General features: G+C 39.5%; 3 protein-coding genes, 1 long non-coding RNA gene and 2 other non-coding genes across 66 annotated transcripts; 3 read left to right on the forward strand and 3 right to left on the reverse strand.

Annotated features, from left to right (window-relative positions):
- Nucleotides 1-1,045: 1,045 nt before the first annotated feature.
- On the forward strand, nucleotides 1,046-46,633 carry GPRASP2 (G protein-coupled receptor associated sorting protein 2). 5 transcript variants are annotated; one of them, XM_035289103.3, is made up of 4 exons: nucleotides 1,046-1,163; nucleotides 42,600-42,667; nucleotides 42,999-43,076; nucleotides 43,353-46,633. In XM_035289103.3, the coding sequence occupies exon 4, from the start codon at nucleotides 43,664-43,666 to the stop codon at nucleotides 46,286-46,288; it is 2,625 nt and encodes an 874-aa protein (XP_035144994.1). In that variant the 5' UTR covers nucleotides 1,046-1,163; nucleotides 42,600-42,667; nucleotides 42,999-43,076; nucleotides 43,353-43,663; the 3' UTR covers nucleotides 46,289-46,633. The 5 variants fall into 5 exon arrangements, with proteins under 5 accessions (XP_035144994.1, XP_035144999.1, XP_017823733.2 ...); XM_035289108.3 differs by lacking the exon at nucleotides 1,046-1,163 and adding an exon at nucleotides 41,293-41,536 and having other exon boundaries at nucleotides 42,306-42,667; XM_017968244.4 differs by lacking the exon at nucleotides 1,046-1,163 and adding an exon at nucleotides 41,293-41,536.
- On the reverse strand, nucleotides 15,324-15,429 carry LOC118150750 (U6 spliceosomal RNA). Its single transcript, XR_004738899.1, has one exon. It is a non-coding gene; the product is annotated as a U6 spliceosomal RNA (small nuclear RNA).
- A 20,958-nt stretch (nucleotides 46,634-67,591) lies between the features above and the next one.
- LOC144581170 (uncharacterized) lies at nucleotides 67,592-120,313 on the reverse strand. The gene is made up of 4 exons (XR_013531699.1): nucleotides 120,177-120,313; nucleotides 79,993-80,153; nucleotides 68,560-68,642; nucleotides 67,592-67,723 (listed from the first exon to the last, which is right to left on the reverse strand). It is a non-coding gene; the product is annotated as an uncharacterized LOC144581170 (long non-coding RNA).
- GPRASP3 (G protein-coupled receptor associated sorting protein family member 3) lies at nucleotides 79,314-85,851 on the forward strand. 8 transcript variants are annotated; one of them, XM_078363766.1, is made up of 5 exons: nucleotides 79,314-79,543; nucleotides 80,733-80,845; nucleotides 81,214-81,306; nucleotides 81,659-81,736; nucleotides 82,095-85,851. In XM_078363766.1, the coding sequence occupies exon 5, from the start codon at nucleotides 82,388-82,390 to the stop codon at nucleotides 84,029-84,031; it is 1,644 nt and encodes a 547-aa protein (XP_078219892.1). In that variant the 5' UTR covers nucleotides 79,314-79,543; nucleotides 80,733-80,845; nucleotides 81,214-81,306; nucleotides 81,659-81,736; nucleotides 82,095-82,387; the 3' UTR covers nucleotides 84,032-85,851. The 8 variants fall into 8 exon arrangements, with proteins under 8 accessions (XP_078219892.1, XP_078219891.1, XP_078219899.1 ...); XM_078363765.1 differs by having other exon boundaries at nucleotides 80,733-80,834; XM_078363773.1 differs by lacking the exon at nucleotides 81,659-81,736 and having other exon boundaries at nucleotides 79,314-80,097; nucleotides 80,733-80,834.
- On the forward strand, nucleotides 79,314-225,255 carry RAB40AL (RAB40A like). 50 transcript variants are annotated; one of them, XM_078363785.1, is made up of 17 exons: nucleotides 79,314-79,543; nucleotides 80,733-80,834; nucleotides 81,214-81,306; nucleotides 81,659-81,736; nucleotides 128,170-128,260; nucleotides 149,794-149,969; nucleotides 153,299-153,377; nucleotides 156,424-156,585; nucleotides 171,308-171,418; nucleotides 173,289-173,373; nucleotides 173,775-173,882; nucleotides 182,519-182,733; nucleotides 183,923-184,113; nucleotides 187,396-187,478; nucleotides 188,275-188,417; nucleotides 196,782-196,864; nucleotides 223,203-225,255. In XM_078363785.1, exon 17 carries the CDS (start codon nucleotides 223,275-223,277, stop codon nucleotides 224,109-224,111), a length of 837 nt encoding a protein of 278 aa, XP_078219911.1. In that variant the 5' UTR covers nucleotides 79,314-79,543; nucleotides 80,733-80,834; nucleotides 81,214-81,306; nucleotides 81,659-81,736; nucleotides 128,170-128,260; nucleotides 149,794-149,969; nucleotides 153,299-153,377; nucleotides 156,424-156,585; nucleotides 171,308-171,418; nucleotides 173,289-173,373; nucleotides 173,775-173,882; nucleotides 182,519-182,733; nucleotides 183,923-184,113; nucleotides 187,396-187,478; nucleotides 188,275-188,417; nucleotides 196,782-196,864; nucleotides 223,203-223,274; the 3' UTR covers nucleotides 224,112-225,255. The 50 variants fall into 50 exon arrangements, with proteins under 50 accessions (XP_078219911.1, XP_078219913.1, XP_078219914.1 ...); XM_078363787.1 differs by lacking the exon at nucleotides 153,299-153,377 and having other exon boundaries at nucleotides 80,733-80,845; nucleotides 173,253-173,373; XM_078363788.1 differs by lacking the exon at nucleotides 173,775-173,882.
- On the reverse strand, nucleotides 113,278-113,384 carry LOC118150721 (U6 spliceosomal RNA). The gene has a single exon (XR_004738874.1). It is a non-coding gene; the product is annotated as a U6 spliceosomal RNA (small nuclear RNA).
- Nucleotides 225,256-235,186: the final 9,931 nt, after the last annotated feature.

The raw sequence follows: 235,186 nt of genomic DNA on the forward strand, positions 1-235,186 counted from the left end.
TTTGAGTGAGTCAGGAAGACAATTTAATCATAATGGTACCATGGTAAATGTTAAGGCAACATCATACAGCCATTAAATGTGATGATGTATAGGGTTTAAAATTAGGAAAAGCCCTGACACTTTCAATATTTCATATAATAGAGAAGACTGGTGTCATACATAGGAAGTATGATCCCATTTAAAAAATAAATGTGAGTAAATTGACCAAACTCATGTTAAGTGTATGTTATTTAATTACAGAAAATTCTACAATGATATAAAATGTATCAAAGGAATAAAGAGGTAAGAGAGACTACAACTTCAGAAGAACCGGCTTGTCAAATAAAAACAAAAAATTATTTAAAGGACCAAACTGCAAAATTACCAAGTTTCTGAGTTCATCCCACTTCTAGTTTTACATTTAAAAAGGTTGCAACATATGTTCAAACAGTAGCAAGAGACAGGGATCAAGTCAGTTTGGGGAGGCAGTCCAGGATAATGGGAAATATACAGTTATTTTCTCAGGAAAAAAACTAGTTACAGTGACGCTTTTACATTTCGTTTGTCTTGGGGTGCAAAGTGCTTTTTCCCACCTGATCTTATTTCTCGTTACTTACTATTTCTGGTTCATTATAAATTATATAAATTAAATTCCAATATGATGTTAGTTTGCTAAGGTTTCCGAAAGTACGGCAACACGGCGGTTTTGCCTCCCTTCACAAATCAGAAGTTTTATCAGGGATCATACTGGTGGTGCAAATTGGAGTTTGTTTTGCTTACTAGCATTTTTCAAGACAGATCTTGCGTGTGTTTTACTATGACGCTCTAGTCGTATACAAAATATTACAAATCACTTCGTCTCCCAAATCCTCATCGAATGTTCCTCGCCAGCCGAATGGTCCTCCAGAGCAAAGCCAATCCTTCCTACCAGCTGTCTGGGCCAGGAGCTTCAGGGTCTTCTAGCAAGCACCCCAGAGGCAGAAGACTGTCATTCATGATACTGGGCTGCCGCAAACAAGCTCACTTCGCAGTCACGTGGTGGGGGGCGGGGCTGGCGGTAGGTCTTGTGACCGGGCTCTGGCTTGGGCCGGCCAAGGGAAGTGTTTTCTTACCCCCAGAAGGACAGGAAAGGCGGATTACACCTGTGCTTCGCAGAGCGGGAGGTGGAACGGCGGGATGTTAAGGTGGGTAGGTGGAGAGACACCACTCTGCACGCTGCATCAGCCTGAAAACTAATTTCCCAGGCGACCGGAATTACAGCATTCGTTGGTAGAGGAAGCGATTCCTTAGCCAACCTGGAGCGGCTTAGCCGGTCTGTCGTTTGTCCCGGAGCTAAAGAAGCAGAGAGTCTACCTTCCCAAGGCGTTCAGGGAGAGAAGCAGCGGTTGCTATTGGAGGAGGTGGGTGCAAGGACAGCAGATGGCATCACTGAGAGGCGATGGCTAAGACTAGATGCGGGTGCAGGTAAAGCCTCGGGTCCGCCAGCTCTCTCCTGCCTTCTCAACACCCCAGTGCTCCCAGCCCAGCGCCTTGTGTTTCTATGTGTGGGTGGGAGAGGTGGGCATATGGATGTAGTTGGCTTCAGGGGAGTCCGGAGAGGTGAAATGGTAACGTGACAAGTCGTGCACACCTGTGGTGATGGACCAGGAAAGGTAGAGGTGGGGATGGGAACCGTGGGCTATGCTACTGCAGTCTTCCTCCCACCAAGTCGGCACTCACTCTGCTCTGTCTTCTTACTGGTAGTATTCAGGAAGTGGGGATCGCCGACACCAGCTCAAAACTGGGGCAGGGTGGAGGAAGGCAGGAGAAGGAAATACATACATCTGCCTTTTGCTCCAACGCTCCAACTGGCTGGGGATGCAAGAGAGGAATGAACCTCAATCCGGGCAGTTTTAGGAAAAGGAGAAGGACACAGAGACTCGAGGGGAGGAAACCTAAATGCTCTGGGCCCTTTACTTAGGATTTCTCATTAGGATACTCCAAGGTTCTCGACCCCCAAGGGGATTCCTGGATCTCAGCCCCATGCAGCAGGATCTCAGTCCCACTGAGGGACACAAAGTGGGTTGCTGCTCCATGTGACACACTCTCCCCTTGCTTTCTTGGGCCTCAGAGGAGGGTCTTTCTCGGGACCACCTACAGAAACTGCTTCATGGATAGTCTCGTAGGTTTCCCTCTGCATACCCTTTGCTCTCTTGTGTTGGGATCTCTGCTCATTCCTTAGGTCATGTTTCTTTGGTCCCATCCCAGATAGCAGCCTTGTGATAAGTCCTTGTCCTCTTTCACATTGCGTATCCTCCTTTCCCCCTACCCCATGCATCCACTGAGTACCAAGTGAAAGAAAATGGTTCCTCTATTCACAATACTTTTGGCAAAGAATGTGTGGATTTCTCACACCAAGAAATTCTATTATTTGAGGACACCAGCTAGGTATCCTACAATTTGATTCAGATTCTGATACTGCCCAGAGTTAGTGCAGACCTCTCTGGTTAGGGGCTCATTCCCATAAGACTGCCTTCTTCCTACTTCAGACAATAATCACAAGTAATGGACCTCCAGGTTACCCACACTTCTGTCTCTCTTACCTACTGATTGGGAGTTCCCACAACCCCCTCCTCAGGTTCAATAATCTGCTATAAGGGCCCACAGAACTCAGGGAAACACTACTTCCTATTATTGGTTTATTACAAAGAATATAAATTAAAATCCAGATGAAGAAGTACATAGGGCAAGGTCCAGAAGGGTCCCAAATGCAGACGCTACCATCCATGTGGATTTGGGGTACACTACCTTCCCAGAATATGAATGTGTTCACCAAACTGGAAAATCTCAGACATTTAGGGTTTTTTTAAAGAGGTTTCATTACATAGACATGATTGATGAAATAATTTGTGATTGGTGATTAGCTCAGTGTCCAGCCGCTATCCTCTCCTTGGAGGTCAAGGGGTGAGGCTGAAAGTTCCAACCTTCTAATCATGTCTTAGTAGGGGAGTGCAGGACGGGGCAACATGGACATTTGCCTTTTGCTCCAAGGCTCTAGGTGGGTGGGAATGCAAGGGAGGAATGAACCTCAGTTTTCAGCTCTAGGGAAGAAAGGAGGAAACAGAGACTCAAGAGGAGGGAAACTATATGCTTTGGGTTCTTTACATAGGAATTTTCACTGGGATACTCTGCGTTTCTCAAACCCTAAGTCAATTTCTGGATCTCAACTTCAGGCAGCAGCATCCTGAGGATCTGCTCTGGATATGAGGTCCTAAAAGAACCCAGTCTCACTTTGCTCTCAACAGTGCCCTTCCATCTAATGACAAGGGTTGCTGCTCCATCTGATGCCCCCTTTTCCTAGGTCTCAGAAGAGGCCTCAGAAGAGGGTCTTTCTGAGAACCACCAACAGAGACTGTCTTACAGATTACCCTCTGTAGACCCTTTGCTGTCTTCCTTGTTTCTGTTTTATGGCCAATGCTTTAGACTTGGTGATTTGCACCCATTCTTGGTGACACCTCCTTGTTGGTGTTGAACCCTTTTGGTCGTAGCTCAGCTCTGTGAGACAGCCACATGATACCAAATTCTTTTAGGAGAATATATTAGAAAAAATAAATTATATTAGTCCTATTAACGTCTATATTTGTACATCTTACAGATTGGAAGCCAATTCTTAAATGTCTTCCACATTCTTTTTTACAGTCGGATAGTACTTTATTGTGTCACTACTATTATTTAATCACTTTCCTATGAGTGGACATTCATTTTTAATATTAAACTATTGCAAACACTACTGGAAGGAACAACCTTGTGCAAATATACAGTATTTTTGTATGTTCGGATGTGTATCTTCACAGATTCCTAGAAGTGGTGCTGGTAGGTCAAATAGTAAGTGCATATGTATAGTTTTATTAGGCATTCTCAAATTCCCCTCCAAAGGGCTACTATAAGTATTTACTGCCACCAGCAGTATATGTGAGTGCCTGTTTTACTACAGCCTTGTTAATCAGTTTCTTATTATTCTTTTGACATTTGTAGAGTATCTGATGATTTAACCTCTCTCATTCCTGATGTACTAATTGTGTCTTCCCCTTCTCCCTCTTTTTAAAAATTTTTCTGCCTAGGGGCTTATCAATTTTATTGACTATCTCAATGAACTAGGATTTAGTCTTACTGATTTTCTTTATTGTTTTACTATTCTATTTTTTTTGTTTCTCCCTTTGTATTTATTATTTATTTTCTTTTGTTTACTTGGTGTTTAAGTTACTCTGCTTTTTCTGGTTACCTACATTATAAACTGAGGCCATTGATTTGCGACCTTTCTTCTTTTCTAATCTAGGTATTTTAGTGCTGTAAATTCCCCCCAATACTACTTTAGCTATATCTCACAATTTTTGATGTTTTTTGTTTTCATTTTTTTTCAGTTTGAAATTACTTACTGATTTGTCTTTATCTTTGAATGTGTTCTTTGGTCCAAGAGTTATTTAGATGTACGCTGTGTAGTTCTCAAGTATTTTGGGATTTTCCAGTTATACTTTGTATAACTTGAATCCTTTTAATTTATTGAAACTTCATTTATGGCCCAGAATATGGTCTATCTTGATAAATATTCTATGTGTACTCGAAGAAAATGTGTATTCTTCTGTTATTGTGCTAATTGTATTGTAAATGTCAATAAGGCCCAGTTGGTGCAGAATTATTTTATTTTATTTTATTTCTTAAGTTCCAGGGTACATGTGTAGGATGCAGGTTTGTTACACAGGTAAACATGTGTCCATGGTGGTTTGCTGCACGTATCAACCCATCACCTAGATATTAAGCCCGGCATCTATTAACTCATTTTCCTAATGCTCTCCCCGCTTGCTGTCCTCCCTCAACAGGCCCCAGTGTGTGTTGTTCCCTTCCCTCTGTCCATGTGTTCTTTGTTCAGCTCCCACTTATAAGTGAGAACATGCAGTATTTGGTTTTCTGTCCCTGTATTAGTTTGCTGAGGATAATGGCTTCCAGCTTCATCCATGTCCCTGTGAAGGACATGATCTCATTCCTTTTTTGGGCTGCATAGTATTCCATGGTATACATATACCATATTTTCTTTATCTAGTCTGTCATTGATGGACAGTTGATTTCAGTTGATTCCACATCTTTGCTATTGTGAATAGAGCTGCAATGAACATCTGTGTGCAGGTATTTTTATAATAGAATGATTTCTATTCCTTTGGGTATATACCCAGTAATGGGAGTGCTGGGTCAAATGGTATTTCTGGTTCTAGGTCTCTGGGGAATTGCCACACAGTCTTCCACCATGCTTGAACTAATTTACATTCCCAACAATAGTGTAAAAGCATTTCTATTCCTCTGAAACCTCACCAGCATTTGTTGTTTCTTGACTTTTTAATAACCGCCATTCTGACTGCTGTGTGATGGTATCTCATTGTGATTTTGATTTGCATTTCTCTAATGATCAGTGATGTTGAGCTTTTTTCCATATGTTTTTTTACCGCATTTATCTTTTCTTTTAAGAAGTGTCTGTTCATATCCTTTGCCCACTTTTTTAATAGGGTCATTTGTTATTTTCTTGTAAATTTAAGTTTCTTGTAGATTCTGAATATTAGACCTTTGTCAGATGGATAGACTGCAAAAATTTCCCCCCATTCTGTAAGTTGTCTGTTCATTTTGATGATGGTTTCTTTTGCTGTGCAGAATTTTTGTCAATTTTGCTTTTGTTGGAATTGCTTTTGACATTTTTATCATGAAATCTTTGCCCTTCCCTATGTCCTGAATGGTATTGCCCAGATTTTCTTCTGGGGTTTTATGGTTTTGGATTTTACATTTAAGTCTTTAATCCATCTTTAGTTAATTTTTGTATATGATATAAGGAAGGGGTCAAATTTCAATTTTCTGCATATGACTAGCCAGTTTCCCCAACATCATTTATTAAATAGGAAATCCTTTCCCCATTGCTTGTTTTTGTCAGATTTGTCAAAGTTCAGATGGTTGTAGATGTGCAGTCTGATTTTTGAGATCTCTATTCCATTCCATGGTCTATGAGTCTGTGTTTGTACCACTACCAGGCTGTTTTGGTTACTGTAGCCTTGTAGTACAGTTTGAAGTAGCGTAATGCCTCCAGCTTTTTTCATTTTGCTTAGGATTGTCTTGGCCATACTGGCTGTTATTGGTTTCATATTAGTTCTAAAGTAGTTTTTTCTAATTCTGTGAAGAATATAAATGGTAGTTTAATAGGAATAGCATTGAATCTATAAACTGCTTTGGGCAATATAGCCATTTTCACAGTATTATTAATTCTTTGTATCCATGAGCATGGAATGTTTTTCTATTTATTTGTGTCCTCTGACTTTTTTGAGCAGTGGGTTTTAGTTATACTTGAAGAGGACCTTCATTTCCCTTGTTAGCTGTATTCCTAGGTATTTTATTCTCTTTGTAGCCATTGTGAATGGGAGTTTATTCATGATTTGGCTTTATACTTGTCTGTTGTTTGTATATAGGAATGCTTGTAATTTTTGCACGTTGATTTTGTATTCTTACATTGCTGAAGTTGCGTATTAGCTTAAGAAGATTTTGGGCTGAGGTGATGGGGTTTTCTAGATAGAGGATCGTGTCATCTTCAGATAGAGACAGTTTGACTTCTTTTCCTCCTATTTAAATATGCTTTATTTCTTTCTCTTGGCTGATTGCCCTGGCCAGAACTTCTGATACTCTGTTGAATAGATGGGAGAGAGAGAGTGTATTCTTGTCTTGTCTTGTGCTGGTCTTCAAGAGAAATGCTCCCAGCTTTTGCCCATTCTGTATGATATTGTCTGAGTTTGTCACAAATGGCTCATCTTTCTTTCTTTATTTATTTTCTTTCTTTTTTATTTTTTTATTTTTTTTGACAGAGTCTTGCTCCAGGGTGGAGTGCAATGGTGCAATCTCAGCTCACTGCAAACTCTGCCTCCCGGGTTCAAGTGATTCTCATGATTCAGCCTCCTGGGTACCTGGGACTGCAGGCACCTGCCACCATGCCAGGCCAATCGTTGTATTTTTAGTAGAGATGGGGTTTCACCATATTGTCCAGGCTGGTTTCTAACACCTGATCCTCAGGTGATCTGCCTGCCTCAGCTCCCAAAAGTGCTGGGATTACAGGTGTGAGCCACTGTGTCTGGCCATAAATGGCTCTTATTATTTTGAGGTATGTTCCTTCAGTACCTAGTTTCTTGAGAGTTTTTAACACAAAGCGATGTTGAATTTTATCCAAGGCTCTTTCTGCATCTATTGAGATAATCATGTGGTTTTTGTCATTGATTCTGTTTATGTGATGAAATATGTTAATTGATTTTCATATGCTGAATCAGACTTCCATCCCAGGGATGAAGCCAGCTTGATTGTGGTGGATAAGCTTTTTGATGTGCTGCTTGATTCAGTTTGCCAGTATTTTAATGAGGATTTTTGCATTGATGTTCATAAGGGATATTGGACTGAAGTTTTTTGTTGTTGTCATTGGTGTATCTCTGCCAGATTTAGGGTATCAGGATGATGCTGGCTTCATAAAATGAGTTAGAGGGAGTCCTTTCTTTTCAGTTGTTTGGAATATTTTCAAAAGAAATGATTCAAGCTCTTCTTTGTACATCTGGGTGACTTCAGCTATAAATTTGTCTGGTCCTGGGCTTTTTTTTTTTTTTTTTTGGTTTGTAAGCTATTTATTACTGCCTCAATTTCAGAACTTGTTATTGGTCTATTAAGGGATTCAACTTCTTCCTGGTTCAGTCTTAGGGGAATCTATGTGTCCAGAAATGTATCCAATTTTTCTAGATTTTCTAGTTCAATTGCATACAGGTGTTTATAGTATTCTCTGTTAGTGTTTTGTATTTCTGTGGGGTCAGTGGTGATATTGCCCTTATTTCTGATTGTGTTTATTTGAATTTTCTCTCTTTGCTTTATTACTATAGCTAGTGGTCTATCTATTTTATGGACTTTTTTTCTTTTTTTACAAAACCAGCTCTTGGATTCATTGATTTTTTTTTTTGAAGGGTTTTTTATATCTCTATCTCCTTCAGTTCAATTCTGCTCTTGGTTATTTCTTGTCTTCTGCTAGCTCTAGGATTTGTTTGCTTTTGGTCCTCTAGTTCTTTTTGTTGTGTTATTAGGGTCTTAATGTGGGATCTTTCTAACTTTCTGATGTATGCATTTAATGCTATAAATTTCCCTTTTTTCAGTATTTACAAAACAATTTATTAGAGTTTCTATACTACACTGTTACATTTTCTGTTGTAACTGTACCACATAATTCTAACTTCTTTTTTAAAAATATATATTTTATTGCATTTTAGGTTTTGGGATACATATGAAGAACATGCAAGATTGTTGCATAGGTACACACATGGCAGTATGGTTTGCTGCCTTCTTCCCCATCACCTATATCTGACGTTTCTCCCCATGCTATATCCCTCCCCAACTCCCCACCCCGCGCTGTCCCTCCCATAGATCCCCTCAGAGACCCCAGTGTGTGCTGCTCCCCTCCCTGTATCCATGTGTTCTCATTGTTCAACACCCGCCTATGAGTGAGAGCATGCAGTCTTTGATTTGCTGTCCTTGTCTCAGTTTGCTGAAAATGGTGGTTTCCAGATTCATCCATTTCCCTACAAAGAACATGAACTCATTGTTTTTTATGGCTGCATAGTATTCCATGGTGTATATGTGCCACATTTTCCTTGTCCAGTCTATCGTCAATGAGCATTTGGGTTGGTTCCAAGTCTTTGCTATTGTAAACAGTGCTGTAATGAACATTCGTGTGTAGGTGTCCTTATAATAGAATGCTTTATAATCCTTTGGATATGTATCCAGTAATGGGATTGCTGGGTCAAATGGAATTTCTGTTTCTAGGTCCTTGAGGAATCACCACACCATCTTCCACAATGGTTGAACTAATTTACACTCCCACCAGCAGTGTAAAAGTGTTCCTATTTCTCCACATCCTCTCCAGCATCTGTTGTCTCCAGATTTTTTAATGATCACCATTCGAACTGGCATGAGATGGTATCTCAATGTAGTTTTGATTTGCATTTCTCTAATGACCAGTGATGATGAGCATTTTTTCATATGTTTGTTGGACTCATATATGTCTTCTTTTGTAAAGTGTCTGTTGATATCCTTCACCCAATTTTGGATGGGCTTGTTTTGTTCTTGTAAATCTGTTTTAGTTCTTTGTAGATTCTGGATATTAGCCCTTTGTCAGATGGGTAGACTGCAAATATTTTTTCTCATTCTGTTGGTTGCCGGTTCAATCTAATGACTGTTTATTTGGCTGTGCATAAGCTCTGGAGTTTAAATAGGTCCCATTTGTCTATTTTGGCTTTTGTTGCTAATGTTTTTGTTGTTTTAATCATGAAGTCCTTGCAAATGTCTATGTCCTGAATGGTTTTGCCTGGATTTTTTCTAGGGTTTTTATGGTGTTAGGTCTTACGTTTAAGTCTTTAATCCATCTGGAGTTAGTTTTAGTGTAAGGTGTCAGGAAGGGGTCCAGTTTCTGCTTTCTGCACATGGCTGGCCAGTTTTCCCAACACCATTTATTAAACAGAGAATCCTTTCCCCATTGCTTGTTTTTGTCAGGTTTGTCAAAGATGAGATGGTTGTAGATGTGTGGTGTTGCCTCTGAGGCCTCTATTCTGTTCCATTGGTCTATATCTCTGTTTCAGTGCCAGTACCATGCTGTTTTGATTACTGTAGCCTTGTAGTATAGTTTGAAGTCAGGCAGTGTCATTGCACATTGATTTTGTATCCTGAGACTTTGCTGAAGTTGCTTATCAGTTTCAGGAGATTTTGGGCTGAGACGATGGGGTCTTCTAAATATACAATCATGTTATCTTCAAATAGAGACAATCTGACTTCCTGCTTTCCTAACTGAATACTCTTTATTTCTTTTTCTTGCCTAATTGCTCTGGCTAGAACTTCCAATACTATATTGAATAGAAATGGTGAGAGAGGGCATCCTTGTCTAGTGCCAGATTTCAAAGGGATGCTTCCAGTTTTTGCTTATTCAGTATGATATTGGCTGTTGCTTTGTCATAAATAGCTTTTATTATTTTGAGATATGTTCCATCAATACCTAGTTTATTGAGAGTTTTTAGCATAAAGGGCTGTTGAATTTTGTTAGAGGCCTTCTCTACATCTATTGAGATAATCATGAGGTTTTTGTCTTTGGTTCTGTTTATGTGGTGAACTACATTTATAGACTTGTGTATGTTGAACCAGCCTTGCATCCCCAGGATGAAGTCTACTTGATCATGGTGGATAAGCTTTTTGATGTGCTGTTGCAATTGGTTTGCCAGTATTTTATTGAAGATTTTTGCATCTATGTTCATCATGGATATTAGCCCGTAGTTTTCTTTTATTGTTGAGTCTCTGCTGGGTTTTGGTATCAGGATGTTGTTGGTGTCATAAAATGATTTGGGGAGGATTCCCTCTTTTTGTATTGTTTGGAATAGTTTCAGAAGGAATGGTACCAGCTCCTCTTTGTATGTCTGGTAGAATTCTGCTGTGAACCCATCTGGACCTGGGCTTTTTTTGGGTGGTAGGCTGTTAATTGCTGCCTCAACTTCAGCTCTTGTTATTGGTCTATTCAGGGTTTTGACTTCTTCCTGGTTTAGGCTTGGGAGGATGCAAGTGTCCAGAAATTTACCCATTTCTTCCAGGTTTACTGGTTTATGTGCATAGAGTTGTTTGTAATTATCTCTGATGGTGGTTTGTATTTCTGTGGAATCAGTGGTGATATCCCCTTTATTGTTTTTTATTGCATCTATTTGATTATTCTCTCTTTTCTATTCATCTGGCTAGTGGTCTATTTTGTTGATCTTTTCGAAAAACCAGCTTCTGGATCGATTTTTTTAAGGGTTTTCTGTGTCTCTATCTCCTTCATTTCTGCTCTGATCTTAGTTATTTCTTGTCTTGTGCTAGGTTTTGAGTTTTTTTGGTCTTACTCCTCTAGCTCTTTCAATTTTGATGATAGGGTGTCGATTTTAGATCTTTCCTTGCTTCTCATGTGGGAATTTATTGCTATATATTTTCCTCTAGACACTGCTTTAAATGTGTCCCAAAGATTCTGGTATGTTGTGTCTTCATTCTCGTTGGTTTTGAAGAATTTCTTTATAACTGCCTTCATTTCATTGTTTATCCAGTCAACATTCAAGAGCCAGTTGTTCAGTTTCCATGCACCTGTGTGGTTCTGAGTTAGTTTCTGAATTCTGAGTTCTAGCTTGATTGCACTGTGGTCTGAGAGATTGTTTGTTATGATTTCCATTCTTTTGCATTTGCTGAGGAGTGGTTTACTTCTGACTTTGTGGTCAATTTTAGAGTAGGTGTGATGTGGTGCTGAGAAGAATGTATATTCTGTGGATTTGGGGTGGAGAGTTCTGTAAATGTCTATTAGGTTTGCTTGGTCCAGGTCTGAGTTCAAGTCCTGGATATCCTTGTTAATTTTCTGTCTCGTTGATCTGTCTAATATTGACAGTGGAGTGTTAAAGTCTCCCGTTATTATTGTGTGGGAGTCTAAGTCTCTTTGTAAGTCATTAAGAACTTGCTTTATATGTCTGGGTGCTCCTGTATGGGGTGTATATATATTTAGGATTGTTAGCTCTTCTTGTTGCATTGATCCTTTTACCATTATGTAATGTTCTTCTTTGTCGCTTTTGATTTTTGTTGGTTTAAAGTCTATTTTATCAGAGACTAGGATTGCATCTCCTGCTTTTTTTGCTCTCCATTTGCTTGGTAAATCTTCCTCCATTCCTTTATTTTTAGCCTTTGTGTATCCTTGCATGTGAGATGGGTTTCCTGGATACTGCACACCGATGGGTTTTGGCTTTTTATCCAATTTGCCAGTATTATGTGTTTTCATCGAGGCATTTAGCCCATTCACATTTAGGGTTAATATTGTTATGTGTGAATTTGATCCTGCCATTTTGATGCTAGCTGGTTGTTTTGCCTGTTAGTTGATGTAGTTTCTTCATTGTGTTGCTGCTCTTTACCATTTGGTATGTTTTTGGAGTGGCTGGTACTGGTTGTTCCTTTCTGTGTTTAGTGCTTCTTTCCAGAGCTCTTGTAAAGCAGGCCTGGTGGTGGTGATATCTTGTAGTAATTGCTTGTTCGTAAAGGTTTTTATTTCTCCTTCACTGATGAAACTTAGTTTCGTTGGATATGAAATCCTAGGTTGAATGTTCTTTTCTTTAGGATGTTGAATATTGTCCCCCACTCTCTTCTGGCTTATTGGGTTTCTGCCAAGAGATTCGCTGTGAGTCTGATGGGCTTCCCTTTGTGGGTGACCCGACCTTTCTCTCTGGCTTCCCTTAGCATTTTCTCCTTCATTTCAACCCTGGCAAATCTGACGATTATGTGCCTTGGGGTTGCTCTTCTTGAGGAATATCTTTGTGGTGTTCTCTGTATTTCCTGGACTTGATTATTGGCCTGCCTTGCTAGGTTGGGGAAGTTCTCCTGGATAATATCCTGAAGAGTATTTTCCAGCTTGGATTTATTCTCTCCGTCACATTCAGGTACACCTATCAAACATAAATTAGGTCTTTTCACATAATCCCATATTTCTTGGAGGCTTTTTTTGTTTCTTTTTACCCTTCTTTCTCTATCTTGCCTTCTCATTTTATTTCATTGAGTTGATCTTTGACCTCTGATATCCTTTCTTCTGCTTGGTCAATTCGGCTGTTGAAACTTTTGTATGCTTCACCAAGTTCTCGTGTTGTTTTCCAGTTCCATCAGTTCATTTATGTTCCTCTCTAAGCTGTTTATTCTCGTTAGAATTTCGTCAAATATTTTTTCAAGGTTCTTAGTTTCTTTGTATAGGGTTAGAACATGTTCTTTTAGCTCAGAGAAGATTCTTATTACTCACCTTCTGAAGCCTGTTTCTGTCAATTCATCAGACTCATTCTCTATCCAGCCTCATTCCCTTGCTGGTGAGGAGTTGTGATTCCTTGAGGAGGAGAGGTGTTCTGGTGCTGGATATTTTCATCCTTTTTGTGCTGATTTCTTCCCATTTTTGTGGATTTCTTTACATGTGGTCTTTGTAGTTGGTGACTTTCAGATGAGGTCTCTTAGTAGACATCCTGTTTGTTGATGATGAAGTTATTTCTTTCTATTTCTTAGTTTTCCTTCTAACAGTCAGGCCCCTCTGCTGTAGGACTGCTGGAGGTCCACTCCAGACCCTGCTTGCCTGGGGCTCACCTGCAGTGGCTTCAGAACAGTAAGGGTTGCTGGCAGTTTCTTCTTCTACTATCTTTGTCCCAGAAGGATACTTGCCAGATATCCATCTGAGCTCTCCTTTATGAGGTGACTCTTTGAATATATGGGGATTGGGGAGCTGCTTGAGGAGACAGTCTGTCCTTTATAGGAGCTCAGGTGCTGAGCTGTGAGCTCTGTTGTTCCATTGAGAGCTGCTGGGCAGGTATATTTAAGTCTGCTGCAGCAGATCTCGTAACAGCCTTTTTTTCCCCCAGGTCCTCTGTCCTGGAAAGATAGGGCTTTATTTATAAGTTTCTGTCATGCTGCTGCCTTTTTTCAGGGCTGCCCTGCCCAGCGAGGAGGCAGCCTAGTCACAGTCTGCTAGCAGAGGCATTGCTGAGCTGCTGTGGGCTCTGCCCTGCTTCCATGTGAACTTCCCTGCAGTCCTGTTTGTAGAGGTATAGATAGTACTGCCTCTGTAATCGCGGACTCTCTCTGTAATGGTGGACTGCCTCAGCAATGGCAGACCACCTCAGCAATGGTGGATTACCTCGGTAGTGGTGGACTGCCTCAGTAATGGCAGATGCCCCTCCCCCACAGAGCTGGAACATCCCAGGTTCAGCTGTGCTTGCTGTGAAACTCTCAATCCAGAGTCTTTCAGATTGCTGTTTTTTGTGGGGGTGGGACTGGCTGAGCCTAATCACCTGGCTCCCTGCCTTAGACCCCTTTTTATCAGTTGAATGGGCGACTCTGTCTCCCAGGCGTTCCAGTCCCCAGTTGAAATGGTGCCCAGATTTACCTGAGTTCTTGGGCAGAGAACTGCTGTGCTGGCTGAAACAGCCACGCTGGGGGCTTGTGGTACTTTTTCACCCAGGAATATCCTGGTCTGGCTCCCTGTTTCAGTCCCCTTTTTATCAGTTGAATGGGTAACTCTGTCTCTCAGGTGTGCCAGTCACCTGTTGAAAAAGCACCCAGATTTGTGTGAGAATTTGTGTGGAGACCCACTGGGCCAGCTGACACAGCCACGCAGGAGACTTGTGCTTTTCCCCCCAGGAATCTCTTGGTCTGGTCCCTATTTCAGTCCCCTTTTTATCCCTTGACTGGGCAACTCTGTCTCCCAGGTGCTCCAGTCACCAGCTGAAATGGAGCCTGGACTGTCTGAGGGTTTTTTTGTGCAGAGATCCACTGTGCTGGCCAAAACAGCCATGCTGGGGAACCATGGCACTCCTCTGCCTGGGAATCTCCTGGTCCGTGGGCAATAAAAATCCATCTGGAAGTGCAGTGACCACTGACCCTCCCCGCTCTTGCTGGGAGCTGCAATCCAGAGCTGCTCCTACTCGGCCATCTTGGATCCCCTCCCTAAATTTTCCTTTTAACATTGCTTTTGCTGCTTCCCAGAGATTCTGGTACTTTGTCTCTTTGTTCTCATTTGTTTCAAAGAACTTCTTGATTTCTGCCTTAATTTCATTATGTACCCAGGAGTCATTCAAGGGCAGGTTGTTCAGTTTCCATGTAGTTGTGTGGTTTTGAGTGAGTTTCTTAATCTTGAGGTCTAATTTGATTGCACTGTAGTCTGAGAGACTGTTATGATTTCAGTTCTTTTTCATTTGCTGGGGAGTGTTTAGCTTGCAATTATGTGGTCTATTTTAGAGTAAGTGCTGTATGGCACCAAAAAAAATGTATATTCTGTTGTTTTTGGATGTAGAGCACTGTAGATATCTTTCAGGTCCACTTGATCTAGAGCTGAGTTCAAGTCCTAAATATCCTTGCTAATTTTCTGTCTTGACGATCTGTCTAATATTGACAGTGGGGTGTTAAAATGTTCCACTATTATTGTGTGGGGATCTAAGTCTCTTTGTAGATCTCTAAGAACTTCTTTTTATGAATCTGGGTGCTCCTGTATTAGGTGCATATATATTTAGGATAGTTCTTCTGTTAAATTGAACCCTTTACCACTGTGTAATGCTCTTCTTTGTCTTTTTTGATCTTTGTTAGTTTGAAGTCTGTTTTGTCAGAAGGTAGGATTGTAACCCCTGCTTTCTTTCTGCTTTTGTGAGCCTATGTATGTCTTTGCATGTGAGATGGGTCTTTGAATACAGTACACTGATGGGTCTTGACTCTTTATCCACCTTGCTGTTCTGTGTCTTTTATTTAAAAATATGGAATGCTTCATGAATTTACATGTCATCTGTGCACAGGGCCATGCTAATCTTCTCTATATTGTTCTAATTTTAGTATATGTGCTGCCAAGGCGAGCACAATAATTTTTCACATTAATTTAAATGTGTAAAATTTAGTTATAAAGTTGTAACATATGATCAATCCTGAATGATGCTACTCAAAGTGCTAATCTGAAGTAAAAAAAAGAATCTATGTCAGAATTTATTTAAATTGACAATGAAGTACACGTTATTTTTATAGCAAGTTTTTTTATGAAAATAGCAGTGAGCATATTTACATTATGATGCAAGCTTCTTATGTCTTTGTGGAATGGTAATAAGCAGTTTACTACCTGTGGCTGAATTGGTTTATTAGCTCCAGTAAGTTTCTTGTGGATCTTGGGATTTTCTGTGTGTAGCATCATGTCATCAATGACAAGAGAGAGTTTCATTTTTTCCTTTGCAATTTATATGACCTTTATTCTTTTTTCTTGCCTAATTATCTGGCCAGACTTCCAGTACCATGTTGAATTGCTGTAGTAAAAGTTGGCATCCTTGTCTTGTTTTTGATTATAGGAGAAAGTCTTTCATCCTTAAGCATGATATAAAAGTCTTTCATGAATATCTCTTATCATGTGAAGGAAGTTCTCTTTTATTCCTGATTTGTTGAATGTTTTACTTCTTGAGTCATTTGGGTAGTTTTTGTGTTTCTAGGAAGTTGTCCATTTTATCTAGGTTGTCTAATTTGTGGTGGACAATTATCCATAGTATGTTTTATACCACTTCATATTTCTGTAAGGTTGCTAGTAATGTCCCCACATTTTATTTCATTTTAAAACTACTTAATTGATATATGATTTACACACAAAAAAGCTCTATACATTTAATGTTAATGATAAGGGCATAAATGTATCCATTACTTTCCAAAGAGTCTTCCCTTTCTCTTTATTATCATTGTGTGTGTGTGTGGTAAGAACACTTAACATAGCTACTGTCTTAGCAACGTTTAGATATATAATACATGATTGTTAGCTATAGATATTATGCTGTATATTAGTGTATTAGATAGGGGAAAAAACACAAGGTGTTCTTCCTACTCTCACACACTCCACTCAACACAACGCAGAACACTTTTGTGACCAAAATGTGTAGGCTTTTTTCCCTAAACATCAAACAGTTCTGCAACAGGCACAAACAGAGTGTCTTATAATTCAATTCAATTATGACACTCTCTACCTGGAGTTAGAGTCGAATCCTACAGGTTGAGGGGTCATTCCCACAAGATGGCCCCCCCACATCTAATGCGAGTTGAAAGCTCCAGATTGTTTTACATGTGCTTCTGACCTACCAGCTAATAATCAGGGTTTTTCATGGCCCCTTCCTCAGGTACAATTAATTTGTTAGAGTGACTTACAGAATTCAAGAAAACACTTACATTTAATGGTTTATCATATTAATAAAGGATATGACAAAGGGTATAGTTGAACATTGAGGTGAAGACATACATAGGGTGAGGTCTGGAAGGTTTCTGAGTGCAGGAGCTTCTGTACCCATGTAGTTGGGGTGGGCCACCTTCCTGCCATGTGTTCATCAACTCCTAACTCTGTAGTTCAGGGATTTTTGTAGAGGCTTCATCACACAGGCACACATGATTATTAACTCAATCTACAGCCCCTTTTCCCTTCCCAGAGGATGGGGAGGAGTAAGCTGAAAGTTCCAAGTTTCTAATTACAGCTTGGTCTTTCTGCTGACCAACCCCCATCAAGGAGCCCACCAAGAGTTGCTTCATTAGAATAAAAGACACTCCTATCACCCAGGAAATTCCAAGGGATTAGGAGCTCCATATCCAAGACTAAATATTAGATCAAAAGATATACCTAGCCTGCTGCTACTCAGGAAATTAACAAGGGTTTTAGGCGCTCTGTGTCAAAAACCTGAGGTAGAGACCAAATATATATTGCTTATATCAGAATGTCATAAGTCTCCAGAATTTATTTATATTACATACTGAAACTTTGTGCTCTTTAACCATTACATTCCCATTTCTTCCTCCCCCAGACCCTATTAACCACCATTTACTTTCCACTCGTATGAGGCTGACTATTTCAGATTCCTCATATAAGTGAGGTCATATGATATTTGTCTTTTTGTGTCTGGCTTATTTCACTCAGTACAACATGCTACAGGTCCATTTATGTTGTCGAGACTGGTAGGATTTTCCTCTTTTTTTTAAGCCTAAACAATATTCCTGTGTGTGTGTGTGTGTGTGTGTGTGTGTGTGTGTGTGACATTTTCTTTATCCATTCTTCCATTGACAGACTTTTAGTTGTTTCTGTGTCTTAGCTATTGTGAGTAGTGCTGCAATGAACACGAAAGACAGGTAAGTTACCTTATAGTACCTTCACTTCAGGATGCTTCTACTCATGGCAGAAGGTGAAGGGGAGCCAGTGTGTGTAGACATCACATAGTAAGACAGGAAGTAAGAGAGAGAAGGGGAAGTGCCAGGCTCTTTTTAACAACCAGCTTTCCTGGGACTTAGTAAGTACAGCAGGAACTCACTCACCTGCTCCCTGAGGGAGGGTATTAATCTCTTCATGAAAGATCTGCTCCCATAACCAAAACACTTCCCATTAGGCTGCACCTCCAAGATTAGGCATCAAATTTAACATCAGCATCTTAGGGACAAACATCCAAAGTATAGAATCATTTGTTAAGATCAATGTTTCTATGGAGATACAGGGACTGGATCCTCCTATTCTGCAATTATGCATTGTATTGATGTGTTCTATACTTCCTAATTTCAGTAACTTGGGTCTCTTCTTTCTTTTTTTTTATACAGTCTAGCTAGAGGTTTGTCAATTTTCTTAATCTTTTGGAAGTACCAACTTCTGGTTTCATTCATACTCTCTATTTCTTTTCTATTCTCTATTGATTTTATCTCTGCTCCCATATTTACCCTACAGTTGTGCAGAATACCAGAACTCATTCCTTCTATCCAGCTATAATTCTGTATCCAGGATTTTTATGTAGTGCTCTTTTACAACTTCTATCTCTGTTGATATCCTCACTTAGTTGAGATAATAGTTCTCCAGGCTTCCTTTAGTTCTTTGTTCACTTTGTTATATCCAAGCGAGTTGTTAGGAAATCGCCACACTCTGAAATCTGATTGAGTCATTTATTGCTGGCAACTGAGAGTCAGCTCACACTCAAAAATCTCTCGGCCCTGAGCAAGGGGCTTGATTCCTTTTTATACCTTGCTTAAGAAAGGGGAGGGGGAGCCTAGCTGAAGCAGAATTTACAGAAGCAGAACAAGCAAGTTAGATAAGGAGGCAGGATGGTAACTAGAAGGCAGGAGGTTCCCATGATTGCTGGTTACCAAGGAGAGTATACATAAGCGATTCCCATGATTGCTGGTTACCAAGTGGTGGGGAGGCATATTCGGTATTTGCCATATAATCAATCAAGGGGGAATTCACAACAGCAAGTGGGTTTGCTAAGCGGGATGTAGTTACAATGGTTATATGTTTCTATAGCTCTAAGTGCAACATGACCCAGCACAGGAACATGACCCAGATATGCACTCAAAGGAGAAATGGCGGGAGGGGTGAGACAGAGGTTAAGATGGAGTCTGTCTGGCTCTCAGCAAAATAGATTCTGTCTGGCTAACACAGGGTAGGTTAACACAATTATCACCCTTAGGTCTTTGAGCATATTTAAGACTGTTTATTTATAGTCTAAAGTCTTTTTTTAATATGGAAAATGTCTAGATTTATTTGGGGACTACTGCTATTTTTTTTCTTTCTGTGAATGAACCATACTTTCTTACTTTTTTGTGCCTCTAATCTGTTGAAAATGGGACATTTATATTATTATAGTATGGTAACTTTATAAATCAGGTTATCTCTTTTCCCTGGGGTTTTTTGTTGCTATTTGTTGTAGGTTGTAATTTTTTGTTTGTTTAGTGATTTTTCTGATATATTTTTAAAGACTATATTCTTTGTCATTTTTGGTCCCTGAAATCTCTGTTCTGTTTTCTCAGTGGTCAGTTAGTGATTAAACATTTTTAAAAATATCTAAAGTTAAAAAAATATTTTTAGTTATCTTGAAGTCTTTGTAGATTGGCTCTGTGTTGGTGCACTCTTTCAGTGCTTAGCTTGGCCATTTACATCTCTGCATAGTCCTTCATTTCCTGCTTGCTAGAGCCTAAGTTAAAGGTCAGATAGAAGTGAAATCTTTGGGTTTTCTCCAGTGTTTTCTGAGCATGTGTCTCTTGCATGACTTTTAGTTTCCCTTTTATATACAGGAACTTTTTAAATCCTTTACTCCCCACATATCTCCTTCACTAGCATTTTCCCCCAGGATCTTTGGTCTGTCTATGGCTTATTCTATTATCTCTTATCCTAGGAGTCTGTGGCCTGTATGTTTGCCTTTAAATGCTTTCAACAAAAGTTTAAAGGCAGGCAGAAAAAAAAAAAAGCAACCTCTGAGCTAACTCCTCTGGGAGCCTTCAGACAGGTCAAAACATAAAACCACATTTATGTGAGAAGAGTGTTAAAATTGCCTCTCTGGCTCCAGCAAGCCACACCAGGAACACAAACAGCTGTCCCTATGCCTGCCTCCTAGCTAGGTTGTGTATGTTGTAGGCAATTAAGATGCCATAATGTTCTCTCTCATTGAAATTTAGTACCTTTTAAAAATTAAGTGTTCCCTTTATTGTTGTAATTCTTAAATTATAATCTATCTTCCAAAATATTTGATTTTGATTGTTTTTTCTTTAATGGAATTTTGGAATTTCCTCCTCTGCCATTTTCAGTGATGTCACTCACTTGAGAAATTTTTATAAGCCTACCCACACACAGAGTTGAAGTTCTATTTCATATTAATTGACTGGCCAAATGAATATTACATAGATAATTTTGAAGTCCCAAACAAGTAATGAGCCCAGGTGCATTACTGAAACAAGCAAATCCCTGGAATTACCCACCTTCACCTTAGGACATAAAGAATTCCTACAGTTGAAATTTAAAGGAAAATAAGTACCTCATAGTCAAAAATCACAAAACACCCTAGAGTAAATTAAATCATAGGATCAAGTTCCTGAAGAATAAAAATTCCCAGGAACCTCATATTTTAGAATTTTTATAACATGTAATATAAAATATAATAGGCTCTGAAGTGAAAAAGCATTAAAATTATTAACAAAGTACCAACAAAAAAATCCAAATATATTGTAAAATTAAATATAAACTTTCTGCATAGAAAAATGATATACTAATTGAAATGGAAACCATAAAGAATATTAAAACCAAATAAAGAGGAGTTTAAGTAGAATTTAGAATTGAAATTTATTCTGCAGTTAGCATTAAGACACAAAATATTACAAGTAGAAAGGAAAGAGAACATGAGGCAGAGGCACCATTTGAAGAGATAATGGTTGAGGATTTTTTAGAACTGATGAAAGACAGAACCACATATTCAAAAATCCCAGTGAATCACAAGCAACTGAATAAAAAGATACATACATTTAACACATTATAGTATAATTGGGTACAGTAAACTCATATACAGAAAATAGGAGCTAAAGAAAAATAAATTGCCTTCAAAGTAATACCAATTATACATGCAGCTGATAATAAATAGTAGTAGTGAAAAAAAGAAAACAACCAAATTAAGTATTAAATTTAAAAGAAACAAACCTGTTAATCTAGAATCCTTCCTCCAGAGAATAAGAGGGAGAAAATGATTATCATGAATCTAGTCTTCGCAGCTAACTCTTAGGTAGTGGGAAATACACAGCAAGGAATAACAGATGAAATAAATTACAAATATTCAATCAGACAAATCCTGAATGTGGACGTTATGCAAAACAATCAGCCTGGGAACTTAAAAAAGTCAGTGTCACCAAAAAAAGTTGAAGGGAACAACTGTTGTAGATTAAATGAGATTTAAGAAATATATCAATAACTTCCTAGTCATCCAGACAGCTAAAAAATGTATCAATAACTAATAGCTTATAGAAAGTATTATCTGTGATTGGAAAACGGTTTGTAAAGGGAGCTATAAGCCACATTTTGGAACAATTTGAAAAATTTAAATATGGAGTGTATTTCAAATCTAAGGAATTATAGTTAAACTTATTAAGAGAGTTATAGTGGCATTTTAGTTATTTAGGAGACTGTTCTTATACTTTGAAGATGCATAACAAATTATTTAGGGATTACATGTTACAGTGTAATTTACTTTGAATTTTTAGCAAAAAACAATATTAAAAATTATGAATAGCAAGATCCAGGTATAGATGTATATCTCAAACTAGTAATAATTATTGAATCCAGGTGAGTATATAGGTGATTGTTATTCTTTCTATTTTATGTATGATCTAAGATGTTTATAATTTTTTAAAAATGAAAAAAATACATTGAAATAAAACCATTTTTAGATAAATAGCAATAGAGAGGTTTACCAAAAACAATTTTACGACAAGGAATTTTAAAATTTTACTTTGGAGGAAAGGTGAAGATTTGAGATGCAGGGAGGAGTGAACACCACCAAAAGTAGTAAAGACACATAAATCTAAAGTAATACTGACTTAAAACAATGATACCTTGTAAGATTAAAAACATGGCAAGAATTAAATATATTACAATACAATAATGTTAAGACGAGGGGATTTTGAGTTAAAAGTGTCGTGAGTATGGGAGGAGGGTTACTAGAATGATTTGCCTTAGATTTTTAAATAAAAATGTATATGGTAATTAACCACAAAAGTAATAGAAGTAGGGTGTAACATTTTTGAAGTAGCAGATTTTTTAAATATGGAATGAGGAAAAATACTCAAATCAATTCAAAATAAAGAACAGAGAAAAAAACAGATGAGGTTAGGAAGGTAGAAAGCACAAAATAAAATGGAAATACATTTGAGTATATTATTTGTTACAAAAATGTAACCTGATTAACACTCAATGAACAAGGAATTTCAGACTGGATGGAAAAAGAATCCAAGTATATTTGGTTTACAAAAGACATGCCTGAAACAAAACACAGAATGATTGAAACTATGTTACTTTAAAATGATACACCATGCTAACTAATTAAAACCTGGTGTAGCTTTACTAAATTTGAAAAAAATAGAGTTTGATCAAGATGGTGTCCTCATAATGATAAAATGTTCAATTCATCAAGAATACCTAGCAAAATTTTTGTTTGCCTAAAAATATAGCTTTAAAATATATAAACAAAATTCAAAGAATTACCTGAAATAGATATGTCCATGATCATGGTGGGAAAGTTAAAGACTAAAATTGTTACATCAAAGAGCAAAAAACAGGTGATAAAAGATTTCAACAACACAGTAAGCTTGATTTCATGAATGCATGTAAAATACTGCACCTAACAATTGCAGAATATGCTGTCCTTAAAACAAAAATGGAATATTTTACTGAAACTGACCACAGAAAGGGTTATAGAACAAATCTGAACAAATTTCAAAGGATTGTTATATAGATCACATTATTTGACTATAATGCAAGTAAGTTAGGAATCAATCACAAAATGACAACTAGAGACAAAAAAAGTTTTGAAATTTAGGCAGTCTTGAAAATATTAAAGAAGTCAGATCGAGCTTATAAAATGCTTACAACTGAACCATAATAAAAATATTTTACAACCACCTCATTAACATCTTGGGGTTAAATGTGAATCAGGCTTGGCTTTCACAAACACATTACATTTTAAGGACGATGCTATGAGGTTTTCCATTTTGTAAACAAACAAACTCTGTCTTCACAAAGGTGAGAACAAAATGTCTCAATATGCCTCACAATATTCCCCATGTTTTAAACTCAATCATTGTTTTCTGGCAACAAAAATAATAAATGCTTGTTGTAAATGAAATCCAACAATAGAGAAGTATACATCCCATGGATCTTCCCTTCTTCTTCCTCCTTATAGAAAATACTGCGGATTTTTAGGTTAACAATATATCTAATTTGTCATTCCTTTTTAAAAAGTTAACAATGGGCCGGGCGTGGTGGCTCATGCCTGTAATCCCAGCACTTTGGGAGGCCGAGGCGGGTGGATCACGAGGTCAAGAGATCGAGACCATCCTGGTCAACATGGTGAAACCCCGTCTCTACTAAAAACACAAAAAATTAGCTGGGCATGGTGGTGCACGCCTGTAGTCCCAGCTACTCAGGAGGCTGAGGCAGGAGAATTGCCTGACCCCAGGAGGCAGAGGTTACGGTGAGCCAGATTGAGCCACTGCACTCCAGCCTTGGTAACAAGAGCGAAACTCCGTCTCAAGAAAAAAAGTTAACAATGTACCTTTCCTGTTTTTCATTTCATATACAAATCCCATCTCTTCTTTTAAAAGACTGTCTAATTTTCATTTCTATGGGAGGTTTACTTAATCATTCCCCTAAGTGAGGGACATTGTACTTATTTCCCATTTTCACTACTGCAAACTACCTACAGCAGTAAACCTTCTCCTTATACAACTTGGACTTGGGAAGGAAGTATATCTACATGAAAAGATCTAGACCAAAACTTTTACCAGAAGGCCTGAACATTGTATTTTACTGTTTGTTTCAAATCTTCTGAATGTTAGTGTTAATTTACATTCCTGCCAACAATGTATTACAAAGTCTGATTTCCTATACCTTTTAAAATACTGGCTATCCTTTATATTTTTAATTTGTTTATAAGTATAATAGGGAAAAAAACAATTCTTTTCAGGATAATTCATTTAAATGATCACATAGCTTTTCAGCCTATGATTTTGACATGATTGAGCCAATTCATATTGGTGACCATTTAAAATTATTATCATTTTTCCACATAATAATGCAATAATGAACATTGTAGTAGGAAGAAAAATTGTCTCCCAAATGTTACTCACATCCTGATTCCTGGAAACTATAAATGTTACCTTATATGGCAAAAGAAAAAAGTCTTTGCAGATGTAATTAACTTAAGGATTTTGAGATAGGAGATTATCCTGGATTATCAACAGGGCTTTAATGTAATCATAAGTGTCTTTATAAGAGACAGGCAGAAGGAAACTTCACACAGAAAAAAAGGCAGTGTGACAGAAGAGGCAGAGATGCCCTATTGAAAATCCAGGATAATTTCCTATCTCAAAATCCTTAAGTTAATTACATCTACAAAGACCCTTTATTGCCATATAAGGTAACATTTGGTGCCACAAGCTAATTAATGCCAGCAGCCACCAGAAGAGGCAGGAAAGGAATTATTCCCAAGAACCTCTGGAGATAGTGTGGCCCTGCTAACACCTAGATTTCAGATTGGCAGTATTGATTTTGGATTTCTTCCCTCCAGAACTGTAAGATAATTATTTTCTGTTGTTTTAAGCCTCCTGTTATACAAAAAGTTGTTACATCAGCAATAGGAAACTAATATAAACAGCTTTTCTTTTTTATTAAATTCAGCTTTTATTTTAGATACAGGGGGTACATGCATAGGATTGTTATATGGGTATATTGGACCCAGGTAGTAAGCACAGTATCCAATAGGTAGTTTTTCAACCCACACCCCACCTTCCTCCCTTCCCCACCTAGTCATTGCAGTATCTTTTGCTCCCATGTTTATGTCTGTGTGTAGCAATGTTTAGCTCCCACTTACACTTATATAAGAACATGCAGTATGTGGTTTTCTGTTCCTGCATTAATTTGCTTAGGATTATGGCCTCCAGCTCCACCTATGTTGTTGCACATGTCATGATTTCATTCTTTTTATGGCTGTGTAGTATTCCATGGTATATATGTATCATATTTTCTTTATCCAATACGCCATTGTTGGGTACCTAGATTGATTATATGTCTTTGGTATTGTAAATAGCATGGCAATGAGCATACAAGTGCATATGTCTTTTTGTATAATGATCTACTTTCCTTTGGGTATATACCCAGTAATGGAATTGCCAGATTGAATGGTGGCTCTGTTTTAAGTTCTTTGAGAAAACTTGAAACTGCTTTCCATAGTGGCTGAACTAATTCACATTCCTACCAACAGTGTCTAAACATTCCCTTTTCTCTGTAGGTTTGCCAGCATCAGTTTTGTTTTTGTTTGTTTGTTTTGTGTTTTTCTTTTTGGTTTTTGTTTTTGACTTTTCAATAGTGACTCTGACTGGTATGAGATGATATCTCATTGTAGTTTTGATTTGCTTTGCACTGATGATTAATGATGCTGAGCATTTTTCATGTTTGTTGACTGCTTTTATGTCTTCTTTTGAATATTTCTATATACCAATAACATCCAGGCTCAGAGTCAAATCAAGAATGCAATCACATTTACAGTATCCATAAAGAAAGTGAAATACCTAGGAATATAGCTAACCAAAGAGGTGAAAGATCTCCACAAGGATAACTATAAAACATGCTGAAATAAATAAAAGATGACACAAATAAATGGAAATCAAACATCCAATGCTCATGGACTGGCAGAATCAATATCATTAAAATGGCTATATTGGCCACAGCAACTTACAGATTCAATGCTATTCCTATCAAACTACCAATTTCATTTTTCACAGAATTAGAAAAAATCTATTTTAAAGTTCATATGGAAGCAAAAAAGAGCCCAGATGGCCAAAGCCATCCTAAGCAAAAAGAACAATCCTGGAGGCATCACACTAGCTGACTTCAAACTATATCATAAGGCTACAGTAACCAAAACATAATGGTACTGGAATGAAAACAGATACATAGGTGAGTGGAACAGAATAGAAAACTCAGAAATAAAGCTGCATACCTACAACCATCTGATCTTTGACAAACTTGACAAAAGCAAGCAATGGGGAAAGGGTTCCCTATCCAATAAATGGTGCTGGGATAACTGGTGAGTCATATGCAAAAGAATGAAACTAGACTCTTACTTTTCACCATATAGAAAAATTAACTCAAGATGGATTAAAGATTTAAATGTAAGATATCAAACTATAAAAATCATAGAAGAAAATGTAGGAAATATTCTTGTTGACATTGGCAAGTCTTCTGCATAGCAAATGAAACTATCAACAGAGTAAACAAACAACCTACAGAATGGGAGAAAATATTCACAAACTATGCATCCAACAAAGGTCTAATATCCAGAATCTATAAGGATATTAAACAAGTCAACAAGCAAAAGCCAAGTAACCCCACTTTAAAAGTGGACAAAAACATTAACAGACACTTTTATTTTCATTTGTCAAAGTATACATTTTCTGTGTACTGTCTGACTCATTCTTACACAGAATGAATAGGTTTTCCCTCTTTCTTCACTCTCAGATACTATGATTACAACACAGGGTCCTACAGGACTATGTGTGTACCTGTATGTGCACGGAGAATAAAGCGTAAATCTTAAAGAAGATGTGAGGACAAGTAAAGCAAAATGAGTAAAGGGTATGAAAAGAATTGTAATAAAATAAGAAATAAAGACTGACCAACTAAAATGTTAAGCTATCTTCATATTTACATGTAATGAAAAAAAATACTGGTTTTAATCTATGACATTTGTGAAGTTTTTCATTTCAATTATTTGACACATGAAATCAGGGAAGATGAAAAACAGGTGTGTAGATAACTTCTCTAAAGACTGCAATATGATATGATTTTTATGCAAGAATAATTTTAAGTAAGTATCAATGAATATAAAATGTTCATACTTTTATGTCTAGTGCTTTCACTTTCAGAAATATATCATTAGGAAATTAAGTGGACAGGTGGAATAAGAAAAAATGTATATATGAGAATGTTTTTCACAGCTTAAGATATTACGCAGTCTCTGTTTATTATTTCATGCTAACAGCAAAAAAGGTGACTGACAGTTTATCTTAATGGTAGCACTAATAAGTGCTACAGATATCAATCAAACCACCCATACTAGGGAGCTGTAAGAGCTTCTAAAAGGAAAGCAGATGCTAATCAAAAGGGGCAGTATGTATTAGTCCATTCTCATGCTCCTATGAAGAAATACTCAAGACTTTGTAATTTATAAAGAAAAGAGGATTAATTGACTCACAGTTCTGCAGGGATTGGGAGGCCTCAGGAAACTTACAATCATGGCAGAAGGGGAAGCAAACACATCCTTCTTCACAAGGTGGCAGGAGAGAAAAGTGCTGAGCAAAGGGGGAAAATCCTATTATAAAACTATTAGATCTCACAAGAATTTACTTACTGTCACAAAAACAGCAGCATGGGGATAATCAATTACCATGATTCAGTCACCTCCCACTGGGTCCGTCTCACAACACATGGGGATTATGGGAACTACAATTCAAGATGAGATTTGGGTGGGGACACAGCCAAAACGTATCACAGTGTGTCTACCTAATTAGGCTTATACTCAAATATTAGATATCAGTGGCTTCCCTCCTCTCTGGATAATTTTATAAGTGTAACAAAAACTGCTTCACATTCTCTAAACCTGGCATTGCATGACACCAATAAAGCAAAGAATTAGGTTTGGGCCCTTAGTATCTGTAGAGGACAGCAAAAGAGACAACAGGGAAGAGTTCTCATAGTCTATACCTTAACATCCTGTCAAAGCCAGGACATCTACTTCATGCATGAAGAGCTGCTGTTTGAAAGACAAAGCCCAGGAATCTTTATTTTCCTACTGAGTAGTAATTATATAATCAGCACCATGCTAGACATTGGGTTAAAGTGATAAAATGCACAGACATAATTTGATAGTGACCATGAAAATTAGGAGGGATCATGGATTTCACTACTGTCTTTTACTGTTTCATTCTTCTTCTAATGTAGCACTGCCTTAAAGAGATTAAAATATGATATCAGACTTTAAATATGTAACTGTTTATCATGAAGCTACAATAATTAGTTTGGTGATTAATTAATAATAGAACAGTAGAACAGACTAAAATATACCAACTGACCAAAATAGAGATATTTAATATATGATAAAAATAGTATAACTGTGGGCAAAAGTTAGATTGTTCAAAAAATCATATTTGGAGAGTGATGACAGGAAAAATTGTGGCATAGGAAGTGTTAAGAATCCATCTCTCCACGTAGGCAACAATTGTACTTCAGGAAACTAGAAACTGTCTGATGTGACTGTTTTGGAAACTTGAACTCTTTCAGCTTCCAGGGGGAAAATTTTGCTGGTAAACTGTAGTGATTATCAGTCCTTTTTAGCTGTCAGTGCAACAGCAGCTACTCATACTCCAGCCCCCTTCCAAGCCCCATGTCAGTGTAGAGACAGCAACCTGTGTCTCTGGCATGGCTTGTTGGAGTTACAGTGCATAATAAGGCCATTGTTCTCCAAATATCAATGTTTTGTGTTCTGTTATGGATAGCCAATTCTGATTGCTGAGGTGCAGGTAAATAAGCCTGGCAACTGTCGTTTTATCCCTCACCAGCTGAAGTGGCTTCCAGAGGATTTCAGGGAGCCTCATCATTTTTTTTTTTGGACATTCAAAAACAAAACAACTGCATATACAGGGTAATTTAGAAAGGCACTATGTATGCCCAAGGAAAGATACAGTCCCAGAAAATACCTGAGAAGACCTTAAGCTTCTATTCAATGCTGATTTCTGGCACAGAGAAATGTTACAACAATTTTGAAAACCCCAGAAAACCTTAGGGAAGATACATCATTCAATTTCCAGAGTTACCACATTATATTATTCAAATGTGCACTCTTTAACAAAAGGCCACAAGGCATGAAAAGAAACATAAAAGTATAGCCTATTACAAGAAACAAAATAAATTAAAATGCCTGAGGAAGCATAGATGCAGACTTACTAGACAGAGATGTTAAAACAGTGGTCTTAAATATGCTCAAAGTGCTAAAGGAAGACATGAACAAAGACAGGAAAATAGTGTATGTACAAAATGGCAGTATCAATAAAGATATAGAAATTATGAATAAAGAACCAAAGGGAAATTCTGGAGCTGAAATATACAATTACTAAACTCAAAACGCATTTGAATAGTGCAGAAGCAGATTTCAGCAAGCAGAATGAAGAATCAAAGAACTGGGGAGCCTCTGTGGCTCAGGCCAGTTGTCCTGGCACTTGAGGAAGCAAGGCTATGCTTTCAAGGCCAGCCTGGGCAACATAAGAACCTCTCATTCATTTAAAAAAAAAAAAAAGAATCAGAGAACTAGAAGATAATAACCTTTTAAATTGAGTCTGAGGAACTGAAAGGAGAAAAAAAATGAAGAAAAGTGAACAGAGCCTAAGGGACCTGTAGGACATGATACAGCAGAACAACAGAACAACTTACCCATTATGGGAATATTATGAAGAGAAGAAGAGAGAAAGGGGCAGAGATCATGCAAAAAAAATAATGGCTAAAAACTTCTCAAATTTGATAAAACACATGAATGTAAAAATCCAAGAAGCTCAATGAATTACAAACAGGACAAAACATAGTGACATATGCTAAAACACATCATAATCAAATTATTGAAAAATAAACAGTGAACGTTAAAAGCAGAAAGAGAGAAGTGACTGATCATATACAAGTGATTGTCAATAAGACTGTCAGCCAGTTTGGCATCAGAAACCTGGAGGCCAGAATATGTTGGGTTTATATCATCAAAGTGCTGAGGGACGAGTCAAGTGTCCAGCAAAAATATTTTTAATGGGGATAAATTAAGGCATTCTCAGATAGATAAAAGCTGAGGGAGTTTATTTTCATTAGATATGCCATGTAAGATGTTATAAAGAGAGCCATGGAGATTTAAACAAAAAGAAACTAAACAATAACTCAAAACTGTATGAAGAAATAAAGATCTCTAGCAAATATAAATACATAAGTAATATCAAAAGCCAGTACTGTTACAATTTTGGATTGTAACTCCACTTTTTATTCTTTGTATGACCTGAAAGACAAATGTATAAATATCAATATTTAATGTATGTTTTGGACATGCAATATATAAAGTTATAATTTGACAATAACAGAAAAGAGGATGGAGCTGACTAAAGAAGATACAAAATCTCAAGAGTGGAATGACAGGCTGGGCTTGGTGGCTCAAGCCTGTAATCCCAGCACTTTGGGAGGCCGAGGAGGGTGGATCACGAGATCAAGAGATCAAGACCATCCTGGCCAACATGGTGAAACCCCATCTCTACTAAAAATACAAAAAAAAAAAAAATGGCTGGGCACGGTGGTGTGCGATATAGTCCCAGCTACCTGGGAGGCTGAGGCAGGAGAATTGCTTGAACCCAGGAGGCAGAGGTTGTAGTGAGCCAAGATCGCACCACTGCACTCCAGCCTGGTGCCCGGTGACAGAGTGAGACTCTGTCTCAAAAAAATTAAAAAAAAAAAAGAGTGGAATGACATCAGTAAGATGGCCTACTAGGCAGCTTCAGGCCCTCCCCCCTCACAAACACTCCAATTTAACAGCAGTATATAAACCAGAGTACCTGTGTTAAACTCTAGAGGACAGTTGATAAGAGACACAAGCCATGTGCAGAAAGCAGAAACTGGACCCCTTCCTGACACCTTACACCAAAATTAACTCCAGATGGATTAAAGACTTAAACATAAGACCTGGCACGATAAAAACCCTAGAAGGAAATCTAGGCAAAACTATCCAGGACATAGGAGTAGGCAAGGACTTCATGAACAAAACACCAAAAACATTGGCAACAAAAGCCAAAATAGACAAATGGGACCTAATGAAACTCCACAGCTTCTGCACAGCAAAAGAAACAGTCACTAGAGTGAATCAGCAACCAACAGAATGGGAAAAAATTTTTGCAGTTTACCCATCTGACAAAGGGCTGATATCCAGAATTTACAAAGAACTTAAACAGATTTACAGGAAAAAAACAAACAAGCCCATTCAAAAATGGGCAAAGGATATGAACAGACACTTTACGAAAGAAGACATATATGAGGCCAACAATCATATGAAAAAATGCTCATCGTCACTGGTCATCAGAGAGATGCAAATCAAAACCACACTGAGATACCATCTCACGCCAGTTAGAATGGCGATCATTAAAAAATCAGGAGACAACAGATGCTGGAGAGGATGTGGAGAAAAAGGAACACTTTTACACTGTTGGTGTAATTACACTGTTGAACTAATTACAGTGTAAATTAGTTCAACCATTGTGGAAGACAATGTGGCGATTCCTCAAGGCCTTAGAAATAGAAATTCCATTTGACCCAGCAATCCCATTACTGGGTATATATCCAAAAGACTATAAATCGTTCTACTATAAGGACACATGTACACGAATGTTCATTGCAGCACTGTTTACAATAGCAAAGACCTGGAATCAACCAAAATGCCCATTGATAATAGACTGGATTGGAAAAATGTGGCACATATACACCATGGAATATTATGCAGCAATCAGAAATGATGAGTTTGTGTCGTTTGTAGGGACATGGATGAATCTGGAGAACGTCATCCTCAGCAAACTGACACAAGAACAGAAAATGAAACACCGCATATTCTCACTCATAGGCGGGTGATGAAAAATGAGAACACATGGACACAGAAAGGGGAGTACTAAACACTGGGGTCTATTGGGGGGAAAAGGGGAGGGCCAGTGGGAGGGGGAGGTGGGGAGGGATAGCCTGGGGAGAAATGCCAAATGTGGGTGAAGGGGAGAAGCAAAGCAAAGCACACTGCCATGTGTGTACCTACGCAACTGTCTTGCATGCTCTGCTCATGTACCCCAAAACCTAAAATCCAATAAAAAAATTAAAGAAAAAAAAAGAGACACAACCCAGGTCAATGTAAAATCAAGAAAGCATCCAGCAAAAGGGGTGGGGAAAATTATGGTGTTTTCAATGCCCATTTGTGACTTTTTCCCTACACAGCATAGCATAGCACAACTAGGAAGAAACTGATGATAATGAGTTCCACCCTCAAGATGGAAACAAAAGAATGGAACATGTGTCCATTATTCTGTCATGTCTAGGGGCTGCCTGAAAGACTAGTTTTTCTCTCAACTGACTTGGGGCACTTATTGGATAGGAGACATAATTTGGAAGCTGCTAAAAACAGAGATGAGCACCACTGCATGTTAGAATAGCACTTCTGCAGGCAGGCAGACACCAGGGAAAGCAAAAGATCAGAAAAGATTTGAGAGTTCCTAGAACATCTAACTAGGCTGATCGATGATTGTCTTCCCTTGCACAAAGCCAGGAAGCTGAGAGAGTTGGTTGCTTTTTCAAATGCCAAATTCCTGTCAAATATTATGAGGCATACAAAGAAACAGGAAAACATAGCAAAAAAAGGACTAAAATACATCTTCAAAAACCAACCCTAGGAAAACACAGATCTGTGCACTGTCTGACAAATAATTTTAAATGACTGCCATAAAGATGTTCAGTGAGCTAAAAGAGGGCACAGACAAGTAAACTAAATCAGGAAAATGAGGCATGATGAAAATAAGAATGTCAACAAACAGGTAGAAACTATAGAAAAGAACCAAAAGGCAACTTTGGTGCTGCTATAGGTAATAACTGAACTGAAAACTTGACTAGAAGAGTTCAGCAGACTTACGATAGAAACAGAATCTGCAAACTTGAAGACAAGTTATTTGAAATCATCATGTCAAAGGAGCAAGAAGAAAAGAAAATGAAGAAAAGTGAAAAGAACATTGGGGACTTCTGAGACACCATCAAGCACACTGATGTATGCCTTATGTGTATCTCACACAGAGAATAGAGAAAGAAGCAGAGTGATTCTTTGAAGAAATAATGCCATAAAACCCCCCAAATGTGAGGAAAGCAATTGACGTACAAATTCAACCATCTAAAAATATCACTAAGATAAATTGAAAGAGAGCTACAATGAAACATTATAATAAAACTACCTAAAGTAAGAGACAAGGAGAGAATCTTGAAAATTGCAGAAGAAAAGTGACTTACCCCATACAAAGGAGCTTTTATAAAATTATCAGCAGGTTTCTTTATCAAAACCTTGCAAGTCAGAAGGGAGTGAGATGATATATTCAAAAGGCTGAAAGAGAGAGGAAGCAGAACAGGGTGGCAGAATCGAAGGTTGCTGTTTCTAGAAAGCCTCAATGAACTATATGAAAGGGAAATTAAGTAAGTAACTTCATTTACAGTAGCATGTAATGTAATTAAATACTCAGGAATAAATCTAACCAAGGAAGTGAAATTAAAAACTTTTGTGCTTCAAAGGACATAAGTGAAAATTCAACCCAGAGAATGGGAGACAACTTTTTAAATAAAATATTTAGCAATCTAAAATGAATAAGAAGTGTTTCAACTCAAAAATAAAAAGACAACTCAATATAAAAATGGTCAAAAGATATGGATAAATATTTCTCCAAAGAAAATATAAAAATTACAAGTAAGCACATGAAAAGATGCTCAACATCATGAGCTATCAGGGAAATGCAAATCAAAACCCCCAAACATTTCCATACCCATTAGGATGAAATTAATTGAAAGACAAATAATAAGATGTGTTGGTAAGGATATGGCAGTATGAGAATCCTCATACACTACCGGTGGGAATGTAAAATTGTGCAGTTGTTTTGGAAAGCAGTCTGGTAATTCTTCAAACAAATGACCTTATGTTCTAGCAATTTCACTCCTAGGCATATATCCAAGAGAATTGAAAACATATGTCCACACAAAATGTTGTACACACATGTTCATAGCAGCATTATTAATAATAGACAATACATAACAACAACCCAAGTTTGCATCAACTGATGAATAGATAAATAAAATGTGATACATTCATACAATGGAATAATTTTCAGCAGTAAGAAGCAATGAAGTACTAGTAAATGCTACAACATGGAAGAACCTTATGCTAAGTGGAAGGAGTCACAAAGAACCATTATAGTAAATTGCTATAATTTTACATAGCTCCGGCATCTACCTTTGATATAGGGTTAACTTTCCAACTTTCTTATATCAGAGGCAGGGCCTAATCACCTAATTCTCCACTTCCTCCCACTTTCTCAGTGTGGTCAATCCAGATACCTGCCTTACACAATCAGATATCTAGTACCCTCTCAGACAGATATAATCTACTTGACTTGCTCCACTGACCTTCACAGCCCACATGGACAATGCAAATATGCCACAATGATCACTTCTCAGTGATGGTGTGACCTCCTGGAACTGATGCCTACTTGCTTTAAACTCGCCAGTTTGAACTCCTCCTAGGAAACATGTTTAGGTAATGCCTTTGATCACAATAAAGGCCCAGCCTACAGATCTGTCCCACTCAACACCCTCTGGTTGCACATCCTGCTGTCTTCAGACTTCTCATTGGTCCTTGTGGGCAACCCTCTTCTCTTGTAGATCTGAGTAATAAAAATATTCTGTATTTCATGTGTTTTGTTTTTCTGTCTTGTCTGGGCCTCATTTGGCTTACACAAGCAAACCTAACTATCCTCCTGGTCAGGGCTCTCCTTGCAAGTGGCTATCTTAGCAGGAATAAACTGGACACAGTTCAAACAAGAGCCACAAGAGTATCTGCTAGTACAAACAAGTTTTCAGTGTGAGGAACACCTGGTCACAGGTTGGACACTTAGGCATTAGGCCGTCTGCCAGGATGAAGCATCCTGTGAAAAGCACACTGTAAACATTAAAGACCATCTCTCTTAGAGCCCCATTCAGGGCAGGGCTAGAATTTATAGCCAATCTCCAGACAGAGAACTCAAGACCAAATTAGAAAAAAACCAATACAAATCACAACTATATATTATATGATTCCATTTTATGAAAAATCCAAAATTCACCAATTTATAGAGACAGAAAGATCAATTGTTACCTCTGGTTTGGGGCTTAGGGCAATGCAATCTGACAACTAAGGGACACAGTGTCTTCTTGGGCTTAAAAATGTTACAAAATTGATTTTGGTGATGAATGCGCAACTCTAAGTGTATTACAAGACTTTGAGTTGTACATTTTGAATTGGTGAATTGTATGGTATGTGAATTGTATTTCAGCTTTTTATATGGTATATGAATTGTATTTCAATTAGGCTGGTTTTTAAGATATTATAAACAAGTCAAAAAACAGCATATACTGGAAACACTAGTTAGAACAGATTGGCAATCTACAGGCTCATATTGTGAATTAACAAAGAGATACTATAAATCAGTTGAGTGAATAGCCCAATGGAAAGCTGAGTAAGTAAATAATTAGTTCACAGAAAAGAAAAAAGGTTTGTAGTACTCAACAAAGAGATTTGGGACTTTTGTTAATTATTACTGTTGTTAACCAAGATTTCCTGCAGTCCAATTTTCAGACACTTAGCCTTGCACTTCCCTATACCTTTTGAACCCTGCAATGGCCATGTAACTTGCTTCAGTGAATGCAATATTAAAAAAGATTTTTGTCAGTTCTGGAAGGAAACTTTTAGAGTTACTGTGGGTTCTTATAGTATTTCTCATGATCAGTTTTTTACCATGTCATGGTAACCAGCAATGTTTCAGATTGTGACTATTCCATCATTTTAACCCTCATAAGTAAAGCTCCCAACAGATATGTTAGACATGTAATGTGAACAATAAATATATTTTTATTATTATTGTTTTGAGACAGAGTCTCACTTTGTTGCCCAGGTTGAAATGCAGTGGTGAGATCTCAGTTCACTGCAACCTCTACCTCCTGGGTTCAAGTGATTCTCATGCCTCAGCCACCCCAAAAGCTGGGAATACAAGTGTGCACCACCATTCCTGGCTAATTTTTGCGTTTTTATTAGAGACAGTGTTTAGCCATGTTGGCCAGGCTGGTATCAAACTCCTGGCCTCAAGCTATTTGCCTATCTCAGCCTCTCAAAATTCTGGGTGTTTTTGTTATTTTAAGTTGCCCAGATTTGGGGACCATTTGTTACTGCAATATAATGTAGAACATCATTACTGATAGCTCCCTCACAATTGTAGAACACATTAAAATAATAGGATTCCATTTTTTACCTTTCATATGAACAAAAATAAAAGTTGGATAATTTCCAGTGCTGACAAGGTGTTTCTCAAACACACAGTTTCATTTTTTAAATATTCTTTTTTTTATTGAGAAATAAAAATTATATAAGTGTATGATGTCCAACATGATGTTTCAATATATAGATACATTGTGGGATAACTAAACCAAACTAATTAACACATCTGTTCCACCTCATGAGTTTGTCACAAATTAACAAATCTCCTCTACTCATATATTTGGGTTATATCTATGTTTTCCTATTATAAACAATTCTGTGAGGAACATCCCTGTGGGAAATTTCTAGTACTAAATGATACATTTCACTTTTGTATTTTTATTTGTGTCAGCCCACTTATAGTTCTTCCCCTGTTTCACTGAGCAAGATTACCTGGGTGAATATTGAGAAAAGATCTTGAAAATCTGAAGATTATGCAGGTGCTTGTGTTTGCTGATGCTTGGATCAATTCTGTTTTTTTGTTTTATCTACACTGTGAGTGCACTCTCTCCAAGGTGTTTTTTTCTTTTCTAAAGTCAGCCCCATAGATGAAGGAATAGCAGAGTATTAATATTCTTGTAGCTAAATTGATTTTCACATCCTTAGCTATTTCCTTAGGGAAACATTCTAGAAGTAGAATTCCTGGCTCAAACAATCTCTATTAAATAGCTCTTAGTTGTATTTAAAAAATTAGTCACCTTCTGTCACTTTCTCTATAGTGGCACAGAAATGCTTATCCAGTGATCAATTCAAGTACCTGAACATCGAAGAGAAGTAGAATGTAAATGGCCTGAGAGATTTGTGAAAAATAGCTGTCAGGTAGCATAAAAAGTCAAAAATTTTAGTGTCAGCTGCAATATATAAAGAGCTTAGAAGTCATCACTCCCAAATTTAAATAAGAAAAAGCTGAACAAACTGAAAACAAATGGCCTATTTTTTGGACCTATCAGAGAACTAAGGTCATAGGCAAACCAATACCACAAAATCTGGAGAAACAGTACATTCAGAGTCAAAGCTGAAATCGGCTTAAATGGAATAAAATTTACTAGAGCCATAAACTGGTAAGGACACTTAAATGTTAATTTGATGAATTGCTTACACTGACTGTACAGCAGCAGGAGAGTGAGAAGTTCAGGGAGTCAGTCTTATAGGGACTTTTTATGGATTTAAACTTCAGGAAACTACCTCAGTTCTTATGGTGAAGAACCAAGAATTATCTCCTTGTGAATCTGGCAGAGGGAGAGGAAATACAACTATTTTTAAGTACACCCAGAACATTCTCTATACAACTGACTATCTTAAGGGAGACAAACTACTGGAGCCTTGTCCCACCTGGGGACAGGCATTTCACCAGTTCCAACTCCACCTAGCATTCTTGTCTCACCTTAAGAGGAAAATGTTAAGAAACACTTGTGAGGGCACAGGCCAAAGGAAAATATCCAATTCTAGCCCTTTCTACATTTCCTGTCTCACTTAAGGTTAACAAAAAAAATGAGAAGCACTTGTAAATGTCAGCAAATGGGCAAAAGTTCACAAAAACACTGAAACCTAAAAATAAGACCATGAAATACTTCTCTTTCCTCTCTCCTCCTACTTCCATTTCTACTATATCAATAAGGCCACTGTATTATAGCAGGATATTAAAACAGAAGAAACTGTACATATCAGACCATATTTAAGAAGTCTCTAGGGAAACCCAGTGACAACAGGGAAGACTAAAGCAAGGACATCAGAAGAAAATTAAGCTATAGCAAACAATAAACCCATTTTAAAATTGGGCAAATGATGGGAACAGACACTTGGCCAAAAAAACATATTCAGATGGCAAATGAGCATATGAATACATACTAAACATCACATGTCTAGGAAATTGCAAATTAAAATGACAGTAGAAAGTCCAAAGTTAAGCTAAATGGGCTAAAACAGATCCTTGTCCACAGTGATTGAGAGGGACAAAAGGAAGTAATGTGAGCTGCTGCACAGGCAAGGGATGTGCTAGTGTGCAAGTTCATGAGCATGCATGTAGGAGATGGGGTGGGGTTGGGGGCAGAGGGGTAGGTATCATGAGTCAGTACAGCTGCCTCTATGTCCTAGGCTTAATGCTCCTGAGTTATTTGTTTTGGAAATTTAGATCTTAGGAGCAAGTCAGGGTTACACAGGTGCTGGTGGAGGCACTGAGAACTAAAACCATGGCTGTTGAAATCTGTTAGACTGGAACATATTTTAAGAGGAAATAAGTAGCTCATACCAGTCAGACAGACATAGGTCAGCATCTTCTTTTACCTTTTTATTTACTCTTGACTTTAAAAATGACAAACTATCCAGACTGGTTTCCTCATCTGGTATAAGGAGGTAGTAATCATACATTCTGGTAATAGTCTATAATTTCTTTAAACACAAAGAGGTTAGACCAGGGCCTTTCTCAGTAGAGAAAATGTCTAGCATAGTCCCTGTTTTCTAAAAGAATCAACAACAAATTGCCCAACACATTTCGAACTCTCACAGTAAAACCTATCAGCTTTTGGTAGAACCACTCCTCTGCTGGTAAATATCTTGATAGCAAGATCCCAGTACCTCCAGAATTACCACAGAAACTTGTGCTGGCATAATTTTTTATATATCTGCAAACTTTCAGAGTAGGGAATTGAATAATAAACCTCAGGTGAGCATAAGCACCACGAGAAAGGGGATTCCTTTCTCTTTGGTTTATACTGTATGTCCACTGCCTAGGAGAAAGCAGGAGCTCAATATATATTTGTTGAGTAAATGAAACGTACCAGTGACATTAAGAAAGGGGAAGAACAGCTCAAGAAAGCAAAGAGATTCACACACACCAACAAATTCCAGCAGACCTCAGGCTCTGTTTCCCCAAGCCTGGAATTCATTTATGAAAGTATGCTGTGGAACAGAGAAAATCCATGGCCTTCAGTTAAGGCCATGAAAACAGCAGAGTTAATTGACATGGTGTTCCTCTAATACACAACATTCATCTCCAGATATGGTACAGAATCATCCTCAGATGTTTTCTTCATATCCACAAAATATTGTACAGTTATAGTAAATATCTGATAACAAAGGCTATATGGAAATATGAGAAAATTCATCCTAAGAATAGGGCTCCCTTTTCTACCTGGGAAATATCAGTGGTTTCAGCAAAAAGGAATTTTCTCCAAGATTACCTATAAGAGCCATTTTAAAAGTCACTCACCTTTAGGAAGCAAAGAAGAGAGAATTGATGGTTGTAGTGGTGAGGCATGAGCTCTAAAATGGATCTTCCCAGAGACTGATTCACAGGTAAAGAAAGTAAAGGGGAATAGACTTCATCAGGATGGTGAGTGTATTAGGTTCATACTGCTGCTTTAACCAATTACCACACATAGAATATCTTAAAATAATACAAATGTATTATTACCTTACAGTCCTGGAGGTTGGAAATCTGCAAAGGGTGTCACCACACTAAAATAAAGATGTTGCCAGAGCAGCTATCCCTCTGGGATTTCTAGGGAAGAATCTGTTTGTCTTTTCCAGGTTCTGGAGACAGGCTGTATTTCTTGGATCTTGGCTTCCTTCCATCTTCAAAGCCAAGAATGGCCAGTGTAGATGTTCTCATGCTGCTTCAATCTGACATTGAGTCCCTGCCTCCTTCTTCCACATCTAAAGTACCCTTGCAATTACATTGGCCAAGTTACTGCAGCATACTCTTAAATTCAGCTACTTAGAAATCTTAATGCTCCTTTGCCGGGTAATATAAAATGGTACATGTTCTGGAGAACAGGGCATGGACATCTTTAGGGGACTGTCACCTGCCAAACACAATGAAGGTAGTTTTCAAATGGACAGCAGTAACCACATCAACATGGTGTTGAACTGCATTACTCTGTCTGTCCCATGCAGGAAGCAGGGAAAAGAGGGGCTCAAGAGTAAAGGATGGAAGGATGGATGTAGGGGTGAAAGGAGAGGCTTCAAAAGGAGCCACGGTGAGGGGAGGGGAGTTCATTCTCAGGATGCTCTCCTGAGAATGACTGCTGAAATAGCAGGTAGTTGTGACAGGTGGCTGAGATCCAAGCTGGTTCGAATACCAGCCACATTTCTACACTGCCAAATGTCATGGCAAGAGAAGACTTGACAGGGGACGGAAGAGGAGCAGGATCTTCCCCACCTGGTACCATCAAAGAGGGAGGACTGTTATGACCTCCTGCGGGTCCTGACAGGGAAAGGCCCTCTTTTGGGGGTAACTGTGGGGATGGCCTAATGCCAACGTGAGCCAACATTTGAAATGAGAAAAAGTGGTGTGGCATAAAGAAATGGGTCTGGTGCAGACCAGTGGTTGGTTTCCTAGGGTTAGAGGTCTAGCTCTACCTTCTTTTCCGGAAGGAGCAGTGGCAAGGGCTTGATGGGAGCCCCTTGCCCTGCAGTTCACTTAAGAGCAGGTGTACCTTCATCCCCTGCCTGGTTCTATCAAGCAGAGAAAGAAACGCTCAGGACCACCTTAGAGTCCCGGGCCTAGGTGGCCTGAAATCGCCTCTCCCCTCCCAGACTGCAGTGCTGACACCCGATCTGCCATTAGCATACAGGAAGAGGGGTGAGGAGCCTGGGGAGAGGGAGGGGGCAGACACCCAGCAGTCCTTGTCGGGGGACGGTTGGGAGGGGTTGCAGACACACCAAGGGGCGGCTTGGTATCCATCCGCTGCTCCCTCCAGTGCGGCTCTTCCCGACCTCCCGATCCTGTCCCCCGCCCTGGTCCCCAGCCACCCGCTGGTCCCACATATTGTAGCAGCGCCAGAAATATGGTGGTGGTCGCCACGTTAGGGTCCGCGAGGGCCTCCTGACGCAGCGTGGTGCCAATGCGCACGTCCAGGCTGCGGCTCGTCACGGCCCCGCCCACCTCTGGGTCGGAACCACGGTGGGCCTGGGAGGGGGCGTCGAGCCCTTTCGCGCCGTATCCCTCCGCCCCCCTTTCCCGACACCCTTGCGGCGAGCGATTCTTGCCGCATCCTGCGCAGCCCCTGCCTACTTTGCTGCAGAGGCGTGGGGGGCGGGACGCCTCTTTGCCATTCGGATCGCGGGGAAAGCAGTGGGCATCCAAGTGAGGAGCCGCCAAAGAGAGCTGAGGAGAAGAGGGGGAGGCCGAGGACCTGGGCCCTGGGCCTCTGAAGGCAACTGGGGGTGCGTGAGTAGGGGGACCAGGGTGCGGGGGTGATCTGCCAGGGTGTCCCGGCTGGCAGCCTGCTCCGCGGACCCTGGCAGCCTGGCAACGAGTAGACGATCCGGTCGGAGCCAGGCGCTGGAGAGAGGTGCGCAATGCCGGAGACCCCTGACGATGAGGAGGCGGTGACTGGTGCGGGCCAGGCCGGGCTGGGCCAAGGGCTGAGGGGCTGACTCGGGAAGCACCGTCAGATCCTCTGGAGGAGAACCGCGCTGACCGCTTCCCAGCCAGCTTTGCAGGCGCCCGCGCCCCGCCCTCGATGGTGTCTGTGCCCAGAGAGGGCTGGCGGTAGGCTCCTGCAGGAGAAATGGCGGAGCGGGAGCCCTTGTGGGGTTCGCCCAGGGAGGCCATTGGGGGGCATCCCAGCTCTGTGCCCAGCCCGCGGGAGGTGGGCCACGTTCCCTACTCCGGACCCTGATTCCGGAAAGCGGCCTGAGGGGCCCCTGTCCTGGGTGCCTTCCCACAGGCTCCAGGTTGATGCCAACGTCTTCTGTCTGCGCGGTGGGTCTTGCGCATTCTGACAGGCCACACTGAGCATCTGTAGAAGAGAGGCTTGAGATAAAGCAGGAGGAGGAAAACAGCCTAAATTTCTGGAGTTGTGTGGGGATGGGGGGTGGGTGCCAAACATTTAATGGGGACCAGAAACGGGGTGGGGGACTGCGACCAGGGCAGGGCAGGCATCCAGGAGCACCTCCTAATCTTTCCTTCTCTAAAGGCCTTCCAGGCGCTTCCCCCACCTTCCATCCCCACCTGCCTCCTCCACCGTCCTAATCTGGGGGCATGAAAGGGTGGGCTTTGGAGGTGGGGGTGATGAGGGAGACATACTGACAAGTACCAATTCACAACCTGTTTTCTAGAATATGCGGCGCCCTTCCCCCATTTTATGCTGCGCAGAGCCCAGGGGATGTGGCGCACCTAGTGGTGAATCCTCAGAATTGGAGAAGGCAGTAATGGGAAGAGTATGACGTCAAGACAAGGAGCTGTTATCTCTGGAACCTTGAAGTGGGGCCTAAATGAAACGAGAATATTCCACCAGCAAAACCCCGGATGTTGAAAGACAGATATTAATAATATGGGGACTCTTATCCTTGGTGTTGGTCTGCCACCCCTCATTTCCTGACTGTCTTACCTTTTCATCTGTTTGTCCATAGGCCTGCTTCAAGGCTGGTCAGTTCTGCAAGAAAGGCAAGAGAGAGGAGTCTGGCTCACACCTCTGGAGGTTGGTGACGAGGGGGAGGGAGCAATGAAGGGGACAGCTGGAGAGAGAGAGCATGGCAGGTGGCTTTGAGCCCAGTGGGTGCAGACCTACTTCTACTCTGCCGGGTTTGCACAGTGCCAGCATCCTTTTTATTTGTTGCAGGAGACAGGAGATAGATGTAGGTTGGGTTGTGACTCAGAAAAGGCCCGAGAGCAGGGACCAGGAGACGGGAAACAATAGACATATGGAACCCTTGAATGGGAAGAGAGATACTTGTCACAGGGGCCAGAGTACCTGCCTATCTACCAAGTACTCAGACCCCATTCTCTCCTGTATGTTTACTTGTCTGTAGGACCCCCTTCTGTCAGCTGTGGCGCTTGACACCACTTGCACAAGAAAAGGAGGGGGAAACTGCACCACGTCGGTGAAGGTTGGTATGAAAGCCTATACTTTTGGGTTGGGTAGTGGAGACCAGCATGGGTTCGGGAGTGATTAGGGTCCATTCTAGGGGCTTCTCAGCCCCTCCCGTTGCCAACACACTTTCCCACCGTTGCTGGACCTGTTTTGTAGCAGGTAGCCAGCCAGAGAGACTTTCTCAAAGCCCAGCTGTCCCACCTAGCATTCAACATCAGTCTCACTTTGTACATCTCTGCATGGGGTGACACGACTGGAAGAGACTCAAAGCCCCATTTCATTCTCTCTCTAGATCCACCTCCAGTGGCTGCTCTGCTGGTGGTGGAGTTGCTGCTGATAACTACCCTCAACAGGTCTGCACCTCAAGCTTGGTTGTGCCTGTTCTGTACTCTGTCTCTATTACTGAATTATTGACTAAGACTGTGTTTGGGAAGGAGGCTGTTTTACTACTGGATTGGATACTGACTCTAACTCTTGTTTCCAAGCCCATATCCTCTATCACCTAAAGATCAGAGTGTGAAGAAACAAACCAGTGATAGATCTGTGGTTCGGGTTTAGACTGAGGTTGGAGTATATTACTGAACTTTCTTCGTAACTTGTACCATGACTGGGGCAGAGGTTGCACCTAGTGCCCAGGCGAAGCCTGAAAAGAAGGCTGAGGAAGAGGTTATGCCTGGGGCTGAGAGAGAGAATGATGTCCCACTGGTGGTCAGACCCAAGGTTAGGACCCAGGCAACTACTGGGGCAAGGCCCAAAACTGAGACCAAGTCTGCGTCGAGGTCAAGGCCCAAAACTGGGACCAAGTCTGTGCCAGGGGCAAGGCCCAAAACTGAGACCAAGTCTGTGCGGGGGGCAAGGCCCAAAACTGAGAACAAGTCTGTGCCGGGAGCAAGGCCCAAAACTGAGGCTCAAACAATGTCTGGGGCAGGGCCCAAAACTGACCCCCAAGTAATGGGTGGAGCTAGGCCCAAAAATGAGGCTCAGGGAAAGGCAGGGGCTAGGCCCAAAACCAATGCCAGGGCAGTAGGTGGTGCTCGTCCCAAAACTGATGCCAAGGCAATCCCTGTGGCAAGGACCAAGAATGAAGCCCAGGCATGGGACCAAACTGAATTTGGGACTGAGGCAGTGTCACAGGCAGAAGGGGTGTCCCAGACTAATGCCGTTGCCTGGCCACCAGCCACTCCTGAGTCTGGATCGGTTACTAAATCTAAGGGCCTATCTATGGATAGAGAACTAGTCAATGTGGATGCTGAAACCTTTCCCAGTGCCCAAGATCAGAAAGGAATCCAGCCCTGGTTTGGACCAGAGGAGGAGACTAATATGGGGTCTTGGTGTTATTCCAGGCCCAGGGCCAGAGAGAAGGCCTCTAATGAGTCTGGGTTCTGGTCAGCAGATGAGACCTCTACAATGTCTTCTTTCTGGGCTGGAGAAGAGACCAGTGTCAGATCATGGCCCAGGGAAGAGTCCAATACCAGATCCAGGCACAGGGCTAAACATCAGACTAACCCCAGTTCCGGGCCCAGACCCCAGCAAGAAGCCTATGTTGATTCCTGGTCTGGGTCTGAGGATGAGGCTGGCAACCCATTCTCCTGGGCTGGAGAAAATACCAATAACTTGTTCGGGCCCAGAGTCAAGGAAGAGGCAAATATTAGGTCCAAGCCCAGGACAAAGAGAGAAGATTGTTTTGAATCCGAGTCTGAAGATGAGTTCTATAAGCAGTCCTGGGTTTTGCCTGGAGAAGAGGCCAATAGTAGATTCAAGCGCAGAGACAAAGAAGATCCTAATACCAACTTGAAATCCAGGGCCCAGAAAGATGTTAACGGTGATAGAGTCAAACAGGAACCCAGGTTTGAGGAGGAAGTCATTATTGGGTCCTGGTTCTGGGCAGAAAATGAGGCCAGTTTGGAGGGTGGAGCTTCAGCAATCTGTGAATCTGAGCCAGGAACTGAGGAGGGGGCTGTTGGTGGATCCTTGTACTGGGCTGAGGAACAGTCCAGTTTGGGGGCTGTGGCCAGACAGGAGGCCAAGCCAGAGTCTGAAGAAGATGCCATATTTGGGTCCTGGTTCTGGGATAGAGATGAGGCCTGCTTTGACCTAAATCCCTGTCCTGTGTACAAGGTCAGTGACAGGTTCAGAGATACAGCTGAAGAGGAGCTTAATGCATCCTCCAGGCCCCAAACCTGGGATGAGGTCACTGTTGAATTCAAACCTGGTCTTTTTCATGGGGTTGGCTTCCCATCTACAAGCCCCTTTAGATTTACTGAAGATGCTTCTGAAATGTTTGAGGCAAAGCCCAAGAACCTGGAACTTAGCCCAGAAGGGGAAGAGCAGGAATCTTTGCTTCAGCCTGATCAGCCTAGCCCTGAGTTCACATTTCAGTATGATCCTTCCTACCGGTCAGTCCGGGAAATTCGAGAGCATCTTAAGACCAGGGAGAGTGCAGAGTCTGAGAGTTGGTCCTGCAGCTGCATACAATGTGAGCTAAAAATTGGTCCTGAAGAGTTTGAAGAACTCCTTATATTAATGGACAAAATTCGGGATCCTTTTATTCAAGAAATATCTAAAATTGCAATGGGTATGAGAAGTGCTTCTCAATTTACCCGAGATTTCATTCGAGATTCAGGTGTTGTCTCACTTATTGAAACCTTGCTTAATTATCCATCCTCTAGAGCTAGGACAAGTTTTTTGGAAAATATGATTCACATGGCTCCACCTTATCCAAATCTAAACATGATTGAGACATTCATATGTCAAGTGTGTGAGGAAACCCTTGCTCATAGTGTGGATTCCCTTGAGCAGCTGACTGGAATAAGGATGCTTAGACACCTCACTATGACTATTGACTATCACACACTGATTGCCAACTATATGTCTGGATTTCTCTCCTTATTAACCACAGCCAATGCGACAACAAAGTTCCACGTTCTGAAAATGCTATTGAATTTGTCTGAAAATCCTGCTGTGGCAAAACATCTATTCAGTGCCAAAGCTCTTTCAATATTTGTGGGTCTCTTTAACATAGAAGAGACAAATGATAATATTCAAATTGTTATTAAAATGTTTCAGAACATCAGTAACATTATAAAAAGTGGAAAGATGTCCTTAATTGATGATGATTTCAGTCTTGAGCCGCTTATTGCTGCATTTCGTGAATTTGAGGAGTTAGCTAAGCAACTACAAGCCCAAATAGACAATCAAAATGATCCTGAGGTGGGACAACAAAGTTAATATGATTAAACACCTGCCGCTGATCAGCCTTATGTTCCCAAAGAGCCCTGAGTAGTGCTTTGGTGTTCACAGTCTGGTTTTTTGTTGTAACTTATATATTTTATTGCTGATGTTAACTTTGTCAGACTCTTGTTTTGAGCTGGATCATTTTGTGGATGCCAAATGAATATCAAAACTGAAAAAACATTTGTTGATATTTGTCTTGCTGTCCAGATTGTGATATTTTTCAGTATTAAGCTTTCAGTGAACTGTGTCACCTGAGTAAGCTGCCCTGCTATTCGCTGTTTAAATATATGGTTCTCTATTCGAATCTGTGTTTTCAATAAAGTTCTATGTTAAAATTGGCATAAGTGACCCTTCTTCAGTTTAAGAACCATGTACAGATACACTGTGTGCACTTACAAACATAGGTAATTATTAGTATGACAAACATGCACTCATTAGAAAATTCTGTTCTTGGAGCTTAAGAAGGGAGAGATTATTGTGGGCTGTGATACTTGAGGAATGCTTCTGAGACCAGAGACCCACTTAAATTGGTCAGGATAGAACAAATTTGTCAGGACAGGAGGACAAGACAAGTTGCCCGCCTACTTCCCCAATTATGAGCCTTCCAAACAAGCAACCTAAAATTAATACTTCTTATAGGACTCATTTAAATTACCATCTTAGCCCTGGGACTTGCCTAAGAGTAGGATAAGACAAGTCATTAGGTTGTTCTTCAAAGTGGGCAGCAGTGGTTTGAAAAAGTGTGTAACTGAGAAATCTGTTCTGGTAGCATGGATGAACACTGTCTGAAACAAGTAAAAGGAGTTTGATGAGAAATGCAGTTAGAAAGTTAGGAAGAGACCAGTTTGGGGAACAGAATAAGCCAAATCTGCATATTTAAAATTCAAAGTACAGGTGTTACTTCAATGCCACCTAAAGGCTGAAAGAGTAGGATAGCACAATTAAATGGAGTGGGGAATAGGATTTCCTTTATATTCCTAGACAAAGGAAAGTGTTAAGGAAATACCATGCAGCCATTCAAATGATTATATATGGATAGGTTTATTGACACAAAATGACAATTATTTTATATTTGGTAAATAGAGAAGAATGTGACCTCATGTGTGGAAAATTAGATTCCGAATTTTGAAACATCTGCAAATCTACACAATTCCTATGCAATTTCAATATGAATTTCTAAACACTTCATACATTCCACAGTCTGGAATAAAATATATGCTATGTTAAAAAATACTCAGAGACAGGCATTGGGGAGATACAAATATTAATAAGACAAAAAATTAATACACTTTTGTGCCTTGAGTCATAGATGAGCATGCTAGAAAGGACACAGTTATATAAATTAATAAACTATAAGTGTTAAAAAATGGTTAGAGATAATATTTAGAAAAGTTGTAAATGAATGAGCTGTCAGAAAGACTAGCTTGTTATAAAATGTTTTCAAGACAAAAATTAAAATGGGCCAGGCACAGTGGCTCACACCTGTAATCCCAGTCCTTTGGGAGGCCAAAGCGGGAGGATCGCTTGAGCTCAGGAGTTCAAGGCCAGCCTGAGCAACATGGTGAAGCCTTTTCTCCACTAAAAATGCAAAAAATTAGCCCAGTATGGTGGCACATGCTTGTAGTCCTAACTATTCAGAAGGCTGAGGTGGGAAAATTGCTTGAGCCTGGAAAGTTGAGGCTCCAGTGAGTCATGATCACAACACTGCACTGCAACCTGGGTGATGGGAGTGAACCTCTGCCTCAAAAAACTAAACAAAATTAAAATTACCAAGGGTGGGCCAGGCGCGGTGGCTCACACCTATAATCCCAGCACTTTGGGAGGCCAAGGTGGGTGGATCACTTGAGGTCAGGAGTTCGAGACCAGCCTGGCCAACATAGTGAAATGCCGTCTCTACTAAAAATACAAACACTTAGCCAGTCGTGGTGGTGCATGCCTGTAATCCCAGCTACTGGGGAGACTGAGGGAGGAGACTTGCTTGAACCCAGGAGGCAGAGGTTGCAGTGAGCTGAGGTCACACCACTGAACTCCAGCCTGGGTGACAGAGCAAAAGTGTTAAGTTTAATAGAATGTTCATAGTAAAAAAAATGGCACCTTTTTCACAGAATTATTACTGTAATAAACATAACAGTTCCTTTTGAAGTAACAACAAAGTTCTGGAGCTAGATAGTGGCAATGGTTGTGCATTGAGAATGTACTGAGTTGTATACTTTAAAATGGTTAAAATGGTAAATTTTATGTGTATTTTGCTGCAATAATTTAAAAAATGACCACACCCTACCTTCAGTCAGGAGAATTGGAAAAGCCAGGGATAGATGTTGCTTTGGAGAGGAAATTCAGACTTATGAGAAATATCAACTGTTTTATTATTTTTAGACATGATTAAATTTTTTTTGTCTGAGGATGTTCTAAATTTTCAAAGGTAAAATTACAACTCAGGTAAATATAAAAGAATATGTGAAAGATTTTTCAACACAATGAACAACTAAGATTAAGAAAATAGTTGAAGGTTATATGTGTATACAGTATATACAACAAACATATAAACAAAAAATATGCACTTTGAATTTCATAAACACATAGGAAATTAATAAATGTTAGAATAACATTGCCAGGTTAAATTCAAAACTGGTTAATATCTTACATGGCAATAAATTGTAATATTTAAGGTTATCTATTGCACTGGACAAAAATTTCCATATCTATTGAACAAAATATCTACATGGTAACATCAATGTCTACAGAGTTGAAAAATAGGTAAATCAATAGACATCCCAGCACTGCTATGAAATGTCGTCCAGTAACTAATGGTGACTTTCTCTAAGTTTTGTATAATTTTTCTGACAGTACAACATGATTTTTTTCCCCCACCTGATCCTAGTTTGGTAAGATATATAGAAGTGGCAGTTTTGCCTCCCTTCACACACCATAAGTTTTAACAGGGATCATCCTGATGGTGCAAACTGGAGTTTGAATGTTTGTTTTGCTGACCAGCATTTTTCAAGACAGATCCTGTGTGTATTTTAGTATGTCACTCAAGTCGTATACAAAATTAAAAATCGGCTGGGCACGGTGACTCACATCTGTAATCCCAGCACTTTGGGAGGTCAAGGCAGGCAGATCATGTGGTCAGGTGATCGAGACCATCCTGGCCAACATGGTGAAAACCCATCTCTACTAAAAATACAAAATTAGCTGGGCGTGGTGGCATGTGCCTCTAATCCCAGCTACTCAGGAGGCCGAGGCCAGAGAATCGCTTGAACCTAGGAGGCAGAAATTGCGGTGAGCCAGGATCGCGCCACTAGACTTCAGCCTGGGCAACCAGAGCAAAACTCCGTCTCAAAAAAAAAAAAAAAAAATTAACTTCATCTCCCAAATGCTCATCGAATGTTCCTTGCCAGCCGAGTGGTCCTCCAGAGCAAATCCCGGCCTTCCTTCCAGCTGTCTGGGCCGGTAGCTTCAGGGTCTGCTAGCAAGCACTTCAAAGGCAGAAGAAGATTGTCATCCAAGATACAGGGCTGCCGCAAACAAGCTGACTGCGCAGTCACGCGGGAGTGGCGGGCTGGGGCTGACGGTGGGTCATGTGACCAGGCTCTGGATTAGACCGGCCAAAAGGAGTGTTTTCTTACACCCAGAAAGGACCCGAAAGGCGGACGACACCTGTGCTCTGCAGAGTAGGACGTGGGAGGAACGGCGGGATGTTAACGTGGGTAGGTGTGTTTCCATGTTGCATCAGCCTGAAAAGTAATTTTTCAGGCGACCGGAATTACAGCACTTGTTGGTAAAGGAAACAATCCCTCAGCCAACCGGGAGCGTCTTAGCTGGTCTGTCTTTTGTCCAGGAGCTCAAGAAGCAGAGTCTACCTGCCCAAGACATTTGTGGAGAGAAGCAGCGGTTGCTATTGGAGAAGGTGGGTGCAGGGACAGCAGATGGCATCACTGAGAGGCGATGGCTGAGACTAGATGTGGGTGCAGGTACTGCCTCAGATCCGCCTGCTCCCTCCTGCCTTCTGAACACCCTTTTCCCCTCATTCAAGGGATCCCAGCCCAGCGCCCTGTGTTTCTGTGTGTGGGTGTGGGAGGTGGGCATATGGATGAAGTTGGCTTCAGAGGAGCCCAGAGAGGGAAAATGGTGAAGTGACAATTAGTGAACACAGGTGGTGCTGGATCAGAAAAGGTAGGGGTGGGGATGGGAATCATGAGCTATGTTTTGGCGCTCACTCTACTCTCTGTCTGTCTTCCTACTAGCAGTATTCAGGCAGTGGGGATTGCCGATACCAGCTCAAAATTGGGGCAGAGTGGAGGAGGGCAGAAGAAGGAAACACATACATCTGCCTTTTGCTCCAACGCTCCAGCTGGCTGGGGATGCAAGAGAGGAATGAACCTCAAGCCGGGCAGTTTTAGGAAAAGGAGAAGGACACAGAGACTCGAGGGGAGGAAGCCTAGATGCTCTGGGCCCTTTACCTAGGATTTCTCATTAGGATACTCCAAGGTTCTCGACCCCCAAGGGGATTCCTGGATCTCAGCCCCATGCAGCAGGGTCTCAGTCCCACTGAGGGACACAAAGTGGGTTGCTGCTCCATGTGACACTCTCTCTCCTTGCTTTTCTTGGGCCTCAGAAGAGGGTCTTTCTCGGGACCACCTACAGAAACTGCTTCATGGATAGTCTCATAGGTTTCCCTCTGCATACCCTTTGCTCTCTTGTGTTGGGATCTCTGCTCATTCCTTAGGGCATGTTTCTTTGGTCCCATCCCAGATAGCAGCCTTGTGATAAGTCCTTGTCCTCTTTCACATTGCGTATCCTCCTTTCCCCCTACCCCATGCATCCACTGAGTACCAAGTGAAAGAAAATGGTTCCTCTACTCACAATACTTTTGGCAAAGAATGTGTGGATTTCTCACACCAAGAAATTCTATTATTTGAGGACACCAGCTAGGTATCCTACAATTTGGTTCAATTCTGACACTGCCCAGAGTTAGTGCAGACCTCTCTAGTTAGGGGCTCATTCCCAAAAGACTGCCTTCTCCCTACTTCAGATAACAATCACAAGTAATGGCTCTCCAGGTTACTCACAGTTCTTTCTCACTTACCTACTGATTGGGAGTTCTCACAACCCCCTCCTCAGGTTCAATAATTTGCTATAACGGCCCACAGAACTCAGGGACACTACTTCCTATTACTGGTTCATTATAAAGAACATAGTTTTAAAACAGAAGAAAAGATACATAGGGCAAGGTCTAGAAGGGTCCCAAATGCAGAAGCTGCCATCCATGTGGATTTGGGATGCACTGCCTTCCCAGAATATGAATGAGTTCACCAACCTGGACTCTCTCAGACATTTGGGGTTTTTGTAGAGGTTTCATTACACAAGCATGATTGATGAAATCACTGACCCTTGGTGATTAGCTTAATCTTCAGCCTCTCTATTCTCCTTGGAGTTCAAGGAGTGAGGCTGAAAGTTCCAACCCTCTATTCATGCCTTGGTCCTTCTGGTGACCATCCCTATCTTGAGGCTGTCTAGTAGCCCCCACTCACCAGCCATCTCAGTAGCATAAGACACTTTTAATCACTCCAGAGATGACAAGGGTCTTAGTATCAAGAACTTGAGACTAAAGCCACATGTAACAAAAGATGCTTCTATTATCCCTATCAGGAAATAGCAAAGATTCTAGGAGCTCTATGCCAGAAATATAAGACAAAGAATTATGGTTACCAGAGGCTGGAAAGGGTATTGGGGATGGGGTATAAAAAGGAGTTGGTTAATGGATACAACAATACAGTTAGATAGAAGGAATATGATCCTACTGTTCAATAGCACCATAGGGTGACTATAGTTAACAGTATTATATATTCAATATAATTAGAAAATAGATTTGGAATGTTCTCAGTGCAACAAAATGATAAATATTTGAGGTGATGTATATCCCAATTATATTACACATTGTATGCTTGTATCAAAATATAATTTATACAATTTATACTTGTACAAATTGTACAAGTATTGCATATCTACATAAATTAAAAATTTTTTAAACAACTTATTTCAAATTTGAATCAAAATGAAAAAAGATCAAATGCTTATTTCTTCATATATCACAATATATACAAAGTCAGTGTAAGAAAGTGTTGGGGCCAGGTGCGGTCACTGATGCCTGTAATCCCAGTGCTTTGGGAAGCCAGAGTGGGTGGATCATGAGGTCAAGAGATTGAGAATATCCTGGCCAACATAGTGAAGCCATGTCTCTGCTAAAAATACAAAAATTAGCTGGGCTTGTTGGCACATGCCTGTAATCCCAGCTACTCAAGAGGCTGCAGCAAAAGAATCTCATGAACCAGGGAGTTGCAGGTTGCAGTGAGCCAAGATCCCACCACTGCACTCCAGCCTGGTGACAGAGCAAGACTCTGTCTCAAAAAAAAAAAAAAGAAAAATGAAAAAAAAGAAAAAAAGAGAGACAGACAGAAAGAAAGTGTTGCTAGGAAGAAATGACTTTTTCTAATCTCACTTCTATCCTTATGTTTATACCAAGTTTATACAGTTGAAACTATGTTGTTCTATTACTTTAGGCCCTTCTGTTTAGACTTAAAAGGTAGAGAGGTAGGAACCAAGATGGCCGATTAGGAGCAGCTCAGGATTGCAGCTCCCAGCAAAAGCACGAATGGTGAGTGGACGCCACATTTCCAGATGGATTTTTATTGCCCACAGACCAGGAAAGTCCCAGGTGGAGGAGCCCCACGGGTCACCAGCGTGGCTGTTTTGGCTGGCACGGCAGGTATCCGCACAAAATACACGGGTCCAGGCACCATTTTAGCTGGTGATTGGAGCTCCTGGGAGACAGAGTCACCCATTCAACTGATAAAAAGGGGACTGAAACAGGGAGCCAGGCCAGGAGATTCCCAGGCAAAAAAGCACCATGAATCTTCACGCAGCTGTTTCAGCCAGCACAGTGGGTCGCCACATGTGAAATTACACAGATCCCAGCGCCTTTTCAACAGGTGACTGGAATGCCTGGGATACAGATTCACCCATTCAACTGATAAAAAGGGGACTGAAACAGGGAGCCAGACCAGGAGATTCCCCAGGCAAAAAAGCGCCACAAGTCTCCAGCGGCTGTTCCAGCTGGCACAGTGGGTCTACACACAAGAAATCATACAAATCTGGGTTCCGTTTCAACTGGTGACTGGGATACTTGGGAGACAGAGTCACCCATTCAACTGAAAACAAAAAAAGCAGTCTTAGGCAGGGAGCCAGGTGATCAGGGTCAGCCAGTCCCACCCCCACAGAAAACAGCAATCTGAAACATTCTAGATTGAGAGTTTCACAGCAAGCACAACTGAACCTGGGATGGTCCAGCTCTATAGGGGAGGGGCATCTGCCATTACTGAGGCAATTCACCACTACTGAGGTAGTCCGCCATTGCTGAGGCAGGCCGCCATTGCTGAGGCAGGCCGCCATCACCAAGGCAGTCCGCCATTACAGAGGTGGGCCACCATTGCCGAGGCAGTTCTCACTATGCCCCTATAAACAGGACTGCAGGGAGGTTCACATGGCAGCTGGGCAGAGCCCACAGCAGCTCAGCAAAGCCTCTGCAGCAGACTGCGACTAGGCTGCCTCCTCGCTGGACAGGGCAGCCTGGAAAAAAGGCAGCAACACCACAGAAACTTATAAATAAAGCCCTACCTCCCTGGGACAGAACACCTGGGAAAAAATAAAAATAAAAAGGCACTTATGAGTTCTGCTGCAGCAGACTTAAACGTACCTGCCCAGCAGCACTCAATGAAACAATGGAGCTCACAGCTCAGCACTTGAGCCTCTATAAAGGACAAACTGTCTCCTCAAGCAGCTCTCTGATCCCCATATGTGCAAAGAGTCACTTCATAAAGGAAAGCTCAGACTGACATCTGGCAGGTATCCTTCTGGGACAAAGATAGCAGAAGAAGAAACTGGCAGCAACCCTTACTGTTCTGCAGCCACTGCAGGTAATCCCCAAGCAAGCAGGGCCTGGAGTGGACCTTAGCAGTCCTACAGCAGAGGGGCTTGATTGTTAGAAGAAAAACTAAGAAACAGAAAGAAATAACTACGTCATCATCAAACTGGACGTCCACTCAGAGACCTCATCTTAAAGTCAATAACTACAAAGACAACAGGTAGATAAATCCACAAAGATGGGAAGAAACCAGCACAAAAAGGAGGAAAACACCCAAAAACAGAACACCTCTCCTCCTCCAAGGCATCACAACTCCTCACCAGCAAGGGAACAAGGCTGGATGGAGAATGAGTCTGATTAACAGACAGAAACAGGCTTCAGAAGGTTGGTAAAAAGAAACTTCTCTGAGCTAAAAGATCATGTTCTAAGCCAATGCAAAGAAACTAAGGACCTTGAAAAAAGGTTTGACAAAACGCTAATGAGAATAAACAGAGAGGAATATAAGTGAATTGTTGGTACTAAAAAACACAACCCGAGAACTTGGCAAAACATACACAACTTTCAACAGCCAAATTGACCAAGCAGAAGAACGGATATCAGAGGTCGACAATCAACTCAATGAAATAAAATGAGAAGGCAAGATTAGAGAAAAAAGGGAAAAAAGAAATGAGCAACGTCTCCAAGAAATATGGGACTATGTGAAAAGACCTAATCTACGTTTCATAGATGTACCTGAAGGTGGCAGAGAGAATGAATCCAAGCTGGAAAATACGCTTCAGGATATTATCCAGGAAAACTTCCCCAACCAAGCAAGGCAGGCCAATATTCAAGTCCAGGAAATACAGAGAACACCACAAAGATATTCCTCAAGAAGAGCAACCCCAAGGCACATAATCATCAGATTCACTAGGGTTGAAATAAAGGAGAAAATGCTAAGGGCAGCCAGAGAGAAAGGTTGCGTTACCCATAAAGTGAAGCCCATCAGACTCACAGCGGATCTCTCAACAGTAAACCCTATAAGCCAGAAGAGAGTGGGGGACAATATTCAACATCCTAAAGAAAAGAACATTCAACCCAGAATTTCATATCCAGCCAAACTAAGTTTCATAAACGAAGGAAAAATAAAATCCTTTACAAACAAGCAATTACTCAGAGATTTCATCACCACCAAGCCTGCCTTATAAGAGCTCCAGAAAGAAGCACTAAACATAGAAATGAACAACCAGTACCAGCCACTCCAAAAACGTACCACATGGTAAAGAGCAGTGACACAATGAAGAAACTGCATCAACTAATGGGCAAGAGAGACAGCTAGCATCAAACTGGCAGGATCAAATTCACATATAACAATATTAACCATAAATGTAAATGGGCTAAATGCCCCAATCAAAAGACACAGACTGGCAAATTGGATAAAAAGCCAAAACCCATCGGTGTGCTGTATCCAGGAAATCCATCTCACATGCAAGGATACACAAAGGCTAAAAATAAAGGGATGGAGGAAGATTTACCAAGCAAATGAAGAGCAAAAAAAGCAGGAGTTGCAATTCTAGTCTCTGATAAAATAGACTTTAAACCAACAAAGATCAAAAGAGACAAAGAAGGACATTACATAATGGTAAAAGGATCAATGCAACAAGAAGAGCTAATGATCCTAAATATATACACACCCAATACAGGAGCACCCAGATACATAAAGCAAGTTCTTAATGACTTACAAAGAGACTTAGACTCCCACACAATAATAGTGGGAGACTTTAACACTCCACTGTCAATATTAGACAGATCAACGAGACAGAAAATTAACAAGGATATCCAGGACTTGAACTCAGACCTGGACCAAGCAAACCTAATAGACATTTACAGAACTCTCCACCCCAAATTCACAGAATATACATTCTTCTCAGCACCACATCACACCTACTCAAAAATTGACCATATAATTGGAAGTAAATCACTACTCAAAAAATGCAAAAGAACGGAAATTATAACAGTCTCTCAGACCACAGTGCAATCAAGTTAGAACTCAGAATTCAGAAACTGACTCCGAATTGCACAGCTTCATGGAAACTGAACAACTGGCTCTTGAATGTTGACTGGATAAACAATGAAATGAAGGCAGAAATAAAGATGTTCTTTGAAACCAATGAGAACAAAGACACAACATACCAGAATCTCTGGGACACATTTAAAGCAGTGTCTAGAGGAAAATATATAGCAATAATTCCCCACATGAGAAGCAAGGAAAGATCTAAAATAGACACCCTGTCGTCAAAATTGAAAGAGCTAGAGGAGCAAGATTTTAAAAACCCAAAACCTAGCAGAAGACAAGAATTAACTAAGATCAGAGCAGAACTGAAGGTGATAGAGACAAAAAATCCTTCAAAACATCAATAAATCCAGAAGCTGGTTTTTCGAAAAGATCAACAAGATAGACCACTAGCCAGATTAATTAAAAAAAAAGAGAATAATCAAATAGATGCAATAAAAAACGATAAAGGGGATGTCACCACAGATTCCACAGAAATACAAACTACCATCAGAGATTATTACAAACAACTCTATACACATAAACCAATGAACCTGGAATAAATGGATAAATTCCTGGACACTTGCGTCCTCCCAAGCCTAGACCAGGAAGAAGTCGAAACCCTGAATAGACCCATACAAGGGCTGAAGTTGAGGCAGCAATTAATAGCCTACCACCCAAAAAAAGCCCAGGTCCAGATGGGTTCACAGCCTAATTCTACGGGACATACAAAGAGGAGCTGGTACCATTCCTTCTGAAACTATTCCAAACAATACAAAAAGAGGGAATCCTCCCCAAATCATTTTATGAGACCAATATAATCCTGATACCAAAACGCAGCAGAGACTCAACAAGAAAAGAAAACTTCAGGCCAAAATCTATGATGAACATAGATGCAAAAATCTTCAATAAAATACTGGCAAATTAATTGCAACAGCACACCAAAAAGCTTATCCACCATGATCAAGTAGGCTTCATCCCAGGGATGCAGGTCTGGTTCAACATATGCAAGTCCATAAACATAATCCACCACATAAACAGAACCAAAGACAAAAACCTCATGATTATCTCAATAGTTGCAGAGAAGGCCTTTTACAAAATTCAACAGCCCTTTATGCTAAAAACCCTCAATAAACTAGGTGTTGATGGAACATATCTCAAAATAATAAAAGCTACTTATGACAAGCCAACAGCCAATATCATACTGAAAGGGAAAAAACTGGAAGCATCCCTTTGAAATCTGGCACTAGACAAGGATGCCCTCTCTCACCATTCCTATTCAATATAGTATTGGAAGTTCTAGCCAGAGCAATCAGGCAAGAAAAAGAAATAAAGAATATTCAGTTAGGAAAGGAGGAAGTCAAATTGTCTCTATTTGCAGATGACATGATTGTGTATTCAGAAGACCCCATTGTCTCAGCCCAAAGTCTCCTGAAACTGATAAGCAACTTTAGCAAACTCTCAGGATACAAAATCAATGTGCAAAAATCACAAGCATTCCTATACACCAATAACAGACTTAAGGAGAACCAAATCAAGAACAAACTGCCATTCACAATTGCTACAAAGAGAATAAAATACCTAGGAATACAATTAACAAGGAACGTAAAGGACCTCTTCAGGGAGAACTACCAACCACTGCTCAATGAAGTAAGAGAGGACACAAACAGATGGAAAAACATTCCATACTCATGGTTAGGAAAAACCAATATCATGAAAATGGCCATACTGCCCAACATAATTTATAGATTCAGTGCTATCCCCATCAAGCTACCAATGACCTTCTTCAGAACTGGAAAAAAACACCTTAAACTTCATATGGAACCAAAAGAGAGCCCACATAGGCAGGACAATTCTAAGCAAAAAGAACAAAGCTGGAGGCATCACACTACTGGATTTCAAACTATACTACAAGGCTACAGTAATCAAAACAGCATGGTACTGGTACCAAAACAAAGATACAGATCAATGGAATGGAACAGAGGCCTCAGAGGCAACACCACACATCTACAACCATCTGATCATTGACAAACCTGACAAAAAAAAGGAATGGGGAAAGGATTCCCTGTTTAATAAATGGTGTTGGGAAAACTGGCTAGCCATATGCAGAAAACAGAAACTGCATCCCTTCCTGACACCTTACACTATAATTAACTCCAGATAGATTAAAGACTTAAACATAAGACCTAACACCATAAAAACCCTAGAAGAAAATCTAGGTAAAAACATTCAGGACATAGGCATAGGCAAGGACTTCATGACCAAAACACCAAAAGCATTGGCAACAAAAGACAAAATAGACAAATGGGACCTAATCAAACTCCACAGCTTCTGCATGGCAAAAGAAACAGTCATTAGAGTGAATCGGCAACCAACAGAATGGGAAAAGATTTTTGCAATCTACCCATCTGACAAAGGGCTAATATCCAGAATCTACAAAGAACTAAAACAGATTTACAAGAAAGAACCAAACAAGCCTATTCAAAAGTGGGCAACGTATACGGACAGACACTTTACAAAAGAAGACATACATGAGGCCAACAAACGTGAAAAAATGTTCATCATCACTGGTAATTAGATAAATGCAAATCAAAACTACATTGAGATACCATCTCTCACCAGTTAGAATGGCAATCATTAAAAAATCTGGAGACAACAGATACTGGAGAGGATGTGGAGAAATAGGAACACTTTTACACTGTTGGTGGGAGTGTAAATTAGTTTAACCAATGTGGAAAGCAGCGTGGCGATTCCTCAAGGACCTAGAAATATAAATTCCATTTGACCCAGCAATCCCATTACTGGGTATATATCCAAAGGAGTATAAATCGTTCTACTATAAGGGCACATGCACACAAATGTTCACTGCAGCACTGTTTACAATAGCAAAGACTTGGAACCAACCCAAATGCCCATCAATGATACACTGGACAGGGAAAATGTGGCACATATACACCATGGAATATTATGCAGCCATAAAAAATGATGAGTTTGTGTCCTTTGTAGGGACATGGACGAACCTGGAAACCATCATTCTCAGCAAACTGACACAAGAACAGAAAATCAAACACTGCATGTTCTCACTCATAGATGGGTGTTGAACAATGAGAACACATGGACACAGGGAGGGGAACATCACACACTGGGGTCTGTGGGGGGCGGTAAATAGGGGAGGGACAGCATTGGGAGAAATGCCAGATATAGGTGATGGGGAGGAAGGTAGCAAATCACACTGCCATGTGTGTACCTATGCAACAATCTTGCATGTTCTTCACATGTACCCAAAAACCTAAAATGCAATTTTAAAAAAAGCTAAAATAGATGCAAGGGATTTGGGGCAAAATCACAGGTAGAGATTAGTCCCTAGGACTACCTCCTCATCTCCTACCCTCTTCTATTATTTTCTTCTTTTTACTCTCTAGAATTCTGATAATACAAGTACTGGAGCCAGCATTCAGCTTATCGGTTTCTACTCAAGCTGTCTTATCTCTTACCTTTGTGGTTTTTTTGAGTACGAAAACCGAATATGGTACAATGTAATAGAGTATGTAACTCTATTGTAAGTATGGTGTAATATCATAGAGAATATAACTGATCTTTATCTCTAGTTTCTGACACAGAGCTTCAAAAAATCTTGGAATTTCTTTTGTGACAGGAGTGTCTTTGTTATGCTAATGAAGTGATTTATGGTGGACCCCTAGATAGCTTCAGGATGGGGGCTGGTTTCTAGAAGGCCAACCATGTGATTAAAGGGTTGGAACTTTGGGCCAGCCCAACCTTCAGGGAAGGTAGTGGGGCTAGGTATTAAGTTCAATCACATAACCTATGGTTTAATCAATCTTGCCTATGTTATAAAACCCCAGTCAAAACTTTGAACTTCAGGGTTAAGTGGAACTTTTTGGCTGGTAAACATATTGTTCTCTAGGGAGGGTGATGTACCGTGACTCCACAAGGGGAAGGTATGGAAGCTTTGTGTCCAGGATCCTTTCAGACCTTGTCCTGTGTGTATCCTTAAATGAAACTATAATAATAAGAATAGCACTTTTCATGGGTTCTGTGAGGTGTTTTAGTGAATTATGAAACCTGATAATGTCATGGTAACTCTTGAATTTGTAACTGGTCAGTCAAAAGTATGGGTGGTTTCCTGAGAATTGGGGCTGGTATCTGATCTAAAGTCAGGGCAGTATTGTTGGTGATTGTGCCCTTAAACCATGGAGCCCAATGCTAACTCCAGGTAGTTGTTTTCAAAAAATTGATATCAGACCAATAGCATAATTTTCCTAGTTTTAGCAACCACATCTAGATTAATATATGTAAAGCTTACCTTTGCTGTGTATTCTACAGCAACAAGTTAAAATGAAGGCGGCAGATCCAACAGTGTATTATGGGTGAAAGCAGTCTGTTTTTGTGACGTGTACCTGTAATTTAGATAATTTAAAAAATCATGTATCTATATATATCTATGTATCTATATATCTAATCTATCTATCCATCTATCCTGTCATCTTTTTTTTTTTTTTTAATCACAGCTCCCTTAGCCCAGAATTCCTGTTGTGGGTATTACATATATATATGGAGAACTTCAAATTGTGGCCTGATTAAATACTTCTAAGTCACAAATATACTCCAAAGCAGAGACTTAACCAGTTTATGCCTGTAGAATTTTTCAATCTCGGCCAAAGAGCAAGGGCAAGTGGTGTGTGTGTGTGTGTGTGTGTGTGTGTGTGTGTGTGATGACTGACTTTGTTCTGGCTTGTAGGGGGTAGAATCCTTCCTCAATTCTTTTTCTGGGGTGTAGTTGAAATAAAAACTTCATCACTCACTCAGGCCTCTTGTTCCTTCTTTCTTTTTTGACAAATATTATGGGTTACTTTATGTAATAGAGGGTACTTCAGATGTCACCTGGCCTAAAATGTTGTTGCATGGGGATAATATCATAATGAATTTTTCATGTCTAGTCTGGACTTTTAGCCCTCTGCCCCCAATTTCAAAAGAGCAACCTTCAACGGGATCTTATCTATAGAATGCCATCAGATTTTCTATCAAAGCTTTCAAGACCTTGTAACCTTTAATACAAGTCTGCCTTTCTATCTCCATCTCTCATAACATTCTTCCAAATCAAGGCCAGGACTAGAATGAAACAGAGAAAGAAGCTCTCACTCTCAAGTGCCTCACACTACTCCAGGCCTTACCACACTTTGCCTGCAGTCAAGCCCCACTGGAAAATCTGTTGTTTTCCCAAACTGTACTGTGTGCTTTACTACTTTTATGCCTTTCCACATGCTGTCTGTTCAATCTTCAACATTCTTATAACTCTTTTTCTGTCTATGGGAATCATCCTTTTGGGCACAGATCAAATTTGAGGGCCTTTTTGAAATCTGATACCTCCTCATCCTTATCCCTTGCCCCTTGGTAGGAAGTAATTCCTCCATCTTTATACTTACACAATATTTTATTTGCCCTTATTTTAGCACTTGTTTCTTTATATCATATATTGGAGTCTTTTTTTAAAAAATGAATAACATAGAACTAGTGTTGAGGGACAGGTAGCATAGAGAAAGACGCTTGAACTCTGGAAGTGTGATTCAAACCCCAATCTGTCTGACCACAGGGCCTGAATGTTTACTACTTAAAATAGTAATTAGTGTTAATATTAAGATTTATTGGGTGATTTCTATGTGCCAGGGTACTCTACTAAGGGCTGTAAATGTATTCACTTAGTTAATCCTCAAAACAAATTTATGGGGTAGGTGCTGCTATTGTATCCATTCTACATATGAGGAAGCTGAGGAACACATTGGTTAAATGGCTTAGCCAAGCTCACTGAGTTGGTTAGCAGAGGAGGTGATATTCCCACTTTTGCGGTTTGAATCTGGCACTGATGTGCATTACTTCTATACTATGTCTATATTCCTCCAGTGCTAGTTATCACTAAAATCTTCCATAATCATTGTAACTGTCTTTATAATCAGATCTTCTGTTCCTCAAAGCTTGTAGCAAAGTATTTATTATAAAGAAATTTAACCTGAATACTGTTAGACCTCCTGTCCCTTATCCTTTTTTCCCTGTTTATCTGCCTACTCCACCCTTTCCTTCCTACCCAACCCAATGTCCATTGCAGTACATTATTTTTACTATTCTCCTACCTCATCTAGTGCCTGGCTCCACTGTCCTAGAAAAACTCCAACTCAAGATGAATCCCAAGTATCTACAACTTTCTATACGTGTGTTGTTTAGTGGACTGGGGAAAATTAATCATATTGTTCTAAATGTCGACACTATAGTTGTGTTTTTCTCAATATCAGTACAGTCCTCTGAATTGAAAGCAGATAATCTTTGATATCTTTATAATCTGGATATTTCACAAGGGTGCACCTTCACACAATGATTTTCTGAATTGAAACTAGGTTTATCTATTATCCCAAGTATTTAATGTACCTCTGGACCTCCTAGATACATCAGAGTTTGGCTTCTGCTTAAAGCTTTTCTTTTCAATCTGGAGCAGAATCCAAACAGTTTTCAGACTTTTAGCAATCATTAGGCCAAGTGTTTAGAATTTCTGGCTTTTCTTTCCTGGAAAACATGAGTTCTGCTACTGTAGAGGTAGGTGCTCACTGATGGTCACAAGTCAGGAATTCTTACTCATTGAAGAGCTGTTTTGTGCCTGAGCACATTTAGGATTGTTCCATTTTCATACAACAAGGAATTCAACTAGAACTAACTTAATAAGGAAATTAATTATCCAAAGATTGGAAGCACTGAAGTAGGGCTGCCTTGATGGTTGTTTAATTCAATGAAGTACTCAGCTTTTTTCCATCTCTTTCTTCTGCCATTCACAATATCAACTTCCTTCCTCAGGCTGGTAGCTTGATGGCTACAATAATTCCTTGAGGTAAGCAACTTCCTGAGGAAGAATACAAGACAATCTTTTCTGATGCCTTTTTCTTATGAATGAGTATATTTTCCTCAGAAGTCCATCTGTAACCTTCACCTAATGTGTCATTGAGTGGAATTAGATCAATGCCTCTTCCTAAACAAGAGAGTACCAAGGGGATGGATTATCCCTAGACCAAAGAGACTCCTGGAAATGGAATTAGCCTCTCTGTGACATGTGACTAAAAGGAGGAGATAAGCAGTAATCTGCAGTGGCAACTGTGCAAAAATGGCATCCTTTTAGTAAAGGATTATGGCAAGCAACACAGAATATACAAAGCACTGAGGCTACAGCAACAAAGAGCTCAGTGACACTGTCTTAGCAATTATGACCTTTAAAAACCATGTAGTTCTCATCTATTCTTTCCTACTTTCTCCAGCCCACCCCATAATATGAATACATCAGAATTTTTAAAGGAACTAGAAAGACCTGATATATGCACATGGTATGGCATATCAAATAGTTTTCTGAGCGTACACAAGAATCCTGTAAAGTAGTTAATGCCAGCTCCCTTTTAAGGATGAAGAAACCATGTTATAAAGACATTATGTACCTTTGCTAAAGTTACACAAATAGTGATAATGTCTGTATTCAGACTTTGGTCTGTCTGGCTCTGAAGTCTGGGTTCTCCCTACTCTACTATACAAACTCCCTTTAGAATGTACTTCCAGGGCTCAGAGACTGGTTAGTCTAAGTGAGCACCTAACAATCATTAGGCAGTTAATGTAAACTATAGATTCTAATAGTATCATGCACTGTCTCTTGATGATGGTGGTGGTGGTAGTGACATAGACAACTTTTCTCTGCTAGCATTGTTATAGAGTTCCTCAGACTTCATTACCAATAATATATATTTTTAATATTTTTAAAGTTTTATTTTTGTAGAAATAAGGTCTCACTACTTTTCCCAGGCCTATCTTGAATTCCTGGGCTCAAGTGACCCTCCCACCTTAGCCTTTCAAAATGCTGGAATCACAGGCATGAGCCACCATACACAGCTATTACCAGGAATTTTGCTTCAGGAGGTCAAAATTCTAATTTGTACTGCATGTTGAAAATTTATGGGCTGAGATGTCAGGTTTAGGGAGTCCCATAAATTTCCTGTACCTGGGAGGGAAAAGAGCTAATATTTATGGAGCAGCTGGGTTTCCAAGGGCAACCTAATCCCCAGATGTGGTGTACAGCAGAAAAGAAGCAGACAAAAGCAATGTGCACTGCTCTTTCTTTTTTTTTTCAATAGAGACGGGGTCTTGCTATGTTGCCTAGGCTGCTCTCGAACTCCCAGACTTAAGGAATCCTTTTGCATAGGCCTCCCAAAGTGCTGAGATTACAGGTATGAGCCACCACACCCAGCCCATTTTAAATTTTTTATTTTTTATTTTGCACTGCTCTTTAACTACCCTGTTAAAACCCATAGCCAGACTTCCAGTTTCAGTTTCAATATATAAGAACTTATAAGTCATTGTTCCTGTACTTATAACCAGAAAAAATCTGAACAAACTGAGAATCAACAACTTTTCTTAGATTCTTCAAAAAACTGAGGTATAGGACAATTGACCACCCCACATTCTGAAGAAAAGGAAAATCCAGAGGGTCGCAGCCTATTTCTTCTTTCATAGAACAGAAACTGCTAGAGTTATAAATAGGTAAGAGCATTTAAATGGTAATTTCCATGAATCACTGCAGACTGAGTGTGGAATAATATGAGCATGAGGACCTGCAGTCAGGGAGGTCCCCACACTTCTGGGCTTTACTTCTAAGAACGCTACCATATTCTTGCTGTGAAGAACCCAAAAATATCTCCTCATGGCTCCTGCAGTGTGGAAAGGGAACTGTAGTCTTGTGAAATACATCCAGAACCTTCTTCATTACAAAAAAAAAAAAGCCTATTCTGCAATGTAAAATACTTTACCAGAGCCTTATCTCAGCTGAGGGAAAGGCATTTTTCCTATTCCAGCCCCTTGTAGGTTTCTAGTCTCATGTAAAGGAGAGAAAGGAGCTAAAATAAAACTCTTATGAAAATCAAAGCCTAGGACACAGGCCTACAAAAGACTGAAATTTAATTGTAGCATTATAGAACTCTTCCTCTCCTCTGCACTTCACCACTGGGCTAACAAGGCTCTAGTGTAATAATAGTAGATAATGGCTAAAAGAGCTGCAAAATGTAAACTCTCCCTGAGAAGTATATTTAGGGAAATGCTAGAAATCAAAAATACTGTAACAGAAATGAAGCATACCTTTGATGGGATTATCAGTAGACTGGACACAGTTGAGGAAAGAATCAGAAAGCTTGAGCAGCAGCCTCCAACCTTTTTGGCACCAGGGGCAGGTTTCATGGAAGACAATTTTTCCACAGACTTGTGGAGGGAGGCATGGTTTAAGGATGATTGAAGTATGTTACATGTATTATGCACTTTATTTCTATTATTCTTACATTGTAATATATAATGAAACATTATACAACTCACCATAATGTGAACCACTGGGAGCCCAGAGCTTGTTTTTGTAAAACTAGATGGACCCATCTGGAGATTATGGGAGGCAGTGACAGATCATCAAGCATTAAATTCTTATAAGGAGCATGCAACCTAGATCCTTCATATGTGCAGTTTACAATAGGGTTTGTGCTCCTATGAGAATCTATTGCCACCGCTGATCTTCCAGAAGGCAGAGCTCAGGCAGTAATGCAAGTAATGAGAAGTGGCTGTATTTACAGATGAAGATTTGCTGGCTAGCCTGCCACTCACCTGCTGTTGTGTGACCCAGTTCCTAACAGGCCATGGACTGGTACTGGTTCATTGCCTGGGGTCTGGGGACTCCTGAGCTTGAGAATAGGTCAATAGTGTAAACCAAAAAGTATCTGAGACATGTCTCAATCAATTTAGAAGTTTATTTTGCCAAGGTGAAGGACATTCCCAGAAGAAAAGAACATGGAATCACAGAAACAGTCTATGGTCTGTGCCTTTATCCAAAGATGATTTTGAGGGCTTCGATATTTGAATGGGAACAGCAGGCTAGAGGGAAAAGAGGGAGGGTATGGTAATCCACATGATATGAGGGAAAAGGAACAGAAATGTGAATAGTCAGTTCTGTGTTCCTCTGGCTCTCAGTAAATCAGCATTTTACTTAAGATAAAGTGAACATGTAGTACTACCTGTGAAGATACGTAACCTTTTATCTGTAGCCATCTGCTTAGGAACAAAAAGAAAGGCATTTTATTACACAACTCAGCTTTCAGCTTAATATTTCCTTTTGGCATAGTGAATCAGGGTCCTGAGCTTTTATTTTCCTTTCACAATAGAAACTTCCAAGTTGAAGTGAAAAAAAAAGAACCAAACATTGAAGAACTGTGGGATGATTCTTAAAGGTGTAAGATGTGCATAGTTGGAATACGAGAAAGAAAACAGTAAATTTGGGGCAGAAGAAATATTTGAAGTAATAACAGCTGAGAATTTTCCAAAATTAATGACAAATATCAAGCCATAGATCCAGAAATTTTAGAAAATACTAAGCAGGTTAAATGCCAAAAATGTCTACACCTAGGTGTTACTAGTGGAAGGTATCCAAGTTACTGGCAGTGAATCCATATAGGTCTGCAGCAAACTCAATTCTTGTCTCCTCAGAAGAAAAAATTCCACTGAGGGGCATAAAGAAAAAGAGACCAAGCAAATGTCAGAGCAGGAGTGGAAGTTTATTTAAAAAGGCTCCAGAACAGGAAAGAAGGGGAAGTAAACTTGGAAGAGACCCAAGCAGGCAACTTGAAGGACAAGCGCTATGTTTAACGTTGATCCTAGGACTTTATAGGCTGGCCCCTTTCCCATGATTTTTCCATTAGTGTGGGCTGCCTGCATGCGAGGTGCCCTCCTTAACCTTGGGAAGTTATCACGCACAGTGTGTTTAGATATTTGTATGCATTCCCATCTGAGGCTTTCTTTTCCAGTGGAGTGCCCCAGAAGGTCATACTCCGTCATTCTGTCTCTCAATGCATATGCCTGGGAAGTTACTTCTCCCTGGTGCTTGCATTCAGTTAACACATTAGTGCAATTGGTGTGGACTATCAGAAAATGACCTCTCCCTCATGCCAGCTGCCAACTTCTCACTTTTAAAAAGGCAATGGGATAAATGCCAAACCATCACCTGACATTCCTAGTGAGTGAGAGCCCTCTCTTGCCCTGCTCATGCCTGTCTAACTGCCTGTAACATTACCCCCTCAAGAGCCCAAGACTCCAAATCTTTGGGGAAAAATGGACGAAAGTCAGTCTTCTGTAACTGCTTCCCACTGACAAAGGGACAGTGGTGGTTCAGTGAGTCTTGGCCTCTTGCTAGCTGTCAGGGCAGGAGGGTCATTCCATGGGTTGGTGAAAGCAGTATCTGAGACAGGGGCAGGATTTTGCCTCCTCCCTGTCCCAATGATGAGCAGTCTAGGTGTTCCCTGTAGAAGGGTGCCTCTTGAATATTGAGAGGATGATATCCCTCACTGAAAATCATCTGGAGTTTGATGACCCATCCTTTTTGTTTCTTCTGAGCTGCATCAAGAGATTACTGGTGGTTTACAGGAATAAGCAGGGTTAGTTCAAAATGCAGACAAAAACTTAAAACAACTGGTGAGATTAGAATCTAATAGTAGTTATATAATAATTTTTGAAAAATATTTCTCTCTCTCCAATCCTTTGTTTTTTTAAATCATGAGAGGACTGATTTGTTTAGAAAGTAAACTTTAGTCTTATTATACTTCTTAGCATGATTATTTGCATAAAGCACAGCAAGAATATGTATTTTTCACATGGGCGTTTAAAATCCGCTTTGATGGAACTATGTTTCATAAGTAATCTCAGATAAGACTTTTAAACGCTGAGCCCACCCGTGGGTTTGTACCCTCAAATACCTATGAATTGAGTAAATTTCTCTTTTTTTAAGGTTCCAAAATCACTTGGGTCTCCTGGGCCTGTCAGAAAATGACATTCTTTACATACCACAGGTCAGGAACCCTGTTTAGGGACTGTGTAGACAAGGTATGAGGCCAGTTTTCCCAAAGGGCTTTTATTGGCTCTGTAAGTCAAGCTTGTTTCCTTAAACGAAGGCATGTCATTCCAGTCAAAGACTTGTTAAAGCAACCTGTCTCTCCAATTGCCCTGTTGCAAAAGAAAGCATTCTTATTGCACTTACGCAAATAACTATATTGCCATAAGTTAAGAATACTCACAAATTATTTCCAAATTCTGGAAAAATCACGTAGAGAGAAAGGAATATACTCCAAATGTTTTCACACAACTATACTCAATTGTTAAAGGCTGTAAATAGCTCAAAAGAAGGTTTTCTTGGCTCTGAAAAACAAAGGATCAGCAACATTTTAAGCAAAATGTTAAAAAATATATTACCTCAGTCTTTTATTAGTTCTGTCCATTCAGTTAAACCCTGTTCTGCTTGATATTCACGAACATTTCAGCTCTCCATGGTAGTCCTGAAAGGTATTTTTTCCTTTATTTTAATGTCACAATTCCAAAGTTGCTAGAAACTTGCATTTAGGAACACCTGTCAGTTCTATCACTGATTATAAAACACCATTTAAAGAGGATCAAAACAAGACAATTGTCTGTGGATGAAAAAAAGTCTTAGGGCAGCCACAGTTAAAGACACAATTGACAAGGAAATTTCTTACCTCTGTGGCACACAAGAATTTTACATAACAGTTCTAATTGTTAATAACACCCACTAAGTTATATCAGAGACCATAATTTTGGAACACATATTAATAACATTTATGCAAATACAGCCCAAAGAAAGCCAAATACTATTTCATATTTGACAATGCTTCCTTATACCAAATAAGCCAAATATGTTGTTTTTGAGCGTTAGAGGACCTAATATCTAAAACATCAATTAGGTCAGTAAAAGACATAATTTAATTTTGGAAAGTTTGTCAAATGTCAAAGATATTAAACACTTGATACTATCAAATCCCAGGTATCCCAGGTCACCATAAGTCATTCACTTAGCCAACCTATAGTTTATTTGAAAGGCAAACAAAAATATTTCATTATTTTTTAATATTACACAAAAATCTTGTTCAAGAGAGAAAGCTAAATTTCACCTTTGCATTAGTGTCAAACCCAATTCTTAATAAAACCTTATAGGCATATCTATCTAATTTTAATGTCTGACAATAAGGTAAGATTCTCATAAACTTTTTATAACACTTTACAATTGTTCCAAGAAAACTCTGTTGGCCTTTTATTCCAATGTTCAATTTATGGAAAAACTGTGTAATACCCCTTTAACTTATCCAATATGTTTACACATAGAATCTCTTTGCAATGTATTGTTCACAGACTTTCTACAACTTGTTCAAACCTTCAGGTGTTTCCTGTCTAACTTAAAAATAATCCTTTAACTCTCTAAACTAGGCAAGAAATTCACATTCTCATGCCTTCTTATAATATTTTACCAAATGCACATTTTACTTTCCTTGCACACCTTGTATGTAAAACTGTTTCTTCAGTAGTTTCAAATACATGTTACACTGTTGACTCTTAGCAACTTTTGGTGAAAAACCTGGTTAGTAAGTGATTTTAATTATGTGCTAGATTTGGAGCCCAGAACACCAGACAGAACTGCAGATAAGGTCTGACTCTTTCCAGCATAGCTAGGGGTATGGCTAACTCCACATGTTATTAGGCCTTATCCAGTGGTAAAGCAGGCAAGTTGAACAGTTTTCAAAAGCCAAAGAAACAGTTTATGACCGTAAAGCATTTAGCAAACCTAATATCTGACTTTCATAATTTAGACCAAATGGCTAAATTTTTGACGATATTTTTATTTTAATAATCCTAAAACTATCTTTATTTTCCAAAGATTATTTAGGTCACATGAACTAAAAGGCATTACAGTTTTATTTTTCTGATAATATTTAAGCACTTATTTTTTAACACCAATTAATTAGAGCTCTTTTATATAAACATCACACACATGACACATAGGAAAACCTACACAGAAGATTCAGTTGTAAGATTTTTTATTTGCCACTTTTTGTTTCTCAGTTGGATCACTGGCTTTGGGGTGGAGCCTTTAGAAGAACAGAATGGAGAAAGCATGCTGTTTTCAGAGCCCAATAAGCAGGCACAGCTGGAAGGCACAAATGGATCCCCAATATTAAGGGTCCCATCATTATACTGGATCCTGGATCCCCAAAAGAGAAATGCTACAGAGCAAGACAATACGATGATTTTACTGTGCATTTCATTACAAAGTGATCCAGTGCTTATAGGCCCATTTCCCATGGGAGTCTTATCTTCCAGGTGGCCAAAAGCATGCTTCTCTAATCCAAACATGCAAGTATTAATCCATAGCTGCCATTAGCCATCCATATATTTCCTATCTGGTTTTTACCAAAGTTATTTTATAATGTGAAGTAATTTCTGAAACTCCCAAAAGTAAAAAACAGGTAACACAATGCAAACAGAACAGAGCCTTAGATTTTAAGGGGGATCTATCCATTTTTAATGTCTGGGGTTCCATGAGGAAAACAGATTTTTCCCCAAAACCTCTGGAGGGTCTGTGGTGCCTCCTCTGTTTTTCCCAAGGAGTCCCAAGCTGTTAGAAGTTATCCTGGGTCCTTTCATGGGTGTATCAAGAATGGCAAGAAAACAGAATGAAGAAAAGCAATTCAGTTGACTGAGAAGAAAAATACCTTTTTTTCTTCAGAAAAATAAGATTCAAGAAGAGAAAAAAGCAAAGGCCTCTTAAATATATGTATAGCTTGGATATCTGCTTTTAACTAAGCTGATTTTTGAACATAGTGTTCCTAAGAAAATCCTTTTAAATCTCTTATTACTTGACTTTAGCCTAGCCAAACAGCCAATACTTGTGGCTTTTGAACTTTACCAAAAGTAACCTCACAGGTGAAACCAATAAGCCTTAACTAAGGTTATGACTTATCCATGAGTGTATGAGGTATTTTCAAAGAGGTGGTAAGCAGTTTTTCAAGATTTAGAGTCTACAAAGGTAGCTTTGACAATGGAAAATTCAAGAAGGGAAGTCAGAAGTCATTCACTGAGGGGCAGAGAAAACATTGATATCTACCATTCCTAGAACTGGTTTGCACTGAGAGAGAGTAGCCAGAAGTCTGACTGGTAAGAATTCCTACCTTTCTACTAACATGGCTGGCTGCTGGCTTCTGGGTTCCCTTTCCCTGAGCAGCCCTAGTGACCCTGCTTGCTGCACCCTGGGGACCAAGCCACAACACCAAGGAGAAATCATCTTTTTCCATTTCATGGAACCTTTGAACTACATTTTTTTTCTGTTAGAAAGTTAAGGTTTGTACTGCATGTTGCCACGTGTGTCCTCAGAAGGGGGAGTAAATAAAGAGGTTATATACATACTGTAGAAGTTATCCTCTCTCAAGAGATTGCTAAGTTAGATTTTTGCTAGAGCTTGTCTGAATAAATGTGGGCTATTTTAGTCATTACCAGGGAGTGGTGGGAGAATGGCAGTTGGTCCCTTAAGTAATATAAAGGAATGTGAATCTTTTGTTTTGAGGGAGGGGATATCATTTGCCCCACCCAACAGGCTTACCCCTGTTTTCTTTATTCTACTCTTGGTTATAAAAGACTTAAGAAGCTAATCCAAGGACCTCCTGCACAGAGGTACTGGATTCCAAGGCTGACCCTTGTAATTGCCTCCCAGTTTATTTTTAAGCCAAGCACTTTTAAGATTTGGAGAGTTTATATCCTTTGCCCATTTTTGAATGCAACTGTCTTGCATGTTCTGCACATGTACCCCAAAACCTAAAATGCAATAAAAAAATAAATAAATAAAATAAAAGATTTGGAGAGTTTAAAATTTTCCAAATTTTGGTGAATACATCTGAGGCACAAATCCTGTGCTATGGAGAAACAATTTCCCATCTGCCATTTGTGAAGAGAGAACAGAGGAGATAAAAGAGGAAAATGGAAAAAAGATGTCCCCACTTTCTTCCTATTATCCCATATGGGGCATTTCCCATCATCCTGCGTTCTGAACTTAACAAGTCTTCACCATGTACCCATGGTCCCGTCTCATCACAATTACCCATTTGAGAACAGAGAACAGAAGAGATACTGGAGTGAAAAGTGAGCCCCTGTCCATCCCTGGAGTTCGAGAATTAACTGATCCTTACTGTGTACCTGCGTAGCCTTTCATCTTCGTTCCAGTGGTAATCTGTTAGGCTGGGATCACCCTTCTTGGGTTCCAGACTTAACTAGTCTTTACTTTATATCCATGGTCCCATCTCATCACAGTTACCCACTTAAGAACAGAGGAGATACTGGAGTGAACAGTGGGCCCCTGTCCATTCCTGGGGTTCTGAAATTAACTGGTTATTACTGTGTAATCCCCTAGTCTTTCCTTTCTGTTCCAGTGGTAATCTGTCAGCTGGGGCCACCCTTCATCTCTGTCCTATGGGTTTCTTGTATGAACCCTGAAAATTTGAGACAGGTGTCAGTTAATTTAGAATGTTTATTTTGCCAAGGTTGAGGACACACACCAGTGACACAGCCTCAGGAAGTCCTGAGGACATTTGCTTAAGGTGGTTGGGCCACAGCCTGGTTTTAGACATTTTTAGGGGAGATGAGATATCAATCAATATATGTAAGAAGTACGTTGGTTTTGTCCAGAATGGTGGGGACAACTCAAAGCAGGGAGGGAGTTTCCAGGTCACAGGTAGGTGAGAGACAAATGGTTGCATTCTTTTGAGTTTCTGATAAGCTTTTCCAAAGGAGGCAATCAGAATATGCCTCTATCAGAGTTAGCAGAGGGGTAACTTTGAATAGAATGAGAGGCAGATTTGCCCTGAGCAGTTCCTCAGCCTGAATTTTCCCTTTAGCTTAGTGATTTTGGGGGTACAGGATATTTTCCTTTCACACTTGCATTTGTGGCTTTTGGCCAGACTATATACTTGTCTCCATGACTTTATAGTGACTCTCACTGAGAAGATTTTACTAATAAAATAATTGTCTTTTTTTCATAGAAAAAACAGTTTCTCTGTTAACTGCCACAGCAGCTGGACTGCTCTCTCCCCTCCCTTAGAATATGACCTTGAAGGTCTTGATGCACATTGAGAAGGGTATGGAAGTAATTCGAGAAATGGAGGCTATAGGAAGAAGTGGAAAGAAGCAAGAGGAATACTCATGGAAAGCCTTCATATGCTCACAAAAACAGGAGCCCTTGTATTCAAGAGGGTAACGTTTATTTTCCCTCTAGACATAAAGCAGTAACCTCTGAGGACTTGGGGCTTGGGGTAAGAATTTCTCCTCCTCCCAAAGTGGTGCCAGCTTAAAAAGCAAAAGGGTGGGATTCTTAAGGTGCCAGAGTGAGGCCCTATGCAGGTGAACAAACTGCTTTTAAAAGCCATCAGAAAAGTAGGACTGGGATATAACAGGAACAAAAGGCACATGGTAAGTTATAAGAAGCTGGCAGCTCTGGAGTTCTAATTAGTGTCCTGGTCACATGCCAGCAGACACAGGAAATAGTGAAGGTCACCAGAGACGGTAAAAACAAATATAAACCTCAGGGGAGATCCACAAAGGAGCCTATGCCATTGCTGCCGCACAGATGCAGAGAGCACAGAGCCATGGGTGCAGGAATAACAGGGAGTGTGTGTTTTAGAAGTCATATAGCATGCAAAGTGAAAGCAAAGAGGCAGGCTTTCCCCTAAGGCAGAAGGTCTGGTGGGTGTACAAAGCCATTTTAGAACACACACAGAGAAAACAGGAGAATGGGTGGTACAGGTTTTTGGAAAAGAGCCAATTTTACTTGGAAAGAAAAAGCAGAGGAAACCCCAGACATTGCATGGTTTTTAGGCCTCAGCCTCACCATTCTCATGAGCCTCCTATCTAGGAGGGTCTTTTAATGCTTCTGGCCTACTTGATGTGGACCCTAAGGTCCTTCCCAGCCCTGCGAGCCACCCATCAGGGTGAGCTGAGAAATCAGCCACAGAAAGCAGAGTCACTTATGGCCAAGAGGAATTGTTCTGAGGGTTGTTTGTAAGCAGCAGCAGCAGCACACACACACAGAGAGAGAGAGAGAGAGAGAGAGGAGGAAAAACTGCACATGGGGGTCGGATGCCTCCAGCCAAAGAAGGCAAGGCACATATATCTCTTAGCATCTGAGTCACATGGCAAATATGCTATTGGTGGCAAATAACGGAGTCTCATGGCACAATATGTTAAGGGTGACAAATGTCCAAGTTACTGTTGGTGAATCTTTATGCGTCTGCAGCAACCTCAATTCTTGCCTCCTCAGAAGAAAGAATTCAACTGAGGGTCATATGGCAGAAAAAGAGACTGAGGAAAGTTTCAGGGCAAGAGTGGAAGTTTATTTTTAAAGGCTTTAGAACAGGAAGTAAAGGAAAGCATGCTTGAAAGAGACCCAAGCAGGCAACTTGAAGGACAAGTGCAATGTTTAACCTTGATCCTAGGACTTTATAGCCTGGCCCCTTTCCTGTGATTCTCCTATTAGGTGAGCTACCCACATGCGAGGTGCCCTCCTTACCCTTAGAGGAAGTGAGCACGCACAGTATGCTTAGAAAGTTGTATGCATGCCCATCTGAGACTTTCTTCTCTTTTCCAGTGGAGTGCCCCCAGAAGGTCATACTCTGCTATTTTGTCTCTTAATGCATATGCCTAGGAAGTTGCTTTTCCCTGGTGCCTGCATTCAATTAACACTTTAGTGCAATAGGTGTTGGCCATTAGGAAATGGCCTCTCCCTGGCACCAACTGCCGATTTTTCACTATTAGAGAGGCAATCCAATCATTGCTAAATAATCTTCTCACAGTCCTAGTGGGTGGGGGGAGACCCTCCTTCTGCCCCACTCTTGCCTGTCTAACTACCTGTAACATAGGCATATCATATCCAAACTGAAGAAAGACAAAGAGAAAATACTGAAAGAAATAAAAAACAAAACAAAACAAAATCCCTTACCTACAGAGGAACAAGGATAAGAATTACAGTGCAGAAACCATGCAAGTAAAGAGGGGGCTGTAATATTTAAAATAATGAAAGAAATAGTACCAACCCAGACCTCTATGATCAGTGAAATTATCCTTCAAATGTGAAGGAGAAATAATTTCTCAGATAAACAAGAACTGAAGATATTCATCACCAGCAGACCTGTCCTGCAAGAGATGTTAAAAAGGAAAAGATGCAAGAATATAGGTCAAAAATCTATAGAAAGAAAGGGCATTGGAGAAGAAATAAATGAAGGCATGCTTGCTGTTGCCCTCATCATTTTTGTCCATCTCAGTGTGTTAATGAAACCACCTGTGCAAAAATTATAACTGATGAAATTATGACAGTGAAAGAGATCAGACGTAACCAACTCCTTCTTGCTTCTAAACTTTAAGCTGTCTTTGTTCATTCCTGGGTGTGGGCCAAACTAACCTTGGGAAGGAATTTAGTTCATAGTTTAACTCTGAAACAAAATTGATAATATCCCTTTCCTGGTGGTTGGGGGACCTTCTTACGTGGAGACCAGTCTGCCTTTGTAGGCCCAACAAATTAGCTACAAGATTAGAAATTATGATTTAGGGGACATACAGCCTCCAGCTGCAAGAATCTGAACCTCCCCAAATTGCTCCTGGGAATAACATCACTGTTGCAAAACCTAAGATCAGTGCTTGAGATACTTTGCAGACCCTGCCTTCCTTATTGGAAGCAAGCAAAACTTCAGAAAAAGGAATTATACAGCAAACTAAACTTTAGTTCTCGACCAAATTTTGGGAGATCAGGGATTCTCTGGAGGGGGGCTTCCAGGTCTCTGCAAACTGTCCTATTGGTTTACGCCATAAAGATAGTTCAGGCTGGTACTAAGCATCAATAGGAGATTTGTCAAGCTCAGGGGCACCTCCACTCAGAATCCCTTTGTGGTTCCCAAAATATGAACCTGAAATATCTGAGACAGGTTTCAGTCAATTGAGGAAGTTTATTTTGTCAAAGTTAAGGATATGTCTGTGACACAGCCTCAGGAGGTCTTGACAACATGTGCCCATTGTGGTCAGGTCACAGCTTGGTTTTGTACATTTTACGGAGAGATTTTGTACATTTTACGGAGAGATGAGGCATCAATTAATACATGTAAGATGAACATTGGTTCTGTACAGAAAGGTGGGACAACTCCAAGTGGAGAGGAGGATTCCAGGTCAAAGACAGATAAGAGGCAAATGGTTGCATTCTTTTGACTTTCTGATTAACCTTTCCAAAGGAAGCAATCATTTATCTCAGTGAGCAGAGGGATGACTTTGAGCTTTGTCTGTCCTTTGTCCACAAGGAATTTCCTTGCAGATAAATGGTGAGGGAGGTATGTAGCTTTTTTATCTTAGTAACTACCTATTTTAGGAATAGAATGGGAGGCAGATTTGCCTTAAGCAGTTCCCAGCTTGACTTTTCCCTTTAGCTTATCGATTTTGGGATCCTGAGATTTATTTTCCTATTACAACAAATATATACTTATAATGCACACTTTACATAAATCATATGTATTATTGTACAACTTGCATTTTCACTCTGTATTTTGAGCTATTTCAATTTTGGTATATAGAGAGCTACTTCTTTTTGATATCATAGTAGGGTAGAATAGTACTTTATAAAATAAATTTATCATACTTAGTTTAATCCTTTCCCTATTGATGGTTATTCATGTAACCGCCCGATGGGTTCTTCCTGCCAGCTACACAAACAAAATCAAGGAGACCATGGCATTGCAGTAAAGAAAGAGTTTAATTAATGCGGTGCTGGCCATGCCAACTGGGAGATGGAGTCCTGTCTTAACTCAATCTACTGAAGAATTTGGGGGCTGGGGTTTTTCAAAGGTAGTTTGGGGAAAGGAATGGGAGCAGCTAGGCAATGGGTGCTTGGTGCTGATTGGTTGTGGGTGCAATCATAGGGGTGTGGAAAATGGTCCTTCTATGTGCTCAGTCACTTCTGGAGGGGGCCTCTGGAGCAGTTGGTGGGTTGAGGTGGAGCCAGACATGCAAGAAATATGAAAAGATACCTCAAAAGGCCAATCCTGCGTTCTACAATAGTGATGTTATCTGCAGGAGTAATTGGGGAAATTGCATATCTTGTGACCTCCAGAATAATGGCTGTCAATCCTTCATGTTTACACCTTAACAGGACTCAGGCTGCTCCATCCTTCTAGCCTGGTGGTTTCTTATTAGCTTTACTAAGGCAGTTGGTTAAGTTTTGGGGGAATGGCTATTATCATTTAAACTGTAAAGTAAATGTCTCCCAAAGTTAGCTTATAGGCCCAGGAATAATTAAGGGCAGCTTGAAAGCCAAAGGCAAGAAAAGTGTTAGCCAGATCAGATCTCCTTCACTATCATAATTGTCTCATTGTTACCATTTTTACAAAGGTGGTTTCACTTATATTATTTACAATTAATTGCTATTATAAGAAATTATGCATTTTAATATTCTCACATATATTTACTTAAAGCATTATACTGGAGAAAGAAAACTCTCACATCAGAATCTGTAGGCCAATGTCCTTCATATTTGACAGTGTGTTAAAGTTTTAATGCTATTAAGCTTAAAGGACAAAACCAAAAAAAAAAAAAAAACCCACCACACACAAATGTTGAGAATCATATCCTAAAGTGATTCATCAAAAAGTAGTGTGACATGCAATTGAAACTCCTGTTTCTCTTAGTATGACTAGTATTTCCTAAGTCACATCTTTTGGTGTGTCAGATTGAGGCATCCACAAAGGGAATAAAAATGATCATATTTGTCTGCCTCCTTGTGCTGTATATTTTAAAATGTAGGTATTGGTACTATCTCTAATAAGTGTGCACTTCAGGAGTTGGTTCACATTCTCTGTCTTCCTCTCTTGCTCCCTTCCAACATTGAAAAACCATACAGAGAGCAGCTATGTGTGGCATACTCTGGACTAAGCCCTGGAGTTACAGGCAGCAATGAAAAAGACACACCTTTGAATTAGCATTGATCTGCATAAAACAGAGGGTGCCACAGAATTCTCATGACTCAGTAGCCCATCACCTCCTTCAATCCTGACTGATGATACTGTCTACAATGTGCTGAAAATACAGTGGTGAACAATACCAAAAGGGTCCTTTCATTCAGGGAACTTCCAGTCTAACACCTCAAACTCCCCACTGCTTGGAAGGGAGCATAAAATATTTTATACTTTCAGAAGAAAAAAGCACATGCATTCATTAGGCATGGGAAGGGCTGGAAGAAAAGGAGCAGTTGAGGAGAGCAGTTGGATCTGGGATCTGCCTTAAGGAAGTGGGCAAATAGTGGTCCCCTCTCCTGACAGGACAGTGGAGAGGCGCCAAGACCATCCCTACCTGGAGCCATCAAAGAGGGAGGGCTGCTATGACCTCCTGTGGGTCCTGACAGTGAAAGGTCCTCTTTTGGAGACAACTGTGGGGACAGCGTAATGCCAATGTGAGCCACCATTTGAAATGAGAAAAAGCAATGGAGCAGAAAGAAATTAGTCTGGTGCAGACCAGTGGTTGATTTCCTAGGGTTAGAGGTCTAGGTCTACCTTCTTTTACAGGAGGAGCAGTGGTGAGGCCTTGATGGGAGCCCCCTGTTCTGGAGTTCACTTAAGAGCAGGTGCACCTTCTCCCCTGAGTGGCTCCGTGAAGCAAGGAAAGAAACGCACAGGAGGACCACCTTAGAGCCCTGGGCCTGTGTAGCCCGAAATTATCTCTCCCCTCCCGGACTACAGTGCTAACACCCTCTTTCCCATTAGCGTCCAGGAGTGAGGGTGAGAGGACTGGGGAGAGGGAGGGGGCAGACACCCAGCAGTCCTTGGCGGGGGCGGGGGGGGGGGGAGGGCAGGGGGTTGGGTTGGGAGTGCAGACACATCAAGGGGCAGTTTGGTATCCATCCGCTGCTCCCTCCAGCGCGGCTCTTCCTGACTTCCCCATCCTGTCCCACGCCCGGGCCCCCAGCCTCCCACCAGTCCCAAATATTATAGCAACACTAGAAATCTGTTGGTGTTCGCCACGTTTTAGGGTCTGCGAGGGCCTCCTGAGGCAGCCTGGTGCCAACGCGCATGTTCAGGCTGGGGCTCGTCGTGGCCCCGCCCACCAGTGGGTCCGACCTAAGGTGGGCCCGACAGGGGGCGTTCAGCCTTTCGCGCCGTATCCCTCCGCCCCGCTTTGCCGACACCCTCGCGGCGGGCGGTTTCTTGCCGCTTCCTGTGCGGCCCCTGCCCTGTTTGGTGTAGAGGCGTGGTGGGTGGGACGCCTCTGCTGTTGGGAATGCGGGGAAAGCGGTGGGAATCCAAGTAAGGAGCCGCCAGAGGAGAGCTGAGGAGAGGAGGGGGAGGCCGACGACCTGGGTCCTGGGCCTCTGAAGGCAAGTGGGGTTGCGTGAGGTGGGGTGCGGCGTGTGGGAGTGGTCCGCCAGGGTGGACTGGCTGGTAACCTGGCCCGCCGACCCTGACAGCCCGGCAAGGAGGAGACTATCTGGTCGGAACCGGGTGCGGGAGAGTGGTGCGCAGTGTCCGAGACCGCTGGCGATGGGGAGGCGGTGACCGGTGTGGGTCAGGCCGGGCCTACTAGGGCTGAGGGCCTGGATCGGGGAGAACCGTCAGATAGTCTGCAGGAGAACCACACTGACCGCTTCCCAGCCAGCTTTGCAGGCGCCCGCGCCCCGCCCTCGATGGTGTCTGTGCCGGGAGGGGGCTGTGGGGGAAGCTCTTTCGGGAGAAAGGAGGGGGAGCCCTTGTGTGGGGCGCCCGGGAAGGCCGGCAGGGGCCGGCGTCCCAGCTCTGTTTCCAGCCCGCGGGAGGTGGGCCGCGTTACCTGCTCGGGGCCCTGATTCCGGAAAGGGGCCTGTCGGACACCGTGTCCTGGGTGCTGTCCCTTCCCTCGGGCTCCAGGTTGATGTCAAAGTCTCCTGTCTGCGCGGTAGGTCTGGTGGATTCTCCAGAAGTGGAATCGTGAGTGGGTGGATTATGAAGACACTAAAATGAAATGTTTAACCGCTTTTTAATACTGCACTGCTCTATTGTCTTACATATTTAGATCCCCACATCCAATTTTGTGCAAGCAAATGGACAGGGTGTAGACTTGGTCGAATTTCACAACAGTGGTCCATGTAAATACCAGAGTAGTATTTATCCACCTTTCTTGTTCAGGATCTGTTTTCTCAAATGCTGATCCACTTTATGTAATGATGTGTGAGAATGTGGGTTCTCAGTAGAGGAGAAATCTTTTTGAAGGGTCAATTTAGAACATTTGAAGTCAATCAGCTGCTTCAGTTTCTGGTTCTGGAAACCAAAACTCTATCTCCAGCCAGTCCTCACAGACCCTCTCATTTTGGTACAGAAATAGTCCCACGGAAGAATGCATGGCATTTGTGATGGTGGATACCTGAGGAGCTCTGAGAGTTGGGAGACTTCATTTACTTAGTTTCTGATTCTCTAAAAGGAGGTGTTAGAATCCAAATTCTGGTAATCTGTCCCTTAACCTACTATTTTTCTATCATTGTTAACAAAGTCTCGGGGTTATTTTTTGCTAATTGCTCTTCCTTCTTTTTGTAGGGTGTGACTCTTCCCTAGCTAGAGGACTCTTCTTTGGTGGGAAGGATAGCATCTCCTGAGAACCCCTGCTGTATGAGCAGGCTGACATAAATGGTGAATGAGGTAGGATCTAGGTATGCATGGGGAAGGGGAGGGACATGCATAGATGGTATTAAAATAACAGTCTCCATTATCTTTCCTGCCTGCCTTCTAAGTACATTTGCCTATGTTTCCACTACCTATTTCTGCACCTCATATTTTTGTTCAGGGAAGGAGTATAACTTCTGTTGGGAAAATGACTGGCTTCAAAGTTGGCAGGAGGTGTAATCAGGCTGCAGGTCTTGGGGTGATGGCTGGGGAATCATTGGGGAAGAGCAGACAGGTGGGAGACATTTAACATGGTCTTGAATATTCAAATGCATATGTTATAAGCCTTGTTATAGGCATTGGATCATCTTAGTCTCTTCTATTTTCTTTCCTCTGCCTTCCTTTCTATCCTTAGGTCTGTTCCTTTCTAGGTTCCTGTAGAGATCTGTATGTAGCTGTTCACTTGGAAGTTAATTAAGAGAACAAAAACTATTTATTTGGATCGAAGGTAGGTTTAAGTATGAGCACCCCTGTTGATTGGGGTTATGGAAGGCTGTTGCCAAGAGGGTTAGACCAGATCACATTTTGGAGCCATTGTCTTCCAGCTTTCCAGACACCTTTGACCTCACATTTGTGTACAAGTGATGGGGTGGGGCAAGCCAGGATCATGCCGATGAGGTAATTGGTAGATATTGGGACAGGAAATGGGAAGAGAAGCCATGAAGAGTACTCAGAGGTCAGAAGTGTTACATAACCAAAGTCCTAGATTTGGAAAGGCAGGTATTGGGTTTAGAGATTATAGTGCAGGTCTGTTAACCAAATACTCAAAATTCCAATCCCACCTGTATTTTTGTCCATAGGCCTGCCCATGGGTTAACTATAGGGCTTGTCAACACTGGAAACAAGGAAGGAGGAAGAATTGCACTGGATCAGTGCAGGTTGGTGTGAGGGTTTCCTGAATACACCTATGGGGTCTAGTGGTATATATTTGACTGGTGGACTGACTAGCATGGGTCCAAAGGGACTGGGCACTCCTTTAGCCTTTCTTAGTCTCAGCAAGCTTACCTCCATATTTGTTCCTGTTTGATGCAGAGTAAAAGAATGGCAGTGCTTGGGCAGGACATTGTTGAGCATTAGTGGCAGTTTGCAAGGTATAAAATGAAGTAGTAGAGTTTTCTGTTAATTCACTTCTACTACACAATTCATTTCTACTCTCCTATGTCCTTCTGTGTGGCTGTTTGCATAGAGAAGGACAGTTGGACAAGACTCAAAGCCAGTTTCTTTCTTCAACCTCAGGTCCATCTCCACTGGTAGCTGTGGTGGCTTTGGATTGTTGGAAGACCATCACCTTCAGCAGGTCTGCACTTGAGAACAATCATTCTTCCCCAGCCCGAGTGTGCCTCTACCCTCTGTATCATTGGCAGAGGCTGTATGTTTGGAAAGAGAACTCTGTGACTGCAGAATTGACAGTCTGTAACTCTTGCTACCAAGTTTTTCCCTGACCCAGTAAAAGACGTTAAGACATCGACCTATGACACATTGAGAACCAAGGCCAAGACTGGACAGGGACATATAACTGGGCTTCAACCATGACTGGGACTAAGAATAAGACAAGAGCCCAGACCAAAACTGAAAAAAAGACTGCTATACAAGCTAAAGCTGGAGCAGAAAGGGAGGCTACTGGTGGCGTTAGGCCTGTAGCGAAGACTAGGTCCAAAGCAAAAGCTAAGGCAAGGTCTAAGACAGATACAGTGGCAGAGATGAAGGCAGTGTCTAAGAACAAGGTTCTTGCTGAGATGAAGGAAGGAGCTCTGTCAGAGTCTAAGACTCAGGGCAAAGCCATGGGAGATGTCAGTCCCAAGTCTGGGAATGAGTCCACCAGCTCCACATGTAAAAATGAGGCTGGTATTGATGCCTGGTCCTGGGCTGGGGAAGATGCCACTGTCAACTCATGGTTTGGGAATGAAGAAGAGGCTGGTAATAGTTCCAGTACTAAGAATGATAAACCTGAAATTGGTGCCCAGGTCTGTGCTGAGGAGTTGGAGCCTGCGGCTGGGGCTGGTTGCAAACCTAGGTCAGGGGCTGAGGAGGAGGAGGAAGAGAATGTTATTGGGAACTGGTTTTGGGAAGGAGATGATACTAGTTTTGACCCTAATCCTAAACCTGTGAGCAGGATAATTAAGCCTCTGCCTGTGTATGAAATTAATGAAAAAGATAGGCCCAAGGACTGGTCTGAGGTAACTATCTGGCCCAAAGCCCCTGCTATAACTCCAGCAGTGTTAGGATTTAGATCCCAGGCACAATCTGAGGCAAGCCCTCCTTCATATATTGTTCTGGCCTCAGCTGAAGAAAATGCCAGTTCTTTGCCTGTGGCAACAGCTTGCCACTCTTCTAGGAATACTCGCTCATGCTCACAGCCTGTCCCTGAGGGTCCTTTTGGTTCTGACCCTTGCATTCAGACCATAGATGAGATTAGACGCCAAATCAGGATCAGGGAGGTAAATGGGATTAAGCCATTTGCTTGTCCTTGCAAAATGGAATGCTATATGAATTCTGAGGAATTTGAAAAACTTGTTAGCATACTTAAGTCAACTACTGATCCTCTTATTCATAAAATAGCACGGATTGCAATGGGTGTCCATAATGTTCACCCATTTGCCCAAGAGTTTATTAATGAAGTGGGTATAGTGACACTTATTGAAAGCTTGCTCAGTTTTCCTTCCCCTGAAATGAGAAAAAAGACTGTAATTACTCTGAATCCTCCTTCTGAGGATGAAAGACAACGCAAACTTGAATTACATGTTAAGCATATGTGTAAAGAAACCATGTCATTTCCTTTGAACTCACCTGGACAGCAATCTGGATTAAAGATACTAGGACAACTGACTACTGATTTTGTCCATCACTACATTGTTGCCAATCACTTTTCAGAGCTTTTCCATTTGCTGTCCTTGGGAAATTGCAAAACCAGAAATCTTGTTTTGAAACTACTTTTAAATATGTCTGAAAATCCAACTGCAGCCAGAGACATGATCAATATGAAGGCATTGGCAGCATTAAAACTCATCTTTAACCAGAAAGAGGCAAAAGCCAATCTTGTTAGTGGTGTGGCCATATTTATTAACATAAAGGAGCATATCAGAAAAGGCTCAATTGTAGTTGTTGATCACATGAGTTATAATACACTCATGGCCATTTTCAGGGAAGTTAAAGGGATTATTGAAACAATGTAAAATGAACCACAAATAGAACATTTTGAACTATCTCTAAACTAGCAGGCTGTACATTACAGTGTACACATTGTACATTGCATCTTTAACACAAAGTTACCAGTGACAGGCTCTAGGTTTGAGCTAGACCACTTGGAGGGTATCAAATAAATATTATACTTTGGGCCAAAAATGTTTGTTGATTTTTATCTTGTCTCAATTGTCATATTTTTTTTAACATTTTACTTAAGATAGAGAACCAGTTTATTTAAACTAACTTGTTCATTAGTATCTGCTTAGATCCATCTGTGGCTTTAAGTGGCAAAAAAGAAAATATCCTTGAGTTTGTGATCTAGTTGCAGAAGTAAGGCATACACACACAGAAAGATAACTAACAGTACTGAAAGAGAGAGAGAGAGAGAGTGTGTGTGTGTCTGTGTGTCTATGTGTGTGCCATGCACACTCATGGCCAGATGTGCACACTCTACATAAAGGAGGCAGGGGTTGCTACAGGCTATTTAATGTAAGAGAAACTACTATTTTTCTCCTATTCCAGCTGTATCAGATACTTGTTCCACAACACAGAAATGACCCAGAATCTCAGACAAAATGTATTATTGTTCCATTTTTTAATTTTGCTACTACATTTATAACTCTTAAATTGTTAGGCCGTTTCATTTATGTCAAAGTCATCTCACAAAAGAGAAGGCAGGAAACATTTTGTGACTGTAAATTCTATGTCAGACACTGTGTTGACATCATATTTCACAGGTTTTTTTTTCCTCTTCTCACAGTGCTCTTGTGAGCTAGTTACTTGTATTTTTATTAGAACTCATTATTCTGGGTACTCTCCAGTGAGAATTAGAGAGGTTAAATACTTTTTCCTAGATTGCCACAGCGGGGAGGTGGCATAGCTGTTTTATCTGACACCAGAACCCCTCTCACCACACTACTTTACAGTCCTCCTGAAGGACAGTTTGAGGTGGTGGCCTTCAAAGCTTGGAGACTGATTTTAATAGTTTAATTTTGCAGTGGTTTTACAATTCTTAACTTCCCTCCAAATTCATGTGTCCATTAGACATTTGGCCACATCTGGCTGGAGGTCAGGAGAAAAGTCTAAGATAAATAGATGGATTTTATCTGGCAGTGTTGGAAATAGTAGGTGCCCAAAACTTTATTCAGTAAGATGTAGATCTGGAGTCATCAGCAAGGGCAACTTGTTAGATGTACTTCGTATCTTTTTCTATCCATTTGTACTTTTTCTTTCCCAAAGAGCTGAAATCATTATGTACATCATTTTATACCCTGAATTTAAAAGGTAATTGCTTTTTTCCTCCTTGCAAAATCATACCTTAACTTTTTTTTTGCTATTTATGATTTATTCTCCTGTGTGTCATATGAAAGGCCAAGGAACTATATCTTTTGCTATTAGGCAAGCCTGAGCATTTCTGCATTTGTACCGGCTGACACTACAAAATAAACTTAATTGGAGAAATTTAGACCCAGAATTGCAGCTTCAACAAAATAAATCAGGAAAGCTAGAAGAGGCTGCTGTGTCAACCTATAAGATAGTGATTCTTGGAAGCTGGTTTGGACCAGATAGCATTCCCAGGAGATTTATGCTATGGCTGAGTTCTCTAAGACTCATGGTGGGAATTATAATCCCTGGTATAAGCCGAAATGAAAGATTCTATGTGTGAAAATATGGAGTTATATGCTTTTGAGATTTTCTGCCAGTTGAGAAACTAAAACAAGATCATACTGTAAATATGTTTGTAACTTGCTTCCCACTCAGTTGTATACTGTAAACATCTTTATATGTCAATAAATATGCTTCTACCACATATTTTTGAATCACTTAATATTTTTCATATGTTAAAAGTTGGTATATAGTAGTGTAATCCTTTATTGCATATTCTTTTAATTTACAACATGCACATTCTTTTGCAAAAATAGAAATACAGTATTGAGACTTGCCTTTTTCTCTTAACAGTTATGTTTTCAATTTAGTATTTATAGATCTGTCACATGCTTTTTATTTAATAGTTTTATTGAAATATAATTGACATATATTAAGCTTACAGTTTGATCAATTTTGAAATATATATACACACAAAACCATAACCACAATAAAAACTGTAAACATTTGTCACCCACCAAAGTTGCTTTTTTTTTGAAACAGTCTTGCTCTGTCACCCAGGCTGGAGTACAATGGTGTGATCTCAACTCACTGCAACCTCTGCATCCCAGGTTCAAGCAATTCTTGTGCCTCCATCTCCTGAGCAGCTGAGACTGCAGGTGTGTGCCACCATACTCAGCTAATTTTAAAAAAAATTTTTTAATAGAGACAGTGTTGGCCAGGCCAGTCTTGAACTCCTGGCCTCATGTGATAGATCCACCTCAGCCTCCCAGAGTGCCAGGATTACAGGCATAAGCCACCACGCCCAGCCTCCCTTAAAGCTTCTTAATGCCTCTTTATAGTCCCTCCGTCCTCTCTCTCCCTGTACCCCTCACCCAGGCAATCATGGGTCACTTTCTGACAACATATAATTGTTTTCATTATCTGTAATTGTGTATAAATTGACTCATACAGCATGTACTCTTTGATTAGGAGGGGATCTGGCTTATTTCACTTAGCATAATTATTTGAGATTCATCCATGTCATGTGTCACTATTTCATCACTTTTTATTGCCAGGTAGTATTTCACCATAAGTCTTACCACAGTTTGTTTATCCATTCATTTGTTGATGGCCATTTGAGTTGTTCAGAGTTTGGCTATTATAAGTAAAGCAGCTAGGAGCATTTGTGTACAAGTGTTTTATGGACATAGGCTTTCATTTCTTTGGAAAGACTTCTAACAATTTTGAATCTTCTGGCCCATTAATAAAATTTCCACTTATTTAAGTCCCCTTTATTTCTCTAAGCAGCATTGTGTAGTTTTCATGCAACATGCTTTTTTAGCAGCTGCATATATTATTTTATGTGGTTTTATCACATGTTATTTAATCTATTCCCTGGAGATGAGCACTTACAGGATTTTTTTCCTGTGAGAATTGATGCTGCAGTGAGAATCCATGTTTATATGTTCACATCTCTGAATATTTTTTTAAGACAGGATCTCATTCTGTTGCCCAGGCCAGAGTGCAGTGATGTGATCTAGGCCCACTGCAACCTCCACCTCCAGGGTTCAAGCAATTCTTGTGCCTCAGCCTCCTGAGTAGCTGCGATTATAGGCATGTGCCACCATGCCTAGCCTTCTGAATATTTCTAATGATAAATTCCTTGTAGTGGATCTGCTTTGTCAGAGATCATAAACGGCTGTGCCCTTTAGCCAGAGACCACTAGGAACATGCCTGTATTTGAACAAGTTTGGTTTCTTGTTGCAGTGAGTGAGAACACACAATGAATGGGGAATCATGGGGTGCTTCAGTAAGATGGTTTTAGAAATGTCTTCTTATAAGATTTGGGCGTGTTAGATGATTTGGTGGAGAGTTTAAGAAAGTGAGGGTTTGTTGTAGATTGAGAGAAGTTGGGAAGCATGAGTAATTCTATGATTTGGTATTTAAATAAATCTTACTCTATAGGTAAGGAATACCAAAGTTATCATTGGTAAAGAAGCAGCAGTCACTAATATTAGCCAGAATGAGGGCAGGAGGGGATATTTCATCATTTTTATAATTGGGACAATGATTTTCTGTGTTAATACATGATTAGAGTAGTCTTGCTTTTGTCTTGATAAATGACATTCATGGAGTAGCCTGGTCTGATGTTAATGTTCTGTGAAATTGTTTCTATTCAGTGAGAGAACATCAAGGCCTAGCTGTGAGTGCTGGGCCAGCTCTTAGATGTCAGCCTGCTTTTCTTCTTGTCATGGATATTTACAAATTCTTATGTATATATATATTGCCCAACTGACCTTCAAAATGAATCTCACCAGCCTCAACTCATGGAGCATGAATGTCTATTTCTTCATATTGCCAACACTTGGTATCACTATTTTAAGTTTTTCTACTCTCATAGACAAAATAATCTCATTGTTTTAACAACATTTTAAAGGTTACATACTATTACATATTATGGATGTGACAATCAAATAATACTTTTATATTTCATTGGGTTAACTGTAGGTATGTGAAGATGGACCTCATTACTTAGTGGGTGGAGGAGAGTGGAGTATATATACATGTGTGTCACTTTGCCTATTTATGCCTCCTCATTACTGCCTTTCCCATGTGATCTTGAGGCCCTTGTAGTTATCACCAACTGACAACTAGGGAGGTTGTATCACTTTGTATATTGGGAACTAGATTGAAAACAGGAATGAAGAGTTTAGCTATGGTGACATTCTGTTACAGAGTTCAGGCCCTGAACTCTGTTATGGACCAACACTCAGGCAACAGCTTCAGTGACTAGACTAGCAAGTGATATGTACACACAACTACAGCTCAAAACAGAATGAGGCTTATTAATAAGACAAGCACAAATGCTTTCCAGTTACACTTTTATGAAGATAACATAAATATATTTCTATTTCTTCAGTTTAAAGAGATTGGTAATTATTTTATAAAATAAGCTTCAGAGAAGTATCATAATCTTGAGTTGATAAAAATCTTTAAGAGCAACATGGAAATTTTGCTTTAAGACTTTAGCTCACCTCTGGACACCTACTTTCAGCTGGACAATGTACTGTCTCTTGTTAGCAGATCATCTTAAAGGAGCTCTGGCCACCTCTCTCCTAAAAGTGCCATGTCCCTCTCAATGGTCATTGCGAGGGTTTCCCTGAAGGAGAGGAGAACTCTAGAAAGTTGCAAACTGGAACAGCTATTTGTTGTGTATGTTGAACACCTCATTTAGCAAACAAAACTAGGCTGTCTCAGGTTATGATACCCAAAATAAAGCAAAATATGAAAGACTTGAGTAGAAATATCTTTCTTCTCCAGAAGATGTTAATACTATATGTAGGAGGCAGAGACTGGCTACTCCCCAAGACCCAATTAGGTCTTTGTGGAAAGCTCTAAAATGTTAGGGAGGAACAAAATGCCTAGTATGTTAGCAATGGACAGGAAAGAGTAATGCAGAAAACAATAACGTGTTTCTAGGTTCCCTTCTTTGAATTAGGAAAGAGTGCTATTCCTTTTCCTTGTTGATAATGAAATGCCATTTTAATGGGAAATTGCACTGGAGAAAGTACACTCCACTACACCCATGCTTTATTATGTAGCTTTTACATGTAGCTGTGCTATTGTAGTTTAAGGATACAAAGAACTAATCTTTTACCAGAACCATCGTGATTCTACAAAAATATGATAATGTGATATGAGTTTAATGGCACTCCTTAACAAACATTGAAAGGTAAGTGTGCATGAATACATTTTTTTTTTGACATAGAGTCTCAAAGGCTGGAGTGCAGTGGCATGCAATCTTGGCTCACTGCAACCTTCGCCTCCCAAGTTGAAGCAATTCTCCTGCCTCAGCCTCCAGAAGAGTTGGGATTACAGGCACCCACCAAGTCTGGCTAATATTTGTATCTTTAGTAGAGATGGGGTTTCTCCATGTTGGTCAGACTGATCTTAAACTTCTGACCTCAGGTGATCTGCCTACCTTGGCCTCCCAAAGTGCTGGGATTACAGGTGTGAGCTTTCCCTCCCCTAGTTCCCCCCAACAGACCCCAGTGTGTGATGTTCTCCTCCCTGTATCCATGTGTTCTCATTGTTCAACACCCGACTATGAATGAGAACATGCAGTGTTTGATTTTCTGTTCTTGTGTCAGTTTGCTGAGAATGATGGTTTCCAGGTTCATCCATGTCCCTACAAAGGAAACAAACTCATCATTTTTTATGGCTGCATAGTATTCCATGGTGTATATGTGCCACATTTTCCCTGTCCAGTGTATCATCAATGGGCATTTGGGTTGGTTCCAGGTCTTTGCTATTGTAAACAGTGCCACAATGAACATTTGTATGCATCTGTCTTTATAATAGAATGATATATAACTCTTTGGGTATGTACCCAGTAATGGGATTGCTGGGTTAAATGGAATTTCTATTTCTAGGTCCTTGAGGAATTGCCACACTGTCTTCCACAATGGTTGAACTAATTTACACTCCCACCAACAGTGTAAAAGTGTTCCTATTTCTCCACATCCTCTCCAGCATCTGTTGTCTCCAGATTTTTTAATGATTGCCATTCTAACTGGCGTGAGATGGTATCTCAATGTAGTTTTGATTTGAATTTCTCTAATGACCAGTGATCATGAGCATTTTTTCATATGTTTGTTGGCCTCATATATGTCTTCTTTTGTAAAGTGTCTGTTCATATCCTTCTCCCGCTTTTGAATGGGCTTGTTTTTTTCTTGTAAATCTGTTTTAGTTCTTTGTTGATTCTGGATATTAGCCCTTCGTCAGATGGGTAAACTGCAAAAAATTTTTCCCATTCTGTTGGTTGCCAATACACTCTAATGATTGTTACAGTGTGATTTTCAATGCATGTGTGCATTGTATAATTATCAAATCACAGTGATTACCATATACATCACTGTAACCACCTTTAGAACAAGTTTGTGAGTTATACAAGGACACCAGGATCATCACATTATAGCCATGGCTATACATTGAATATTTTTTTCTCGAAAACACCAGGATCATCACATTATAGCTATGGCTATACATTGAATATTTTTGTTCTTGAGATCAGTTCTTTTCAATTTTCGTCATGTCCTAACACACACAGAAAAAGAATATTTGTATGGGATAAACAGACACATCTGTTCCCCCTTAAAGGCGTCAGCCTCAGGGACTCCAGCTGTTCCATTCCCTCCTGCAACTACTGTGAGCACTCCTATAACCTATTTCTAGCATGTCATTGGAATGTTCTACCCCAGGTCAGTGATTTTCAATCTGCCTTTCCTGGAGTCTTAGGATTCCCAGGAAATGCTTCAGAAGGCACTACAGAGGTTCAGGGGAGGCTGAGTGGGATGGATCTATGTGCTCCTTACTACCCTTATTCAAAGCAATGTAGCTTTGGGATTACATGTAAAAGTGTGTTTGGAAAAAGTTTCCACCTGTTAAAAATTGCTGTGGCCACTTCTATAAATATCCATTCATCCATCCATCTTTAAAAAGATTCTGCATCTAATGGTTGAGTTTCCCTTCTGCATATTCCTAACACTGACAGTATTACTATATACTGATTATTTTTTAGTTGATGGAAATCTATTCATGTTACTCAAAAGATTCCCATGTTCAGGTTTTAATTTATTAAAAGCTCTAGGTAATACTTTCAAATAAATAGTTTGTAAACTTACATAAATTCTATTTTTGAAGAAGTGTGTCACACATATAACAGGCAGGCAAGAGTAAATAGTAGTTCTGAATACAAGTCCCAAAGTATCATTTTTTGTGATTTTGATGCCAGAGCCCAACTTTCTTGGTAGTATTTTCTGTCTGCCAAAAGCATAGCCCTCCACTGTACACATGTCCATTTATGCAAAGGTTCTCCTAGGAAACATTTCTAGAAGTAGAATTTTTAGGTCTGAATAGAATATTTTTCACCATTAGTGAAGGTGTGGAACAGTGATTCTTAACCCTGGTTCATTAGAATCACCTGGAGACCTTTTAGAAAATGCTAATGCCTAGGATCCTTCTCCCAAAGATGCTCATTTAATTTGTCTGGAGAGGTACTTTAGCCTTGATAATTTTTAAAACATTCCCTAAGTAATACTAATGAGCAGTCAAATTTGAAAACCGCTATTTCAGAGAATCAGGCAATCTCATCAACTGCTGGAGGTAAAGGAGAATAATTTGGTGTAACCTCTTCTAATGGTCATTTGCCAATATCTATTAAAATGTTCATATTTTTGAGTGAGAAATTAATAGATATTTATCCTACAGAAAAGATACATAAAAGTAGGCACAGATATTGTATAAATATGTTAATTGTGCCAATGTTTGTATTTTTAAACCTAGAAATATTCAGTATATCCACAAATAGGAGATTAAATAGCTTATAGTATTAGTTCCATAATGTGGGATATTTTGCATTAAAGTAATCAAAGAGATCTATATATACTAAAGTATGTTCTTCATTTTGAAAACAAGAAAAGGAAAACTGGAATGACATAAAAAATCTAATAGGTTTATAGCTAGTGGAGGAATTAGAGTGTTTTATTATCTTTTTGTTTATCTTATTTCTCTAATTTTTCTTCGGTAAACAAATACCGCTTGTGTAATAAAACGTATAAACTTAAGAAGATCTGATAAGGAAGCATTTGTTACACAGACAGTTGAGCATATACCCATAAAGGAAATATCAATTAAATGGAGTTTCTCAGACTGGGTGTAATGGTTCACACCTGTAATCCCAGCACTTTGGGAGGCTGAGGTGGATCATATGAGGCCAGGAGTTCGAGACCAGCCTGGCACCATAGCAAAACCCCATTTCTACTACAAACATTAGCCAGACGTGGTAGCTCATGCCTGTAATCTCAGCTACTCAGGTGGCTGAGGCACGAGAATCACTTGAATCTGGGAGGTGAAGGTTGCAGTGAGCTAAAATTGTACCACTGTACTCTAGCCTAGGCAACAGAGTGAGACTCTCAAAATAAATAAAATAAGATAAATGGAACTTTTCTAGGGGTGAATTATTGGGGCAAGATACAAAGTTGAATTTCAAGCACTCGTATTAGTCTGGGAATTACAAAATATCCTAAATATAAATGAGGATGTGTAAATGAGAAGATGTGAATATAAGCTAAAATTCACAGTAATTGCAAGTAAATGAGATAGTTAAGCAATCCAGAACCTTTTCTCATCAAGTTGATTAAGGGAAATGATCTCCCAAGGTATTAGGAAGCTGATAGGAAAGTGTGTGTTTCGTATTCAGAACCCAACAAATCTGACAGACACAAACTCTGAAAGTGTATAAGGGGATGATCAAAAATTAGCTGGATGTGGTGGCGGGCACCTATAATCCCAGCTACTTGGGAGGCTGAGGCAGGAGAATCACTTGAACTTGGGAGGCGAAGGTTGCAGTGAGCCAGGATCATGCCTCAGCACTCCAGCCTGGGCAACAAGAGCAAAATTCCATCTCAAAAAAAAAAAGAAAAAGAAAAAGAAAGTGTATAAGGGGATGAGAAATGCTTTGTTCACCAGAGGTCAATGGAGGTCGCAGATCTCGGATGGCCATTACATATATTATTGGCAATGTAGAATTAGTTTATATCTAGACACCATGCTTTCTTTTAAAAATGACTGCATCAAATAAGTCTTGTCAAAAGTAAAAAGAATAATAAAATTATGTTTTTATCTTAAACTAGTAACAGAAGCAATCAGTTGCTGAATGGTCTGTCACTTTATATTCAGTAGGACCTCCCTAGACAGGATTATGTGAAGTAACATAATTGGAACAAAAAGTAGCTAAGGAAGACGTTTCTTCTTTTTTTTTCTTTTAATGGACATTCTGTACACCCTTTAACGCAATATGGTTGCAGCATCCAAGGACACAATTGATTAATAATCATCATAAAACTTCACAACCATCCTACAATGTGAACAACTGAGCACTTAGCCTCTACTAAAGGTTTTTTTATTACATGAATGAAGGAATGAACAAATGAGCTATGAGGCACTAGATATTGATAAAAACCATTCTTCATCTTTAACGTGGAAGTTAAGAAGAAAACAGGTCCTTGAACAACCAACTACCTTTGCCATTAGTAGGTTTATTCATACAGAAATCTCTTGAATGGAATGTATGGTCTTTGAGATATTTCAAACGGTGATAGAAACAATGCAAGGAATCCGAATAGGTCCTACAAAATATGATAATAAAGGCCCTCTACACTGATCAGGCAAACCCCACAATTCAGCTGAACCAATTCAAACTGCACATGTGAGCTTCTCAAATGTTCTGTATGTATAGGCTCAATAGAGAGTTTTTTGTTTGCTATTAAATATTGGAATCTTAATGAATATACAATTTTAATACTTTTTTTTCATTTAATTTGTCCTAAATAATATGCTGTGAGGTTGAAAACACAACTTCATTTCCTTTTGAATATGTATTAAAAATTATTTTTCTTTACCCAGTGATTTTAAAATGCCACTTTTATCATAATAGGCATTTGTAAATACTTTGGACTCTCTCTCACTGGGCTTTCTATTTTATTTCATTAAATTTTATATTGTTGTATTGGTTTTAATTATTCTTTCCTTGTAATTTGTTTTAGTATAAAAGAGAGAAAGGGTCTCTTGGCTATGCTTCCTCTGACTGGCCATCAAGGCTAGGTGGTATTTTTCCTGTTTCTAACGGAAGTAAGGTTGGGTAGAGTGACTTACTCAGTGTTAGAAAGTAAGAAAGTTGTTGATATAGCTTGGGGACCCAGATTTCCTGCCTCCCATTACAGTATTCTGTTTGTCAGCATCGTAATTTTGCTTTATTCTTTTGTGGAATCTTGTCTCGCTGTACCGTGAAGGATATAACCAATGTAAGTTCTCTTGCTTCTCTGCTGCTAGCCGGGGGGGGGGGGGGGGGACAGGAAGCAGGAATGCACTCACACCAGTTACATCTAAATGGGTGATCTTTCATGCCTATAACAATTCTATCATCCTAAACATTCTACAATACAAAAATGATGCTGAAGGTCACATAGAATGTAATATGTGGTTATTTCTCTTTCTGATTCTAAAAAAAAAATTATGATGTATTTAACAATCATACTGCAATCTTACCAGAATTTGTATACTCAGTCACTACATTCAGTTCAATTAATTAAACAGAAATTCACAGATTATTTGGCCTTGGCTGAGTCTCTAGAGATATACGTTGCTGTGTGGTAGGATGCCATTGTGGTTAATACCAATGTGCCTTGACACCATACAGTCTTGGGCTAGGGTACTGCCTCTGCTCCCTATTAGCCATATGGTCCTGGAGAAGTTTCTTAACCTTTTTGTACCTTGAGTTCCTGATCCATAAATGGAGATAATACCTTAAAGAGCTGTTATGAAGCTCAACCATGTTGATGTCATTGAAGTACTGAGCATGGTATCCAGCATAGAAATGTAGGCTAGGATGGACTTTCATGCTTTTTGTTCATCTGTCTTGAAGTTGAAACTCTTTTGGGGTCTGGCTTTACTTGCTGCTCATGTAACCAATTTCTACACGTTTTACCATTTGAAACATGCCTTTAATAAAGGGGAACAAAAGCTAAGCTCTAAATTTTGGGTTGAAACTGCAGATTTTTATACAGTTTATAAGCATGACTGTACTTCAGTTTGAGAAACTTATGTAAGGATGAAAAACGACTGAAGACTCTCAATTCTGTATGCCATGTGCATTTATATTAACAAATATTTATGAAATGTCTCATTTGCCAGGTTCCAGAAGCCATCAAACCATATCTTTATCACAGAAATGTCTTCTAGGGTCCAGACCCATGTATTCAAATACATATGAGAAATTTATATCTAAAGCAGTGATTCCCATACAGGAACAATTATACTCCCTAACTCCAGGGACATGGAAATGTCTGGAGACATTTTTGTTGTGTCCTTGCAAAATATGTTTAACCTCCATGAGCCTTAGGAGAGCCTGCCTCTGGGGAGGAATGAGTTTAAGCAGGGAATACTGATACCTAACTTACAGAACAGTTGTAAGGACTTAGAGAAACAGTATGTGAAGTGGCTAACACAGTGTCTGGCCCATTATAGGCCCTTGAAGTGTTAGTTTTCTTTCCACTGCCCTCTTTTGCTTCTGAGGTGACATTAACCTAAACTACATAGGGCTAAGAAGCATAATTGTCTTAAAGAGCTTCTGAAAACATGGCAACAGAAAGAAAAATAAACTCATGCAGACCCACATTATGTATAAGAGTTGGTGCCTCTTCTGTGTTGTGGCGTTGTGCATTGTAGGTGGGATGAGTAAATGTCACCCCGTTTCTGTATAATCAGTGTACCTTTCCTGACCATTTTGGGCCCCTCTTGGAGAGTGAGCATCAGGAGTGGCCATTAACTGGGTATCTGGGTTATTCCTGTGGCCCTATACAGACAAATGCCCAGGGAAGATCTAAGCAAGAGGAGAGGTCTTCTGGAGAGAGCAATAGAGTGAAAGGCAGAAGATGTTGCTTCCAGAGCCTGACAAACTGCTATCTGTGTGATGTGGGTAAAATGTGTACCTTCTCCTGGCTACAGACTCAGTGTTAGGGCATGTGACTTGGGATCTTCTAGCAGGCCAATTTTGCATACAAATCATTTGTCTTGCCTCTTTCCAAGCATTTCTGCCATTTAAGTTCTCATATTCTAGTGCTGCTGGAGGATTAAGTGAATTAAACTACCTCAAAAGAAATCTGAGACATTGCTGAGGCAGAGGGACAAAGTGTGCAGGTGGGATTCCTAGATGACTCTTATTATTTCTGCTTGGGAGGGCACACTCCATTTCCCCTCATAGCTCATTGGCCACAGCTAGTCACATGCCCAGGTCTGATGTCAGTGGAGTGGGGTCAGTGGGTGTCTCAGTGCACTTGGGCTGCCACAAAAAAATACCTGAAAATGGGTTTTGTAAACAACAGAAATTTATTACTCAAAGTTCTGGAGGCTAGGAAGTCCAAGATCAAGATGCCAGAATATTTGTGGTGTAGTAAAGACTCTGTCTGCACCTTCTTGCTGCATCCTCACATGGTGGAAGTGGCACAAGCTCTCTCAGGCCTCCAACGAGGACATGAATCCCATTCATGAGGGCTCTGCCTTCATGGCCTAACTACCTCCTAAAGGTTATTAGGTTTCATATAAATCTGTGGGAGACACAAACATTCAGATGAAAGAAGTAGGCCTAGTGGGACCCTAAGGACCTCCTGGTACGTGCGATTTCACAGCTAGGTTTCATGGCCCAGAAAACAAGATTTCTTCTCCACCATTGTCTTCCTCAACATGAGGGGTTATTGACTAAGTACCTTAGGGGACAATACTAGGGAAATGTAAAACTATCATCTTCCAAATGGAAAGCTGCTGGTTATATTGTGGGGAGAGCAAGAGATGGAATCACATTCCAATTCTGCCGCTTCTCTGGAGAGAGTCTTAGACCCTGTGAGAAGGAGCTTGGTCATCTGTGAAATAAGATGCACCACATTATCTTCTTCAGAGTACTGTCCCGAGGGATAGATGAGAAAACCTGTCAAGTGCCTGTGGGAGATAGTAGGACTTCAACACATAAAAGGCCTGGCTATTTGCCCCCTCACTCCCAGAGAGTAGATGATATTGACCTAAACCAGAGGGCATTACTGCCATAGAGAGCTTGTCGAAAGGTAGCAGCAAGATCTGAACTATATTCCCAAAACCTATGAGCTTTGGGCCAGTTCTGAGTTGTGGGATGAGTTACATGTGAGAGCTGGGGAAAAGGAAAAATAAATCACCATATCATTTCCTAAACCGCATCTGCCTTGCTATCCTCTTAATTTACCATCCAGTTTGACATTAGACAGAGGAGCAGTTTCCCATTGACTTTAAGGTAGAAGGGACACCACAGGGCAATATGATAAGAATACGGACAGAAGATAGAGTCATAAGACCAGACACATTATAATCCATGATTATGTTCTGTTGTTTGGCAAAGGGAGATTATCAGCATAGGCTTGACCTAATTAGTCAAGCCCTGTAAAATCAGAGAATTTTCTTCTCCTGTTTAGAGCAGGGCAAGTCAGAGATTCAAAGCACAGGAAGCCTTCAATGTGCCATTGCTGGATGGAAGAAGGAGGCCACATGGCAGGGAAGTGGACTAGCCTCCAGGAGCTAAGAATATCCCCAACTGACAGTCATCAAGGAAATGGAGACTGCAGTCCAATAGCCACAAAGAGATGACTTCTGCCAGCTGCAAGAATGATATTGAAAGCAGATTTTTACTGAGATCATCCACATGAGACCTCAGTGGAGTCTACATGGGCATCTTGATACTAGCTTTGTGAGACCCTAAGCAGAGAATAAGGTCATGCTGGACCAGACTTCTGACCTATAGACCTATGAGCTACTAGATGAGTGTAGCTTTCAGACACTAGTCTGTGGTTACACACCTACAAAAAATTAATACATTAGAGTTAAGTCAAATCCATATTCAATGGATACACAGTGTTTGTGTGTACATGTACACATGTGTATAGATGATAATTGATGGAAACAACATAATTACAGTTTTTACTAGTGAATGGTGGGGTTAAATGTTATCGATATATTCATATTGGTATTGGAATGCACTTTCCACATTTTTTAAATAGACAGCGGGTTACTTATTAATCAGAAATAAAACACATTAGAGCTTTGTTCGTCAAATTTGATAGATTTCAGATTTTTCATAAGGTATTGGAAATATGATAATAGGCAAACATGTACACAATCAAGGTTATAAAGCAAAACATTACAGAGTGGACTCTCCTGTATAATTTCCCTGATTGCCTCATTCCCAGAAGGAATCACTTTCCAAAATTTTTTGTTTAGTCATGAATACATCCCTAAACAAAACACAATTGCTTTGCATATTTTTATCCCTAACTGTATAACATATTTACATATCAATTATCGAAATGCTTTCCTCTGAAAATAGTGTTTCTGAGATGTTTCTAATCAAGTGGGTTTGGGACTATTTTGATATTTACTCATGTTCCTGTGACCAGGTTTGCTATGTGTCAAGACTCTGTAGTGCACACCTGAGAGGGCAGCAGCAGACAGAGCCTCACATGTTTCTATCATGGATGCTTCCCAGTGTCTCCACAAAGAAGTTATACTAATTTGTCAGCTCCATGCTGTGTATGGGGTTCTTGTGGCTTCAACATTTCAATTCAAACAAAATGCAACATAAACACAATCTCAGTGACTGTTTCTTCTTTTCAAACTCTAGAATTATTCCAAGACACATTCTAAAGTATAATGCAGAAACATGAGCTGAGCATTTTTTAATGCATCTGTGAAATACACTATTTAAAAGATAATACAATAGGGAAAAATAAAGTAAAATCTAATGTGCCAATAACAGGATATCAGAATAAAAAAATACTAAAGATTTGTGAAGCCTATTGTTTACACAGATCTGGAAAAACATGCTTGCATATTGTTGTTGGATGGAATATACACGTTATTAAAGAGGTTTTAAAGTTCAATTAGATAGGAAGCATTTAAAATGTTAAATGGTCATGCTCACTGACAAAACAGTTCCAATTCTAGGAATTTATCCTCCTGATATGGCCTCAAGAGTCTCTTGCTGTCACCACTCATGTCCACACCGCTCAGGGCTGAGATGACCATTTCCATAGTTGGCCCAGTTCCTTCAGGCCCCAGACCCTCAGTCATCTACACCTGGATCAAAACAGGAAAATCAAATCTGAATCATGGCTGGATGCCCAGCCTTGAAGGACCATCCACTAATTCACCACAAGCATTGATATAGAGCAATGCTCAGGTCCCAACTCCTGGAGAGACTTACAGATCTCAGACCTCAGACCTCAGACCTCATCCCTATCTGGGAGAAATCTTCTTTCCTCTCCCATCTTCATGTCCTGAGAGGCTCCCACATCCCTACCAGGTTACAAGCAGCCCAGTCCTTTCAACGAATTAAGTTCTCATAAAGGATGGAAGGAACACTGGCTCCAGAAGGTTTCTGCTTCCAGCCCTCTCACAAACCTCCCCTGAAGTAAGGAGAGGGGGCACCAACCATACTGCAGGGAGGGTAAGCAAGGAGAACAGAAATTAACCTCCTTTACAGTACATGTCTGAATATATTTGCTAAAGGTCTACCACCAGCACTTCAAGGGGCCCAGGCTTGCAGGTTCTATTCCTGGCTCTGGCAGTGGGCCTGGTGAGTAACCTCTGCCATTCAGGTCTATGTTTAGGAGCATGTGCTTTATAGTTGCTGACATCCATGAGGAAGAGAAGTTACTGGTACCTCACTAGCAGGGCTGTCGTGAGGTTAAAACCAGACACTAATGCGAAGAAACTGGAGCTGGGCCCAGCTAAACCATCTGCCTTACTAATAGTAGCTGTCTTTCCTCCTCAAGGCAGGGAACTCATGTGGCTCTGGCCTGCCACCTCAGCCAGGACCCCTTAACTAAGGCCCACATCATAATCACCTTGATGAGCCTTTTCTAAACCCTCAGCTGAAACTCCCTTGTTCATGGAAAAACAGGACTTTTGCATCAAGGATCATTAATGGCATTAAGTTCTAATAATATGAGCCTCAGAAAACAGATATACCCACTTGGCACCAACAGTATATGCAAGTGTCTGCTGGTTTTTCATTCCACCAACACCAAGTATTACTAACTTTTGTCTTTATTGCCAATCTGATCTGCTTATTTTCTCCAGGCCTGTCCCATTGGAAGAATCAGTTCTGATGGTCATTAAACTTACAGATTCACAGGGTCATCCCCTGCAATTGCCAGAGTTAGCAAATAAAAAGACAGGATTTAAAATTTTTATTTGTTACTTATTTTATTGCTTATTTTTATTTATTTGTTTTATTTTATTAAAATCCAGGTAGGTTTCAAGTTTAGATAAATAATACTGCATACCCCATAAACTAAAAAAAATTTTTCTTTTAATCTTGAATTTAAGGTGAACTGAGTTAATTTTAATCTGGTGACTGTATACGTGGAGGGCTCTGTCGGGAGCCAAGATGCTCAGGTCAACAGCCTTAACTGAGTTCCCAGGAGACATGAACACCAGTTGTCATTTATGTGAGTGAGCTCTCTCCGATGTCCTAGATGAGTGGAACCCCCAGATGACTGCAGCCCCAGGTGACAGACATCTTATAGAGCAGAAAACATCCAGCTGGGCCCAGTTAACACACAAAACACTGAGAGAAAATAAATGGCTATTAACTGGGGTATTTATTAAGAAGGAATGGATATCTAAAACATTATGGTTTTGGTGAACTTTTCCTCATTTTCTGTGATGTGTTATCATTGGATAGAAAGGGATTTTCTTATCCTTGAAGGTTTAGTGGAACTTGGTTAAAATTGTGTCATCTGAGTGTTGGCTTACATGTGGGTACAGATTTCTGAACATGTCATCAGTTCCTTCTTGAAGGGATCCCAAGGGCAATTTACATGATATCTATTTTTCATGCTAGTCTTAGAATTTGAAACCTAACTCCATAAGATGAATTCCCACTGCAATCATGTGAATTAAGGTACTGAAAGGGTGTTGCTGCAAATTTTATGAGAAAACCTGAGAGGTTGTCTTAGTGAGTATTCATTCTGAACAAGGGCAATTTACTCAGTTTTAGAAGTGTTTCTCAAAGAAGGTGTCCTGAAACACTTTCTCCTGCTATAGTGACAGCCCTTGGCAAGTAAGTGACTTTCCTTGAGCACACATAGACAGGGCTCTTTTAGTAGACAGCAGATAGATATGCATTGCAGTCCTTGGTCTTTATGACTGTCTCCGTGCAGCATTGCTGGGTGGATAATTCTATCCAATTCTAGAACTTATTCATAGTAAGATCATGTGACAGCAAATCTAAGTCACATTTTCCAATATCACCTTGTAAGAGATAAAGTCAACATATGTTTCTCCTTATTCTCTTTCTATATTTCTCAGTTGGTTTAGGGCTCAGACTAGAAGCAGAAGAGTATTTTGGGGGCCCCTTAAAGATCTAAGCATTGTGAAGCAAGAACTATAGGAATAATTGAAGAGTCAGTGAGACACAGAGGAGTGAACCTGTGGGCCTATTGTAAGTCCCATTCCTGAAGGCAAAGCTGAACAAGTGCTCCTGAAAGGTAGCTTACTGCCAAGAATTTGAAGGGAGAGAGCTTGGGCAGAGTAACATGTGTCTTCCAAATTCTCCAATCGGGTAAGTCGTTCCTGCTGTAAAGAGAAGTGAATGTGTAGAGGCTACATGTATATTTGGTGATGGATGTATTTTCCACATGAAAAAAAAATGCCAGGAATGAAGGATAAGGATTTCCTCAAGGCAAACTACCGTGTATTTCCATTGACTAGCTTCCTGCCTACTAAATGATTATATTATTCTAGGCCTGCCTCCCTGAAATAATTGTATTATTACTCAAATAATTTTTGTGTTTCTAGACCATTCAGTCACTTGATTATAAACAATCTCTCTGTTTTCTGCCACAGATAACCAACTGCCTAGAATGGTGTGTGAGTTGTACATGTTTTTCCTCAGAGGGCTAGCTCATCTCCAAGAGCCCTAGGACACCTCTCTGGGCTTCTCTGTACTGATGATACTCCTCTAAGGTCACTTTTAAAGCTAAATTCCTGATAACGTGGACTTCCTTTCCTCCAGCATAATGAGTAGAGTGTTGAAAATTGCCCAGATCCCAGCCTAGTTCCTCTAATTGGCATGTTTTCTTAGGGAGTGATCTGAAGAGTGACGATCTTTTGCTTTAAGATAAAGGCTGGGGATGGAGAAGCGGGTTGTGCACAGACATTTTCAGGTGTGGAAGACGAGCAAGTGCGACGCGGTTGCCATAGTAACCTGACGTCATATTAGCGACGACGGTTACGACTTTTTAATGAGACTAATTTGGCCTGGGGAGAACAGCAGAGCCCCACCTTCAGGCGTTTGGACTCAGTGAAGGTTGTGAGTGCCCAGCAGTGTGGGCTGAATCTCCGTGGGGTTTAGGGAGACGAAAGAATCCCAGATCCACGTCCCATCGTTCCCACTTTGGGGATCGGCACTCTGGCTGTTTCGTGAGAGAGAAAGAGGTGGGTCTCTTCTGGCCCCAGTGAGTGTGGTGTCCTGCTCCAGGATTTCCCTGGGCTACTTTCCATGTAAAGGCGGGACGTGGGAAGATGAGACAGGTAAAGACCCTCTCTGAGCTCAGGTTCCCCCTCTGTAAAATGGGGATAAAAATACCCACAGGATTGCTGGAACCTTAAGTGATAATACAGGTGCAAGATGATAGCCCTGTGGTTATTGCAGGATCAGAAATGCCTGTATCAAGTCAGGCCTCTTGTTCTGCTTCAAACTTTCTTACGGTATAGACAAGGGAGAAACTTTATGTTTAACATGCATTTATTATAAGTTTATATTCTGACTGCATAAATAATAATGAGTGATTCCCATCAACACCATCAAATGAATGTTGAAATATGCCATTAGTTAGAAGGCCTTCCTAGCAATTTGAGATTGTAATATACATTCTCCCATATCTGTTGTATAATAAGTTTGTTTATGAACCATAATTTATAAACTGTCAGTTAAAAAGTTATGTTTTGATATATTTTATATATTGTAAAATGGCCGAATCAAGCTAATAAACCCATGCATTACCTAAGGTACTTATTTTTTTTTTTTTTTTTGTGGCGAGCACTTAAAATCTACCCTTTTAGCAGTTTCCAAGTATACAATATATTTTCTTTCTTTTTTTCTAACTTTTATTGCATTTTAGGTTTGGGGGTACATGTGCAGAACATGCAAGACAGTTGCATAGGTACACACATGGCAGTGTGTTTTGCTTCCTTTCTCCCCTTCACCCACATTTGGCATTTCTCCCCAGGATATCCCTCCCCACCTCCCCCTCCCGCTGGCCCTCCCCTTTTCCCCCCAATAGACCCCAGTGTTTAATACTCCCCTCCCTGTGTACATGTGTTCTCATTTTTCATCACCCGCCTATGAGTGAGAATATGCAGTGTTTCATTTTCTGTTCTTGTGTCAGTTTGCTGAGAATGATGTTCTCCAGATTCATCCATGTCCCTACAAATGACACAAACTCATCATTTCTGATTGCTGCATAATATTCCATAGTGTATATGTGCCACATTTTTCCAATCCAGTCTATCATTGATGGGCATTTGGGTTGATTCCAGGTCTTTGCTATTGTAAACAGTGCTGCAATGAACATTCGTGTGCATGTGTCCTTATAATAGAATGATTTATACTTCTTTGGATATATACCCAGTAATGGGATTGCTGGGTCAAATGGAATTTCTATTTCTAAGGACTTAAGGAATCACCACACTGTCTTCCACAATGGTTGAACTAATTTACACTCCCACCAACAGTGTAAAAGTGTTCCTTTTTCTCCACATCCTCTCCAGCATCTGTTGTCTCCAGATTTTTTAATGATCGCCATTCTAACTGGCGTGAGATGGTATCTCAATGTGGTTTTGATTTGCATCTCTCTGATGACCAGTGACGATAAGCATTTTTTCATATGATTGTTGGCCTCATATATGTCTTCTTTTGTAAAGCGTCTGTTCATATCCTTTGCCCAATTTTGAATGGGCTTGTTTTTTTCCTGTAAATCTGTTTGAGTTCTTTGTAAATTCTGGATATCAGCCCTTTGTCAGATGGGTAAACTGCAAAAATTTTTTCCCATTCTGTTGGTTGCCGATTCACTCTAGTGACTGTTTCTTTTACTGTGCAGAAGCTGTGGAGTTTAATTAGGTCCGATTTGTCTATTTTGGCTTTTGTTGCCAATGCTTTTGGTGTTTTGTTCATGAAGTCCTTGCCTACTCCTATGTCTTGGATGGTTTTGCCTAGATTTTCCTCTAGGGTTTTTATGGTGCCAGGTCTTGTGTTTAAGTCTTTAATCCATCTGGAGTTAATTTTAGTGTAAGGTGTCAGGAAGGGGTCCAGTTTCTGCTTTCTGCACATGGCTAGCCAGTTTTCCCAACACCATTTGTTGAACAGGGAATCCTTTCCCCATTGCTTGTTTTTGTCGGGTTTATCAAAGATTGTATGGTTGTAGATATGTTGTGTTGCCTCCGATGCCTCTGTTCTGTTCCATTGGTCTATATCTCTGTTTTAGTACCAGTACCATGCTGTTTTGATTACTGTAGCCTTGTAGTATAGTTTGAAATCCGGTAGTGTGATGCCCCTGCTATGTTCTTTTTGCTTAGAATTGACTTGGCTATGCGGGCTCTCTTTTGGTTCCATATGAAGTTCATGGTGGTTTTTTCCAGTTCTGTGAAGAAAGTCAATGATAGCTTGATGGGTATAGCATTGATTCTGTAAATTACTTTGGGCAGTATAGCCATTTTTACGACATTAATTCTTCCTAACCATGAACATGGAATGTTTCTCCATCTGTTTGTGTCCTCTCTGATTTCGTTGAGCAGTGGTTTGTAGTTCTCCTTGAAGAGGTCCCTTACGTTCCTTGTGAGCTGTATTCCAAGGTATTTTATTCCTTTTGTAGCAATTGTGAATGGCAGTTCGTTCTTTATTTGGCTTTCTTTCAGTCTGTTATTGGTGTAGACGAATGCTTGTGATTTTTGCACATTGATTTTATATCCTGAGACTTTGCTGAAGTTGCTTATCAGTTTCAGGAGTTTTTGGGCTGAGGCGATGGGGTCTTCTAGGTATACTATCATGTCGTCTGCAAATAGAGACAATTTGGCTTCCACCTTTCCAATTTGAATACCCTTTATTTCTTTTTCTTGCCTGATTGCTGTGGCTAGAACTTCCAGTACTATATTGAATAGGAGTGGTGAGAGAGGGCATCCTTGTCTAGTGCCGGATTTCAAAGGAAATGCTTCCAGTTTTTGCCCATTCAGTATGATATTGGCTGTTGGTTTGTCATAAATAGCTTTTATTACTTTGCGATATGTTCCATCGATACCAAGTTTATTGAGGGTTTTTAGCATAAAGGGCTGCTGAATTTTGTCAAATGCCTTCTCTGTGTCAATTGAGATAATCATGTGGTTTTTGTTTTTGGTTCTGTTTAATGTGGTGAATTACGTTTATAGACTTGCGTATGTTGAACCAGCCTTGCATCCCCGGGATGAATCCTACTTGATCATGATGGATACGTTTTTTGATTTGCTGTTGCAATCGGCTTGCCAATATTTTATTGAAGATTTTTGCATCTATGTTCATCATGGATATTGGCCTGAAGTTTTCTTTTCTTGTTTCTGCTGGGTTTTGGTATCAGGATGATATTGGTCTCATAGAATGATTTGGGAAGGATTCCTTCTTTTTGGATTATTTGGAATAGTTTCAGAAGGAATGGTACCAGCTCCTCTTTGTGTGTCTGGTAGAATTTGGCTGTGAACCCGTCTGGACCTGGGCTTTTTTTGTGTGGTAGGCTCTTAATTGCTGCCTCGACTTCTGACCTTGTTATTGGTCTATTCATAGTTTCAGCTTCCTCCTGGTTTAGGCTTGGGAGGACACAGGAGTCCAGGAATTTATCCATTTCTTCCAGGTTTACTAGTTTATGTGCATAGAGTTGTTGGTAATATTCTCTGATGTTGATTTGAATTTCTGTGGAATCTGTGGTGATTTCCCCTTTATCATTTTTTATTGCATCTATTTGGTTGTTCTCTCTTTTCTTTTTTCTCAATCTGGCTAGTGGTCTGTCTATTTTGTTGATCTTTTCAAAAAACCAGCTCTTGGATTTATTGATTTTTTGGAGGGGTTTTCGTGTCTCAATCTCTTTCAGTTCAGCTCTGATCTTAGTAATTTCTTGTCTTCTGCTGGGTTTTGAGTTTTTTTGATCTTGCTCCTCTAGCTCTTTTAATTTTGACGATAGGGTGTCCATTTTGGATCTCTCCATTATTCTCATATGGGCACTTATTGCTATATACTTTCCTCTAGAGACTGCTTTAAATGTGTCCCAGAGATTCTGGCATGTTGTGTCTTTGTTCTCATTGGTTTCGAAGAACTTCTTTATTTCTGCCTTCATTTCATTGTTTATCCAGTCAACATTCAAGAGCCAGTTGTTCAGTTTCCATGAAGCTGTGCAGTTCTGGGTTGGTTTCTGAATTCTGAGTTCTAACTTGATTGCACTATGGTCTGAGAGGCTGTTTGTTATGATTTCAGTTGTTTTGCATTTGTTGAGCAGTGCTTTACTTCCAATTATGTGGTCAATTATAGAGTAGGTGTGATGTGGTGCTGAGAAGAATGTATATTCTGTGGATTTGGGGTGGAGAGTTCTGTAAATGTCTATCAGGTTTGCTTGCTCCAGGTCTGAGTTCAAGCCCTGGATATCCTTGTTGATTTTCTGTCTGGTTGATCTGTCTAATATTGACAGTGGAGTGTTAAAGTCTCCCACTATTATTGTGTGGGAGTCTAAGTCTCTTTGTAAGTCATTAGGAACTTGCCTTATGTATCTGGGTGCTCCTGTATTGGGTCCATATATGTTTAGGATCCTTAGCTCTTCTTGTTGTATCGATCCTTTTACCATTATGTAATGGCCTTCTTTGTCTCTTTTGATCTTTGTTGCTCTAAAGTCTATTTTATCAGAGATGAGAATTGCAACTCCTGCTTTCTTTTGCTCTCCATTTGCTTGGTAAATCTTCCTCCATTCCTTTATTTTGAGCCTTTGTGTATCCTTGCATGTGAGATGGGTTTCCTGGATACAGCACACAGATGGGTTTTGGATTTTTATCCAATTTGCCAGTCTGTGTCTTTTGATTGGTGCATTTAGTCCATTTACATTTAGGGTTAATGTATACAATATATTTTTATTAACCATAGTCACCCTGATATACAACAGATCTCTGGAATTTATCCCTCCTCTCTAACTGAAATTTTGTATCCATTGACCATCTCCCTAATGCCTTCCCCAGCCTTTCTCTGGTAATTACCATTCTACTCTCTGCTTCTATGAGTTCAACTTAGTTAGATTCCATATGCAAGTGAGATTACGTGGTATTTGTCTTGCTGTGCCTGGCTTATTTCACTTAATGTCCTCCAGGTTCATCCATGTTGTCACAAATGACAGGATTTCCTTCTTTTTTCTTTTCTTTTTTTTTTTTTTTTTTTTGAGATGGAGTTTCACTCTTGTTACCCAGGCTGGAGTGCAATGGTGCGATCTCAGCTCACTGCAACCTCCGCCTCCTGGGTTCAGGCATTTCTCCTGCCTCAGCCTCCTGAGTATCTGGGATTACAGGCACGTGCCACCATGCCCAGCTAATTTTTTGTATTTTTTTAGAAGAGACGGGGTTTCACCATGTTGACCAGGATAGTCTCGATCTCTTGCCCTCATGATCCGCTCGCCCTGGCCTCCCAAAATGCTGGGATTACAGGCTTGAGCCACTGCGCCCAGTGTCTTTTTTCAAAAAGCTGAATAGTACTCCATTGTGTGCATATTTGACATTTTCTTTATTCATCTGTTGATGGATACTTAGGTTGATTCCATACCCTGGCTATTGTGAATAATGCTGTAGTAAACATGGTAGTACATACATCTGTGTGAGGTACTGATTTCATTTCCTTTGGGTATGTACTCAGAAGAGGGATTGCTGAATCATTTGGTAGTTCTGTTTTTAGTTGTTTTTTTTTTTTTTTGGGGGGGGAATCTCCATACTGTTTTCTGTAATATTTGTATCAATTTACATTCCCAAAGTTTTACAAGGGTTCCATTTTTTCCACATCCTTATGAATACTTACCATCTTTTGTTTTTTTAAATAATAGCCATCCTAACAGGTGTGAGGTGATATCTTGTTTTAGTTTTAATGTGCATTTCCGTGATGACTGGTGATATTGAGAACTTTTTCACATACAAGTTGGCCACTTGTATGTCTTACTTTAAAAAATGTATATTTTATTTTTATTATATATAGGAACACATGATTATTGTACATATTTACAGACAATATTTATGTACATATTTATGATATTTCAATACATGTATACAATGTGTGATGATCAAATCAGGGTAGTTAGCATATTCATCATCTCAAATCTTTATCATTTATATGTGCTGGTAACATTCAACATTCTCTCTTCTAGCTATTTGAAAAAATACTTTAAATTATTGTTAGCTAGTTTAGTATAATGCTATAGAACACTGGAGATTATTCTTCTTATCCAGGATATACAGCATGGGCTAGCCTTCAATGGTAGTTAATCTGGTGTCTCGAGTACAGACATGCAAAGTGACCTTGGCTTGGGGGCCAAGGGTGTGACCTAGGTCTCTATGGCAGTGGCTCTGGTGTCTGAGGCATGGGCAGGCACAGTGGAGCACAGAGCTGGGGTCTGGAGTATGGGTATTTATAGAGTAACTGCAGTTTGAGGGTCAGTGACACATGCAGTATTGGGACAGGTGGCACCTCTGGTCCCAGAGTGGTACAGTAGCTGCTGCTTCTTGAGATGAGAGGCGTGTAGCCTCTCCTCCCTCTCTGGGGTTCCTTGGGCAGGAATGGCTGTTGGTTATCTCAGTGGCAAAAGATGTCAGTGTCCTCTCCAGAGTAGACTGCTAGGGACCATGGTGGTTCCTGCCACATGGCTAGTAGCAATAACCTCTGGCTTTCTTCTTTGCTTCTAGAAACCTTCTGGCATCTCAAGTATGCTGATCTCACCAGCAGTATTTTCTGTGTAGATATCCCCATTATTTTTTCTACTGTGTTGCTGCAGATTCTTAAATGGGCCCCTGAGCCCTCCCAGGAATACTTTAGTTTGTGGATAGCTGTCTACACTTGTTTTTTGTGGCAGGGGGTGATGAAGGCTGATATCTCCTACTCTGCCCTCTTGGTCCTTCAGTATCTAGTTTGCCCTATTCTAATGATACCCTGCCATGTCCCCTAAAGTAACCATATATGCTTAAATATGATTGCTATTATTTTCCGGGACATAACACTTTCAGTTCTGTTGTACCCAGCCTACCCATTCCTCCCACTGTCCTGTCTCGAAACAAATACAGCACTTCTGTCACTATAGATTAGATTTCATTTATTTACGTGGAATCATAGAGGATGTTTTTTGGGATCTGGCTTTTTTTTATTCACTCTATTTCTTGTTAGATTTATCCATTTTATTGCCTATTTCAATGGTTCATTTTTAAATTACAGAATAGCATTATAGTATAGGACATACTTCAATTCATTTTGTCTATCACTTGTTGATGGATATTTGGGTTGTATTCAATTTAGGAGCTCTTGCATATGTGTCTTTACAGAGAAACATGCTTTCTTTCTCTAGGGTAAATAGGATTGCAGTGGCTGGATCATGTTATAAATATAAGACTAACATTATAAGAAACTGCCAAACTGTTTTCAAAGTGGTTGTACCATTTTTCATTGTCTCAGCAGAGCTTCATCCTGTGCCACCTTGTCAGTGCTTGGTATGATTGGTCTCTATCTTTAGTGATTTTCATGGGGAGATAAAAAAAGAAGACCCAATGTAGCTTAAATTAATTAGGCCTCAAAAATATTAACTATTTAAATAAATAACATTTAATCTACCGTGCTAAAATTTTCAGTTGTGGTGACTTCAGAGCATGGTACAACCTCTGAATGATTAAAACCTAGACCAACCAGTTATTCATAAAAATATTTCTATCATTTATTGAACCAAGCAATTTGATCAGTAGAACAAGTTACCCTAGGGGTAATAGCATCATCATGTCTTAAGAGTTCATATCAACCATGGGAGTTTACAAGTTTGATGTGGGATCAGAACATCCCAATAGTATAACAGCTATTAATAGTTCATGTTTTCAGTGTCCAAAGCCCTACATGATTTGAGTTCAGGATCTGGGTTGGTTTCTACCCATTTAATATTTTTCCCAATACAAAAAGAGAAGAGAATTAGGGCATACAAAAAGCACCCTTAATTCAATAGATGATATAATCTAGATCTAACTTATTATTATACACCTAGCCCCAAAACAGGGCTTGTTAAGATAGTAGAGCCCAGTAATTGCATAAAACTTGAAACTTTGTAATCAGGGGTTCAGTTAGTCTTTTAAAAAAATAATTGTTCATTTTATTTTTAATTTTTGTGAGTATACAGTAAATGTATATATTTATGGGGTACATCAGACATTTTAATACAGGCATGTAATGTGTATTAATCACATTATGGAAAATGGGTATCTATCCCCTCAAGCATTTATCCTGTTATAAAAAATCCAATTATACTCTTTTAGTTGTTTCATTCTAACTATTTTTTTGTACCCATTAACCATCCCCACATCTCCCCAATCCTCCCCAATACCCTTCCCAGCCTCTGGTAACCATCCTTCTACTCTCTATCTCCACAGGCTCAATTGTTTTGATTTTTAGACCCCACAAATAAGTAAGAACATGCAATGTTTCTGCTTCTATGCCTGGCTTACTTCACTTAGCATAATGATCACCAGTTTATCCATGTTTTTGCAAATGACTGGATCTTATTATTTTTTATGGCTGAATAGGACTTTATTATGTATAAGTACCACATTTTCTTTATTCATTCATCTGTCTGATAGATACTTAGGCTGCTTCTAAATCCTGTCTATTTTGAACAGGGTGGCAACAAACATGGGAGTGCAGATGTCTCTTCGATATACTGATTTCCTTTCTTTTGTGTATCCAGAGTAGGATTTCTGGATCGCATAGGTAGCTCTATTTTCAGTTTTTTCAGGAACCTGCAAAATGGTCTCTACAATGGTTGTGGTAATTTACATTCCCACTAACAGTGTACGAGGGTTCCCTTTTCTCCACATCTTCATCTGCTTTTGTTATTGCCTGTCTTTTGGACATAAGGCATTTTAACTGAGGAGAGGTGATATCTCATTGTAGTTTTGATTTCCATTTCTCTGATGATTCATGATGTTGAGCACCTTTATATGTCTATTTGTCATTTGTCTTCTTTTGAGAAATGTCTATTCAGATATTTTGTCCATTTTAAAATCAGATTATTATATTTTTTCCTATAGAATTGAGATACTTAGACATCTGGTTATTAATCTCTTGTTAGATGTTAGTTTGCAAACATTTTCACCCATTCTATGGGTTGTCTCTTAACTTTGTTGATTATTTCCTCTGCTGTGCAGAAGCTTTTTAACTTGATGTGATCCCACTTGTCCATTTTTGCTTTGGTTGCCTGTGCTTGTGGGGTATTACTCAAGAAATCTTTGCCCAGACTGATGTCCTGGAGAGTTTTTCCAAAGTTTTCTTGTAGTAGTTGTATAGTTTGAGGTCTTAGATTTAATTTTTTAGTCTACTTTGATTTGATTTTTATATATGACGAGAGATAGGGGATATAGGTATCCAGTTTTCCCAGCACCATTTATTGAAGGTACTGTCTTTACAGTATGTGTTCTTCACACCTTTATCAAAAATGATTTCATTTTAGACATATGGATTTCTTTCCAGGTTCTTTATTCTGTTCCATTTATCCTCATGTCTGTTTTTATGACCGTAGTATGCTGTTTTGGTTACTATAGCTCTGTAGTATAATTTGAAGTCAGGTAATGTAATTCTTCCACTTTTGTTTTTATTGCTCAGGATCGCTTTAGCTATTCTGAGTCTTTTGTGGGTCCCTTTTAGGGTACTTTTTTCTGTTTCTGTGAAAATTGTCATTGATACTTTGATAGAGATTGTATTGAATCTGTGGTTGCTTTGGATAGTATGGGCATTTTGACAATGTTGACTCTTCCAATGTGTGAACATGGAATATTTTTCCATCTTCTAGTGTCCCCTTCAATTTCTTGCATCAGTCCTTTGTAGTTTTCACTTTAGAGATCTTTCACTTCTTTGCTTAATTCCTATGTATTTTATTTCATTTGTGGCTATTGTAGATGAGCTTACTTTTTTCAGATTGTTCACTGTTGGCACACAGAAATGCTACCAATTTTTCCATGTTGATTTTGTATCCTGCAACTTCACTGAATTTATTTATTAGTATGAATTGTTTTTTGGTGGAGTCTTTAGGTTTTTTCAAATATAAGATCATGTCATCTGCAAACAAGGATGATTTTATTTCTTCCTTTCCAACTTGGAGGCACTTTATATACTTTATATCTTTCTCCTCTCTGAATGCTGTAGCTAAGAGCTCCATTGAATAACAGCTATGTTGAATAACAGTGGTGAAAGTGGGCATCCATATTGTGTTCCAGATCTTAGAGAAAAGGCTTTCTATTTGTTCCCATTCACTATGATACTAGCTGTGGGTCTGTCAACATGGGTTTTATTATGTTGAGGTCTGTTACTTTACCCCAGTTTTTTTAGGGTTTTTATCATGAAAGAGATGTTGAATTTTATCAAATGCTTTTCCAGCATCAATTAAAATGATCATATGGTTTTTGTCTTACTGTTGACATGATATATCACATTGATTGATTTGCATATGTTAAACCATCCTTGCATCCCAAAGATAAATCCCACTTGGTCATGATGAATGATCTTTTAAATGTATCATTGAATTGGATTTGCTAGTATTTTGTTGAGGATTTTTGCATCAATGTTTATCATAGAATTTACCCTATAGTTCTTTTTTAATGTGTTTTTGTCTGGTTTTGGTATCAGAATAATACTAGCATCATAGAATGAGTTTGGAAGTATTCCCTCTTCCTGTTTTTTGGAATAGTTTAAGTATGATTGGTATTAGTTCTTTTTTTTTTTTTTTTAAATATGGAACACTTCACGAATTTGCGTGTCATCCTTGCGCAGGGGCCATGCTAATCTTCTCTGTATCATTCCAATTTTAGTATATGTGCTGCCGAAGCGAGCACGGTATTAGTTCTTTTTTAAATGTTTGGTAGCATTTAGCAGGGAAGCCATGGGGTCCCGAACTTTTCGTTACTGGGTGTACTATTCATACTAATAAATCAATTCAGTGAAGTTGCAGGATACAAAATCAACATGGAAAAATCAGTCTGTCTTCACATTGCTGATAAAAACATACCCAAGACTGGGCAATTTACAAAATAAAGAGGTTTAATTGGATTTACAGTTCCACGTGGCTGGGGAAGCCTCACAATCATGGTGGAAGGCAAGGAGGCGCAAGTCACGTCTCACATAAATGGCAGCAGGCAAAGAGATAGAGAGAGCTTGTGCAGAGAAACTCTTGTTTTTAAAACCATCAGATCTCATGAGACCTATTCGTTCGTTATCACAAGAACAGCATGGGAAAGACCCATCCCCATAATTCAGTCATCTTCCCCTGGGTCCCTCCCACAACATGTGGGAATTATGGGAGCTACAAGATGAGATTTGGGTGGGGACAAAGAGCCAAACTATATCACTGGAAAGAATATTTATTATGGCTTTAATCTCATTACTTGTTATTGGTCTATTTAGGTGTTGGATTTCTTCCTGATTCAATCTTGGTAGATTGTATGTGGCTAAAATTTGTTCATTTATTTTAGATTTTCAAATTTATTCCCATTTAGTTGCTCATAATAGCCACTAATGATCTTTTTCATTCCTGTGTTATCAGTTGTAATGTCTCATTTTTAATCTCTTATTTTGTTTATTTGGATCTTCTTTTTTTCTTAGTCTGGCTAAAGGTTTGTCAATTTTGTTTAACTTTGTAAAAACCCAATTTTTTTGTTTAAGTGATCTTTTGTATTGTTTTCTTTATTTCAATTTCATTTATTTATGCTCGGATCTTTATTATTTATTTTCTTCAATTTGAGGTTTGAGATTTGTTATTGCTTTGTAGTTCTTTAAGATGCATCATTAAGTTGTTTATTTAAAGTTTTTCTTCTTTATTTGATGTAGACATTTATACCTATAAACTTCCCTCTGAGTACTGCTTTTGCTGTATGCCACAGGTTTTAGTATATTATGTTTCCATTATTATTTGTTTCAAGAAATTTTTCAGCTTCCTTCTTAATTTCTTTGTTGCCCCACTTGTCATTCAGGAGCATAATGTTTAATTTCCACATTCTTGTATAGTTTCCAAAATTCCTCTTGTTATTGATTTTTAGTTTTATTCCATTGTAGTCAGAGAAAATGCTTGATATTATTTCAATTTTTTTAATGTTTTCAGACTTGTTTTGTCACCTATCATATGGTCTATCCTTGAGAATGATCCCTGTGCTGAGGAAAAGAAGGTGTATTCTGCAGCCATTGGATAAAATATTCTGTAAATTTCTATTTGGTCCATTTATTCCATAGTTTTGATTAAGTCCAAAGTTTCTTTGTTGATTTCTATCTGGGAGATGTGTCCAATGCTGACAGTGAAATGTTGAAGTCTCCAGCTTTTAATGTATTGGAACCTATCTATTTCTTTAGCTCTAGCAATATTTGCTTTATATACCTGGGTTCTCCAGTGTTGGGTGCACATATTCTTTTTTTTTTTTTTTTTTTTTTTGAGACGGAGTTTCACTCTTGTTACCCAGGCTGGAGTGCAATGGCACGATCTCGGCTCACCGCAACCTCCGCCTCCTGGGTTCAGGCAATTCTCCTGCCTCAGCCTCCTGAGTAGCTGGGATTACAGGCACGTGCCACCATGCCCAGCTAATTTTTTATATTTTTAGTAGAGACGGAGTTTCACCATGTTGGCCAGGATGGTCTCGATCTCTTGACCTCGTGATCCACCCGTCTCAGCCTCCCAAAGGGGTGCATATATTCTTAAAATTGTTATGTCCTTTTGCTGAATCGGTCTCTTGATCATTATATAGTGGCCTTCTTTGTCTCTTCTTATAGTTTTTGTCTTGAAATCTATTTTGTCTGGTATGAATATAGATGCTCCTGTTCTTTTTTGGTTTCTGTTGGCATAGAATGTCTTTTTTCATTGCTTTATTTTCAGCCTATATGTGCCTTTCTAGGTGAAGTATGTTTCCAGGGACTAATCCTGGAGAAATAGAGATATGTGACCTTATTTAGTTCATTTGGTGAGGTCATGTTTTCCTGGCTGGTCTTGTTACTTGTAGATGTTTGTCTGTGTCTGGGCATTGCAGAGTTAAGTATTTATTGTACTCTTCAGTTTGGTCTTGTTTTTACCCATTCTTTTTGAGAAGGCTTTCCAAAAGGACTTGAATGTTGTAATCTAAACTGTACCTGCCTTGGGTGGGACCCCAAACCCAATAATGCTATGGTTCTTGTGGACTCGTAGAGGTACCACCTTGATGGTCTTGGACACAATCTGGAAGAATTCTCTGGATTACCAGACAGAGACTTGTTCTCTTCCCTTACTTTTTCCCCAACAAATGGAGTATCTCTATTTATTCTGAGTCACCTGGAGCTAGGAGTGGCATGTGCTTGTAGTCCCAGATACTTGGGAGGCTAAAGTGGGAGGATTGCTTGAGCCCAGGAGTTTAAGCCTGCACTTAAACCCCAAAATGGTTTTGAATTGATTCTCACTTAACCCAAGAATCATTCTAGGACCCATATACTGTAAATATAGTTTAAATAAAATGTTATGTTATAAATGTAATAGCAGAAAATTAAAACTTCTTATTTTCTGAGAAAGTGTGCAAGAACTACTAACTCATGTCACCATGGATAACAATATGACTTTCTCAACTTTTAAAGGATAAAAGTAACCTGTTGACCTTAGGAGCCAAAAAATTGGTACAACTCCAAATAAAAGTAAATAAATGTATTTTTAAAATTTATCACAATTTTACTGATCCTCCTAATTCTACCAATTACTGTAACGACTGTTTGTAAACTTATTTCTAACCTATGTAAAAACTTCTATTTCATACACTTTTACAGCCAACCTCATTCCAGCCCTAATATTAATTTGCTTGAGCCAACAAATAATTATTTCAAACTGACACTATCCAAACTTTAAAATTAACACTCACCTTCAAGCTTGATTATGTCTTTTAAAAATTTTAATTTTCCGTAGGTTCTTGGGGAACAGGTGGTTTTGTTACATATGTTCTTTAGTACTGATTTGTGAGATTTTGGTGAACTCATTACCAGAGCAGTATACACTGTACCCAGTTTGTAGTCTTTTCATTCCTAACCCCCCTCCCACCCTTTCATCCAAGTCCCCAAAATCCATTTTATCATTCTTAGGCCTTTGCATCCTCACAGCTTAGCTCTCACTTATGAGTGAGAATGTATGATATTTGGTTTTCGATTCCTGAGTTACTTCACTTAGAATAATGGTCTCCAATTCCATCCAGGTTGCTGTGAATGCCATTATTTTGTTAGGCTGAATAGTATTTCATCACACACACACACACACACACACACACACACACACACACACATATATTTTCTCTTTATCACTCATTGATTGATGGGCATTTGGGCTGGTTCTATATTTTTGCAATTGCAAATTCTGCTGTTACAAACATGCATGTATAAGTATCTTTTTCATATAATGACTTCTTTTCCTCTGGGTAGATACCCAGTTAGTGGGATTGTTGGATCAAATGGTAGTCCTACTTTTAGTTCTTTAAGGAATCTCTGCAGTGTTTTCCATAGTGATTATACTAGTTTACATTCCCATCAGCAGTGTAAAAGTGGTTCCTTTTCACTACATCTCTGCCAACATCTATTTTTTTTTCTTTTTAGATTATTCCCATTCTTGCAGGAGTAAGATGGTATTGCATTGTGGTTTTGATTTGCATTTCCCTCATCATTAATGACGTTGAGCATTTTTTCATATGTTTGTTGGTCATTTGTGTATCTTCTGAAAATTGTCTATTTGTGCCCTTAGTCATTTTTTGATAGGATTGTTTGTTTTTTTTTTCTTGCTAATTTTCCTTGTAGATTCTGGATATTAGTCCCTTCTTGGATGTATAGGTTGTGAAGCTTTTTCCCACTCTGTGGGTTGTCTCTTCAGTCTGCTGATTGTTTCTTTTGCGGTGCAGAAGCTCTAGTTTAATAAAGTCACACATATTTATCATTGTTTTTGTTGCATTTGCTTTTGGGTTCTTGGTCATGAAGTCTTTGCCTAAGTCAATGTCAAGAAGGATTTTTCCAATGTTATCTTCTAGAATTTTTATCATTTCAGGTCTTAGATTTAAGTCCTTGGTTCATCTTGAGTTTGTTTTTGTATAAGGTGAGAGATGAGGATCCAGTATCATCCTTCTACATGTGGCTTGCCAATTATCCCAGCACCATTTGTTGAATAGGTTTTTATCGGTAGCACTTTTTGTTACATGATCTGTCAAAGAGTTCTCAATATGCTATATACATTCAGATCCAAACATTAACTGATTCTTTAAGTGTTTACTCATATTTCTCACTGTACTATTTCTAGTTACACTCAACAACCCCTTTTAACTCCTTGAGAACAAGCAGGAATTATATTATTTTTGTCAGTTGATTATATGGCTGAATAGACACAAATATAGCAGCCCACCAAACAATTTAATATAACTGCATTGGATATAGTGAATTCATACTACAATAGTATGAGTTTTTAAATTTTATTCAAACACATGAGAATGCAATAAATTTTTGTGCTCAATTTCTACCCAATATCCTTCCATTAAGTGGAGTCATTCTGGCAACTGACAAGTTTGCTTAATTTGGCCTTCACCCATTACTACCATCAGAAACAGAAGGTACAACACCTGTCTCAGCCCTGCTCTATTTCATCACAGTGTTTTAGCAGGGGCTCTTAACCCACTTTTATCCACCAATAGAAAAGAATAAAACAATCCAAACACTAATAATATGCTTAGGTGCTATTACCACTACATTTATAGCAATTTGTGCTCTAACACAAAGTGACATCAAAAAGATTGTCACATTTTGTACCTCAAGACAACTAAATCTTAGAATAGTCATTATTGGTATTAATCAGCTACATCTAGCACCTCTCCGCATTTAGACACATGCATTCTTTAAAACTATGCTATTTATATATTCAGAGCCATCATCTACAACCTTAATGATGATCAAGATATTCAAAAATAGGATGTCTATTTAAAGACATACCCTTCATTCCTCCTCACTTACTATTGGAAGCCTTGCACTCACAGGCATACCTTTCCTTACAGGCTTCTACTTCAAAGACTTATTTATCAAAACTGCGAGCATGTTGTATACTACTGCCTGAGCCCTTTTAATCACACTTATCACCACCTCCCTAGCAGCTGTATATAGTACTCAAATTGTCTTTTTTTGCACTCCTAGGACTACATAGTTTTTCAACTTTCATTATTATCAATGAAAATAACTCCTCGTAATTCAATTAAATGTTTAACAATTAGCAGTATTTTTGCTTTTTTAAAAAAATTACCAACAACATTTCTCCTGTAACTATTCCCCAAATGACTATGCCATTATACCTAAAACTTTCAGCCCTTGCTGTAACTATTTTAGGCTTCATTATAGCAATTAGAATTTAACCTAATAACATGTAATAGGAAATTTGAATTATCTCCATACATATATAAATTTTTTAACTTTCTAGGATTTTTTTCAACAGTTGTTCACCATTTAACAGTATACTTAAACCTTTCTAAAAGTCAGAGCATCACTGTAACTAAACTTGACTAGAAAAATACCAAAAATTATCTCATCTCCAAATAATAGCCTCAGTAACTGTTCCTAACCAAAATGGCCTAATTAAATTATATTTCTTCTCCTTCATTTCATTTTTGTTAGCTGTACTTCTAGCCACTTAATATCTCTGAGTAATTTCAGCAACAACAAAATATTAACAAAGGATCAGTCACGACCATTAATCAACTTCATTAACTGTACAATGCAGCCACACCTATAGTATCTTCACAAAGAAGCCCACCTTCTTCACCCTCAATAATCACTCAATCCTCTAAATTTTTGAAATCAATAATAATTTCTATTTCATCATAGCATATTATTTATACAATGATTAAATAATTCTATTAATAATCCTAACAATAGAACCCCTTCAAATAACAACACCAGATCCTCACATTTCAGGATATTCTTTAGTAGCTATGGCTATAGGATTCTAAATACTACCAGTATCCCTGCTAAATAAATTTGAAACACTATCATTCCCATAAAACCCCACCAAAATTTATTATTTTTCTGAATTCCATACCACCATTAATAACCATAAACCTATGTAACAGGTAAAAGTTTTGAAGAAAATCCCATGATGCCTACAACAAAAATAGTAACAAAATATAGTATATGTCATGAAAAATCATCATTGTTTGTCAACTGTCAGAACTCAAATAACCAACATTTAAAAATTTCACCCCCTAATAAAAATTCTTAATCACTCATTTATTGATCTACCAGCACCATCAAACATCTGAACATGACGAAATTTCAGTTCCCTACTGAGTTTGCCTAGCTTTACCAATCATTGCTGGGCTTTTCTTAGCTATACACTGTACCTCAGACATAATAATTACGTTTTCCTCTATCACACAAATCTGCTGAGATGTAAACTATGGCTGAATCATTTACTATTTAGATGCTAATGGATATCTGTATTCTTTATCTGTTTATTCTTGTAGTCTGAGGTCTTTACCTTTCTAGAAGCCTGAAGCATTGGAATTATTCTTTTATTCACAGTAATAGCTATAGCATTCATAGGCTATATCTTACGATGGAGAGAAACAACAATCACAAATTTACTATTAACTATACCATATATTGGCACCAACCTGTTAGAATGAATCGGAGGTGGATTTTCTCTTGACAGAGGCACTTTCACACAATTCTTCACCTTTCATTTTATTCTGCCATTAATTGTTTCAGCTCTAGTTGTTGTGCACCTTCTACTCCCACATGAAATAGGATCACATAACCCAAGGAATCTCAACCAATGCAAATAAAATCCCGTTCCACCCCTACCACACAATTAAAGGCATTTTAGGGTTTGTTTTCCTATTACTTCTACTCAAACTTGTTTTATTCTCTCCTGACTTTTTAGGAAACCGAGAGTATATTCCAGGAAATCCCCTCAATATACTACCTCATATTAAACCAGAGTGGTATCTTCTATTTGCCAGTGCAATTTAGGATCTACTCCCAATAAACTAGGAGGTGCTGTAGCCCTTGTGCTCTTAATCTTAATTTTAGCAATCATTCTCATCCTTCAGTTATCTGAGCAATGAAGCGTGATATTCCAGCTACTAAGCCAATGCCTATTTTGGGTTCTGGTATATAATAACCTCATACTCACACAAATTGAAGGTCAATCAGTAGAATACCCTTTCATTATTATTGAATAAGTATTATCCATTCTGTATTTTTTCCTTGTTCTCATATTAATACCACTTATTAGCCTAATCAAGAATAAACTTCAATGAATAGTTCTTGTAGTTTATTAAACTTGGTCTTGTAAACCAAAAATGGAGAGCACCTCCCCCCTGCACAAAGAAAAAGCCTTTCACTCCGCTGTCAGCATGCAAAGCTGAAATTCTATTCCCTGATTCATATACTGAATGCAAAGAAATTGTTCTTGAGTTCTATGTCAGTATGGTAAAAAATAAACATAAAATCTAATCCTGTGTACATCAAGCATTATGTAATTTACCCCATTAATTATGTACTAATACTATATACACTTCATCATACCTTATACATTTATATCTTACGGTGCTTTAAAATCATTCCCCATGCATACAAGCCTGCACATCAAACTAATCACAGTGCATAATACATTAAATTAAAAGTCCACACAAATGGATTTAACCATGAGTATTGTTCCATACATTAAGTTCTTCATTTTAAATAGGATATAATATTATTGATTATACATAGCACTGGAAGTCAAATCCTTTTTGGACAAAATGCTTATCACTTGCAATAGGATTTCTTATCTACAAAGCTTTGAGAAAGTAGCAATCTGCTCAGGAAGTGTCCATCTTCTCACTCTGAACTCAGAAAACTTGGGGGTTTCTAGACTGAAACTATACCAGACATCTGGTTCTTGTTTCAGGGCCATGAGCTTGTAACTATTCACTCATTCCTCTTAATTAAGATATTCCAGTGAACTAATGTCTAATCAGCCCATGATCACTCATAACTGTGGTGTCATGCATTTGGTATTTTTTAATTTCAGGGGATGGCATGATCCAACATGGCCGTCAAGGCCTTGACACAACTTGATTGTAGCTGAATTTAAATTGAATGTTATTTTCTCACATAAAACCCTTAAGGTGTTAATTAATCCATGCTCAATGGACATAATAAAAACAAGATAATAATAACAGATATTATTATCTGTTATATAATAAATATAACAGATGCATAATTATTCCCATCAAGTATGATTAACTCTGCAAACTCCCTCTAATCTCCTACTTTAAGCTGGTACAGTATTTATGTAAATATGTGTTTTATTCTTGCCAAACCCCAAAACAAAAAAACTTATATCTGCTGATTATTACCTAAGGTTCTAACATGTACCCACATATTATTAAATTCAATTATAAGCTTATCTAGAACATTATTTCAGCCTAACTCCTAATTAAAACATTGTCTAAAACAAAAAAAAAATCCATTAAAAATATGATTTTCTGCCTCCATCCACCATGGCATGGTATACCTATGTAACAATCCTGTAAGATCTGTACATGTACCCCAGAACTTAAAGGATAATAAAAAAATGGAAATATGTTTTTGGTTAATATAGGTGTTTATTTGTTTTTACATAATGGAAACCAAAACTAATTTAAAATAAAAATTGAGAAAGTTAAAAAAAATCTGATTTTCTAGGCTAAAACTTTTTGTTTCTTAGTAAGATTATAAAAAAATTCTCAATACTAGAATAACACTTAAATTTAGCAATTTTCCCACAAGGGAGTATTCTCTAGATACAAGTTGATGTAGCTTAATTCACTAAAGCAAGGCACTGAAAAATGCCTGAATGAATTCATGTAACTTGATAAACACACGGGTTTGGTCTTGGCCTTTTAATTAATTCTTAATGAGATTACCTATGCAAATATCTGAATTCCAGTGAGAATGCCATCTAGATCAGCAGAAGATCAAAAGGAGCAGATACCAAGCACACTTAGTAGTATCTCATAATGCCTTGTTCAACCACACCCCCACGAGAAACAGTAGTGATAAAAATTAAGCAATAAACAAAAGTTCGAGCAACGTATAGTAACTCCCCTTAGGGTTGGTAAATTTCGTGCTAGCCACTGAGGTCATACGATTAAACCAAATCAATAATACCCAATGGTTTATGATTATGTATAACCATAAAAGGCAATAGCTAAAATGAAAATAAACTGTGAAAGCGACTTCAGTATGTTCTGAATTCACAATAGCTAAGACCCCAACTGGAATTAGATACTCCACTATGCTTAGCCATAAACTTAACCGAAATAAACAAAGTTATTTGCCAGAATACTACCAGCAACAGCTTAAATCTCAGAGGATTTGGTGGTGACTTATATTTCTCTAGAGGAGGCTATTCTATAATTGATAAACTCTGACAAACCTCACCATTTCTTGCCAATTCAACCTGTATACTGCTATCTTCATCTAACCCTAAAAAGTCTTAAAGTAATCACAAATATTCATGTAAAAACACTAGGTCAAGGTGTAGTCTATGAGATGGAAAGAAATAGGCTACAGTTTCTAATTAAAGGATACTCACCTAAAATAACCCCAATGAAACTAAAGGTCAAAGGGGGAGTTAGTAGTAAATTAGGAATAGAGAGCATAGATGGATGAACATGAACACACCACCTGGCAGCCTCCTGAAATACTTTAACAAACCCAAATATATAATTAAAACAAATTTATCTATAAGAGAAGGTAAGTCATAACAAAATAATCATATTGGAAAGTGTGCTTAGGTAAACCAAAATGTATCTGAATTCGAAACACCAGACTTACACCCAGAAGATTTCATATTAATCTGACCACTTTGAACCAACACTAACAAAACTCAACAGCTACATATATTTAAATCAAAACATTAATTCATAAAAAGTATAGAAGATAGAATTGTATTTAGGTGCTATAGAAAAAGTATTGTAGAGGAGCAATGCCAACAATAATTTTTAAAGTACAAAAAATTAAAGCTATAAGGTAGTGATGCCTTGTAGTTTTCATTTACATTTCCCTAATGATTAATGATGTTTGAGTATCTTTTCATGTACTTATTTGACAGTTGTTTATCTTCTATAGATAAGTGTCTATTCAACTCTTTTGCCTATTTATTTATTGGAATGTTTGTTTTTTAATTGAATTTGGTGATTTTTTCTATAGTCTGTATACAAGTACTTTATTAGATATGATTTGCAAACACTTTCTCCCAATCGGGGCTTCTCTTTTCACTCTCTTAACAGTGTCTTTGTTAGACCCAGAGTTTTTAACCTTGATGCATTCCAAATTATTGATTTATTTATCTAAGGAATTTTTTATGTAACTCAAGGTCACGATTATACTCTCCTGTGTTTTCTCTACAAGTTTTATACTTTAGGTTTTATATTTACATCTATGATCCATTTCAAAGTGCCTTTCGCATTGTCTTTTGTATGTGGTACAATATATAGATCACAGTTTATAATTGTATATATGAATATCCACTTGTTTCAGCACAATATATTGAAAATATCACCCTTTATCCATTGAATGGCTTCTTCACCTTTGTCAAAAGTCAGTTTTCCAATATATTTTATATAGGTCAATTCCAATATATAGGTCAATTTTTAGGTGGTTTATTTTGTTCCTTTGATCTACTTTTCTGCCTTGATGCGGTAGCATACTGTCTTGATCACTATGGGTTTGTAAGAAGTCCTGAAATCAGATAGTGTTTGACATTCATTTTTGTTTTCTCAAAGTTGTTTTCATAGTCTAGATCCTTTGTATTTTTACATGAATTTTAGAAACAGCACTTCAGGTTCTTTTAGAACTATATTAGTTAGGATTTTTATTGAGATTCTTCTGAATATGTAGATAGGTTTAAACAGAACAGGCATCTTAACAATACTGAGTCTTCCAATTCATGAAGACAGTATATCTCTCTATTTTGGTCTTCTTTAATTTCTCTTAGCAATGTTATTTAGTGTTCACTGTACAGACCTGTCACATATTTGGATTGATTATTTCTAATTATTTCATATTTCTTAGTGCTCTTATAAATGCTAGTATTTTGAATTACATTTCTGCATATTTTATTTTCACTGAGCTCTCAGCAGCCAAATGTTTAAAAGTAGCTGTTAACTAATCTTCTAGGTTGAGATCTTAGACTATGAAATGGAAAAGGCACCTCATATTTAACAAGCATTTGCCTGTGTTTTCATGTCAGCTTTCATAAGTTATTGAAAATGTACTGTAACTAGAGGAAAAAATGTCCCAGAGACAAATCAACAGGTCATCTTCAGAAAAATCTATTGGTAAAATAGTTTAGTAGATTTCAACTTTATATGTGGTCAGAATTGAATAGATTGAATTATGGGGTTTATTTTGTTACCTACTCCCTACCACCAGCAATCCATCTCAATGAATTCTTGGGATCTGGGGTAGTGAGAGAGAGAGAGAGAACATGTATGTATGTGGGTATGTACATGTGTATGAATGTATATATTGCTGAAACTGCCAGAAATGTTTATTGTGAGGATTACTTCAGGTTAATGACTGTAGTCATATCAGACCAGTTCATTTCCTAGGACATACTACAAAACAAATCAAAGTGATGGTTATTTTCTGAGCTGTCTTGGCCCACATTGTCACCATGGTGATTTAGTGACTGCCATGAAATTTGGTGCAGGATGAGCATTCATTTTTGTTTTCTGCCTGAATCACATATTATTATGGGAGTTGTTAAGTGGCTGTTTTCCAATTCTGATATTCCTTCTGGAAAATCAGTTTGCATTTGAGAAAAAGATAGAGCTTTTTCTTCTTCCTTATTTATTTATCAGTGTATTTATTAATATTTATTTATGTCAATATGACTCAGAGATTTCCATGTTCCTCAAAGGTTTACCCTGTGTAATTATTAGTATATATTTTTTTTGTATTAGGCCATTCTTGCATTGTTATGCAAAAATACCTGAGATGGTAATTTATGAAGAAAAAGGTTTAATTGGCTCACTGTTCTGCAAGCTGGACAGGAAGCATGGCCCCAGGATCTCCTTGGCTTCTAGGAAAGCCTGAGGGAGCTTTTAATCATGGCAAAAGGCAAAGCAGTAGCAAGCATGTCACATGGCAAGAGTGGGAGCAAGAGAGACAGACAAGGGAAAGGTTTCAGACTTTTAAACAACCAGATCTTGCATGAACTAACTGATGGAGAACTCACTTATCACTAAGGGGATGGCACTAAACCATTCATGAGAAATCCACCCCCATGATCCAGTCACACCCCATCAGGCTTCATCTTCAACAGTACAATTCTACATGAGATTCAGAGAGGACAATATCTAAACCATATCAATTTTGGTGCTCAAGTCTTCTCAAATTGGCCAGTGGGAGCCCCTTAAAGTAGGCCTCGTGTCCATTTAAAGCTTCCATAAAATTCCTTGATTTTGTACTTGGCCCTCTAAGCCTATTCCTTATCTGTAAAAAGGAAGCTCTGATGTCAGCCTCAGAACATCACTTTGAGGTCTTGAAGAAAAGAAGCCTGAAAATAACAACCTACAGTGTGTGGTACCTAGTAGACTATCAGCAAATGGTAATTCCCTATTCTATCCAACTTGCCTCCTCCATTCTGTCAATGGGATGCCTCTGGCATTAACATAATGGCCTGACTACTAGAGCGAATACTTGAAAATGGAACATCAAGCAGGAATAAGCTCACATTTTCATTATGTGTGAGCTTTAGTGTCACTGCTGTGTGTGGGAGGGGTTCTGGGATGGAGTTGAGGAAGAAGAAAAGCATCATTGCACAGCTTCCAGTTAACTGGGTGGGAATAGGCAAGACATCATCACCCCATCCCCTGCATTTTATGTGCTTTCTCATCCTCTTACTTTCTTCTCTATTCCATGTGCTTTCCTATCCTCTTAACTCTCCTTCTAGTTTAACATCAGAGACTCTGAAATCCTCTTAGGTTACTGAAACAAGAGGAAAGAGACCCAGACCACATCATGGGGATACTTTAGGCAAGTCATACCTTTCTGCTAGCTTTGTCTATCCAACAGGATAATAATCCTCACACCTCTAGACTACCCAGGAATACTCTGGAATTTAAGTGTGATCCCTTGTGGCAATCTGTGGTCTTATGTGGTGGGGAAGAACCAATGCACTTGCAGCTAGTTATATTAACAGAGAAACTGCAGATGTCCCAGCACTCTGTATAGTGGGCATTAAATTTATAATACCCAACTCTGAGCTGTTGAGGTCAGGATTTTTACAGGTATGATCTATGGAACACTTTGTCAGATATTTTCATAGTTGCTTGCTAAAATGCAGATACTTGGGCCTGTCCTAGATCTACAGAATCAAAACCAGGGAGGTGAGGTGAGAGGTGTCTACATTTTGAGTAATTTCTTTTGTTGTTTCTGTTACTCATCCATGTTTGAAAAGCACTGCTGTGGATGGCAACAAGGTCTATGAAAAGTTTGAATCATTTGATGTCTAATTTCAATATTCACACCTGAGGGTAGAGGAAGAGAGGAGAGTAAGGATTGAAAACTACCTATTGGGTACTATGCATATTACCTGAGTGGCAAAATAATCTGCACACCAAACCCCTGTGGCACACAATTTGCCTGTATAACAAACCTTCACATGTACTCCTAAGCCTAAAATTAAAGTTAAAAAATAAAAATTTTTAAAATAAGTAAAATCAAAAGCCATATAAGACAAATATAGGTAAATTTGACAGCTAATTTAACAAAAGATACCACAAACGGAGGGAGAGGACTCCAACAGATTGGAGGAAAATATGCCATTTTTATAATAAAGAATGAGTATCTGCATCATAAATAAGAAAAAAGAAAAAGAAGACTCATTTGTAAGACTATTAAGCTTTATTGAATTTATTGAATTGGCTTGATTTAATCTTTCCACAATGTAAACATATATCAAAACATTATAGTGTACCCTATAATATATATAATTATTTCTCAGTTAAAATTAAAATTAAAAAAATACCTGAGGTGATAAATAGGATTCAGTTGTAAGACTATTAAGCTTTCTTTTCCCAATATGTCTGCCTTAGAATTTTCAAATTAATGTGATCCCTGGCCATTTATATTTTAAAAACCAGAACACAGGGACTTTTTAAATTTTTATTTTCATTTTAAGTTTCCTGGTACATGTAAAACATGGTTTGCCCTCTTTTAAGTACTGTATAATTCTGGTTTTACTGATAAGACTTTGAGTGTTTTTATGGTGAAATAAAACAATTCAAAGTCACAAGGTTTTTACATGGCAGAATAGGGTTTGTCTCCAGTCTATATCCAGAGCCCACACTCCTAACCAGTATACTTAGGAAAAAGAAACAGACATTTATTGAACTATGTCAGCCCATGGTGGTTGGTGTAACATTGAGACCAACCATAGATAGCTCTTTTATCTATGCTTCTGTAGTCATTCTACGGTGTACCAGATGGTACTTATTTAAGAAAATGTAATAATTTTAAAAATAAAAACATTACTAAACATCATAATTACTTCGTACTAGGCAACCTGGCTGTTGAGGTAGATAATTCCTTGGACCCCCATGATGAATGAATTTTTTTCCCTTTTAGGAACTCAGAGTGGTTTTCCAGATGGGAATCACATTGCTCTCTGTCCCTGAGATCTTGCTGGAGGCAGGGCTACTCAGACCCTCTTTGCCAGGTGAGTATAGATGCAGTGTGGGGACTTGCTCAAGGGCACCTAGAGTTACTGGGATAGGTCTGGTGCTATAGCCAAGTATGTCTCCTGCTTCATATCCAGCTGCATGTCTATTATACATAGCTGTATTAATTCATTTTCATGCTCCTGATAAAGACATACCCAAAACGAGGAACAAAAAGAGGTTTAATTGGACTTACAGTTCCATGTGGCTGGGGAGGCCTCAGAATCATGGTGAGAGGTGAAAGACTTCTTACATGGCAGCAGCAAGAGAAAATGTGGAAGAAGCAAAAGCAGAAACCCCTGATAATCCCATCAGATGTCGTGAGACTTCTTAACTATCAGGAGAATAGCACAGGAAAGACCAGCCGCCGTGATTCAATTAACCCTACCCCCATACCTCCCACATGTGGGAATTCAGGGAGATAAAATTCAAGTTGAGATTTTGATGGAGACACGGCCAAACCATATAATTCCACCCCTGCCCCCTCCAAATCTCATGTCCTCACATTTCAAAACTAATAATGCCTTCCCAACAGTCCCTGAAAGTCTTAACTCACTTCAGCATTAACCCAAAAGTCCACAGTCCAAAGTTTCATCTGAGACAAGGCAATTCCCTTCCACCTATGAGCCTATAAAATAAAAGCAAGCCAGCTACTTCCTAGATATAATGGGGATAGAGGTATTGGATAAACACTGCTATTTCAAATGGGAGAAATTGGCCAAAACAAAGGGATTACAGGGTCCACGCAAGTCCAAAATCCAGCAGGGCAGTCAAATTTTAAGGTTCCAAAATGATCTCCTTTGACTCCAGGTCTCACATACAGGTCACACTGACATACAGGTCACACTGACACAAGAGGTGGGTTCCCATAGTCTTGACAGTTCTGCCCCTATAGCTTTGAAGGGTACAGCCTCCCTCCTGGCTCCTTTCATGGGCTGGCATTTAGTGTCTGCAGCTTTTCTAGGCATATGGTGCAAACCGTCAAGGACTCTACCATTCTGGGGTCTAGAGGATGGTGGCTCTCTTCTCACAGCTCCACTAGGCACTGCCCCAGTAGGGACTCTCTGTGGGGGCTCCAACCCCACATTTTCCTTCTGCATTGTCCTAGCAGAAGTTCTCCATGAGGGCCCTGCCCCTCCAGCAAACTTTTATCTGGGAATCCAGGAGTTTTCATACATCTTCTGAAATCTAGATGGAGGTTCCCAAACCTCAATTCTTGACTTATGTGCACCTGCAAGCTCAACACCATGTGGAAGTTGCCAAGGCTTGGGGCTTCCACCCTCTGAAGCCACAGCATGAACTGTATGTTGGCCTCTTTCAGCCACAGCTGGGACACAGGGCACCAAGTCCCTAGGCTACCCACAGCTTGGGGACCCTAGGCCCAGCCCATGAAACCTTGGGCCTCCAGGCCTGTGACAGGAGGAGCTGCCGTGAAGGTCTCTGACATAGCCTGAAGACATTTTCCCCACGGTCTTAGGGAGTAACATTAGGCTCCTTGCTATTTATGCAAATATCTGCAGCCAGTTTGAATCCCTCCCCAGAAAATGGGTTTTTCTTCTCTGTTGCATAGTCAGGCGGCAAATTTTCCAAACTCTTATGTTCTGCTTCCCTTATAAAACTGAATGCCTTTAACAGAACCCAAGTCATCTGTTGAATACTTTTCTGCTTAGAAATTTCTTCTGCCAGGTACCCCTAAATCATCTTTCTCAAGTTCAAAGTTCCACAAATTTCTAGGGCAGGGGCAAAATGCCGCCAGTCTCTTTGCTAAAACATAACAAGAGGCACCTTTCTTTACTCCAGTTCCCAACAAGTTCTTCATCTCCATCTGAGACCACCTCAGTCTGGATCTTATTGTCCATATTGTTATCAGCATTTTTGGCAAAGCCATTCAGCAAGTCTCTAGGAGGTTCCAAACATTCCCACATTTTCCTGTCTTCTTCTGAGCCTTCCAAACTGTCCCTACCTCTACCTGTTACCCAGTTTCAAAGTTGTTTCCACATTTCTGGGTATCTTTTCAACAATGCCCCACTCTACTGGTATCACTTTACTGTATTAGTTCATTTTCACGCTACCAATAAAGACACTCAAAACTGGGAACAAAAAGAGGTTTAATTGGAATTACAGTTCCACGTGGCTGGGAGGCCTCAGAATCATGGCGGGAGGTGAAATGCCCTTCTTACATGTGGTGACAAGAAAGAGAAAATGAGGAAGAAGCAAAAGCGGAAACCCCTGATAAGCCCATCAGATCTTGTGAGACTCATTAACTCTCACAAGAAAGAATAGCACAGGAAAGACTGGCCCCCATGATTCAATTATCTCCCCCTGGATCCCTCCCACAACACATGGGAATTCCAGGAGATAAATTCAAGTTGAGATTTAGATGGGGACACAGCCAAACCATTTCAACAGCATTAGCTGTGTTCATATCTGTAGTGCTTCACTTTTCAAGGGCTCAGAGGATTCGTGCTTCTCTGAGGTTAACCTGCAGATAATGTACAAGAACACTAAGTACCTTCAAATAAGAAAAAATGGGGTGTTTATTTTTTTATATAGCCCAAACTGTACTGGGAAATTAGAAGAAAAATTCTGAGAATCATACATCATGTTCTCTTTTCTGTCTAACTTTTTTCATTCAATCAACATACTGTATGTGAGATTTACACTTATTGTTGTCTATAGTAGTAGACTATTCATCATCACTGGTGGATATTATTGCATCAAGTGGATATTTCACAATAAACATCTGCTATGTGGATTTTTTCTAGATTTTGACATGAATAACAGCGGTATGAATGTCTTGTACATATCTTTGGATAAACATTTATTTTTCTTTCTCTTGGGTTCATACCTTCCCCAGACCTAAGAATGAAATTTCTGAGTTGTAGGGTGTGTATATGATCAGCTCAGTTAATACTGCCAAGCACTTTTTCAAAGTGGTTGTTGAATTTATATTTTCACCAGTGATGTGAGAATTACACAGCTTCCATATCCTCACCAACACTTGGTGTTTTCCATCTTTTAAATTTTCTTTCTCTGGTGTACGTGTTGTGGTATCTCATTATGGTTTTAATTTTACTTTTTAAAAATTTCTCAATTTAACTCTCTGGAGTTTTAAATCTCTTTTAATCTAAAGACAGTTCTTTCTCTCTCTCTCTCTCTCTCTCTCTCTCTTTTTTTTCGCTTTTCAATTTACATATTGAGTATCCCTGATCTGCAAATCTGAAAGGTTCCAAAATTTGAAATTTTTTCATCATTGAAATGATGCTCAAAGGAAATGCTCAATTGGAGCATTTCAGATTTTGGATTTTCAGATTAGGGATATTCAACCTGTATTTGCTTATTAAACTGGATCTTTGGTTTGCGGAGTTTACATTCTCAGTTTTGCTGATTGTATCCCCATTGTGCTGTTACTTACATTGCTCTGACCCCTCCTATTTTCTGTAAATTAGTAGAGTTAGAGGCTTCATCCAGTTCAGGATTTTTTGGCAAGAGTACCTCAGATGTGTTACATACTTCCTATATCCTTACACCAACTCTTAGTTCAGGCTGCTTTACCAAATTACCACAGACTAGGTGGCTTAAATAACAAACATTTATTTCTCATGAGTCTGGAAGCTAGAAGTCTAATCAGGGTGCCAGTATGGTTGGGTTCCTGGTGAGGATCCTCTTCCTGGTTATGTCCTCACATGGCCTTTTCTTGCTGTGTGCATGCAGAGAGCAAGCAAGCTCCCTGTGTCTCTTCTTCTAAGGACACAAATCTCATAATGAGGGCTCCACTTTGATGACCTAATTATTTCCCAAAGGTCGTATCTGCAAATACTGTCACATTGGAGATTAGGGTTTCAACATATGAGTTTTGGGAGGACACAAGCATTCAATTCATAGCATACCAGGAGCCTCATTGTGTCTGATTGTCACTCCTACCTTGACATTAAGATTGAGCACTGGGCTCAGATATTGTTAGACTGATCAATCAATCAATTATGAAATTTCCTATTTGCTTTCCAACTCATGATTTTTTACAATGCCTGAAGATCTTTATTAAGATCTGCATTTCATTAAAAATTCTAAAATGATGATGTTTAGATTCTACAATTTTTTCTGCATTTATTAGCTGGACATTTTCTATAAGAGAAACTTCCCCCGCCCCTGCCAACTATTAGGCTTAAGTGAGGTATGGCTCACACAGGAAGGGTAGGACAAATATTTAATCATTTTGCAGTATTTCCAGTTTTAAGAATAAGGATTGTTTCTGTAGGATCCTCCACAGATGAGCAGTGAGTTGGTTTTGTGTTTTGTTTTTCTTTTAGAGTATCATGACTCAGAGATGTTTCTGTATGTGATGCGTTTTAACTCACTGTAGGCACTAATGTTTTTGATGCTCATATTGTTTTTTTGTTGTTGTTGTTTTTGGTCTGTGGAAGCCCTATCAGGCTGGCTTCTGAGTCTTGACGTGTTCACTGGTATGATCATTCGGTCCAGACTCATCTGGTACAGTTCGACTAGAGACTTGGATTCAGCCATTTTTCATTGTGCCTTTTAGTGGGTAATATTTTTAAAAGACTAAATCTGGGTATTAGAGTTGCTCATTGCTGCTAGGTTGGCCATTGTTCCTTAACTTTTTCAATGCATCAAGCCAGTAAATAGATGTTACATTTTTAAGAGAATATACACGATCAACTTCCATCCTGGGCTGCTACTCTGTTCCCTCATAAGTAATTATTTTTATCAGTTTTTGTTTTAACCTGCTGGTTTAGATAATATAACAGAATATTATATGGATATTAGTTTTCTCTTCTCCTCAGAGATAAAATGTGGCATATTCTACCTCAGTCAAAATTCTAGAAGCTCAGAGGTGTTTGAGATATCCCTTCTAAGGTAAAGGATAAATAGTTGCACCTCACCTCTCCTACAACCAAAAAAGAGGTACACCATCTGGTGGGCTTCTTTGGATTTTGGAGGCAATATACTCCTCATATGGGTGTGTAACTCTGACCATTTACTGAGTGTCCTGAAAAGCTGCTAGTGTTGTGTAGGGCCTAGAACAAGAGAAGGCTCTGTAATAGGTCCGGGCTGCTGTGCAAGCTGCTATGCCACTTGGACCATATGATCAAGTGAATCCAATGGTGCTTGAGGTGTTGGTGACAGATAGGGATGCTGCTGGGAACCTTTGGCAGGCCCCCATAGGTAAATGGCAACACAAGCCCTGCCATCTTTCCCAGGTAACTACTTTTCTTTTGAGAAACAGCCTTTGGCCTGCTAATGGGCCTCAGTAGAGACTGGAAACAACCAAGTTTTCATGTGACCTGAGCTACCCACCATGACCTGTCTGACCCACATAGCCATAAAGTTGGGAATGTACAGCAGCACTCCATCATCAAAGGTAAGTAGTATATATGAAATAGAGCTCAAACAGGCACTGAAGGCATAAGTAAGTTACGTGAGGAAGCAGCTCAAATGCCCATGGGCCTCATTTTTGCTACACTCCTTTCTTTCTCTCAGCCTGGACCTATAATCAGAGTTCCCTATGATCAGTTGACAGAGAAAGAGAAGTTTGGTTTACAGATGATTCTGCATGATATGCAGGCACTACTCAAAAGTGGACAACTGTAGCACTACATCTGCTTTCTGGGATGTCCCTGAAGGACAATGGCAAATGGAAATTCTCCCAGTGGGCAGGGCTTTGAGTAGTGTACCTGGTTGATCACTTTGCTTGAACAAATGGCTGGACCTGCCATTTCTATATATACTGATTCATGGACTGTGGACAGAAGTTTTGCTACATGATCAGGAACTTGGAAATAACATGATTGGAAAATTGGTGACAAAGAAATGTGGTGAAGAAGTACTTGGATAGACCAACACTTACACATTGGGAATCAAGTTTTCAATACATAAACTTTAGAGGACACATTCATACTGCAGCATTCTACCCCTGGCCCATAAAATTCCTGTCCTTCTCACATGCTAAATATTCTGAATCTATCCCAGTAGCCCCAATGTCTTCACTTGTTCTAGTACCAACTCAAAAGTCCAAAGTTTCATCCAAATCACATATGGATGAGACTCAAGGCATGATTTATTGTGAGGCAAATTCCCTCAAGTTGTGAGCCTGTAAAATCAAAACAAGTTATCTACTTCCAAACTGCAACAGTGAGACAGGCATAGGATAGATATTCTAATTCCAAAAGGGAAAAATAGGCAAGAAAAGAGGAGTAACTGGTCCCAAGTAAGTGCAGAACTGAACAACATTGAATCTCAAAGCTAGAGAATAATCTTTCTTGACTCCATGTCCTACCTTATGAGCACACTGAGATATGGGTTAAGCTCCCAAGGCCTCAGGAAGCCCCACTTGTGTGGCTTTGCTGGGATTGGCCCTTGCAGCAGCTCTCATAGGTTGGAGTCTCCTGCCTGCAGCTCTTTCAGGCTGGGGATGCACACTGATAGGTTTACAGGTTCATGGTCCTTGTGGCAACCCTATTACCTGTGGCTCAACTAGGCATTACCCTAGTGAGAACTCTGTAGTGCTTCTGCCCATGCAGGAGGTTTCTGCCTGGGTCACAAGGATGTCTGATACAGCCTTTAAAATCTAGGTGGAGGAAGCAGTGCCCCTAAAGCTCTTGCATTCTGCTCACCTGCAGAATTAGCACCACGTGGGAACCACCAAAGCTTACAATTTACACCCTCCGCAGGAGCAGCCTGAGCACACCTATATCCATTTGAACTACAGCTGGGACTGCCAAGCAGCACTGTACTAGAATGCAGGGATCAGAGTCCCAAGATGGCTCTGAGCAGTGAGCCATGAGGCACACCCCAGGCTTCTGCCTTGAAACCATTCTGCCCTCCTAGATCTCTGAACTTGTAGGAAAGGGACAACTTTGAATATCTCTGAAATGCCTTCAGAGTCTTTCTCCAAGGCATTGTCCTGATAAACAGCACCTGGCTTCCTTCTAGCTATGATAATCCCATTGTCAAAGACTTGCTTGGCTGCACCCTTGGATCCTTTTTCATTCTTCATATGATGCAAATGTTAATTTTCCAAATATTTACGTTTTGATTCAGTTTTTAGTTATAAATTAGAAATTACATCTTTAAATTATTTCTCTTTTCTTATATCTTACTGTATGCAGTTGTAAGATGCCACACAGTTCCTCCATTACCTTGCTTAGAAATTTCTTCTGCCAGATATTTTAGTTCATCACTCTTAAACTCTGCCTTCCATAAAGCCCTTGGGCATCAAAACAATTCAGTCAAAGTCTTTGCCAGTTTATAACAAGAATTGCCTCTATGCCAGTTTCCAATAATATATTCCTAATTCTCATCCAAGACTCTGTGAGAATGGTCTTTGCTATCCATATTTTCTACCAACATTCTGATCACAATCACTTAGGTAATCTCTAAGAAGATTCCGACTTTTCTTACAGCCATACTCTTCTTCTGAGCCCTCACCAGAATTGCCCTTAATGCTTTATTCATGACAATGTAGGCATTTGCTAGCCGGCTCCTCCAAACCCTTCCAGCCTCTATCACCCAGTTCCAAAGCCACTTTCAAATTTTCAGTTTTTTGTTATAGCAAAACCCCACTTCTTCAGTACACATTTTCTTAATCCATTTTTGTGCTGCTAGAACAATGCCACAGACTGTGTAATTTGTAATGAAGAAAAATTTATTGGCTCACAGTTCTAAAGGTTGGGAAGTCCAAGACTGAGGAGCTGGCATCTGGTGAGGGCTTCTTATTATATTATCCCATGGTGGAAGGGCAAAGAGAAGAGGAGAGACAGCAAGAGGGGGAACAAACTTGTCCTTTTATAAGTGATTAATGACATTATTGTGGCATTAATCCATTTATGGGTGCAGAATCACCATGACCCTAGACATCTTAAAGGTCCCACCTTCCAACACCTTTATATTTAGAATCAGGTTTCTAACAAATGAACTTTGGAGGACACATTCAAACTATACCATTGTGGATGGAAGCAAGTTACTAACTCCAGCTCATACACAATGAGACAGATTATACAAAGGAGTTAATAACAAGAAACAAGAACCATTGGGAGCATACTTAGAGTCTACTTACCACAACATCATTAGGCCATTTCTCCATACTGATTACTAGGAATGCTTCATCTGTCATGGTAGTTAGACTCATATAATTTAATATTATAATTTTATAATATAATTTTAATATAAGATATTTAATATATTAAAATTTAATTGTATTTAGTTAAATATTTAATATTATATATTGTATAGTTTAGTATTATAGTTTTAAAGTAATATAGCTCATTATATAAATAAATTAAGCAATATTTCTATTGGTTAATATATTGGTTAAATAGCAATATTTATATTTATACTGGGCAGTATTGCATGTGAACACTGAGAGAGATTAGAGCATTCAAATTCCTGGTGGCTTCAGGACAAAATGCCTTAATGAAATTCCAGTTTCTATTACTGAGCAGGCATTACAAAGCAATTTGTTTGATTTACTTAACTGTTCCTAAATTCCCATAATTTAATCTAAATTATACATTAAATAATAGGCTACTTGAATAAATGTTAAGATGAAAAGTGATGCAAATTAGAGCATTTCTTGCTTATATTAGTTTTGTCAACATTAGTTTTCTACCCTCCCGGTCATTTGTTCCAGAGGAAACACGTGTTGTTCTGATTGAGCCTCTGCCAGTCTGTCACCTTAAAAGCCAGTCAATTCATATCATCCCCACATAAAGTCTCTTATGCCCAGAGAGAGGATTTCATTTCAACCATCTCCATTACCACCATCATCATTATCACCAAGAGAGGTTGTTGACTGGGCATCCGCAGAGGAGGGTAAAATGATCAGCCCTGGTGGTTCATCATCTACATCAGAGGTCACTGGGCATAGGCAGTGTTTCTCTCACCTTTTTTCATTGTTGTCTCTGTTTTGGGGGACTTTTAGACATGTTCTTCCTCACACATCTTTTCTGCCAAGAATGTAAAATTTTAATATCACAGGTAAAGTGGTAACTGTTTATGTACTGTGGTACTTTGCAGGACCACAAACCATTGTAATGTCTACCATCCTCCTTACAATCAAGAGCCAATTTTCAGCCCCTTGGGCATAATGTCGCCTCTGTTGACAATGCATGAAATACTGTGATGACCGCAAAGGCTGGACCACATTCTTGCCCCTTACTTGATGTGTGATGCTGAAATCCTTTCTTAGCCTCTGTCAGCTTGCCCTTAGTCATCTGTAAGAGGGGACTCACTATGCCTTCCTTATATAACTAGTCGATGGTATAAATAAGAAATCCTGTACAGCATAGATGTCACCTAGTAGGACATCAACAAATGTTCATACTGACCCACTTTTCTACTCCCTCCTAGAGAAGTGATGACTGTTACCTAAGTCAAACAGCACAATTGCCATAGAGTCCACCTGGAAATATAGCAAGCAGTAAGAAGTTAAACCTACTCATACTTGCATTATGAATGAAGCTTTTGGGAACTGTTCCTGTGTTACAGGAGGACTGTGCTGAGGGATCAGGGGAAAGGGAAGGAGATAACTAAAACATTTCCTTTAATCCCCTGTCATTTTCTGCCTCCTTATTTGATCTTCTAGATCGATATTGGAAAAACAGTTTCTATTGAGCCCCCAAATGAAGAGAGAGTACAGATGAAAAGGAGGCAGGACTCACAAGCCCTTGATCTTCATACCAGACCCATTAGCACCTACAGGACCTTGTACCGGGATTTAGTCTGCGCTATCAGCTTCTTCAAAGAGAGAGGTTGTTGAGTCAGTACTCACAAGGGCACAATACTAAAAACATGTAAAATTACAAATGTTTAAGTCCTAGAAGGTATAAAGAAGATAGCTAGGTGTCCCTTGGGGGAGTGTAAGAGTTAGAATGCCATTCCTGTTCCTTATTAGATGATTCTGCAAAATTGATTTTATATCAGCAAGTTTAATATAGTAAATTTCAAAATGGGATTAATGATGACTTCTCCACAGTTATGAGAGAATAATGCAGAATATACAACTGCATGCTTTTAGCTATAAATATATAAATGACATCATAGCGTGAGTGCTCTTTTTAAAATTTTCGGGACTCCATGTTTAGATCCCCTTCCACGAATACTCCCTTCATGGAAGCCATCTTTCTCTCTCCTGGATTTTCCCTCTGGAGTCCCCTTCCACTCAGTGTGGAAGCTGATTTCCTCTCCTGGATTCCATCTCTCTGGATTCTCTTACTCAGTGTGAGAGTTACCTGTTTCTTTCTCCTTCTCCTGTTTCTCTCTCTTTCTAAATAAAAAAAAGAGAAAATTTTTATTCTCTGAAAATAGTGTTACTTAGATATATCTAATAAGGTGATTTGAGATTCCTTTAAATATGACTAGTCATGCTATCTTGACCATCTTACATATATGCTGTCTAGACCTAAGAGTGCAGTGGGTGACAGGTGCCTTGCTTTCTTCTATCATAGATATTGCAAATGTCTCTACAAAGAGGTTGTGCCAATTTGTCCTCCCTAGGCCATGTATGGAGTTTTCATGGCCCTATATTTTCCATTTTAAGAGGATACAGCATAAACACTAACTCGCTGATTGAGTTTTCTTTTCAAGCACTATAATTATTCCAGAACATATTTGAGACATAAAGTGAGATTATTGTCTTGCATTTGGTAATTTAAATGTGAAATATGCCATTTATAGGAAAATAAAATAGGGAAAATGAAAAATAATCTAACATTCAAACAAAAGTATATCACATTAGCAAATAATAATATAGTAAAATCCCATTATTTGTACAGATCTTGAAAAGTGAGTGTTCGTATCTTGTATTTCATTGTGACAAATTAGTAAAGAGATTTTAAGGTGAATTAGACAAATGTTTAGTATTCATGCTCTTTGAGGAAGCAGTCCCACTTGTGGGAACTTATACTCTAGTTAACAGCCTGAGAGGTCCCTGCCACCATCAGTCATGTGTTCCTACTGCTCAGTGCTGAGCTGACCATTTCCCTAATTGACCTGGTGCCTTAAGGATTCCCTGCCCCTGTTCCATCCATCCTTTTATCCAAAGAGAAAAATAGGACCCATGGCTAGATGCCCAATTTCAATGGACCATATACTGATCAAACCCAAGGGTTGATATGGACCAGTGCTCAGATCCTTACTCCTGCAGGGACAAATAGATCTCTGGCCTCATCCGTATCTGGGATAAATCTCTCTTCTTCTCCTTTGTCTGTGTCCTCAGAGGCCCTCCCTTTCCTACCAGATAAAAAGCAGCCCAATCTTTCCCTTAAGTTTAAGTTTGCCTAAAGAATGGAAGAAACTGGCTTCAGATATCTTTGGCTCCCACCCTGCCATAAACCTCCCCTAAGGCAAGGGGAAGGAATACCAAGTCTGGTTCCTTGCTGGAAAGACAAGGAGGGTAAACACAGGGAGGACAGACATTAACTCTCTCAACAGTATGTGTCCAGATACAGTTGCCAAAGATCTACCACCAGCACTTAAGATGCCCAGGCTGCCAGCTACTATCCCTAGCTCTGTCAGTTTCTGTGGTGATCAAATCCTTTGCCATACTACTTTGCCCTCGCTCACCTGTAAAAGGTTACTCACAATGCCTTCCTTAGAGAAGTTTTCTGTGGGCTAAATGAGAAATTGCATATAGAGTAGATGGTACCTAGTAGAACTTCAACAAATGGTCATCTGCTTTTTCTTCCCTCCCAGAGGGAAAAGGAGCATAACTGCCACAGAAATCACCTGACACTGGAGCAGGAAGATGGAGCATGTGCTCATACTTACATTATACATGAACCTTTGGGGCCATTTCTGTATTGCAGGATGGTTTTCTGAGGTATTGGGATGAGGTGAGAAGATCATCAAACCAATCCCCTATCATTTTCTGCCCCCTCATTTGATCTTCTACATTGATTTGGAAAAGCAGTTTCTATTGAGCCTCAAATGAAGAGAGAGTGCAGATGAAGAGGAGGCAGGAGTCACAAGCCCTTGACCCTCATACCAGACCCATTACTACCTATAGGACCTTGCACTGGGATTTCATCTGCATCATCAGCTCATTCAAAGAGAGAGAGGTTGTTGAGTGAGTACCCACAGGGGCATAATCCAGGCAGCATAAAAAACTATAACTGTTTTAAGTCCTAGATGGTCATCATCTATAAAAGACCATGTGTTGTCCTTTGAGGAGAGTAAGAGTTACATCCTCAATCCTGATCATACTAGATGCCTCTGCAAAATTGATTTTCTATCAGTGAGCTGAATCGGTCATCTGTAAACTGGAAATAATGATGCCTTTCTCATAGACTTGTGAGAGGATTGTGCAAAATATGTAATTGTACATTTTTGGCTACAAATATTTGTGCTATCATAGAGTATGTGTCCCTTTGCACCTTTTTCCCCCTGAAAATAGTGTTTCTGAGATTTCTCTAGTAATTAACTTTGGGGCTGTTTAGATATTATGAACCCTGACCATTTTTATACCATTGCCCAGGCTGCTTCATTCTTATCCCTGACTCCATTAGTTTGTGGGGTGAGCAAACTCTTTGCTATCCAGCTCTGTGCATAAGGAGCAAGTGTGTTGTAGTCATATACATCCATGAAGACAGCATAATTGTACTCACTAGTAGGGTTGTCATGAGGATTAAATTCAGTCACTAAAGTGAAGAACATGCAGCCGGGCCCTCTAAACAATGTGTTCCATCAATATTAGTTGCCCTTCCTCTCTGGATCAGAAAAGTAATGTGGCTTCTAACCTGACCCTTCAGGTAGGACTCCTTCACTTGCATGTACATCAGAATTAGCTTCGAGAATCTTTTTTTAAACCTTTACAGAAACTCACTTGTTGTTGGAAATAGGACTTCTGTATCAAAGTTCATTCAAGTGATTAAGCCACAGTAATATGGGCCTCAGAAAGTAGATATTCCACTGGACACCTAAAGTGTTATGTGAAAGCCCATTTCCCCTTTATTCTACTCATACTAGGTATGACAAGCTTTCACCTTTACTGCCAATCTGATCACTCATTTCCTTAGACCTGCCCCTTGGAAGAGCTCTCTCAGATGATTGTTAACTTAGATATTCACAGCTCTTGTTCCTCTATGATGTCTCCTGTTTCAAAAGCCCAACATGACAGTATGGCATGCTTTCTATAATGTTAATCTGCTGATAAAATTAGAGGACACAAAATAGCTTATTATGTGGAAATAGGATGTTGATTTTTATCCTTGACCCCAAACATCATGAATGAGATGATGAGATGGCAAGTGACTGATGATGCTCTATTCTTCACAAGATGCCATCAGCTAGAGATGGAAGCCCTAATGTGGGCTCCTGGGGCTGCCTCTACTTCCCTCACTCCCTGAATTATTTTCTGTGGACCAAGATTTGTGCTCCATTGTTGGTGTGTGTTTTCTGGGAAGTAGAAATGGGGAGGAATGCTAGGGAGGTGTCAGCTGTTAGAGAAGCCCTAAGAGGAGAGGATCCTTGTATAAGAGAGGAGTGAAAACCATGGCCCTAAGTCAGGTTAGTCAGGCATGCATGCGATGTCTAATAATAAGAGCGGCACACTTCCCCTCCTAAGAGGCACCTGAATTTCCTGTCAGGGAATGGCTCTGCCATGTTCGTGTGTCCTAGAAACTGATTTTTGACACTGTAAGGGCAATATAAGTGTTGTCCTATGAAGGCTGGGTGGTGGAGTGAGGGTAGGGGAAGATTGAATCCTCAGAGCAACTTTCAAGGCTACTGACAGAGATAGAACAGCCTGCTCCGACTGAGAGGAGGCCAGGAGAGACAACTGGGTGGGCAACAGGTGCCTCTTAAAGCAGGAACCATACAGTGGTACATGAGGACTTGGACCATCAACTCTGGCTAAGTGAGATACTGGCCTGAGATGTTAGAGCACTTTTACATGCTTTCATAAGCTGGAGCTAGAACACAGGCCTGCTGATTCTCAGCTCTGTGTTATGAATTACTGCAAGCTGCCTTTTCAAAGGAAAGGCAGACTTGGTTCTCACCATCTTGGAGACACAGTTTCCTCATCTCAGAAAAGGGAGCTGACACCATTCCCTTTATATGGTGGTCCTGAAGACAGACTGCTATCCTCTGTGTGCGGAAAACAAACCTGCAAATAAAAACCTATTCACATTAATGAGACAGACCCTAGGGTGACTGGAAAATGGAGGGCTCAGCTAGTGGTGCAGTTTGCTCAGAGCACAGAGTGCTTGGCACACAGGGCTAGAATACGTAGGCTGGGTCCTTGGTAGGAGGTGTCTCTAGCAGGGAGAGAGGTGGGTTGCTTTTGAGGATGTTTTGAAGGTGTGATTATCTTTATCCATTTTTTTTTAATAGTGCCAGCATTACCTGGCAGTGCTCTTTTTTTTCCAGGTACTATATTTGTCTCTGAGCCTCTGTTGCTATGCAACAGTCTCCTCTGAGCTCAGAGCATGATTCAGCGATACTGGTCTGGGCTGCTACGTCCAGAGTCATGGAGATGGGACTCTGGACGTAGAGTGAGTGGGAGAAGGTCTGCGAAGCCAGTACGGGGGTGGAGTCTTGGGGTCTTGAATGGCCTCCTGTCTGGGAGGGGCTGTCTCTTGAGTGAAGACATGTCAGCCAATGCTGATGAGAGACAGAGCGAGTCTTAAAGGAGATGGATCAATGAACAAAACATATGGAATGGATATAAAATGTAGCTTATGCTTAGCTTTTTAATATATGTAGGAATTTTCTGAACAGAACTGGCAACACATTCTCCAAACCCTTTCATGAATGACTCTAAAGAATAACATCTGTTTGATCATCTCAAAAATCAGGAGCTTTAATTTTTAAGAAGGGAAAATCAAATTGGAGATAGATGCCCTTTGCCCATATTTGCAGTTCTAGAATTCTCAGATGGGGACTCAGCAAGAGTGATAGGAGGGAGTAGGGACCTAAACTTGATGGCTATCAGCCTGAGCTTCTGGAATTTTCCACACATTGTCAGTGATCCTTGTCTATTCATTATTATCTGGAATCTCTAAGCCCCAAGATGGAAAGACCAGCACCTCTCTGAGATGGAAAGAAAGCTGTACCTGGGAGTCTGTATTTGGCATGATAGAGTTTGAGCCCTAAATACACAAACACACACAATGTTGTTGTGTTTCAGCCATAGACACACACACACATACAAGTACACCTTGTAACATTTTGTACATTTGCAAGTACACACACCTATATCTAGGCAATTATTTCAAAGTGCTGCTTCTCCCACGAGCAGTGTTTTGTACATATTCCAAAAACAGTAGGTATATGTTTGTTTTTGTCAAACCATGTACAATTTAAAATTATTACCTCGGGTTTTCTTGATGATCACATTTCAAAAAGTAAAGACTTGTATTTGTAAAATGAAATACATATATATGTATACAAACAGACACATAGAGAGAGAGAGAGGAAAGAGAAAGTGATAGAAATGATTACTATAGAGAAGCACATTAATATATCTGTCTATTCACATAGCTATCATTTTTTGTGAATGCACTTGAAACCTACTTTCTTACCCAATTTACAGTGTACATTATATTACTATTAACTGTATTCATCATGCTGCACATTAGATCTTCAGGCTTATTTATCCTTTGTAGCTTTAATTTATACCTTTGAACAACCTCTCCCCTCTCCCCTCTCCCCCCTCAACTTCTGGTAATGATATCTCTATGCTTCTATGAGCTTGACTATTCTAGTTTCTACATGTAAGTAAAATCATGCATAATTCTTCTTTCTGTGTCTAGCTTATTTTACTTAGCATAATGTCCCCCAGGTTCATTCATGCTATCACAAATAGTAGGGTCTCCTTTTTAAAGGCCAAAATAATATTCCATTGTGTGTGTGTACATGTGTGTGTGTACGTGTGTGTGTACACACATACACATATATGTATATACATTTACAATACAATATTCCATTATGTATGTATATATCTGTAAATTCCTTGATGTAAAATGGGGTGGTATTTCCATGTAACCTATGCACATCCTCCCATATACTTTAAATCGTCTCTAGATTACTTATGATACCTAATACAATGTAAGTCCTGTGTAAATAGTTGTTATACTAAATTGGTTTTAAAATTTGTATTATTTTATTGTCGTATTGTTTTTATTTTCTTTTCAGAATATATTTTCAGTCCTGGGTTAGTTGAATTCATGTATGCAGAATCCACAGATACAAAAGGCCAACTGTACTTATTTATTTATTTTATTATTTTTTTTTTTTTTGAGACAGAGTTTCGCTCTTGTTACCCAGGCTGGAGTGCAATGGCGCGATCTCGGCTCACTGCAACCTCCGCCTCCTGGGTTCAGGCAATTCACCTGCCTCAGCCTCCTGAGTAGCTGGGATTACAGGCACGCGCCACTATGCCCAGCAAATTTTTTGTATTTTTAGTAGAGATGGGGTTTCACCCCAGGATGGTCTCGATCTCTTGACCTTGTGATCCACCCGCCTCGGCCTCCCAAGGTGCTGGGATTATAGGCGTGAGCCACCACACCCGGCATGTACTTACTTATTTAATTCTCACCACAACATGAGAAGGATCTATTGTTACCTGACTTTAGACATAAGGAAACTGAGATACAATGAAGACAGAGTTAGCAAGTGGCAAAGCTTAGATTTGAACATAGGCTGCGTGGCTCCCAAGTAAATCCATCTATCCAGCATGTGCTGCTGCCTCTCAAATGATAAAAAAAAATCTTACTTTTCATCAGGGCACAGCACAAAAAAACAAATTGAGGTTCCGTGTATTTTCTCTGTTAACTGGGCAGATTTTTAAAATACTGATAGTAATCTGTGTGGTTTTGAATTTTGGGGAATTATGTCCAATAATACTATGGAGAATACTCCCCCAACATCTCCCTTCCTGTACTGTAGGCATGTTCCTATTCTACAGTGAATGGCTCTTCTGTGGTTGGGGCAGAGAAGGTTCATGTTTTCCAGCCATTTTAACATTTTGTGTATTTGCAAATACAATACATGTTTATTATAGATAAAAATAGATTAAATAGAAAATAGAATAACAAGACCCCAAAGCCTACTACCTAACAATAAGCCCTTCTAATGTTTTTATTTGCATTATAAATACCTTATTCAGGTATTTATATAGATATGCATGCATTTATATATTTATATGTAAAAGATATCTCATTTTACATTTGATTTTACAACTGTATTGCCTCACTGTAGTGGGTTAAATTGTGTCCCCTCTGTTTGGAAATCTGTATGTTAAAGCATTTCCCTTTGCTTTTGACCCCAAATCTACCTCGCATTCATGGATGGATGTTGGTTAGGTTGGGGTGTTGGTTAGGTTGGGGTGTTCACGGTGTAGAGGGGTCCCTCCCTGAGATCAGTGTGTTCATCCTTCATTACCCCAATCTGTACAGGCTTTCCAGACTACCTCTCAGCTCTATTGGTCTTCAGGACACTGTGAACACAGCAGCCGAGACCCTGTGCCACTGCCCCCTCCTCTGTCAGTTCCTCCTGCTAGCCCTGCCCCACCTTATGCCTTCCAGCCCCCAGCTATCAAGGGGCAGTAGAGCTACCTGGTGTTCCATCATATGGCTGCCCCAGAGTATTTTTTTTTACAGTCTTCTTTTGTACTTTTAAGTTTTTTCAGGCAGAATTTGAATCGTTTGAATTAATTCCATACAAGTTCATATGCTGGGTTTTTAGAGAGGTATTGTATTTTTTGTTTTTTGCACACACTTCTTTGCAAAGAAGTTTGATAATGGAGGTGCATTAGTGCCACCTCGTAACAGAAGCCTGAACTGCAGCCTGAACTAGGGTAAGCTGGATGGTGAAAGGGAGGGACTGTGGCCCAAATTTATGAGATAGAACTTTCTGGAAGTCTGGGTATAAAAGGTGGCATACACAGGCAAAAAAAGATACTGAGGGCCTCTAAACAGGAAGTACAGATTTTTAATATGTTAAAGAGAAAGATGTATGTGAGAGGAACTAAAAGATCATTTTAATGATTATGCTTTAACACGTGGTCGAATACCTAGAAGCCTATATAAGCAAAAATGGGATCAGACCATTTATGATTTTTGTAACCCACTTTTACTGTTATTGTGATCACCTTTCTGTGTAAATATATTTTTGTGATAACATTTGAAATAACCTTACAACAAAATTTTAGTTTCATTTTTTTAATGGCCTGGGTATCATCTCATCATGTGGACGCCCTAAAATTTATTTAATTGGTATCCTAATTATAAAAATTTAGTTCCCTTACTATCTTTTGCTATTACAAACAGTAGTATATTTAATGCTCATATAGATGCAAATATCTTTGTGAGCATTTATTTGTAAGTTCCTGAACCTTTGAACTATAATATTCTTCAAAATACTATTACTAATTTATATTCTTTATATCACAGTATGAAAATAGATGTTTTTACGCACATTTAAAAAATGTGAATCATTAATCTCATGAGCAAAATCAATTTTTCATCATTATTTTCATTATAATTTGTTTTTGCTGCCTTCTAGAATTCCATCCAATGGATGTGATATTATCAGTTTTACAACTCTATGTTATTCAGAGTGTTCTGATAGTTCCTATTACTGACATTCTGTGGATGAAATCTTTTCAGAGTCTGTGCACTGCAAAAGATCACAGTTCTGGGCACAGTTCCTGTAGCTGTTTGTACTGGCGAGCAGAATGTATCCTCCTGGAGAATTCTGGTATTGTGATAACAAAACATGATTGTTGTATGAGAGAGTTTGTGTGTGCCAACAACGACGTTTCCCTCTTCCTTCTGCCTGTTTATGGCCTTATGTTCCATTTGGTCTCAAAATTCAGGCTCTGCAGTGAAGGAAGGGAATTATCAGGATGACAGGCCTTACTGGATCCTCATCAACATCTTCCACTATGTCCTGAAGATAAACTTTTTTTTTTTTTTGAGACGGAGTATCGCACTGTTGTCTGGGCTGGAGTACAGTGGCACAATCTCGGCTCACTGCAATCTCTGCCTCCCAGGTTCACGGGATTCTCCTGCCTCAGCCTCCCAAATAGCTGGAATTACAGGTGCACACCACTATACCTGACTAATTTTTTGTATTTTTACTAGAGATGGGGTTTCACTATGTTGACCAGGCTGGTCTCAAACTCCTGACCTTGTGATCCTTCCACCTTGGCCTCCCAAAGTACTAGGATTACAGGTGTGAGCCACTGCACCCAGCAAAGATAAACTTCTAAAAGAGAATTGTTGGTGCAAAGGTTGTGTACCTATGTAACCCTTTGCTAGGGATTGCCATACTGATACTCATAAAGGTAGTTCCATTTAGGGTCCCCAAGTAGAATCATGTGGCCACAGAGGAATGAAGAAACAAGTAATATTGACATCTAGTCACATAGGGCAGGCTCTGGACTTTGTCATGGATCAACTCTCAAGCCATTGCCATAATTGAAGGTGTGTAAGTGATCAGGAGTTATCAAATTGTGCACACAAAACGCAAGGTAGCATGAGGGGTAAGGGGACAGTCATTGCTTGAAGGAACACAGGAAAGGGTTAGCAGATTGGGATATAGCAACAGTTATATGCATTCGTGTTTATATGAAGCAAGTACATCAAAGCCTTTGTATGAAAATGTTTAGTAGTTACTGTGGTACAACAGAAGGCCAGATCAATATCATATTTTTAACAGCTTTCTTGCAGCTAAACTTACAGACAATACAATTTACACATTTAAAAGGTATAATTTGATGAATTTTATTAAATGTATACAGTTATTCAGCCATACCATAATCAAGTTTAAGACATTTCCATCACTCCAAAAAGTCCCATCATGCTTGAATGAAATTAATCCTTGCTCCCACCCTGCGCCTCAAACCACAGATATACTTGGTGTCTCTGTGGATTTCTTTACTCCAGAAATTTCAAGTAAATGTAATCATATAATATTTGGTCTTTTGCATATGTCTTCTTTCACTTCACATATGTTTTGAAGGTTTATCTATATTATGGCATATCCATACTATATTCCTTTTATTGGCAAAGAATAATCATAATATATCACATTTTAAACACATTCATCAATTAGTGAACATTTGGGTTGTTTCCAGTATTAGGCTATTGCAAATAAGGTTGGTATATACATTTGTATACAATTTTTTATGTAGACATATGTGTTGATTTTGGGTGTGTACCTAGGAATGGAATTGCTGGGTCATATAAGAAAAAAAATTCAAACTTGTATTTATATTGATATGGATTCATGTATACCTATGTTAAGGGCTTGGATATTTTATTGAACAAATGCATCACAATAGAAACTCCAACGTCTTGGTAACTGTGGTGCAGACTGGAATATGAGTGCCAGGGAGATTTGAACACTCAGATTCCTGGCAGCCTCAGAGCACAAAGCTTTGATGAAATTTCAGGTTTTATTACTGAGCAGGCATTAACAGCATAGTTCCCCCGATTTGCTTAACCTCTCTTAACTACCTATAACCTGACCTAAACTATGGATTTTACAATAGGTTACTTGGATGAAGGTTAAGGTTAAATGATATACAGCTAAGAGTATGATATGTTTACATTAGCTTTTAAAACATTAAGACCATCTCTCACAGAAGAAATACCTGTTGTCTGAGCTCCTGCCGTCTTAAAAGACAGTCAGTTCACATGGTTCCGTATGGGAACAGGTCTCCTGGCCCTAGGGGCAGGATTTCACTTTCATCATCATTATCGTCATCATCACCAAGAGGGGTTGTTGAGTGAGCATCTGTGAGGGAGTATAAAATGACTAGTTCCTAAGCCTTGGTGGCTCATCATCCACAGAAGTCCCTGAGTTTATGCAATGTTTCTTAACTTCCTTTCATTACTATGATCCAAAGGAGGCTTTTTAGACATTCAATTTTTTCCTCATTAGCTCCTTCCTGCCTGAAACATGAAATTCTAACAGTACAGATATAGTGTTAACTGTTTATGTGCTATGTGGTTCATCGTGGTGCCACAAACCACTGTAAGGTCTACCATCCCACTACCCTCCAGAATCAGTTTTCAGCCCCTTGGGGACAATACCTCCTCTGTTGAGAATTCATGGACATTGTGATGAGGGCAAAAGCTGTAACTTCATTCCTGTCTCTTACTTGATGTCTGACGCTGGAATCCTTTCTTAGCCCCTGTCAGCCTGTTCTTAGTCATCTGTAAAAGGAACTCAAAATGCCTTCCTCACAGAACTGTTCTGTGGGGTAAATGAGAAATCCTGTACAGATTAGATGACATCTAGTAGGACTTCAACAAATGTTTGTCCTAGCCCACCTTTTCTTTCCCTCTCAGAGAAATGATGACTGTCATCTAATCTAAACAGCATAATTGCCACAAAGACCACCAGGAAATGGAGCAGGAAGGAGTAGAACATTATGAATGAAGCATTGCAGCCATTTCTGTGTTGCAGGGTAACTTTGCTGAAGGACTAAGGGAAACTGAAGAAGCTCATTGAACTATTTTCTTTAATTCCTTGTCATTTTCTGCTCCCTTGTTTGATCTTCTAGATTGACATTGAAAAAGCAGTTTCCCATTGAATCTCAACTGAAGAGAGAGTGAAGATGAAAAGGAAGTAGGATTCACAGGCCCTTGACCCTCATACTAGACCCATTACCACCAACAGGACCTTGCACTGGGATTTCATCTGCACCATCAGCTTCTTCGAAGAGAGAGAGGTTGTTGAGTGAGTACCCATAATGGACAATCCTAGCAACATATAAAACCACAAGTGTTTAAGTCTTAGATGGTGATCGTCTATAAAGAGAGACCATGTGTTGTCCTTTGAGGAGAGTAAGAGTTACATCCTCCACCTCTGTGAAATTGATTTCTCCATCAGTGAATCTGAGTTGGTCATCTCTAAACTGGAAATAATGATGCCTTTCTCACGGACTTGTGAGAGAATTACACAAGGCATACAATTGTTTGCAAACTTTTAGCTAAGTTAGTGCTGTTATCCAGCTTTTCATTCTCTGAAGATAATATTTCTGAGATTTCTCTAATAAGATAACTTTGGGATTGTTTTGATATGACTAGCAATGTTGTTGTGACCATGATTGTATACCTTTTCTGGTGAAACATGTGTGATTCTCTTTACAGTCCATAATTAAGAGAGTAGCATCTGATGGAGGCCTCATTTTCTTTTCTCGTAGATGTTGCCAAATGTCTCTGCAAAGAGGTTTTACCAATTCGTTCTTCCCCATTAGTGTATGATGTTCTTTTCACCTAAATTTTCCATTTAAATGGGATGTGGTATAAACACACACTATCAGTCATCAGGGTTTATTTCTAAACTCAATAATTATTCTATGATATATTCTGAGGCATAAATGTAAAGTATGTCATTTATTTAAAAACGTGACAGAAAAAATGAAAAGGAATCTAACATTATAACGCCAGGATATCAGATCAGCAAATACTTAAAAAGTCTTGTGAAACTTATCATTTGTTCATATCTGTAAAAGCAGGTGGGATACATAGTAATAAAAAGATTGTACAGTTCAATTAGACAGTACAGTACAGCAATGTTAAATTTTTATACTTTTTGAGGAAACAGTTACACTTGTGTGAATTTAGCCTCCTGATACAGCAGGAAGAGCCCTGGCAGTCATCACTGATCTGTCCACATGGCCCAGGGGAGAGCTGCCCATTTTCCTAGCTGATTCAGAGCCTTTAAGTCCCCTCTTCCTGAGGCATCGTTTTACAGTGTAGATTTTGTTATTATTTAGGATAGTGAGGCCAGGGGATCAGGAGACAACTGCCATTAAAGAGATGGTTTATTACTCAAGGTTCCCAAGAGGAGGCACTCTCCATTCCAGGCAAGTCCATACAGAGTCCACCAATTTAGGCAGGAGGCAGAGGGTGTAGGAGGTAAACATGACAAAAGACTTTACTGTGGTTTTCTGTGATAAATGACAGACAAGGCAGGGTAAGTAGGCTTAGGACTGACTACTCAAAATAATTTCAGCAGCTTCTGGGGTACAGGGGCTGTCTTAAGTTGTCTGCAATTGTTACTGGAAAGAGGTCCTGAGCCAGACCCCAAGATAGGGTTCTTCGATCTCATTCAAGAAAGAATTTGAGACAAGTCCATAAAGTAAAGTGAAAGTAAGTTTATTAAGAAAGCAGAAAAATAAAAGAATGGCTACCCCATAGGCAGAGGAGCCCCAAGGGATGCTGGTTGCCCATTTTTATGGGTATTTCTTGATTATATGCTAAACAAGGGGGTGGATTGTTCATGAGTTTTCTAGGAAAGCTGTGGGCAGTTCCCAGAACTGAAAGTTTCTCCTCATTTTAGACCACATAGGGTAACTTCCTGATGTCTTCATGGCATTTGTAAACTGTCATGGTGCTGGTGAGAGTGTCTTTTAGCATGCTAATGCGATATAACTAGCATATAATGAGTAGTGAGGACAACCAGGGGTCACTTTCATAGCCATTTTGGTTTGTTAGATTTTAGCCAGCTTCTTTACTTGGACTGTTTTGTCAGCAAGGTCTTTATGACCTCCTATCTCATCCTGTGACTAAGAATGCCTTGACCTTCTGGGAATACAGCCCAGTATGTCTCAGCCTTATTTTACTCAGCCTCTATTCAGAATAGAGTTTCTCTGGTTCAAATGCATCTGACAGAATCAGGCTCTGGTATGATTAGGGAGGGTACTATTGGCCTGGAGTATAAGAGTCCAGTAGAGGAGATGTGAGTGTGTATGTGTAGGTACTCTGGATTAGTTTGCATATAAAAGGTGTATTCCTTAGGTGAGTTCTTTGTTAGGACTAAGAATTAGCTAACCCTGGAAGGAGCAGTCCCTTCCCAGTTAGCAAGGCCTCAGATGCCAGAGCATCACACATACAAGAAATAAGAAAAAAAAATACTTCTACTGTTATCTGTCCTTTGATCCAAACAGAAAAATCTGTATCATGCTGGATACCCACTTTTGGTGGACCATCCAGGAATCACTGCAAGCTTTGATATGGAGCAGTCCCCAGGTTCCTACTCCTATAGGGACCTGTAGATCTCTGACCTCATCCATGTCTGAGAGAAACCTCTCTTGCTCTTCCTTCTCTGTGTCCTCAGAGGTCCTCCCTTTCCTACAAGATAATAAGCAGCCCAATACTTTCCTAAAATTTTCATAAAAGGTGGAAGAAATACTGACTTCATGTCTGAAGCTTCTGCTTCTAGCTGTGCTGCAAACCATTCCTGAGGCAAGGGGAAGGGACACCAAACCTGGATCCTTGCTGGAAATGGCACCAGCACCTCAGGGTGCCCACATTGGCAGATTCTATTCCTGGCTCTGGCAGTAGGCGTCGTGAGCAATGTCTTTGCCATCCTTCTCTGGTAAGGAATATGTGCTTTGTAATCACATACATCTGTGAGGAGAGAATAGCAATACCTCACTTGCAGGGCTGTTGTGTGGATTTATTCCAACTAACGTGAAGAATGTAGCACTAGGCTTGGTTAAAAATTGGCTTCATAAATATTAGCTATCTTTCTTCTTTGGGGTCGAAAGTTCATACGGCTTCTAACCTGTCCCCTCACCCAAGCTTCCTTAACCACATTGCAGGTCCGAATCACTTTGGGATCCCTTTCTAAACCCTCACCTGAAACTTCTTTGTTGGTTAAATAGGACTTCTGTATTGAAGGCCATTCAAGTTATGAAGTTGTAATAACGTATATACCTCAAAAAATGTATACACCAATTTGGGACCAACAATGTATCCAAGTGTTCATTGCCCCTTTATTCCAGAAACACCACGTATTACCAGCTTTTGTCTTTTTTTTCCACAATCTGATCTGCTTGTTTTTGCCAGATGTTTCCCATTGGAAGAATCATATCAGATGGTCATTAAACTTACTGATGGACAGGGTCATCCATCCCTTAGACTTTCCAGATTTAAAAACAAAACAAAACAGTATGACAAGTTGAATTTGAACTTCAGATAAACAAAATTATATATCGTAAAACATTCAGATTTACCTAGATGTACTCTATTTTATCTTTCTACCCTTCCCATTGGAAGACTCTGTATTGAACCAAGGTGCTCTACACAGTAGCCCCAGCTGAGTTCCCAGCAGATGCCAGCATCAGTCATCATCCATGTGAGTAAGCTTTTATGGAAGTCCCAGGATGCATACATCTGTATTCAGATGATTGCAGTCCCTGATAACAGACACCACATTGATTGGGATGTTTTGTTAAGTAGAAATGAATATCCAAAACATATTTTTTTTTGAGATGGAGTCTCACTCTGTTGCCCAGGCTAGGGTACAGTGGTACTATCTATCTCAGCTCACTGCAACCTCTGCCTCTTAGATTCAAGTGATTCTCCTGCCCCAGCCTCGCAAGTGGCTAGGACTACAGGTGCACACCACCATGCTCGCTAATTTTTGTGTTTTTAGTAGAGACAGGGTTTCACCATGTTGGCCAAGCTGGTCTTGAACTTCTGACCTCAGGTGATCCGCCTGCCTCAGCTTCCCAAAGTGCTGGGATTACAGTCATGAGCCACTTCACCTGGCCCAAAACATATGGATTTGGTGAACTTTCCCTCTTTTTCTGTAATCTATTATATTGGAATTTATAGAGATTCCTTTTGCCTTAAAGCCTTGATAGGACTTTGTTATAAATTTTGCCATAATCTGCATGAGTTTATGGGTCAGTGTTGAATAATGAACATTTCCTCAATTCCTTCTTGAAGGAATTTCAAGGAAAAATTTCATGGTATATGATTTTCAACCCACTCTTAGAATTTAGAACCTAATTCCAATCCCCCTCCATAAAGGGAGCTTCCACTGCAATTGCTCATTTTAAGGAATTCAGAGGCTGTTACTACAAACTACTCCCAAGCCATATGGAAAATTATATCTTCAGCAGGTTGCTTGATGAATATGCTATTGAGACAAGGGATATCTATCTCTCGTGAACTGTTTCTCAAAGAAGGTGCCTGAAATACTTTCTCCTCCTACAGGGATAGCCCTTGGCAAGGTGTTTACTTTCCTTGGGCACATATAATCAGGGCTCCTTCAGGAGACAGTACATGGTTAACTGTTCATTGCAGTCCTTGCCCTTTGTGATTGTCCCAATGCAGCAGTGCTGGATGGACTAATCTGTCCAGTTCTGGGGTTCATTCATAGAAAGCCCATGTAGCAGCAAATCAAAGTTATATTCTCCAATATTACTTTTACGAGGAATAAAGCCAATGTATCGTACTTATTACTTTTCTGTGACTTTTTTAGTTGGTTTAGAGTTCAGACTAAGAGTATTAAGGTATTTTAGGGGCTTCTTAAACATGAAAGCATTGTGAAGCAAGACCACATAAATAGTTGAGGAGCGACTGAGGCACAGAAGGGGAGTAGAGTTGTAGGCCTATTGTAAGACCCATCCCTGAGGACAGAGCAATCATTCTGTTTGCCCTTGAAGGGCAGCTTACTATTTAGAGTTTTGAAGGGAGAGGACCTGGGTTGAATAACCTGTTTCTCCTTTTAAACTCATCAGTCAGTTAAGTCATTCCTGTAATAGAGGAGTAAATGTGTAGAAACACCACACATGTTTTTTTCCATGGATGTCTTTCCACATGGAAAAAGTATCAAAAATGTAGGATAAAAATTTTCTAGGATAACCCAATGTATTACTGAATTGACTAGATGCCTGCCTACCAAATAATATTATTATAGGCCTGCTTACATGAAATAAATGTGAGATTCTTTAAATGACATTTTATGGTATTTTAGATCATTTAGATCATTTTAGTCATAAATATGAATATAGACAGTCTCTAGTTTTCCACCACAGATGACTAAGCACTTAGCATGATGTGTGATGTTTGCACATTCACTCTCAGAGGGCTAGCTCATCACTAAGAGCTCTGGGGTCCTCCTGGATCTCTGGATGCTGGTGATACTCCTCTACTGTTACTCTTAAACAAATTTTTGATTACTGGGACCTGCTTTCTTCCACCAAACCTGGCAGAGTTCCCCCAGTTGCCTGGATCCCAGCCTAGTTCCTCTAGCGAGTATGCTTTCTCAGATGGTGGTCTAAAGTGTGAATGTATTTTGCTTTCAGCTATAGGCAAAGGAACTATGCAAAGGCATGTGAGGTATACAGGACAAGTCAGTGTATCACAGTTGCCATAGAAACCTGAAGTCATTATAGGGCTTCTGCATCTTTTAATAGAGCAGAAGACCTAGAATAATATGGCTATAAGAGCAAGGTCCTGCCTTTAGGTGTTTGGGACTCAGCTGAGGGTGTGGGTGCCCCATGGTGGGGGCTGAACTGCCCTGGGGTTTGGGCAGTTGAAGGGATCCCAGAACCAAGTTGCCTCATTCTCACTTCCGGACTCAGTAGTCCAGCTCTCTCATGAATTAGAGAGATATAGGACTCTTCTCACCCCAGTGAGTGTTATGTATTGCTCCAGGGTGTCCTGGAGCTACTTTCCATGTAAAGGCCAGGCATGGGAGGATGACACTGATAATGACTGTCTTTGACCTCACCTTCCCCCTCTGTAAAATGGGGATAAGAATGCTCAGATACGGGATTGCTGCAACCAGGATTGTGATAACACAAATGCAAGCCCATAGCCCTGTGGTTATTGCAGAATCAGGAATGCCTGTGTGAATTGAGGTTATTTTTCATTCCTTTTCTTTTCTTTTTTTTTGAGATGAAGTCTTGCTCTGTAGCCCAGACTGGAGTGCAATGGCATGATCTCAGCTCACTGCAACCTCTGCCTCCTGGGTTCAAGCAATTCTCCTGACTCAGCCTCCTGAGTAGCTGGGATTACAGGCACATACCTCCATGCCCGGCTAATTTTTGTATTTTTAGTGGAGACGGGGTTTCATCATCTTGGTCAGACTGGTCTTGAACTCCTGACCTCGTGATCCACCTGCCTTGGCCTCCCAAATTGCTGGGATTACAGGCGTAAGCCACCACACTCGACTTCATTCCTTTTTAATGTTGTTGTTAGAAGATAGATTAGGAAAGGAAAAGAAAAAGGCGCAGTGAGAAATCCACTGATGACCATTCTAATTGTTATGATCACTACTCAATTGTATCAGTGTCATTGGTCACTCACCCAGTGCCTAGCATGGTGCCAGGCACATAGTTACTCTAATAAAGCACAGTGATTGTTGGGTTCTCTCTCTCCTTGTACAGCTCTTCATGTGGATGTCTGAGCTCATATCAGGTCTGAAGGAGGCAGATTCTGAGGATTTGAGTCATGATGGCTGCCAAAGCTTCTACTCCTGATTTAAAGGGCAACAATCCTAGGAGACCAGCAGCACTTACATCCCTGGTAGGATATGACACCTGCATATGGTGAGTTCATAGATCTGAACAAAAGCATGTTGTGGAATAGCTCCTGTGAGGTTCACAAAATAGCCTAAAAGTAAAGCAGCTACTTTGATCTCATCACTGGGGAAGAGGTTTAGTGGGTGGAATTTTCTTTCATCAGCAGCTGCATGCTTTGAAGTAACCCTTGACACCCATCTACGTGATGCCTGCTTTGAAAGCAATGAATTAGCCACACTGAAGAAAGAACTTGATCTTAATATGCACTTACAATAAATACATATTTTTCTGACTGTGTAAGTCATTCCCATGTATCTCCCAGATGGGGGTTAAACTAGGTAGTTGGTTAGCAGGTGTTCCTAGCAATTTGATTCATGTAGTAATATTCTCCTTGCAGTCTATCAGTTTTAGCCTCATTTTAATTTTTTAAAAAGACTTTCTCAGAAAAAAACAAAATTGAGGGAATTCCACAGGAATTTTAATATCAACTTGTTAATTTCTAAAAAAAAAAATGCTTGTATTTTGACTGGGATCCCATTGAAAGCATAGATCATTTTGGGGAGAACATACGTCATAACGAAACTGAGTCATCCAACTCAAGAAAAGAAAAAAAAAGGCCTAGAGACAATCTACAGGTCATCTCTAGAAAGATCAATCTATAAAAGAATAGTTATGGTACTTCCAATTTTATATTTGTGGTTAGAATTGAATCAGTCGAATTGTGTTTTTCTTCCTTCCTTACCTGATGAATTCTGAGTTCTTTGGTGGTAAGAGGGAGGGAGAGAGCATGTGTATATATCAGTGTATGTACATGCACATATATGTTTGTCTCACTGAAGTTGTAATGAGTGTCTATTGTTAGGAACACTTAAGGAGTGTTAATGTGGTCACATCAGTCCCTTTCAATTCCTTGCACATTTTATGAAGCAAATCAGAGTGATTATGCTTTGCGTTTTTTCCACCTTTCCTCAGCCAGCATGGTTACCATGGTGACTCAGTGACTACTGTTGAATTTTGTGCAGACTGAGCATCCATGTATGATTCTTCTCTAAATCACTCACACCCAGTTGTCTGTCCACCAGACATAGTATGAGCCTTTGATCTTATGTGCAGTTGTTTACTTTTAAAGGGCTCAGAAGAAACTTGCTTTGCTTCTCTGAGGTTAAACTACATAACATAAGAGGACAGTAAGTAACTTAAAAGAAAAAGAAATGGGTTGTTGATATTATTCTCCTTCCTCAAGCTTTATCAGGAGGTTAGAAGAAATATTACCGGAATCATACGGCATGGACTCTCTTGTGTCTGGCTCCCTTCAATCAACATATGTGTGTGAGATTAACATTTGTTGTTGTTTGTAGTTGTAGATTATTCATTCTCATTGCTGTAAAGTATTATATTGTTTGGATATTTCAGAATATAGTTGTCTGTTATAGGAACTTGGGTATTTTCTAGTTTTTAACTTATGATGAGTAATGATGGTATGAACATTTTTGTTTGTGTCTAATGGATGGGCATATATTTTTATCTCTCTTGGGCATATACCAAAGAATAGCACTTCTGAGTCATAGGGTATGTCTGTGTGTGGCTCCATAGATACCACCAAGCAGTTTGTTAAAGTGTTTTTATTTTTCAATCTGTATTCCCACCAGCAGTGTATGAGTGCTTCACTTAATCCATGTCCTCACCAACACGTGATATTTTCCATCTTTTCCATTTTTGTTGTTCTGGTGAGCATGTGGTAGTATCTTTTCCTGGTTTTAATTGTAATTTCTCCAAACTGTTAAGTCTCTTTTAATTCAAAGAAGGTCCATCCTTTTTTTCAACATTCTACCTTAGTCAGAGTTCTCCAATGAAAAAGAACCACTCATATATATTTGTGTGTATATATACACACAAATATATATGCACATACACACACTCGTATATATGTATGTATATGTGTATGTGTATACACACACACACACACACAGACATTGCAGAAATATTGCAGGTTCAGTTGCAAACCTCTGCAGTAATGCAAATATCATATTAAGCAAGTCACATGAATTTTATGGTTTCCCACTGCATATAAAAGTTATGTTTACACTACTGTAGTCTGTTAAATATGCAATAGCATTATGTCTATAAAAATGGTGTACTTACCTTAATTTAAAAATACTTTATTGCTTCATCTGAGCCTTCAGTGAATCATTATCTTTTTGTTGGTGGAGGGCCTTGATGCTGTTGATGGCTAACATATCAGGGTGGTGGTTACTGAAAGTTAGCATGGTTCTAATAATTTCTTAAGATAAGACAAAAATGAAGTTTGTTGCATCCATTGACTCTTCTCACAAGATTTCTCCATAAGCATGTGATACTATTTGATAGCATTTTACCCAAAGTTGAAGTTATTTCAAAATTACAGTCAATCTTCTCAAACCCTGCCACTACTTTATCAAGTTTATATAATATTCTAAACGTTTTGTTGTCATTTCAATGATAGTCACTGCATCTTCACTAGGAATAGATTCCATCTCAAGCAACCACTTTATTTGCTCATCCAGAAGAAAAAAACTCCTTATCTGTTCAAGTTTGATCATGAGATTGCAGCAATTCCGTCACATCTTCAGGCTCCACTTTAATTCTGGTTCTCTTGCTATTTCCACTACATCTGTAGTTACTCTTCCATTGAGGTCTTAAACCCCTCAAAGTCATCCATGAGGGTTGGAATCAACTTCTTCCAAATTCTTTTTAATGTTGATATTTTGACCTTTTCCTATGAATCACGATGTTCGCAATGGCATGTAAAATGATGAATTCTTTCTAGAAGATTTTTCCATTTACTTTGCCTGGGTCTGCCAGAGGAGTCGTTAGGCAGTAGGCCTCAATAGTGGGCTTAAAGTATTCGATAAACTATGCTGAAAACAGAGGTGCTGTCGTTTAAGCTTGTTGTTTTATTTCTAGAGTACAGGCAGAGTATATTTAGCATAATTCTTAAGGGCCCTAGGATATTCAGAATGGTAATTGAACATTGGCTTCAATTTTAAGTCACTAGCTTCATTAGCCCCTAAAAAAAAAAATGAGTCAGTCTGATCTTTGAAGTTTTGAAGCCAGGCATTGTCTTCTGCTTTCTAGCTATGGAAGTTCTACATGACATCTTTTTCACTATAAAACTATTTTCTCTACATTGAAAATAGTTTGTTTAGTATAGCAATCCTCATCAATTATTTTACCTATGTCTCTGGATAATTTGCTGCAGCTTCTACATGAGCACATGCTACTTCACTTTGCACTTCCATGTTGTGGAGATGGATTCTTTGCTTAAACCTCATGAACCAACCTTTGCCAGCTCCAATTTTTCTTCTGGCTACACTTTTCTTCTGCTGCTTTCTCATGTTTCTTAGCCTTTATAGCACTGAATCGAGTTAGAGCCTTGCTCTGGATTAAGCTTTGGCTTAAGGGAATATTGTGGCTGATTTGATCTTCTATCCAGGTCACTAAAACTTTCTCCATATCAGCAATGAGACTGTTTTGCATTCTTTTCATTCGTGTGTTCGCTGGATTAGCACTTATAATCTCCTTGAAAAATGTTTACTTTGCATTCACAACTTGGCTGTTTGGTGCAAGAGGCCTAGCTTTTGGCCTATCTTGACTTTTGACATGCCTCACTCACTAAGGGTAAATATTTCTAGCTTTTGTTTTAAAGTGAGAGACATGGGATACTTCCTTTCACTTGAACATTCAAAGCCATTATAGGGTTAATATAATAGCCCAGTTTCAATATTGTTGTGTCTCAGGAAGTAGGGAGGCCTGAGGATAGAGAGAGAAACTGCCAGTCAGTGAAGCAGTCAGAGCACATACATTTACCAATTAAGTTAGTCATCTTAGATGGGTGTAGTTTGTGGTGCCCAAAACAATTACAACAGTAACATCAAAGACCACTGTTCACAGATCATCACAACAGCTATTGCAATAATAATGAAAAAGTTTGAATTATTGTGAGAATTACCAAAATATGATAGAAACATAACATGAGCACATGCAATTAGAAAAATAGTGCCAATAGACCTGCTTGATACAGGGTTGCATCAAAATTTCTGTTCATAAAAAATGCAGTATCTGTGAAGTCCAATAAAGCAAAGTACAATAAAATGAGATATGCCTGTATGTGTGTGCGCATGCACACACACACACACACACACACACACACACACACACACACACACACACAGGGTCCTTGACCTATTATGGAGTTATATCCCATTAAACCTATCCTAAATTGAAAATATCGTAAGTCAAAAATGCACTTAATATACCTAACCTACTGAACATCATAGCTTAACCTAACTTGCCTTAAACATGCTCAGAACCTTTACATAATAGCCTACACCTGGGAAAAATCATTCAATACAAAGTCTGTTTTATAATAAAGTATTGAATATCTTGTGTAATTTATTGAATACTGTACTAAAGTGATAAACAGTTGTATGGATACTCAAAGTATAGTTTCTGCAGAATGCATATCACTTTTGCACTGCCATAAAGTTGAAAAATTATAAGTTGAACCACAGTAATAAAGATTTATTATAAGTAATTGGCTGATGTAATTATGAAGGCTTTATTATAAGCAATTGGCTCATGTAATTATGCAGATTTCTCAAAAATGTCACCAAAAATGAAATTTTTGGTGAGATTTTTTGAAATTTCTCAGCATCTGCAGTAAGCAAACTTGATTTCCAGGAGAGCCTATGGTGTAGTTCATATTCAAAACTGAAAGTCTAAGAATCAGGAGAGTTAATGATGTAAATTCCAGGCCAAAAGGCTGCTGGCTGGAGACACAAGAAAAGGTGATTTGAATTCATGTCCAAAGGCAGGAAAAGACTAACGTTTCAGCTCAGGAAATGAGGTAGAGAAATTCCTCCTGGTTAGTCTTTTGTTCTGTTCTGATCTTCAATTGATTGGATGAGGCCTATGTACATTAAAGAAGGCAATCTTCTTTACTCAGTTCACCCATTTAAATGTTAATCTCACCCAGAGACACCATCAAAGACACACCCAGAATAACTTTTTTTTTTTGAGACAGGATCTCACTCTGTTGCCCAGGCTATAGTGCAGTGGCACCATCTTGGCTCACTACAACTTCCATCTCCCAGGTTCAAGCAATTCTCCTGCCTCAGCCACCTGAGTAGCTAGGATTACAGGTATGTGCCACCATGCCTGGCTAATTTTTGTATCTTTAGTAGAGGCAGAGTTTTGCTGTTGGCCAGGCTGGTCTTGAACTCCTAACCTCAAATGATTTGCCTGCCTCGGCCTCCCAAAGTGCTGGGATTACAGGCATGAGCCACTGTGCACAGCCCAGAATAAAGTTTGACCAAATATCTGGGCCCCTTGTTGCTCAGTCAAGTTAACACATAAAATTAACCATCACACCTTCCAATTTGTTTGCTTAAGGTATTTTGCCCTGTGGAATTTGCTTTGTGGATTTTGCTGACTTATATCCTCATTGTGTTGTTTATTATGTTCCGCTGGCAACTTTTTTCCCTTTAAATTTGTATTAGATTTATCGTCTTGATCCAATTCAGATTTTTTGGCAGAAGTACCTACTAAATGGTAGTGTTTATTCCTATAGCATTATACCAGAAGGAGGTTAACTGTATCTAGTTGTTTCTCCTCTTATGATGTTAAGATTGATCACTAGGTTCAAAAGTTGTTAGAATGATTATTGATTGTCATAGACTGTTTTATTACATTGAGTTATGCCCCTTGTATGCCAGTTTTTCTGAGAGTTTTAATCATAAAGGGATGCTGGATTTTGTCAAATGCTTTTCCTGTGTCTATTGAGATGATCATGTGTTTTTTGTTTTTAAATTTGTTAATGTGATATATCACATTTATGACTTGTGTATGTTAAACCATGCCTGCATCCCTGGTATGAAACCTACTTGCTCATGGTGGATTATCTTTTTGATATGTTGTTGGATTCAGTTTGCTAGTATTTTGCTGAGGATTTTTTTTTTGAGATAGAGTCTCACTCTGTTGCCCAGACTGGAGTGCAGTGGTGTGATATTGGCTCACTGCAGCCTCTGCCTCCCAAGTTCAAGTGATCCTCCCACCTTAGCCTCCCAAGTAGCTGGGATTACAAGCGTACACCACCACACCTGGCTGATTTTTGTATTTTTAGTAGATATGGTTTCACCATGTAGGCCAGGCTGGTCTCAAACTCCCAACCTCAATTGATCCACCTGCCTTGGCCTCCCAAAGTGTTGGGATTACAGGCATGAGCCATCACACCTGGCCAAGGATTTTTACATCTATGTTTATCAGGGATATTGGCCTGTAGTTTTCTTTTTTGTTATGTCCTTCCCTGGTTTTGCTATTAAGGTGATACTGGCTTCACAGAATGATTTAGTGAGGATTCCCTCTTTCTCCGTCTTTTAGAATAGTGTCAATAGGGTTGGGACCAATTATTATTTGAATGTCTGATAGAATTCAGCTGTGAATCCATCTGGTCCTGGACTTTTTTTGTTGTTGGCAGTTTAAAAATTACCATTTCAATCTTGCTGCTTGTTATTGGTCTGTTCAGAGATTCTGTATCTTCCTGGTTTAATCTAGGAGGGTTGTATATTTCCAGGAATTTATCCATCTATTCCTCTAGGTTATCTAGTTTATTTGCATAAAGGTGTTCATAGTAGCCTTCAATGTTCTTGTGTATTTCTGTGGTGCCAGTTGTAATATCTCCCATTTGTTTCTGATTGAGCTTATTTGGATTTTCTCTCTTTTCTTGGTTAATCTTGCAAATGGTCTATCAATTTTATTTATCTTTTCGAAGAACCAGCTTTTTGCTTCCTTTATCTTTATTTTTTGTATTGTTTTTCCTAGCTTTAATTTTATTTAGTTCTGATCTGATTTTTATTTACTTTCTTCTCTTAGGTGTGGGGTTGGTTTGTTCTTTTTCTAATTCCTGGAGATGTGACCTTAGATTGTCTGTTTGTGCTCTTTCAGACTTTTTGATATAGCTGTTTAGGGCTATGAACTGTCTGTCCTTTTAGCACTGCCTCTGCTGTATCCCAGAGGTTTTGATAGTCTATGTCACTACTGTCATTCAGTTTGAAGAATTTGTTAATTTTCATCTTGATTTCGTTTTTGACCCAATGATCATTCAGGAGCAGTTTATTTAACTTCCATGTATTTGCATGGTTTTGAAGGTTTCTTTTGGAGTTGATTTTCGGTTTTGTTCCACTGTAGTCTGAGAGACTGCTTGATATAATTTCAATTTTCTTAAATGTATTGAGGCTTGTTTTGTGGCCTATCATATGGTCTATCTTGGAGAAAGTTCCATGCACTGTTAAATAGAATGTATATCCTGTGGTTGTTGGATAGAATGTTCTGTAAATATATGTTAAGACCATTTGTTCTGGGGTATAGTTTCAATCCATTGTTTTTTTTTGTTGACTTTCTGTCTTGATGACCTATCTATTGCTGTCAATGGAGTATTGATGTCCCCCACTATTAATGAGTTGCTGTCTACCTAATTTCTTAGGTGTAGTAGTAATTGTTTTATAAATTTGGGAGCTACAGTGTTAGGTGCATATATACTTAGGATTGTGATAGTTTCCTATTGGACAAGGCCTTTTATCATTATATAATGTCCCTCTTTGTCTTTTTTAACTGCTGTTGCTTTAAATTTTGTTTTGTCTGACATAAGAATAGCTACTCCTGCTCATTGATGTCCATTTGCATGGAATGTCTTTTTCCACCCCTTTCCCTTAAACTTATATGAGTCCTTATGTGTTAAGTTGGTCTCTTGAAGGCAGCAGATGTTGGTTAATGAATTCTTATCCATTCTGCAATTCAGTGTCTTTTAAGTGAAGTATTTAGGCAATTTATATTAAAGATTAGTATTGAGAAGTAGGATGCTATTCCATTCATTATCCTATTTGTTTCCTGTATACCTTGATTTTTTTTCAAATTGTATTTTTGTTATTTAGGTCCTGTGAGATTGATGCTTTAAAGAGGTTCTGTTTTGATGTGTTTCCAAGATTTCAAGCCCCTTTTAGCATTTCTTGTAGTGCTGGCTTGGTATTGGTAAATTCTTTCCACATTTGTTCATCTGAAAAAGACTGTTTCTTTCATTTGTAAAGGTTAGTTTCACTGGATACAAAATTCTTGGCTGATCATTGTTTGATTTAAGGAGGCAAAGATAGGTACCCAATCCATTCTAGCTTGTAGGGTTTCTGCTGAGAAATCTGCTGTTAATCTGATAAGTTTTCCTACATGGGTTACCTGGTGCTTTTGCCTCATAGCTCTTACGATTCTTTTCTTCATCTTAACTTTAGATAACATGATGACAATTTGCCTAGGTAATGATCTTTTTGAGATGAATTTCCCAGGTGTTCTTTGAGCTTCTTGTATTTGTATGTCTAAGTTTCTAGCAAGACTGGGGAAGTTTTCTTCAGTTATTCTCCCAAATATGTTTTCCAAACCTTTAGGTTTCTCTTCTTCCTTGGGAACATGGATTGTTCTTAGGTTTAGTCATTTAACATAATTCCAGACTTCTTGGAGGCTTCATTCATTTTTTTCTTATTATTTTTTCTTTGTTTTTGTTGGATTGGGTTAACTTGAAAACCTTGTCTTTGAGTTCTGAAATTCTTTCTTATGCTTGTTTGATTCTATTGCTGAGACTTTTTCGAGCATTTTGCATTTCTATAAGTTCATCCATTATTTCCTGAAGTTTTTATTGTTTTTTATTTATGCTATTTCACTGAAGATATCTTCCCTCATTTCTTGTGTCATTTTTTTTTAATTTCCTTAAATTGGACATCACCTTTCTCTGTTGCCTCTTTGCTTGGCTTAATAACTGACCTTCCAAATTCTTTTTCAGGTAAATCAGGGATTTCTTCTTGGCTTGGATCCATTGCTGGTGAGCTAGTGTGCTTTTTTGGGGGGTACTAAAGAACCTTGTTTTGTCATATTACCAGAATTGTTTTTCTGGCTCCTTCTCATTTAGGTAGGCTATGTCAGAGGGAAGATCTAGGGATCAAGGATGTTGTTCAGATTCTTTTGTCCCATGGGTGTTCTCCTGATGTAGTACTCTCCCCCTCTTCCTAGGGATATGATTTCCTAAGAGCTGAGCTGTAGTGATTGTTATCTCTCCTCTGCATCTACCCACCTAGCAGGTCTACCAGGCTCAGACTGGAACTTCGGGTTTTCTGCACAGAGTCCTGTGATGTGAACCATCTGCAGGTCTCTTGGCTGTGGATACCAGCACCTGCTCCAGTGGAGATGGCAGAGGGCTAAAATGGATTCTGTGAGGGTCCTTAGTTTGGTTGTTTAATCCACTATTTTTGTGCTGGTTGGCCTCCTGCCAGGAGGTAGCGCTTTGAAGAGAGCATCAGCTGTGGTAGTATAGGAAGAATCAGGTGGTGGGTGGGGTCCTGGACCTCCCAAGAGTATATGCTATTTGTCTTCAGCAACCAGTGTGGGTAGGGAAGAACTATCGGGTGGGGGCAGGGCTAGGTATGTCTGAGCTCAGACTCCCCTTGGGTGGGTATTGCTGTAGCTGCTGTGGGGGATGGGAATGTGGTTCCTAGTTCAATGGAGTTATGTTCCCAGGAGGATTATGGCTGCCTCTGCAGTGTCATGCAAGTTGTTAGGGAAGTAGGGGAACCCTGACAGTCATAGGCCTCACCCATCTCCCACGCAACCTAAAAGAGGCTGGTCTGGCTCCCACTGTGGTCCCCTCAACAGCACCAAGTGTGTTTCCAGGAAATGGGTGAGCTGGGCTGAGAATTTGCCCCAGGCTACCAGCTTCCCAGCTGCAAAAGCAAGCTGGACTTTCGTGCCTCCCTGCCTGTGGCATCTGCACACCAGATTCACGCCCTCCCCTGAGTTCTGGCCAGGAGACTTCCTATTCAGTTGGAAATGTTACAGAGTTCAGCTGGACGTTTCCTTTTCCCTGTGGTCTTCTCCCAGTACCTCTGGTAGCCTTCCTCAAGGACTTCTGTGAAATAAGGCAGAATGGCTTTCTAAGGGACCCAAGGAGCTCACAGGCTTGTCCTCCTGCTTTCTCTACCCCTGTATTTCGCTTAGCTCCCTGAATTGACTCAGCTCCAGGTAAGGTCAGAATCTTCTTCCATGATCTAGACTTTCAGGTTCCCCAGTGAGGGTGTGTTTTTGGGGATGGATGATCCCCCTTTTGCAGTTCCACAGCCTGGGCACTCACAGTATTTGCGGTGTCTCCCAGGTCCTGCAGGAGCAATCTGATTCCTTCAGAAGGTCTGTGGGTTCTCTCAGCTTTCCTGGTTTATTCCTGCAGTAGTTCTGGAGCAAAAGTACATGATGCGAGTTTCCACATACTTCTCTGTCCGCCTAGGAGCTACAATCTAGTCTTGCCTCCCATCTGCCATGATCCCTCTAGAATTTCTTATTGAGACTCAAGAATAAATAGTGCAGAAGATCCAGAAATATTATTGGGCCAGCTAGACTGATGATGAGAATCATTAACCTTGTAACCCAGCTGCAAAACCCATCAACTGACCACAGGTCTTTGAGTAAGTTCCTTCCCCTTTGTTGACCTCAGCAAAAACACAGAGGAGCACTCAGCATAGAAACAGTGATTAGAGATGTGGGCTTTGGGGTAAGAAGTTTCTGAATTTGACCCTAGGAACCATCACTTTTTGGTTTATGATCTATAGTAAGCAGTTTATCTATTAATACTATATACCCTATAATTGTTAGCATATTGTATTATTATTCATTTCACCTATCTAAAGGATAAATAATAGGAGCAGGAATACATGGCCAGGTATTATGTTTCATGAACCTATGATGAAATAACTGTTGGACAGAGTATTTGATATACAGATTAAAGGAAGTCTATAGAAATCTTATGAGCAGATCCAAATATATGTTATTCAATATGCTACATGTATGTCATTTCCAATCAGATGCATTATTTAAGAACCAAGGCTGGATCAACTGGAAAAGTGTTCATTGGAAAGCAAAGTTGGGGCAAGGCACAGTGGCTCATGCCTGTAATCACAGAACTTTGGGAAGCTGAGGCAGGAGGATAGCTTGGGCCCAGGAGTTCAAGATAAGCCTGAACAATATAGTGAGACCCCATCTCTACAAAGAAATTTTAAAAATTAGGCATGGATGGTAGCACATGGCTGTAGTCCTAGCTACTCAGGATGCTGAAGTGGGAGGATTGCTTGGGCCCAGGAGGTCAAGTCTGCAGTGAGCTGTGATCACACCACTGTATGACAGCCTGAGGGATAGAGCAAGAACCTTAAAAAAAAAAAAGTTGTATCATATATTTTACCTTGTAATTAACCAGAATGCCTCATCTACATATTAGTACTTAAGGTAAAAGCAAAACTAAAATAAAAAATACAGGGTACTAAACTATACATATGGTATATTAATTATTATATGGGTTGCATATGTAATGCATGTACAGTACATGTGCATACATGTATACACTAAAAAATCCCAGTCAAAGAACATAGCCCAATCTTAACTTCAAGCATGATGGGATTGATTTTTTTTGACACAGGATCTTGCTGTGTCACTCAGGCTAGAGTGCAGTGGCATGATCTCAGCTCACTGCAGCTTCTGCCTCCCAGGTTCAGTCGATTCTCCTGCCTCAGCCTCCTGAGTAGCTGGGATTACAGGTGTGAGATGCCATACCTAGCTAATTTTTTTTTTGTATTAGTACAGACAGGTTTTGCTATATTGCCCAGGCTGGCGGTCTTGAACTCCTGGCTTCAGGTGATCCACCTGCCTTGGCCTCCCTAAGTGCTGGGATTACAGGTTTGAGCCACTGTACCCAGTCTATGATGGGACTGATATTTTTAACTTCTCCACTTGGCTCAGTATTAAGCCTTTGGGGAGTATGGATTGTACTTATGAAAAAAAACCCGCTATGTCCCCTAAAACCTCTGCTACTTATAAAGAGTGTAGAGAACTATAAAATTAATCCAGGTTAAGAAAAACTTTACTCCTTCCTGATCCTTTCTTCCCTCCTGGAGATAATCAGTATCCAGAATGGGGTACTTACTATCCCACATTGTTTTTTAGTCCTTTACTACATATGAGAGTGTCCCTAGACAAAATATAGTATTCTTTTGCATATTTGTCTATATACAAGCACATACACACGTAAATACTATAGGTGTTCTTGTCTTCCAACTAGCTAATTTAACATTAAATGTCTATATGTATATGTATACACACACACACACACACACACACACACACACACACACACAAGCTTGATTCTTATACTTAAGAGAGTGTTGTAAGGAGTTTAAGGGGAAACCCTCACCAGATCCCAGCACAGTTTTTGACACATTATTCACAGCTAACTGGGATGTTATTTATTTTCACATACACTTCTATTTTTACCATTAAGCATTCTTTTCGTCTCCATTTTTTTTTTTAGTTTACATTGTGGTTCTTTATCAGGCTTTCTGAATTGATTGTTTAACTCATTTATTTTCATTTTTATTGATATAGGTATTTAATGTTTTTAAGTAGTCTTTGAAAGCTACTCTAGCTAAATTCAAGCTTCATTTTATTTTATTTTTCTTTTTTTTGAGACAGAGGTTTGCTCTTGTTACCCAGGCTGGAGTGCGATGGCGCAATCTCGGCTCACTGCAACCTCCGCCTCCTGGGTTCAGGCAATTCTCCTGCCTCAGCCTCCTGAGTAGCTGGGATTACAGGCACGCACCACCATGCCCAGCTAATTTTTTGTATTTTTAGTAGAGACGGGGTTTCATCATGTTGACCAGGATGGTCTTGATCTCTTGACCTCGTGATCCACCCGCCTCGGCCTTCCAAAGTGCTGGGATTACAGGTGTGAGCCACTGCACCCAGCCTGTGATTGCATTTTGGAGAAGACTCTGTGTGTGGCGGGGGGTGGTGAAGGGGATTGTGTGCACCTCACCTACAGGGATGTGTCTGAAGAGTATGCACCATACCAGGGACCACAGACGCTCTTGGGTCACAGCATAGAAGCTGGACCAGTGAGTGATAAAGATTTATTCCAATTTATGAATATGCTTTTGTATATTGTTTGAAAGTTGGTTTCAGGAAAATGTATATTGATAAAAATTTGGATAAAGAAAATACTTGTTAATAGATCGACAACAATAATGTGTAACTGAATTCAGTAATTTGGGAAAGGATTCATTGTATTCAGTTTCTTGGGAAAACAAAGTATATTTAAAACAGTAAATTGACTCTGTGTGTGTGTGTGTGTGTGTGTGTGTGTGTGTGTGTGTCTAGCTCCATCACACAAATACAGCTCACAGGTTCAGGCTTATCTTCAGTTCAGACCAGGCCTGGACTTCCAATCTCAGATTTAGATATTCCTTAAATATGCTTATTTTATAATTTATAAAAATGATGGATACAGGAGGATGGCTGTCTGTAGGTAAGAAAGTTCTGCCTACCAAGGGCTGCCAGTGTGTGCTAGAGGTATCTCATGTTTCATCTTATGGATGCCCCGAGAGTAGAGGATTTTACTGTCTTATTTTACACTTGTTAATTTTATTCTGACAGAATTAGAGTTATTCTATATGTAAATTCATATGGTAGGTTTTAAGTGAGGAATTTTTTTTGCTCCTTGGAAACACTGCTGTGGAAATATTTGACAATGGTGGTATGGTGGTGCCCCCTCGTGGCTGAAGCCTGAACTGCAGCTTGAATATCACAGCTGGAAAGTGGGAGGGAAGGGTTGTAGCCCAAGGCCGCCCTACAGAGTTTTCTAGAAGTCTGAGTGAAAATTGGGCGTTCCCAATATGTAGGAATACTGTCAGCCTCCATTTAAAAAGTGGAGCCTCTTACTATGTGGAAGAGAAAACTGAGTCAGAGGAATAAATATATTTTTTAAAGGCTTTGAGACAAATGGATAAATAGCTGGAGACCTGGGTAAGCTAAAATGGATGCAAATCTTTTATCATCTTTGTAACCCAAGTTTGCTCTTACTATAACTATCTTGTCATGGAAATATATGATAACATCTTAAAATACTAAAACACAAAAAAACTCACTTTTTTTTTTTTGGACTGTGTATTTCATTGTGTGGATGCCCTCAAATTTACTTCACTAGTATCCTAGCAATGAAAATTTAGTTTCCTTACCATTATTTCTATGACCAAAAATAGTGTACTTAACACCATGCTTATGTATATGCAAATATTTTTGTAAGCATTTATTAAGTTCCTGAAAGTGTCATTTTAAAACCCTTTGAACTATAAAATTTTATGTTCATAATGACTTTAAAATACTATTACTAATTTATATACAGTATAAAAATATCTGTTTCTCCACACATTAAAAATAATGTGAATCATTAATCTGGTATGCAAAAAGTCATCTCTCATCATTGCTTTCATTATAACTCGTTTTTGCTGCTTCTAGAATTCCATCCTATGGATGTGACATAATTAATTTTCACAACCCTATATTATTCAGACTGTTCTGATATTTTCTATTATTTACACTGTATGGATGGCATCTTTTCAGAGTCTGTGCACTGCTGAAGGGCACAGTTTCAGGCACAGTTCCTGGGGCTGTTTGCAGCAGTGAGTTAAATGTGTCTTCCTTGAGTCCAGCAAGCTGTCTTAGGAGAATTATAACACAACATGATAAATGTCTCAGTTTGTGTGAGTGTGAATGTGCGTGCGCATGCGCGCACGTGCTGACTACATTTCCCTCTGCCCCTTCATGGGTTTGTGTCTCATTTGGTCTCTCTTCCTAAATTCAGGCCCAGAAGTGACAAAAGATAATTATCAGGATGGCAGTCCTTATAACCAGATGCTTATCAACATTCTTCACTACATTCTGAAGATGAATTTCTACAAGGGAAATTGTTGATGTAAGTGGTGTTCACTCTTTGATATGTATTGACATAGTGGCACACATAGAGTTGGTGCCATTTAGATGATGTCCTCACAAGGGAGGCATGTGAGGACAGCCACAGAGGAGTGAAGAAATTAGTTATGCTGACATCCTATCACATAGGATGGCAGAGTTCAGGATCCAATCTAAAGTCATTGTCATATTTGAAAGATGTGCAAGTGATTAGATGACATCAAATTTTGCACACAAGCACAACCTTATGTAGCATGAGGGGAAGGGGGAAGACAAATGATCATTGCTTGGAGTTACACAGGACAGAGGCAGCAGGGTTAGGACACAGACACTCTTTTATATGCATTCATTTTTATATAAAACATGCGCCAATTCTTTTGTATGAAAGTGTTTGGTCATTACTGTGGTACAACAGAAGACCGGAAGACCACATTTTTAAACAGCTTTCTTCCAATATGCCATAGAAATAATGAAATTTACCCATTTTAAGGGTAAATTTGATGAATTTAGTAAATGTGTAAAGTTGTGCTACCATCACCAGAATCAAGCTTTAAACATTTCCATTACCTCCAAAAATCCTGTCATGTTTGAATACAGTTAATTCCTTCTTCAGCCTTGGCAATGACAAATGTTTTCTGTGTCTATGAATTTGCCTATTTAGATGCTTTATATAAATGGAATCATACAATATTTGGGCTTTATTGTTTGGCTTCCTTCACCTTGTTACGATATATACTCAAGGTTCATCCATAGTGTAGCATGTGTCATAATGTCATTCGTTCTAATGACTGAAAAATCTTGTATGAATAGACTACATTTTTCACTTATTTATCTGTTGATGGTCATTTGGATTATTTCTTTTTTTTGTTTGTTTGTTTTTTGAGACGGAGTTTCACTCTTGTTACCCAGGCTGGAGTGCAGTGGCACGATCTTGGCTCACTGCAACCTCCACCTCCTGGGTTCAGGCAATTCTCCTGCCTCAGCCGCCTGAGTAGCTGGGATTACAGGCACGCGCCACCATGCCCAGCTAATTTTTTATATTTTTAATAGAGACGGGGTTTCACCACGTTGACCAGGATGGTCTCGATCTCTTGACCTCATGATCCACCCGCCTCGGCCTCCCAAAGTGCTGGGATTACAGGCATGAGCCACCGCGCCCGGCCCCATTTGGATTATTTCCAGTTATTGGCTAATATGAATGGCGATTCAACATACATTTGTGTTTAAGTTTTCAGGTAGACTTATGTTTTCATTTCTCTTGAGTATGTACCTAAGAGTGAAATTGCTGGTATCTCCCTGCTTATCCACTTGAGGAACTGCCAGGTAACTTTCATGACCCTGACAGTTATGAGGAGTATAGGCTTAGCCAGTTGTTCTTATTGTGATTAGACAAGGGTTATGTGTTTTGAGAAAGAATACCCTTCTGAAGTGCCCTTCTGTCACATTATATCTGGTAGTTAGGATGACTACTTAATGTCACTGGTGATGTTGAACTTCATCATTTAACTAAGGTGAGGTTGGCCAAGTTTCTCTAGTGTATAGTAACTATTTTCCACGTGACTAGAGAGTATGTGGAGAGAAGGAAAACACTCCCATGTTTCTAATTTTATGGTGATTCAGTGTCATTTGTGTGTGGTGGAATGAGCGCCCTGATGGTGCTGGGGAAGGGAAGAAGGTGAGTCCGTCATTTCTGTTCAACTGAGTCACGGACCCCATAAATGGAGTTTGGGGTAAGGAATGAAGTCACCATATACCCCATTTCCCAGGTTTTCCTGTCCCTGTATGTTTCTTGTCCCCTTGTCTGCCTGAGAGAAGCATGTTTCCTTTGCACTCCCAAGGGGCTTGATGAAAACCTCATACTGTCTGCTGTTCAGGACACTGGAGCAAGTGAGACCAGAGATTTCTCTGCATCCTGGTGCCAAACCCAAACCAATAAATCTGGAACGTTTTTGACTCAGGGTAAGTCACTTCCCCTGATAGCCTCCCTTGGAGAGTGCATATTTCTGTTATGTGGGAGCTTCATTGCTGTGTGGTAGAGTGATGGTGAGGCACACAGAAGCAGGTAGAGGTGGAGCACCTGGTGGGTGAGCCAACACCCAGGGCATGGGCTCCAGGACTTGTGTTGCCTGATCCAGCCGTCTCATCATCTGGATCTTCCCAGCTTTCTATCCTTTCTCAGGGTACTTCGGACACCTGTGTACATCCTATACTGTCACAAAGAGCAGGGGACAAATGAGGTGGGGAAGGGAGCAAAGACAGAGAAAGGTAGAGGTGATCCCTGAGGGACCTGCTGTTTTCTGTTCTCTTCCCTGTTCTTTCTTGTTCCACATGAGGTTACATTTCTTTATTTCACCCTACAGTTAACTTCAGAGACCTGGTAATCCATATGACCCTGCAGCTATGCCTCATGGCCCAAAGGTCAAGATTTCATTTCCACCATCCTTTTCCTCAATGTGAAGGGCTGTTGAGTGAGTACCCTTAGGGCACAATACTGGGGAAGTATAAAATTGTCATCTTCCAAATGGGAAGCTGCTGGTTCCATTGTGGGGAAGGGTAAGAGATGGAATCCCATTGGCATTCTGCCACTTATCTGGAGAGGGTCTTAGTCTCTGTGAGCCAGAGCTTGCAGAGGTGAGTCTGCAAGATGGGACTCACCATACTTCCTTCACACTGCTGTCCTGATAGGTAAATGGAATAAACTGCATATTTTTGTACCACTATCTTAGTCCATTTAGTATTGCTATAACAGAATATCTGAGGCTTCACAACTTATAAAGAGAAAAACTTTATGTGGCTAAAATTCTGGTGGTTGGAAAGTTCAAGATTGGGCATCTGCTTCTGATGAGGGCCTCAGGAAGCTTCCACTCATGATGAAGGCCAAGGGGAGCTGGCTTGTGCAGAGACCACATAGCAAAAGATGGGAAAGAGAGATGAGAGGTACTAGGCTCTCTTCAACAACAAGCTGTTGTGGGAACTAATAGAGCAAGGACTTACTCATCACAGCAAGGATGGTACCAAGACGTTCATGAAGGATCCACTCCCATGACCCACACACCTCCTGTTAAGTCCCACCTCCAACATTAGGGATCAGATTTCAGCATGAAGTTTGGAGGAGTCAAACATTCAAATTGTAGCAAACATTTACTGAATTTATTTCTTCTGAAAATGTTTCTGAGATGTCTCTAATAAGGTAACTTTGGGGCTATTTTGATATTTTGGCCACACTGCCATGACCATTCTTGCACGCATGCCAGGGACTCTCTGCAGTGCAGATTTGAGAGAGCAGCAGTTGATGGGGCCATGCTTGCTTCTCTCATATATGTTCTCCAGTGTCTCTGCAAAGACAGTCTACCATTTTGTTCTCCTGAAGCAACATGTCATTCTTATGACTCCACAATTTCAATTTAAACAGGACACAGCATAAACACAAACTTACTCATCAGATTTTCTCATCAAACTCTAGGACTATTCAAGGACAGATTCTGAGGCATAAAGTGGGACTGTTAAGTTTGTGTTTAGAAATGTACATGTGAAATATGCCATTTATGTGGAAATAGATGGAGAAAAATGAAAAGTATTCTAACGTTACAATGAGAGGATATTACATCCACAAATATTAACATTGGGAAGCCCATTATTGCACAAATCTAGAGAAACAAGTGCTCTCATCTTATAGTTGGTTGGGATATTAAGAGATTTTAACTTTCAACTAGACAGTATATATTAAAAATACTCACTTTTTTTTTATTCTTTGACAAAGAATAACCATTTGTGGAAATGTATCTTCCCGATACAGCCTGGCAAGTCATTATCACGCATGTGTCCCCACCGCTGAGAGCTGAGCTGACCATTTCCCTAGCTGGTTTGCTACCTTCAGCCCCACCGCACTTCCCGACCCAGACTTATCCATCCTTCCAACCAAACATGAGAATCTGTCTCATGGCTGGATGCCGAGCCTTGATGAACCATATACAGAGCTTCTCCAAACATTGATATAGAGCAATGCTCAGGTTCCTACTCCCAGAGGCACCTGTAGAACTCTGACCTCATCACCATCCAAGAGAAATCTCTCTCCTCTTTTCTCTGTGTCCTTAGAACCCTTCCCCTTCCTGCCAGGTACAAGTAGTCCAATCCTTTCCTTAAGTTTAAGTTTCCACACAGGATGAAGCGAACACTGCCTCTGCTTCCAGCCTTGCTATAAACCTTCCCTGAGACATGGGGCAAGAGGCCCAAGCCTGGTTTTCTGCTGGAAATGCAGGAAGGGTAAACACAAGGAGGACAGAGATTAAAGTCCTTGACAGTATGTGTCCTCATACTAAAGATCTGCCACCAGCAATTAAAGGTGCCCAGGCTGTGAGGTTCTGGCAGTAGGCCTGGTTCTGGCAGTGGGCTTGCTGAGCAAGTTTTTTGCCATCCAGCTCTGTGGTTAGGAGCACATGCTTCGTTAGTCACAGACATCCATGAAGAAGAGAGGATACTGGAACCTCACTGGCAGGGCTGTCATGAGATCAAATCCAGATGCTAACATAAAGAAACTAGAGCTGGGCCCCTCTAAACGCTTTGCTCCGTAAGTAGGAGCTATCGTTTCTCCCTGAAGCAGAAAACTCATCTATTAATTTGACCTGCCCCCACAGCCAGGGCTTCTTAACCAGGATGCACATAAGAGTCACCTTGATGTGCCTTTTCTAAACCCTCAGCTGAAGCTCCCTGGTTGGTAGAAACAGGACTTCTGCACAAATGACATTCAAGTCATTAAGCTGTAATAATATGGGCCTCAGAAAATGGATACATCAATGTGGTGCCAACAGTGTATTTGAAAGTCTGTTTCCCCTTTATTTCACCAACAGTAGGTATTACCAGCTTTTGTCCTTTTTTTGTCTTACCTGCTTATTTTCCTTAGACTTACCTCATTGGAAATGTCATGTCAGAAGGTAAATAAAAATACGAGATGCCCAGTTGAATTAAAATAAAATAATATTGCATGCCACATCCAGAGTCACATATCCAATACGGTGTGTGTGTGTGTGTGTGTGTGTGTGTGTGTGTGTGTGTGTGTGTATCTCCTTATCTTACCTATCTATCTAAATAGAGGGGTTGGGAAGAGAATAATTTGTTTTCAGGAATTGGCTAGCATGATCACAATAGCTGGAAGGCCCAAATTTGCAGGGTTTGTTTGCAGAATGCAGACCAAGGAAGAACCAATGTTGCAGTTTAATTCCAAAAGCCATCTACCAGCAAACTTCCCTTCTACCATCTACCAGCAACTCTCCCTTCAGGAGAGGTCAGTTTTTTTCTATGCAGACTTCCAGTTGATTAGATGAAGCCTATCCACAGTATAGATGATAATCTGCTTTACACAATGTCCAGAAATTTAAATTTTAATTTCATTCAAAAACATCCTCAAAGAAACATCCAGAATAATGTTTGATGAGCTATCTGTGTACTTTAGCTCATCAAACCTCACTTTAGCCCAGCCAACCTGACACATAAATATAAGCGTCACACACTAAAATATTATTCATTATTTATCTGGAATAAAATATAAGTGAGTATCTTCTGTTTTATCTGGCTACCCTACCTATGGAGGACTGTCCAACTAAGGTGTCACAGGCAAAAACCCTAGCTGAGCTCCCAGGAGATACCAGCATCAGTCATCATCCATGTGAGTGAGCCTCTTGGATGTCTCAGATGTGTGGACCACACAGCCCCAGATGACAGATACCCCATGAAGCAGAAAACACCTAGCTCAGCCCAGTCAATACAAAGAATCCTGAGCGATAATAAATGGCTATTTTTGGGGATATTGCTTAAGGAGAAATAGATATCCAAAACATTAGGGTTTTAGTGAGCTCTCTCACTTTTTCTATGATCTGTTATTCAATAAGAAAGGGATTCTGTTATTCTTGAAGGCTTGGTGGAACTTAGTTATAATTTTGATTGTAATGTGAGTATTAGTTTATATGTGGATAGAGATTTGTGGACATGTCATTGATTCCTACTTGAAGAGATTTCCAATGGAAATTTTTATAATGTGTAATTTTTCCACTGCTATTTGAATTGAAACATAATACCATAAGATGAGCCTCTACTACAGTCACATAAATTAAAGTACTGAGAGTGTGTTGCTATAAACCACTTCATAAGAAAAACCTCAGAGGTTGGCTTAATGAGTAATCATTCCAAACAAAGGGTATTTCTTCATATTCACTAGTGTTTCAGCAAAGTGTCCTGAAATACTTTCTTCTGCTACAGGGATAGCCCTTGGCGAGGAAGTCAGTTTTCTTGAACACACATAAACAGGACTCCTTTAGGAGACATCAGGCTGCTATGCATTGCAATTCTTGGCGTTTGTAACTGTCCCACAAATGCAGCACTGCTGGGTGGATACTGTCGATTCTGGGGCTCATTTGTAGCCCATGTGACAGCAAATCTAAGTCACATTCTCTAATATGACTTTTATAAGAAATAAAGCCCTTGTAGTTTTAAAAATTATATATCTTAGTTGGTTTAGTGCTAAGACTTGGAGCAGTGGATTTCTTGGGGCAGGAGGCCTTAAATATTCAAGCATTGTAAAGCAAGACCATAGGAATAGTTGAGTAGCCAGCAAGGCACAGAAAGAAGACTAGATCTGTGGGCCTATTGTAAGATCCCCTCCTGTTGGCAGAGCAGAGTGAGTACCTCTGAAAGGTAGCTTACTACCAAGAGATTTGAAGGAAGGACTCCAGCTGAGCAGCATGTTTTTCCTGCTAAAGGAGTGTGCACAGAGGCTAGAAATGTTTTGGTTGTGAATGCCCATTCACATGGAATAAAATATTGGGATGGGGGATAAGGATTTTGTCAAGACAAACCATTGTATGATTCAATTGATTAGGTTTTTGCCTACTAAATGACTATATTATTCCAAGCCTGCTTCCCTGAAATAACTTAGAGATATCTTAAATGGCATATTTTGGTGTTCCTAGGTTGTTTAGTCATATGATTATAAACGGTCTCTCAGTTTTCTGCCACAGATGCCTAACTGCCTAGCATGGTATGTGAGTTGTACATGTTCTCCCCCTCAGGGCTAGCTCCTTGTCAAGAGCCTTAGGATACTTCCCTGGGTCTCTATGTCGTGAAGATACTCCCTCAAGGTTACTTTTAAAGCAAACAAAATTCCTGACAACACAGACTTTTGTCCTATTATCAAAAGAGGGCAGAGTTCCACCAGTTACCTGGGTCCCAGTCTAGTTCCTTTTATTAGTAAGCTTTCTCAGGTGGTGGTCTGAAGAGTGAAGGGTTTTTGCTTTCCAAGAAAGGCAAGAGGACAGAGGGCGGTGTGTAGGAGGCATTTCCGGTGGGTAGGAGGCATTTCCAGTGTTGAGGACAAGCCTGTACATCTCAGTTGCCATAAAAACCAGACGTCATAAGGGTGACTGTGACGACTTTTCAATAGAGACCTACATGGCCTGGTGAAAAAAACAGGATTGCCTTCAGGTGTTTGAGACTCAGCTGAAGATGTAGGACTGAACTGCCCTGGAGTGTGGGAAGACAAGGGATCCCAACCAAGCCTCCTTGTTCTTGCTTTGGGACTCGGTGCCCTGGCTGTCTGGTGAGAAAAAGAGGTGGGTCCCTCCTGGTCTCAGGGAGTGTGGTATCCTGCTCCAAGGTATCTCAGGGCTACTTCCCATGTAAGGGAGGGTTGTGGGAGGATGATACAGGCAAAGACTGAGCTTAGCATCCCATTCTGTATAATGGGGATAATTATGCTCACACATAGAATTCCTGGAACTTACGGTGATAAAAAAGGTACAAGACCATAGCCCTGTAGTCATTGTGGAATCAGGAATGTGTATGTAAATTCAGGCCTGTTTTTCTTCCTTTTCAGATTTGTTTTTAGGGGGGAGATAAGGAAGGAAGAAAAAGGCCCTGGTGAGAAACCCATTGTACCTTCTGGATATGATCACTACCCAATTTTATCAGTGTCATTGGTCACTAACCCAGTGCCTAGTATGGTACCAGGCACAGAGTTACTCCAAGAATGTACAATAATGGCTGGATTCTCTTTCTCCCTGTGTAACTCTTTATGCATGTGACTAAACTTATATTAAGTGTCTGAAGGAGGTTAGTTGTGAGGATCTGGGACATGATGGGTGCTGAAGCTTCTACTCCAGATTTGAAGGGGAGAAGTCCTCAAGAGACCCTTGGCACTTCCTCACTGGTGAGATATGATGCCTGATTCTAATGAGTTCACAGATCTGAACAAAAGCACGTTGTGGAATATAGTCCACTATATTGTGAGGTTCACAATATAGTCCAGAAGATGAGAAACTACTCTTTGTAGTAACCTTGATTCCCATCTAAGAGATGCCTTACTTTATCATAAAGCAATGAATTGTTCACTCGAGGAAGGAACTTGATGTTTAACATGTATTTGCAACAAATTTACATATGTTTTCTGCCTTTACAAATACTTATCAGTGATGCCCGTGTATTTCTCAGATGGGTGCTGAACTATACAGTTAGAAGGTTAGAAGATCTTCCTAGCAATTTGTGATCATAGTATGCATTCTTCCATGGTTTCCATATTTTTTGTCTATTCTGTAATTAAATTTTCTAAGAAGCCAAAAATTAATTAAGTGCTACCTAAAAATATTAAAATGAGAGGTACAAGAATTTGGCATTTTCCAAATTAACACTTGCAATGTAGTTTGCCCTACTATAATGATATCCAGCTATGTCCTCTAAGATAACTAGATTTTTCTAAATACCATTATTATTTCCCAGGGCATCACAATTTCAGTTCTGTAGTACCTGGCCTACCTGTCTTTCCCACTGCCTTGCTCCCAGGTAAACACAGCATGTCTGTCACAATATATTACTTTACATGTACAGAAATATATTTAAATGGAATATAGAAGTGGTTTCTTTTTTTTAAATCAACACCCGGCTTTTTTCATTCACTCTACTTATTTTTATATTTATCTACTTTATTGCATTTATCTATTGATATAGTTCATTCTTTTTGATTGCTAAATACTATTCCAGTATACAACTACAGCAAACATTTCATTATCCATCCATTTGTCTATGGACATTTTGGTTTTTAATTTGAGGCTCTTGTATATAAAGCTGCTATGAACATTTGTGAAGAAGTCTTTTTGGGAAAATATGTGTTATCTTTCAAGGGTCAATACTTAGGAGCTCAGTGCCTGGATCATGTGGTAGAGGTAAGATTAACATTGTAAGGAATCTCCAAACAGCCAAACTGTTTTCAAAGTGGTTGTACCATTTTTCATTCCAACCAGCAGTGTATGAGGGTTTTAGCTTCCAGAAAGTTACCAGTGATTGGTATGGTCAGTCTTTTAAATTTTGATCATTCTTCTGGAATGTAATAGTGTCTCACTATACTTTTCATTTGCTTTCCCTAATTATTAATGATGTTGAATATCTTTCCATGTGCTTATTTGGCATCTGTATATTTTCTGTAGTGGAGTGTCTTTTCAATTCTTCTGTCCATTTATTTATTGGAGTGTCTGTTTTCTTCTTAAGAAGTTTTGTGAGATTTTCTGTATTCTGGATATAAGTCCTTTGCCAGATATATAGTTTCTATTTTCTCCCAGCCAAGAGCTTGTCAACAGTGTCTTTGGAAGAGCAAAGTTTTTAACTTTCAGGAAGTCTAATTTATTGATTTCTTCACCTACAGATTGTAGTTTTGTCTCACTAATGAAGTCTTTACCTAGCCCAAAGTCACAAGGATTTTCTCCTGTGTTTCTGGTAGAAGTCTTACAGTTTTAGGTTATATAAACATATATACACACACACACATATATGTATATATACACACATATATACATGTATATATATACACAAATATAGATGTGTGTGTATATATATATGTACACACTTACATATACATATATAAACACATATACATATGTATATATGTATACTTATATACATGTATGAGTATATGTGTGTATATATGCATATGTATGCATATACGTACACATATGTATACATGTATATATGTGTGTATATAAGCATATATATGATCCACTTTGAGTTGACTTTTGCATATAGTGTGATATTTGGATCACTGTTTGTATTTGTGAATATGGCTAACCACTTCTCCCAGCACAATTTGTTGAAAAATACTATCTTTCTCCACTGAATTGCCTTTGCATCTTTGTCGAAAACAATTATCCGTGTAGATTTGGTCTGTCTTGGATTCCTTATTCTGTCTCTTTGATTTGTTTTTCTACCTTGATGCCGACAGCGCACTGTCTTGATTACTGTAGATTTGTAAAGAGTCTTGAAGTCAGGTAGTGTTTGTTCTCTAACTTTGACCTTTTTTTCAAAGTTGTTTGTATCAGCTAGATCTATTAAACTTTCACATGAATGTTAGAATCAACCTGTCGGTTTCCTTTTTAAAAGTTTGGTAAAAGTTTTATTGAATTTATATTAAATTTATAGATCAGATCCGGGAGAATTGATATCTTAACAATACTAAGTCTTCTGATCCATAAACACAGAATTTCTTCCATTTATTTAAGTCTCCTTTAATTTTCTCAGCAGTGTTTTGTAATGTTCAGTGTACAGGTGTTGTACGATTGTGGGTAGATGATCTATAAATATTTCATACTTTTTGAAGCTACTGTAAATGGCATTATTTTTAAATACAATGCCTAATTATTATATTTTCTCTGAACTATTATATTTTCTCAGCAGCCAAATAATTAATAATAGCAGAATTTTTTTTGGTTGAAAGCACAGGTTATTTTCTTATGGAAAAAGTATTTGAAAGATGTCTCAGAGATACTCTACAGGGGTCATCTCCAGAAAAATTAATCATTAAAAGAGCATAGTTTAGTAGCTTTCAACTTTATATGTGTGCTAAAAATAAATCTGTTGAAATGCAAGGTTTGCAGGGATTTTTTTGTTTTCTTGCTTTTTGGTTTTTGGTTTTTTTGACAGCATCTTGCCCAGGCTTAAATAAAGTGGTGTGGTCATGGCAGCCTTGGCCTCCCAAGTTCAGGCAATACTCCTAAGAAGCTGGAACTCCAGGTGCATACCACCACACCTGACTAACTTATTCTTTATTTATTTATTTATTTATTTTTTGTAGAGACAGAGTCTCATGTTTCCCAGGCTGATGTCAAACTCCTGGACTCAAGTGACCCTCCCACCTCAGCCTCCCAAAATGTTGAGATTACAGGCATAAGTCACCACGCCTGGCCAGGTTCTAATTTTTTACCTGTCCACCCACCCACTCAGTAAATCTACATCAATGAATTCCTGGGATCTGGAATGGTGAGAGAGATCAAGCATGTATGTATGTGGGTATGTATGTATTATGAATGTATATATCACTGAAGCTGCCAGCAATGTTTATTGTAAGGGATAGTTGAGGTAAATTACCATGCATCATATGAGTCCTATTTAGTTATAAGTGTATATTAGGAATACAATCAGGTGCTTATTCAGTTTTTTCACAGCTTTTCTGGGCAAGCATGGTTACCATGATGACTCAGTGACCTCTGTGAGATTTGCTGGTACAAACTGAGCATTTATTTATTGTTTTTACCCGAATCACTTACAACTATGAGAGTTATCAAATGTTGCTTTTCTAATTCTGTTATTCCTTCTAGAATTATTACTAAGCACCTGCATGTTCTTTCTCTCTCTGATTATTCATAATCATTGATTATGAATAAACACTGGCCAATATCCTAATACTTTTCATGACTATATGCTTTTAATGTATTGGATAATTCAGTGCCCAGAACACACTTATGAGTTAAATACTCATGCAAAATTCCATTTTACAGATGGAAACTGAGGGATAGAGAGAATAAGGACTTAAGACTGAACATTTAGGGAGTGGAACAAGTTGGACTTATGTCCAGTGCACCATGCTCTAGAGCCTGGGAAAATGTGAAAGCTCTGTTGGTAGGTGAAAGAAGCAATCTGCAGGCATGCATACTTTAGGAGCTCATTAAAAGTAATATTCACTATGTTAATATATTTATATGAAACCTGGAACTAGTAAGAAATGGGTGGATTGTGACTTTGAAAAAACATTCATTGCAATCCAGAAACAGAAGACATAGGGCAATGGGATGATGAGTGGGAAGTGAAAAATATTAACAGAGGATGTGGAAAACTCTTTTTGGTACTTCAAATATGAGGAGAAGAAGGAAAAGGGAGGGACAGACAGAGACAGGGAGATCTGTAGCCTGTAGCTGAATGGGTGATGAGGGGGTCCAAAGAGGAATTTTTTTTTAAATCTTCAACTTCTTGAACTTGACCAAGTTAAAAGTTCATGTGAAAAAAGTTATTTCAGAATTAACCCTTGAAATTGCCCACATATTTATTTCCCTTATGCTTTTATATCATATTAGAGCTCATAAGTCACCTTCAAAGGAATAGAATGGGTTTTGAGTTCAATACATATGTAATTATTACCTAATGAAAGAATAGACATTTTGTGTGAAGAAATGCTAGTAACTCTTGTATTTTTATCTCTCAGGGAGGCAGCAGATGGCTGAAATTCTGATGTGATGTAGCTGCTTAATGCACGGTCTGAAAACCCCTGCACTGGTGATTTTGGGACAGGTCTAGAATATTCCAATAAATATATTAACATACCAAGAAGTCCAGGAGCAACCACTGGGCAAACACGAAACCTTACATCCCTGGTGATATCTCTGAGCTGAACAGGTAAGTTCAAAGACATGCCTGTCTTCCCAGTTTAGGAAACTAAATTTGGATTGGCTGAGAAGCATGACGTTGAACAGCTCTTATGAGGCTCTGATAACACCCATGAAGTAGAGAGACTGCTGTCTACAAAACTTTGAACTCAAGGCATATCACAGGGACATCTGCTTTCTTCAACTAGATGTCTGTGTTCTCATAAAGGGGGAGCAATGAGAAATGATTTTTCATAATGCCTGCCTTAGCACTGAGGCACAGCCGTTGCCTAGTGCTGTGTCCCATTTAAAGGCCATTGAAGTCCCACTCAATGCCATGTTCTCTCAAGAGATTTCCTCATTTACCCATCAGACAACTCTGTAAGGATGGTATCAGTCCCATTTCACAGATGACTAAGCTCAGGCTCACAGAGCCTAAGACACCTCTCCAGATAAGTGGCAGGATTTGAATGAAATTCCATCCCTCACCCTCCCTAGAGGACCCAGAGTAGCCTCCCTTTTAGAATATGGGCTTCTGGGCTTGAGAAATGGTGAGATTCCACCCTCCTGCTATTGTGACCCCATGAGTCTTTACTCAACAACTTTTCTGGGTGAAAATGACAGAGGTGAGATCCCATCCTTTCTGTCAAGAGACCTGTGTGTAGGGACACATGAATTGGCTGATGCCTAAAGTGGTGAGCGGGCTCAGGCAGAAGCTCAAGTGTTGGCCTTGAGACAGGTGAGTGTATATATGTATCTATCTATATCTATCTATATTTATATCTTTCCATCTGTATATATATATGGGAGTTTATTTTTTCAACAGAGTCTTGCTCTGTCACCCAGGCTGGAGTGCAGTGGTGCAATCTTGGCTCACTGCAGCCTCCGCCTCCTGGGTTCAAGCGATTCTCCTGCCTCAGCCTCCTGAGTAGCTGGGACTACAGGCACATGCCACCATGCCCATCTCATTTTTGTATTTTTAGTAGAGATGGTGTTTCACCATGTTGGCCAGGATGGTCTCAATCTCCTGACCTCATGATCCACCCACCTTGGCCTCCCAAAGTGCTGGGATTACAGGCGTGAGCCACTGCACCCGGCTGGGAGTTTATTAAGTATTAATTTACACAGTTACAAGGTCCCACAATAGGCTGTCTGCAAACTGAGGAGCAAGGAGAGCCAGTCTGAGTCCCAAAACTGAAGAACTTGGAGTCCAGTGTTCAAGGGCAGGAAGCATCCAGCATGGAAGAAAGATGTATGCTAAAAGGGTAGGCCTGTCTCTTTTTCACATTTTTCTGCCTGCTTTATATTCGCTGGAAGCAGATTAGATTGTGCCCACCAGATAAAGGGTGGATCTGCCTTCCCCAGCCCACTGACTCAGATGTTAATCTCTTTTGGCAGCACCCATACAGACACACCCAGGATGCATATTTTGTATCCTTCAGTCCAATCAGGTTGACAGTGTTAACCATCACAACTACTTTAGGCAAATGCACTCTATATTTTATCTCCTTTAATCTCAACAGCTATTCAAGTTACCCACAAGAATAACCACTGAATTATGATTGTTATTCAGATCAGGGTACTTTATGGGAGTTTCTGTAGATCAGGGAAATACCTTTGTTGTGTCTTGATTAGCAGGTAATTCTGAATTATTCTGAAGTTTTCCCCTGTTTGTCTGTGTGCATCCTGGGCTCGGAATGATCTAATCTCCCTGGGCACTGCCATTACATGTTCCAAGGCAGTTAAAACATTTTTTAAAAAAAGAATTATGATCCATCTGGTTTTAAGTCAGAAGATTATTTAAACTGAAAAATTCTAAATAAAAAAAGAAGGAAGAATTGTGTAAAAACTCTGGAAAAATTCTTGCAAACTAGAGCTGAGATATTGGGTTGGAATTCATGCTTTGTAAAGCACACTAACAAAGAGTTTTGCAAATAATTTCAACCAATGTCAATTAGATGCGTGAACAATAAACACACGAACTATGCCAAAACCACAAAAGCTAGTAAGATGCAAATATAAATCCTGAGAAGAATATTAAGTGGAAAAGATAGGTTGCAAAAGATGAGGATGTGATTTGACCTTTGGAACAGACTTACGTGCGTGTGTAGGTGAACATATTTGTGTGCATCTCACCTTTGGAGTCACATTTCACAGTATACACCATTCTATGCACAGCAGACACCTGGGAGTCAGGGGTTGTGAGCTGGTCCAGTGAGAGATACAGGTTAATTTCAATTCATAAATGTGTTTTGTATATTGTTTTACATTTTATATTCAGGAAAAAGTATTTTTATGAAATATTAAAAACAATGTGCTGTGAACATACTAACAAGAGTATGGTGTACATACATTCCTTTAAGCATTCATTTATTTAATTTCCTGGGGAAATAAAGTAGATTTTTAAAAAACAAACTGACTCACACACGTGTGTGTGTGTGTGTTCTAGCTCCTCTACCTCTACCACCTCAAATACAGTTCATGATTGCAGCATTATCCTCAGCTCAGACTGACACTGTACTTCCAATCTCAGATTTAGATATCCCCAAAAATGTCCTTTTTTTATAACCCAGAAAAATGATGAACACAAAGGGATTCCTGTAGGCACGTCAAAAATTCCGGAAAACTGGCCAATCCCATTAATCAACCTCCCAACCCCAATCCCTCCCTTTCCCCTGCTGAGCTCACCAGTCAGCTCTCAGAGTTGCAATCCTGGCTCTGGCCACTAGGAAACATCACAGCCATCTTCACATTTTTTTTTAATGAAAACAGTACATTTTACAAAGAGTAACAGATGTTATAACATGCTTTGTTCATGGAGATACCAGTTCTATTTGGAGTATTCTGTATATATTAAAGTGGTTCCATTTGCTGTCAAACCCAAATCTACCATTGCATTCGTTGATTCATTTCTTCCCTTCTCAGTGTAGGTTGAGGTTTCCACACTATAGGAGGGTCCCTTCCGGAGAGCAGGGCGTTCACTCTCCATTATCCCACCCCTGTACAGGCTTCCTGGACCTTCTGCCACCGTCTCCTACTCATCCCCTCTCCAGGACACTATAGGCACAGCCATCCATACCTGCCCCTTGTGCCCTCATCCTCTCTCAGTCACCTCTCACCTACCCTGATGCTCCCCTAAGGTTCTGTCTTCCAGCAACAGCCAAGGAGTGTTAGACCTATCTGGTGTTTCATCCTGTAGATGCCCCCAGTATATGTATTTACAGTCTTCTTTTACACTTACATTTTTTTGACAGAATGAATCATTCTGTAAGCTGTGATTTAAGGGAAGTATTGTGTTTTTTGCTCCTTGTAGACACGTCCTTGCAGAAGAGTTTGATAATGGTGGTACGATGGTGCCCCCTCGTGACAGAAGCTTTAACTACAGCTTGAACATCGGTGAGCAGGAAGGTGGGAGGGAGGGGCTGTGGCCCATGTACGCCCTACAGAGCTTTCTGGAACTCTGGATTGAAAAAGGAGGCATTCCAGTTTAAAGGGGTACAGAAGGCCACTAGATAGTTCAGCCTCTTTCTATGCTGAATAGAAAGCTGTATGTGCGAATAACAGAAAAATCATTTTAATTTCTGCAGAGATGAAAATATACTGTCTACATTGTTCAACACAGTAGCTACTGGCAACTGTGGCAGTTGAATACCTGAAACGTGATGAATGTGACTGAGGAACTGAACTTTTAGTTTCATGCAAGTTTAATCAACTTAAATTTAAATTGCCATATGTGGACAATACCTACTATATTGGACAGCAGTGGCTCAACACATTTTTCTGAACCTTGCTTTCTTCACTTAACAATATATGCTGGAAATCATTATGAAGGAGTAGAAGGGGGAGTTCTCATTGCTTGTTTTACCTACATAGAACTCTGGGATGTAGATGTACCTTAGATTATTTAATCAATTCCTTGTGGTGGACATCTGTCTCATTTCTAGTCTCGTCCTGTTATGAATTGTTCTACCATGAATGGCCTTGTGTTTACGCCTTTTGTCTTTTTTAATTGTATCTTTGGGGATACATTCATAGAGATTACTGGCCCCAGAAGAAAATATTATCTGTGCTGTATAAAATAAAAGATTTGAAACAGAGATGATCTGGAAGCATAGCAACAAGCAGTGAATGTTGTTCTTTCTCATTATTCTTTTGATTCCGTGTACTTTCTGGTCTCCTATTTTCATTCTAGTGTGACATGGTGAATGAATTCATTGAGCCCCAGCAAGAAGGAATATTAAAGAAGAGCAAAGAATAGTAGCTGGACAGAAGATGGGGGTCACTGAACCTGAATCCCAGTTGACAGACCAGTAAACTCACCCCACAGGACCTGGGGTGAGTCCTGTTCTTTTGTTGGCTTCTAGTCTAACACAGAAGGATATTCAATGTAGGAACAGTGGTTAGCTGTGTGGGCTTTGGCGTGAGAAGGGCTTGTATTTGAATCTGGGAACTACTACTTGCTGGTTGCATAATCTAGAGTAAATAGTATATCTACCATGTATCCTATAATCGTTGGCATTTTTATTATTGTTTATTTTAATATTATTATTGTACCATTCATCCAAAGGGTGAATGATAGGAGTTAGGATTACACTGTCAAGTATTGCAGTGTTCCATGAAACATTGTTTTTATAGCTGATGGAGTCTTTGACGTACAGATTAAAGAATGTAGAAAGCTCATGAACAGACCCATATATATATAACATGTAATATGCGGTATAGATATGGTATTTCCAATCAGATGCATTGTTCAAAAATTGGGGTTGAGTTAGCTGGTAAAGTTCATTAAAAGGCAAAGTTAGATTAATATCTTGTCATTTAATCAGAATGATTCATCCACATATTAGTACTTTATATAAAAGTTCGGATAAAAGTAGAAATGAAAATAGAAACCTAGAATACCAAATTCCATATATAGTGTGATGACAGTATGTTTATCCATTACGTTTGCTTATATACATGTACAAAAAGCAACAGTTAAATAGCATGATGTAAATTTCAATAAGGATAGGAATACTGACAATAAAAGAAAAACTTCAGCCAGATTAAATTTAAAGGAGTTTGAACAATGAGCAATTGATGAATCAAGCAACACCCAGAATCACAGCAGATTCATGGAGACTCCAGCATAGCCACATGGTGGGAAAAGATTTATAGACAAAAAAAGGGAAATTATGTACAGAAATTGGAAGTGAGGTACAGAATGGCTGGATTGATTACAGCTTGGCATTTGCCTTATTTGAAAACAGTTTGAACACTCAGCGGTATACGAATGGCTAAAGTATGGCCTCTGGGATTGGCTAAGTCTTAGCTATTGTTAACAGGCACATACTCCTAAGTTATGTTTTCAATTTTGTCTGACTATTAAGCTAGGCTACAGTTGATCCACAAGGACTCAAATATAGAAGTAGTCCTTCTCAGGTCATATTTAGTTTGCTTTAACACTGGGTATTAATATTTTTTAATTTTTACACTTGACTCAGTATTAAATATTTTCAAGGACAAGCATGGAATGCATTTATGATAAAAGTGTAGCTCCTAAAATATGTTACTTAAGAAATATTTCCAAGAAAAACATAGCCATAAAATTAATCCAGGTTAATCTTACACCTACTTTAGTTTTTCTTTAACCCCAGGTCCCACAGGCTCCCATCTGGCAGTAGATTTATGCCTTCCTCCTGAAGTCGCATTCTTTTTTTTTTTTATTGTACTTTAGGTTCTGGGGTACATGTGCAGATCATGCAGTGTTGTTGCATAGGTGCATACATAACCAGGTGATTTGCTGGCTCCATTCCCCCTTCATCTATATCTGGCATTTCTCCCCAGGTTATCTCTCCCCACCCCCAATTGTTCCTCCCCTAGCCCCTCCCAACTGACCCCAGTGTGTGATGCTCCGCTCCCTGAGTCCACATATTCTCATTGTTCAACACCCACCTATGAGTGAGAACACGTGGAGTTTGGTTTTCTGTTCTTGTGTCAGTTTGCTGAGAATGATGTTCTCCAGATTCATCCAAGTCACTACAAAGGACATGAACTCATCGTTTTTTATGGCTGCATAGTATTCCATGGTGTATATGTGCCACATTTTTCTTCTTCAGTCTATCATCCATGGGAATTTGGGTTGGTTCCAGGTCTTTGCTATTGTACACAGTGAACATATGTGTGCATGTGTCTTTATAATAGAACGACTTATAGTCCTTTGGGTATATACCCAGTAATGGTATTGCTGGGTCAAATGGAATTTCTATTTCTAGGTCCTTGAGGAATCGCCACACTGTCTTCCACAATGGTTGAACTGATTTACATTTGCACCAACAGTGTAAAAGTGTTCCTATTTCTCCACATCTTCTCCAGCATCTGTTGTCTCCAGATTTTTTAATGATCGCCATTCTAACTGGCGTGAGATGATACCTCAATGTGGTTTTGATTTGCATTTCTCTAATGACCAGTGATGATGAGCATTTTTGTATATGTTTGTTGGCCTTATATATGTCTTCTTTTGAGAAGTATCTGTGCATATCCTTCACCCACTTTTGAATGGGTTTGTTTTATTCTTGTATACCTGTTTTAGTTATTTGTAGATTCTAGATATTAGCCCTTTTCAGATGGGTAGATCGCAAAAATTTTTTCCCATTCTGTTGGTTGCCGGTTCACTCTGATTGTTTCTTTTGCTATACAGAAGCTCTGGAGTTTAATTAGGTCCCATTTGTCTACCTTGGCTTTTGTTTTCATTGCTTTTGGTGTTTTAATCATGAAGTCCTTGCCTATCCCTGTGTCCTGGATGGTTTTGCCTAGGTTTTCTTCTAGGGTTTTTATGGTGTTAGGTTTTGTGTTTAAATTTTTAATCCATCTGGAGTTAATTTTAGTGTAAAGTGACAGGAAGGGGTCCAGTTTCTGCTTTCTGTACATTGCTAACCAGTTTTCCCAACACAATTTATTAAACATGGAGGCCTTTCCCCGTTGTCTGTTTTTGTCAGGTTCGTCAAAGATTACATGGTTGTAGATGTGTGGCATTGCCTCCAAGGCCTCTGTTCTGTTCCATTGGTCTATGTCTCTGTTTTGGTACCAGTACCATGCTGTTTTGATTACTGTAGCCTTGTAGTATAGTTTGAAATCAGGTAGCATGATGCCTCTGGCTTTGTTTTTTTTCCTTAGGGTTCGCCTGGCTTTGTGGGCTGTCTTTTCGTTCCATATGAAGTCTAAGGTGGTTTTTTCCAGTTCTGTGAAGAAGGTCATTGGTAGCTTGATGGGAATAGCATTGAATCTGTACATTACTTTGGGCAGTATGGCCATTTTCACAATATTGATTCTTCCTAACCATGAGCATAGAATGTTTCTCCATCTGTTTGTATCCTCTCTTAGTTCCTTGAGCAGTGGTTTGTAGTTCTCCTTGAAGAGGTCCTTTACATCCTTTGTTAGTTGTATTCCTAGGTATTTTATTCTCTTTGTAGCAATTGTGAATGGGAGTTCACTCATGATTTGGCTCTCTGTTAGTCTGTTATTGGTGTGCTTGTGATTTCTGCACATTGATTTTGTATCCTGAGACTTTGCTGAAATTGCTTCTCAGTTTAAGGAGATTTTGGACTGAGATGTTAGGGTCTTCTAAATATACAATCATGTTGTCTGCAAATAGAGACAATTTGACTTCCTCCTTTCCTAATTGAATACACTTTATTTTTATTTCTTGCCTAATTGCTCTGGCTAGAACTTCCAATACTATATTGAATAGTAGTGGTGAGAGAGGACATCTTTGTCTAGTGCTGGATTTCAAAGGGAATGCTTCCAGTTTTTTTCCACTCAGTATGATATTGGCTGTAGGTTTGTTGTAAATAGCTTTTATTATTTTGAGATATGTTCCTTCAATACCTATTTTATTGAGAGTTTTTAGCATAAAGGGCTGCTGAATTTTGTCAAAGGCCTTCTCTGCATCTATTGAGATAATAATGTTGTTTTTGTTTTTGGTTCTGTTTATGTGGTGGATTACATTTATAGACTTGCTTATGTTGAAACAGCCTTGCATCCCCGGGATGAAGTCTACTTGATCATCATGGATAAGCTTTCTGGTGTGCTGTTGCAATTGGTTTGCCAGTATTTTATTGAAGATTTTTGCATCGATGTTCATCATAGATAATGGCCTGAAGTTTTCTTTTTTTGTTGTGTCTCTGCCGGGTTTTAGTATCAGGATGATGTTGGTCTCATAAAATGATTTGGGAAGGATTCCCTCTTTTTGTATTGTTTGGAATAGTTTCAGAAGGAATGATAACACCTCCTCCTTGTACATCTGGTAGAATTCAGCTGTGAACCCCTCTGGACCTGGACTTTTTTTGGTTGGTAGGCTATTAATTGCTGCCTCAAGGTTTCAACTTCTTCCTGGTTTAGGCTTGGGAGGGCGCAAGTGTCCAGGAATTTATCCATTTCTTCCAGGTTTACTGGTTTATGTGCATAGAGTTGTTTGTAGTAATCTCTGATGGTAGTTTGTATTTCTGTGGAATTGGTGGTGATATCCCCTTTTACATTTTTTATTTCGTCTATTTGATTTTCCTCCCTTTTCTTTTTTATTAATCTGGCTAGCGGTCTGTCTATTTTGTTGATCTTTTCAAAAAACCAGCTCCTAGATTTATTGATTTTTTGAATGGGTTTGAATGATCTCTGTATCCTTCAGTTTTGCTCTGATTTTAGTTATTTCTTGTCTTCTGCTAGCTTTTGAGTTTTTATTATCTTGCTCCTCTAGCTCTTTAAATTTTTATGATAGGGTTTTGATTTCAGATCTTTCCTTGCTTCTCTGGTGGGCATTTATTGCTATAAATTTCCCTCCAGGTACTGCTTTAAATGTGTCCTAGAGATTCTGGTATGTTGTGTCTTTGTTCTCATCGGTTTCAAAGAACATCTTTATTTCTGTCTTCATTTCATTGTTTATCCAGTTGACACTCAGGAGCAGGTTGTTCAGTTTCCATGAAGTTGTGTGGTTCTGAGATAGTTTCTTAATTCTGATTTCTAATTTGATTGCCCTGTAGTCTAAGAGACTGTTTGTTATGATTTCCGTTCTTTTGCATTTGCTGAGAAGTGATTTACTTCTGATTATGTGGTCAATTTTAGAGTGGGTGCAACGTGGTGCTGAGAAGAATGTATGTTTGGTGGATTTGGCGTGGAGCTTTCTGTAGATGTCTGTTAGGTCTGCTTGGTTCAGATCTGATTCAAGATCTTGGTCCAGATCTGATATCCTTGTTAATTTTCTGTCTTGTTGATCTGTGTAATATTGACAGTGGAGTGTTCTAAGTCATTATAGGTCATTAAGAACTTGCTTTATGTACCTGGGTGCTCTTGTACTGGGTACATGTATCTTTAGAATTGTTAGCTCTTCTTGATGCATTGATCCTTTTACCATTATGTAATGCCCTTCTTTGTCTCTTTTGATCTTTGTTAGTTTAAAGTCCATTTTATCGGAGACTAGGATTGCAACTCCTGCTTTTTTTTGCTCCCCATTTGCTTGATCAATCTTCCTCCAGCCCTTTATTTTGAGCCTGTGTGTGTCCTTGTACATGAGATGGGTTTCCTGAATATAGCACACCTATGGGTCTTGACTTTTTATCCAATTTGCCAGTCTGTGTCTTCTGATTGGGGCATTTAGTCCATTTATATTGAAGGTTAATATTGTTATATGTGAATTTGATCCTGCCATTTTGATGCTAGCTGGATGTTTTGCCCATTAGTTGACATATTGTTTTACTGCGTCGATGGTCTTTACCATTTGGTACATTTTTGGAGTGGCTGGTACTGGTTGTTCCTTTTCTTGTTTGTGTTTCTTTCAGGAGCTCTTGTAAGGCAGGCCTGGTGGTGATGAAACCTCTCAGCAATTGCTTGTCTATAAAGGATTTTCTTTCTCCTTCACTTATGAAGCTTAGTTTGGCTGGATATGACATTCTAGGTTGAAAGTTCTTTTCTTTAAGGATGTTGAATATTGGCCCCTTCTCTCTTCTGGCTTGTAGGGTTTCTGCAGAGAGATCCACTGTGAGTCTGATGGGCTTCCCTTTGTGGGTAATCAGACCTTTCTGGCTGCTCTTAGCATTTTTTCCTTCATTTCAACCTTGGTGAATCTGATGATTATGTGCCTTCAGGTTGCTCTTCTTGAGGAATATCTTTATGGTGTTCTCTGTATTTCCTGGAATTGAATGGTGGCCTGCCTTGCTAGGTTGGTGCAGTTCTCCTGGATGGTATCCTGAAGAGTATTTTCCAGCTTGGATTCATTCTTTCTGTCACATTCAGGTAAACCTATCAAACATAGATTAGGTCTTTTCACATAATCCCATATTTCTTGGAGGCTCTGTTCATTTCTTTTCACTCTTTTTTCTCTATTTGTGCCTTCTCGTTTTATTTCATTGAGTTGATCTTCAATCTCTGATATCCTTTCTTCTGCTTGGTCAATTTGGTTATTGAAACTTGTGTATGCTTTGCCACGTTATTGTGCTGTGTTTTTCAGCTCCATCAAGTTGTTTATATTCTTCTCTAAGCTGTTTATTCTAGTTAGCATCTCATTTAACCTTTTTCTAGATTCTTAGTTTCTTTGCATTGGGTTAGCACATGTTCTTTTAGCTCTGAGAAGTTTGTTATTACCCACCTTCTGAAGCCTGTTTCTGTCAATTCATCAGATTCATTCTCCATCCATCTTTGATCCCTAGCTGGTGAGGAGTTGTGATCCCTTGGAGGAGCAGAAACATTCTGGGTTTTGGTGTTTTCATCCTTTTTGCACTGGTTTCTTCCCATCTTAGTGGCTTTATCTACCAGTGGTCTCTGTAGTTGGTGACTTTCAGGTGGGTTCTCTGAGTGGACGTCATTTTTGTTGATGTTGAATCTATTTCTTCCTGTTTCTTAGTTTTCCTTCAAATAGTCAGGCCCCTCTGCTGCAGGACTGCTGGAGGTCCAGTCCAGACCCTGCTTGCATAGGAATCACCCACAGGGGCTGCAGAATAGTAAGGGTTGCTGCTGGTTTCTTCTTCTGTTATCTTCATCCCAGAAGGGTACCTGCCAGATGTCGGCCTGAGCTCTCCTTTATAAGGTGTCTCTTTGGGTATATGGGGGTTGGGAAGCTGCTTGAGGAGACAGTCTGTCCCTTATAGGAGCTCAAGTGCAGTGCTGGAAGCTCCATTGTTCTGTGCAGAGCTGCTGGGCAGGTACCTTTAAGTCTGCTGCAGTGGAACTCATACTGCTTTTGCCAGGTGCTCTGACCTAGGAAGGTCAGCTTTATTTATAAGTTCCTGACATGCTGCTGCCTTTTTTCAGAGATGCCCTGCCCCGTACAGAGTAGTCTAGTCACAGTCTGCTGGCAGAGGTGTTGCTGAGCTGCCGCAGGCTCTGCCCAGCTGCTATGTGAACTGCCTTGGTAGTGGCAGACTGCCTCTGTAGTGATGGATGCCCTTCCTCCCACTGAGCTGGACCATCCTGCATCCAGGTGTGCTTGCTGCAAAACTCTCAATCCAGAGCATTTCAGATTGCTTGTTTTCTGGGGGTGGTATCCACCAAGCCAGATCGCCTGGCTCCCTGTCTCACCCCCTCCCTTTCAGTTGAATGGGCAGCTCTGTCTCCCAGGCGCTCCAGGCACCAGTTGAAACAGCTGCCCCGATTTGTGTGAGTTTCCATGTGCCAACCTGTGGCACCAGCTCTGCTGAAAACTTGTGGCACTTTTTGGCCTGGGAATCTCCTGGTTGTGGGCAGTGAAAACTTGTTTGGAAATGTGGTGAACACTTACTCTCTGCTTTGTTATTGCTGGGACCTGCACTCCGGAGCTGTTCCTATTCTGCCATCTTGGGTCAAACCCAAAAGAGTTTTAATTCATATGCATTAATTGATTATCTTGGGAACAGACACCATAGTGTAATGGTATAAAGAATCAGCGAAAAGTGGAGAGTGTTAACAAGGAATATATACAAATCTTTGTGGAACTTTGAATTTGAAGGAGAAGAGAGCATACAATGGGGGAGGACATACACACGCACACACACTCATAGAGAGAGAGAGAAAGAGAGAAAGCAGGAGAGGGAGAGGAGTGGTATTTCTATCATGTGGTTGAATAGGTGATGAGAGGTCCAAGGAGGAATTTTTGAAAATCATCAAGTTTTTTAACTTGATCAAGTTTAAAAATTAATAAGAGCCATCTCATCTGAGATTTAAGCAATGAAGTCACCTATGTATTAATTTCCTTTCTTATCCAGTTAATTTGACTTTAGAATTCATGAAGTACTTCCAATGGAATAGCATGAATTCTGGGCTCAATAAATATTTAGTTGTTAGCTAATTAAAACTGGACAATTGTGTGTTGTATTAGTCTACTCTCATGCTGCTAATAAAGACATAACTGAGACTAGATAATTTATAAAGGAAAGAGGTTTAATTTACTCACAGTTCTATATGGCTGGGGAGGCCTCACTATCATGGCAGAAGGCAAAACACATCTTACATGGTGGCAGACAAGAGAGCTTATGCAGGGGAACTCCCATTTATAAAACCATCAGATCTTGTTAGACTTATTCACTACTATGAGGACAGTATGGGGGAAACTGCCCTCATGATTTAGTTATCTCCACCTGGCCCCACATTTGACATGTGGGGATTATTACAATTCAAGGTGAGATTTGGGTGGGGAAACAGCCAAACTATATAATGTGTCAAAGACTTGCTAGTAACTATTGGATTTTTGTCTCTAAGGGAGGCAGCAGCTGACGGAAAAAAAACCTCAAGTGATGTGGCTGAATACTGCATGATCTGAAGACTCTTCACTGAGGACTGCGGTATGGGTCAAAATTTTTCCTTAAAAAAATTTTTAAAAAGAGCCCAAAACCATACTGACTAGTCCAGGAACAGCCATTAGGCAAACACAACTTTCTGCTCCCCTGATGTTAGCTATTTCTGAGTTCAACATCTGAGTTCAAAGACATGCCTGTCTTTCCAGCATGGGGAACTGGATTTGGGTCACCTCAGGGGCATGATGTTGAAAAGCTCCTATGAGTTTTTGATAATACCCAGGAAGTACAGAAACAACTGTCTACAAATCTTTGAACTCAATTCATATCACAGGGTCATTTGCTTTCTTCAAGTAGGTATCTGTTTTCTCATACGAGAAACAATGAGAAATTATTTTTCATAATGCCTCCTTTGCTAAGGCTCAGCCATCCCCTAGTGCTGTGTCCCAACATTTAAAGGCCATTGAAGTCTCACCCTATGCCATATACTCTATACAAGTTTTCTCATTTACACCTCAGGACAGCACTGTAAGGATGGTATGGTCAGTCCCATGTCATAGATGACCAAACTCAGGCTTTCTGGGCCTGAGTCACTTCTCCAAATAGATGATAGAATTGGAATGAGGTTTTGTCCCTCATCCTCCATAGACAGCCCTGAGTAGCCTCCCTTTTAGAAAATGGGCTTCCAGGGCTTGAGAAATAATCAGATTCTACTCCCCTGCTATTGTGGACCAATGTGTCCTCACTCCACAACTCCTCTGGGTGATGAGGAAGATAAAGGAGATGAAATCCCACCATTTGTGCCAAGAGACCTGGTTGTAGGGCCACATGAGTTAGTTGGCTGATCCTCAGAGAGGTGAGTAGGCTCAGGCAGAAGCTCAAGCATTGGTCTTGGGACAGGTGAGCTTGAGAGAAGGAAAGTGACATACACTAAACTACTGTAAGCAAATGCGCGTTATATTTTATCTCCTTTAATCTTAACTGCTATTCAAGGTACCTATCACTTTGACCATTATTCGGATCAGGGTAATTTAGTAAAGTTTATGTAAATCGGGGAGAAAACTTTTTTCTCTCCAGATCAGCAGCTAACGCTAGAATTGCTTAAAGTATTTTTCCATTTTATCTTGATATCTCCAGGACTCTCAATGCTCTAATTTTTCCCAAGGCTGACAGTACACACCCCCTAAAGTGTTCTTCACCAGTATTTCTTTTTAAATTACAATCTGTTTACATTTTATTCATATTATTGAAGTAGAAAACAAATTCTAAATGAAAATAAGACTAAGAATTCATATAAAACAATGGGGAAAACATTTTCAAACTACATCTGAGATATTGGATTAGTAACCATAATGTATAGGGCAAACTCAGTAACAAAATAATTGACAACTAGTTTTGACATAGAATTCCAATAAATATAGACATGAACAATGAACTTGTTGATTATGCTAAAGCTATAAGAACTAATAAGATGCTAATACAAATCCTCAGAAAAATTAAGTGGAAAAGACAAATTGCAAAAGGAGATGATTAATGTGATTGCACTTTTTGGTAAAAAGATTTTATGCAAAAGTACACTATTTTGTGGACAACAGACAGTTTGGGTCAGGAGGTAGGAGTTGAGCTAGTGAGAGTTGAAGGTTAATTACAATTCATAAGTGTACTTTTGTATATTGTTTGAAATTTAGTATTCAGGAATAAAAGTATTTTGATGAATATTTAGACACAGGACATACTTTTGAACAGAAGTAATATGTGTTCATTAATTTGAAATAGCTGTTTTCTATTTAATGGTGAAAGCATTAAGTAGAAGGACACAAAACAAGTCTCAATAAATTTTAAAAATTAAAATTATATCAAATATGTTCTCAGGCAAAAATGGAATAAAACTAGAAACCTGGGCAACTGTGCAAATATGTAGAAATTAAACAAACAGCATGCTCCAGAATGACCACTGAGTCAGGAAAAAAAATTGAAGAAATCAGAAAGTTATTTGAAACAAATGAAAATGGAAACACAACATAACAAAACCTATGGGATACACCAAAAGCAGTGCAAAGAGAAAAATCTATATCGATAGATGCCTACATCAAAAATGTAGAAAGATTCCAAATTCAATCTAACTGTGTACCTCAAGGAACTAAAAAAGCAAAAACAAACCAAATCCAAAATTGGTAGTAGAAGAAAGGAAACAGTAAAGGTTGGAGCCAAACTAAACAAAATGGAAACTAAAACAACAGTGTTTTAATGAAATGAAAATTTGGATTTTTGAAAATATAACAAATTCATAAACCACCAGCTAGAATAATGAAGAAAATAAGAGAGAAGGTACAAATAAACATCAGAAATGAAAAAGGAGACACTATAACTGATACCATGGAAATCATCAGAGACTATTATAAACAATTGTATACTACCAAATTGGAAAGCCTAAAGGAAACAGATCGATTCCTGGACATATACAACCTATCTAGATTGAATCAGGAAGAAATAGAATACCTGAACAGACCAATAATAAGTAATGAGCTTGAATCAGTAATAAAAATCTTCCAACAGAGAAAAGCCCAGGCCTGGATGGTTTCCCTGATGAATTCTAACAAACCTTCAAAGAAGAACTATCACAAGTTATATCCAAACTATTGAAAAAAAATGGAAGCAAAGGGAATTCTCCCTAATTCATTTTTTGAGGGCAGCATTATCATGATACCAAAAACCAGACAAGGACTCAACAAAAAAGAAAACTACAGGCCAATAACCCTGATGAAAATAGATGCAAAAATTCTCAACAAAATACTAGCAACCTGAATCCAATAGCACATCAAAAAGATAATACGCCATGATCAAGTGGGATTTATACCAGGGAGGCAAAGATGGTTCAACATATGCAAATAAACAAACATAATATGTTATATCAACAAAATGAAGGACAAAAACCATATGATAATCTCAACCAGTCCATAAAAAGCATTTGATAAAATTCATCATCCCTTCATGATAAAAGCTCTCAAGAAATTAGGCATCAAAAGAACATACCTCAAAATATTAAAAGCCATATATGATAAACTCACAGTTAACATCATACTGAATGGGGAAAAGCTGAAACCATTTCATCTAAGAATTGGAACAAGACAAGGGTCTTGTTTTTTCACCTTCTCCAATACTATTCAAAACAGTACTGGAAGACCTAGTCAGAGCAATCAGGCAAAAGAAATAACAGTTATCCAAGTCATCCGACTTGGATGAAAAAGAGGAATGAGTCTTTACATATATTCCTCTTTGCAAATGATATAATCTTATATCTAGAAAAACCTAATTACTCCATCAAAACCCTCTCACATTTGATAAATAAATTCAATAAAGTTGTAGGATACAACATCAATATACAAAAATCAGTAGTGCTTATATACACCAATGATAAAATAGCTGAGAAAGAAATTAAAAAGGCATGCATTCTTGAAATAGCTACAAAAAAACCCACCTAGGAATAAATGTAACCAAGTAGGTGAAAGACCTCTACAAGGAAAACTACAAAACAGTGATGAAAGAAATTGAAGAGGACACAAGCAAATGGAAAGATATCCTATACTCATGGGTTGGAAGAATTAATATAATTTAAATGATCATACTGCCAAAAGGAATTTGCAGATTCAATGCAATCCTTATCAAAGTACCAATGACATTTTTCACAAAAATAGGAAAAAAATCCCAAAATTGATATGCAACCACAAAGGAACCAAATAACCAAACCAATCCAGACCAAAAAGAACAAAGCCAGAGGCATCACACTACTTGACTTCAAAATATATTACAAAGCTACAGTAATCAAAACAACATGGGTTTGGTATAAAAACAGACACAAAGACCAATGAAATAGAATAGAGAATCCAGAAATAAATCCACATGTTTACAGGCAAAACTGATTTTCAACAAAGGCAACAAGAACATACATTGGGGAAAGGACATCTTCCACAATAAATGGTATTGGGAAAATTGGAGGTGCATATTCAGAAGAATGAAACTGCACCTCTATCTCTCATTATATACAGAAATCAACTCAAGATCAATTAAAGACTTAAATGTAAGATCTGAAACTATAAAAGTACTAGATAAAAACCTGGGGAAAACACTTTAGTACATTGGTCTAGGTAAGATCCGAAATTTTAAAACTACTAGAAAAAAACCTGGGGGAAACACTTTAGTACATTGGTCTAGGCAAAGATTTTATGGCTAAGACCTTAAAAGCACAGGCAACAAAGCCAAAAATAGACAAATGACCAGTATGTGTATCCGCCACAGAGTCTAGAGCCTTCCCTCTGCAATACCTTGTCAACATCAGTACTTTCTTCATTCCTCTGTAGCCTTTCTCACCTGCCTCTACTTGGGGAGCATAAATGACACTATATTATGAGTGTCTGTAGAGCAATACTTATAAATGCCTACATAGGCGGACACCCTTTGTGCTAGCATTTCCTTTTATGTATTTATCTTAAGAACTTAATGAAGAATGTTGATAAAGATCTGGTTACAAGGGCTGCCATCCTGTTACTTCCCTTTTTTCACTTTTGGGCTTGAATTTAAAAAGCAGACCAAATGAGATGCAGTGACACAAAGGAGCCAGAAGGAAGTAAAGGGAAATGTGGTTGTCAGCACACACATACACTCACACATACACACACACACACACACTGTCTCTCTCTCTCTCTCTCTCTCTCTCTCTCTCTCTCCCCCCCCCTCTCCCCCCTCCCTCTCTCCCCCCCTCAACATAAACCAGGTTCTGTTATCACAATACTACAATTCTCTCAACATGGTTGTTGGACTCCAAGGGGGCCCATTCAGCTCACCAGAACAAATAGCCATGGGAACTCTGCCCTGGACTACACCCACTACCAGTGCAAAGACTTTGAAAAGATACCATCCACATCATGTAGATAATAGGGAATATTGGACCACTCTGAATAATATCGGTTTGTGAAAATTGATTATGTCGCATCCACAGGATGAAATTCCATAAGAGAGCAAAAATGAGTTATATTAAAACAATGGTGAGAGATTTTTTTTTTTGCCTATCAGATTAGTAAAGATTCACATTATTTCTAATGTGGGCAGAAAGGAACTTTCATACTGGAATATTAGGAGTATAATAGTTTTATTTAAAGTATTTTGATTTCAGATAAATGCATGGGGGCAAGAAGGTAGATAGGAGGCAGGACTAGCTTACAGCTTCTGCTCAGATGGACCGAGAAGAATGTGGAGACTCAAACTATAAACTTTTGCTCCAAGAACTACTGCAGGAACATTCCAGGAAAGCTGAGAGAATCCACAGACCCTTTGAAGAAACTGGATCACTGCTGCAGGCCCCTGAGATGCTGAAAAACTGTGAATCTGCTTGCTTTGTCAGTGGGGAAGCTGGTGATCTGGGAGAAGTTCTCTGCCCTGGTCATTTTTTACCTTGAAATACACTCGGTGCTGTTGCAGGATACAGTGGGAATTACACAGGCCTTTAGAACTGCAGGCTGTGTGGGAGCAGGGTGAGGCCTGTGACTGCTGATTTTCTCCCACTTGCTGGCAACCTCTATGATTCAGCAGAAGCAGCTATAATCCCACTGGGAATATAACTCCATTGGACCGAATACCACACCCCCATCCCCCACAGCAGCCACAGCCAGCCATGCCCAAGGAGAGGCTGAGCTCAGCCACACCTATCCCTGCCCCACCTGGTGGTCTTTCTCTACCCACCCTGATAGCCAAAGATGAAGGTCATAATCTCTTGGGAGTTCTATGGCCCTACCTACCGCCTGAGAAATCTGAATACTTAACCAGCTGTCCCTAGGGCAAGTTGGCATCCTCCCTGCAGGACCACAGCTGATGCATTCTCAAAAGCACCACTTCCTGGTTGTAGGCCAACCAACACAAAACCAGTGCACTAAACCAAAATACAACCAAGTACCCTCCTAGAGTCCACTTTCCTCTCTGCTACTTCCACTGGCTGCAAGACCTGAAGATGGATCACATCACAGGACTCTTTGCAGATACTCCCCAGTGCCAGCCTGGAGCTCAGTAGCTCCACTAGGTGGCTAGACCCAGAAGAGCAAAAACAATCATGACAATTCAGCTCTCCAGAAGCCCCATTTGTAGGGGAAGGGAGAGAAACCCACACCAAGGGAGCACCCCATGGGACAAAAGAGTTTGAACAGCAGCCCTTGAATTCCAGATCTTCCCTCTGACATAGTCTACATGAATGAGAATGAGAAAAAAATTGCTGGTAATATGACAAAACAAGTTGAACATCCGAAAGATTATACCAGCTCACCAGCAATGGATCCAAACCAAGATGAAATCTTGGAATTGCCAGAGAAAGAATTCAGAAGGTTGATTATTAAGCTAATAAAAGAGGCAGCAGAGAAAGATGAAGTCCAAGTTAAATAAATCAAAAACCTGATACAGGATATGAAAGGAAAATTCTTCAGTGAAATAGGTAGAATAAATAAAAAACAATCACAATTTCTGGAAATCAGGGATACACATAGAGAAATGCAAAATGCACTGGAAATTCTCAGCAATAGAGTCGAACAAGCAGAAGAAAATTTCAGAGCTCAAAGACAAGGCTTTCAAAGTAACCCAATCCATCAAAGACAAAGAAAAAAGAAGTTTAAAAAAAACAAAGCATCCAAGAAGTTTGGGACTATGTTAAGTGTCTAAACTTAACTATAATTGGTGTTCCCAAACAAGAAGAGAAATCTAAAAGTTTGGAAAACATATTTGAGGGAATAATCAAGGAAAACTTCCCTGACCTTGCTAGAGATCTAGACAAATACAGGAAGTTCAAAGAACACCTGGGAAATTCATCGCAAATAGATCATTGCCTAGGCACATATTCACCAGGTTATCTAAAGTCAAGACAAAGGAAAGAATCTTAAGAGCTATGAGACAAAAGTATCATGTAATCTATAAAGGAAAACCTATCAGATTAACAGCAGAATTCTTAGCAAAAACCCTACAAATTAGAAAGGATTGGGGTCCTATTTTTAGCCTCCTTAAGCAAAACAATTATCAGCCATGAATTTTGTATCCGGAGAAACTAAGCTTCATAAATGAAGGAAAGATATAGTCTTTCCCAGACAAACAAATGCAGAAAGAATTTACTACTACCAAGCCAGTGGCACAAAAACTGCTAAAAAGACCTCTATCTATTAAAACAAATCCTCAAATACACCAAAATAGAACCTCCCTAAAGCATAAATCTCAAAGGACCTATATAACAATAACATAATGAAAAAAAAAACAAGTATACAGGCAACATATAGTACAATGAATAGAATAGTACCTTACATTTCAATACTAACATTGAATGTAAATAGCCTAAATGTTCCACTTAAAAGATAAAGAATGGATAAGAATTCACCAACCTAGTTTCTGCTGTCTTCAGGAGATTCACCTAACACATAAGGACTCACATATACTTAAGGTAAAGGGGTAGAAAAATATATTCCATGCAAAGGGACACCAAAAGTGAGCAGGAGTAGCTATTCTTACATGAGACAAAACAAACTTTAAGGCAATAGCAGTGAAAAAAACACCGAGAGACATTATATAATAATAAAAGGACTAGTTCAATGGGAAAATATCACTCTAAATATATATGCACCTAACACTGGAGCTTTCAACTTATAAAACAATTACTACTAGACCTAAGAAATGAAATAGATGGTGACACAATAATAGTGGATGACTTTAGTACTCCGCTGACAGTACTAGACAAGTCATCAAGACAGAAAGTCAACAAAAAAAACTGAGTGTAAACTATACCCTAAAACAAATGGACTTAGCAGATATTTACAGGACAGTCTACCCAACAACTGCAGAATATACATTCTATTCATTGGCACGTGGAACATTCTCCCAGACAGACTATATGATAGGCCACAAAACAAGTCTCAATAAATTTAAGAAAATTGAAATTATATTGAGTACTCTCTCAGACCACAGTGGAATAAAATTGGAAATCAACTCCAAAAAGAACCTTAAAAATCATGCAAATACATGGAAATTAAATAAACTGCTCCTGAATGATCATTATGTCAACAAATCAAGATGAAAATTTAAAAATTCTTTGAATGATAATAGGGACACAACCTATTATAACCTCTGGGATACAGCAAAAGCGTTAAGAGTAAAGTTCATAGCATTGAACACCTACATCAAAAAGTCTGAAAGATCACAAATAGACAATCTAAGGTCACACCTCATAGAACTGGAGAAACAAGAACAGTCCAAACTCAAACTCGGGAGAAGAAAAGAAATAACGAAGATCAGAGCAGAACTAAATGAAACTGAAACAAACAAAAACAATACAAAAGATAAATGAAACAAAAAGCTGGTTCTTTGAAAAGATAAGTAAAATTGATAGACCGTTAGCAAGATTCACCAAGAAGAGAGGAGGTCCAAATAAGCTTCATTAGAGATGAAATGAGAGATATTACAACTGATGCCACAGAAATACAAAAGATTATTCAAGACTACTATGAACACCTTTATGTACATACACTAGAAAACCTACAGGAGATGGATAAATTCCTGGAATTATACAACCCTCCTAGATTAAACCAGGGAGATACTGAATCTCTGAACAGACCAGTAACAAGCGGTGAGATTGAAATAGTAATACAAAAATTACCAATACCACACACACAAAAGTCCAGGACCTGATAGATTCACAGCTGAATTCTATCAGACATTCAAAGAAGTGGTACCAATCCTGTTGACACTATTCCAAAAGACAGAAAGAGGGAATCCTCCCAAATCATTCTATGAAGCCAGTTTTGCCCTAATATCAAAACTAGGGAAGGAGGTAACGAAAAAGAAAGCTACAGATCATCCCTGATGAACATAGATGCAAAAATCCTCAGGAAAATACTAGCAAACCAAATTCAACAACATATCAAAAAGAAAATCCACCATGATCAAGTGGGTTTCATACCAGGGATGCAGGGATGGTTTAACATACACAAGACATAAATGTGATACAGCACATAAACAGATTTTAAACAAAAATCACGTGATCATCTGAATAGCTGCAGAAAAAGCATTTGACAAAATCCAGCATCTCTTTATGATTAAAACCCTCAGCAAAATCAGTATAAAATGGACATACCTTAGAGTAATAAAAGCCATCTACAACAAACCCACAGCTAACATTATACTGATATCGTATGATGAAACACCAGGTCCATAAAAAATATTGACATTATGTTGGAATTTCAAATGTTATCACAGAAATGCATTTTCATGAAAAGATAGTAATAAAGATGTAAAGAGGGTTACAAAGATAACAAGTAGCCTGGATCCCTTTTTTTCTTATACAGGTCTCTGTCCAGTGGTCAAAGAATAGAAATTAAAATATTTTTCTTCCTCTAGCAGAGAGCTCTCTTCTCGGCACAGTAAAAGGCAGCAATTTTTGTCTGAAGCCCATCATTACCCCTATACGCTGGGAATGCCCACTTCTCCCCAAGACTTCCAGAAAGCTATTTTATTATAGGGTGGGCTTAGGCCACAACCTCTCCTTCCCACCTTCCTATTCAACAATGTTCTATCTGCAATGCAATGCAGTGTGTCTCCTTCATATCTTCCTATTCAAGCAATGTTCTAGCTGCAATGTGTCAGGAGAGGGCACCAAGGTACCACCATTTTCAAACTTTTCAGCAAAGAAGTGCCTGCAAGGGGCAAAAAATATAATACCTCCTTTACAGCCCACTTATGAACCCAGATACAGAATGATTCTGCCAGAAAAATACTGATAGACTTAAAAGAAGATGGAAAAAAACAAACTGCAGGACATCCTTGGCTGTCCTAGGTGGGAAGCCATAGGGCAGTGCAGGGCAGCGGGCAGTGACAGAGGGGATGAGGGCACAAGAGCAGGGTCTGGGCAGCTGTGTCCGTAGTGTTCTGGAAAGGGAATGACAGAGTGGGAAGCCTGTATAGGGGTGGGGTAATGAAGGAGGGTGAACCCCCTGCTGTCTGAAAAGGACCCCCCCACCCTCACTACAATGTGGACGCTGCAGCCTGTACCGAGGAGGGAAGTGATAAATCAATGAATGCAATGTAGATTTGGGGTCAACAGATAATGGAACTGCTTTCATATACATGTGAATTTTCCAAACAACAACAAAAAACTCATAATATTTGTTACTCTGTGCAAAATAAACTGCTTTTAATTTAAAAACAAAAATTGAGGTAGCTATGATGTGCCTCCCAGTGGCCAAAGCCAAGGTGGCAGCTCTGAGAATAGACCAGGTTGAGGGAGGAGAAGGGGTTCAGCATAGGGAAGGGAGGGATGGAGTTGGGAGTTTGATTAATGGAATCAGCCTCATTCCAATCCTGCCACTTATCTGGAGAAGTGACTTGGGATCTGTGAGCCTGAACTTAGTCATCTGTGAAATGGGACTGACCATACCAGAGCTGTCCTAAGGGGTAAATGAGAAAACCTGCCCAGAGTATATGGCATAGAGTGGGACTTTAGTAGTCTTTAAATGTTGGGACACAGAAGTAGGGGTTGGCAGAGCCTCAGAGATAAGGGAGCATTGTGAAAAATCATTTCTCACTATTTCCCCTTTTGAGAAAAATACACATCTAGTTGAAGAAAGCAAGTGTCCCTGTGATATGCCTTGAATTGAAAGATTTATAGACAGCTGTCTCTCTAGTTCTTGGGTGTTATCAGAAGCTCATAAGAGCTGTTCAGCATGAAGCCCCTGAGCTGACCTAAATTCAGTTCCTGACGCTGGGAAGATAGGCATGTCTTTGAACTCACCTGGTCATCTCAGTGATAGAAAACACCAGGTAAGCAAAGTGTGGAGTTTGCCTAATGGCTGCTCTTGGATAGTTCGGTGTGTTAATATAGGAAAGCCAGGTGATGTGGCTCACACCTGTAATCCCAGCACTTTGGGAGGTCAAGGCGGGCAGATCACTTGAGGTCAGGAGTTCTAGAACAGCCTGGCCTACATGGCAAAACCCTGTCTCTACTAAAAATACAAAAGGTATCCAGGCATGGTCACGTATGCCTGTAATCCCAGCTACTTGGGATGCTGAGGCAGGAGAATCGCTTGAACCTGGGAGGTGGAGGTTGCAGTGAGCTGAGATTGGGCCACTGCACTCTAGCCTGGGTGACAGAATAAGACATTGTCTCTGTCTCTCTCTCTCTCTCTCTCTCTCTCTCTCTCTCTCTCTCTCTCTCTCTCTATATATATATATATATATATATATATATATATATATATATATATATATATATGTGTGTGTGTGTGTATATATATATATATATATGTGTGTGTGTGTATATATATATATGTATATGTATATATATGAAAACTCTGGACTGTTTCACAGTCACCAGGGCAGTGATCCTTAGATTATGCATTATTCAGCCACATCACAGCAGTATTTTAACCATCTTTTACCTCTTGAAATAAAAAAATCCAAGAGTTACTATCATTTCTATACATACAATTGTCCATTCCTTCATTCATTAATAAATATATATTAAGCTCAATACCAATAATGTATAATTAAAGGTGTCTCATTGTAGTTTTGTAGAAAGTGCAGAAAACTCTTTATAGGGCTTTAACTTTGGTTGGAAAAAAAAGAGAGAGAGAGAAAAAAGTGGGGGGAGGAAAGATATCCAATCCTGTGGCTGAATGGATGGTAGTCTGGTTGTCTCTCTTCCTATAACCTTGAAATTGATCACTGTATTTCAGTGTTGTCACCCTGATCCATCCATTGTAAAATGTTTGATAGCATTTCATCCTAAGATATTTGAACCTCTGAAGTAGACACCCAAAACCTATTTAATAAACTAATTAGATGTAGACATAAGAGTGTGCAAGGAAACAAAACTGTGTATATGACCTGTCCATCTTTTTGTAAACATATGAATTTTTCAAAGAGTACAAGTCATACTATACTTATTGTTTCATTATCTACTTTGAGGAAAAATTTTGTTTCTGTTTATACAAATTATATCTTTCATTTGGAAGAAATAGAGAATGCTGTCAACTGGTTCTCAGAGTCAGAATTGCAGAAATGAAAGTCAAACAAGGGCTTGGCAAGGGGTAGGAGATTTGAGGGGAGTAAGGAAGGTGCATGTATTCCATTGTATGAAACTGTAAAGAACAAAGCTTTCTGGAATTTCCTATACACTGGTGGTAATTCTGCTATATTCATGCCCAATCTGAAATCGTCATGCCCAGGACTAGATGTCTAGTCTTTATGTAAACTGAATAGAAAGATACATGAATTGGTGTATGAATAATTGTGAAGAAGGTTCAGGCATAGAAACACAGGGACACCCCCACCACACATGCAGACACACTGTCAAATAAATTGTTTTGACCTACTTTTTAATGCATAGACCAATATGCTGTGAACATGTTTCCAAAGCAATGAATATGTGGGCATCATATGTATAATCAGTTCACAATTATAGTGGTTTCTTTTTGTTGTTGTTCACATTTTGAACAATGAAATTTCCACATTTAAAATACTAGGGAATTGCAAATTTAAAAAAAAATCCTCTATCTTTCTCCAATGCACATATACTGATTTATTCAATAAATCTTTTTAATATACTATTTTTATACCACAGCATATAAACGTGATTCTTAGTCAATAAATGTATTTCTACACTATCATTTTGTGACTAGGGTCACAGATTTTCCTGATTTACAAAACATTATCTTAATGACTTTGTCACATTATTAATTTTTTTATTGTTTAAGGCATATGAAACATAATTGAAATATATATTAGAAATTAAAAATATTCTATCCAAATCTTCTCCATCTCCATAACACAAAGATGGTCTGTATTAATTTACTGTTATCTATTCTCCAGATCTTTTTCTCTCCATGTGATACACTAACTTATTTTTAACCACACACATACCTATAAACTCATGTGTGTTTGTGTGTGCATATATATATTGTTTAACAATGGAACCATATACTACATTATAATTTATGACTTTCCTGATTGACTAAATCTGATTCTTTTTCATTTTGTGTGTGTGTGTGTGTGTGTGTGTGTGTGCCTACAAGTGTTTTGGATAAATTAATATTGGTTTGTATTGCATTGTCTCTTGATATCATTGACCGATCTCTGTTGTTTAAGAGTATTTCATCCACAGTGGATATAATACCTAGATTAAACATGCATACATGCTTTTATATATTAACATATGAAAGATACCTTATCTACTTTGAGATGCTGAAGTGGGCAGATCAGGAGGTCAGGAGATTGAGACCAGTCTGGCCGACAGGTCTCTACTCAAAATATGAAAATTAGCTGGGCATGGTGGCGCATGCCTGTAATCCCAGATACTCAGGAGACTGAGGCAGGAGAATTGCTTGAACCTGGGAGGCGGAGGTTGCAGTGAGCCGAGATTGCGCCATTGCACTCCAGTTCTGGGTGACAGAGCAAGACTCCGTTTCGGGGGGAAAAAAGATACATTATCTAACATTTGTAATGTAACTTGCATGTTTAACTGTAGTGGGTAGAATTGTGTCCCCTTCAAAACATGTCCCAATCCTAACCCACCTAAACTTTATTTGAAAATAGGGTGTATGCGGGTACAATTAAGTGAAAGATCTCCAGAAGTGAATATTCTGAATGTAGGTTGATGCCTAATGCCAATGACTGGTGTCTATATAAAAGAAAGCAGAGGGAGATTTGACATAGGCAAGGAAGAAGGCCATGTGGAGAGGTAGAGATTGGAGTTATGCTGCCTCAAGCCAAATAAAGGAGGAGCTGGAAGAGCTAAGAAAGGATTCTCCCTTAAAACTTTTGGAGGCAGTGTGGTACTGCCAGCACCTTGATTTTGTACTTCAGGCTTTGATTTTATACTTCTGAACCATGAGATAATGAATTTCTGATGTTTAAATGTGCCAAGTTTGTGATAATTTGTTATGGCGGACGTAGGAAACTATTACACTTACAAGCATCGTACCCCAAATGTCATTGATTATGAATAAACATTGGTCGATATCCTATTTTTCATGTCTACAGTGATACTAATGCTAGTAAGATATGTAAAAAGAATTTAAAATGACTGACATTTCTTCTGAATCATATGCTTTTAATGTATTGAGTCAGTCAATGTTCAAAGCTCTCTTAAAAGGTAGATACTGTGACTAATCCTTATTTTATAGATGATAAAAACTGAGTGACAGAGAGAATAAAGACTTTGCTTGATACTGTGTAGTTAGGGAGTGGGACAGCTTGGATTTCTGTCCAGTATATCATGCTCCAGAGCCTGTCACAGATTTGTGTTAAGTTTAAAGAAACTACTGCACAAGCATGCATATTTTATGAGTTCATTAAAAGCAGTACTCAGTATGGTAATATATGTAAACAAAAAACTGGACCTAGTGACCAAAAGGTGGATTGTAACCTTGGTGAGATCGTGTTTGTTGCGATCGTGGCAACAGATGCCATAGTGCAGTGGGATAAAGAGTCAATGGGAAGTAATGTTAATAAGAGAATGTAGAAAATGTATTAGTGTTAAAAGAGAATGTAGATAACTTTTTGAAAGGGAAGGAAAAGACAGTGTCAAAGAGAGAGAGGGAGGGGAGGGGAAGGGGAAAGGAAAGGAAAAGAAGGGGAGAGAGAAGAGGGAAGAGGAGAGGAGAGAAGAAAGATATTATGTATGAGTGATGTATTAGGCCATTCTTGCATTGCTATAAAGAAATGCATGAGACTGGGTAATTTATAAAGAATAGAGGTTTAATTGACTCATGGTTCTACAGGCTTACAAACATGGCACCAGCATCTGTTTAGCTTCTAAGAAGGCCTCAGGGAGCTTTTACTCATGATGGAAGGTGAAGCTGAAGCATGTATGTCACATGGTGAAAGCAGGGGAAAGAGAGAGTGGGGGGGGGTTACACACTTTACCAGATCTCAGGAGAACTCACTGTCAAAAGGACAGTACCAAGCCATGAGGGATCAGCCCCCATGACCCAAACACCTCCCATCAGGCCCAACCTCCAACACTGGGGATTACAATTCAACATGAGATTTGGCAGAAACATACATTCAAACTGTATCAGCTGATGAGGAACAAAAAGGGATTTTTTTTTTTGGCTTCTAACTTTCTTTTTATTTTTTAAATTTTTTAAATTTTTATTTTTTTTAATTGCATTTTAGGTTTTGGGGTACATGTGCAGAACATGCAAGATAGTTGCATAGGTACACACGTGGCAGTGTGATTTGCTGTCTTCCTCCCCTTCACCCACATCTGGCATTTCTCCCCATGCTATCCCTCCCCAGCTCCCCACCCCACTGTCCCACCCCTATTCCCCCCAATAGACCCCAGTGTGTACTGCTCCCCTGCCTGTGTCCATGTGTTCTCATTGTTCATCACCCACCTATGAGTGAGAATATGCGGTATGTCATTTTCTGTTCTTGTGTCAGTTTGCTGAGAATGATGTTCTCCAGATTCATCCATGTCCCTACAAAGGACACGAACTCATGGTTTTTGATTGCTGCATAATATTCCATGGTGTATATGTGCCACATTTTTCCAGTCCAGTCTATCATCAATGGGTATTTGGGTTGGTTCCAGGTCTTTGCTATTGTAAACAGTACTGCAATGAACATTCGTGTTCTTGTGTCCTTAAAGTAGAATGATTTATAGTCCTTTGGATATATACCCAGTAATGGGATTGCTGGGTCAAATGGAATTTCTATTTCTAGGTCTTTGAGGAATTGCCACACTGTCTTCCACAATGGTTGAACTAATTTACACTCCCACCAGCAGTGTAAAAGTGTTCCTATTTCACCACATCCTCTCCAGCATCTGTTGTCTCCAGATTTTTTAATGATCGCCATTCTAACTGGCATGAGATGGTATCTCAATGTAGTTTTTGATTTGCATTTCTCTGATGACCAGTGATGATGAGCATTTTTTCATATGTTTTTTGGCCTCATATATGTCTTCTTTTGTAAAGTGTTTGTTCATATCCTTTGCCCATTTTTGAATGGGCTTGTTTGTTTTTTTCTTGTAAATCTGTTTTAGTTCTTTGTACATTCTGTATATCAGCCCTTTGTCAGATGGATAAACTACAAAAATTTTTTCCCATTCTGTTGGTTGCCAATTCACTCTAGTGACTGTTTCTTTTGCCGTGCAGAAGCTGTGGAGTTTCATTAGGTCCCATTTGTCTATTTTGGCTGTTGCTGCCAATGCTTTTGGTGTTTTGGTCATGAAGTGCTTGCCTACTCCTATGTCCTGAATGGTTTTGCCTAGATTTTCTTCTAGGGTTTTTATGGTGCCAGGTCTTATGTTTAAGTCTTTAATCCATCTGGAGTTAATTTTAGTGTAAGGTGTCAGGAAGGGGTCCAGTTTCTGCTTTCTGCACATGGCTAGCCAGTTTTCCCACCACCATTTACTAAACAGGGAATCCTTTCCCCATTGCTTGTTTTTGTCAGGTTTATCAAAGACTGTATGGTTGTAGATATGTTGTGTTGCCTCCGATGCCTCTGTTTTGTTCCATTGGTCTATATCTCTGTTTTGGTACCAGTACCATGCTGTTTTGATTACTGTAGCCTTGTAGTATAGTTTGAATTCCAGTAGTGTGATGCCTCCCGCTGTGTTCTTTTTGCTTAGAATTGACTTGGCTATGCGGGCTCTCTTTTGGTTCCATATGAAGTTCATGGTGGTTTTTTTCCAGTTCTGTGAAGAAGGTCATTGGTAGATTTATGGGGATAGCATTGAGTCTGCAAATTACTTTGGGCGGTATGGCCATTTTCACGATATTGATTTTTTCTAACCATGAACATGGAATGTTTCTCCATCTGTTTGTGTCCTCTCTTATTTCATTGAGCAGTGGTTTGTAGTTCTCCTTGAAGAGGTCCCTTACGTTCCTTGTTAGTTGTATTCCTAGGTATTTTATTCTCTTTGTAGCAATTGTGAATGGCAGTTCATTCTTGATTTGGCTCTCTTTAAGTCTGTTATTGGTGTACAGGAATGCTTGTGACTTTTGCACATTGATTTTATATCCTGAGACTTTGCTGAAGTTGCTTATCAGTTTCAGGAGTTTTTGGGCTGAGACGATGGGGTCTTCTAGATATACTATCATGTCTTCTGCAAACAGAGACAATTTGGCTTCCTCCTTTTCTATTTGTATACCCTTTATTTCTTTTTCTTGCCTGATTGCTTTGGCTGGAACTTCCAGTACTATATTAAATAGGAGTGGTGAGAGAGGGCATCCTTGTCTAGTGCCAGATTTAAAAGGGAATGCTTCCAGTTTTTTCCCATTCAGTATGATATTGGCTGTTCGTTTGTCATAAATAGCTTTTATTACTTTGAGATACGTTCCATCGATACCGAGTTTATTGAGGGTTTTTAGCATAAAGAGCTGTTGAATTTTGTCAAAGGCCTTTTCTGCATCCATTGAGATAATCAGGTAGTTTTTGTCTTTGGTTCTGTAATATAAATATATTTATAATTATATTTATAGACTTGCATATGTTGAACCAGCCTTGCATACCCAGGATGAATCCTACTTGATCATGGTGGATAAGCTTTTTGATGTGCTGTTGCAATCGGCTTGCCAGTATTTTATTGAAGATTTTTGCATCTAGGTTCGTCATGGATATTGGCCTGAAGTTTTCTTTTCTTGTTGAGTCTCTGCCGGGTTTTGGTATCAGGATGATGTTGGTCTCATAAAATGATTTGAGAAGGATTCCCTCTTTTTCGGTTATTTGGAATAGTTTCAGAAGGAATGGTAGCAGTTCCTCTTTGTGTGTCTGGTAGAATTCGGCTGTGAACTCATCTGAATCTGGGCTTTTTTTGTGTGGTAGGCTATTAATTGCTGCCTCAACTTCAGACCTTGTTATTGGTCTATTCATACTTTCGGCTTCTTCCTGGTTTAGGCTTGGGAGGACACAAGTGTCCAGGAATTTATCCATTTCTTCCAGGTTTACTAGTTTATGTGCATAGAGTTGTTTGGAATATTCTCTGATGATGGTTTGAATTTCTGTGGAATCTGTGGTGATTTCACCTTTATCATTTTTATTGCATCTATTTGGTTATTCTCTTTTCTTTTTTATCAATCTGGCTAGTGGTCTATTTTGTTGATCTTTTCAAAAAACCAGCTCTTGGATTTATTGATTATTTGAAGGGTTTTTCCTGTCTCTATCTCCTTCAGTTCTGCTCTGATCTTAGTTATTTCCTGTCTTCTGCTAGGTTTTGAGTTTTTTTGATCTTACTCCTCCAGCTCTTTCAATTTTGACGTTAGGGTGTCAATTTTGGATCTCTCCACTCTTCTCATGTGGGCAGTTATAGCTATATATTTTCCTAGAGACTGCTTTAAATGTATCCCAGAGATTCTGGCATGTTGTGTCTTCTTTCTCGTTGGTTTCGAAGAACTTCTTTATTTCTGCCTTCATTTCATTGTTTGTCCAGTCAACATTCAAGAGCCAGTTGTTCAGTTTCCGTGAAGCTGTGTGAATTCTGAGTTCGTTTCTGAATTCTGAGTTCTAACTTGATTGTACTATGGTCTGAGAGACTGTTTGTTAAGATTTCAGTTATTTTGCATTTGCTGAGGAGTGATTTACTTCCAATCATGTGGTCAATTTTAGACTATGTTTGATGTGGTGCTGAGAAGAACGTATATTCTGTGGATTTGGGGTGGAGAGTTTTGTAAATGTCTATCAGGTTTGCTTGTTCCAGGTCTGAGTTCAAGTCCTGGATATCCTTGTTAATTTTCTGTCTGGTTGATCTGTCTAATATTGACAGTGGAGTGTTAGTCTCCCACTGTTATTGTGTGGGAGTCTAAGTCACTTTGTAAGTCATTAAGAACTTGCCTTATATATCTGGGTGCTCCTGTATTGGGTCCATATATATTTAGGATCATTAGCTCTTCTTGTTGTATAGATCCTTTTACCATTATGTAATGTCCTTCTTTGTCTCTTTTGATCTTTGTTGCAGGAGAATTGCAACTCCTACTTTTTTTTGCTCTCCATTTGCTTGGTAAATCTTCCTCCATCCCTTTATTTTGAGCCTTTGTGTATCCTTGCATGTGAGATGGGTTCCTGGATACAGCACACCAATGGGTTTTGGCTTTTTATCCAATTTGCCAGTCTGTGTCTTTTGATTAGTGCATTTAGCCCATTTACATTTAGGGTTAATATTATTGTGTGTGAATTTGATACTGCCATTTTGATGCTAGCTGGCTGTTTTGTCCGTTAGTTGATGCAGATTCTTCATTTTGTTGATGTTCTTTAGCATTTGGTATGTTTTTGGAATGGCTGATACTGTTTGTTCCTTTCTATGTGTAGTGCCTCTTTCAGGAGCTCTTGTAATGCAGGCCTAGTGGTGACAAAATCTCTGAGTACTTGCTTGTTCACAAAGGATTTTATTTTTCCTTCACTTATGAAGCTCAGTTTGGCGGGATATGAAATTCTGGGTTGGAAGTTCTTTTCTTTAAGGATGTTGAATATTGGCCCTCACTCTCTTCTGGCTTGTAGAGTTTCTGCTGAGAGATCTGCTGTGAGTCTGATGGGCTTCCCTTTGTGGGTGACCTGACCTTTCTCTCTGGCTGCCCTTAGCATTTTCTCCTTCATTTCAACCCTGGTGAATCTGACAATTATGTGCCTTGGGGTTGCTCTTCTTGTGGAATATCTTTGTGGTGTTCTCTGTATTTCCTGGACTTGAATATTGGCCTGCCTTGCTAGGTTGGGGAAATTTTCCTGGATAATATCCTGAAGAGTATTTTCCCGCTTGGATTCATTCTCTTTGTCACATTTTGGTACACCTATCAAACGTAGATTAGGTCTCTTCACATAGTCCCACATTTCTTGGAGATGTTGTTCATTCCTTTTTGTGCCTTTTTCTCTAATCTTGGCTTCTCATTTTATTTCATTGAGTTGATCTTTGACTTCTGATATCCTTTCTTCTGCTTGGTCAATTCAGCTGTTGAAACTTGTGCATGCTTCACAAAGTTCTCCTGTTGTGTTTTTCAACTCCTTCAATTCACTCATATTCCTCTCTAAGTTATCCATTCTTGTTATCATTTCCTCAAATCTTTTTTCAAGGTTCTTAGTTTCTTTGCATTGAGTTAGAACATGTTCTTTTAGCTCACAGAAATTTCTCATTACCCACCTTCTGAAGTCTGATTCTGTCATTTCTTCACACTCATTCTCCATCCAGCTTTGTTCCCTTGCTGGTGAGGAGTTGTGGTCCCTTGTAGGAGGCGAGGTTTTCTGGTTTGAGGTGTTTTCCTCCTTTTTGCGCTGGTTTCTTCCCATCTTTGTGGATTTATCCACCTGTCATCTGAGTAGTTGCTGACTTTCTGATTGGGTCTCTGAGTGGACGTCCAGATTGTTGATGATGAAGTATTTCTGTTTCTTAGTTTTCCTTCTAACAGTCTGGCCCCTCTGCTATAGGACTACTGAGGTTCACTCCAGGCCCTGCTTGCCTGGGGTACACCTGTAGCAACTGCAGAACCATGGGGGTTGCTACCCGTTTCTTCTTCTGCTATCTTTGTCCCTGAATGATGCCCACCAAATGTCAGTCCGATCAGTCATTTGTGAGGTGACTCTTTGGATATATGGGGGTCAGGGAGCTGCTTGAGGAGACTGTCTGTTCTTTATACTTGAGGAGACAGTTTATACTTTATAGGAGCTCAAGTGCTGAGCTGTGAGCTTCGTTCTTCATTCAGGGCTGCTAGGCAGGTACGTTTAAGTCTGCCGCAGCAGAACTCATAAAGCCCCCTTTTTTCCTCAGGTGCTCTGTCCCAGGGAATTAGGGCTTTATTTATGAGTATCCGTTGCACTGTCCTGCCCAGCAAGGAGGCAGTCTAATCACTGCCTGCCTGTAGTGGCTATGCTGAGCTGCCGTGGGCTCCGCCCTGCTGCTGTGTGTAATTCTCTGTAGTCCTCTTTATATGGGTGTGGTTAGAGCTGCCGTGGAGATGATGGCCCACCTCTGTAGTGGCGGACTCTCTCTGTTATGGCGGGTTGCCTCGGCAAGGGCGGGTTGCCTCGGCAGTGGCAGGCTGCATCAGCAATGGCAGTGTACCTCAGTAGGGGTCGAGTGCCTTGGTAATGGCAGACGTCCCTCCCCCTCCGAGCTGCACCATCCTGGGTTCAGCTGTGCTTGCCGTGAAACTCTCAACCCCGAGCGTTTCCAATTGCTCTTTTGTTTGTTTTTGTGGGGGTGGGAACCACTGAGCCTGATTACCTGGCTCCCTGCTTAAGAGCCCCCTTTTTTTTTTTTTAAGTTGAACGGTTGACTCTCTCCCAGGTGTTCCAGTCACCTGCTGAAAGGGCGCTGGGATCTGTGTGATTTCCTGTGCAGCGACCCACTGTGCTGGCTGGAACCACATTGCTGCCCGGGAATCTCCTGGCCTGGCTTTCTGTTTAAGTCCCATTTAATCAGATGAATGTGCTAATCTGCCTTCCAAAATTTCCAATTGCCAGTTTAACAGGGCAACCAAACCAGTGTATTTTGTATGGAGTGCTGCTGCGCTGCCACCCTGGCTGCACTGGCGGCCCGTGGGGCTCCTACACCTGGGAATCTCCTGGTCTGTGGGCAATAAAGATCCATCTGGGAATGCGGCATCCACTCACCATCTGCGGTTTCACTGGGAGCAATCCTGAGTCGGTCCTACAGTGCCATCTTCTCAAGGTCTCCAAAAAGGGATTTTTAAAACACTTCAATTCTTTGGAATTTGAGAAAGTATAAAGTTAATTTGAAGAAATCCTCTCAGATTTGAACCACGAAGTTACCCATATATTCATTTGAATTCTTGCCCTCTTATTTCAACTTTAGTTAATGAGACACCTCCAATAGACTAGTATGCTTTTAAAGCTCAATACACATTTAGTTATTACCTAAAGAATAGAAAATTGTGTGTGGTAGAAATGCTAGTAATTCCTAGGTTTTTGCCTCTCAAGGAGGCAGTGGGGATATTGTGTGATCTGAGAACCTTGCACTGTTTACTGCAGAGTGGGTCTAGAATATTCCCATAAATATATTAACATAGTGAGCAGTGCTGGAACACTCATTAGACAATCACCACTCCTGTGTCCCTGATGTTATCTGTCATGGAGCCCACCAGGTGAGTTCACAAACACGCTTTTCTTACCACCATGGGAAGTAGATTTGGATCTACTCAGAGTCATGATGTTGAATAGCCCTTATGAACTTTCAAGCACCTGAGAATGCAGAGACCTTTGGTCTTTAAAACTTTGAACTTAAGCATTTCGGAGAGATTTGCTTCTTTCTTCATGTTTGTGTTGTCATTAGGAGAAACAATGAGAAGTGATTTTTCATGATGACTGCCTTAGCCTTGAGGCTCAGCCAGCCCCTCTAAAGGCCACTCCCTGCTGTATATTCTCAACAGATTTTCTCTTTTACCCCTCAGGACTGCTGTGTAAAGATGGTATGGTCAACCCCATTTCACAGCTAACCAAGCTCAGGCTCACAGAGCCTAAATCACTTTTCCAAGTAAGTGTCAGGGTTGGAATGAGGTTCCATCCCTTACCTACCCTAGAGGACCCTGAGCACCCCCTTTTAGGAGATGGGCTTCCAGGGCTTGAGAAATGGTCAAATTCCACTCCACTGCTATTGTGGTCCAATGGGTTCCCACTCAACAACTCCTCTGGGTGCTGGAGATGACAGAGGAGGTGAAATCCTGTGCTTTGTGCCATGAGACCTGGGTGTAGGGCCACATGAGATAGCTGATCTCTAAAGTAGTGAGTGGGCTCAGGTAGAAGCTCAGGTGTTGGCCTTGGGACAGGTGAGCTGGAGAAAAAAGAAAGTAACATGCACTAAATTACTGTAAGCAAATGCACTTTACACCTCATCTCCTTTCATTTTAACTGCTATGCAAGGTCATTGTAACCATTAATCAAATTAGGCTGCTGCCTTTAGAGAAGTTTATGTAAAAGAGAAGTTTATGTAAATCAGGGAGACAACTTTGTTGTTTCCTAATCAGCACAAACTCTGTATGTAGTACTCTAAATTTTTATCATTTTCTCTTGATTACTCCAGGACCCTGAATGCTCTAATCTCCCTCCAGGCTGACAGTACTGGCTCCTCAGGTGTTTCTCAATGTTTTTTTTCTTTTGAAATTAAGAGCTGTAGAATTTTAAACTCAAATTTTGGAGTTTAATTGGATTAGTATCCATGATTTGTGAAACACAGTAACAAAATGATTGGCAACTATTTCCATAGAGAATTTAAGTGAAACCTACATGAACAATAAACATTAAAATATGCTAACCCCACAAGAACTAAGATGCAAACATTTTAACATCTTGAGAATTTATAATAACAAGATGCAAAAGATAAGTACTGTGATTACACTTTTGGAGAAGACAATGTGTGTGTAGGTGAATGTGTTCATGTGCACCTCACCTACAGGGATGTGTCTGGAGCGTATGTACCGTCTTAAGAACAGCAGACCCCTTGGGGTTAAGGAGTGGGAGTTGGACCAGTGAGATCTCAGCTTAATTTTGATTTACGAATATACTCTCTTGTATACTGTTTGAAAATTGGTATTTGGGTATAAAAGTATTTTGATTAAACTTTGAACACATAAGATACTGTGGAACAAATTATCAAAGTTAAGGTGCACATTTGTTCATTAATTCGAAAGAGCATTCATTATATTTTATTTTATTGTGAAGTAAATTAATGTCTAATTTACAGAGGTTGTGTGTGTGTGTGTGTGTGTGTGTGTGTGTGTGTCTCCTCTAGCTCTACCACCCCAAATACACAATCATGGATGCAATTTTTCTTTAGTTTCAACAGGGGTTGGAACCAATCTCAGTTTCATATATTGTGGAACATGATGGATAAATGGAAATTGCCACTATTAAGTGAATAATTCCGGAAAACTGTGGCTGATACCTTGGCACTAACCTCAAACCTCCATCCATCCCTCTTCCTTCCTGAGTCCCTGGTTTGAGATGATCAAAGCTGCATTTCTGTCTCTGGGCACTAAGAGGCATCACAGCTATCTCTGTTTTTGTACATTTTGCAGAGTAACAAATGTTTCAAAATGACGTGTTTACTTTGATTCCAGTTCTCTTTGGAAAATTCACATGTATGTTAAAGCAGGTCCATTTGCCATTGACCCCCAGGTCTACATTGCAATCACTGATTTATCATCTCTTCTCAGTGTGTGTTGAGGTGTCCACCCTGTGTATGTGTGTGTGTGTGTGTGTTGGGGGGGCGGGGGGAATCCCTCCTAGAAAGCAGGGCATTCAACTCTTCATAATTCCATCCCTGTTCAGGCTTCTCAGACCTTCTCACACTCTTTCAGTCTTCCCCTCTCCGGAACACTATAGACACAGGTCCCCAGATGCTGTTCCACTGCCTCTGACCTCTCTCAGTCACCTTTCTACAGCCCTATCACTGCTACCTGGTGTTTCATTGTATGGATGCCCTGGAGCATATGTTTTTACATTTACACCGATCAGTTTTTTTTCTTACCAGCATGGGGAACTGGATTTGTGTCTTCTCAGAGGCATGATGCCGAACGGTTTTTGTAAGATTATGAAACACATAAGAATGTAGAGAACTCCATCTCTGAAACTCTGAACTCAAGGTATATCAGGGAGATTTGCCTTCCTTATATGAATGTCTGTGTTTTCATTAGGGGAAACAATGAGAAATGGTTTCCACAATGCCTGCCTTGGCCTTGAGGCTCAGCCAACCCCTACTGCTGTGTCTCAACATTTAAAGGGCCTTTGAAGTCTCCCAATCCATGCCATATACTCTGGATAGGTTTTCACATTTGTGCCTGAGAAGAACTCCCTAAAGATGTTATGGTCATCCCATTTCACAGATGACCAAGCTCGGGCTCACAGAACCTAAGTCACCTCTTCAGGTAAGTGGCAGGATTGGAATGAGGTTCTATCCCTCACCCTCCCTAGAGGAACCTGACCACCTCCCTTTTAGGAAATGGGCTTCCAGGGCTTGAGAAATGGTCAGATTTCACCATTCAGATCATGGCAATGTCTTTAGAGGAGTTTGTGTAAATCAGGGAGACAAGTTTATTATTGTTTGTTCTGTATTGATGAGTATTTAGAATGCTTCTCATTTTTTCCTTTTTAAAAAGATTTCAGCAATACTGTAGCAAATAACCTCTTACCTGGCTATTTTGTACATGTGAAAACGTTTCATTCATTACATGCTTAAACATTTATCCCTTGGGGCTTGATTTCAGTAATTTAAACTCCCTTTCGTGTGTCCTTTCGTGTGTCTGAGCATTCTCATTTCTTTAATCATCTATATACCTGTTGTAGTTACAATATTTAAATGTATTTGTAACTGATGTGTGTTTCCTTTTCTTTCATGTATTTGGTCCCTCCTCCAACTCCAAAATACAGACACACAAAAAGCCAGTTTTCACCGTTTTCCTTTGCAAATTAAAAAAAATTCTTATTAAGTTTTTTCTGCATTTAAATTTTGTCAAATGGTAGGTGATAAGAGGATATTTAGATGGTTATATTTGCATTCCTTAATGTGTTAGTGGACTAGAATGTATTTTCTTGTGATTATTGGCCATTTGCATTTCTTCATCTGTGAACAATATACATATTTTGTCAGTTTTGTTTTTTGTTATAGGAGCTGTGCATGTGTTAAACCTAAAACCTTTCACTGATCAATGCCTGTGTTATTTCAACACATCTTTGTTCGGTGAATATTATTTATGAGACACTCTAGCAAAATCCATATCCTAAATGTCTCCTCTGAGATCTCAGCTCTTATATTTATGGGAAATATCCACCTGCAGCAAGAAAAGTATCAGTGCCCACCCAAACGTGTGACTTGTCAAGGATCACATGCACAGACAGTTACACTTATTCTTAAACCCTGCATGGCCACAGAGTAAAAAGGATGTGTGGTGCATTATATGAGGAGAGCACCAGCTCAGGACTGTGATTTCTGTGATCTCTATACTAACAGCAAGATTTTTAAAAAGTACATAACACTTCTCAGTTTGCATTTTCTCATTTGTAAAATGTAAACAATCGTAGCTACCAAAGACAATTGTTCTGAGAAGCAGAAGAACAAAATATTTTAAGCGTCATACACAGCATAGGGTACATACGATACTCAACACATCTTAGTCCCCTTACTGTTCCATACCCGTCTTTCCTTTAAAGGAAATTCCTTTGACATAATCCAAAAGGCATGGTTCCATGATAACCATCATATGGAAGTGTTCAGGGAAATGTACTCTGTGCTGGGTAAGAAAAAGTAAACAATCGCTGAACCAGTTTCCTAGGGTTTATAAAAGAAAATCATCAAAGTCAGTACCTTATTTTGCTTCATTTCATAGACTTCCCAATTCCATTTTTTTATGTTCTATGTTAATTTCTCAAGAAAAATAGGCCCAGCACCGCCTCTGCACACAACCCCACGGGCCTGGCTCAGGAGGGGGCCGGGGCCAGCACGATGAGCGCCCCAGGCAGCCCTGACCAGGCCTATGACTTCCTGCTCAAGTTCCTGCTGGTGGGTGACAGCGACGTGGGCAAGGGTGAGATCCTGGAGAGCCTGCAGGACGGTGCGGCCGAGTCCCCGTACAGCCACCTAGCGGGGATCGACTACAAGACGACCACCATCCTGCTGGACGGCCAGCGGGTGAAGCTGAAGCTCTGGGATACGTCGGGGCAGGGAAGATTTTGTACCATATTCCGCTCCTATTCTCGTGGTGCCCAAGGAGTGATCCTGGTGTACGACATTGCAAACCGCTGGTCTTTCGAGGGTATGGATCGGTGGATTAAGAAGATCGATGAGCATGCCCCTGGTGTCCCTAAAATCCTGGTGGGGAATCGCCTACATCTGGCATTCAAGAGGCAGGTGCCCAGGGAGCAGGCCCAGGCCTACGCCGAGCGCCTGGGTGTGACCTTCTTTGAGGTCAGCCCCCTGTGCAATTTCAACATCATAGAGTCTTTCACGGAGCTGGCCAGGATCGTGCTGCTGCGGCACAGGTTGAACTGGCTCGGGAGGCCGAGCAAGGTACTGAGCTTGCAAGACCTCTGCTGCCGCGCCATCGTGTCTTACACACCCGTGCACCTGGTGGACAAGCTCCCGCTCCCCATTGCCTTAAGAAGCCACCTCAAGTCCTTCTCCATGGCCAAGGGCCTGAATGCCAGGATGATGCGTGGCCTCTCCTACTCCCTCACGGCCAGCTCCACTCACAATAGGAACAGCCTCTGCAAAATGAAGATCGTCTGCCCACCCCGGAGCCCACCCAAAAACTGCACCAGAAACAGCTGCAAAATTTCTTAAGAAAGGCACCAAAAGGAAACAAGCTGGAATCGCTCTAGGAAAAGCTCTGAATGGTTACACCTGGAAGAGGGAAGATGCATTCAAGATTCAAGAAATACGTTTTCAGTTTCTCATGGGAATCATGCTGCTTGGCAATGTGTGTGATGCCTTCCATTAATAACAGCACGATATGCAGCTGGACTTTGAATTTCTACGTGGATGTGCATGTGTTTCTAAAGGGAAAATTAGTACTCTGCTTAACTCTTGATAACATGAAATTTTAAATGTTATTTATATCATAATCACACTGCAACTTTTTCCGTAAAATAACCACTTTTGTAAGAATGTTGATATGGCAATGATGAGTATAAATTCAAGGGAATTTGAGAAGCAATGATAGTGAGATAATTCAGAGTCATCAGTATTACAAGAGGCGCCTTTTTGTAAACCTGCTTTTTAATGTCAAAGCACCAATTTATAAAACACTGCAGATGCACATAGAGATTATACATAACAGATCTGTCCAGTTTGTGCATGAAATGGATTTGATAAAGTTTTTGCTATGTTATTTTACTACATTTGGGGATTAATAAGTGATTTATATGTATGTTTTTCTGTAAATCTACTTTTTTGTACAAGATATTCCAAGATATGAAGCTAAGGGAAGAAAACACCAAAGATATCTCTAGTTACGTTGAACATAGCCAACATGGTTTTAATGAATCAGTAAGAAAAAAGCCATTTCAGTAAAGAATGAAATGTTAAGAAATGTTAATGAAATGTTATTTAAGAAAATGTTTCTTAACAGTAAAAAGGCATATATTTTTCTTTTTTGGTAAAACAAAAAGAAAAAGAAAAATATGTATAATGTAAACCTGCAAGATGAGGCTTTGCAGAAAAACAATGTGATGGAACACAGGCAGGGAGGCCCATTATAAGGCATTAGGTGAGTCATTTCTAAATGTGCTGGCCAGTTTTGATTAACACCTCACAGATCAATGTAGAAGTTAATGAGATCCCGTCTGGGAAAGCACTTCTGAGACCTTAGATGGGAAGGAAGGGAAAGTGATTTCCATGTAATTACTTTTCAGTTTACACTGTGGATTATTATAATAATCAATATTGGATGAACTGAGTAAATATAAGTCCTTGTACTCTTTCGTAATTGAGTGACCATTTATTTTTGCATTGTCATAGGGTGGTTGTAACATAACGTCCCACAGAAGGGCAGGATCTCTGGCCTCAGGCAGCCATGGGGACTCACCCTTCCTGAAAGCTGGTACTTTTCAATCTCATGAATTTCCCACAACATTCCTGGGAGGCAGAGGATATAATCTCTACACCATCCTGTAGCTAAAGAAACTGTGATGTTTGCAGGTTAAGTAACCTGGCTGGGGAGCATCCTGCCACTAAGTGAAAAGGCAAAGACCAGCACCCTATGTGCCCCCACACAGACTGACGCTGAGCTGCACATCACACCATAACCAAGAAAATCTTGCTTTCCTGCCGACCGGGGTCACTACTGAAATCTGTATCTTCAGCTCTGAAGCCAGGCTGCCAGTTCTGTCTCTCTTCTGAAAGACAGTCTTGTCAGACCTAAATTTCCACCTCTGTAGACAAGGGAGTGTCGGGGCCAGTGCTTTAGAAACTGGAGTCCCCAGACAGTTCTTGTATCAGGAAGAATATGCACTCTCAGAAGGACAGGGGTCATGCTGAGGATGAATACTTGAAGGAGCAGGCCCCAAACACATGCAGATCAGGGATGCATAGAGTCTTTAATAGAAATTACCAAATCACCTGGAAAGAGGTTGTACTAAATGGCATCCCCACCACCAATATAAAACAGGGTAGACTTCCCCGCATGCCCATTTCACTGGAATCCTGAATGGTTTCTTTTTATACTTTGATGATGTGACAGGTGGAAATTCTTTCCTTGTCATTGTATTTAATTTGATATTCAGATAACTTAAAAACTTCTCTAGTATACAAAATGCTCTGATAATCATCATTGCATTATATTTTTATTGCAAAATGGTCCATTTTCATATGTAGCATAAAAACAATGAACAAGAGACATGAGCCTGCAGGTTCTCCTAGAGCTACTGCTGGCATTCCAGTTCCAGGATGTGTGGTGGCCTCTGGGTGTTCCTAATGGCACTGTTTTTACAAAGAAGGGAATTAAGAATGTCTCTCCATGACATTGGTTGAGTTCAAGTTTGGAGAGGATCTGGATCTGCACTTTGTGGAGTCTTTTTGAATGACACAAGAACTGGACCACAACACACTTCTGAGCAGGCTCTAATCCCTTCCCCATTGCCGAAAGCAAGCCTGTCTGTGACCTCAACTGCTAAGGTCAGGGTGGATCCCTCCAGGATGTAAGGTGTGTAAGTTGGCCTAAATCTGCTTCTGAACACTCAAGCTGGGTGCTCCCATCTTGCTGCCATCAGTTGCAGAGACCTGAGAAACTGCATGCTTTCAGCCACCAATGCCATGGGTTCAGTCACCTGTGTGATAATTCTGTCCTGAGAAAATACCATAAATTACCAGCAGCTCTTTGACACATCTTGCATCCATCTATCCATCCGTCCATCCATTCATCCCTACAGTTAATAGACATTAAGGCCAAACTCTATACCATCCCTTTTGTGAAGTTTTAGGCTTCCCCAGAATGTGAAGTGTGGAAATAGGTGGATGGTTAATTCAGTTTGTAGATCTAAAAAGAGAAGGCCCCTTTCTCTTAATATTTCAACCTGACAGAGTCACTTATCATTGATAATTTTAAAACATAATACCCTGGACCCCTCTCTACATCCCCAGTTACGGTCCTCTTTACATATATTCTCCCCATTGTGACCAAAGTTCTTTGTTGTCGTTGTTGTTGTTGAGATGGAGTCTTGCTTTGTTGCCAGGCTGGAGTGCTGGAGTGCAGCGGCATAATTTCGGCTCACTGCAACCTACATCTCCCGGGTTCAAGCGATTCTCCTTCCTCAGCCTCCTGAGTAGCTGGGACTACAGGCGTGCATCACCACACCCAGCTAATTTTTATATTTTTAATAGAGACCAGGTTTCACCATGTTGACCAGGATGGTCTCTATCTCTTGACCTCGTGATCCACCTGCCTCAGCCTCCTGAAGTGCTGGGATTACAGATGTGAGCCACGACCAAAGTTCTATGAAGAATTCTCAATACTCAACTTGCATTCCTCCACCTGAGTCCTCATTGCTTATCTACTGGCGCTTTTTTCCCCCACCTCACCGCTGAAATGAACCCTGCCAAGGTCTACAGCCACCTCTCCTTCACATTTATAGATCAACAACGTTGAAATAAACATCCTAATGTTTTCATCTGTATAATATTCTTTTGGAAGTTTTCTTATGCAGGTACTTATAAATTTATGCAGAAATGTATGCATTTATATAATTATCTGCAAAAGATAAGGTTAATCCTATATTTAATATCATGACATGCTTCTCTCACTGAGAACATACCTCAAAGTTTATTGATTATGAATATACTTGAGTCTATGCCATAGGGGTAGTAGAAATACTAATAGCCAGTAAAGACAGAAGAAACGAAATGTAAATGGCTAAAGCATTCTTTGCCAAGTCCTTTTTAGGCATTGAGTCATTCAATTTTCAGAGCACCCTTATGAGGTAGACCCTGTTGCTAATTCCCATTTCATAGATGAAAATCTGAAGTACAGAGTGAATAAGGACTTTGCCTGAGACCACACAGTTAGGGAGCGGGAGAGCTTAGATTTGTATCCAGTACATCATGCTCCAGAGCCTGGATGACTGTCAAAGCTCTGTTGTTAGATGATAAAAGCAGTCTGCACAAGCATGGATACTTTAGATGGTTACTAGAATGAATACTTTGTATATTAATATATTTATATGAAAAGCTATACATAATGAGAAAAGGTGGATGATTATAACCTTGGTGAGAGGACATTCATTACAGTCATATGGACAGAAGACATAGTGTAGTGGGATAAGCAATCAAAGGGAAGTGAGGAATGTAGAAAACCCTTTTCCATCATTTGATTTTAAAGATTGTATATATATACATATATATATATATATATATATATATATATATATATATATATATAATATACACATTTAGCAATTGGCAAATGAAAGAATGGATAATTGTGTGTAAAAGGTATGCCAGTAATGCTTAGATTTTTGTCCCTAAGGAAGGCAGCAGGTGGCTGAAATGTTGGTTGCTGTGGCTGGCTAATGCATGACCTAAGGACCTGTGCACTGGTGACAACAGAATATGTCCAGAATTTTTCTATGAATATATTAATATATCAAGTAGCCCAGGAGCAGCCTCTGGGCAAAAACCAAACCTTGCATCCCTGGTGCTATCTATCTCTGATCCTACCAGGTGAGTTCCCAGGCACACCTATCTTGCACACCGCCTCCACCCCCAACCTGGGAAGCTGGATTTGGGTGTGCTCAGAAGCGTGACGTTGGGTAGCTTGTATGAGATAATAAAATACTTCAAAATGCAGAATACTTTGTCTCTAAAACTTTGAACTTAATGCATATTACATAGATATTTGCTTCTTTTAACTAGATGTTTGTGTTCTCATGAGAAGAAGCAATGAGAAATGGTTTTTCACAACGCTTCCTTGGCTCTGAGGCTCAGCCAGCCCCTACTGCTGTGTCCCAACATTTAAAGACCACCAAAGTCTACTTCATGCCTTATACTCTGGACAGGTTTTCTCATTAACCACTCAAGACAGCTCTGTAAGGATGGCATGGTCAGTCCCATTTCACAGATGACCAAACTCAAGTTCACAGAGCCCAAGTCACCTCTCCAAGTAAGTGGTACAATTGGAATGAGGTCCTCTCTATAGGACTCTGAGCAGCCTCCTTATTTAGAAAATGGGCATCCGGAACTTAAGAAATGGTCAGATTTCACTCCTCTGCTATTGTGAACCCATGAGTCTTTACTCAACAACTCTTCTGGGTGTTGAAGATGACAAAGGTGAGATCCCATTTTTTGTGCCAAGAGACCTGGGTGTGGGGCCACACAAGTTGGCTGATCCGTGAAGTGGTGAATGCACTCGGGCTGGAGCTCAAGTGTTGGCCTTGGGACAGGTGAGCTGAAGAGAAGGAAAGTAACATGCACTGAACTACTGTAAACCAATGCAATCTACACCTCATTTCCTTTAATCTTAACTGTCATTCAAGTAACCCATCACTCTGAGGATTATTCACATCAGCGTACTTTGAGAAAATTTAGGGAAATCAGGGGGACATCTTTGTCTTCTCATAGCAGGCAATTCTGAATTACTCTAATTTCCATTTTGTCTTCATGCTTTATGAGCTTTGAATGATCTAATCTCTTTGGAAGCAGCCATTACATGTTCCAACACTGTTCCTTTTTTTAAAAAAAAATTATAATCCATATAGCTTTAGGTCACAGTATATTAAAATTGAAAAATTTTAGATTTAAAAAACCCACTAAGAATAGCTGGCGAACTTTGGAAAAAATTCTTCCAAACTACACCTGAGATATTGGGCTAGTATCCATGCTTAGTGAAACTAACAAGCAAAGAGATTGTCAAGTAATTGTAACAGAGACTTCAAATACATACACACACATATATATATATGAAACACAATGATAATAAACATGTTAAATATGCCAAATTCACAAGAAGTAAATGTAAATTCTCAGAAGAGATTAAGTGGGAAAACAAGTTCAAAAGAAGATGTAGACCGTGATTGCACTTTTGGAAAAGACTGTGTGTGTGTTAAGGTGAACATGTTTGTGTGCACCTCACCTACTGGGACACATCTGGAGAGTATCTACTACCCTAGGAACAGCAGACCACTTGAGGTCAGGGAGTAGGAGTAGGGTCAGGTCAGTTGGAGATGCAGATTAATTTTAATTCATGAATGTGCTTTTGTATATTTATTGAATTTTTATATTTAGGAAAAACTGGATAAAATATTAAAACGAAATATTTTGAATAGATCTACAAAAGTAAGGTACACATACGCTTTGTACTATGGAAAAGCATTCATTTTATTCAATTTCCTGGAGAAATAAAGTAGGTTTTTAAATATGCATTGACGTGTGCGTGCGTGTGCGTGCGTGCGTGCGTATGTGTGTGGTTTCTCTCTACTACTGACAGTCACAGACTTATAGTCAGTTCATTCTAGGGCTTCCACTCTCAGACATCGTCGAAAAGTGTGCTTTTTTAGTAGCCCAGAAAAACGAAGAATGAAGAGGAATTGCCGCAGATTTGTAAAAAATACCAGAAAACTTTGCCTGATCCTGTTAATCAGCTCCCAACCTCTCCATCCCTCCCTGCCCCTTTGAGACCTGAGGTCCACTCTCAGAGCTGTAATCCTAGCGGTGGCCACCAGGAGTCATCACAGCTACCTCTATTTTTGTTTCTTTTCTTAATGAACAGAAGTACATTTTGCAAAGAGTAACAAATGTTTTCAAACAGTTTGCTTACTATGATACCAGCTCTGTTTGGAAAATTCTCGTGTGAAAGCAATTCCGGGCGCGGTGGTTCACGCCGGTAATCCCAGCACTTTGGGAGGCCGTGGCGGGTGGATCACGAGGTCAAGAAATCGAGACCATCTTGGTCAACATGGTGAAACCCGGTCTCTACTAAAAATACAAAAAATTAGCTGGGCATCGTGGCACGCACCTGTAATCCCAACTACTCAGAAGGCTGAGGCAGGAGAATTGCCTGAACCCAGGAGGCGGAGGTTGCAGTGAGCCAAGATCGCGCCATTGCACTCCAGCCTGGGTAACAAGTGCGAAACTCCGTCTCAAAAACAAAAATGTAGGCCGGGCGCAGTGGCTCAAGCCTGTAATCACAGCACTTTGGGAGGCCGAGGCAGGTGGATCACGAGGTCAAGAGATCAAGACCATCCTGGTCAACATGGTGAAATCCCGTCTCTACTAAAAACACAAAAAAATTAGCTGGGCATGGTGGCGCCTGCCTGTAATCCCAGCTACTCAGGAGGCTGAGGCAGGAGAATTGCCTGAACCCAGGAGGCGGAGGTTGCGGTGAGCCGAGATCGCGCCATTGCACTCCAGCCTGGGTAACAAGAGCCAAACTCCGTCCCAAAAAAAAAAAAAAAAAAAAAAAAGAAAGAAAAAGAAATTCCATTTTCTGTTGCTCCTGAATGTACATCTTATTCACTGATTTATCTCTTTCCTTGTCAGTGTGGGGTTGAGGTGTCCACATTGCAGAGGGGTTCATTCTAGAGAACAGGACATTCAGCCTCCATTACCCCACCCCAGTACAGACTTTCCAGACCTTCTCCCATCCCCTCTGTCATCCCCGCTCCAGGGCGCTATGGCACAGCCGCCCAGATGCCATTTCAGTGCCCACATCCTGTCACCTCCCGCTGCCCTGCACTGCCCTATGGCTTCCCACGTAAGACAGGCAAGGTACACTAGAGCTACTTGGTGTTTCATCCAATGGTTGTCCTGTAGTTTATGTGTTTTTCCGTCTTCTTTTACGTCTATCAGTTTGTTGGTTTTTTGTTTTTGTTTTTGTTTTTTTCTGACAAAATCATTCTGTATGTAGGTCCACAAGCTGGGCTGCAAGGGAGATGTATTTTTTGCCCCTTGTGGACGATTCTTTGTTGAGAAGTTTGATAATGGTGGTACTTTGGCGCCACCTCATGATAGCAGCCTGAAGTGCATCTTGCTGAACATTGCTGAACAGGAAGTTGAGGGGGAGGGGCTGTGGCCCAAGCCCACCCCACAGAGCCTTCTGGAAGTCTGGGTGGAAAAGGAGACATTCTCAGTGTCTAGGGATACTGGCATCCTCCAGACAGATGGTCCATCCTCCTGTGTTGAAGTAAAAGTATATGTGAGAAGAACAAAAGATTATTTTAATTTTTATTGCTTTGAGACCTCTGGAAAAATGTAGAGAAACCTGTATAAGTAAAAATTGGATACAAGCTATGTTTCATTTTTTGTGTTCTAATTCTATAACTTTTTGCATTCATTAGCTGAAATTTTTCTATAATAGAAACTTCCCATGATTTATAGGTTAGCATGTTATATATAGGAAGAGTAGAATGAGTGCTCAATTCTTTAGCAGTATTTCCACTGTTCAAAACAAGGAAATGTTTGTTTCCCTAGTATCCTACAAATGTGAGAAATAAACAGAATTTGTTTTTCTTTTAGAGTATTTTCATTAGAACTAGATATCTATGTTTGTCTTGATTGACTCTATTGCATTATTTTATTGGCCTTCAAATAGTTTTATCTTCATGAAGTGGGAGGCCCTTTAGTCTGGCTTCTGGTCTTTTTGACATGTTTTCTGGTATGTTAGTTGGCTCCAGTGTCATCAGCTGCAATTCCTACTCAGACCTGGAATAAATCATTTCTCCAAATAACCTGATTCCTTTTACAGGAAAATGATTTTAATAAATTCAGTCTGGAGTTGCTCAATACTATTAGATTGGTCACTGTTTCTTGTCCTTTTCTGTGCATGGATCCAGCAAATTTGTATGATTTTTAAAGGAATACACACGATTGTCTTCAGTACTGGGCTGTTCCTTCATCCCTTACATGCCACCATTTTGTTCAATTTTTTTTTTTTTTTTGAGACAGGGTCTCATTCTGTCACTCAGGCCAGAATCCAGTGGCATGATCAAAGGTCACTGCAACTTTTCCACTCCCTGGGCTCAAATAATTCTTCCACTTCAGCCTTTGCAGTAGCTGGGATCACAGGCATGCGTCACCAAACCCAGCTTTTTTTTTAATTTTATTTTTAGTAGAGAGGAGGTCTTGCTATATTGCCCAGGCTATTGATCAATTTTTGTTTTAGCATTCAAATTTATGATATATAACCAAATGTGGTGTTTATATTAGACATCTCCTATTTCATAGGTGGCATATTCTACATCAGTGAAGTCCAATAGAATTTCTGTAGAGATGAACATATTCTGTGTCTACACTGTCAAACACAGTAGCCACTAGCTACCTATGGTATTGAATATCTGAAATGTGGTGAATCCAACTGAGGAACTAAATTTTTAGTTTTATCTAAAATAAAATATATTATATTTAAAATACCTTGTTTAGGTAACCACATGTGGTCAGTGCCTACCATATTGAACAGCAACAGCTCCATACATTTTTCTGTGCCCTGCTTCTTCCACTAAATAGTATATCCTGAAAATCATTACATGGTAGTAGAAAGAATCCTCCTTGCTTGGTATATGTGCATTGTACTCTAGGATGTAGATGTACCTTAGATTATTCAATCAATCCCCGTTAGTGAACATTTGTCTTACTTATAGTCTTGTCTTGTTACAAATTGTTTTTCCAGGAATGACCTTGTTCTTCTGCCTTTTTGTCTTTTTGAACTGTATGTTTGGGATAGATTGCTACAGTAGAGATTGCTGGTTCCTGGAGAAAACACCCATGCCTCATAAAACAGAGAGGGAACAGGGAGTCCAGCTTGACTGGAGTGAAGAGTGGGTGCTTTCCAGGGCAGCAGACAGAGCTCTGAGATAACTGACTGGGCACTGCAGGTCTGAAGCCATCCAGATTTGGGACTGATTGGTGAAGGACACAATTGTGTCAGTGAGATGCTGCATGTCACCTTTACACCCTGAAATTACACAAATTTGGTGTAATTCAGAAACAGAAGTGTCCTGAAGACCTCTCACAGGTCCATGGGGGCAGAAAGGAGACAGGAGCACTGAAAAGAATGAAGTGGTTCATGTCAGTGCCCTAAGCCTTCATTAAAGTGAGAAGCAGATGTCAAGGGGAAGGATTTACCACTAGTTGGGCCCTCAGGCTGTCTGGAAATCATACATCCACTTTAGTTTCTCTCTGACTGCAGGTCTGAAGGTCTCCCATCTGCCAGCCTGTTTATGCCTTCCTCCTGGAGGCACATTCTTAGCCAGAACACTCTCTTCAGGAGGTCACACTTTCCATACTTTCACTTGTTTTCTCCTTGTATCCTCCCAGAGATTTTTCATGAGGTTTTTCTCCTCTGTTGCCTCAGTAACTTTCATCAGCTCAATGAGTTGTATTACAACTCAACACTACTCTGACAAGTTTAGGCAGAATTGAACACTCACCTTCACTATCACTTACATGTTGCATCTTTGCAGTTATTTATGTAGAGTTAAATTTATGATCCTACCCCAACAGAGCTGCATGTGTTGACCAAAGGCCTCCTTCTGCTTAGGCAACTATGTGCTGTTGTAGACTCATGGTTCACCATCATTTACTCAAATGGGCAGCTCTCCTGTTGCCCACATTACATGACCTTTTCAACTGTGTTCTGTAGAATATCTGCACAGGATTTCCTCTTGAGATGTTATGGTTTATTTCTGGATTTTAGCCATGGTATCTGCACATGTTCCCACATGCAAAATTGGCCCTGTCACTCTGCATCCTTGTTGGATGCCTTCAGTGATTTACTAGGTGGACCCACGATGCCCTTTTCATTTCTCTCTAAATTCATCTCTTTGCCAACTTTCTCAAGGTAGAGAGTAAAGAAGATGCAAGAGATGATTCCTGGGCTGCCCTGAGTCCTTTGACCTGGGGGACAATGCATTTAATAACCAGGAAGTGGATCTGACAAAATTTGATTGGTGGTGTTAGCACAGTTTGTAACATCTGGAAAACACTGCATTCAAAGGGAGGTATTTTTTAAGAGAAGAAAAAAATGTCATTTGAGGTCAAAGTGACCTACTGCCCCATGAGGTGATGTTCAGATCCTGTCTATTTAGAATATAAGGACAGTATGTACCCCATGCTAGGCTATCTCACTAATTTATTAATTCATACATTCATGGGTGATATGTTCCCTGAACAGTGGTGAGTGCCTGAGTGTCCAGCTCTGTCAATGGCATGGTCAATAAAGTCCTATTAATATGTGCCATAAATAGTATAGTCTTCAAGATTTATTCTACATATACTAAGAACCAATCAGATCTTCTTGTACTTCCTATTTCAACCATCAAACAGAATTTGGCTATCTAAAAAGGAATATGGAAATCTATTCTGTTTAACTGTAATAGTGCTTTTTCTGTTTTTCTTGATTCCTTATAGATGTTTCTGGGCTCTTTCAATTATTA

Source organism: Callithrix jacchus, chromosome X (genome assembly GCF_049354715.1).
Source record: "Callithrix jacchus isolate 240 chromosome X, calJac240_pri, whole genome shotgun sequence".
Lineage (NCBI taxonomy): Eukaryota > Metazoa > Chordata > Mammalia > Primates > Cebidae > Callithrix > Callithrix jacchus.

What these genes read in the sequence shown, in the direction of transcription:
- GPRASP2 (XM_035289103.3), top strand. Translation starts at nt 43,664, where the DNA reads ATGACTGGGGCAGAGGTTGCACCTAGTGCCCAGGCGAAGCCTGAAAAG.
- RAB40AL (XM_078363774.1), top strand. Translation starts at nt 219,249, where the DNA reads ATGGTCAACCCCATTTCACAGCTAACCAAGCTCAGGCTCACAGAGCCT. An exon ending in AGCCTAAATCACTTTTCCAA is followed by an intron (nt 219,312 to 223,202) that starts GTAAGTGTCAGG and finishes TAATTTCTCAAG; the next exon opens with AAAAATAGGCCCAGCACCGC.
- GPRASP3 (XM_078363773.1), top strand. Translation starts at nt 82,388, where the DNA reads ATGACTGGGACTAAGAATAAGACAAGAGCCCAGACCAAAACTGAAAAA.